Source organism: Plectropomus leopardus, chromosome 2, assembly GCF_026936395.1.
Source record: "Plectropomus leopardus strain MGB_pleo_1.0 chromosome 2, ASM2693639v1, whole genome shotgun sequence".
NCBI lineage: Eukaryota > Metazoa > Chordata > Actinopteri > Perciformes > Serranidae > Plectropomus > Plectropomus leopardus.
In genome coordinates this window covers 9909345-10197702 of record NC_142177.1, presented here as the reverse complement: position 1 = coordinate 10197702, position 288358 = coordinate 9909345, and the positions used below count along the sequence as shown (strand labels likewise).

The window sequence follows — 288358 nt, the reverse complement described above, 5'->3', positions numbered from 1 at the left end:
GACAGATCCGAGGATTTATTTGTCTGAGAATTCACATTTTGATGATTGTTTCAAGGACCTTTTTTTATTCTGATGAAATTGTAAACACTGGACTGACAGGAGGGGGGGGGGGTGCAAAAAGACAGATGGATATTTTTTTTCCTTCAGACTGTACTAGATTTTAGGTTTTAGACAAAGCCTATTTCTCCTCAACTTGACACAGAAGGTGGACAGAACAATTTGGATCAGTACAGTTGAGAGCCCAGTATGTTCGGTAATTTTGACATTAGAGGCAGTAGTACCACAAGAAAATGTTTTCTTTCTTATACGAAGTCCCTGGTATTTGTAGTAAATTATATTGATAATGGTATTAGATGAACAACAGCATAACAGTAGCTATCACAGATTAGTTGTTTTCTTTATTAGTCTTGCATGCAGAGTTATGGTCCTCAGTTAAGATAGGATCTTGATATTGATTATTTTGTGTAGGAAAATGAGTGCATAAGAATAACTTCCTAAAAAAATGTTACAATGATTATTGTAAAATGGGCTAACTAATATGTACCCTTGTGATCCAATTAGTTTCAACTATATGAAAATCAGAGGAGAGGCTTCTTACTATTATGCTGAAATAAAAGAATTTGTAAAGGACTTTTTTTACGCTCACTGGTGTTTTATGTTTTTAATTTCACGCAGTTACAAGAGTGAGACTGTACGATAAACATAATAAAACATGAGAGTTTCTGTTTTCGTTATTACAGCCATACCCAGGGTTGGGTCAAGGAAAACCTGGAGTCATGAAATTTCACAATCGTGGTTCCTGTGAATCCTTAAAAAATCTCAGAAAGCATTGAATTCATTCATCTTAAAATATTAACTTTAAAATGACAGTTTACAGAGTGCTTTGACTAACAAAGCAAAGCAGAGGCAGTAAACCCTACAGTTAATAAAACATGTGAAGTTAGTCAATAATGCTGAACAAAGGCCAGACAAGAGTTAAGGTAGAATAAAACAGAGGCGGAAATTAGAGGCGGAAACACAATAAAATAAAGTTCCCCCATAACTTGAATAATTAATATTGATAGTTTTTTTTTTCCTTTAACATTGATTACTGAAAAATTGGTCTTTCAGTTCAAGTGGCATTAAAATTGTCCTCTGATAAATAAAGTACAGTCCCTTAGTGAGTCCCTTTTCTTGGCTGTAATGACACCAAAGCTCCTGTAGAGGGCAGCAGCCGCTTTGACTGCGGTCACATAAACTCAAAGGAAGGCGCAGAGGAAGTAATCCCACTTTGTTTTTAATCACATCTACCCACCAAGCCTTCAGCGCAGTAAGTTACCGTAAATGTCTAAATCTTAGGGGAAGCTGTGGCGTAGCGTTATAGCTACGTTTTTATGTGACAAACCGGCGCCGGTTAAATACGTGTTAAAATGTTGGGTGACGGTTCATCAGCGAACAGCAGCGGAGAGCTCGCTGGTGGAGATGAGGAGAGGGAGCTGCCTTTGTCTGAAACACAGGAGCAGAGTTTGACACCGGCACCGGAGCTCAACTCGACCCCCTCCTCCAGGTTTCTGCAGGTTGAGCTGGAGCTGAATGTCCACCTCCGGCGGCTGTCCTTCAGTGAGCCGGTCCGGTACATCTACAACCCGCTGGAGTACGCCTGGGACACGCACCGCTGCTACGTGCAGAGGTACTGCCGGGGCGGACAGAGGGTCCTGTTTTTAGGGATGAATCCAGGACCTTTCGGCATGGCTCAGACTGGGGTGAGCACAGCATTTCTACATGTGTAATACAGGCATGCTGCACAGGAGCGTGGGTAGTTAAAGCACAGTGGTGTGAATGCGGAAGCTCACATCAGTCAGCCGTGTTTGCAGCCAGCGCAGCCCTGCTCCTCCTCAGCTGAACAGCCGCGCACTTCCTTTTGTTCTGTTTTTTTTTTATTGTAGCATGAAGACAAACAGTGACGAATGTGTTTTAGCATATGCATTTAAAAGCCCATTGAAACCTGAAATTGGCTCGATTTTTCTTCCCCAAAAGCGTGGAAAGTAGGCAATGAGCAGCTTAATAAAATGACCAAAAAAATAGCAAGAAATTAGTAAAAAAAAAAAAAAAAAGTTACAAGAAAATTACCCGAAATTAGCCAAACAATTCCTGAAAAGGTGCTTAAAATAAAATAAAGATAATAAACAAAAACAATCATTTCTGATATTATAATACTTATATACTTTTTACAATAATAAAAATAATCTAATCTAAAAATTTGTATAGAACTCTCATACAAGAAATGCAGCTCAACGTGCTTCAGCACAAAGAAATTACAAGTGCTTCACATCAAAAGACAAAGAAGACTAAAGAAGAAAACCCCGCGTAAAAATCAAATAAGATCAGAGCAGAATACATCGAATGCATCTTCACATGGATAAAACAAACTTGTTATTACTAGGAAAAGCAAGATAAAAAATAAGGATAAAAAGTAGAATACACAGAATGCATAACTAGATAATAGATAATTAATTAGATGGAAAATAAAACCCACTGAGATAACATTAAATAATAAAGCCTCTTGTCACCTTTTACAAATTTTATGCAACTGGCAAGACATTTCATGCTAAGTTGCTTATTACCTTTCTTCCCATGTTTTTGAAAGAAATCACACACATTTGTTCGATATCTCAAAGGTTTAAATGGCTGGGAAAGGCATAAGAAAACTGATGACAATCCAGGTTTTAAAGTGTGAAAATCAAGGATTGTAGTACCATTTAAGCAAAGTAGGTCTCTAATCATTGTGTGTCCGTTTGTTTATAATGTGATTCATTGCAATCCTGTATGGAAATATGCAGCATTAAATGAAATAAAGGGTTAAATGTCCAGTGTGTAGGATTTAGTACATATTGGCAGAAATGGAATATAATCTAATAAGTATGTTATCGTTTATGCATGATCACTGGAAAAAAAACAATAGCTGTGCTTTCATTACCTTAGAATGAGAATTATATCTACACAGGGAGCGGGTCCTCGTCAGTGGAGTCCGCCATGATGCTACAGTAGCCCAGAATGGACAAACCAAACGCTGACTCTAACATTAGATAGGGCCATTCACCCTATCTAACGTGGATAGATCGTGACGTATGTCGCAAATCATGTGAATGAGACTCATTTATACACTTTATTGGTGTCTGAGAGCTAACCGGCTGCTGTAGATCAGAGTAGATTGTGCTGCATATCCATGCAAAAATATGGATTTGTTTTGTTTATTTGTTTTCCTAGAATTACTCATCTATTTTTAATTCCTGTAATGTTTAATTATTATCCTTATTTTATCTAGTGATTTCTTATTTTAAGACATTTGATTTGATGACCAAAGGTGAAATTTTAACATGAAAAAAGTTCAATAAAATATTAATGGGACAAAGAAAAAAAAAGTTGGGCCACGTGCATTTTCCTGTCGGCCTGCCTAGTTATCAGCCCCTCTAGAGCGAGCTGCGTCACAAAATACTTTTGTAACAAAAAATTGCTTTGTTTAGTTTTTATTCTGGTTTAAATCACAGGGTTTTGTTTTGGAGAGGCTGCCAGTGAAAACCTCTTAAACTCATTGGATCTGAAATTAATAGAGAGGAAATATGAGCTTGCATTAGCATATACAGGGCTAGCAGCCTGTCTGTGAGGAGCCGAGCAGCGTTAGAAAAACACAGATTTGTAATGTGAAACTGCTCAGTTCAATGTCTTAATTGGTTTCAGTCACCTACGTTTGTTTTGGAAAGGAGATGAGAATAATTCGGCTCCCGGTAAAAACCTCCTGGACAATGTTAGCTGGGAGTTCAGGCATGGCACACGGGGAGTTGGTTGCAATTTGAAATCCTCACCAGTAGATGACAGTAATCCTCCACATTGCTCCTGTAGGGCAGGCAGATCCTGCATTATTATCTATAGGGTTCTGTGTTAAATATGTGCCATGTTCCTACACAACATGAATTTGCATACTATATCACTCATTGACCTAATCTTAGCTATACTTTCCCAGTTTTCCTCATGTTGGTGAGCTTGATACGTGTAATAGAAAATCCAGACTTGTTTAAATCGATGTCATTATTTGCGGTAACTGAATCTTTTGTCTGTGATGTGTTTACAGGTCCCCTTCGGTGAAATCAGGTCAGTCGTTGACTGGCTGAGGATCACAGGAGAGGTTGGTCACCCTGAGAACGAGCATCCAAAGCGGCGGATCACAGGACTCGCCTGCACTCAGAGCGAAGTGAGCGGCGCACGTTTTTGGGGCTTCTTCAAGAAGTTGTGTGGTGAACCGGAGCTGTTCTTCCAGCACTGCTTTGTGCACAATCTGTGCCCGCTCATTTTCATCGCTGCCAGTGGGAAGAATTTAACCCCTCCTGAGCTGCCGAAAGATGAACGGGAGGCCCTCCTGGCCCTGTGTGACATTGCGCTGTGCCAAGCGGTGGAGGCGCTGGGCATCTCCATGGTGATTGGGGTTGGGAAGGTGGCAGAGCAGCGGGCGCGGAAAGCTCTGTCTGCAGCGGGTGTCAACGTGAAAGTCGAGGGCATCATGCATCCGTCACCCAGGAACCCACTAGCCAATAAGGGCTGGGAGGAAGTAGCCGAAGCCAGACTGAAAGAACTTGGTGTGTTGTCACTGCTGAAAAACGCGTGAACTTTCCTGCTCCGAAACATGTTTTTCAACAGCAACACTGATCGATGGCTCAATGTGCTGCTGAAGCACAGGCTCACATTTCTCGTCCTGGCGCAGTGTGTGTTTGAGAGAGAGCTCGTCATACACTACTGCCTTATACATCTGCATCGCTCCAACTGTAAACACATCCAGAAACCGCTTTTCCTCCCCTGTAAAGATCTGTCTGTTCATGTCGAGATGCCTTTTCTTCACAGATCAGTGCATGCAGAGCACAGCACTCTGTGCACAATTCATTACATAACACTAATCACATGTGAGGTGCTCTGAATATATTTGAAGTTTCTATCCAAAGCGTATCTCAGTTTGTTCAGTTCCTTTCAGCTTATTGCATTCATTCAACCTATTAACACTATAATTTTAGCTAATGTGTTAGCTAATTATGATGTGTATTAGGACATACACTGACCACTAAACATGGCAATAAAAACGGAATCAAATGAATTCAATTATACAGATTAAATATTGATCACAATATCTTTTCTTCGTGGATTGTAGAAACAAGGTCTTAAAGCCATAAAGGTGCCATTCTTAAGGAGAAAAACAACAGCTGTCACAGTGTAGCCCTCTAATAATGACATTACAGATATCAGAAATATTCTGATAGGACAAAGCTATTTGTAAATACACAGTTGTAGGTATAGTTTATGCTGGACCGCTGTACAAGACTATTCTTTTGTATTATTGTTGAAAATGTCTTTTTTTAAATCATTTATTTTGATGCTTTTTACTTGTTTAAGCACTGATTTTATCTGGGATTTGACTAAGTCTGGGATCAGTACTCTCGCTGTTTTAATAAAATTTGAATAATTAAATATTAAATTTTTTTTTCCATCTGGTGCTCCAAAGAAAAAAAGGTAGAGTGATAGAGATTTCTTAGTTCTTTCAAAAATTCTTTGTGTTCTGTACAGCAATCCCTAGATAAATAAACAAACATCCATAATAACGCCAATGAAAACACCAAAAAACAAAACACAAAAAACAGGGCACCTGTTCCATATTATATAACTATTGACCACATATCATTAAAGTGCTCTATATTTTCACCACGTGAATCCCCCTAATGTCCCAAAATCACCACTCTCTTAGTGCTGAAACTTCACTGCCATCATGTGTTTGCAACTGGAGCCACATTTTTTTTAAAGTCACAGTTTAAGAGTAAGGGTCAAATTTACAGAATATTATATGTGTAATACAAATCACTAAAACATTGTAACTGCAGATGAGTTTAAAAATGATGAAAACACATGAAACTTAAATTTACTTCAGTATATCCAGACAGAGCAGTTTGCAGAAAGTGTCCACTTTATAAATAAAACACATTTTCAAGAGCTTGCATCCTATTGTGGATGTTTTTTTAGACAGTGCATTTTTTTATTTATGTCTCACTGATTCCAGGAAAATGGGTCAAGTGTTATTGAGAGAAACGCTTTGCCTTTAGCACAGTGCCCCCCTTTCCTCACCCTCCCCCCTTCGTCTGCCTCTACTGAGAATTGCAATGAGCAATAACCAGATCCTGTATCCTAAAACTACATCCTATAATGGGAGTTGAAGTCCAAAACACAGCTTTGCCTTGTGATGAGCTGTGCACTCGTGAACTGCAACTCCCATGAGTCTCCCAGCATCACTAATTTTACTTGGGGGGGGGGGGTCCACATGGTTGTGGAGATGTTGTGAAACCCTTGCACCTGACAGGATAGCTCATCACTATCTGCAGATTGATCCACAGCTTGAACCTTCATGAGGTAGCAGAAAAGACATCACAGTCATTTTCAGCAGGATAAGGTAAGAAAATATTAAAATATTAAGTGAATTCATTTTTAAACCCAAACATGCAAATGTCAGATGTTCTCAAAATTAGTAATAGGTAGAACTGTACTTTAAAAAGTCAAATAAAAGGCAAATGTTATTTGTTAACTTGTGAATAAGAACAAGAGAGGGAAGATGCGTGTTTTGTTTTTTAATTTATTTTTTAAATTAACACATTTAAGAGTACTTATTACTTGACTGACTAACTAAATGTAAAGAACTGTTTTTTATTAAAAATTAGTAACTCTAAAATTGTTTTAATAGAATTTCTGTATATTTTTTAAATGTGAGTTCATAGGTGAACATTTAAGGATGCATCCTTACACAAGAACTATAATCACTCCTCTCAATATCGCTCTCTTTTTTCTTTTTTCTTCTTTTTTACGCTTTACTTCTTCAAGCATATATGAGCTTGTTGTTTATAAACACATTGTAGGGCCATAGGCGGCCGGTGTTATGACCATGCTGCATTCCTCAACTGACTCTGCTATCCCGTTTCATCAGCTGTTCTCCTCCAGACTGAAACTGGAGCACATTTCACTGGATCCACGTATGTTTTCTTCCTAAACAGCACCGCGTCCTATTACCATGGATAAACAGTCCACGGTGGTGTTTCGAAACGTCGGGCAACTGTACTTCCCCCAAACCAGAGTGGAGTGCCACTACAGTCTGACCTCTGAGCATCAGTGGAGCAGCAATGACTGGATAGGAATTTTTCAGGTGGATTCACTCGTTTTAGCACCATCCTCTGCACTGAAACACAAAACATTTTAGCGAGATAAGTTCTGTATCATGGCATATTAATGGAGATGCACATTTGTATGTTTTGTGGTTTAAAGTGTGTTTATCATGTCACAGGTTGGCTTTACTTCGGTGAAACAGTATTACACATACACATGGGCTCTTGTTCCTGAAGGCTACACTGAGGGTACCGATGTCAATTACTGTGCACTTTTTCAGGGTAAGAATTCATCAAAACGTGAATAAATTTGGCACATTTGATAATTCATTAAATCTCGATGTTCTAACTTTAAAAACTAACTAAACACCAGGCTGAAATGCAGGTTTTTATTTAGTGGTGATCCCAACAGGGTCCGAGAAGGTTGTACTGACGGTTACACCATCATTTTATGTGCGACAGTTACATGTAGCTAGCTGACTGTCTTGACTAACGGTAACCAGATATCATGCAGTAGCTCAATGAGGCCCCACTTCAGTCCCTTTCCCACTAAAACATCTGGCTTTTTAATGTAATGGGAAAGGTTTCAATCGACATTCACTCCGGGGTCAAATGAGTCTACAGTCGTCTCGGGTATTTATCGGCTCTAGCTCCGATCGGCATTGATGGATGGATGTGCTAATTTTAGTGTTCTTGCCCGCATGATGCAATAATGACAGGACGCCACAAAATACTGGCCATCTCCATCCAAGCAGCACTCGACTATCATTCCAAAGTTAGTCAACACCAAGTTTGAAGGAGGAGATATTAAAAAAAAGTAACCACTGTAACATTTTCACTGGCCTCCATGCTGCTTTCTGCTGTTTACTAACCTGTTTTCTGGCCTGCCTGTGAGGTCACATCTGACAAACGAGTAAAAAAAAAACAACAGAAAGGCGTAGGCCTACCCTTCTCCTGCAAAGCTGCGTACACAGCTCTGGTCTACTGGCAATCGAAAAGAAGTCTGGGCTTTCCTGTGTTTAAAAACCTGTGTATACAGGGTAATTGTGGTGGGAAAAGGCTAGTGGGGGTTAAGGGGGCTAATGTTAGCCTGGTCTGCCTCTCCCAATGGTGCAGCCCTAGTTGGTTTGAAAGTCTGGTGCACCGCTGACTACACCCATTATCACAGATGGCAGGGTGAGTGCAGATGTGTTCTCTGTCGAATTGTAACCACATACAGTAGTGATGTCACAGTGAACTGACACATCCAGGAATGCACTGTCACAGCGCCCGACAGCCAGTTTAACCACTGGAGGTCAGACAAAAATAAGATTTTTGTCTGCAGTTAAAGGTATATCATGCAGAAGTCGGTTACTTTTTTGTAAACACACTTCTCATACAAAGTTAAAGAGAAAGCTAATCCCATTTTCACTCTCATTTCAACTCACTATGTTTGCACTTTTTCAGTGCTTTGTCCATGATTCTTGTAAAGTTGGGACTTCACCTGCAAGCTGTGCACAGGAATGTCCGAATATGGAAACATAAGAAAATACAGACAGGAGTCCATACATTGTTTTATTAAGGAAAAATCCTGCATGTTATACCTTTACGTTGCTGCTTTGCAGTTTCTTGGAACAAAAATACTTTTGTTGTTGTTTGTCTTGAAATACATCATAAGCACCACTGTCAGTGCTGAGTTTATCCGAGTGTGGCACCTGCGGTCAAATTTAAGCCAATTTTTGTGGATCATGAAAGGGTTATTAATTATTCACATTTTGATATCCTGTAATAATTTCAAATAACGAAATCATGTATAATAATAATAAAATGTGTCCATGTACATATGTCTACTTGATACAGCATGCTACCTGCCCCGTCCCAGTGCTGTGGAGTATCAGTTTGTATATGTGAATAAGATGGGAAGGGTGTGTGCCCATAGTCGCCCCTTCACTTTCTGTGCTCCCAAGCCGTTGGAGGAGCTGGAGACTCTAAAAGAGGAACAAGATGAGGAGGACGGAGAGGAGGAGCTGCTCCTCGTCATCCCCAAGGCTCAGCTGCTGCAGGTGGGAATGAAAATAAATTAAATACAACCAATATGGCAATTTATCCATTTCATTTCATTGAATTATTTGTATATTCCTGTCCTTTTTCCCTATGTTGTGAACAGAGTCAGCTGGAGGAATGCTTAAAGAAACAAGCGCAGATGCAGCAGGCTCTGGACGCGGCAAAAGAGGAGACAGAGAATGAGAAAGAGAACAGCAGAAAAGCAAGGGTGGAGTGGGAGCATGACCGAGAGACAATGAAGGAGGAGATCTCAGAGCTCAGGGACAACCTGAGAAACAGCTGTGAGATGCTGACGACGGTGGAGGGAAAACACAAGGTACAGACAGGTCATATTCTGGGGTAACAATCTCTTTATTACCCCCCAAAAGTTCTGAATTCCACTAATAACTAATGGCAGGTTTTTAATTTAAAAATACACCACATGGAAAAAATGTATAATCATGTTTTCTTTTTTTCCACAACACTGACAGAATGTGAAATATAGTCAGGAAAATCTGACGTCTGAACTGACTAAACTCCTGGCTGAAAAGGCTGAGAGTCAGCAGAGAATCAAAGAGCTGGAGGAGGACATCAAGGTCCTGAATGACATGGAGAGAGAGGAAAACGGGGACCTGGAGAGGCAAGTGTTTGGGATGTATGTCAGGTTTAACATTTGTTTAGCTTTATTTATTTCTGTGGGCCTAAAACTAACTTTTTGCCCCGCAGACTGAGGGACAGAATGAAGAAAATGTCTAATCAAATGAAACATGATGAAGAGAAGAGAAGGTGTCTGCAGGTAATCTTCATCCGATGTATAACACAGACAGTTGGGTCAGAGAGTGGGACAGAGGACAGTCAGCTCTGTAACACAAGAAAGCCTCTAAATCAACAATTTACTGAATGATTTTGTGTCATATTGTGTCTGTTTGAGGTCATTTTTATGTTCAATTGTAGTAGATTTTTTTGTCTCGTGGTGGTCTTTTTTTCTGTCTTTGTTGGTATCTTTGTGGTCCTTTTGTGTCTCTTTGCGGCTGTTTTATGTCTGTTTGTAGTTATTTGTATCTCGTAGTAGTCATTTTGTGTCTCTTTGTGGTCTTTTTTTGTCTCTTTGTTGTCATTTTGTCTGCAGTATTTTGCTGACTCTTTCTAGTCATTTCATGTCTCTTTGGTCTTTTTGTGTCTCTGTGGTCATTTTGTGTCTCTTTGCAGCCATTTTTGTCTCTCTGAGTAGTTTCTTTGTTTCTTTATGGTCTTTATGTGTAATTTGTAGTTATTTAAGTCTTAAGTCTTGCTGGTCTGAACGTGTTTATTTGAGTGACATTTTGCAGGTGAAGGCTAGTGGGGCCCCTGGGGCCCAAATTTGCTTTCGATTACCTTCTCATGTCTATGTCAGACCATATAATATATACTGTATATAACAGCAAAAACATTTATCTCCCTTACTTCAGTTATTTGCGTTTCTGTATATCTCATGTCTTTGCGCAGGCCGACAACGAGGCTGCTCTGGTGGAGGTACGAGGGCTGCAGGAGCGCCTGGAGGCCAGCGAGCATGTGGCTGAAGGCCTGCGGAGGGAGCTGAGAGAGCTGGGCACCCGTCAGGGCCAAACCAACACCGAGCTGAATCAAGCCCGGCTGCAAGTAGCCCAGCTCACCCTGCTCCTGTCTGAGGAGAACCTGGTCCTCAGGGAGGAGCGCGCCAACTGGGCTCTAGAAAGAGAGGCTTACAAACATGTAGCAGAGGTCAGGACACAGCACAACTCATACACACCGATATGTCAATATGACTTTGTTATTAAACTTGCTTTTTTTGTGCAGTCCGATCAAAAGAAATTGCAAGAACTGAACTGTGAGATGCAGAGGACGCAGGAGTGGCTCCAGGAGGAGAGGATGGAGAGGGAGAAACTGGAGGTAGAACTTGGACGAGAGAGAGATTGCAGTCGAGTAAGTAAATCAAAGTGCAACGCAGTCACTATTATTCACCACACAAACACATTCAGCTCTAAATATAACTGTTCATGTGCCACAAATCTGCATCATCAGTTGCTCAGATTACATTTTTGGAAACCGGAGAATGATGCCAGAGTTCGGCGCAGCTCTTACTCACATACAGGCACAAATAGAAGAGCTTCCATGAACAGCGAGTAAACATTTCTCCTCGCTGTCATGTGATTGACAACAGCAGGAAAGAGGACAAGCCAGGTCAGAGGTGTTGGAGTTCAGATGGTCTGAGTATCATACTGCTGCCCCCTGTAGGTGCTGCTGAGTGATACTAAGCGAGAGCTGCAGGAGCTGAGGGCCAGTGTGAGGAAAGCCCAGAAGGAGAGAGAGGAGCAGCAGGTGGAGAAACAGGCAAGGACTACACACCAGAACACAGTATATTTGAGTTTAAAGACATATCTTAATAAGATGGGTCTTTTAGTCAAGGGTACTAATTCCACCATTTTTTTTACAAGCCACTGTTTTTATTCATGCTATTTCTGAAGCTGTTATTACAGTATGGAACCAAAATGTGCTGACTCAGGGTGGCCGCGTCAACCAAATAAGATTTTTTTACAGTTTTTAGGCTCATACTAGTGATGAGAAAGTAACTGAGTACATTCACACATGTACTGTATTGAAGTACATTTGTTAGGTTGCTACTTTACACTATTACTCCAATACGTGTCAAAGGGAAATATTGTACTTTTTACTCTACTACATTTATTTGATGACCTAAGTCACCAGTTACGTTACAGATTAACAATAACAAATGAAATAACAAATAAATTATAATGTATTATTGTTATTATTGTTCAAGATGAGATTTTACAGGTCCAGTGTGTAGGATTTTGTGGCATCTAGTGGTGAGGTTACATCTCGCAACCAAATAAAATTAATCCCATGTGTCAAGCAAGTAGAACAGTGGCCGATGCAAAAGCTTGAAAACTCAAATGACCCTATCTAGAGCCTGGTTTTAGTTTGTCCATTCTGGGCTACTGTAGAAAAATCATGGCAGACTTGCGGGAGAAGACCCCCTGTACTGATCCTGGGTTTTGTCTCTTATCTTGAGGACTTTGTTTTACGGTTTTCTGTCATATTTTTCCTCGTTTCATATTTTTCATTAATGTCCTCTCAGTTTTTTGTTTTATTTTGTAGGATTACTCCTTGTGTGTCATGTCTTGTTTTACTTCCTGTCTTTGTGTGTTCTCCTACCTTAGTATTTTTCTGCCCTGCCCTGATTAGTTTCACCTGTCCCTCATTAGTCCTGCGGTCCACTCAGCTGTTCCCTCGTGGGTTCCCTATGTGATTCCTGCTTAGTGTTCCTGCCTGTTTTTCCTGCATACCTGTCCTGTGTCATTTGCATCACCCTTGTGTTACCTACCCCACCCTCTTTGTGTCTCTATTGTAGCCGATCCGTGTGTTTCCCTCCTTCTGCCAGTCCCCACCTACCCCAGCTGTGTCTCCTTCCTGTCATTAGGCCTCTGTGTATATAAACTTGCTCTGTTTCCTTTGTTTTTTTTGTCAGTTTGTTGCCAGTGTTGTCTGCTCTTGCAGTGTGATTTTTGCGCCTCGTGTTTAAGGCCAGTTCTATTTTGCATTCCTGTTAGCTGGTCATAAAATTATTACTCTTCTTCAGGTTTCTATTGCCATGCTGTTGCTTTTTGCATTTGGTTTCACCTGCTTGCCATATCCTCAACATCTGCTCTGTATGTAGTTATATTCAAAGGTAACGAAAACACAATTATTCTTACTTTCAGGTGAAATAAACTAATAAAAACATAATATTGTATTCCATTTCTGTCAATATATCCCCCTGAATCCTACACACTGGACCTTTAAAACTGTAATGTAAAGCGATGTACACATTAATGCGTCAATAGTTATAATCCAGTAATCTAATATACATTATTCTAAAAGGGGCGGTTCTGCATAATGAGTGCTTTTGCTACTTTAAGTATATTTTGATGCAAGTACTTTTACCTTTTACTTGTTATGGAGCATTTCTACAGTGTGGTTTTACTATTTTACTTTGCCCTAATTGTTTTATATATTTAACCCTGGATCTAAATATATAGGCTATGTCTATGTTTAAAAAAAAAAGAATCAGCCTAATATCCATCCATCCATCCATTTTCTTGTGCTTATCCGGGGTCGGGTCGCGGGGGCAGCCTAAGCAGGGAAACCCAGACTTCCCTCTCCCCGGCCACTTCGTCCAGCTCTTCCCGGGGGACCCCGAGGCGTTCCCAGGCCAGCTGTGAGACGTAGTCTCTCCAGCGTGTCCTGGGTCTTCCCCGGGGCCTCCTACCGGTGGGACGTGCCCTGAACACCTCACCAGGGAGGCGTCCTGGAGGCATCCTAATTAGATGCCCGAGCCACCTCATCTGGCTCTTCTCAATGCGGAGGAGCAGCGGCTCTACTCCGAGCTCCTCCCGGATGACCGAGCTTCTCACCCTATCTCTAAGGGAGAGCCCAGCCACCCTACGGAGGAAACTCATTTCGGCCGCTTGTACCCGCGATCTTGTTCTTTCGGTCACTACCCAAAGCTCATGACCATAGGTGAGGGTAGGAACGAAGATCGACTGGTAAATCGAGAGCTTTACCTTTCGGCTCAGCTCTCTCTTCATCAAGACAGACCGGTGCAGAGTCCGCATTACTGCAGACGCTGCACCGATCCGCCTGTCGATCTCCCGTTCCATCCTTCCCTCACTCGTGAACAAAACCCCAAGGCACTTAAACTCCTCCACTTGGGGCAGGACTTCATCCCTGATCCGGAGGGGGCACGCCACCCTTTTCCGGCTGAGAACCATGGTCTCGGATTTGGAGGTGCTGATTCTCATTCCAGCCGCTTCACACTCGAACCGATCCAGTGAGAGCTGAAGGTCGCGGCCCGATGAAGCCAACAGGACCACATCATCTGCAAAGAGCAGAGACCCAATCCTGAGGTCACCAAACCGGACCCCCTCAACACCCTGGCTGCGCCTAGAAATTCTGTCCATAAAAGTTATGAACAGAATCGGCGACAAAGGGCAGCCCTGGCCCCTCACCGGAAACGAGTTCGACTTACTGCTGGCAATGCGGACCAAGCTCCGGCACCGGTCATATAGGGAACGGACAGCCCGTATCAGGGAGTCCAAAACCCCATATTCCCGGAGAACCCCCCACAGGACTCCCCGAGGGACACGGTCGAATGCCTTCTCCAAGTCCACAAAGCACATGTGGACTGGTTGGGCAAACTCCCAAGCACCCTCAAGGATCCTGCCAAGGGTCCAGAGCTGGTCCACAGTTCCACGACCGGGGCGAAAACCGCATTGCTCCTCCTGAATCCGGGGTTTGACTATCCGGCAGACCCTCCTCTCTAGTACCCCCGCATAGACCTTACCAGGGAGGCTGAGGAGTGTGATCCCCCTGTAGTTGGAACACACCCTCCGGTCCCCCTTCTTGAAAAGAGGGACCACCACCCCAGTCTGCCAGTCCAAGGGCACTGCCCCCGATGTCCACGCAATGTTGCAGAGTCGTGTCAGCCACGACAGCCCCACAACATCCAGGGCCTTGAGGAACTCCGGGCGGACCTCGTCCACCCCCGGGGCCCTGCCAGCCTAATAATAATGATAAAAGGCCCAGATCAATAATCTATCATTCCATTCATACTTGCACTTGATGTACTTGGTTATTTCACCACTGTTATCATAAATACATATTTTTGCAACTCCAGTCTATAAATTTATAATGATAGCAAATGTTAAATATTTTTAACTCGCTACTAATTACTATCAACTACATATATTTTTGAACATAGTTATTTATCACAATTTATCACAATTCAGAATTAGTCTGGAAAGTTGGAAAAACTTTTTAAAGGGTAAATGTTCATGGAAAAGCATCACAATAGAGCTTGTTCCCAAACAAACACAAAAAAAAAAAAATCCTGGGGGATGATCCTCCCAGACCCCCTTACAGAGGTCCATGCTAAGCCCTCAATGTCCTCAAATTCTAATTACAAAATGTGACTATTTCATGAACTCGACAGAGGACAATAAATTTATGGCTGTTGAAAATCACTAAAATAATGACCTAATCAATTTAGTTCTTATTCCTCCTCTTCTTCCTCTTTTTCTTTTCCTCAAATCTGTGGGTTTGAAACTGGACACCCGTAGGACCTGCTGAACCAAATCCATCAGTTAGAGCAGAGGCTGGGGATTGTGCCAGAATCTAAATCAAATGGGGAAATTTCCACATGCATTTGTGAGTAATTAAGCCTCATTGTACACAGCACTGCTATTTCACCGCTCTGTAATAAATGCCAAAATGAAGACTCTTTTCTTATTCTAAACAGCTTCTGGCTCTTCCTCTGAGGATAACGAAGAGGCTTCCTCAACTTCCCACAGATCAGTCTGTTCACCTCTTTTCCTGTCCGCTCACCTGGAACAGCCCAACAGCGCTGAGACTGTTGCTGTTGAGACGCACGTCCAAAGCAGCGAAGACACACCAACATTGGACACACAGGTGTGCATCCTATAATTCACACAGAATGCAAACAAAGTTTAGCACCACCTGCATCGGAGCCAACAGACCTGAGCGGGTGAATATTCGACTAGTTTTTCCTCATCCTGCAACTTTTTGCTCCAGTTCAATTGCTGAACACCAAAGTTTAATGCTGACAGGGGAAAAAAAAGTCATGTATTTATTCTAACAGGGTCAGGTTTAAAAGAGGAAACATGGAACAAAGACTTGAAAACTACAGTAAGGTTGTAAACTCACAGAGAGACAGTTAAAGGGTGGTCAAACAAAATAACTGCTCAGCATACAAGTATCTTAAAGGAGTACATGATCCTTACTTATTTGTTGATCAATTACTCACCCAGTGTTTAAATTGTGAAGAAAACTTTAAGTTTTCTCATATCCCTGCTGCATGGGTGAAGAATCCAAAAATGTAGGATAATTTTTAATGAATTTTGTGAGAGTTTGTAAATAGGTGTCTTTTATAAAGTTTTGCTATTGTTAAACACACATATGACTTCAATTGATTACAGTTTTCTCCATTTTTGGATTGGGATTCCTTTGAATAAAGAACTTATGACAATTACATTTTTTTAACATCTGTGAATTCAAAAAACTATATGCTATTATCTTATATCTCAAGTAATCTATTGTTAACTAAATACTATAGAGCAGGGTTACAGACTACTTCATTTTGCTACCTTTTAACCAACAGTATTGTGACGAGATGAAAAAAAGTTTATATGTAAATGCTTTCACTCATATGAGATCAGCTATATTTAAATATACAGTTCTAAGAAATGTATGAATTTATGTAAATTTTATTAAAATTAAATAGATGTTAGATTAAAAAAAACACTTATCCATGTGACTGGTTCACACACATTTACTTTGGGTGTATATATTACAAAACAACAGATAATTCTGCCGATACATCCATCTGTGCTTCTGTGTGTTCACACAGGATGTGAGGAGGCAGCGAGCTGGTGAAGGGAAGCAACCCATCCTGCCAGAACTCGTCGACCCCATCCTGAGGTGACAATCCTGGCCTTCTACCAGCCACACAGTACACACCCAGTTTCCCTCCGCCTTGACCGGAATCACCTCTCCTAAAATATTACGTGATGACTATATTCGCACTCTCCTCTCTAGCAGACTGCTTTCTGTTTTTGAATAGCTGTCGTTCCACTTACCAAGCACTTTCTTTTCTCGTGGGACGAGTCACAGGGAGCACTGGAGAGTAAAAATAGGTGCTAAGTATATCTAAAAACAAAGTAATAAAAAAGATAGAAGCAAATATCAAGTAAGCACATGTTATTCAAGCAGTACATCAGCATGAGTGTAGATATTGGCTTTATTGAACTATTTAATTGTTTTGTCTTTTTATTTTTTAACCTCAGCACTTTCTATAAAACTGACAACCTTTTTCTCTCTGCAGAGACTCAGCCGACTCCCCCATGTGGTAACAAAAAGAAGGATGGCAAGTTGCTTGTTAACCACAATAGTGCAAGTTTGCGTGGGTCATAAGGAACCCTGTGGGATTATCCTGTTTTTGTTTTGTAGCAGTTCAGGTAGAAAATGGCCTTCACAGAAGTCACGTTTGTAATGCTGTGCGTTTACCTCGTAAGTGTCTATGTTTAAGGAAAACACTGCACAATTTGTGAGTCTTAAATATTAAGAATTTTGTTTATTAGCATAGCTTATGGACTTAACACTGTTTAAAGAGAAATAAAACTCTCCTTCAGACTTTTACATGCAGACATAAATTGTCTAAAACATTTCATTTTATCTTAGCTTCCATTTTTAGCAGTTAAAATGTGGATATGCTGTTTTGAGAAAAGTGTTGGTGTTACCATGATGAGCTTGAATTTAATGCATCTTTTTTCTGCAGAATATCGGCCCCTAACCTCTGCATGTGGGTGTGAATCCTGAAACGGTGTCAAAAGTGTGGGTGTGCGTGTTACAGACAAGTGTGAAATGTTCTGCTGCAGCTTGTTGAGCGCAGCGTTAATGTTAATTTATGACACTTTTTTGTTGATCTAAGCCTCTGTTGGAAAAATGTTCGCTCTTTAATAAACTATGATGAAAAATACATGTTGATTGATGTCTGCGTTTGTAAGTTTCCATAAAAGGTGTGTGAAGTTATGAGAAAGAAGACGACAGTTGGACGCTGGAAAGTCTGAGAACAAAAGCGCCTTTATCAAAATACAAGAAAGACAACAACAAATAACAAACAAAAAAAGCAAACAACATATTAAAAAATGAAAATGTAAAAACAAGAATCAGCCCAGTCTTTGTTTTTCTGTGTGTGTGTGTGTGTGTGTGTGTGTGTGTGTGTGTGTGTGTGTATGAGTGTCAGAGCTATTTTGTTAAAAGTCCAATTGAAAAAAAAAATCATGAGGCGTCTGAATCCCTGAACATGGAGACAAGTTATATAAAAATTGTGTTTATAAAAACAGACATTGGTTAATCAACAACAACAAGAACAAAATGTAACAGAGATAAGGAGGTTCCAGCTTCAAATGTCATTTGAGATCATGATATTTCCTCTTATCACATAATGCAAAGTGAATATATTTTACATCAATGATTTTAATAACAATTTATTCATGTAGCTTTTGTTTTTTCCTCCAAAATGTAATATCTTTGGTCTTTTTATTTCATTTTTCATACTAGCTGACATACAGAGCTGAGGCCTTTGTGACCTCTTCCATGGCTTGTTTATTGCACCAGCTCAAATTCAAGACAGAAACAATTGAACAGATAGATAATGAAGAAAAAACAAAAACATTTTGTTATAAAACATTGTGGTTATGTGATGCAGAAACATTTAAATACATATCAACATGGTATGTAGTTGGTTGATGGTGTGCAAAATATTGACTATGTATGTTGTGTGTGTCTGTGTGTGTGTGTGTGTGTGTGTGTGTGTGTTAAGAAGATAAACAAAGTGAGGATTAACACTGAAGATACTCAATTCATTGTGATGTTTCCATCCTATAGCTCAAATGATGTTAAAAAAATGTTCCAAAAAAAAAAAAACATTACCCATAAACATTATTATGGCATCTGTGTTGATTATTTAATATTAAAATCAACTTCTGTGTGCTTGATCACTTTACATTTAGTACTAAGGACCTTTTTAACTTATATATGTGGTCACTGCTTCAAAGTTGCTGGTGTGTAGTTGCCACTGTGGTCTTTTTTCTGCTTATATTTACGTCTCTTTACCTGCTTCAGTGTCTCCATATATTAATATCAGAAACATGCAGTCCTCTATTCCAGAAATCATACACTAGCTTCAACTTTTTATCCCTCGTATCAACAAACTACATTAAGAAATACATTGCAGGTGTACTGCAGTGTCTCATGTAGGACAACATGCTGATGGAGAAACTTTTCCCTTAAGGAGTTCACAAAGACTCGCATTGTCTCTTTAATTACAAAGATAATGACAAAAAATGAAAAACAAATTATAAGTATTTATTTTACAAAATCCATGTATTGCATCACTCATTAGATACAGCACACATGAACACACATCATTTGTATCGCCCTGCGCTTCAGCAGACCTGTCACCCTATGAAAAGCGTTCGTTTTAATTATGTTGGACGGCTGCAACACTCGGTTAATTGATCGTGTGATTCTTGGTCAGCTTGCATAAATGTCGTAATGTCCAACGGAGATCTTTGGGTGATTTGATTTTTAAAAAAAACAAAAACATTTCGTTTTTTGCCACAGCACCTTGGTTAGATATTAAAAGTTGGACTTCTGCATAAATGCTCACTTTGGATTATGATAGTAATGACAGAAACATCTCTACAACATCACTCTGTGTATTGATAAATGCTCTCAGTTACACACATGCACACACACATACACACCTGAGGTTTTCTGTAAAGTAAACTGCTTTTATGTAATTATGTCTGTTTGGATGATTCTTTGTTTAAAAAAAAAAGGAAAATATTATGGCTTATGTGTACCTGGCTGCTGCACTAAGAGGCTGTACAACATGGTCAAAAGCTTACATTTTTAATAATCCATACTGGTATGAGAAGATTATTTGTTGAAGATGGGGGCGTTATGTCGGAACATTCACACCAGCAGATATCTTAAAATACTGTATTGACAGGTGAGATGTGGCCCTGACAGAGTCAACCTGAGATTGCGTGATGACATTAAATCTACCCTGCAGATTTTTTAGTCTAAGTATTTTTTCAAAATGATTGTGAGTGTTTTTGTCCAGAGGTGGAGATATGCTGCTGCATTATTTGTTAGCGTCTTACAAGCACCAGACTTTTCAGAAATTTTAGTCTTCCTCTTATTCTCTTTGGGTAGAAATTTTTCATACCAGATGCTTGTCACACTGTGAGTTTGAGTCCTGCTCTCTCATTGCTATTGCATTTTCACTGTGCCCAATGAAGCAGAAATGTGTAAAATTGAAGACAAGCATTAAAAAAAAAAATCACACATGTCCAGTCAAATGTGAGCAGGACTGAGTGAAAAAATATACAAAAAGCAACACAGAGTCCCACAAACAGGCATAAAGACAGAACAGAAATGTGTACATGCTTAGAAAAACCATACAATAAAAAAATAAGTCGCATATCTCTGAATAGTAATAAAAAGAATTCTGAGAAGACATTTGCGGCAAACGGACGCCACATAGAGTTCTGTTGTTGCAATGTATTTTTTTTACCATCAATTTTATACAAAGCATAGCCCTTATAGATAGCGGAGGAGTGCATTTTCTTCTGTCCACCACCTCTTATCCCTCTTTGGGTGGACAGAACACTTTTGAAATATCTTTTAGACAGTCTCGTTTTGGCACAGTGATTTTTCATTTCGCTCTCCTCGACCTACTGACGTTTAGTGCTTTAGCTTCTCCCACTCATTGCTTCCTATGCTGAATTTAACACATTTTTCCTTTCAGTCAACATGCACAGTCTATGTGAATATGTGCTGTATGCAACACTGTTGTTGTGTAAGAGCCGAATAATGTGAGGTCTCTAGGAGGAGATGCTGCTGGGCGAGGGCTCAGTGATCTGAAAGTGGAAGCAGCAGCATCGTGTCTCTCTCACTGCGTTTTCCCAGGCACACCTTTCTTTTGCACGCCTGCTGCTGCCTCCCCCCATGGCTCCCCATCACTGTCAGCCCCTCGCTCTTTCTCCTCATCCCAGTAGTCGTCTTCTTCCTCCTCCTCTTCCTCCTCAACGGCTGACTCATCCGTCGCCTTCTCCTCTTGTTTGATGGCTTGAATTGCAGGGGGAGCAGCTGTGGCGCTGTCTACTGAGTCACTGCTGTCCTCGAAGGCCTCGGGGTTCTCCAGCATCTCCCTGATCAACGGAGGCATGGGGCCTGGGATCTCTGTCTTCAGTGTGATGGCTCTCTCTGCACCTACAGGCGCACAAACATACACACACATGCATAGTTATCGAACAGGTAGTGTATAAAATAAGTAAAAGCCTATCACACAATGTTTCACTTTTTTTAGAATCACTAACTGATTCATTTCTTCCCATTTGATGAAATCAAATGCCTCTTGGTGCTTTCATATGCAGATGATGGTATAATCTCTCTGAAAGAACATTTTTCATGCATGATTCTTAGGATTCAGTTACATAAATTGATATTTATTTCTCAACAATCAACTCAAATATTTCATGCTTAATTTTGGAATGAAACGCAGGCAGTGCAACTATGCCAAGGTCTGTGGCGCGAGTGAGCGAGAGTGAAACCCTAGCAAAAAGGCATTATTATTTTAACAAAAACATATAATTTATAAGAAAAACCCAATCCCTTAGTTTTTGACTTCCATTAAATATATAGACCCTCAAATATGCAAACCTATCTCTATTATGGTATGAAAAAACTACTAACCAACTTCAGCAAAGTTATATGCTTATTCTACATATACTAAAAAAAAAAAATCAACAAACTATTAAAAACCATTCAGTCAAATGATCATTTTCTTTATTTGATCACGTGACAAGTCGATGACACTTCCGGCTATGTAAAGCGCAAAATCTGTCAACAGCAGAGACAAGCTGCCCAGCAAGCACTCAGGCCATTCAAACACATAGCGGTTGCAAGAAAAGACTGGAAGAAGCGAAATTAACAGGAAGAGAAAGTTTTATCGCGCCCTAAATAAGATTCTTAAAAAAAAAGTCGCCAGCTCACGGACAAGCCCCCCTCGTCGCCGTGTGTGTCAACAAACATGTAGCAGGTAAGCTAACGTTAGCAGCAAGCTAGATAACAACGCTCTAAATAATTGTAACATTTGGCTTTTATATTAGATGTACATTTTAAGACAAGGCATACGTGTATTATGTGGGCTAAGTTTTAGGCTGCTAATAAATAAATGTCTCTGCCAGTGGATAGCCAGCTTATGATTTATTATGGAAAGCTAACTACTTGTAATAGCCTAGCAGATGCTAGCTGTTTCTAGCATTAGATAACCGTCATATTTAAATATTTTGCAGGTTGCAGGTCTAACCAGTCAGAGAAAACCACTCAAATAGGTGAGTACAAGTGCTTTTTTTAAGGGGATTTGGGGTATGTGTTGGGCCGCCGTGCCCCTGTTTCAAAGATTATTATTTTGGAGTCAGGTGGACCCGGAGCACCTGTGTCATTGTGTGTTTGTAGTTTTGTGGGTAAACTGTGTGTGTGCTGCTGTAGCTGGCCCTTTTTTGGGAAATGTTTGTTGATAATTATTGCAGCTCTCTTGTATCTTATTTACTAAAATTTCTTGACTTTTTGTGGAGGAGTGCTGTTGTTGATGGTTGATGTACTAAAAAGGCCCCAAAAAATCAGTGAAATGTTCAGCTGCTGTGCTCTCAGCTGCTTGTTGTGATGTTTGTGAACTTTGTCACTGAACTATCAATGCTTCTGATCACTTTCTCTTTGACCTCTGTGCTCTGCAAATACAGTAGCCGAGGTAACACATTCCCACTGTAAAATCCAACACATGGTTGGCACTGTACATATACGCCTAATTTTGTGTGTGTGTGTGTGTGTGTGTGTGTGTGTGTGTGAGAGAGAGAGAGAGAGAGAGAAAGTGTGTGCATATGTGTGTCTTCATGTTTATCTTTTTTAATCGTCAATTACTCATCTTCCATATAGGACTTCAACTTGTTTGAACTTTGACACTAGGACAAATATGATATTTTTTGGTTACGGTTGTTTTGGTACTGACCTTAAAACAATGTTAAATTGTTGTCTTGAGGCATTCCTTTGTCTATTTTTTTTTTTAATCCTATCTAAATCTGGCTGCATATTTGATGCAAACTTAAGTATTTTACCATTTTTGATCCTCAGTACTGTTGACACATTTTGGAAAAGTATTAGGGTTTGTCACCCAGACCTAATTCTAATCTGTGGAATAGTAAAACCTCAGCTGACCTTTGGTGCTGATTCCTCGGAGGTCTGTGACTTTCATCAGCATGCGGGGAAACATGTGAGGCTTGTTTGGGCGTCTGCGGCGGGTGTAGATCTTCAGAGCCTCTAGCAATGGCTCCTGCAGCTTGTCTACCTTTTGTGGCTCCTCCAGATCCATACGGTCTTAAACAATAAGAAAAAAAGAGTGGATAGGTAAAGAAATGGTAGAAGAGCTGGCAAAATGATAGGGAATTGCAAAACAACCATACCTCCGCAGATGAGGCAGATGGCACTGAGTAGACCCGTCTCAGTGTCGTCCATTTCCAAAGGCAGCAGCTGACCAGCAAAGGCAAACACCAGGTCTGTGAGCGGGCCAAAGCCAGCATTGTGCATCTGAGTCCTGTTTAATGTCAGGCCATCTGAGAAGGTCATTGTGTCCTGTTCTGGTGTGTAGCGAGTGCATATCCTCAGCATCTAAAAAGGAAAGAGTCACAAAATAAAACAGAAAAAGTGGGCAGTTAGTACAATGAGGATGAAATTAAATTAAAAAAAAAAAAAACGACTGGGAGCTGTGCTGAATCATTTGTCTTTTGTAGAGACAAGTTAAGCAGAAATGAGAAAGCGTTAGGAAGGTGGAGGGGGGCTGGTTAAAAAGGAGGGGTAATAGGAGCATGTGGTTGGTACCAGGATGTCGAGACATGCAGATTTGAGGAGGGTGATCTGGTCAGCGATGGTGAGCGTAGTGAAGCCTGGTAACCGCTTGGCAAACTCCACAATCTTTATAATGCACTTAGTGGACAGCTCACTGAACTTATCCCACAGGCCCAAGTCCAGCTGTACTCTGTGGTCAGCACTTGAATTCTGGGAGAGAGAAAGAGGGACACTTTTGTCTGTGTGGCTGTGCAGAGTCCATATAGTGTTTGTCCGCCTGGCAAAGCGGTGAGCTTGAGTGGAGTGTTTAGGGCTGGATTGTGCATTAAAAACAAACTCACTGTGGTGTATTTTCCTAGTTGGCACAGAGATGGAAAGGTCTCTTGGTGGGCTTTGCTGACTTTGTTAACCAGCTCCTCCAGTTCTCCACTCAGCTCATAGTTCTCTGGCAGCACCACCTCCTCCTTTACATCCTTCTTCTTTTTGTTCCTGTCATTACGCACCGCTACAGCCAAACACAGGCACATGGTTACAAACATAAAAAGCCTTTTCTCTCCATTAGCTTATAGCAAAATGACAGAAGGCCATATTTTCTTCTCACCTTCTTTGGACATGCCAACCTCAAAGCACTTCTGTAGCCGACAGTACTGGCAGCGGTTGCGGGTCACTTTGTTGATCTGACAGTTCTTGTCTCTGTGGCAGGTATACACCATGTTCTTTTGGATACTGCGCCGAAAGAAACCCTGTAATGAAAGAAAATCTCTTGTACACTGCTTCATGACAGGAAAAAAATGCTCTCGTTTAACCTCAGAGAATTGTTTTTGAGTGGCTTTAGGGACGCCAGTGTTAGGTGTTCGGTCTGTTGATCCATTGATCCAGAATAGAGGCACCATAGAGCTCATCAGCCTATTGGTGTGCATTATGTATAAATGTAGGTGTGGTTTCATCTTTTCAAACATTTAACCTGCCGAAGATCCAAGCGCGATTGAAACGTTGTCTGAAATAAGCTTGTGTGGCATGGATTAAGTGTGTGTGTTTGCTGTGATGATGTTGCAGGTCCATTCTGAATGGAAAACATGAAAACATGTCACGTTTATAAAAAAAAAAAAAACACTCATTATTTTGGATTTGAGGCACTGGGCTTTTATTTTGAAGTGCAGTTTCCTGCTGTTTAGCAACTATTTTATTGCCATGTGAGTATTAATAAGCCTATAAACACATTGTGCCTTTGCAGAATTTTTATGTCACTGATCTTGAAGCATTGACATGCAGTTTTTGGTTTCAGTTAAAACTGAATATGTGGTAATTTATCTTATGTGTGGACATGAAATCTAGACCCTGTGATTGGACCATTTGGGAACCAATGATATAATACAGCTTTCAACTTACATTGTCAGTGGAGCATCTCCAGACTAAACACTTGATAACATCATACTTCAGATTTAGCACTCTGGTTTTTGAAATTGGGATAGTTATTCTTGTTAACTAATGTTTTTTGGACCGTCTTAGAGCATGGGCATAACATGTATGTATTTTGAAAATGGGCGTAGTGCCCCGTTAACAACAGCTTTCTTCAATTTAAATGCAGTGATCATTTGCTTCTCGCTATCAGCATGATGTTCAGCTTAGCTACATTGATAATGTGCAGTATGAGTAAGGATACACTAGAGGGCAGCGTGACAAAAGCAAACATTACAGCGAAGCAGACATCTGTGAGGCTCCAGCTGAGCATCAGCTTCTCCCTGCGTCTTTTCTGTGTTCACTTCATGCATCTCCTGTAAACTCTTCAGGTGTCTCTGGCTTCATTTACCTTGCAGCCCTCACAGGAGCTCACTCCGTAGTGATAACCAGATGACTTGTCCTGGCACACAAAGCAAGGCTTGTAGACCCGAGGAGGAGGAGGAGGTGAAGGGGAGCTGGGCACCATCTCCTCCGAGCTGGTGCTCTGAGTCTCCACAGCTGCAGAAGGAAAGAAAAAAAAAAAGAAACTCTTATTATATCACAACATCTTGTTTACATAAGTCCTTAAAGTCTTTGAAACTATGATGAAAGCTAATAGGACTGATTAAGAGAGAGTGGTCAACAAACAACCCCCAACCCCATGCAGGCCACCCCTCGGAGCCAGAAGGCAAGCTCAAAGGCAGACATTTTTAAGAGAAAAGGGAGGGAGAGTGGGGGACACTGCTGATTGACAGGGACTTAAAAGAGACACAATTAGCTGATGGCCAGATGGCCCTGCTGATAAAATGCTGATTGGCAGCTGAGATTTGATTGGCTTCTCCATTTACTGGGTAGTGGGGGGAGCAGCATACCTCTGTTGACTTTTTGACTGACATTTGAGTTTTTGCATCTGTGTTTGTGTGCACGCGCAAGCGCACACATGCGGAAGCTTGCATTTTTATTTGAAAGGCTGTCCAACCAGACCTGCCGTTATACCTCCAGCCCCATGTGAACAAACAGAGGCGGGATGTTTATGAGACTCGGCTGTCTCCCCTCTGTTGTTTCTCGCTTAAGAAAATGGCACACTGTATAACACCATTTGTCGGCCACAGGCGCAAGTCGCTCAGCTGCCGCTAATGAAAACGTTTGACGCAAACAATGTAAAGCAGACGCAGAGACAAGAACGTCTAGCTGATGAAAACAGTGGTTCCCAATTGGTCCACCCATAGAGTCCACATTTCTCCTTTTCTTATCAGTTCAGGGTCCACAAATCCATAAAATACCACACACTCAATTTTATTTCACAAAATTTCAAACACCATGTTGGCTTAGAACACAAATAAATAAAACATATTGCGAGAATAAACAGAAATGGCACTTCAAAACAAAAGCTCTGTGCCAAAGATTCACTGCACTTCAACATAAAGTGTGTTTTTTTTATGAACTTGACACATTCATGAATCACTCGTGGTCCATGATACATTTCTGGACCACGACCCACCAGTTAGGAACCACCGGACTAAAACTTTTAATTCTTAAAGCATAAAAAGGGCAAAACCTGCCTGGTACACATTTGAAGGTGATGACTAAAGAACAACCAGATTCCTGCGAACATGCCTTTCAACTTTCACCTTCAGTCACCCCAACTTCACCTCCCTCTGCCCATTCCCACCCCCACTCCCTTGTTTCCTGGCCCTAAATTCCTCAGTGCAGGCTGGACGGGGTTTAATAGTTGCCCAGGCTCATAAGCGGCCCTATAAAGGTTGTGTCTGGGATGGGAAGGAGGCCCCCGGCCAGGCTGACGGCCTCTTTATTGGGATCCAGTCACCTTGGGCAGCTATTCACATCAACAGCTCCATCCTTGAATCCCTTCCTAGTAAAAATAAAGAATCTGGGGTCAAAAACCCCAAAGTCACAGCCCCTCCTGTCACCTTCAATGGATAGCACAGGACTGAACCAAATGTGGCCCCCACCCCACCGCAGCAACCCCAACCTGAACCCACAGCCTGTCATTAACAAGAGTGGTAAGGTTTCAAAAAACAGAGAGGCAAAGGCACAAAGGAATAATCTAATAAAAACACAGAGGGCAAAATGAAATGAGAAAGAAAGGGAAAGAAGGAGGTGAGTCCGAGGACAGAAACTTCCCAGTGGCCGAGAGGTTAAATAAAATCTTGACCATTTAACTTTGACCTTGACTGAAGAAGGCCATTACTAACTACATGACCAGCAGCTTGCTTTAAAGTTCAGAAATGCGTTGAAATATAACTGGAAATTCAATGAATCATTAGTGACTTCATCCCGTGTATCTGAGCAGCACTTCATCAAACAATAAATCACTATTATTCAATGTATACATATTAAAAGAAAGTCAAAATAAAACCTTGTTTCTCACTAAAAATGTAGATATATTTTAGATTGACCCTCACAGATGGACTTGTTTGACACATGGTATGTAGCCTAAATGTGCAAATCTATAATAGAAGAGTGCATATTTATCACTGAGACTGTTTCTAGTGACATAAATCTGAAATGGGAATACAAAACACACCACACCATTGGACGCTAACTTTGACATCACGTGTGAACGCATTTTTACATTTCAGTTGTTTTCAAGTCCCTAAGTGGGTCTAAGCAATATTACAATCATTTAAAATATTATCAACACTCTGTAATACAAAAACATTGACATGTTGTAGCAACATGACATTAAATAGTTCCCTCTATTTCCCACATTTAAATTATCGCAAACAACTGGCAGTCTGGCTGTGCAGCCTGTGTTCAGCTGTCTGTACTCGACGCTTATGTCTTACTTTTGCTTTATAATACATGTATTTTTCCCAGCTGGTGCGTTTCATAATAGTGTTATTAAATAATCAGAGATGGAGATGTGTGCACTGTGTGACGGAAAGAATTTAAATTTTGATATGAGGTAAAAATGGTTTGTAACATTGTGGTTGCAAACAAAAAAAAAAAAAAAAAAATCAGTTAGATCAACAAAGCTTCTTCTAGTGAATATGGCGAATGTTTCCTAGTTGCTAACTTTTTGTGACCAGTTATTTATCACAATTTCAGGATGTACAACCCAGAGGAAAGGAATATTAAAATAGGATCTCTTCTTAATAAAGCTTATTTCCCCTTGGCATAACTGGCTAAATATAACATCAATATGAGTTTTGACCATTTTTTCATATTTCTTAAATTTAGCTCCTAGTAAATAGCCTTCCTCTTCCTTCCTCTAGCCTTCGTCTCTGCTACATCAAGATCTTAAAATCAACTTTTTCCTCTCTCTTAATTCGTCTGAAATAATCCGCTCTTGAGATAACATTTAGATCCAAAAGAAAACTTAATAGCTTATAAATGATCCTGCACAATTCTAGAAATGTGTCGCAGTCATCAAATTCAAGTCTCAACTCTGTGTATTTTATTTGTTTTCAGACTTGTTGTTGCACAGTAAAAAGAACTGCTGGTGATTTATTTTTTGCCCCTAATTTCTCCTAATGAGGAGATTAGAAGAAACTGATAAGAACTGAGTCCAAATTAGAAGGTCATTTATATCTGATAAAATAAAGAAAAGACTGTTAGAGCAGCAACATTTTCCTCTGGGAGGAGACGTACACACAGACAGTTATTTTTCAACAGCAAAAAAAAAGGCCCAACAGCCCATACAATCAGTAGTGATGATAAAAAGACCATTGTGGATTTTTTCCTCGCTTTTCTTTTCCTTTTTTTCTGCTGTGTGATCCAAGGCTTCGAGAATGCACTGAGCCCCTGGCTTCCAGTTTCTTGCTTGTGAGGATTTCCTGCTTGTTGTTTTTTTCGTCTACTGTGATATTTCGGTTAATATGATTGAGTTTTTTACTAGGTCTATGTAAACAATTTGAAGGCTGCTTCTCCAGGAAAGTGTGACATTTCCGACATTTTAAAGAACCAAATCATGTTTGGATTAGGTCAGAAAGCAACTGGCAGTTAAATGAATTTAGAAAATAAATTTCAGCTGTAGCCCTGATGGTGTAATTAATGGTTTATTGAACTGAATATACTTTATTCTGAACATATAATACAATGTATTTGTAAAGAACAAACAAAAATACTAGTAAACATATATAACAGCATTATCTTGTCAAATAAAAAAACAGATTATCAGATTGCCATTTCTGCCTATTTCATACATTTTTCCTAAAAATGCTGTAAATAACAAGCACTGTTCTCCAACAATGCGAGCTGGAATTATTCAGCGTATCACGTTTCACACACGTTTATGAGTAAACAAAGAGCTGCTTGTTAGGCAGGAGGTAAATACTATTATGTATTCAGTTAGAGGAGCATTAGAGCCCAGGTGAGGGAGGTGGAGCTGAATGAGTGGCACTGTAACGCGATCACTGTTTTCTGTTTATATAGTAACACTGACAATGTAAAAGTGGCCCTGAGAGAACAAGTGGAAAAATAGCTCCCATTGAAACAGAGACGCTGCATCTGGCGCCAGGAGAGAGGTAGTGACTGACACCGTCTGAGGGTGGTGAGAGCGGGTGAGGAGGGACGTGACTCCCAGAAACATGACGGAGGGAGACAGGGTGAGAGACACTGGAGCTGAAGGCGGCGCGAGGGAGAGGGAGAGGGAGGGGGAGCTTTACCTGGCGTGGAGAAAGAAAGAGAGGAGCCAAAAACTGTCAAGCAGCTGTCATCACCCTGAACTGAGCTCAGCCTCAGAGTCTCGGCTTGAAAAAAATACCTCTCTCTTCTTAACCTACAACTCACCCCTTAGCGTGTCACAACATCAATCAGCACAGGGCTATTGGACGCAGAACAGACAAGGTGACTCGTGTGTGAATCAGCCTCATCAGCTAGCTGGATTAATCTTCTATGTAAAGCTTCACTTCCAACCAAAACTATTAATAAAACCTGTCACAGAACAAATAGATGGTGGAAAACTAGGGTGTTTTTCCACTGCACGATAGTGTTTCTTATCATCATTTTTGCTTGATCTACTCATTTTTCTGTGTCTCTCCCACCTCCCTCCTCTCCCGTTTACTCAGTGTTTGTTGTCAGATCAACACATCCCTGTTTAGACAACAGAAGCCCCCCTGAAAGCAGACACCTTCCTTATCAGCTCTGATGCCTGAGAGCCTTAAAGGGATAGTTCAGATTTTTGGAAGTGGGGTTGTATGGGATACTTTTGCATAGTAGGTGTATTGTATACAGTAGATTTCAGTCAGCACACCCCCAGTTTGGAGAGGCAGGCTGGAGTGGGAAATGGAGGCTAAGAAATGACCTGCTATGAATGGGGGCCAGCAGCAAAACTTATTTTAGCCTCCTAAAAAAGTCCCATCTTTAAAAAATGATATGTTGTGTGCTATATTGAGAGTATTGTCATTACTTTACATGTAAAAGCCTGTTGCTATTGAAAAGCCATTACCGGCTTCACTTCCCCCTCTATGTTCTCACCAAAGCCACCAGACTCTTTTTAGAAAAAGAGTCATTTTAGCTGACTTAGCAAATGAGCAGCTGGTCTACAGCTGCCTTAATCAGTTAGATAGTTTGTGTTATTGTGTGACTTTGGTGAATCTGAGCTAACCCTGTTAAACACCAAAGTTACAAAATAACACAAACAAAATAACTGATTAAAGCAGTGGTAGACCAGCATCCCCTGTGTTAAGTGGTGTTAAATCACTGTCTTTCTCTGTGGAGTCTGGCTTTGAAAAGGGCGATGAAAAAGCTTCATTTTTCAGTTAGAACCTTTATCTGAAATGAAGGTTAAGCAGGGAAAATACTCTCAATATAGCATACACTTAAACTGATATATATATTTTTTTTTAGATGGGACTTTTTGAGGGGATGAAAATACATTTTGTTACTGTCCCATCCACAGCAGTACATTGCTCAGCTTCCATGTCAGACTCCGGGCTGCTTCTCCAAACTGGGGGCATGCTGAGCAATGAGTACCCCATACAACCCCACTTAAAAAAAAATCAGTCCTTAGTAGTTTACTAACCCTGTATTACAAATATATAAGAATCTATTTAAAATTAGGTAACATGAACATGAACAGCTGAAGCTCTCAACACATGCTGTTTCCCAAATCCATTCTGTGTACTACTTCTATACAATGCATACTATTTTTTATATGATATTCTGTTTGTGCTGTTGCTATACAAGAAATGCACACAGTCAACCATTTCATACTAACAAGAAATGATATAATGTGCCAACAGACTTCAGTGAGACAGAGCTGATCTGTCATACTGCATTAACGAGTGCGTGTGAAGGAAAGCGCTGTGATTGACACTGCGTGTCATCGAGCAGCAGCTCTTTAAATCCTGCAGTACACTGAGCACACGCACAGAGTGAGCTGGTGGTTTGTTTTACACTGTTTTTCTTTTCATTCTTCTTAGAGTGGCTGTGTGGTCGACACAGTGTGACATATGGCCTGTACGGCCCGCAGCCTGGCTCAGCCTGCCAACATCGTACATCTCATTGAACTAGACTTTGGCCTGGGGGTCTCCAAAGAGGAGTGGAGGATAATGCCATAAGGACTGTGGCACTATTACAAAGCTATAAAGATTTTATTTGTACTTGTTTGATTTTTTGAGCCAAACCAGAAATATGAGAGATACTTTCTTGACTAAGATAACTGTAAAAACATGGTACAGACTCAGCAGAGGAACAGTTTTAACACATATTTTTTTCGCCCTGTGTCCTAAAGAGATTAATCTAGATGGCAAATTCAGTTTTTACATAACCTCTCCCCTCACAAAATGTTCAGCAGCATACTGTGGAATGTTCGTGCACATGTGAATTTGTGTGTGTGTGTGTGTGTGTGGTGGTGGTGGTGGTGGGGGGGCTGTTACATGGGGCCACAGGTCAGCTGGACTGTGTAAAGGGTTTTCAGTGTGACTTTGAGTGCGACAACACTCACAGAAACTGTGCACGGACAGAGGAGGAAAACAATCTAAGTGAATTTTTAAGGACAACATTAACTCTTTGAAACCTGAGCAAACTAGCTTGACTTAGATTAGCAAAGAAAGAAGACATGGCCCAAATAAATTAATAAAAAGTAAAGGAAAATTACCAAAAAAATTAGTACAAAAAAATCCCATCACACACACATAAAAGAAAGTAAAAAACGACAACAAAGAAATAACCTTTGAAAAAGCGCTTAAATATTCTAATATGTTAGATAATTTCAAATAATTAATTATGATAATTCAAAAAAAGTTTTATCCTAGTTTTTGTTTTTCTCCCTACTTTTTAAAAAAATAATTTCCTAAATCTGCAAATTTCTCACAATTTGCGGAACACTTCTTGTCTATTTGCTCATTGCCTTTTCTCCCATATTTTTTTTAAGAAATAAACCATTTTGCTCAGAATTCAAATGTTTAAATACTTGTAAAAGGCGTCTGAAAGCAGCATATGAAAAGTGATGTCGCTCCAGGTTTTAAAGGGTTAATGCAACCTATGCATTTAATTCTGATTACATGACGCCGTCTGTACTTTTCATTACAAAATGCATGTGTCATGCTTAGAATGACTGTACTCTGTTGTAATTCATGAGCAGATAAACAGGGGGGGGGGGGGCACAACCTCAAATATGCTGAGCGAGTAATTACCACGACAGCAGGGAGGAGATGGGGGAGATCTGAGTGACAATCCCTTTCATCAGCTGTTCTAAGTTCAATACCAGCGTCCCCTCCCGTCCCCTGCCCCCACCCCCCAGCTCAACCCTCACTAATAACCCTCTTCCCCTCTGTCCTCTCCTGCCTTCCTGCCCTGGCAGGAGGAGGAGTCCTTCCTGTCATTGGCAGCGCCTCTTAAAGAAAAGGCTGTGAAAACCAGGCTACTGTCCAGGAGATGGCTCCATAAAAAAACAGCAGCACCACACACGTAAAAAAAAAAAAAAAAAAAAATAGCAGGCACACACAGACAACGGCTGCACACACACACACACACACACACACACACACACACACACACACACATTCGCACAAGTTCACTCACAAAACCTGAAATCCTGGACATATCCTCAAATAGTTTCAGGTGCATTGGAGAAATTTGGGGCAAAAGAGTATAAAAGAAATCCTCAGGAAGTCACAGTTCACACACACTTGCGCTTGACAATGTGTAATTCAAGGCGAGGTTTAGGACAAAACCTGGAAAACAGCATTCATGCAATATTTTGTTGTTTTTTTCATGGTCACAGAGTTGGGCTTTGTCTACAGAGTGTGGGGTGAGGGGTGAGTTTACGGGACAGGTTGTTAAATCTGGGTTTGTCCCTCCCATTCATCATCATACATACAATAAAGCCTTTCTTTTTTACAACAGTCAATAAAACCAGCTCTCTATTTTTGCCCTTTTTTGATATTGCAGAGTCTCCCAACTCCATACTGGGGCGCTTGAATGCAACACTGGGAACCAATATGGCTTCTCAACCACATCTTATGCCGACAAATTTGTAGTAAATTAGTAAAAAGTACAAAAAAATGCCATAAAATTAGTTTATAAAAAAATGGAAAAAATTAAAATGAAACTAAAAAATGAGGAAATGACCTGGGAAAACTGCTTGAAACTTTATAATTGTAACATAATTTTAAATATATAATTATCCTGGTTTGAAATGGTTAACCCTGTACTTCAGTGTTTAGCCTAATAACGGTGCAGTTACCTGGTTTCAGTGTTGAAAGTCTTTTAAAATATGTCCGCTCAACCACATTTTTGCAGCTAGTGTAGACATTTAGCACACTGTAGGATATTTGACAAATAGTTTAGAACGCATATGAGATGTACTAATGATTCAGAGTCATCACTGGCCAAAATTAATGTAGTGTGGTGGAGACATGGCAGAAAGCTGTGACACCACAATCAGAGACGAGTTGGAGCATGACCCACTGAACCTCACAAGATGGTGAGTCCACCTATCAGCATCCCGGGATTGAATTTGCTCCTGTGGTTTTATACATATACTGTTATTGCGGAAATATGCTTTTGCTGAACATTGCTTTCACCAGGCATGAGTCCACATTAGAGCTACTGATACGCCTCGGTATTTGTGATGTGTGCATTCCCAAAAGATGAGTCTGTAGGCGGTCAGAGGCCTAGGTGAATGAGAAAGAATGGTGAGACTTTGTCCTTTTTTTGTGAATTTACAAAGCACACAAGTGCAAATTCTCTAACTTGCAGGGTTGGTTGTAACCTGAAACCTTCTTTCTTTCTGACCACCTCACCACTCCACTGTTTGTGTGTTAAAAATCTGCTTTGCTTTGGCCTTTGTTCATTTTGTCACTTCTCTGGCACACTCTGTGTCAAAACACCAAATTAGATCACACTAATGTGGAAACATACACAGTTGTGGTTTCAAATTTCCAATTTCCATATTTAAAAAAAACCCAAAAAATCTCAATCTGATTATCAAGTTATTTCAGGTAAATTCGTGGATAGCACTCTGATCAGGGTTGCTAAAACATTGTGGGTTTTTTTTTAAATTTACCACGATTGGCTTACAGTCTGTGTATAAGCAACATGCAAAATACTTTTTCAGTGACAACCTTTTCTTAATTTTTCTTCATTATTTTATGTGTCCTGTGTCATCTGTTCTTTTATATGTACTTTTATCGCTTTTTGTGTGTTATTTCTGTTGACATTTGCTAAGTGTGACTTTGTTTTTTATTATTTCCTGATTTTTTTATGCATCCTTGTGTCCTTTTGAAATAATTTCTCATTAGTAGTGCTTTATTATCATATTATTATTATTTAATATAAGTTATTTCTGTTGACATTTGCTAAGTGTGACTTTGTTTTTTATTATTTCCTGATTTTTTTTATGCATCCTTGTGTCCTTTTGAAATAATTTCTCATTAGTAGTACTTTATTTATTATCATATTATTATTATTTAATATAAGTTAAAGGTTTAAGATCCATTGTTATTGTCTTGTCTTACAGCTACAAGAACCTCTGCTTTTCCAAAAACATATTATACACTGACTGAACTTGACTTTTCAGGTTCACAGAGGTTGTTTAGGCTTCACAGTGTAATTTCTTTCTCACCAGCATTGAGAAAGTGACAGTGTTGAGGAAAGACAGCCCAGAGGCATTAAGAGTACAAGAGCACAGGCCAGTAATTCATGACCCAGTGACACAGATTAGCTCTTTTTATTAACGACTGTGTGCAGGTACAGCCAAAAATAATCATCCGAGTCCCTTACGGTCCAAGAAATACAACATGCAGACACCCACTAAAACTGCTACTAAGTCTTATCTCATAAATCCGGTGCATATCTTTGGCCTTCATGTGCTACTGGCAGTAACAGCGTCCTCATACTGTCATCATTTGCAGCTGCTGTCCAATGAGCTGATATGATGGTTGAGGAACATTGTTTAACTAGCTTTGAAGAACCCATTTATAGAGAAGAGGCTGCCACAGGAAAAAGGAGATTATCAGTAAATGAAGAGGAGAGCGTTTCCCCTCAAGGCCTGAAACACCAAGACACAAAGAGTTACGGGGGGGTAGTTTAATCCCAAATCCAACTTCATTCCTCCACTCTTCATTCAGCCCTCATCTCTTTGAGCTGCCCGTGCCTCTACACTCCGCCTAATCTCTTAATTGACCCTATTGTAATTGTAATTGAATCATTAAAAAGCTCTCGGTTGCACAACACAAGGCGTGTAAACTGAGCCAAGTGTGAGCAAAGAACACACACACACACACACACACACACACACACACACACACACACACACATATTAGTGCTTGGAGGAACACACACATGCTGATACACACTTAAGGGAAAGGAAGATCAAGTGTGTGGGGGGGGGGGTCTTCAAAAGAGGAAAAAAACAAATGTCAACAAGAGGAGAACACCCCTACACACACACACACACACACACACACACACACACACACACACACACACACACACTCCACACACTCCGCACAAGAGGCAGTGACAGAGAGAGGGGACAGACTTTGGCATGTCCCCGCTCCCTTTAATGTCTTCTGACGTTGAAACAAAGGAAGGCAGAGAGGTGCTGAACTGCTTCACATAAAAAAAATAAAAAACAGGAAAAGATGACCACCTCCAAACATGCGTACACACACACACACACACACACACACACACACACACACACACACACACACACACACACACATACGCATACACACACACAGGAGAGAAAGCTCATGTCAAAAAGACACAGAGGCCATGCTCTCAAGAATTTATATCTGCAGTGTCCAACAGCGTGTGATCACTGAGAGCAACACAGAGAAGGCAAACTTTTAGTAAATGTCCAACGAGGGCTTTTGACGTATAATGTGGACTTTCTTGTAATAATGAGAAAAGTCTATATGTTTAGATTTACTCTTCGAAAAAAGGTTTTAATGTCAAAGTGTCAGTGGGAACTGAAGAATGGTGGTGAAGTAGGTTTTATTGCTCAAGATTTTCATGATAATATTGTCTATTTTTTGAAATTATTTGTACAACCTCCATTAAAATTGGCTACCAGCAATTGTAAGTCAAAGTATGCCAGCAATGCCTACCGTTCAATCAGAAGAGAAAAATGAGGCAGCTGTGTCAAAGTTTTAAGTGGGGCAGATTGATTAAACTTACAATTATGTGATCGATTTATTCATCAATTGATGATTTGGTCTGTAAAATTTATAAAAAATTGCTCTAATTTAACTGTGATGTTTTCAGACATCTTTTGTTTCAACCCACAGTCCAAAACATGTTCATTTTCAGGGATTCATTGTCAGCGAGGTAAAACAGAGGAAAGGAGAGGAGAGTTTGAAAACAGCAGTTAGTCAGTCATAAAAAGTAGTTGCCACTTTTTGTCTGTTGACTGACTAAACAATTAATTTACTAATCCTTTCAGCTCTAGTCATAAGCAGTTCATTGGGATTTACAGTCCACCAACCCAGCCTCAGAGAGATTAGTTGAGTTCAAATCTATGCTGGCATGTTCAATAAAGAAATAAAGGGTCAGAGGTGAAACCTTTTTGTGTGTTATTTTCAATGAATTATCTCAGGTTACTCAATGGGGCTGAATCCCCCTTTAAACCCCTCTGTTCAGTCAGTGAACATTTTTTTAGTCAATGCAGAGACCTGAACCTCCAACCTTTTAGCTAAAAAGAAAAGAAACAAAACCAAATTTTATATAAAGAAACGCTGATTAATGAACATTTGTGGACGTTTGTCTGTCAGGCTGGCATCTGGCGAAGCTCCTTAGCGAGTTGAAACAGGCCCTGCTGTGGTGTTTGTCATCCCGACTGCTCATCCATCATCATTAGCAGGACGGAGGACCTGACAGTGCTCGATGCACTGGTATCTAAATAATTACTGAAGATAAATAGACTCAAGGTGCTCAGTGGGGACATCCCACAGCGGAGAAGATATTTCAGACAGAAATATTGTTTCGCACAGCTCGGTGACACATAAGAATAGACTTCAGCAAGTCTGTTTCTAGAGATAAACAGAGTCAATGTTTGATTTTCTGAAGCCACAAAGCTTAGTGAAATCAGTGAGTCTGAAAGTGGACTCCATGACGTTAACAAAAGGTTTGCTTATTATTTTGTCAGGTAGAGGGTTTTTTTTGCACAATTATCTTTGCAGGGTTTGTCTGTGTGACTGCTCCTGTGTAACACTGGATCTTAATCCTGCCTGATGCAATCTGTGCCTTGTCTACTCAGGTCTTTTGAAGGGGTTGTGTTGGGAAACAGCTTATATGTCAAGTGATTCATACTTTATCTTTTAACACTTGAAAACTTGAACAAACTGGCCTGGTCTCTTTCAAAAACATGGGAGGATGGCAAAGAGCAACAAAAGAAGAAATTACACAACAATTAGCAGGACATGACTAAAAAAGTACGAGAAAATTACCTTGTACTAGAATAAGAAAATAAAATGTTAAAAACAAAACAAAACAAAAAATGAACAAATTGTACCTGAGAAATATAATAATTCTAAATTAAATTATCTATAGAAATAGTTTCCCCCCTAGATTGGATCTTTGTCCCCTAGACATTTTTCTTTAGCTTTATACAAATAATTTACTAATTTTACTCCATTGTAAAACATTTTTTTTGCAAAGCTGTTCATTGTCTTTTTTGACAATGTTAGTGAAATAAATCACACCAATTTGATCAAAGTCTAAATGTTTAAATACTTGTGAAAGACATCTGAAAGCAGCACAAGGAAAGCAATGTTGCTCCAGGTTTCAAAGGGTTAACTGACATCTCATTCTATTCATCATCTTTTCCTCTGAGGAATATTGCCAAAATGAATTCTAGCTTTTATTAACTCCTTTTAATAGCACAAATGCCAACACAAATAAACACTAAAGTAAAAGATGGGAGAAGTTAATCGGTCCATTCATATCCGTCTTTATGCTTTGCAATCTGTTTCTCACTAGCTGTGGTTCTGTGTGTGCGAGGTTATTGGCCAAATCACAACCATGTGATTTCAAGGCCCATTTGCCTTCAATCTGTCAGTGCTGTTTCTGTTTGGACGTTGTTGTTTTCTGGACATGTCGCCGGGTCAGGTCCCCGAATTGTTTAAAAGAGCTGTCAATCATGTGAAGTCATTCATAAAGAAAACAAACACGATGATGTATAAATACGCACTCCCCAGCTCACTCACTCACTCTCACAAAGCACGCTGAGCGCATAAACAAACACAAAGCAGGGTGAGAATGGGTACATAGAATCGAAAGGAATCTGACTCTTCCTGTGGAGAGAGCTCTATGAAAACAAAACCAGGACTCTGATAAGCAGACACACACACACACACACACACACACACACACACACACACACACACACACACACACACACACACACACACACACACACACACACACACACACACACACACACACACGCAGTTGCTCTGTTCCAGTCTGATGGACAGGATGGAGTACTCACACTGAATGCTGCTGGTCCCGGCCCAGGCAAAAGGGTCCAGGCCGGAGAAGTAAGGGGTGGCCTTGCCGAGCATGCAGGAGCCCTGTCCGGACACATCAAACAGGGGCCGCGGGGCCAGCCCCAGAGCCTCCATGCAGTCAAACATGCCCCTCTCAAATCACCGCAACTTCAGCCTTTTGTTCTGCAGCCAAGCTGAGAGAAAGTGGCTGTAAAAACCGTAAAAGCTTCCTGTGCCTGAGAGTAACTCAATGCCCTGCTTGGTCCAGGTGTTCCCTGTCTCTCTGTGTCTCTTGTTGCCCCCCTGACTGTCTCTTCCAAACTAAGTCCTCTGTCTGGACAAAATCTCTTCTTGCTCACCCTATTTCTGCTCTACAACCTAAACTTCTCCGACAGATCACTTGCCTGTCTGCCTGTTTGACTGCTGTAACTTATCTGAGCTCCCCTCTTGCCGGCTCTCTGGGCCTCTCACACTCCACCACAGGCTCAGCCAAATATCTGCATGCTCTCTGAGCACAGAAGAAGGAGGTGGGGTCCAGGAAGAAGGAGAGGGAGGGACGCAGTGCCTGAGGGGGTGTGCACAAGCTTTCTGATTGGCCACGCACCAAAGTTTCTCTCCTTCCCCCTTTTCTCCTTCAAGTTTTCCAACTCGCCTCTTCATATTTCATATTCTGCAAATGAAAACAAACACTCCTCACCTCCAACTCCCTCCTCCCTTGACTCTTTCTTCTTTTTTTTTCTTTTTGTTTTGGCATTAATTCCCTTTTTGTTTCGCCACAGCAGGGAACACTGCCTCGCTTGCAAACAGCACAGCTCTGCCACCTTTAGCAAAATACTCAGTTTGGGGAAGAACTGAAGTTGCAGAGAGAGAAGCAATTTAGTGAGAGTGTCATTTGCTAAACTTCCAAACTTTAACTGTAAATGGATGTGGTTACAGTACAGTACAGTAGGACTAAAGTGTCTACAGGAACACACCTGCTCACACTCAGTCCCTGTAATTTCCCTTAAACTGATAGCCCATATATTGTGTTGCATTTATGATTTATATTTAGCCTATTATTATTTGCATAAACACGAGGAAATATAATGACAAAACTGAAAGTTGACAAAGAAACCTATCAAATCCAACAAGAAAGAGATGATAATGCTTTATTTTCAATTTTCATGATCCCTAATAATTTCTTGAAAGTTTTTCAGAAAAACAACATGTGATCATGTAATTGTACTTGTATAGAAAACAGGCAAAGTTCTGTGTCATTTCTTAGATGTCAGTTAATGGTTTTGAGCTAATAAGCGGCTGTTGACTAGGATGTTCTTTAAAACAACCTTACACTTTAAACCCAAATCAGTGTGAATCAATTACTCATTTATTATAGGAAAGTCCATGCTATATATATGTTGAATTGCATACATGTATGTGGGCACATTTCTGTAAATTTCTAATTCAAGATTCAGCCTGTCGGATTTAGGGGCAACTTAGACAAAAACTGTATAATATTCATAACAATGTTTTTATTAGTTTAAAACTACCTGAAGCTAAAAATCTTTGTGTTTTTTTTATGTATGCCATACTTGTATTTTACTTGAGTATTTCCATTTTATGCTAAATTATACTTATCTTCCACTACATTTTGGAGGCAAATGTTGAACTTTCTACTCCACTTAGTGTATTTTAGAAATTTAGTTATGTTGGCAATTTAGATTATTAATACAAAATATAAGTCAGTTGACATATAATGATATATTATTATGGATTAAATTACCTAGCAGTATATAAAGTAATTTAAATTAGCTCCCCTGTATTTCTTTAACGTGCTCGGCATACAAAAGAAGTTTGCTTTGGTTGCAGTGTTGTAACTTCATCTCTAGATGCCACACAGTCCGACACACTGGTGCCAGCTGAATACTGTCTGTATATCAGTGCCCAATGACATAGATATTTTCAGGAAGTTATAAGACATTAATATTACGGGTCTGCAATTTGGAAACTGCAGACCCGTATGATAAAGTGTTACAATGCTGAAAATGGATGAATTACAAGACAAGGACAAGTGTGCCTAAAGGTGGACTCCAAACTGACCCCTAATTGTACTCATTAATGACTATTTCATATTTGAGATCAAATGTATGACCTATTCCAGTAATATTTTACTTCTGATCTGTTTCCATCCACACACCATTCCTTCTTTTTCTTTCTCAATTGTCATCCATCTCAGTGTCTCTCTTATTTATCTCTCAAAGCTTCCCTTTCTTTCCATTCGGTCCTGGCGTGTGCGGATATCTAATTCAATTCCTTCAATTCAGCTAGAAAATGGATTCAGTTATCTTCCCTCCTGGAGCTTATTGGATAGTTCAGTCACATACTGAAGAGGGACTCTGCTGCAGGCGAACCACACTGGCCCTGAGTCTGGATAGTTTGTATACGAGACAGCCTCACCCTCCTCCCTCTCCTCCTCCCTTTCCTTCCCTCGTTCAAGAGGGATGAACTCTGGAAGAAACCCCCACTGGGGCTCTAACACCCCCCTTCACACATACGCACACACACACTGACTTCCCAAATTGTCCTGCCCGTGGCTCCGTACGCTTCATACTACCCTTGTGTGTTACAATTCTCTATTTTCTTTGTTTTTCTCCCATTGTTTGTTTGTTTGTGTATATTTCTCCCAACCCCCTGAATCCATTTCTTTATTTTTTTATTTATTGTTTGGAAGATAACAGCATGCAGCCTCTCTGCTGTTTTTCCCTTAACTTTTTTATTTATCTTAAAAGTACTTTTTTACTTATCCCCCACCCCAATTCTTGGTTTCAGTGAGGGGAGTTCTACCTGTCTTTCACCACCATGGCTGGGCGGCGCACACACACAAACACACACAAACACACACACACACACACACACACACACACACACACACACACACACACACACACACACACACACACACTCTACTATGACTCACTGCAGGGAGCAGAGCAGCACAGTATCAGCCTGCTGAGCTCTCTCCACACCTTGAGACAATTACCCTCCCTGCCTCACAGCACCCTGCCCCCTGTTGCTGCTTTGAGCAAAGAGACACACAAACACAGGCCGAATGTGAAGAAGAAAGAAAAAAGTTGTCTCACTTTCTTTCACTTTTAACCTGACATAAACTCCCGCTATTTCAGTTGCAGCTCTCCGAGTTTCTCACACACATACACGCAATTTGTAAGAGGAGCGAGTCATATTACAACTATTCAAAATCAAGTTCTCCGGCTATTCATCCTGTCGTCATGTCTGACACAAACACACACAGCCGAACAATGGCCTCTCTCTCTCTCTCTGTCTCTGTCTCTTTCCCCACCAGCAGCTCCTCCGCCTCGGCCGCAGATATTTGCTCAAAGTCTCACTGCGGTCATCAGCAAGCGCACAAATATAGTCACAAAGTTGAGGCAGGGATCGCGAGACTGCTGGTTTGTGATATTCATGGGTGTTGGAATGTGCAGCCTACAGAGTGGCAGTGGAAATGTGTGTGTGTGTGTGTGTGTGTGTGTGTGTGTGTGTGTGTGTGTGTGTGTGTGTGTGTGTGTGTGTGTGTGTGTGTTCAGACGCATGGACAATTATGTGTGTATGTGCTTAAACAGAGTGCCTGTGATGAAAGACACAAAGAAAAACACACAAGTCTTGCTCTGTGCCTTTAGGTTCAAGTTACTAATATCTCACACACACACACACACACACACACACACACACACACACACACACTCTCAAAACACAGCAAAGAACAAGATGTGACTAGTACAGAAATTACGAAAGGACATTGTGTTCATTGTGGAAAAATACACTTCTTTTCCTCGGGATCGCACTGAGATTTCTTTCTTTCAGTAATTAAACAAGGATTTTGATTTAGACAGATTTCTGATCCTGATGTGATGAAAAAAGACAAAAAATACACAGTTCCAAATATTTACTTGAAATCCAGAGATGGTATCACGTATTTACAACAGTTCCAGGAAGAACTGGGCAGAAGAGCTGAAACCAAAAAGAGTTTCTTGTGTGCTCCGATTCTTATTGCCAGTTCCCACTGCTCTTAAAGAGGAGAGAACTTAGTTTATGATTGAACACACAGCAGAGAGCTTTTGATGTGGATATCCGCTAATTTCAAGTCCAGGGATGTTTTGAGTTTCATCTCATTAAGGAGCAAAGTCCAGTCTTCCACTCACACTGATTAGGACCTGGTTTGAATTAATTGGCAAATCCCACTTAAGCTATTGTAATTTTGTGTAATTTTGTTCACTTTGCACTAATGAGAAATAAGTTATTCATTGTAGCATCACTTGATGATAAAGAATGGGCTCATTATTTGTAAGATTTGTCTTCCTCATTCGAAATAATCAGCACTGAAAACCCTCGCTGGCTAACCGCCACAGCAAACTATCAGTTTACACATCTGGATGTCTGCACAGTTAATAAAATCATTTCTTAAAATCTAGCTGATGGATAAATGTGTCAACTCCTTTCCCACATTATGATTAAGATTTAAGATTGCGAGCCATTCCCCACCAGCGGACGCAGTCCAGCTCCTGAATTTCAGGTTTGTCCTGCTGAGCTGTCCAGATGATCTCATCCAATATGGAAAGGTCTTTGGGAATTTCTCTTTTAGCAGGTTGGACTGATGCACAAGTGAGGAACTAATAGTTGTCAATGTCAGCAGGCACTCCAGACCGATCAACAAGGACTTTATTGTATGTGCCTTTTAGATACACCAGCATACGACTAGGACTTCCTGTAAGACGAGATCTTGTATCTCAATTGGACCTTCCTGGCTACATAAAGGATAAAAGAAAATGTGGCAGTGAAGGTGAACTCTTGCAGCCAGACTAAAGACAAATGATGTGTCACAACAAAGGAGGTCCTGCCCTCCAGGTAGTAATGCCGCGTTTCTAAACGGACTGCTCTCATGCACTGTTTGTACGTATACCAATGAAAAGTAGTGCACCAAAATTTGTATATATATATATGTATATTTGTATTCATTAGCTGCAATTACATGAGCAGTGAGCTGATGGAAGTAAAGAAGGAAGTAGCATGAAGAGCAAGAGTCCATGTAAGGGTGGTGGATGGGTCAAACAAACACAGGACTTTCCCCCGGGAGACCGTTGTTCAGGACTGTGTCAAACCAACTGTTATTGTTGGTTCGACACGTTAGTTATTGTACATCCCCACATTGTTTCAACTTAACATAACTTGACGTAAAGTATGTAACGTGAAAATGCCATTTGTGGGGCACTAATTGTTAGATGGCATAAGAGCTGTTGTAAGAGTTGTATTAGTAAATGTTGTTCTAAAGCCTACACCACTGCCAAGCATTCCTGTTTTGAGGTTGAATAACTCCTCATTGCTGGATTTAAGGTGACTAATGACCTGCTAGCATCTCAAAACAGCACATAACCCAATTTCATTAGGGAGGTGTCCATTAACCCTCAAATTGTGCAAAGTGAAACTGCAAATATAAAATGGCAACACGTCAGTTTAACAAAAACTCCCATGTATTGCAAAAACGTTTTTACACTCGCATGAGGTGGTATTTCGGGCAATATCAAAAAGCCACATTTTGTAAAGCTGCAACAAACATTTTTTACGCTGACTGACTGACTGGTGTTAAATTAATTGGTGTTGTTGCACAGGCTACAATATTAGAAATGTGCACTATGTGTTAATTAACTTGGTTTCAAAACTTTTTTACTGCGCCTTTGATCTGTTTTGACAATGATGAAATACCACTCTATTTATATTGGATTGGTTCATTTACATGTTTGTGTCACCCACATTTCCAGCTTTCCTTCTGTTTGTGAAGTATCACACACCAGTATAGCACACACACACACACACACACACACACACACACATACAAAGCTATGCTCAACATACAATTACCAAACCAATTTATACAAGGCAAAAAAAAAAAAGTGACACATCACAGAATTCAACTGTGGACTGAAGCTATGTGATCTAACTAATGTTTCTTTGTAATGTCATCTCTACAAGCAAAAGAAATCACGTGGTTTTATCACAATTCTTCCTTGTCGGCCTTCACTGTCAACTATCCAATATAGTTAAAATAGCATAGATAACTACGGTGAGATAATCTGTATGTACCTGACAGCTCTCTTTTTGTCACATGTGACCACCCATGTTGTCATCAATCCTGACTGACATAATGCGGTCTCTCATATCTCTCTCTCTCTGTGTATGTGTATTAATGTCCCAGAGGCAACATGTCAAAGATGTAATGACATTGTGAGAGCTGCAAGCCAGGCTATACAGCCTGAGTCTCCAGATAAACAGATATCAGCAGCTCACTGAGCACATCATCTACGTACGCACGATGAGGCACACAAACGCTGATTGACAGAAGAGTTCAGCAGGTATTTCTATAACAGATGTCAGTTTTACAGGATGAGAGATATACTGCGTTTAATATGGACACTGCACTAGTGTACTGATCATAGGGATTCATTTGGATACAAGCATTCCACTTGATTTGGCACAACTTTATCATACATACAGTGGTCAAATATAGTCAACAAAATGAACTGCAGGATGGAAGCATTCATATAAATAAGCAAATGATTTCAAGTTGCAGGTATTTGCATTTATATTTTCTGAAATTACAGGATTTTTTTTAAAAAAAGGAAATATAAAGCGCGCTAAAAGGAGGAATTGTTGACAAAAGCTTATTTTAAAAAGAAACATTTTTACGATTAAATGAGGAAATTTACACAGATCGATACTTGCTGATCCTCCCTCTCAGTATAGATGTTGAATGTTTCCAGTATTGTTTTTGAGAGAGGAGAGCAAACAAGCCAAATATTGTTATTTACATTTGCAAAAAATATTAATTATATATTGTATATGCTGCCTGCATGCCACTTTTGAAGCCTTTGGAGGGTTTTCAGCGATTCCCCTTCACAGCCCTTGCACATTATGTATTGCATCTTTTTTTAAATACATTTTTATATATGGAAAGAAAGAAAAAAAGAGAATTCATAGCAACCCTAACTGTACACAAGTTGAAGTTGCTACAACCATAGCATGACAGGGAACTAACAGTAATTATATGAATGCAGTTTCATGTTAAATAATGTTGTGATCCTGTAATATCAAGAAACAACACAAAGAGAAGAGAAAGAAAGGGAAGAACACAAAGACATAAGTTCAGACTTAATAAAGGAGAAAGTGCCCTTCACTCTTCAAATCAACTTTTTTGGTCCGTCTCTGTCACTGTGAAGTGCAACAGCACCCCCTGTGACCCAAAAGTATACCTGTACAAACACACTGCTGTTTTTGAAATGAGAAACTGTCATGTTTCTTTTATGCCATATTTCTGTCAAGCAATTGCATGTGTTTCTGTTCTAATAAGTGATTTGAAGGATTTAAATTCTATTCAAAGCAGAAACTACACCAGGAAGCATTTTATATTTGCTATTTTTTCCAGCCTTGCCCTCTCTGCCATCCGCCTGGTTTACCACATGGAAAAACTCTTCTGTTTTTCCTTCTCCTCTCCTCTCCTCTCCTCTCCTCTCCCTCCTCTCCTCTCCTCTTCAACTCGATCCGATCCGATCCGATCCGATCCGATGATTTTGAGCCTTATCCTAATCTAAATTTGCCCTGAAGACAAAAATTTTGAAGCCTTGCTGTGTTACGCAAAACAAGACTTGTCGGGACATGGGTATTAGGCACACTATCATCTCCCATGCGAGTACGTGGGATGAGGATTTCTTGATTGAACCTTGGCCCAGTTTGAACCCTCTTGATGATACTGCACATTTTAACACATTTTCTTCAGCAGTTTGAATGAAGATGAATGTGACACTGTGGCTTTGAGCTCTTGGTCTGAGTACGATGAGATTCTTTCAGTCGGGAGAATCTGTGCACGTTCTTGTGGGTTGATGTTAGTTCATGTAAGATAAGATGGTGACATTTGGTCACACAAGTCATTTGTAAACTATTCTTGAAATTTCTGTGTTTTTATGAAATGCACCCAATGGAAAGTCTTTCTTGAAACACATATCTTTCAGAGCAACACACTCTGTTGCAGGGATGTAACACAAATCTCCATAGCTGTTTGAGTAGGTTGTGTAAATGAATAATATATATTTTTGTATTACTCACATAATGCAGCCATCTCTTTGGGAAGGTCTGCCCCGAACCGGCCGAACAGGTGGCTACTGGCCAGCAGGTCGAAGGGGGAGTGGCTCCGCATGGAGTTAAAGGTGAACGGGTACATGGCACGAGGGAACCCGGTCATGTGACGCACTTGGTGCTCCCTGTTGGTTGCCATCATGAAAAGTGCTGCTGCTGTTTTGGGTGACTTTTCTCTGTTGTTTCCTCTTCCTGCGGCGTCTTCGTCAGGGGCCTGCGGTGAGTTTGAAGTGGGCTGCTGCCATCCAGCCCCTCTCAGGCGCTGGCTGCTCTGCCGTCAGGCCGAAGGGGGGTTGAGAGGGATGCTGTTGAGGGTGAAACAGAAACCTGTAGCCACTTGACCAAGACCTGACAAGATCCAGACTCTGTAGAAAAGAAGGATAGTTAAGGAGGGGCGGTTAGACACTGAGACTAAACTCTGACCTATAGAGCACAGTGGCTTAAAAACTCACCTAAAGTCAAATCAGTAACAATAAATCAAATAAAAATATCACTGAGACAATCGATACCTCAAAAGCAAACTCCAGACAAGGGACAAAAATGAAGACGAAGAGCAAAAACAGAGCGCTGAAGAAACAGCAACACTTCTCTCATGCTTTTTGTCTGTCTTCAAAGTAGTGCAATGATTTCAGGCAATGCCATATGATTTCAATCAGCAGCAGTGTATTATAAAGGGTCTCTCTGTTCCCTCTGCCAGCCTGACTGTAGCCAGCCTGCTCGAGAACAGCCAGCCACAACATGGGTACAATTAACCCTTTACAACAACACACACACATGACCTGCTCATTCTCACTGTACCCCACACCATATACCCTCTGTGCCCTCCGTACAAACCGCTGAGAGTTTGTGATGATCACGATGTCTCACTATTTTCTGTCCCTCAGGACTCTTGAAGTGTCTCTGTGACCCTGTCAATAAGTGAAATGAGGGCAGCCCTCTCCTCTTGTTTCTCTGTGACTCTCTCTCATCCCCTTTAGTGATTTCATGAGTGGGTGGAGCTTGACTCTCTGTGGTGGAGCTGTGGTAAATACAGCCCGGCCAAAGAATGTCTTGTTGTTTTGGGCCTGCTTCGGCATGGGAATCAAACACCCAGGGTGGGTGAGAGACACAGGGAGAGAATTATGGATTTACAAATGTCCCTCATCGCACTACTATGAAGAAACAACGATTCAGCAGAAATACAGGGTGAAAAAAAATGTTTTGAGAGGAACTGTCAGTCTTTTGAAATAGCATTTGTTGACAAATTCCTGCCCCTGTCTCTCATTTATGCTAATAGACTCAGGTGCACAAATACAGGGACAGTATACGTACAGTCAGTTACACAGAGACCTGTCAATTAAAGCGCTGCTGCAAAGCGGCGCTCTTTACCTGTGAAGTAAACTGCTCCACATGTGGAGGTAAAAAGACTGGCCAGAGCAGAGCTCCTTTACAGAGCAGACACATGCAAACATATACATGCAGACACACAACCAAAACAATACCTCTTTAATTTAACAGGTTCCACAGGTTCAGTCTTAAAGGGTCAGTTCACTCAAATGACCTCTTGTGTTCATGTGGTATCTAGCCATGCAGATTCTGGTTTTATTTGTTCATGCTTGGAGATATGTATTTCTCAAACTCCTGTGACCAACCCAACACAATGGAGATGAATAAAAGTTCAATTGTATTCACAGCATTTTTAAAAAATCAGACAGCAACATGAATTTCCAGGACCCGTATCCCAGTTACTCTAGGTCAGGGGTCGGCAACCTTTACTATCAAAAGAGCCATTTCTGGCCCAAAACAAAAAAAAAATCTGTCTGGAGCCGCAGGTAACACAACACATATAGTCAAACTAGCCTATTAATATTATTAATGGGTCTACATAAGCATTCATCAATATGTTTTACCACTATTTATTATTTTTTGTTACATTAACTTTGCAGTGTTGGTGGTAAAAATTAAAATATCTATCCATGCACTGTTATTATTATCTCTATGCACTAATAACTTCTCCACTTTCCTCTGAGACTTCTCCTATCTTGGATTTGGAATCTATAGCTAGTCAGACCTTTTTGATCCAGGACCGCCTACCATTTTTGAAATTTTGCAAAATTTAGCTGAAAAGGCACCAGGGCCACAGAAATATGATGCATATTTTAGTTAATGAAATACATTTTCATATTCTGTGTACAGGCTACATGTTTTTGCAATTGAAAAATTGATTGAAAACTTTAAAAAAAATAATTGCAATTCATTTCCATATAATTTTTAGTCAGAGACACAGGAGCCACTTGAGAGGGGCTAAAGAGCCGCATGTGGCTCTAGAGCCTCAGGTTGCCTACCCCTGCTCTAGGTAATCCACAGACCTCTCTGTCAGCAAACCTCTTCAGTAAAAAGTGGTGCTGTAGTACTGGAGGTTGGTCTTGGTCTCGAAACCACTCTCAAGACCTTTTTTTTTATTTATTTACTTACTTGGTTTCAATCTCAGACAAAAAAGTTTTTTATTTTATTTCAATATGAGTCAAGATCACAACTGTGGGAATATCTCTAAATTGCGTGCGCACAAAAGAAGTGTTGAATAAAGATGGTTACGATGATTTTAGCTCCTCTGTGTTTGTATTTGTTTAGTTATAGAAAACAAATTGCCTTAGGATTATTTTATCATGGTACACACACACATATATATACAGCATGGCAATAAAAGAAGAGAATTAAGACAAATCTTCAGTGGTTTTCTGTGGGTGTTTTTATGGGAAAGAAGATCTTTCAGATCAGTTTGAGTGCCTTTGGTTTGCAACATTTTCTCATAAGTGTGTAATGCAGTGTGGGATTCACACTGGTCTGATTGTGGTCTTGACTTGTTCGCAATCCCTCAAAGTCATGGTCTTGTCTCAGTTGTCAGTACGTTCTAGTCTTGTTTCTGACTTGGTCTCGGTTCAGGTGGTCTTTACTATAGGACTAGTAGAAAGTAGTTCAAGTGTTTACAACCATTTACCTCTATTGTATTAGGTATACATCTCAAAACCTGGACAAAAATATCCCAAACTGTTTTGAATGGCCCAATACCACTTGTGGTATGCTGTGATTGCTCTGATGAAAACAGGCTTTATTTTGAAATGTGGCTACACCTTATTAAAAAATTCTAATCATAACAGTGTGCTCCAGACTTTATCACTCTGCATCCAAAGACAATGTTTCTGGTTTATAACATTTGAGTGAACTAACCCTTTAAGTACTTGCCTCTTGCAGTCATAGACTGTATGTTGCACACCCTTCTCAATCTAGGATGACAAATCATTGCCGCTTGACGTGCAGTATCGATAGAAAAGAAATCCTTTAGCTTGTAAGTAAGTGTTGTTCTCAGGGAACATCACGCAGTTTTTGTATGTTCATCAAGCACTGATGTCACTCACATGACTTATTTATGTCACATTACGCAATATGACATACTTACTTCTACCCAAAACATGACCTTTCTAAACCTAACCACGTAGTTTTGTTGCTTAAACCTAACGGCAACTGTTTCACATACAATGTGTCTCAGCTGTGCGTCACATAGATATGCTAAAGGGTGCCCTCTGTGTTGCTATGAGACACCAATGAGCTTGATAAAGTGTCTGTATTTGACAGCGTGGGAATAAGGGCCCTTTGCCTGTTCATATGTTTCATGTCTATTGTAAGTGGCTCACTTTTTATGGTATTCTTACCCATGTGCAAATTAATTACGCACACATAAGGAGACAATTTTTCTTTTGATATCAGGATATTTTTGAGTATCAGCAAAATATATACACTCCAATAGCTGGTTTATTAGGTACCCCTATGCTAATGTTAATGCATCCTAATACAACAGCGATGCAATAAATCCTTCATGAAAATTCAGTTGTTCAGCTTTTTGAAACTGTTTTATAGAGGTTTTGATTCGACTCAGAGGCTGCAGTTTGTGGTGCAGTAGAGTTGTATTGCATCACCCTGAGGGGTGTTTCTAATATTTAGTCTACCCTCACTGATATAAATGGGTTGGATAAAACAATTAGACTTATAATCAGGCGTCTGTGCTACTTTTGTTGGTGTAAAGTTCTTCTGCCTTTTTTGTTATTATGGCAGCAATTTCTTCCCACATACACACATTACACATTCACACACACACACACAGCCCTGAAGTCAATGTAGTGAGTGTTGTTTTTAAAGTCATATTTCCCTTATTGACATATTTTCTGTAGCTGCTTGGCTCTGCTGCGGTTTTTCTTCACTGTGAGGGCCAGTCAGGGAGAGTCCCTGCAACTATTTTCACAAAGAACTTTTGTATTTGAGGATCCGAAAATGTCAAACACAGGTTGGACAAAGTGTGTGGTGATTAAAAAAACTGATTACATACATGGTGTGGAATGGTCACATTTTGCAAAACATATGCGTGCACATGCCTCTCTGAGAGCCGAACACAGAAACATACAAGCACGGACATGCAGGCTGCAGACGTGAACGTACACAGATGTTCTGTGACTTTAATCATGTTCATGGGCGAGTAATCAGTGGAAAACACACTGCGTTCACACATGCTGAAGCACCATTGAAAGCTGCAATTGACCTTGAAGAATGGAGGAGTAAATATAGGACGGAGGATCTCTCCCCACATGCAGGCTTCGGAGTCGTTCGACTTCACTCTTTAACCAATCAAAGACCAAAATCACCAGTATGAAAGCCAGATGTATAAAAGGATCGGGATGAAGAAAAAATAAAGTGTCGAAAGCTGAAAAAGGGGATGGAAAAAGATAGAGGGAAACAGAGGAAAAGAAAGGGAGGGGAAGAACATAGGAGGGAGTTTCAAGCATCTGGCAGGCCATGTGTAAGACATGAACAGTCCTATTAATTAGAGCCATACTGGAAACTGGATTAATAAGAGAAAGAGCAAACTGTGGTAAAGCAGCATGGGAGGAGAGAGGAAAAAAAAACAAAAATGGGCTGAGCAGTTGCAAAAAACATAAAAATAAAGCAACGCTTTTATTTCCACTAATAAACTATGAAATAATGTGCGCCTGAGCCAAGGAATGGTTTCTTTCTCTCTAATGAGTAACGCACCCCCGCCCCCTCGCGCTCCCTCCAGGGGGAATACACCTTGGGCAAGGCAACAAAAGCAGTGCTGTGTCTCCGGGCCTCCAGGCCTCAATGCTGCTTTTATGAGACCTGGCTGGGTCAGGTCAGACTGGGTCACCTGGTCCTGGTCCTGCTGACACACCAACACACACAACTGATGCTCCATTTTCCCAGACGATGGGGATTAAAAACAGCTTCAGTGTAAAAACGCTGGGGCTTTCCACCTCTCTGTCTTTTCCAACAAGCCACTGGATACCCTCAACATTGTTTGTTTCACACAACTTCCATCAAACTTTTAGGAGCGACCTCATTATGTTCAGCGCATTGATGCAACAGTTGTAAACATCTTTCAGCTGTAAATGGTTCAATTGAAAAAAGCATTTTTTAATAACATGTTTCAAGTGCTTATTAGGAGCATCATCTGGACCTAGTTACCCTGGGTGTATAGTGACTAAACTTTATGGTTTTTCCATGCCAAATCAGCTTGAGGTTATAGTTATGAAACTACACACACACTCACACACACACACACAGAAGGTCGTTACTAAGAGTCTGTCCACACTAAGTCATTTACATGTGAAAACGACCTGGGACCAGCATAAATTTGCAACATGCAAGTGGTGCAATATCAATTTTAACTTTGACAGCATCCAGTATACTTGCAACCCTCTGCATGCGACAGGCCTAAAAAGGCTCACAATTTGTGGGCAACAATCTTTTGTGAAAGGTGACACTGCTACTGTTGTAAGCAGCACTTGAAAGATTGCTATGGGCAGACAGCAAAACTCTCAGAGCCAACATCAGGCTGTACCGAAAAGTGCCGTTCATAATGTTAACGTTTAAATTATGAATAAGCATTTGAATGCTGTGTAGCTTTTGCATGTCTATTCAGGCTGTGTACTGTTCATGCATATCCTACAAAAAGTAATGCACCAAAATTGCCACATCTCTGAGGTATTTGGGAAGGCTGTGATCACGTGACCAATGCGCCGGATAGAGTAAATAAGAAAGCGGCCCCTAGCGGTCCAGTTCGGAGGCAGGTTGGGGCGGTGGATGTGTCGAAAAACAGAGGACTTTCCCCAGGAGACCGGTATTCAGAATCGTATGAACTTTAAATTATTTTAAGGTATGTCCTCACCACATTTCTTTTCCTAAATCAAAGTTCCTTTACATTAATTGCATAACTTAACGTTTAGGACGAAGTACAGCCAGTGGCAGACAGGGCAAGATTAAACAATTATTTATACATCAGGTAACAGTATCCAATTGAAAGAAATAATAGCTCCTAGTTTCCTGATCTGTTATGACTGTTTGCACAGTCTTCACAATAGCAGGAACAAAAACAGCTGTATTGCTTGGGTACTCTTGCAAGCTGTTCTCATGCACTGTTGGTATATATAGCTACGAAAAGTAATGCGCCAGAATTACTATATAACTAACGTAATCATGAGCCAGTAATTTATTTATAACCCATCTAATCGGGAAGGCTGCAATGATGTGACCAATGGGCCGACATGAGTAAAGAAGTAAGAAAAGAAAAAGTAGTGCATGTACAGAGGCAGGTTGGGGTGGTGGATGGGTTACAAAACACAGGACTTTTTCCAGGAGGCAGGTGTTTGTGTCCCATGTGAAACCGAGGGAACTTTAAGTCATTTTAAGGGAGGTTGTCACTGTGTTTCTTTTCCTTAACCTAACCAAAGTAACATGACTTGTCTAAACCTAACCCATATAGCTTTATGTTAAGTATGTAACTTTATGTTAGTACATGACGTCATTCATGGGGCAGTAATTACGTCACTGCAGCAAGGACATTGCCTTTGTACATGGGGCAGCTGCTCCACCAGGTGAGCCACTGGTCATCCTGGCCAGCGGTACTTCTACATGTCAGCATGCATCAACCCATTTTGTCCTTTCTTAACTCTTTAAATACTCTGAGAATCAAGTCTTTGCATGATTCAGTGTTTATCCCTCCTTATTTCTACTGGCATCACTTGTTTCTGTCTTACCCTGAACAGTCTCTTGGTCACCAGAACAAGTGTTGTTTAGATGTGGCGATTGGCTACCCATGTGGTTTAAGGCATCTTGTTTGTCTCTGCTAACAGCTGAATCTGAGAAGCAATTAACATTTGGGTGTATGGAAAGATTATCGATACGAACAGTTCTTGGTGGAAATGTCATCGTCTTGACTTGACAGTAAGCCATGTTTAGGGTTTTTAACTATGTTTTAAACTGATTCCATCTTCATTTTTGTGGTTCCGTTTTTCTGATTGGTTACCATCAGGGGACTTATGACAGCTCAACAGTATGCTATCAGTAACTGCAAAATGTAGAAAAAAAATCTCTTATTTATTTCTAATTCATCAGTTTAACCTCCACACTTGGTTAACATTGTGTGGCAAATCATCATTTACACAATAGGAAATTTCCAACTTGTCTCAGCAATAAAGGGGTACAAGCACATAGCCAGGTTTTAGGATTTGATTCAGAGGCTTTTAGGTACAGAGGAACACATGAAGAAGGTAAATATTTATGTGCTTATACTGTTAATGTTTCTATTAAACAGAAACAATGTCAGTTATACAACTCCAAACTAGTACCGGAGGATATAAACGCTCTGATCCACATCACATAATGATGTCCTTTATTTTCATGTTGATGATTAGTCCTCAGTGTTGGCATATCTGATTGATGATGTTTTTCTATCCTTAAAAGAGCGGTCACCCCATTGAGAGTGTGAACGCTGGAGACAAAATAGAAACTTTTTGTCTGAAAATAAACACAACTTTTGGATTGAGAAGGAACTAAAAAGTTGCCTGTCGGTAAATAGAGAGTAAAAAAAAAAAGTTGATTTTTTTCTATTTAGTCATCTTTCTGTTTTCAAACTTCCAGTGTGTGGGTTTAATCCAGAGCGATGTGAGTCAGCAGGAAAATAGGCGGGTATTCAATGCTAAAGTGCCACAGACTTTGTATTTTGTAGTTGCTCTTTTGTTTTGTTGGTTGTGTTATCTTATGCTGTTCTTTTGTGATTGTGAGCTTGGTTTAAACTGCTATTCTTGCTCTTTTATTCTGAAATCTATTGTTGAGCAAACAGTCAAACTTTGTTAGACACTTTGGACTTGCACAACAGAAAAAGTAGATGCGTTTGTCCAGTTTGTGGGTGTATCTATGGAGACATTAGAGCGGCATGGTAGGAAGGAAATCAAGAGGAAAAACTTAAATACAGTCCCTGCATTTAAAAACCACACAGTTTCAGTAGAGAGTGAAGAGTAAACTAAAAGGCTAAGAGTCTGAGTGGATGTAAAAACTCCCCCAAAACAGCCAAATGCAAGGAAAAACATGACTTCAGCAGGACAATTAGCTGTAAACCATAAAACCACAATAAAATCTGACTTATTCTGAGAGTATGCAGCCAGGGATGATCTGCGCTCAACGCACAGAGTAGAAAAAGCACATACTGACACACAGAAACCATTACAGAGGGGAAAAAACACAGGCACCATCACCCACAAACAACATAATGAGATTTTCCAACAAATGACCGTACTATATTTTATGTCAAACTGACATGTAAAAATGTCTTTTGAGGAACACAAATATTGCAGGGCCGTAAACCATTGGTGTCTGACAGCCATCTTAAACCCACAAAATGTTTCTGGCTGTGGCAAACACATATTTTCATTTTATGCAAGCCATTATGTTGTTAGCTTCGTCAAGAATGTACACACATATGTATATATTAGGCCTCAAAATAACATTTGATATCCGTCTTCCTACTATTATTACTCAGAGACATCTTTCAGAATGATAGCCAGACATTAATTTTATGAAAATGATTTCCAATAAACAGGATCTGTACTCCCTCGCCGGGTTTATAGAGGCTGTAAAAAACTACGTTTGATGTTTGAGGGTGACAAAGTTCATAATCTATTTGGTTCCTTTCCTCAAGGGCAATAGTTCCACATTTTTGGAAATATATTATTTTGCTTTCTTACTGAGAGTTAGAGGAGATTAATTCCTCTCTTCTATGTCTGAGCACAGTATTCTCATCTAACTTTTGTACTTCTTTCCCACCAAAATAAGCCGTTACAAGTATGCAATAGAGTGTCTTCTCATTGCCAGTAGACCAGATCTGTGTACACAACTCTGAAGTGGACCAGTATGCCTTTCTGTTTTTTGGTTTGTTTGATTTTTGGTTTGTCATGTTCAATGTCATGGACAGACCACAAAACAGGTTAGTAAACAGTAGAAAGCATCATGGAGAACAGTGAAAAAGTTACCTCTTTTTATACCTCTTAGTTTTCCAGACTCTTTTTAAAACTCTGCGTGGACTAAATTTTGAACAATGTTCCACCTGGGCGGAGATGGACAGTACTTTCTAAAAGCTCATCATTGCATCGTGCTGGCAAAATGGCCAAAATTAGTGCGTTGTATTTCCATCTCTGTTGATTGGAGCCAATCAGAGCTGTAACCTTTCCTATTAAATAGCATATTAAAGCCAGATGTAAGTGGCTGTTTGTGGGTTTTTTGTCCAGTGGGAAAGGGGTTTTCGTAAGACAACTGATAAACATGTTTCCAGAAAATCCTCCTTTAAATTCACTCCTGAACTTGGATCTACAAATGAGTCTTCAATCCACAGCACATGTAGTAAAACATATTTCTCTAAGTTACAGTGTTTGAGCCATTTCCTGCAACCCCTAAAAATTTCCATTTTTTTTTCAAGCACTTGAATGCATCACTAGAGCTGGCATCTCACAATCCTCTCATTAACGGCAGGTGTGCTGAATTAGGAGTGAAGTCGCCAAGAGGATACACTTTTCAACCACATTGTGTTTAGTTAGATCTCAGTTTTATTGTTTGATAAATTAATTTAATTGATTTAAACTTTGTTTTTTGTAAAGGCATGTTTATTTTTGATGAATGTTTGTTTGGGATTTTTTATTTCGTTTTGCTGCGACAATCAGGCCAATGAATTTCTCCTCATCCAGCAACTCTCCTTATATACTGCAAATCAACTGACACATAAAACATCCTGGATCATCAAACAAACAATGAGTACAAGCAAATACAGCCAGCTGTTCAAGTCTGTATGGTGTCTGTGCGCGGCTCTTTTTGAAGCTTATTAAGAAGTTGCAATAGACAGTATATCGACTAAAGTGATGTTTCCATCAAATGTTTATGGACACAGCCACCAATGAAGAGTTAAGTTATGCTGGATATGCTGGAAATCAGCACTGTCACCTCAACATTGCAGTTGAGGATATAGTGATTTATTAACAAAAAAACTTTTGAATGAGTGACTTTCAGAGAAGTAAAAGATTTTAGTAGATTTTAGTAGGCCTGTTATGAAACAACTTAAAAATTAAAAAGCAGAGGATGGAATAGCAAGGGTCATTTTCAGCTTTATAAATAAATCCAAGTTTCCGGTTAATTTTGTACAGTACATGCTTATTGTTTTCATGAGTTTTGTGTTTTCTATTTATGTGGTTTGTTATTAAAAGAGTCTGACATCTAGAATAGTGCTCTATAAGTAAAATGTATTTAAAGCTGAAACGATTAAAGACTAGCCATTGACAAAAGAATTAAAGGATAACAATTTTGATTAAGGATTTATCATTTACTGCATTTTTACTCAACCCTTTGAAACCTGGACAACGTCACTTTCCTTGTGCTGCTTACAGACAACTTTCACAAGTATTTAAACCTTTGAACCCTGAGCAAATTGGTGTGATTTCTTTCAGAAACATTAGAGAAAGGCAATCAGCAGCTTGGTTATAACTGTTTCACAAATTAGTAGATGCAGAAAAGCTATGGGAAAATGTCTGCATATGGAAAAAAAGAAAAAGTAAAAGAAAAACTATATACTATATACTTGTCATAGTTACATATTTTAAGTTATGTTACAAAATGTTAATATAGTTTATTTTATGTTTTTAATTTTAATTTTGAAAACACTTTTTCCACATCATTTCCATGTTTGCTTTTTTTAAACTTCATTTTACTTTGTTGTTTTGTTGTTGTTGTTTTAAACTTTTTTTCAGGTGATTTTCTTGCATTTTTTTCTAGTTTCTAGCAAATTTTTGGGTCATTTCTTGTTTCATTGCTCACTTGGTCCCATGTTTGAGAGAAATCAAGCCAATGTGCTCAGGTTTCAAAGGGTTAAAACTGCCGAACAGTCACTGGTTCTAAATTCTTAATGTGTAAAAGATACTCTTCAGTAATAGTTAACTGTTTTTTGGTTTTTGCTTGGACAAAACTGGCAATTTGACGAAGTCGGTTTGAGCTCTGTGAAATATATACCAAACAATGCTTCAATTAATGTAGAAATTAGAAATTATTCTGACTGTTAACCTGGATCAGTTGTAACCTTAACAACAACTTTGCTTCCTTGGGTTCCTTGGGATATTCACACCGTACTGAAGTACATGATCGAGCTCCAAAAATCATCCATGCATCTTCTCTCAGTAGAAAACGATCAGCGAGTCACCATGGGCGCTCTCCACCTCGTTCATTCTTTACTGTCACCTGACTCTCGACTAACTTCACTTTACTTTTGTAAGTTTGTTATTTAACTGTCCGACATACTTGGAATAACACAGTGTGAATTGGTGGTTACTGCTAATGGGGATGATTTTGATGATAGTAATGCTTCATAAAACACACAATGTTGTCATTATGTGGAGCCAACCCTGTGGGCTGCCGGGGGTCTCCAGGTCGGAGCCGGGGTCAGCCCCTGTCGCTCCAGGCTCAGCAGCGGGCCATGGGTCAGGCCTAATTGAAGCATTTGGTAGGCAGCTTTTCATTTAGTATTAAAGTAAAACTTGTTTCTAAAGACTGCTGAACCCCCCACCGCGTATGTCTCACAAACACTCCAAATCTGTGTATTGCTGTTGCTCCGCACAGAGGATTAGATGTGTGTTTAAAGGGACTTGTGGCCTGTGCTGAAGAGCAGCCCCGGGGCCTCGATTAAACACACTGAGAAGCTCTTTGAGACACATTCAGCCTCAGATTTTTGTGAAAAAGTGCAGCGAAAGCATTAATGAATGTTACAAGTGATTTCCAAATCTCTGAAGCCAATTGGGCACGTCAAGCCGAACCGCAGCCAGTGCATGGTTCTCAGAATAACTGTGCGGACGATATTCTGCAGAACAAGAAAACATTTGTGTCTTCTGCTCTCAAAAACAAGTAGCAAATGCTTGCTCCTTTGTCTTGGAAGCTCCAAGTTTCCATTTATGTTGAGCAGGCTGAGAACAACCCTGTACAAAATCAAACTCAGCTGACATGCACCAGCAAAGATGGATTTTAATATATATATATATATATATATATATATATATATATATATATATATATATATATGTATATATATATATATATATATATATATATATGGAATTAAGAAGAGAAGAAGTCAGTGAGACTGTGAGAAAGAAAGAGGGAGCGGAGCCAGGCAGCCTCCTCAGCCTGAGGGGCTGTCATTCTTGAAAAGTGTAGAGAACAAAGATGAGATTGCAATGCAGTTAAAGGAGTTATACCCAAACACACCCAAACCCATGCACACACACGTTTTCATCTCGAAGTTTCTTCTCCAGATGATGAAACTAAAAGAAAAAAACAAAACAAAACAAAACAAGAGCAGATGCATCCACCTTAAATGTTAGATCTTGAAAAAAGCTGAAAATAATCTGACCTGGAATCAGAGAGTTCACTCAGTCGCCGACACCGACAGAGAAAATGGCCAAGTGATGAAAAGCAGGGTAAAATCAAACCCATTCAATCAGAAGAGAAGACGACAAAGAGGAGTTATATTAAGCCAGTCTGTCACTGCTCTGCAGAATGTGATCTCTAATATTACTATGTTAGCGTTTCCACCCGGCTGTTTGTGCCCTGCTTATAGCCTTGTCCACCTATTCCTGTGGACGTGCTGATGAGCATTCCTGCGGACATTAAAGGAAAATTAATCTGGAATAGATTTGTCAAGAGTTTGCTACAGCGGCTCGCAACGGGGGCCTTGCATTGGAGTGCATAGGCGCAGAGTGGCATGCTCAGCAGTGTGGTGTTAGCGGACAGACGCGGAGCAGCTCGGATCAGCCGGGGGAAGAAGCACTTAGCAGATGAATAGCATCTTAATCACGACCATCAATCAAGCAATGCATGTGTATTTATACAGCACATGTCGCACAAAGGATGCTATTTGAAATGATTCACTGTATAAAAACGGGGTCAGCAAGTGCATGCTCAATGCAAAGCAGTGATCAGACATACTGCAGACTGTCTTGTGATATCCGGAATGGCCTATTTCACTGTTTCCATCGCGCTTATGTAATTGTGTGGATGGAAACCTGTTTACATAACCTTCAGGGGAGGGGGGGGGGTGACTGAGTGTGTTCATACACCAGGTAGAGCAGACCCACTCAGCCATTTGTGATGTTGATGGAGTGATCCATCAAGTCTGACAGCCAGTCTGTTGGCTGGGAGCCCGCAGGCTAACGCAGCCACTTTGTCTGCTGATAGAAAATAGCCTGAGATGGTTACCAAGCTCACCTGTAGCACTCCACCGACATGCAACACTACGTATTTATGTCCCTCTTTAAGGGAATTCTAGTGTCCATAACACTGTGACGAGGACCTTATAACCTTTCAGCAATAGTGAATCAGAGTTTATGACGTCCGGAATAAACACACAGATGTGCATCCATCACCGGGACAAAACAAATGACACACACACATCTTCACAAGCATTCATCTCCTCTCGTGGAGCGACCTCGGAGCACATGCAAGTGCTGATCAGCTTTCATTCCCCTCCTTAGCTGTTTCTGTTGTTCTTTCTCCCTTCGCTCGAAATCTCTGTTCTCAATTAAAGCTGTCCTCAGGAAACTCAATCTCTCCACTGTCCCAGAAACATACACACACAAAGAGAGAAAGAGAGAGGGGGAGAGAGACAAGAGAAACACACACACACATCTCACTCATGCTCTGACATGCCTGTTTTCTCACACACACACACACACTCACACAGCCAGCAGAAGTTATAAGGAAAAGAAGATCTTGAGAAAAAATGGGATTGAAAAGCCAAACTTACCAGATCACAGTGTTAGTGAGGGTGAGTCAGTGCAGAGCTGAGCGGGGAAGGAGCGTAGTAGTTGTGTTTGTCAGTCAGAAGTCCCTCTCACGGCGACGATAGAGCTCAGCCTGTTGCATTCCGCCTCCCTCTCCTTCTCCCGTCCCTCTCTCTCTCTCTAACACACACCCTCTCTCCCTCTCTCGCTCTCCTCCTGAAATCATTGTGTACTTTGATTCACAAACCCTGCCTTTGTCACGTGATCCAACACTTCAAATATACAGCACATTTTTTACCAGCCACAGAATGCCCGAAGGAAGAAAAAACAGGGTCCAGAAAGCTTAGGTTTCAACTTGCTGCCCACCCCCTTTCTTCCCCTCTCTCTCTCTCTCTCTTTCTTTGTCTCACAGTCTCTCTCTTTACCTCCGCTCCTTCTGCACTGTACTGTCAGTCAACGCTCTTTTGTTGGATTTTCTACTCCGCAAGTGTTTGTTTTATATTTCTAAATTTGTTCCTCCCATACTCACCATCCAAAGATAGGCCTACACACACACACACACACACACACACACACACACACACACACACACACACACACACACACACGCATGCACGCACACACACTGATGAAACAGTCATTAACTCACAGACATACACAAACACGCATGCTGCACAGGGCTGCACACCTTTGGGGATATCAGTATCAGCGCTTGGCTTTCGCTCCATGTTTACAATGCCTCGACTTTGGGATGGTGGCCAGCCAATGTGGGAGTCCAGGGGGGCCTGGGGCCAATCAAGGGCCACTCAGTGTTTTATTGTGACTACATATCCCTGATGGGAAAGGAATACTCTCAGCATCAGTGCCAGTATGACTCAGGGCGGAAACAATAACTTAAAAATTGGAAATGCGAGCATCAGAACGTTATAATGTCACAAAGTAAGTAATTCAAGAAGTAAGTCAGACTGATCACATGTTAACAGCTGTGCAAATGAAACTTGTTTACAGTGACTTCAATTGCAACTACTATTAATGAACCCGTTGCAACCTGGAGCAGCTTCACTTCTCTCGTGCAGCTTTCAGATGCCTATCACAAGTGTTCGAACATTTGAACCTTAAACAAATTAGTCTTTTTTTTTCATAATAAGGGGATAAGGCAACTTGGACAGAAATGTTCCACAAACTGCAAGAAAATAGTAGATTTAGAAAACTACTTAAAAAAGTTAGGAAAAAATGTCTTAACACTATATTTAAAAACTAAAATATAAAAACTATATGTTAGTTTAGTTTAGTTTAGTTTAGTTTAATTAGGTTGCATAGTTATCATTTTTTGCACACTTTCCCCCTTGTTTTGTTATTGTTGTTATTATTATTAAATTGTTATTCATTTATGTATTTTTAACCAGTTTTTGCATAATTTTCATATACTTTTAACAAATTTCTTGCTAATTTTTGGTTTACTTCTTTTAGTTGTTTGCTGCCCTTTTTCAATGTTTCTTTAAAAGAAATCAAGAAACTTTTCTCAGGTTTCACAGGGTTAAACACATTGAACACATTTTATTAAAGAAGAAAACTGTGCAAAATGATATGCACTAATCAAATCCACAGTATAGATATCTTCTCTAAAAATCACACAGAGCCTGGTATATATGTTAGATGACTTCATTAAATCCCCAAAATGCAAACTGCTGTGAGCTGTTTTCCATCTTTCCTATAGCCTTAGAAGTACAAAGGGCCATTCTCTCCATTTCCGCACCTTTAAATCAGTTCAAGTGGACTTTTTTCCTCCTACAGGATTTTCCTAAGCAAATCAACACAGCAGTTCTTTTTTCTGGTAAGGAAACATTTAATGGTGATACATTTGATCCGTGATGAGATCAAACCTGGCCAGTCGGCCCCCGAGGGGCAGAGCTACCTGCCTCTTCATGTCAGAGATAAAACTGTCTGCTACTGTCTGACTGACTGGCCTCAGCGGCGAGTCGGCTCGCTACAGTCAGTGCAGGTCACCTTCCAAAACAAAAGCTGTTTTGGATTCTAAGCTTGAATGGGTAATGCGGTTTGAAGACCTGAAATAATTGTTTTTGAGTCCTTAACATTAGTTTCATATCTATTTCGAAAAAAGGTTATTGCTTTGTTTTTATCAGCTGTCTCCCTGTAATGCCGTTTATGTACACTTAAAGGTCCAGTGTGTAGGATTAAGGAGGATATACTGGCAGATTTGAAATATAATATAAGTATGTTTTCTTTAGTTTAAATCACCTGAAAATAAGAATCATTGTGTTTTTGATTCCTGAGAATGAGCTGTTAATATCCTCATAGCGAGCGGGTCCTCGTCTACGGAGATGGCCATGTTGCATTGTCATGTTCCTACAGTAGCCCAAAACGGACAAACTGAACACTTGCTCTGGATAGGGTTATATGTGTTTCCTCGTAAGCCACCATAGTTAGTAGACCCTTTGTGATGAGAGCATCGGGGAAAAAAATTAAACATCTGCTTTATTCAGTGTTTTTATTGGTTTAAATCACCAGGTCCATCTGTCCTGGAGGAAGAGACTTCTGCGGATGCTTCGGCTACCTTTAAAAACCTCCTTAACGTCTGGATCCTCAGTTACTGGAGAAAAAAGGTGAGCACACTGCTCCTCCTAAATGATTCATACACTTTGCCCTAAAATTACCGAGAAAATCGCAATAAGATCGTCATTGTTGTTGAGTACGTCTGTTTCATACAAAAAAAGTAGCAAGACACGTTTTGATTTCCATATTAATCCATTTGATTTAAACCAAACCAGACAATACAGTGGTTACAATGGCCTTTTCTTTATCCGTATTATAAACCAAAAGAGTTTTCATGGTCAGTGTAACTACTCAAAAAACTTTAAATGTGCCCCAAACTGTTTAATCTCTCAGCTGCTGCTGCTACAATCAATTTCAAACACTGTCCTTCGTATACCATTACTTTCTAATGTAACAAGTTGAAACATCAAATGTAATATGAGTGTTATGTAGATTATATTTCTGTTGACTATTGGTCGTAAAAACAAAAGTCATAAAAAATTCAAAGAGGCCCTCAGTCATATGCTAGATACTTATATGACACCCAGTCACCAAAACTTGAAGAAGCCCTGATCTAAACATTTTTTTCCAAAATGATCTACAGTAACATTGTCAGTTTAACTGATTCTCTCAAGTCATCCTTTGGGGGGGTTGTAGGTAGAAAATGGCCTCGCCATGTTAAATAGGTGATTACACCCCTGTTACATACTGCAACAGAGGCAAGTCTGTTTGCTATAATATAGTGGGGATAAACAGAAAGAATGGAACATACCATCCAATGGTACAATATTGCCATAGTTAATCCCACTTGCTAAATTAGGTGTTAAACGCATATTCTTGCTGTTTTACGAAAAAAACATACAAAACATGTTGGCAATATACTTCAGTGAAATTGACCTTTTTCATGGGTTCCTGTCATACGTGACATGGAAACAACAGATCTAAGCCACATGGTGAGGGAGGAATGGATAAGTAAATAGCTCTCTGCAGCGATACAGTGTGTGTTTTCAATAGCAGAACAAAAGAAATATCTGGAATGGATTTTGTTAGTACGGGGCTCAGTGTAAAAATGTGAGAATCTTTTTTTCTCCCTATTGTTTTCAGCAACTTACCATAGTTTGTACACTACTGAATGGAAACTACAGAATTGTTCAATGTAAACATGAACTCAAATTGTCAAAATGCACATTTTTTACTGAGCTTTATGTCTTGGATCACATTTTTTGATCACTTCAGTCACAATTCAGTCAATCCAATCCCAGTTTTCTGCTTCAACCATCTGTGTTACTGCCACACTCCTCAGCAACAGTGTCAGCAAGGGAGGTGAAAGGTTAGTCCCGTTTGTGTTTCTGTGTCAGTGAAATGTGCAAAGAGGAGGGGAGGGCGTAACATCTGGCTGAGCGGTAAAGAAGCATTTGTATATTTCTGACTGTAAATCTACGGGGCAGTAATAAGCACAACATGTGGATGCATGTTGATGCATCACACAGATGTTTTCATTCTCTCCCACTTAAGTTCTTGTTTAGTGTCAATGAGTGTCAAAGCATGCTCGACTCAGAGAGGAGATTAGGAACATGAGAAGGGTTTTGATGAGGCCTGCAGGTAGGATAGCTGTGGCCTCTGATAACGACGGCCCTCAAGATGCACGGCAAAGGAAGAACAAAGAGACGAAAACTGAAGAGGAAAAAAGAGGGGAGCTTCAAACTTTCTGCAGAGCTCGAAATGGGGCCCTTTTTGGCAGCGAGGAGCGGAGAAACCGCAGAATGGTGCGATTCTGGAGTTGAGGGGTGGAGGAGGCAGGAGGAGGGGGCGAGCCGAGGGCGAGGAAGTAGAAGAGAGAGCGAAGAGGAGGGAGAAGAAAAGAGAGGGTGAAGGAGGAGGGTGCAGACGGCAGGTTTTAATCAGCAACAGGCTGTTGGTAATGAGATCACTATCCCACAGCTCTCAGATTGATGTCATGTGAAGCTCTGTGGTGCACGGAGAGGCATGCAGAGGATGACAGGCATGCATGACAAGCTCGCTTGGGCACACACAAACATACGAGCATACGTGCCCGAGTTACACTCATATTAAGGCAAATACCCACAAACCAAAAAAACACTGCCACCCCCCCACCAAAAAAAAAAAAAACACACACACACACAAGACACAAAGAACCTTTAATACACCACAACTCCCTGCTGTTAATTTTCTTCAAGCAAGAAAAAGAGCTGACACAAATATAATCACACCCACACATACACCATAAACACGTTTTGGGTCCCAGGGCTCCTTTATGTCTTTTCTGTCTCTCAAACAGCTAAACATGCGCACAAAGAACATACTGTACCAGTGCTGAGGGTTGGCTAGACTTGCAGGCAAAAAAAAAGTGGGAGCAACGGAGGAAAGAAAACGAGGACCGGGGGGAAGGAGGGGGAGAGAGGGGAAGGAGTGACACTTTGGGTAGTAGTTGTCAAGTTTGGGGTTAACACACGATCTGAGAAATGAGGGGGCTTTTTCATTCAGGCAAAATTTGGGTAAAGCACACGCGTAAACAACAAAAATACAGCGACTGTAAATTTGTTTGAATTTGCATTTTTGGTGTTGTTTGCATCGATTAGTCTTTGTAGCTAACTGGAGAAAGAAAGAAAAAGGAGGTTTGGGGGTGTACATGTGCATCCAATGAGCGGCGAATACTTTTTCCTATATAAATGTTCCCCAAAATTCAACCATGATGTCACCATGAACCTGTTGTGAACCCAACTCTGTCAACTACCATTACCGTCTCATTCTGCTCCCCTCCCTGCTCCACCGCGCCGCCTCTCCATCTCCTTCCACTCTGTCCCCCATCTTGTTCTTGGGCTTCCACTCTTTATCTTTCGCCATATAATGTTGTCTGGCTGCATTTTTCTTTTCAACACAAACTGCATGTGTGCCTGCCCCCCCCCCTTTCCCCGACTCTCCGAACCCAACCGCCCCTCCGCTACACACACACAAACTGCTCACAGCCATTTGGAAAGACTCTGGTATAACAAGGACAGTTTTAATCAGAACAAGCTGGCATATTTTGGCCAAGACCTGCACTTATGGTAATTCAATCAGAAAGAGAAGGGAAAGAGGGGGAGAGAAGAAGTGAAAAGGGGCACACGGAGGGTAGTGGAGTGTGAGACGGGGAAATAAGAAAAACAGAGGGAGGAAAAAGGAGACAGTGGGCGGATGGGAGGGTGAGGTAGGGGTTGAGTGGTTGAAGGAGTTTGATCCACATGTGGAAATGATTGTCTAATTACAGCAGATACGTATAAGTGTTACTGCCTGGAGGACAGATGGTGATTGGAGGGTGCAGCGCTGCAAAATAGAAAAGATTGAATGAAGGGGGGAGAAATCAAGACGGGTAATTGGAGGAGGAGGAGAAGATGGAGAGAAGTGTCATGGTGGCTCCCGCATCATCTCCGTCGCCTCACTCTTCAGACAAAAGGCCTCTCCAAAACTCAAGGGCGATTCAGCCGGCACCTCGTGCTCAAAATGAGACAGAAAATTTGTAGATTACCTGTCGACGTTGCCCTCAATTGCTGACTGAAAGGAAATAAGAATGGTTTAACCCCTGGAAACCTGGATTGATGTTGCTTTTCTTGTGCTGTGTTCAGTAAACATGGAGGGAAAAAAATGAATGAACTTGGCAAGAAATGTAGAATATCTATCTACCTATCTATCCATCCATCCACATATCTGTGTGTGTGTGTGTGTGTGTGTGTGTGTGTGTGTGTGTGTGTGTGTGTGTGTGTGTGTGTGTGTGTAGGTGAGGGAAAAATGTCTAGAAACTCACTTATTTCAGCTCATCTCCTTGTTTGTTTTTGACTTTCCTTTATTTATGTGCTATAATTTTCTTGCACTTCTTTGCTCATTTGCTTACTGCCCTTTTCCATTTTTTTTTTTAAATAAGTCAAGCCAATTTGCTCAAGTTTCAAAGGGTTATAATTTTTGGCAAATACGTTCATTGCCATTCTTGCCAAGACTTAGTTATGAAGATTGATACCCCTCTTGTCTGTACTTTAAATTTGAAGCTGCAGCCGGTTAGCTCAGAAAAGACTTCATCTGTACAAAAACGTATGTGTAAAAATGACAAATCCCCATTTTACAGGTTTAATGTACTGGACTGTTTCTTGGCCTCGACCAGTCACGTTATGGAGCTACATGGCAACTGGGTAAGTCAAGACCTTGAAAAAGTCTGGCACCTAACCTCCCATAAAACAGCAGCTTTTTTTTTACACTTTAAGCAAACTAAATATAACTTGTCAATTAGTGAGATTTAGAGGTGCTGGTAGGTGGATTTTGTTACGTTTGGACAGAGCCAGGGCTTGCGGTTTCCTCCTGTTTCCACTCTTATTGCTACGCTAAGCTAACTGGCTGCTGGCTCCAGCTACATATTAAATGTACAGGCACGAGAGTGGTGTAAATTTTATTAAACTCTTGTCAACTAGTTGCACTCTGTTTCCATCTTTAGTCTGACATTGCATCTGCGATTTCTTTGGGTGAGGCGGATTTGACTTTTCATGACCAGTCAGACAAACGTATCAGCTTGAATCTAATTTAATTTTAGGTTCACACTGATGCAAAGCCATGCCAACCTGCCTGTATTTTTAGGAGTTTTAAGAGTGGAGCAGAAGTAAAAAGAACCATGATGTCATGTGATATTGAGAAGACACGACATCTATGTATCGATTTAGAGCAGCCTTAATTGCAGCATCTATCTTGTCTGTGGCCAATGTTGTTATTACTCCTCATTTGTTCTGCCACACAAGGCTTGACAACAGCTTGACAATGGCATTAGTCCCACCCGTCACCCTTATTGGCTAATTGAATCCACCCACTGCTCTCATTGGTCTTTTTTTTTTATTTTTTATTTTTTATAAATTTTAACCGAGAAACCGCTGTTTCATGTCACGATGCCAGACCAGAATCTGTCAACTTGAACTCGGTGGAGTGGGTGGATTCAAAGGTGTGGCAACAAGTTACCAAAAGTGGCACAGACATTTCACTTCAAAACATGCCAAATAGTGAACCAGGTTGAAAGTAATGTATTGAATTTAATATTAATATTATTACATTTTAAGATTTACTCTTACTCCCTCTGCTGAACCACACATCCAGCCTGCCATTATATCTAAGGCAAAATGTGAGATTTATGTCCGATTTCCTTCATCTTTGCTTTCATTGATCATAACCATAAGGTTTACCAAACCAACATTAAACTTATCTTCCTAAACTTCTGTCAGCCACAGAGTTGATCTGATATGATATGAAAAAGTGGCACCTTCGAAAATAAAATGACCAGTGACTGCCACAAAGGTAAAAGTATCTTACCATCACCAATTTGGAGATGGATTTACTAAAAATGCACCAAATATAACATTAAGACAGAAGATTTCTTAATTTACCCAAAGGCCACAGAAGCCCTGTACGGTCTTGCATTCAAACATTTTAATTCCTTCATTTTCCTGTGATACATTAATTTCATACATTGTTTCCCTGATATAATAGGATAATTTTCTGGAGATCTTCTGGAACTTTGTTTTCCCAAGATATCCACATATAGTAGTCTGAGCTACAAGGCCTAAAGCATTACAGGAACCGTAACATTCTGCATACAAATGCCAGATTTTTTAAGAGCATATTGATCATCATATCACTTTTTTGTCCAACCAAGGCCTGACACAGCCTGAACTTGCTTTGTAACTTGCTGTTTTCAATAAAATACACATTGTGTGCGTCATATAGGGAGACATACAACAAGGCTTCAGCTTTATCAGCAGCAAAAATAAAGTATCATCATAGCGTGTCAAAGGTGGTGGGAATATCAAGAAACAATGCCTATTACAACACGTAGTCATCCCAAGTTGTCACATATTGCAGCTTTGCAGTGGACATCTGTGTCTAAATATATCACGTTTTAGGTATCCTTCTGCTTCTTCTCTGTATGAACAGTGTTGTCAACACATGCACATGGTGGGATTGCGCTGCACATGGTTGTGTTTAGGCAACAACAGCGCATGGCAACAAGCGTTGGGATGTTAACAAACACAAATGCTGGCCTGGATGGTTAGGATTAGGCGACAGAGCCACGGGGATCCTCCCCTCCCGCCCACGCTATAAGCATCCTCGTACTGCTTACAGTACGTCGTTACTGGCAGCATGTCAGTCGTGTTTCTGTGCAGCCGCATTCTCAAGTGACATGGCCCGTACATGTATTTGGCTGATGCAACAGGTGCCGTCTGACTGTCCACCTGCGTCTAATGACGCCAAGACCGGTTTTGCCCGGCAATGTCCTCAACTGACGCCATCCAAGCAACGTTACATGTGCACGTGAACGGTGCCTTATGCCACAAGCACTAACAAAGCGGTACTGTTTTCCAAGTTTGGAATGAGAATGGGCTGCCTATTATGTTTAATTTACCACACATTGGTTTAGTTTTTTCATTATCTCAAATTAATTCATTAAGTCATTATATCAGGAAAATAACATTTGCTATTTCAAGATAATGACATAAAACATTTGCAACATTGAGAAAAATAAAATTAACTTGTTTTCATGGAAAAACAACACTTTCCTCATTGTACTAAAACAAAAGTAAATACATTAAAGTGCCAGCTTACAGGAGGGATAGGATAGTTGTCCCCTTCAGGATAAACTGGCACCTCTTCACAAGAGGCCGCCTGTCAACAGATCTCAGCAGATCTTTGCTTCCTGCTGCGACGTCTGTCTGCCTGTCACAGATGTAAATGCCCTCTGGAGGGTAAATGTGAACAAGCATCAGACATAGGTTGTTACTACCATACGACTAGACTGGCACTATTTATGTTTACCAGAGACTAATATTGTTTGAATGTTCCTTAGTGGTTTTCTAATGACCCTGTAGTTCTTAATGCAGCCAGCAGTACAATATTTCATAGCTGGTTGTTGATGTTTTTGTTGTACTCATTTTATTGTGACCAGCTGTTTCTTATATTCCCACCAAACTTCCTCTCAGGCACCAGCAGAGCAAAATACTTTTGCGAACTTGAGCTATTTTCGGCACAAATCTCCAGTGTAGGGAAAGTAGGTTACTTACTGTAAGCATTGTATCAGTAAATTGATCAAAATGTAGCTCACTGCTAATCATGACCAACTATTGCCTGATTTGCAAGTGTCAGCACGTTGTTTGTGTAACGATACAAATCATTGTAGTAATTACTTTGATTGGGCACGTTGTGTTTATTGGCAACTACAAATTAATTAGATGAAGCCATTTTTAAATTTCTGCTCTGTTTCCTCCAAAATGTTTAGAACATTTTAACCCTCATTTTGCATTCAACAAATCTTGTATAATTATGGTGATTATGTTGCTAATATAAGCAGTCGAATGCATGCATGCAACTCCAGTGACCTCCATCTCCATTGAAAATGGAAGCCTCCCCTCCAAGGTGGACATGATTCAAAAATTTTTTTTCTTCATTTTCTGATAACAAGCTTTTTTTTCTCAAAAATCACAAGTTATGTATGTCATTATCCCGAAATAACAAATGTTTTTCAGAGATAACAAGATCATCTTCTCAAGATCAAATAACACGATGTTGTTTTCCAAAATAATGAGATACACTAGCCGAGGCTATGAGGCCTTTATCATTGAAGGAACCATTACATTCTGTGTAGCAATGTCAGAGGATCAAAAGTATATTGATCCGCTGACATCACATTTCTCTTCATTTAACGCCTGACACAGATTGAACTTGCTTTTATACCTTGCTCTTATGGATAATCCACATTTAGCAAGGCTTTCAGCTTCATGGGTGGCACAATCAAAGCATCAGCATGACATGCCAAACGTGGTGGAAATCTTGAGACACGATGGCGAAGTCTATAATGTTTAATTTCTAAAGTCATTTTCTCATTGTCTCGAGTTAATTACCTCATTATCTTGAGAAAACAAAGTTTCCTTGTCTCAAGATTTTGAGAAAACAGTCCTCTTATCTTGGAAATCAACATTTTTGATTTAGAGATAATGACAAATAACTTGTGATCTCAAGAAAACAAAATTATCTTGTCATCACGGGAGAACAGGTAAAATGTTATGTTAAAATCATGGCCATTTAGGTCTTTCATACCTGCTAACTGTAAAGCTCAAATGATGAATTTATATTTAGGAGGTAGAAGAAGGTAGAAGGCAGATTTATTAGTCATTTTTAAACACGAAACATGAAAATTTAATTTTTCCTCAATCCTGCTACATCTGTTGAGTTGAAGGATGATTGATTAAAATCAGCAGCTGCTGTGAAGTTTCCATCCGATTGCTTGCATGTTGCTGCTGATGGCATCATTCACCTCCTGCAGTGCATTTTTTGAATTTGCATCAGTCTTGTATCCTTATGGCTCCCAACCAGGTCAGCCCATCCAGCTCAACAGCCTGATCCAGGATATATTAGGGGTTTACCATGTCTCTGTGAAGATGTACACAGAGCAGTCTCTGATTTCCCGTTGCTGAATGTACCTCAATGGCATCTCATCCACTTTACTCTCTTGCGACCGGACATCAGCCAGAAGAAGGCTTGGTAGAGGAACAGCTCCCGGACCAAGTCGGGTCAGCCTCGCCCTGATGCCGGCTCTCCTCCCTCTCTTTGTCTATTTAGACCCAAAAACTTGCACAGTATGTCACAGGCAGACATCCTGTTTTGGCTTTGTGGTGATGGAGACCCATATGTGACCATTCCCACTTGTTTCTTAACATGATGGTTGCTGCTTAAAATCACTTGTGAGGGGAAAGAGAGACGCAAATAAGAGAAAGAATAAGAGAAAACACATGCAGCCACAAGGTCCTTCAGTACCAGAAACTATCCCCCTACCTGCACCCCTGAAACCAGTTCCACCTGGGTTAATACACTCAGCATCATAACTACAAGGGCAAGGCTCTGCTGCACAGCTTTATGCTCAAAAGCTGAGTTGAATTTAATGGCTAATTTGCCATTGCCAACCTCACCCATGGTGTCACTTTTTCCTACACTACACACCAAGTGTGCCGCCACTGGACTCACCAACTGTTTTGTTTTTAAATTGCTTCACTTTTTATATTACCCGCTGTGTGTCTGCCCAGAGGCTGATGTTGGCCCTTCAGACGGGGCAACGCCTGGTACTGAGAACACTGGAAGAGCAAATCTATTCAGTTATTATATCCTAATTCTTGTTCTCTTGTCTGTTTCTTTTTGACATGTCTTCATATTAACATTCCATCATATTTGCTTTTGCATTTTTTATTGTTTGACCCCTTGAAACTGAAGCAAATTGGCTTGATTAAAAAAAAATAGTGAGAAATTTGTAAAAAGTACAAGAACGTAACCTGACAATTTGTAAAGACAAACAAATTAACAAACAAAAAAATGAAAAACAAAGTAAAAAACAAACAAACAAGGCAAACAAGACTTCAAAAAGAAACATATATTACTTCTGTAACATAATTTTAAATATTTAATTCTGATAATTATAAATACCGTTTTTCCCTAGCTTTTTTCTTTTTCCCCCCTTAGACATTTTTCTCAAGCTTTTAAAAAAATAATTGTTTAAGTATTCTTATTTCCTGCAAATTGGGGAACATTTTGACATTTTTGAAAGATATCGCACCAATGTGCTCAGGATTCAAAGCACAAAAAAATGATGTCACTCCAGGTTTCAAAGGATTAAACTCAACTGTGTCATGTAGTGGCTCTGTTTTTCAAAGTAATGGAGGGCTAAATGTCAGTATTCAGAGTATATTCATTTATTATGTCGCTCTGTGTTTATTGTGCTGATATCCCATTTTAGTCTCGGGGCACTTAATAAACCTCGGCTGTATAGAATCCACACTCAGGCTTTGAATCTAAATCAGAGCTTTGCGTATTCTTGTGTATTGATTCCAGCTCACGTGAGAGGCCATCGATGCACTACAACACTGCAGCATTTCTACAGAGTCAAAACAACAAAGATATACTGCTTCTTTAAAACATTTTGGGTAAATAAAAGTGAAATGAGTGGAGGAAAAAGATTCCTGCAGACAGTCAATATGCTGTTCATGGAAGTGTCAATATTGAGTACGTCATGGAGGAGACGTAAGGTGATGGATAATAGCCTCTGGCCATTCTCCCAGGTGTCACTTGGAGCAGTAACAACACAGCAATAAGACTAAAAACATCTTGTAAATTCCTCTTGTAAATTCCACACGTCACAGTATGTTTTGACAACCCTCAAATACAGGGCCTCAGCACAGTGTATGGATACACTCCAAACAATGTTACTGCCATGGTCATATGTCCATGGCCTCAGAACTCTAATTAGAGCACTAGTGCTAATGTGTTTTATGTCTTATTTAGTCCTCCCTACATCTTTATTGATGTAAACACATGCGTCCTCACCTAGGCTGCAGTGCTGTGACAAGAGGTTTTAAAGCTTGCGTGCTGTACAATTTCAGCTTTGTGAAGACTTAACAAACTTAAACCAAAGCCCAATTCCTCACATACCTTTATCTAAACAAGCACTGCCACCTTGTGGAACGTGTGGAGTCCAGGAGCAAATGTATTTTTCCATGAATTATTGTGTCTTAAATATACAGACATATATACACCTATATATATATATATTTATATATATATATATATGCATATGCATCCAACATATGATCAGTGTAAAATGTAGGTTTAAGATTAAACTATCTAACAAAATATCAAGTAAGCTCCTCCATAACCAGCTACATCATAAGTAAATTAATAATAGTGATCCAATAATAATAGTTATAATAACTTCAGTGACACTAAATAATTATTACCTTATTTATTGCTTCTTGAAGTACATTATGTTGTGAATATACGTACTTACTTACCTACATTTTGGAATATAGAACATTTTCCTGTAATTGAGTATTTTTTATAGTGTGGCTATACTTGGGTGATTCTTCCATTGGAGGGCATACTTATGTGGCTTAAATCCATCCATGCATCCATCCATCCATACATGCATGCATCCATGCAGCCATCCATTTATGCATCCATCTGCATGGATGCATGGATGCATGGATGTACATACAGTGTGTCTGTTCTTGTTTTTCATGATCAAACAGCTTAATCTCCTCTGAAACATTGTCATGATATACTACAAATAATGCAACATTTGAAAAAGACAGCAGTATTGACAACATGTCCCAAATACATCTTCATGTCTAGAGGACCTGATTTTTTTGTTGTGCACTATATGACAACAAATAGTAACAGCTGTCAAGTTCAAGTGAAGCTGCACAGCTTCTTTAAACCACAGGGTGGCGCTGTTCACTCACTTATCTTATCTTCTGTGGGCGTCTGTTTGAGGTTCATCTAAGTCCATTTTGTGTTGAGGATCTCCTTACAGTGAGTCTCACAGTGGGGCACACAGTGCCCTGTATGCCTTCCAGGGGGGCTGCAGCAAAATCAGATGTATTTATTTATTGGGTGACTGGTGTAGCCATTTATTCATTCATTCATTCCACATCAAAAATGTGAATTGAGTACAGATATGGGACAGAATTTATTGTAGAATTTTTTAAAGAAAACTGCATTTGGTCCCTGACAAGATGAAGTATTTTCATTCAGTCTTTCAATACAAACTCTGATCAATATTTAGTTGTTTTGGTAATGTTATACTTAGCAGTAAATACAATTGTGCAGTTCTTACTTTATCAAAGAAAGTAAATAGCTTTTAGAACAAGCATTACTAATGAATCATAGCATTTTATTTAGTTAAAAAGGATTGATAGAATAAAGGAGTTTGCAGTGCTATGAACTGTTTCACGTGTCTCGTGCTGAAGTTAATAATTGACGCTGTATCCTTCAGCTACAAAGACGATCTTTCGAAGGGCAGGTGGATGAAAGCAAGTGCCTGAGTGTAGCTTTATTTTATTAAGCTATTTTTCAGAGGTTAAATATATATTTGCCGCACACACCAATTTGCAAGTTAATCGAAAACTGTTTGCAGCTGTTGCTTATATTAAAACATGTATGTTTTGTCAGGTAATTTTAATCTTAAACCTAAATACACTGATCATATGTTTTTTTTTATGTAAAATCTTATTAATCTTGGCTCTTTATTTGGGCTGTGAGTAAAAATGAGTTACTAATATGTAATATTAGTATATGTATGAATTGCAGTGAATTAAAAATATCAGGAAACATCAAATGGACAAACTCAAAAATAAGGGGGGGGGGGGGGCAAAAAGGGGGAGACACTTCAATTTTTTTCCCTGCTCTGGGGAGAGAGTTATGTTTATTATTTTGGGGGGTTTTTTTGGCTTAGAGTAGGGGCATCAAACTGTAAATGGTCGTGTTTTGTATTTATTTTAAATACCCTCAGAACCTTAAAATCCGCACGTGGGTTTAGAAGCATGTTCTGCATAAAAATCTCCTAAATCACACCATTTTTCATAGCCATAAACTAAGAATTATAGTAAATTCTGATGTAGGGAGGATGATGCATTTTCCCCAGTCACTCAAAGAGACTCAAGCAAAAAATGTTGTAGCTCTGGAAAGAGTCAAGATACAGTATATAATGAAAAAATAAAAAAACAAAAAAATAACTTAGTCATACCTCGGTCATTCCCCTATTCTGATAAATACAGTACAGTCCATAAAGTATTAATAGCAGCCTCAGAATTCCTAGTTAATAAGGTTACATATTAAACTTGAATTTGCTCATAGACTGTCATGTTTTTTTCTGCGCTGGTTGGGAAATAGGCTGTTTGGGGCAATAAAATAACCTGAAGCAGGCAGAATAAAGATCTGGTGGAATATTTAGATTAAAATGTAACGGAGGTTCATAAAGGGAAAATGTTCTATCATTAGACTAGATCCCGTCATTGAAAACGATAGCTGCTTGCAGATGATATTGAAACCCAGAGCAGGTGCTGAATTTGATATCAAACTCGTTGTGACCCCATAGCCTAATTCCCCACAAGTTGAAGGCTGCGGTGAAGAGTTTCTCATCCGGCTCACCTATCGAGAATAACAAGGAGGTTGGGAATAAAAAGCTGAGCGACGTGACCTAAATGTATTTGTTTTATGTGCCTGCCAGCAACAGGCGGTGTTTGGGGCGCTTTCTGTGAGGACAGCGCGGTTTTTGGACACATGTGAGCTATTTTACGATGCTAATGTTTGCCCAAGCAGCTTCTGACCTACATTCAGTCTATCCCAGCCAATCTCCGGCGATAGTTTGGCTTTTAGCAAACACAATCTGTGGCGAGAAAGGAAACGTGATGGAGAGGAGGAGGGGCGGAGGGAGTCACGGTGAGCACCGCCCTGCCCGCACGTGCCAGCTCGCTCAGGCAAAGATCGTCTATGTTTGGGAAGACGGTCACTCGGTAGACGGCAGCAGTTTCCGGGTTGGGAACGTGGGCGTTGGCCTATGCGCAGGCGCCCTGCTCGTGCAGTTTAGCCCTGGAGCATGGAGGCACGTGGACAGGCGCTGACACATTGACCTCACATTGCAGTTTTGTTTTCTTACTCTCTGGTAGTGTTTTGTTTGGAAGACTTTTTATTTGTTGCAACAGGCAGTTACTTCCAGCGCTGTGAAGTGTAGAGTGTGTTGCAGAAATGTTGATTCACTTTTGAGTGATTAATAAAATCAAATCAAATAACTATTATACACTAAATATCCAATACACATTTAGGCTGTTGAAGCAGTATAAGCATGATAATAGAGAATTCCCATATACTGTCCTTTACTTGCAATAAACTAAATTTTAGATAAACGCGTCGATATTTAGGAACAAGCAAAGAACATTTCAGACATATTTAGTCAGTATTTCCATGAGCTGTCAGTTCCACAGGTTGTGTGTATGTAACTTATTAAAGGCACCTTCCGTCAATCAAAAATGGACATTTTACAATCTATAATAAACAGAAAATACATGAATTTCTATACAAACATTGAATAATATAAACTGACAGTGATGACATAAGGCTAATGCTAAATCCCCAGATAACATTATCTTGATTTTATTGTTTAGGCTTCCCCAGACATATACCTCTTTAAAAACATAGAAGGTAGGCCTATACACAATATGGGGAAAATATGAATACAGAAAAATACATTAATTGTCATAGTAGAAATGTGATGAAGACAATGTGCAAACATCATTCAAAAGGGGCTTCAATACTTGAGGACAAGAGAGGTAAATTTCTCATTTATTTTCACTCTCTGTTATGATATGTTCATCTTTGGGATGTGCTTCTCATAGACTAAATGTACGTAGCCTGTGGGACTGACAGGCCTCACCTGAGGAGATGGTGACAACATCTGTGTGGAATGTTCTGTGTTCCTGCTTCAGGCTTCCCTATGAAGGTTTTATGAACAAAAATTTGTATTTCTAAAGAAGGCTGACAATTTGCAAGTCATGGACAGTGTGTGGGAATTCTCTCTTTTCTTGCCTCTGGACATTTTCTCCTTAACACCTGTCTTCAGAAAACTAAGGGTAGGCCTATAATACATGGGGCTTTACAGTGGAGATATGGCTATTAAAATGCTGAAATACTCAAAACAAAAATGATTTTAAAAATGTTACATTTGCCAGTCAGTAAGTGTTTTCCCCTATATGTCTAAACTTAAAATCACATTAGTTGTGTTGTATGATACACATTTGTTATTTGTTCCTACTTATAATATCCTCATGATATACCGGTAAGCCTACTGTACTCATTCATATTTACTATGCATACATTTGTAGCCTGTCTAAAAAAGTGTAGAGTATAAAGAAATACATTTTTAATCTGAAATATCAGGGAAAACGCTTTATGATTACAAACATAGTCTTCTGTATTTTATTACTACTATAAAACTTTCTTATATAGATTTATTTGTTATCTGTAAATATCAAAGTAGGAAATATAATATATATGGGGGGGCCAACCTGCCACCCCTGTATTCAAATATAATAAAAATACCCACCCACTCCCTCAATATATTGATTTATTAAATATTGCAAATAAAAATATTTTTGCTTATAGGCAACCACACTCCACTGTCCGAAATAATAGTTCTCAAATGTAATCATGATGACTATTACTAGTTTGGGTATTAAGGTGTATTGAAATTCTGCGTATGGTTTGTCCAAGTGGTGTTGCCATACCCCAGCAGAACAATGATCATGAGCATCATCAGCCAGTGTTAATGTCTGTATTATAAATATGATGTCAGTCATGTTGCACTGCATTATGTAGACAGTAGTAGCTTTCATTCAGTGCATATTTGCTGAATATAATGTGTAAGAGTATTTGTTTATGATAATGAAATATAGTCGGAAATTAGTTTTCAAATTTTCAATTTGAACCCCAGTTCCTCCACAATGTATCCCATGGCTACAGCTTCGGGATATATTATTTGTATATATTTTCTTACCAGTTGCCTCAAGATTCTTGAGCTGAAATGCTACATCTGTCTTTTCTTTTCTTTTCTTTTCTTTTCTTTTCTTTTCTTTTCTTTTCTAATCTTACTATAGTCCTGTTAAATTACCCTAGCTATCATTACCTATGACTTGTTTAAGTAGCTCAAAATAATCTACAATTTGAAGGGAGGCTATACTGTATCTTTCACTGGATATCTTGTAAAAGAATCAGAAATATCATTTTAACAGTGCTTGCAAAAAGAGCCTTCAACACAAAGGTAAATTATTGGTCTACAGCATTATTAAAAATGGTTTCTATCATGGCATTAAGCCTTTGAAACCTTTGTTTGCTTTCAAAAACATGGAAGAAGAAATTACCCAAAATTAGTAAGAAATTGTTAATAAGTAAAAATGAGTTACCTGAAATTTAGTTTTGAAAAAGGGTTTTATTTTTGTAACGAAAGAAACAAAAAAGAAATTAAAAAACAAACCCCAAGGCAAACAAAACATGGAAAAGGTGCTAAAAATAAATAATTCTGTAGCATGATTATAACAATGTAATTTTATCAATTAATTCAATGATTTAATTACATTTTTACAAGCAGTTAGCAGGACTGCTATTTTACATCTGTAGTCCCTTGGCAGGTAACAGACTGTGGAAATAAAGAAAGAATAAAAAAGGGAAAAATGAAAGAAAAAAATACAACAATTCATACAGAGGACAAAAGTGCAGTAACAGCAGCAATGTGAACTTTATGGCATAAAGTGCGTGGTGCGAAGTGCCTTACCTATGTGCTAAGTGCAAAATTCAACACATTATTATAAATACCGTTTTTCCCTTATTTTTTTCCCTTTTCCCCCAGACATTCTCCCCAGATGTTTTTCTAAATAATTTTCTAAACCTACCAATTTTTTGCAATTTGTGGAACATTTCTTACCTTAGTTACTTATTGCCTTTTCCTCCATGTTTCTGAAACAAATTGCACCAATTTGCTCAGGGTTCAAAGGTTTAAATACTTGTGAAAGGCGTCTGAAACAGCACAAAAAGGTGATGTAGTTGCAGATTTCAAAGGGTCATAAAACCAGGATCGACATTACTTTTTTTGTGGTGCATTCAGATGTTTTTCACAAGCATGTAAACCTAAGGAAATTGGTTTGGTGCCTTTCAAAAACATCAGGGTGAAAAAGCAATGAGCAAATTGGCAATAAAGTAGTAGATTAAGAAAATATATATATTTTTAAAAGCCAGGGAAACAGTTCCAAAGACCTATAGTTATAATTATTTAAATTATGTTTTTAATTATTTTTACAGAATTCTTTTAACTTTTACAGCCTCCCCAGGTCATTCCCTTTTGTTTTTCTTCTTTAGTTTCCTGTTTTTTGTTTATTTTATTACTATATTTTATTACTAATTTTAAGGCAATCTTCCTGTACTTTTTTTTTTTTTTTTTTTACTATTTTCTCACTAGTTTTTGGTTTATTTCTTCTTAAGTAGCTCATTATTGCCTTCCTGCCATGTTTTTGAAAGAATTGGAGGCATTTTTTCCAGATTTCAAATTGCTAAAGCCCATAATCGTCTATTCTAACCCAACAAAGCTGCGAGAGTAGTCTGGAAACGACACAGAGTGATACCTCTTCCCTCCTCTGCCTGTCTCTGCCTCGTTTCCTCGCCGTCTTATCGCCGAGCCCAGGCTGTCATTAGCATAAAATGTGTGTCAGTAGGGCAGCGTGAGCTCACATGCCATGCGCACATGCTGTCGAGCTTTAACCAGCATTCCAATGTCGAACGAGTCCAATGTGCCGTCTCCACGCGCGGCTCTCGGCCAATGAAAAAGTGAGAACGAGTAAAAAGAGTGGGGGCACGAGGACAGGGAGGGGAGGGGGTGAAATGTTTTCAGAGAGCGTGACAGGGAGGGAGAGAGAGAGAGAGAGATCCCTGATACTCATCGACAAACAAAAGAGGAGGAAAAAAAAAACCGGTCACATTTCTCAGGCACCTGAAAACGTGCTGGTTATTTTAAGACTCGTGTTGCTTATTGATGAGTGAGGAGTGTTTAAACTACTTCCACTCCGGTCATGTTTTGATAGTGACTGTACATGGCAAGCAGCTGAACGCGACGGGACCTCTGTAACATAGAGAAGCCCTTTTACAGTTGATATTTTACCACAGGCTGGCATCATAAGGTGTGCAGACGGAGAGCCGAGCAGCGCGTCTCGGAGATTATTTTGGATCAACTAGAGATAATATTCTCTTCATTTCCTTTTTTTAAAAAAGATAATATATATTCGACTTTTTCTTCGCTTCCCGGGTATTCTTAACACCCCAGATGCCCTGCGCACACCGCTGCTGCTCTAAGCTTTTGGATACTCTCTTAATGCCTTGGCGGTTCTTGACTATTTCACCTGTATCAACCAAACTCCTCGGTAGCAAGCAAAGGCAGTCAGACCAGAAGTAGACGCCCAGAATAAAACAGCGAAGGAACAAGCGAACAACATCGATCATCCAGGAAACATGGAAAACAGTCCCGGTGGTAAGTGAGCTTCAGGATGTAGTAATTTGTGTGTTTTTGCCTGAAACCACTGGAAACATTATTGCGCTGCCAACCTGCAGTCATTTAAAAGAAGCCGGCAGTGGTGCATGATGGGAGCATATTGTATTTCTCTACATCAAATAAACGTATTGGTTCATTCAAAGTACAAGTTTATCAGCAATATCTGTAATTTAGCAATATAATTTAGATTGCACGAGCCAATGTCTGCATAAAATTGCTAATTATAGTGCCGGCAGAGTGTAAAATGCAATGTCTTTTATTATAATTATTATTATTTTCTACTGCGTGTCACTTTAAAACGGTGTCTAATGCACTCAATAGTTTATTTCACCCTGAGGTGTACTTTGTTATTCATGCAGAGCTTACGCTGCCGTGTTTTAAAAATAATTGTGCTGCTTTTGGGAGACGTTTCAGTCACATGCTCGGGAATTACAGGCTCTACAGGATGAATATGCGGGCTTTAAACTGTAACTCAGATGTGTATCACAGGGCACGCTGCCAGGTGCTTGTGTGCTGCAGACTTGAGAGGGTTTTGAGTGAGTGAGCTGCGCACAGAGAGAGGGAAGTCCTTCCTCTCAATCTCTGCGGCGGACTTCCGATTCTCTGCATGTAAACAAACTCACGTGAAGTGCGACCCAGAACGCCCCCTGACCGAGCACGTTTTCTGCCCACGGCAGCATCATGTCACTCATCTAAACACTGCTGGCTTTAGTTCTGCTGTTATTGATGAATCACATATTGACTCTGCCTGCGCGTGGGTGTCAGTGTAGACTGAGTTTCCTAAGTTACGCATTGATGGGAAGTTGTAGGGAGCGAGCCGTTACTTCGTTGCAGTGTGTGATTCATTTAACTTGGCCGCTGGTCATGTCTTTGGCTGAAGCGCAATTTTTTTCATAACAAATGTGAGTGGACTATGTCAAAGAGCAGGCACGCCTATTGAGTCAAAACAAGTGAGCGGTGCCAAATGTTCCGATCATGTACTGGACGCTGGAAAAAAACAGCTCTCTGAGTGAACATCCAGTCCGGCCAGGACTTGAATCATGATCTAAATGCGGCGGTGACGAAAACAAGCGAAGCAGTTGATAAACAGTTTTAAACTATGCTATTTATTTTAATTATCTGGGTTTTTAACAGATAAAAAAAAAATATAATTGGCGTGACAGGCTGGGGAATATTTATGTTTTTATTAATTTGCTACAGCACTCAATACAGATACTGACTGAACATCAGTAAAATAATTACTTTTTTTAATGTCTATAGGTGGACACAGAGTTAAAATGGAAAGTGGCAGGATATCATTGAGCGCGAGATATATCATAAGGCACACTGACGTCATCACTTAAACCATCACATAATTCCCATTATCCTCCCATATCATATTAATGGTAACCAGACCATAGACTTAAACGTCCTTGAATAGCGGGTGACCATTATAACCGTCACATCTATTCATCCGTTCTTTGCCCCAGTGCACCCTGGGTAGGAACCAGTCGTGATAAAGCTGCGAATCATGCGCCTGATTTTTTTAATACGCAGCCACCCCGCCTCGAGCTGACAGCACGTGGATACAGCTTCAGAGTCCACGTGCAGCGCTTGATTCTCAAGCACCCCGCCCCTCGCGGTCGTTCCTCTCCACCGCGCGCGCTCTGCTCGCGCTCAGCCTGCACGGGGATTCCTCTGTTATTCGCTGAGAGCTTGGTCAGTGGGTCAGAGGGGTTTAGCAGCCTTTTCTCCCCTCCTGGTTACTGTAACTGGCTGCAAATGTTCATTAGTGATTATAATGGGCCATATTAAACGTGAAATTGCTGTTTTGGTGTCTGAAAGACACATTAACCTACATTTGGCTGCTCTCAAACTGAGGTTTTGGGTGACATGGCTAACTGGTTTGTGCCAGTTCCTGGGGTGGTATAATTGCAACACTGACAGTTGTAACTCTGGCATTAAGCAATTATGTTTTATTGCGCAATGATGTTTTAGTATAGTTGCAGGACTGACACATCCTCCTTAAAATTAAGAACCTTTGCATCTATCCCTTGGAAAGTAGCAGAGGACTGCTATTCTGTCAAAATTAAAGGAATTTAAATCATTTATTGAGCAGAAAAGCCACAAATTGGTGCGTGAACTCAAAAACTTGTGGTGGAGGACGCCCAACCCTTCCATTTTATGTGTGTCCCCCAATGTTTAAACCAAACCTACGCCCTTGCTTGTGGATTTAAAGATTTGTTTTGGAGACTGCTAGCAGTAACATAAGCAGTCAAGTGGATCATCAAAAAAAGCCTCAATCAATATGAACCCAGTTTTAGTGTATTGCACGACATTGGCAAAAGAAGTCAACCATAGTCTCTCTATTTGGCCTCACTGGTTGCAGTTTAAACTGTATAATTACTATGAAGAATGTGAGTGTATTAGTAGCTGAATAGTTCGAATGTAGTTTGTGTCCACAAACAGATGATGAGTGTTATGTCATGCTATGACCATCCCTGATGTAACCTTCAATTTTCAGAGAGCTGACCTCGGGTCCTAAAAGTATGACTGTGGCCTGATCATAATGGTCTTTAATGTTATCCCAAGAGTGTTTTTTTTTCTTCATTATGCCAGAAATTAAATGGCCAGTATCTTAAAAAAAGATTTCAACACGTGGAAAGAGATGAATGCGTCACAGGTGTCCTTCATGCTACTGGGAGCAATGGGCTTAAGGTTGAGCTCTGATGCAAGTCTCGTAACCAGATCCTTCTGGCTGACAGCTTGACAGCCGACCACACAATGAGCTGCTTCACAAACTTGATTCAGGTGTCATAGTACTTCTATCCGAGGGCTGAGTACAACCTGTGTCCTCAGGTTTTATTATATATGCAGTGGTGGAAGAAGTATTCAGATCTTTATTTAAGTAAAAGTAGTAATACTACCCTGTGAAAATACTGTTACAAGTATCAGTCGAAAATGGTACTTGAGTAAAAAGTATAATCAGGGAAATGTACTTAAAGTATGAAAAAGTAGAAGTATCCAATGCAGACAAATCTTAAAAAAAACAAAACAAAACAAATTATTTAAAAAAAAATAAATAAAAAAAAACTCCCCCCAAAAATCAAAATAAAAAAAAATTAAAAAAAATTAAAAATTCACAATAAAAAAACACCCAGAAATAACCTAAGATAAGAAGATGGCTAAACATATTTTTAAAAAAAAACCCATCAAAATAATAAAAACAACAAATTTTATAAACTCTTCTTGTATTTTTTAATGCAAAAATCATAATTTATAAAGTTACTAAAGCTGTCAGATAAATGTAGTGAAGTGTACCTTAAATCCATACTCAAGTAGAGTGCTTGAGTAAATGTACTTACTTTCCACATTTGTGTATATGCAGGCCATGGATGAACCCACAATGCTTACATATAAAACTCTTGACAGAAGTTCAGACTGGAACAACATACAATGGAGTCGTTTATGCGCGTCTGTATAGCGTTGGAGGATAATTGGAGGGTTGTGTGATATAAAGCTCTCTGTTGCCACCAGAGAAGCATCCTTCAGAAATAGACTCATGACATGAGGCCAGCTGTTTCACGTGGAGCGGGGCTTACTGCCCATGCACAGTTGCAAATGTTCACATGAAAGAGGGCAAGTTAGTCGGAAGCTAAGAGGGGGCGTCTCCCCTCCAGACATGATATGTGCACGCTGTGTATACAGTCAGCCCGCCATGCATGCATGCATGCATGCCCAGGAGGTGGGAATACACGAGAGTGGAAGTTCATTGAGGTAAAAAAAAGGGAGGGGACTGTTTGTTTATTCTGTACTTCTTATGGCTCCTTGTATCCACAGGTCACATGTTGTAACCTGTGCCTGAGTACAGCGGAGATGATATTCCCAGAGCTCACTCTGGCACCCAGTCAAACCAGATTCCAGGAAATAGTTACGAGGAGTGGAAATATGGAATGTTTTTTACGGCGGAGGGGCGGGGGCGGTTATTGTGAATGTAGACAGTGGGTGTGGAGCTCGTGTGACAGTGCAGTGTGACCCTGTCCTCTGGCAGGTGGTACACATGAGCTTTGTGGTTCCTCGCACACAGGAAACAGCACGCGCACATGTTACATCTGTGTGCGAGGTGAAGTCTGTCTGATATTGGAGCTGCCACCACCACACAAGGCCCAGAGTACCTTGCATTCAGCGTCGACACGTGTGAGCGACGGAATTAAGGAGGCACTTAGAGCCAAACAGAAATGCAGCACGTGTTTTCTCAAGGAGAGAAGGCACAAGAGATGAGGGAGGCTTTTTCTCCCATGATTCAGAGTCCTTGAGTGGAAATGTGCACAGAACGACAGTCAAACCACCAGCATCGAGATAACCCTGCCACTACAGTTAGTTTCAAAAACACATATCAGCTGACATCTCACAAAAGCTGCTTCAAAGCTGACGCTGAGTGAAGATGTCTGTCTGTCTGAAACCCATGACCATCATGATACGAATGGTTGTGGAGCGTGCCATTTTTATGCTAAGGTATTTAGACTCTTGACACAGTGATCTAATTGCAAATAAAAAGGAGGGCAAACTGAACTGAATCTGAAAACCACTAAGGGATTGCAGAAATATATAGATAACATGAAGTTTTGCAAATGTAGAGATCCCCACTATTTTTAGTGTTATCACCATTTTACTTGAAATTAAAATACTCAATAGCTGTTAAATGCTGGTGAAAAATAATGCACAGCAGCAATGTGAGCACTCCTGTGGAATGCAGTGACTTAAGGTGCCCGGCTTGCCTCCCTCTTCATCTCCAGTCACAGCATTAAAAGCCCTCTCTCTTCCAAACGTGATCTGCCCTAGCACTTGTTATTGTGCTGCTGCTGTTGTCTACACGGGACTGCGCAAAGAGCCTTGTGAGCCGGGCGGGAACTGTGTCAAGAGTCCATGTGAGCTCCCGGTCAGGTGGCTGGCGGATAGATGGGTCTGCATGCCCGCAGCCAGAGCGGGGAGGGAGGAGGAGGTGGAAGGGGAGGAGGAGAGAGGAGAAGGGAGGGGACGTGAGGAGGGAGAGACTCGCTGCTGAAAAGCAAGCAGGCAGGCGGGGAGGGAGCTGGCTGGCTCAGGCTGCACGTGAGGGGCAGGCTTTCATCTTGCAGGGAAGAACACTGTCTGCAAAACAAGGGGGGCGGATGGCTGTTGCGTTGAGGGGTAATAGGGCATTTCCGACCTGATGTGACAGACCTAGACAAAGGCCTGTCTGTGACGCTCATTGTGAACACGTTGTGTCTCACTGTCATGTTACGATGAGCATTTTATGGCATATTCAACATTGATTTTCTAATAGATTTTTGCTAGAATATGATACATTCTGAGCTATTGTGTCACAGAAATGTGTCAAAAACATATCCGAGCATAACATTTAGCCATAATACCACTGCAAAATAACCCGTGTGTGTCGCTTCAGCCCACAGACATGGTGTTTATCTTTCACCCGGTCATTGTGTGTTTAGCATTATTTATTCATGTAACACACCCCAATGAGCTTCCAAGATGCCAGAGTATCACTAATACATAAAAGCAACACCACCTCGGCTTCACGCAGCCTTTATTGTGTTTCATTATCTACTAGATTGGGATCCGAAAGACTCGACACAGATATCCAGGTCAGAGTTGTTGTTGCTCTCACTCTGGCTTTTTTTTTTCTTTTTTTCTAAATTATTCATCAGATCAAATTTCTGTTGTCCCAACATGATCAGGGTTTTGTGTTTGTGAGCGTCTGCCAAATAAGCTCTCTGGATCAAAGTAGAGCATTGCTCAACACACCCACTCACATTGTGCATGTGAACACGACCCAGATGAAGATCAGCGAACTGACTCTGTGGCTGTCTCTGTTCCTCCAGGTGGTGTTATCCTGTACGCCGGCTCGTCCGGCAGTGCCAGCCCGAGTCCTGGAAGCCCTTCAAGTGGATACCAGACCCAGTCGCCCTCCTCCCACTCGCAGCCCTCATCCCCAGAGGGTGTCTCCTTTCAGGAGATTGGGCCCCTGAAGCAGAGAGGGGAACGGAGGAGAAGGACTCCTTCCCCGAAATTGGTCTTCCAGTTTCCAGAAGTAAACAATGCTCCCGTCGCCCAGATAACCACGGTATCATCGGCGACCTACAGCCATCCCACTGTGGCCAAAAGACCTTGTGGTTTCACTGGCACGTTCACCAGTAAGTCCCCACACACGTCCTGTTGTCCTCAACCTGCCTGCACTTGATTATTGTCCTCCTGTCTCTGATAATGGATGTTTTTGTCTCTCACAGAGACTGGAGGTATGGTGCTTCTGTGTAAGGTGTGCGGAGACATTGCGTCCGGGTTCCATTATGGCGTGCACGCCTGCGAAGGCTGCAAGGTCAGTCCAAACAAAGACTGTTATGTCATATCTTTCTATTCCTGAGGTGTCACACACAGACATGTTGCCACAAAAAGACGCTCACTTAAAGCCTTTCTTCTTCTTCTTGTAACCTTCTCCAGGGTTTCTTCAGACGCAGCATTCAGCAGAACATCCACTACAAGATGTGTGTGAAGAATGAGAACTGTCTCATCATGCGCATGAACAGAAACCGGTGCCAGCACTGCCGCTTCAAGAAGTGTCTTTCCGTGGGCATGTCCAGAGATGGTGAGAGACAAGTGTTCTTAATGAAGATATACAGGCTTATGGCAACTAAAATCGTTTTTGTTTAGCTGTTGTAGAGGAGAGGTTTAATGTGCAGGGTCACACGGAGGATCAGGTGTTCTTATTGCTTTTGACAAAAAGATCATTCGCCAGGAGAACATCACAGAATTTCATTTTCCCTTCCTCTCGTTTCTCTCTCTATTCCCGTCCTTTTGTCTTACGCTCCCTCCAGTCATCCTCTCCTCTCGCCCTGCTGTCTGATTTATGGCGAGAGGAGCCGAGAGTCCCAGTAGTCATCAGTCATGGAGAAACTGTGACAAATGCGATTTATTTTAGGAAATTGGGGCACAAAGTTGTTGATTACCCTGCGAGTCCGTCCACCCAGATGTACACTCTCGCCTATTTCTGGTTGTCAGCACTGACATAAACAAACATGTCGTTTGAGACATTATGTTATTCTGTCTTGTTAATCATGAAAACGCACAGTGTTTGACTTGAAATTAGAATAATATCACTGGAGTTCATCCGCTCCACGGCATCATTTCACCGCAGGACTCCGGTCTCTCAGGATACGGCTAAACTAGGTGATAATAAATCACTTCTTTTTCTGGAGCAAACATTTTTAGCTGACCCAAAAAAGCCAAAATGCAGGAGTGAAAAATCACCTGCTTCTGATCACAACGGGGAGACTGCGTGATGAATAAAAGCATTTTACGTGTTTTCATTTTCTGAGCACGAACACAAATTAGATAAAAATCACATATTGTTGTTGATTTTAGTCCAGTGATAATGTCACACACCTTCTGAGTCTTTTTATATTCCACGTCTTTGACTCGACAACGTAACTGCTCACAAACAGTTTTTTTATAGTCCAATTTCAACCCTTTGTCTCGTCACCTCCTACCTGCCCAACTTGTCTTTTTGACCTTCCCACTTCTAACTCACTGTCATTTCACTAATGACATAGTGTTTAGTGCTGTTGACCCAGTGACCTACTTTCACAGAGAAGAGAGAGCGATTGCTCAACTGGAAGGCAGAGAGAGAGAGCGAGAGACTGAGGGTGGTGGTGTAGCATACAGCGTGCTATAAATAGGAACGTCAGTGGAGGTGCAGATTTGAAGAAGGGGGGAAGGGAGGATTGTAAAGGCTGAAGAGGAGGATGAGGGAGTCGGATGAGATGAAGGCTTAAGTGCGTATTGTGGTGAAACAGATGTGAGGGACGCAGAATAGCTGGAGACTGTAGAGAGGTTTTAGGATTAGTAATCCTCATAGAAATGACAGCTTGAGTGTCAAATGTAGAATGAAGTAAACAATGTTTTTTTTAATCTATCTATCTAGATATCTATAGAGACAATTATAGATATAGACATAGGGCATTTCTATAGATAAAGGCACATATATATATATACATATATATATATATATATATATATATATATATATATATATATATATATATATATATATATATATATATATATATATATATATATATATATATATATATATATATATATATATATATGAATTTGGACATCAGGATTAGGACGTGTATATATAGGTATAGATAAAGGTTGTATATAGAGATTGTGTTTCAGTTTAAGTGTTGCCAGTAAGGAGCTGGCAGTGATATCGGTGCTTGATGTCAGGACATGCTAACAGAGGACGCTTCTCTTCTGTTCTCCTCAGCTGTGCGTTTTGGGCGTATTCCCAAACGGGAGAAGCAGAGACTCTTGGACGAGATGCAGAGCTACATGAACAGTCTCAACGAATCAGCTTCCATGGAGATGGAGGTGTCGCCTCCTCCTGATGCCCCCTGCAGTCCGCAGAACCAGACGAGTGAAGGAGCGGGCTCCATATCACAGTGTTACCGCAGCAACGTAACAAACAGAGACGAGAAACCACTCAAGATGGCTGCCGGGAACAGCAACATCGGCACTTCTCCCTCCTTCCAGAACAACTCGGCGCAGGAACCTTCCCTGTCGCACTCAGCAACCCAGACTCACCACACGGCTAACGGGGAGCAGCCGAGCTACCACGACCCCTCAAACTGCCCCGTTTCCTCCACCAACAATGAAAACTCCACCATCACTGACAACGCTAAGTACACCTTCCCCTCCAATCAGAACCAGTGCCCCGTCACTGGCCGCCTCTCGTCACAGTCCTACCCAGCCAATCAGAACAGTTACCCAGCCGGTAATTCCCAGAACCAAGGTCCCTGCCCCTGGAAGCTAAACGGAGGAGCCAAAGTGCTGGTGAGCCTTTTTTTCTTTCCTCTTTATTGAGTATGTGAATATCTGTCATGTAACCACAATAAAATGTCCCTAACACGTCCTCTCCTGTCTCTCCTGCAGGCATGTCCACTCAATTCATGTCCCGTGGCTCCAGCCAGTCGCTCCAGTCAGGAGGTATGGGAGTCTTTCTCCCAGTGCTTCACCCCGGCCGTTAAAGAAGTAGTGGAGTTCGCAAAGAGCATCCCTGGCTTCCAGTCTCTCAGTCAGCACGATCAGGTCATGCTGCTCAAGTCCGGAACTTTCCAGGTACATCCGGCTCGGTGTTACCATGCAGGATTAGGGCCATGTCAGAGGAAAAGAAAAGTTAGATTTCAAGAATAAAGTCAGAATATTATGAGAAAACAGTCGTAATATAATCAGAACGAAGTTGAAATTTTATTCAAATAAACTCGTAATGTTATGAGAATAAAGATCTATTCTCAAAGTCTCAAAAAAAAAGAGCATTTTTTTTCCTCAGTGACGCCCTAAAACTTTGTCATAACTTTTGGGTGGGACTTTTTGCCTTTGGGGTCTTTTCTGATGCTGACGTCGTCTGTTTCTGTCCTCAGGTTCTGATGGTGAGATTCTGCTCGCTGTTTGACCCCAAGGAGAGGACGGTGACCTTTCTCAACGGGCAGACATACTCGCTGGCATCACTAAGGGCTCTTGGCATGGGCTCCTTACTGGACGCCATGTTTGAATTCAGCGAGAAGCTCGGATCTTTGGGTCTGGAGCCGGACGAGATGGCTCTCTTCATGGCTGTTGTGCTGGTTTCTGCTGGTAAATATGGGCATACAGGGTTAGGGGAACAAAGATTAACTCCTTATTTGGGGTGTTATCATCCGCTGGCACAACATTTCTCTTGGGTCTAACCTCGATTTCTCCTCCCTTTCTCCAGATCGCTCTGGTATAGTGGAGGTTGGAGCAGTGGAGCAACTGCAGGAGAACCTAATAAGAGCCCTGCGCTCCCTCATCACCAGTCGGCGTCCGGATGATAGCACCCTCTTCCCAAAGCTGCTGCTACGTCTGCCGGACCTGCGTACCCTGAACAACCACCACTCTGACAAGCTCTTAGCCTTCCGCATTGATCCTTGAGTTTGCAGAGCTCAAACTTCCTGAGGTGTCTGCTTTGGGGAGCCTCCCTGCTCCCCGTGCAAGCCTGGCTTGCTGCGTACAGTTCACCGGCCTCTGCGTGATGGACAGTTGTTGTGGGAGCTGTGCCAAGTCTGGTTCACGAGAGACCGAACTTTGGGGAAAAAAATATCAGTGAAGGATGTCGGCACAGCAGGAGGTGGAGGCTCCTGAACTCAAACTGATTCCTCCTCCAGCTCCAGGGTCGCTTCAAAAAAACATTAAAACATAGACCGTGTTCTTCCTCGCGTTCTTCGAGTCAACATCAAACCACCTAGTCATCACCCTCTCCCTCTGGGAGTTTGTGCTGGAGACCAAAAAGAAGAAAGGACCTGTTGTTCCTCACTAGACTTTGTCCTCCTGCCCCGGCCCGCAAAGCTAACTAGAGGGAAGCACATACAGTCGCCCAGAGGGAAAGGAACATGTACAAACATTCAGCAACCATGATTTCTTTACTGTACATTCATATGTAAAGGGCACCTTCCATACATTAAGAAAGACCTCTTAAATCAATATATAACATAGCAATAGAAATGTCTAATACACAGTTGGGAGGACGGTTTGCGTGTGCCGTTGATACTACATAAGCTATTTTCACAACATGTCACCATGTGGGAAATCTTTATAAAAATAATCACCCATTTGTGATTGAGAAATGTATAACATTTTTAAGAAATGAAAGTAAATTGCATTGTATTTGTATGCGGTAATCAGGGAGAAATTATTGGTCATTTTAGACCGCGTCTGATGGGATATATGTTACGGTGTATTTTCTGTACATTTTGTATATAACCTTTATTCTTGGTCCTCATTAGTTTGCAGATTCTTGGATATGTAAATGAAGTTAGTATTGAATTATTGTATGACATCACACATATAGATTGCTCTAAAGAGAAAGCAGCATTTGAACCTGAGTTTAAACTTTTTATTTGAAGATATATATATAATTGAAATAAATGTATTGTCGACTGACTGCATCACCTTGTGAATATTTTGTAAATGTTTTATGGTGACACCATAGAGAACCATTATTAAATAATGTTAAACAAAATATTTCCTTGTGCTCATCTTTTTTCACTTTCCTCCTTAATGTGATGCCACCGTCAGTATTATAGAGGCATACCAGGGAGTTGTAGCCTAGCAACAGAGGCAATCAGCCAATCATGCTCCAGGTCTGAGAGCCATTAGGGGCTTCATTACTAACAAGAAACACCACTTGACTTTGGAGTGTGTGTGTGTGATAGCAAGTAAATGTAATTTTATAAAGAGAGTTCAATGCATACAAGGCAATGCCACAAACATAAGGAGCAGAGATCGTGAGACAGAGACAGTCAACTCGATTCTGTTTGGTGATGAATGCAAATACGGCTCTCAAAAGACAATTTTACTGAGACACGTGAGTATGCAAATACTCATGGTGCCAGACAGCACAAGCAGAAGACGTCATCACTGCCATCACTAACAGTCTACTGGAAGGCCTGGGAAAAATTTATGAGTATAAATGTTTGGGAACACTTACTATAAACAGTAACTCTGGCCTCCAAAAGTCTCCATAATGTGCCTCGTTATCGTTTGTTTTCAGCTGGGCTGACATGGACAGATAGTGCCTGTACATGATTGTGATTTATACCTTAAAGGGATAGTTTAGGTTTTTTAGGGTGGGGTTGTATGAGGTACTTATCCATAGACAGTGTATTACATACAGTAGATGTCAGTCGGCACATCCCCAGTTTAGAGAAGCAGGCTGGAGTCCGACATGGAAGCTGAGCAATGTACTGCTGCGGATGGGGACAGCAGCAAAATATATTCTAGCCACCTAAAAAAGCCCCACCTGACAAAATCAATATCAGTTTAAGTGATTACTATATTAAGAGTATGTTCACTGCTTTACCTTTCTGTCAGACAGCCCATGCCTATAGAGAAGCCATTAACAGCTTCTGTTCTCCATCTATGCTCTCATAAAAACCCAGAAGACTCCACTGACAAAAACAGTAATTTTAGCTCGCTGAACACAGGAGCTGCTGGTCTACAGCTGCCTCCACTCAGTTAGTTTGTGTTATTGTGTGACTTGGACTTTTAGAGGCAGTGGTAAACCAACAGCTCCTGTGTTCAGCGAGCTAAAAAAATGTTTTTGTCAGTGGAGTCCGATATTGAAAAGAGTGACAAATGGCTTCATTTTCAGTTGTAAAACATAGGCTGACATTAAGGTAAAACAGTGAAAGTACTCAGTGTAGCAAATACTTAAACTGATATTGGTTGTTTTGGATGGGATTGTTTTTTTTTTTTTTTGGCCTTAGCCACCTAAAAAAACATTTAAATGAGAACAGCCCTACTAAAATGAAAAAGTCTTGCTTTCAGATAAAAAAAAAAATCTGCGTTCAAATAATAACATTGTGAGAATGATCCTTGTGTACAAGGATCCATAGAAACAACCCAAAAGTTGTAGTATGCATGCCAGGCCAGTAGTTGGCGGAGTAAGTTTGTAATGACACTCCATAGAAGAACACCACACAACTGCACATAAAGATGTATTTCTACAGCGCAGTGAGTATAAACTAACAAGAAGACAATGGGGAACGCATGAACCAGAACTGACAGCGTCAGTAGAGTCAGCATCACAAACACAGCTTGGCACTCCACCATTGTTTTTATTGTTGTCCTCCTACTTGTGCATGGCTGTTTCTCTGAAACATTATGTTCATCCATAAAGTGTGACCATGCACCATTTTCACAGGAACCATACTTTGCTAGTTTACATGTAGACAGAAGAAAATTAAGAAAATAAGTTTTTACACTCTTCAAAAGTTTGCACTTTCAGGCCCCCAAAATGCTGTTGTCATGTGAATGAAAGGCCAAACCGCAACAAAAATTTCCTGCAAAAACCGTTGCCCCTAGAGTATGTGTTGTTGCTGACTTCTTCACAGCAGTACATTACTTAGCTTCCATGTTGGACTCCAGTCTGCTTCTCCAAACTGGGGTCATGGTGACTTATGTCTACTGTATGTAATACAGTAACTATGGACAAGCACCTCATACAAACCCATTTAAAAAAAACCTGAACTGTCCCTTTAAATTACTGCTAAATATAGGCTATGGCCTTTCTGTACACAGCCAACAGTGATTCATTCTGAGATTAATATTCTCTCTGAGGTTATTTAATTAGAACATGTGACTCCTCACATGGATATCAGCAGACATATCTGCTAGTATATTCATTTTAATTCAGCAGCTGTATAAAAGGAATGAATCACCTCCACATCAGGTGATTCTCTGGCAGTAAAACTGTCTTGAAACAACAGCACATACAGTATCTCTAATTTGGTGCCAAGAGATGAAAAATGAGCATTGGCTAAAAGCTGCCCTTTGCCCTCCGTTTTTGTGAACACTGCCAAACCTTTATTCTCAAAGCTGCACCAGAAGAAGAAGAAAAAAAGTCTGTGCTGGCGTTGTGACACAACCCATGTTCCAGTCATTTCCATGGACCATGTTGAGGTCTTCACATGCCACCTGCTGGACAGACAGCTAACAGCAGGAGCACGTTTGGGTTGTGACATTAGTTTATGATTAGAGACAGCAGGGACCAGAGTTAGTCCTGAAAACAAATGTCCATTTTGTCAGAATCAACAACACCACCTATTTTCACAGCATCGACAAATGTCATGACATGTGTGTTTGTGTGTGTATCATGAAGCAACAAAGAGTCAGCATCTCCGAGGTGTATCAAAGTGCATCTCAAGGAACATAGACCAGAATCAGCATATCTAAGCTCCAAAGTTCATTGCAGAAAAAAATCTCACATGGTCTATTTAGTAGCTTATGTGGAGCTTTTGATCCTGTCAAATGATCTTCATCAGCAGATAGACTTTGTCCCTTAATTATGAAATTGTAGACCTTGTTCCACCACCAGAGGTAATGGAGAGACAACGCAGGCATTTACTACCTTCTACATGTCTGATACAGGTTCCTTCTTGCAGCAAACACCAACCAGTATATTTAAGTCTGCTGGTGCCATCTAGTGGCAAAAGAAAGACAGAGGCGTTTCATTTAACATGTTTTAACATTAAAGCCCTTTAGATTTCACCTTTAACACCTATCCAAGGCTTATCCAAAGTAAATTAACTGCAGCTCTTGTTTCACTTTTTAGTACATGTACATGTGTGGTCTTATTAAAAAGATAAATATCCAAAGGTTCTTTTCCCAAACATTTCACTGCAACAATTATTGTAAGTGCTTCTATCATTGATTTATATCAGCTTAAATACACTGAAACAAAATGTTTTTTCATGTTTGCCTAAATATTTTCTTTAAAAATTATACTGCCAAAGAGTAGAACTGGGAGGTATTATCTGGAAAAAATTACAAAACAACCCTAACCTGCGTGATTTCTAAGTTTTTTTCCTGGTGCTTTTCAAAAAAAAGAGAGTAAAACAATGTACTGAATGTGTGAATATGAGGGGAAAACTAATCAACAAAAACATAGATTTCTATTTAGGAGCATAATATCTATAAAATATAAAACCTCCGTTGATAAGAAAGACTACATTTTTCCCTTAAAACCACCTAGGACCTTTTTAAATAATTTTTGTACATGTATTACGGTCTGAGGTGCAAATAAAGGGTTAAGATCTGGGTGGCAATTTACTACAAGACCCATGAGCCTTAGCTGAAGTCAGCCAACTTCTGCTCTTCAGCTCAGGCCGTGACTGGCTATAGGTCACATGGTAACCTCATTTGAAGATGCTATTGGCTGAGTGAGTGATGCACTGACACGTCATGACCAGCTCTCCAACATGGCAGCAAGGTGTACAGTGTCCCAGGGATGATGCTTTTCTGTAGACCAACTTGGAAGCTAGTTGGTTCAATTGTCAAAAAGTCTAATGGGATTTTTCCTTTGGATTTTGGATCAGTACAGAAAATAAGCTCTGAGGTAAACAAACACTCATGATACTAAAACATTTTGTTCAGCAAGGTAATTTTTACAACACCACTTTCAGTTTTTTGAAGCTTAAAAAAGCAAACATTAAACTACAACAAACTACCCTATGGTAGCGCTGTCACTGCTACGAGGCTGTGAAGTCCTTTTGACACAGTTCAGCGTGATGACGCTCTGTAGTGTCATTTAGCCACTTGTTAGCAAATGCCTTTTTTAGGACATAAAAGCTTCAGAGTTGGCGAGTGGAGTATTTACTGAGGTATTTTATGTCAGAACAAAATGTGAAAGTCTCTTAAGCTGGTGTAAACCATCAACCATAGACTGCAGCCTATATAAAGATGGACAACATGGCAGCTCTCCCAAAGTGTAGCTTTCAGTCTGGATCGCCCCCTAGTGTCTGACTGCACTATGGGTCATAAAGCCCGCCCTTCCATGTTATTGAATAGGACATAGGTCAAACTAAAAACTCAAAGTATACGCCCAAATTTTTTTTTCTCAGAAGATGGTTTCTGACACTGAAGGAAATTCTCGTCACGTTGATGTTTGTTCAGGTGTTTGTTTATATGATAAGTTCGGTTTTAATGAGTTATTCAAGTCTACAAAAAGGTGATTTTAGTTAATAGTTACATAACTTCTAACATTTCTAACAGAGTAACTTGTTATCTGTAACCTATTACATTTCAAAAGTAACCTTCCCAACACTGGTAGGATAAAAATCCTATTTCCTGCTAAATATTAAAATATGTTAATATCAGAATCAGAATCAGAATCCGATTTTATTGCAAAGTACATTTACATATACAAGGAATTTGACTTAAAAAACTGGCAAAACAATCAACATAAAGGAAGAATAAAATGTTGAATTCCAATAGTGTAAGATATAAGATAAAGATATAGAAGCAATTTAAAAATATAAATGAAAGAATAGTATATAAAGAACACAAAATGCATGTACAAAAGGTGCAATGAAGGGATTGTGCAGTTCAGTTGTCAACTGTATGTGTGTGTGTGTGTGTGTGTGTGTGTGTGTGTGTGTGTGTTTGTATGTGTGTGTGTGTCTGTGTATGTTTATGTACATGTTTGTACATACATAACAGTCAGACAGTAGTGAAAATAGTGGGGAATACATATAAAATGATTAATGAGACAAGTTGCTTAATATACATGAGGTAGGTGGGTATGACTATATACTGCATATACAGTGTATACAGTGTGCTTGGGTTATGTTCAAATACTCACATGTTTATGGTGTGGATTTTAACCATTGAAATATTTAATTTACTTGTAAGGTGGGTGCTCTGTGTTCACTACGTCACCGCAGCAGACGTTTCATATTAATTTCCACTATGGTTTAGGGTTAGTTCTGGTTAAGAAGGCAGCACAATCCACATAACAGTTTTCACTCACTCGGTGAAAGAGGAAACTAGAAAATCTGATCTATTCTCTTATTGTGTCTTTACTATGATCTATACTGAGACAAAAGTTATTGTGAAATACAGTATCACATTTCTCCAGAGCATTAAAAAAATCAATTTCAGTAAATATAGGTCAGAGTTGACTGCCTGATGGTAAATCTCATTATTACTGTTTTTAAGTTATGCGTTTACTCTATAATGTTCTTAACTGCAATCTCATTAGTCTAATGTACCTGTTACAAAAGCTGTCTCTTACACAAAAACATGATGTCATGCAGTCTGCTCGCAAGATCACTGTTGTGTTGCTAAAAATAAAATAGAAAAACAAACAAAAAGTCATCTAATAAGTCATATATCAGAAGTTGATAATGATATATAACAGTGTTGTCGGTCAATATGCTGGTGTGTAAACAAATTAAGATGCGTTTTTATATTATACAATATGAATATGCAGATTAACATCCCTCCTATCTGTCTGTACGCAACATTTTACCCCCCAAAGTAGAGCAAAATAGTTACGTAATGCATCTGCCATTCAGATATGCAAGTCCTTTGAGTCTTTCTGGTGAGCACTCGGATGATTATCTGTCCTGGAACACTGTTGAGAAGGGCTGTGAGAGATATAAAACACACCCCTGTTTAGCAACAGCAGTGGTACTGTCTGGCTTCATCTCAGTGTTATGAGACTACCTGGACGTTTCTGGACTGACCTCATTATTCTGAGAATAGGGGTGGCGTGGGATCAGGGTTAGAGAGAGATTAACCACATGGAGGCATATAAAGCTTCAGTGTAATCCGCACGCTGGAGACAAATTCAGAGCAACAACTATTCTACGAACAACATTTTTTTGCTCGCAGTGTTTTGGACCATACAAATTCAGCAAAAGAAAAGGAGTTGAGTTTTGGGGATTTTTTTTTGGTTTTTTTAAATATATATTTTGGATTTAAAAGACAAGAAAATATTTTACCTGTGACTTTCGAATAGTTTCTTTCATCAGCGGCAACTCCAAGGTGCAAAAAAAGGAAAATCATGAAGAAAGGAAAGGTACTGTATGTTTTTAACTTTCCTGCCTCACAGTGACACTATACCTTTGTTATACACTGTCTAGGGAGATATAGATATTTATATTTATATTTTCACTTTTCAGTAATGAACCCATACAAGAGAAGTCATGGCTTTGAGTACAAATTGTAAGGATTCCTGTTTCTGATTATTTTAATGTCAACATCATAGCCAGGCTCAAAATCGGTAAAATAAAATAATTCATCAACCGAATGATGATATAATGTGTGAATCGCTGTACTTCAACTATCGTACGCTGCCTATGAAAAGATGGAGGCCCATCATCCTAATCCTTTGACCTAATCAAACATGGATGTTTTGTAGATTAATCTGTCATGGAAGATATTCTGCACGCAGCTTTAATAGTTAAACTCAGAATTATGAGCACAGTTAAACAACAGGTGAAAGCAAAAATAAGCATTGTGTTGTCTAAAGAGAGAATATAAGTGTGTAGAGGATGTAAAGAACCTTTTTTTGGGGTCCGATTCAAAATCATAAGAACCTACTAACTGTAATTCCAATCCAGCAGGTGAACGATGACAAGGAGCCCCCCACTTATCAGGAGGCGACTGCAGGTAAAACATATTCCATTAGTTATAAAGGACAGACACAAAGTATTATATCTACAAGTTACCTGGACAAACACTATGCGCTTGTTTGAGTCAAAGTATTTGAGTAAAAATAGGACTTACAACATATAGTGAGTAGATGATTAAAACATTTTTTCTTCTTTGGTTATGATTACATTATTGGTTTCATTGCAGTTATTAACATTATTGCTAATGTTTAAAAGTGGTGACTTGACATCCCATATGTGTTAAAACGACTTGTTAATAGAACCTGCCTCCTACATCGTGACATAATTTGTTTAAGTAATGCTGCAGTATCATTTTAAGACACCATGTGTGATTAATCCTTAAATTCCACAAGGATAACTCCGCATGTGTCTCCTCCCTGCCTCTTTCTCCAGGCTATGACGAGATGGAGGCCCAGTTCGCCTGGGACGACAAGACCATCAGGCGAACCTTTATCAGAAAGGTACAAATGCATCATATGAAATAAGGGCAGGGTGATATGAAAAAAAAAAACATCAAATACTTCAATATTGATATTGTACCAATATTGTAGGGTTGTCTCCTGCTGCTTTTACATATATACAATAATGAATGATCAGTAATTTGGATATAATGATAGTGGGTAAAGGCAAATACAGCCAGAGCCTGGGAAGTTCGGAAAATGACATTACTTTACTGTAAAACATTAAAACCAGGAAAAGATAACACTTATTATAACATAAGATAAGATAAGATAATCCTTTATTAGTCCCACAGTGGGGAAATTTGCAGTGTTACAGCAGCTATGAGTAAAGTAAAAAAAAAAAATTAAAAAAAATTACAAATATAAGAAAGATATTGAATAATAAAAAACAAGGTGCAAAATAGTAACATAAAGTTACAAGGTGCCAACAGCTCAAAAAACCCCCCAAAAAAAATAAATAAAATAATAATAAAATAATAAATATATATATATATTTATATATATATATATATATATTACAATATCCTAAATCTTAAGAGGATAAAGAGGATAAATGTAGTTTCATGTCACAATGTCAATATAATGTCGATATATTGCCCAGCCCTATTATGAAACAATACAAACAATATCATAGTGACTCCTCCATCACTCTGACGTTATGTTTGTCTTCCTGCAGGTCTACGCCATTCTCTTAGTTCAGCTGTTAGTGACAGTGGCTATTGTTGGCCTCTTCTCATTTTGGTAACTACTATTTTGGTAACTTTAATGTTTTTGTTTCTAACACTTTGATTAAAACGTGAATTGAAACCTTTAAATTTTCTCTCTACAGCGCACCTGTGAGGTATTTCATTCAGACTCATCCAGGCTTGTACATGGCATCTTAGTAAGTAAAAACACACCAAAACTAACAATAGTGTCACGCCCAATTGACATTATTTACTAAGTTTTGTGTCATTTTTTTACCTTTATTTTGACAGTCTCATGTTCTTTGCCACCTACATCGCGCTGTCCTGCTGTGGCGAGCTGAGGTAATTTTTCTTCACGATATAACTAACAACGCAAATGCTCATTAAAGTGAATGTAAAATACCGTATAAAGATACATTGTGAATTTAAGCTGACAAAGTGGACTTTCTTCTTCTTTTTTAAAAATCTAAACAGGAGGCAGTTTCCGTGGAATGTTATTTTGTTAGTTCTCTTTGTGAGTATTTTTCATTATGAAAACACAATACAATATGCCATTTACGCATACACTCATCATACAAACTAACTGTGGTAATATTTCTCGACTTTTCCCCCTCAGACATTGAGCATGGCTTTCATGATGGGATTTGTGTCAAGGTAAATACAATTTGAATACATATTGTGATGCTGGCGTATGTTTATGTGGGTGTTTTGATTTAAACTCATCCAGTTTTTCAGAGTAAAAGACTCCTTCTCTCCCTCCAGCTTTTACAACACGAAATCGGTGGTTTTGTGTCTGGGAATCACAGCTCTAGTGTGTCTCTCTGTCACCATCTTCAGCTTCCAGAGCAAGGTGAGAAGAAACTTACACCGTACTACAAACAGCTTTCAACCAACGAAATAACTGAAATAAATCCATCAACCATTTTTCTCTCTCTCATCTGTTGCAGGTTGATGTCACATCTTGTCAGGGTGTCCTGTTTTCTTTATGCATGGTCATGCTTCTCTGTGCCATCACCCTCTCCATTGTTGTCCCGTTTGGTTATGTAAGTCCATGTACACCTTTCTAGAAGAAGTCTCAAATAGCTGTAGTTGGTCGCAGGTGCTGCTGGCCGTATTTGGGTGTGCCTTAACAAGAAAGGATTATCACAGATAATCTTGCAAGGCACGGCGCTGTTTTTCTTAAATTAGCATTGCGCTGTCCTTCTTAACAGTGTTCTGTAATCTCACACCACAGGTTCCCTGGTTACACGCCCTTTATGCTGTGGGAGGAGCCATCCTCTTTACTCTGGTGAGAATCAAATCATGAAATTATGGAAGCCCATTTCTACTATCACCAGTGTGATGTAAAAATTTTTTTTAAAAATGAATCAATAATGAAAAAATAATAATCAATAATGAATAATAATAATAATGAAAGACTTTCTCAAAATAATGGAAACCATTCTGTAAATGAGTTAGTAGCTTAAAAAAGGAAGTTTGTATCTTATTTCTCAAAATAACAACTTTGAAAAAATGAGAAGATTCCTGAAAATATTAAGAAGCTTCCTGAAAATGAGTTAGTATCTAAAAGTAATGAGCTAGCATCGCATTTCACAAAATAATTACTCATCTATAACTCAAACAATAAGAAGATAACAAAAATAAAGAGAAGCCTTTTGAAAATAATGAAAATTTCTTTCTTTCTGAAAATTAGTTAGTATTTGAAAATTGGGAGAAAATCTCAAAATAATGAGTTAGTATCTTAAAATAATGATAAACTTTCTTAAAGTAATGACTTCATATCGTTTCTTATTACTTTCTTCATTATTTTGAGATACTAATTAATTTTCAGAAGGTTAGTCATCATTTTAAGATACCTGTTATTTCAAGAAAAGTTTTACATGTAATGAGTAGGATCTTATTTTTTTCATCACACTGGCAGAAATGGGCCTCCATATAAATATCTCAATATTGTCAAGCTGAAGTTAATTCGTTAGCTTTTAAACTCATTTATTCTCCTTGTTTCTTCTTGTCCTGTCTCTCTTTCTGCCGCAGTTCCTGGCGTTTGACACCCAAATGCTTTTAGGGAATAAGCGCTACACTATAAGTCCAGAGGAATATATTTTTGCCACCCTCAGCATCTACCTGGACATCATCTACCTGTTCAGCTTCCTGCTACAGATCATGGGAGGGGGCCGCGAGTAAAGTACTACTCCTCCATTTCTTCACCTACATACTTTAAAATCTCTGTCCTTAAATATTTGAACTTTTTATTAATTCAACAACCAAATTGGATGCATTACCCTCATGAACAAAATGGCATCAGGGGAGGGCCTATACAGTTTTTCATGAATCACTATTTTTTTCCTTTATGTAATCCTGTCCATACGATTCTGCTGCTGGTTTTGTCACCATGTGTCCTGAAACTAGACCTGCCTGATACTCACTGCAGGGGCAGAGCCCGGTATTGTAACCACTGGGCCTCAGCCCAAACCTTGAGGGATCCAGGGGGCATGCTCCACTGGGGAGATTTTTTTTTCCCACTTACGGCAGCTATATGCAGTATTTTTCAAGCCATTTGAGATAATAGCATGTCTAATGATCCGTATAAAATTTTGAAAAAAAACATGATTGTTGCAGAGGGAAAAAATGATCCTACATTGTATCTTGTATTTGATTGTTCCTCAACTGTATTCATCACTTTAAAATCATAACACAGTAAATATTAAGGCTGACTAATTTTCACCCTGCCACCTAAAAAGAGGCAAAAATTAGCTTTTGTTACTATTTTTAAGCTCCGTAACAGAGGTAGAAATTTAGCATAAACAACATTTCTAATGTTGAAACCTATTTTGGTTTTACACTGCTGGAAGAATGTTTATTAGACAAAGCTGTGCTGCTCTGATAGCTAATCAAGGATCCCTAACAATGGCAAGTTAAATGAGGTCTTTATAACTTTGAATTAAACATTATGACAACAGAAGAACATTTTCTCAGTTATATAAACTTTCTTTAGGAAATAAAATAGATTTAGAAAAATAAAAGATGGGCACAGATTATTATTTTATCATGTGATGGTTTTGAAGCATGTGTTTCAGCAATCATTTGAGGTCAACAAAACACACCAAAAACATAGTTGGTTACGAACCATTTGTATGTTTATCCAACCCTGAGCCAAAAAGAATGATTCCGAAAATCTGCACTTTTAGGTGATGTTTCCTTTAATAAGTGACTGTTTCGCAAGTTATGCACAGTAAATACAGTTTGTTTTATACCTGTTTTTAATGCACAGATGCAAGATAAATACAGTGTGTTTCTGTATGTCTGTAAGATATTTTCAGCTCAGTTAGAGCACGGATGTTTTTGAGGGACATACTGAACTGCCGAATATCAACTAACGTCCAGACTTTTGAAGTGAAGATACAACACTGACCACAAAGGGAAACTGTGTGTTTGTAGCATCATACATACTTTAAGAGCATACTTTAGATATTAGACATCAGTTGCAATTTCTATTGTAACTTTAATGTGGCCTTTGGGATGTGATAGAAAATAATTTCAGGTCAACAATCACAACATGAGCTTTAGAAATGTTCCAACTGTATAGTGAATATTAAACATGGTATGACATTTTGTTTTTTTGTAACAACCGTTTGTTTCTGTCAATAAAATAGAAGTGATTCATAAAAAGTATTGTATCTTGGATGATTCATGGTGATTAATCATTTCTTAACAGCTCTTTCATTCCAGATGCCCTTATTGAACATCTTTTAAACTTAATGCACAAGTAAGAAGCCAGAGACTCAGTTGTCACTCAGTCGATGACGCTCCCAGAAATTCTTTGTAGGAGTCGCTAGATGCGGTCACTGAAAATTGTGGGTAGAGTGTTTTCTTCAAATGTGCAAATTGCGGTAATATTGATGAAACAAATGATGAATGTTTCTTTACATTTGCTTTGTATTGATAAAGTCCTCATACACTTTCCTGATAAACAGTGAATTAATATATTTACTAAGCCCTGGCCTTTACTGAACTTTTGACTGTCTATTTATTTATTAAACCTGTAAATTGTGCAGGTTTGCAACAATTTTCAGTATTTAGAGAAGAAATTCTCTGGTGGAAATACACCTTTGGACTTCACTCCCCCACAACCCAAAACATAACAAGTGAACTGAAAAAAACAGATAGTCAGTTTGACCTATTGAGCTGTTGTGATGAAACATACCAGCATGGTAATTATCAATATAGCTTAAACAACAACAGCTATAGGTAATGACCCATCCACTGTCAATAATGCAGCAACTCCACTCAGTTATAGTAAGACAGATAATCAAAGACACGGCTCACCCGATCATTGAAACAAGGCTTTTATTAAAAAAAGAAAAACAACTGACATATTCAAATTCAAAGAGAAAACCAAGAAGAAGGAAAATCTTATCTCAATCAATAAAAAAAACACAAGTTACAGACAATTTAGCAACTCTGGCACAGGAAGACAAAAGTAGCCAAGTGGCTTTGCAAAATAACCAAATATCAAAACCTCTTTCCTCTTAACAAAACTGTACAAAATGAGTTCTTGTATAAATAAGAAAACTGTTCGCAAGCAGTAAGTGAAATGAGCCCACTGGATTTTAAAAATGCCTGGGATGCACAAAAACTTGGTTCATACAGTGTGGAGTTTTTATTATTTCATTTTTAAAAATGTCACCTTGAGACAACATTTCTAATAATATAAAATACATCTATTTAATCTGCCCTCAAGCCTAGTAAAACAATAGTAAACTAATTTCTGTACATGAGTATCAAGAAATAAATTCTGGAAAAAGAAGATGGATACTCTGTATTCACAAAATGAAAACAAAAGTGGACATTTTGAAAATCCAGTCTGGGCTGCATCTCACCACCTGTTTGGAAATCCTGTTTTAGCAGCAAAACATTTTGAAGCTATGAAATAAGTCATCAAATCTCCATTAGGGTGGACAAAAAGAGCATTTTCAAATTGGTGTGGACTAAAAAATGATAAGTGCAAGGAGATTTGTTTTCTTTAAATATTGTGTATAGAACACAGCTCATCTCACTATTCCTACAATTTTAATCTATCATTTTCATGATGCAAAGTTTGGAACATCATAACTTCCTGTACTATTACCTCTGCTGTCAAATTTATTTTAAAAAAATTAAAAGAAAAAAATAAATAAACACTGCATTGTAACAATCGGTCATTTCATAGTTTCAAAATCCTGTTTTTGTATTAAAAGTGATGGCTAATACATGGAATATCATTTCTCTGAACATATGAACAATATCCATGACATTTTCCTTCATGGTGCACTGAATCTGAAAAACTTGCTAGTCGCTGTGTTATCTGGACAGGTTATAAATCGTTTAAAAAAAACACACACACAAGAAGAAACAAACAAAATGGTGTACGACAGTAAGTGGAAGGGGAGAAAAAGACTATTTACAAAATTAGCTCTCGTGTCTGAAAACTCTCGCTATTGTAAAAGCTCTGGATTCCTCCTGGGTGTCTGCAGAGGCCAATAAAGTTCATAATGAGTCTAAATGCACACCAACACTCCACCACTGAGGGAAACCCAGCTTAATAACACATGTAAACAAAACCAGATCATTCACATGTATTTTTACTATATGACAGATGCAGTAGTGGCAAAAAAAGTTCTAATGAAACCTTTACCTGTGGTCATAATGTGGAATATTGTGTGCACGTCACCACCCTCATTGCAATCTTTCTCTTTCTGTGTTTATCTGAAGCAGAAAAAGTGCATTTGATCCAGCTACGCACGTACAGCACATGATCGTCTGCGTACGAGAGTAGTTTATCTGCGACAGAGAGCTAAATGATGGGGTGGCTACAACATCTTTGGTTGCGGAAATGAATGGAAACACACAGCAAAAAAGTTGACGTGTGAAAAAAATGTGGAGAGAAACAGAATCATCTAACTGCGAGCCTTGAGAAGGACATTTTCACACTGCGTTTATCTCAAAATGTGGATGGTTTAAGAGCGGGAAGAAAAGCTCCTCGTGACCCTACAGCTAAATCAACTAACTCGGTGGCATTCAAACAAGCCTGTTTCCATTTCTGTAGTATATACAACTTAGTGTCAACCCTATGAGAGATCAGGCAGTTCATCCAGAGAAAAACATTAAGGCTTAGCTAAAAATTGTTTTTGCAGAATTTTGGATCGCTCCTTAATTCATTCAGACTTGCTGTCTCACTAAAGGCTTCAAAAATCGTCTTTAATGGCACTTCCATGGTCTAGTGAGCACTCCTTTGTAAAACCATTTATTTCTATTATCTACATATCTACAGTAGTTGATGTCTGCATAAATTAAAGTTCAACATATTTGGATGTGGTGACACGAGCTCCACTCAAAAGACTGAAAAACACCCAGAGCTTACGGGCCATTTTTTTTGAGCCGCAACACTGATGCAGCGTCAGTGTAAATCTTTTAGATGAGCACCAGAGCCGGCCCTAGACTTTTGGGGGCCCTTAGCAGGATTTGGGTTGGGGGGGTTACACATGTTGCCACTTTAGTTTGCTGGCCATGGTTGGGCCCTAAGCAGCTGCTTAGTTTGCCTATGCAGTGGGCCGGCTCTGAACAGCACTAAATAAACTCAAAGTTTGGTTAAACTCTCCTCTCTGAAAGGCTTTCTCCAAACAGGCCCGACACAATATGAGAACAGATGACACAAGATTTGGAACGGAGATTTTGAAAAATCGAAAACTTGATGTGCACAAAAAAAACCCAAAGCAAAAAAAACAACAAAAACAGCATCAATCCCTATGCGGAGAGAAAAAAAAAAACTAACAACTACTCTTTGTAAAAAGCTAAAATCTACAGCTAAAATCTACTTCAAAGGTAAATTCATCAAAAAATAAGGCAGAGTAGCTCAAAAAGGTTTTCAAGTGACAGACAAAAAGAAAAACAGAAACTTTCTACAAACTAAAAATCACTGACAGAGAATCAAACTCAGATGACAACAGCAGCATTGAAAAAAAAGAAAGACTTACAGCTCCCTTTCCTTTCAAACTAATTATTCTCAGGGATCATGTTAGTCCTCTATTTGATTTCCCTCATCGCTTTTGCTAAACTATATCTTAATTTAGTAACTGCATTGTTCTTTGTACACATAATCTTTATAACTTTTCAGATCTAAAGCATGTTCACTTCATCCCTTCGACAGAGGATGAGTTTAATGTTACCTGAAGGTTTGCCAAAGCAAAACCGCTTAAAACCACTTCTCATGGACATGGATATAATGTGGAGTTACATTATAACAAAACAGGATGACTATTAGTATGTAACTAATGTCTTTTTTGATGGTGGACGCAGGACTCAAACTGCTTAAGAATTATTTTTATGAGCCAAATATTAGGGCTCATCATTAATGTGTGGGGTAAAGTCCATTTCATCCACAGTACTAAATAACTTATTTTCTATAAATGTATGTTTCAATGATCTAAAAACTCTAAAAAATAGAACTATAATTCAAATATAAATAGAAATAATTGATTGTCTTTTGTTCACTTATGGAAGAATGTTTAAAAAGAATTTAACCAAACTATAAACAGTCAATGTTATTATTATATAACATCTGTGCGTGAATAGAAATCTCTGCAGCAGTTACAGGAAGAAGTAGCTTTAAACGGTTTGCCTCCCCGCTGTTACAATGACCCGACACATCAGACCAGCAAAGTGTTTTGAAAGTTTTTTAAATCTGTACAAATTGTAGTCCCCCGCTGCTGCAAAATAGAACGTCAAACAACAGACATTAGGAAATAAAAATTAAAGTTTGCATATTTTACAAAAAAATAAAAGACACATTGTGTTTCAACTCTTCCTTGAATCACCCTGAAACGTCCAGAATGCTTTTTTTTTTTTTTTTTAAAAATAAGAATTTGTTATATTACGTGCACAAAAATAATGCTTTGTGTCTTTTCCTCCCCTCTTAAGTTCTTTTTTCTTAATTTTTTTTAAAACTTCGTGTTATTTTCCTTTTTTTTCAGTTATCAAAATAGATCAAAGCTTCTGCGAAGAAGATTCCCACCTTTGGTTGATCAACTCTTGAGGATGTGAGCAGGAAAGTCCAATGACGTAAGTGTTGTCCATTTTCTTAAAAAAAAAAAAAAAAAATACAGACATACACAGGCACACAAACAAACAAACAAACAAACAAACAAACACACACACACACACACACACACACACACACACACACACACACACACACACACAGACGCACGCACACACATGTTCCTTTTGTTATCCATGTTCAAGTCCGGGTGCTTGGTGATGTCATGGAGCACAGTTCTCTTCCAGCTGAATCCTGTTCGGTTGGATTCATCTCGTGCCCTCGGCCCCACCCTGCTGGAGCTGGAATACACGCACAGCTCAGTAACGATACACTCAACCTGCTTAACCATTGTTCAGGTGTATTTACAACACAGCTCTATGTTGTTTTCTATACAGACACACCAAGCATTTTGAAAAGGTTCAATCATAAAATGGCTAAATAGCATGTGTTTGGGGTCCGTGCAATAATACACATGAATTGCTTTGTCAATATAATGGACTGAGTAGTACTTGTGTGTGTTTTCACTCAATTTGCTATTGACTCTTTTACAATAAAGCAGACATTGCAGGCTTGATTCTTAAAGAAATATCTTCCATTTCTTGCTGAGAATATTATCAGAGGATCTTTATCACTCTCATTTATTCTTATTTATTCAATATGAAAATGGAGCTGGCAGTGAGTTAGCTTAGCTTAGCATACAGACGGGACAAAGGGATTAACAGCTAGTCTGGCTCTGACCAAAAGTAACAAGATCTCAGTAATGAAGTGAATATGCAGAACAGAAATGTATTCCTTTTACACTGAAAATATATCCTGTAGAAACTATTGAAAACTTTCATGTGCTTTTAGTACAAATCCATGCAAATAGATTCTGATGCAGCAGCAACCTAAGAGGAATGTTTCACCCACAAAATTACAATTTGTACATCCATTATTCACACTGTATTATGTTCAATTTATGAAGAACACTTTGACAACAGCAAAACTATATCAAAAAATCAGTTTACAAACTGTCTCACAACTTTGCAATATTAGATAGTTGAAAGCACTTCTCTATACGAGTGGCACACCTGGGCGAGCATGTGTGTTTGAGCTCTGCTTGTACATTCCATTAAGCAGAGTTCAAACTTGCCCAGGTGCGCTTCTCGTCCGTGAACACGTGTTGTAAATAGCAAAAAATTTGGGGAAGTGCTGACCATACAGCTGGATAAATGAGACTTGGATTTCACGAGATGGGTGTTTGTGAATGACGTTTTGAAATAGTTTTGCTGTTGTTAAACACGGACCCCTTTTACTCCAATTTATTGAGAATTTCCTCAGTTTTTGGATTCTTTTTTTCACTGTGGAGACATGCGAGAGACACAAAGTTTTCCTCACAAATTCAACATAACACAGGGTGAATAACCGATCTTCAACTGATCATTTCATGGGTGAAGTGTTCCTTTAATATGACTTTGCATATTGCTTAAAAAAATCAGCCTATGTTTGTGTAATTGACAGAGCAGAGCAGAGAAACTGTTACTGTCCTACCTTAGCTTTACTTGGTGTGTTGGTATGAGTAGTTTGTGTGTTCTGCGGGAGTCTCCATGGCAACCTGTTGCTGTTGACCACCATTTTCCTAAAAAAAAAAAACAACCCCAAAACAAACGAGGGGCAGGTTATTCAAAGAATAGTCTACTTGATTATTAATGATAATGTGTCAAACAGATTCTTATCAAAAACAGAAGCCTGTATTTTCCCCCTGCCCTCCCCACCAAATCTAGGACATTTCACGTCTTTGAGTAAAACAGTCAGATTTCTGTTTACTAGAAAGTGCGTACTGCGGGACGTATTTCCTAAAAATCATGCAAAACATATTACTTGCTGCTATAATTGAAGGAGTGGCTGAAATTAATCTACGAGACTAACCTGACTTTACCTTCACACTCGTCACTCTGCTCCACCCTCTCTTCTCATCCTCCATCCAATCCCAACCTGAGTTCCTGGCTTAGTGCTGTGCCTCTTCCCATTCATAAACATGCCCTTTTTTTTCATTCACTTCTCCCAACACTATAAATGAGCTCCACCTTCCAACAAATGACTCAAGACTCCCCGCAGGCTCAGCCGCCCTCCTGCAGAGTGCTCAGCCAGGAACCTGCTGCAGCACACAGACTGTGCAGTCTGAGCCAAATGTCTCCATAAAATCATTTTGACTCTAATTCATGAGTGGCAAAGGCCGTCCGAATTCAGTAATGGGGGAGTTAATACAGACGAATTGTTTGGACAGCACACTGGAGGAAATTAACATGAGGAAAATATACATAATATATATTAATACATGCATTAAATAATTAAGAGTTACCATTAATTATTGGTGAAAGACAAAGAGACATATTCTTTATGCACTTCAATTCTGCAAATCAGCAGGGGCTTAAATGCAATGTAAATGTATCTGCAATGGTAAACTTTCTATAATACAAATATTTGGAAGACAAAGTCAAACTCACATTCAGGCATCAGAAAATCATCATAAAAATCTATGATGTCTTTATTTTTTTATTTTTTAGAACATTACAGGAATCATTAAACCCACTATGTCATCTTCTACCTGTCATAAAATACCACACACACCTTCAGGGCATATGGACACTGTCCAGCTCAGTAAATCAGACAGTAGGGAGCATTAATAGCCACCTCCTCCTTCTTTTGTGTCTAAACTCTACCCCTCCTTAAAACGACAGGGCATGCTAAAAGCAGCAGCTTTTTTTAAGCACACAGATGTGTCAAGTTTTAGTGAATACGTCCCTGTAAGACTTTTAATTATTAGTCATCCCCTGTATGGAAATATCAAATATAAGCAGCTGAGGTTGAGACTAGCGTCATACCTCTACTGGGACACTGGAGGGAGGCACTGGGGTGTACTGGGGGATGTAGGTCCCCTGCATAGTTGTGTTGGCCGGAATATACTGTAGGGAAGGCAGAGAGGAAAACACAAGTTGTGTGTAGTATTTCACATGAAAAATTTATCTGGTGAATTTCAGGATAGTTAGAGCTACGGGGATAATTTTCTGCCTAGACCATCGTGTGTGTGTGTGTGTGTGTGTGTGTGTGTGTGTGTGTGTGTGTGTGTGTGTGTGTGTGTGTGTGTGTGTGTGTGTGTGTTATTGGTACTGACTGTGCCTGTGCTGCCCAAGGACAGGTGGCTTAGCTGCTGGGCAAGAGGTCCCATCATGGATGTGGGCTGGATGGACATGGCGTGATCCATTGTTGGGGTAAGAACTGTACCCTGTAGATGCACAGAGAAACACATAAATATTAATACAAATTCCAGAATCTGTATTACACGTTTAACCCTCTAACATCAGTTTTCTTGTGCTGAGTTCAAAAACCTTTCACAAGCATTTAAACCTCTGAAACCTGATTAAATGGGTTTGATTTTTTTTTTTTTTTAAAGATAATGAGCAACTTAGCAAGAAATGTCCTGCAAACTGCAAACCCCCCCCCCCAAAATAGTAGGTAAGGTAACATGGAAATTACCTGAAAATTGTCAAATGATCAAAAAAAATTGGGAAAATTGTCTAAACTGTTTAGAAATCTTTTAATTTTATATTTAAAATGATGTTAAATAAACAACATTTTAGTCTAAAGAGCTAAAGCGTGCGGGGGGATGGTAATGAAGGAGGGATACTCACAGCTGGCTGCATGAGGTATGACTGATGGTGCATCCAGGACGGGCTGTGTACCTAAAGATCAGGAAATATGTCATCAAACCCTTTCGTGATGAGTTGTTATTGCTTGCACAGTCCCCTCAGAGCCCTTAATATGGAAGTTTGAGAGGTCAAGATAACCTGAGGAAATACTATCAGTACTCTGGGCTGTGGTTCTCTTTGTGTGTAAAGGGAGAGTTCACTTCTAAATCAATATATATTTCCCTCCTACCTGCTGTGCTATTTATCAGTCTAGATTGTTTTGGTGTGAGTTGCACAGTGTTGGAGATATTGGCTGTAGAGATGTCTGCATTCTCTCCAGTGTAAAGGAACTAGATGGCATCCAGCTTGTGGTGTTTAAGCAGCAAAAAATACATTTGAAAAACTCAACAGCAACGTCTCTTTCCAGAAATCATGATCTTGTTACTCAAGAAAATCTGCAGAACTTGTTATGAACAACATGGACGCCGTGAATGTAAACATCAATGGCGTCCAGCCTCTCGTCCAAGAGTAGGTACACAGATTCTTCTGAGCAGTGATAGGGGTAGGGTACGGTTGATGTGTGTAGTTTGGTAGAAAGGAAATAGTTCCTACATGAACTGTGTACAACAGCAATGTAGTGACTGAGTCCTGGACTCGGACTGAAATCCGACTCAAGTCCCTGTTCTCTCAATGTGTGACTCGACTTGGACTTGTGCACTGATGACTCACACTTGGATTCAGACATTCATGAAGTCGGACTAGGAAGTTGGATGAAGACACAGACGACTTACATTTGTAACAGGTCATTAAATTTTGAGGTAACACTCTGACTTTTGTTAACTCTGTAACAGCAAGTTTCTTGCATTGTGTGTGTACCATAGACTGTATATAAAGATGGCCAAGGAGACCCCACCTGCCCCCCTATACTCAAGTGAAGCTAAAATACCCCACATCTGGCCACTACCGCCTTGCGCTGGTGACGTCACTCTGCGCCGGATTCTGCGCAATAGCGATATTCTGTGGACTATAGGGCGTACTCCTCCACCTGCGACGCGAGTTCACGTTGCGCGCGCCCTCGGCTACTTGTGTTCACAGTGGAGTGATATATACCCGGATCATGCAGTTCCTTTTTACGGATTTAATATCCAGTTCTGGAAAGCGCACCGCTAAATGTTCCTTTTGCAAACGGACAATTGAGGTGAAGACTGGGATGCCAAACTTCAACAGACACCTGTCACGGTTACACTCAGAAAAGTAAGTGAAACGCTTTCGTTAGCTAGTTAGCCAAAGCTAACGTTAGCCTCCGAAGTGACTCAGCCATGTTTACGAGGTTTAGCCCAAATAGCAAGAATGCATATAGCTACTTAATATGCAGAAAGGTGTTTTGTTGTTATCGGACTTTCTGAAGTGGACAATTTGAGGAAGCTGTCTGTGAGACCTGGCGTAGGATACTACTGTTATTTTGTGTGGTGTCACAAGTTAGTAAGTTGTGTGGGCTCATTATTATGATTTTAAATTTCTCAAATGTCGCATGGTGTTCACGGCGTTACTTAAAAACATTGTTTCTCAGCCGTGGAACTCAAACCATTGTCTCCAGGTCCAAAAATGTATTGAAACAATTAAATTAAAATCGTAAAACTACCACGATTAGTCAGCAGTGGTTTGAACAAAGGACAACTAATGGGGGCAGTTCTAGTTATATCCATACACAGTTCTAGCTTTAAGAACAATTGCTACAAACAAAAAAACACGTGAACAAATAATACCCTTCTTTGCCACAATGCGTTATCAAAGATAGACACAGGGATGCTCCTAAGTTTTCAATTATTTTACTGTTATGATGAGTATGTGATGTTAAGGTGGCATAAAGCACAAGAATGTAATTTTGATCAACCTCCCCAAATGGTGACAGCAGTGTCATTTTTGTTTAATGAATACCTGCCTTTGTTTCAGCTCTTTGAGGTTGCATTATGATGATTTGGACTCAGATAATGATGATTGGACATGGACTCTTCTTTTTTGTGACTCAAACTTGGACTCGGACTCAAACACTGGGGACTCGGGACTCGACTTGGACTCAAGAATCGGTAACTCCTTTACAACTCTGGCTCACAACAAGGTCTGTGGATTGTTTTAAATAATCTGGTCGTACATTTTGGAAAAAGACATTGTTGTTGAGTTTTTTTCAAATGTATTTTTGAGCACCACAAGCTAAGTGCTATCTAGTTCCATTATATTAGAGAAAAGGCCGACATCTCTACGTCTGATATCTCCAGCACAGGGTTCCAGTGGATCTTTAAAAAGTCTTTAAAGGCACTGAATCCATTAATCTAAAAATAAGGCCTTTATTGGTATTGGTATTATGTCTTCTTTGAAAGATCTTTATAAATGATAACACACAGGCAGTAAGATTTTTTCTTAATTGTTTTCTGATGTTTGCATTGAAAAATCTTAAATTAACTAAGAATGCCTCTTGCGTCACCAGAAAGTCATGTTTTACTTCCATAAATATTCGTGCTCCAGTCTCCAAGTAACCAAGTAACTGATATCAATTCATGTTTTTTTCCTTCAGTTTTGGCCACTGTAAAATTGGTCTTCAATTTAATTACTAGTGGCTTAAGAAAAGTCTTAAAAAGCCTTAAATCCCACTTTCTTTAAGCTGTAGGAAACCTTCAACACTCAGCAACTCACACTGAACAATCCAGACTAAAAAATAGCACTACTGGTAAAAGGAGAAATACATATTTTGATTTAGGGGTGAACTGTCCATGTAACTCACATAGTGCGGACATCATGAAGAGTTGGCAAAGGAAAGCAACAGAAAAATAAAGTCTTGGCATTAAGTCAGATCTCAAAATTCAGTATTTTAATTATAAACATATTTAAATGTCCCACCTGGTAGGATGAGACAGGAGAATGCATGTAAGGTGAGAGGGAAGTCTGGGCGATCATTCGGTTTGGAGCCAGACTGTAGGGTGAGGAGTAGAAGCTGCCAAACAAAAAACACAAAACATGAAGACAGTCACAACAATCTGCAGATATGCCATCGTCTAAATTACGCTTAGAAACCTTAATCGACATCACTTTTTTGTGCTGCGTTCAAATGCCTTTCACAGGTATTTAAACTTTGAAACCGTAAGCGAATTGGTTCGATTTCTTTCGAAAACATGGGGAAAAAAGACAATGAGCAACTTGGCAAGAAATGCTCTGCACATTGCAAGAAATTAGTACATTTATTTTTAAAGCAAGGGAAAAAATGCCCAGAAAACTATATTTACAATTATCATAATTCTATATTTAAAATCATTTTTCAGAGTATCTTTTTTATTTTTAGGCTTTTTCCCCAAGTAATTTCCTTGTTTGTTTTTGTATTTTACTTTTACCATTTTTGGGCTATTTCTCATGGAATTTTCTTCTAATTTTCCTTAGAAGTGTCTTGCTAATTTTGGGGTCATTTATTCTTCAGTTGCCCATTGCCTTTTTACCATGTTTTTGTAAAAAATAAAGCCAATTTGCCCAGGTTTCACAGGGTTAACAGCATTTCTGTGTTCACGCAATGCCCAGCAGAGGGCAGCACTTCACAACAGTTTGAGTTTGGCTCTTATTTTCCTGGAGGGTTGAGACTGTTTTCAGTCAGTCTGTGCATACCACTCACCCATTTTGTAAGGCTGTGGGGTCATACGCAAGCGTCATTCCTCCCTGGGAAAACAATACACAGGATTCAGAAACAGTGAGGTCATGCAAACACCAGTGCTGTCCGTGCTAAAACAGTGCTGCCAACACGGAGCGATAATGATGGTTTTGCTTTAGTTTGCTTTAGTTTCCAACAGGAAATGTAACATGTGAGAACAGGAAGTTTGCTTTAGGAATCGCAAGTTAAATGTGGCCAACTTACAGCATCTCCATCTCTAGCCCAGGGCCTTCCATTGTGGAGGTACTTCCCCTGGTTCTGCCTCTTCTTCTGGCCTCCGTCTGCAAACTTACATAATAAGGGCTCTGTGGGCACTGTGAGAGCAACAGATCAAACAAGAGAGTGGATTCAATGGTCACAGCGGGGAACAAAAACACTGAGCTCTGGCACCAACAACAACAATATCAGGTTCCCATTATACAAAACAAACATTCCACGCACCAGGCACTCCCGGTGGAGTCTTGATGAATTTGCCGTTGAAATGCTGTATTATGGCTTCGCACTTCTCCGTGGATTCCATTCTGAAATACAGTAAATCAGATTTAGTCTTGCTTGTGTAGTGCTGTTTACCCTAGGATCAAACTGTTTTTTATTTACTGCACAAACTGCACTCAAATCATCATACGCCACTATGGTGTTGTGTGTCCGACCTGGCAAATCCCACGCCGCGGCTGGTCCCGTTAGCATCTCGGAGGATGCGTGTGGAAATGACCTGGCCAAAGGACTTGAGCATGCTCTCCAGCTCCTGCTCATCCATAGACACTGGCAGGTTGGAGATGTAGAGGTTGGTGGGGTCCTGCTCTTGTTGCTGTACAGGAAGTGGACATAAAAATATAAGTTAACATAGTGATTTTTCCTTTTTTCCGACCTACAAATAGAGATAGAATTCTTTTTGTTTAACTGCAAAATCAACTGAGGTTTTACACAGTGATGGCCCTGCATGGCTGCCACTAAGTCAGTTCTTTATGCTGCTTTTGCATTTTTGCACAGAACCAAACAACAGTGGCATCTTGCCACTCCAGTTTGTGACTTTCGACAGCGTGCCGGCAACAGCGTCTGCTTCTGATGTCTTAACTTTTTTGAATGGCGACCAGATAAGATACTGTGAAAATACCTAGGGGCCAGCTGCTTCTCACATAATGTGGGTTATTTTATCTTTCAGAGAAAAAGAATTTGCTGTCAACCAGCTGTAGGGCACTGTATTGGCAAAAATCTGAAGATACTACACATACCTTGACATAGTCATTACATTAAGGCAGTAACTAACGATTATTTAGACCACCCCACCTTATGCATAAAATCTGAGGAGAGAAAATGTACTTTTTTATTGCAATTAGAATTGTAGCGTCTATATTCATCACAGCCCCCGCAACACACTAGAAATATGTTGTTAGGTTGGAATGGCAATCATATGACTAAAGACAGATTACAGCACTGGTAGCTAGAAGTCAGAGGTTGAAACACAACACATGTACACTTTTAATAAAAATCAACACTGTATTGATTCTCAAAAACACTGTATCACGAAATATAAAATCGCAATACTAAAGTTTATCAATATTTTCTTTGACCCCTACTGTGCTGTGGTCCTGTCTACTATCTCACAGGAACGGTCTGCTGTGAGGGCACTGTTCGTTTGCTTGTTTGTTGTCTGTTCATGAAAACACATTAGTTTCGCCTGCGTAGTTTCTACTTGGTACATGTCTACAAACTGTGTGATAGTCCTGCCATCATGAGGGGAACAGAAAAAAAATGCAAAATGGTCTGACTTTTTTAACCAATAACGTGTGGGGCCACACATAGTATATTTTGAACAACAAACTGCGGTCAGTTTAGAATCGGTCCGAGGGCCACAATAGGCCCCCTGGCTGGACTTTGGATGTGCCTGCGTTTGTGTCAGAAGTGCTTTTTAAACAATGAAAATGGCATAATATGGCGATAACTATCAGTTACCGTCCCTGTATGGCAGCAGGGTAAGGAGCTTTCAAATCTCACAATTTTCCCAATATGCGGCCATTTTCAGGCACTTCTTTGAGGTAGCCATTAACTGCTACTTGCTGCTCTTTTTTGTGGAGGTTGCAAGTCAGGGTTTTCCACAAATACATTTATTTGTTTGGGGCTACCACATTTAAAACATCTGCTGCTACAGTTTGCAGCAGTTAGCGCTGAAATATAAATACCATGCGTTTATTCATTGCACCACCATACTCATAGCAACGAGTGTACTTTAGTAACCAGCATGTCGTTTTCACAGCAGAACACCAAGTGCGGTGAATGTGCATTGTGCTGGGTCTAAAAGTTTGCATTCACACACTCTGCTCCTCCTCTCATCCATTGATCTGATCAGCTCTGACCAGATCAACTGATGAATTATCCACACCGTGACTCAAAGTGGTGTTAAGGGATATAAAACTCATGATGAATTCACCTGTGCTGCATTCATGGACCTGGAAAAATGTTTAACCTTACAGAGGCAGGATACAATGACAGAAAAGAAGGGAAATTTACTGACAAACCCTCCTGTTGTCAGTTACTGCCACACATAAATTCTGATTCTGTGGGAAACACTGCACATTTAACACGCTGTCAAAACGTCACACCCTTCCTGCCCATAATCCCATCCTGCCAGCTGTCACCTTTTACACAGACTCTGTTTTTGCTCTTAACCACCTCCCATGCTGGCTCAAAGGTACAACAACTCTGTGCCCTCAATTCTGTGATCGTACCTTTTATGCAAAATGGCGAGGCAGCGTAATGTTGCAATATTCCCGCCTTGAACAGGCAGTGTAAAAGGGGCTAATATTTGTTGGTACAAGTGCTGCAGGCACCTGAAAACACTAATGCGTTTGCATTTGCAAATGGAAAATTTCTTATCACTTTCAAAAATCTTTTTCACACTGCAGAAATTTCTGTGTAGGCAGCAGTGTGACCTGTCTTTTCTTCAACACCTGCCATTGCTCTTGGCACATTAATACTTCATCATATGCGCGCACCATGTTGAGCATCATTTTTTAATAGGACTCGATACGGATAAAATGTTTTTAAGCAATTTGTACCAAAAAACTGAAACCCTGAATAATTTGTCATCCGTGTGGTGCATGTGTCATTTGCTCAACTCAGGCTGTCTTGTTTTGAAAAATCCACACAGACATTAATATACTGACACATGCAAATATGAATTAGTCTGCAAAGATTAAGTCACATATTTAGGAGAAATGTTGTCTAATTAAGAGATGTGGAGAGCTGCAAGCAAAGGGATTATTCACACACTCATTTTGCAGCACTAGCTTGAGAGTGAAACCTTGTGTGACTGTGAAGAAGCAGACGGGAAGCCAGGCATGAAGTTAAGGAGTTCAGAGAGCAACAGGAGCCTGGCAACCGGGAGAAAAGAGGCTGGGCTAAAAAGAAGGGGAAGGGAAAACAGAAAGTGAAGGAAGAGGATAGAGTAGAGGGAGGGTGGTAGAAATGCAGAGCTTAAAAGCTGATATTTAGTACAGAAGGAGGGAACTGACACCATAGAAAATAGTGGGAGTCTTGAATAATTTGGGTAATGAAAGAGGAGCAGAGAAAAGCAAAAAGAAAAGAGGATAAATGAGTGCCTGCTGATTAACAGGCTTTTCTCTTCCATCAAAATATCTTTTATTGCTATCATTTTCCATTTGGTCCTCTCTTCCTAACACTCACTGCTATCCCAGAGCTCTGCAAAACAGTTTTTCACTTGTGCATGGCAGTCAAACAGCGACTGCAAATGAAGATTTACAGCCTATATGAGTGGCCTCTGTTCCCAGCCGTGAGCCACCTGGCCAGGAGATAACCTATTTTCTCTGATTGGCGTCATTTATGGGTGTGGCAGTACAACCACTATGTAACACAGTGGCACACTACAGGAGGTCAGGGGCCAGATGAGAGACTAATGGAGTTTAAACCTATATGACAAAAGAAAAGCCTTTTTATCCTTTTGTTTGCCTCAGCTAGTACACGATATCCCACTTTATATTCAAACAAATATTCATCTTGTTGTGGATATCAAAACACTGTCAGACCCAGCCCAGTCACATGTGAATGGGATTTGCCAATTGCATTTCTTTTTTTATTTTTTACGCCAGGCCTGAGGCAAGCCATGTCTGTTGAGGTGTGTCTCTGTGTATTTGCCTGCTGCGCGTGCGAGCTGACGTCTGAGTTTGAACAAGGGAGGTGCTGGGAAGTAAGAAGGGATCTATTTTTAACTCTGCCATGGTTCCCCTGCCCCTTATGCATGCTGCTCCTCTGGGCCCGCAGCCTGGGGGTTGTGGCAGCCTGCTCTGGGGACTGAGCAGCGTACTCTGGGGATGGCAAGTGCAAGGTGTGGCTCGCCGTGTTTTTGATCAACACTCTGTAGCAGCCATGGTGAAAGTGCAAACAGGTGAAGCTGCACTTGGGAGTTTGATATTAAACTGGTTTGAGACTGATGCTTGTTTTTGTCTGACCTGAGGTAACCCAGTGACTCTGAAGCAGCTGTGTATATTTAGGTTTTTATAGTGGTTATCAACACCTCTGACTGAGCACATGTTGTCTGGATGAGTCGAGTCTTGGTGTCTGGTTGCACGCGTCGGGTATTGAGATACACAGGATTGTGTGGCACTCTTGCAGAGGAGGTGCAGAGAACTTAGACTCCAGGGTTTAGTTGCACCGGACTGGTTCAGGTCAGCTGGCAGCGTGGATCTGTTACAGTTTCCGGGGCTGGGCCGAGGGAGACCCTGGTGTTACATTGCAGTGGGTCTGTTTGGGTGCAGGACAAGGGGAGGGGGGCGCAGGGACACTGGGGTGGAGTGTATTAAGTGCTGGTGTCAGCCCCAGGCCTGGGCCCAGACGATGGACAATGCCAGCCCATTGTGCCTGTCCCATTGACAGTGGGTGTAGTGGCACCCTCCCCTGGGTTCCCTCAATGGGGAGCCTGAGAGCCAGAGGGATCAGCTTAATGGGCCGACAAGAGTTGCTTTGACTGCAGACACTTGGACAAAGAGCTCAGAACAAGTGCTACAACAGGAGCAGGTTAGCAACATACACAAGCACAGAGACCAGGGCGTGAGGGGAGCAAGGTGGTAAGGAGGGCGATGAAGAGAGCGGGGACAAAATGTGGATGAAAGGGAGGGATTACCGAGCAAAAAGGATGATAAATTAACAAAATGGTTTAAAAAGGGAGTATAACATATCTTGTCTGCATCAAGCCAGACTTTATCCTTCCTACAACTGTTGATTCTTGGCATTCATTCAGCCAACTAAGGATAACGCAACACACGCCTCCCTATAAACCAGAGTTTATCTTGTACCCTTTCCAACAGGACACTCGCTGCTAATCAGGCCACTGCATGCTACCTTTTACATGATAGAGGGGGAGTGTGTGCTTGTGTAGAAAAGGGCTCGGTGGTCAAAGTTTCTCTTCAGAGATCAATACATTTTAGAGAAGGGCCAGGCAGTTCAACACAATGGTTACTGGTGATTTTGGGGGGTAACAGAAGTAGCTATATATTTGAGAGATGATGAAGAGTTGATTCTTACTTTGGCCATCTGAGCCTGGACCCCACTGGACTTCAGAGCTGTAACAGCTTTCTGTGCTGCTGCTGGACTATCAAAGTCCACAAAGCCATATCCTGCAAAATAAACAAACACATATTAAATTTGCTGTGATGTTATTTTGTGTTAGAGTTATGTGCTTTTTTTTGCTGAGCGTTAGATAAGAACATAAATACAAATCTCATATTTCTCTGTTTAAGATGAAGCTCATGGATATATTAAGAGACTTGGACGCAACATTCATTCCCCAGTCATTCCCGTGAAAGCTGCTCACTGGCACATGAAGCCAAAAAGGCTGCATTTCCTTGATATTAAATTATCCGGATGATCAACGCTGCTTCCATATCGTTGGGCCCATAGGGCAAGCGCACTAGAGACTTCCGCTGGCCGAGCTGGCTCCTCGCAGTTTTCTGCTAACTGAAATGGGGATAAAATTATTTATTCTTCTGGCCCTTCAGACAGTCCAGATCTTATCAGACTGAATGTATCAAATCCTGTTATGAAAAAAGAGTCATTTTGCAGAGGTTGGGGTGCCAAAAAAAAAAGTCACTGATTTTTTAGATGTCTCTTTCCCAGTGTTAGTCAATGGGAAAAAGTCTTTTGGACCAAACATCATTACATGTAGGGCTGTGGCGATGCATCGACGCAATTGTCGTAATCAACGTAATCGACTCTCATTGTTGACATGAATACATCGATCCATGTAACGTGCGTTGACACCTTGCTCTACATTCCTTTTACATGAATGGAACAAGCTCTTGCATTAATTTTATTTTGGACTTCATACCAGACTGTAAAACACAGATTACCAATTAAGACTGGGCTACTTTTTGTTGGGGAATAATGCCCTGCAGTGTATGACAAGTTTTAAAATGTTATTTTCGGTAAATTTGGTGTTTTGTTAATCGAGTAAAAAAAAAAGAAGTTAGATCAATAAAATAATTAATAGCTCAATAGAAAAAATTATTGATAGATTAATCGAAAAAATAATCGATAGATTAATCGCTAAAAAAATAATCATTAGGTGCAGCCCTAATTGACAGACATTACAGACCTGAGAATTGTAATTCCACGAAAATTGGCATCAATGCGAGGTGCACAATGGGGGTCTGATAAAGCTAAAGCCAGCCAGCAATTATCTTAGCAAGGGGAAACAGTTGGGCTGGGCAATATAGCCTAAAAATAAAATCTCCAATATTTCCACACCAGCCTCAATTTATTTATTTTTTAGCTAGCGGTTTCCCACTGTTTTTAGCCAGCTTTAGCTTCATTGTTTGTATGAGAAACAATGATCTTCTGATCTCACTCTCTGTAAGAAAGTGAATATGTTAAAAAACGTAGTTGAAGTATTAGCCAAAACAAGTGTGATAAGTAAAGTTAGAACTACAGTGTAACTCACCTTTACATTTGTTGGTTGTTTTGTCCAAGATGGCCTTGGTCGACACAATCTTGCCATACCTGCGGGGACAGACAGAAATACAAAAAACAGGGTCAATGACATACAAGGTGACTATAGGGCAACAAGAGGAATCTGGTCTTGCGTCTGCATACCAATCCTGCTATACTTCCTGAGGCTGTGTGACTGACTACAGGTGTAAACATGAACACGTACTCTCTCACGCAATCAATTGTGCCTTTTTATCATGATCGTAGGTGTCACAGAAAACTTTGTCCACCTTCACCTTTCTGACTTTGTTGGCTGTTGAAGGCAGTTGTACAGTAACTTTGCTCCCCTGGCGTTGTTTTCTACAGACAGGACAGGAGACAACACCCCAGGGCCAAAAACAATTTGTTCCAGGCCTGTCTTTACCACACACACATACACACAGACTAACAAACACACACCTCTACTAAATACAGCTCTGCTCTTGGGTATTTTTGGCTCAAACAAAGCTTTAAAGTGTTGACACTAGCGATGTCTAACTTGCAAATATTGACTTTCAGGGAAACTTACAGTGTGCGTGATCCATTTAATTGCACACAAAAGAAGTGAAATGGTGTGTGAAATATAAGCTCATGTTTCAACCTGTTATTTTAGTCCACCGTTGTCAATAGAAAAACTTGACAAAGGCAAATCAGTAAAAGAGGAGAATCAATTAATGCATTAATGCAGTATCATAAAATATTCATGTGATGAAAATCACCTTTAAAAGCAGTAAATGAGAAGTGTTATGTAAGATGTGGAGACTAATGGAATGCAGTGTTATAAGACGGTGCATCAGCACTACAGTATAATAGACCTGCCCTTGTCTGGTGAATTTAGCCAGTGAGTTCCTCTGTTTGGGCGACATGGCGTCTGGGCGGAATGTACACTGTAACCCGATGCTTCACCCCTCCGTTTTGCCTTCCTTCCCACCACATCCCTCTCCCTCACTCTGTTTTTCCACCCTCACATCGCAGCGCGCCGCTGGGTCCTACACTCCCGCCTCGTTTCAGTGGACATTTGCCCAGATGACTCAGATCTGGCTGGACGGTCACAGCAGAGACATGTGTCATGGCTAACACCGGAGTCTAAAGTATTTATTCCAAAATGTTGCGGCCTTTTCTCCTCCAAGGTAACAGATAAATATCTGCACAATATTGATATCAACTATCACAGTAGACCACAACTGAATGTGTGCATTCATCGTATTACCGTGAGGATAGATGCGTTATAAAGGACACCTCTTCACTGCACAAATTAATAATTCATCACCCACTGCCACATAGTCAGATGACCTTTGCATAGGCTTTGTTTATAGTTTGCCACTGCCGTCCAACAGCTGCAAAGTGGTCATTAGGCATGAATATATAGACAAGCACTTAATGTAATTTAACCCATTCATGTTCAACTGGAATTTGACATTTGTTTTGGTCATACCTCTGGACTTCTTAGCACAAACATTTAGATAAAATTCATCATTTCAAAAACTGCCGAAAATATCCAAAGGTTTGTAGTTTAAGTAAAGGAATTTAATTCACATGTGGGGCTTAAGTGGATGAACCATCTAAGAAGTTCCTCTCAACTAATATTAGGCATTAAACAATTAAAACTGACTTGCTCTGGTTTCATTTGCTAGCAGTGCTTGTCAGGAACAATCTCTTAAACTGGTATTAAGCCTAGGAACGCGCTTTTTGAAAGACTTTGAAAGTCTTTAAGATCATAACTAAATATACTATGATTAAAAAAAGGCTGAATATTAAAAAAATGCGCTATGAGTCCAAATTTGAATATTTTGTGTAATATACCACAGTATTTTTCTGTGTTTTTTAAAATTTCTTTTACAACCCAATAATGTAAATATAATATATAAATACAATCTTCAGCTTTGGTCTCCTCAGTGCACACACACCCATCAATGCCTCAGTATGCCGCACCTCGCCTCTTTCTTTTTATCTCTCTGTTCTATCAACGCCCTAAAAAATATTTGGCCAAGACAGCTTAAATACTGTCTTGTCTTCAAACAACTTGTATTATGCACAACTGTGTTTTTGCCTCTGCTGTTTAGACATGGAAAGTGTTTAATCATGTGCTGAATATTTTTTTCTCTCATGGTTAGAGCCCTTCATCTCAGCAATCCTCAGCGAGCTGTGAATGATCTCTGCCTGGAAAAAAATACATGCTAATATGAGACACTGTGCATCATGTTTTTCTAGCTGTTTTCTGTCTGGTACACACTTAAAAAATATTCTCAACTCGTTAGTGCCAGTTGCGACTTTGTCTCTGAAAGACCGCTTACTCTGACTGGGGAGCACAAAGCAGGTGTGTCACCACAACCCAGCGCTGCCAGATTTGTGCCCCTTGTACGTGAACACTTTTCCATTATTCTCATTAACTCCAGCTCCTTCTCCTCTTTGTCAACAACAATTTTGAAGTTATTCCATATGTCTGATTTTCCTTGTTTTCCTTTTGTTTCATAAGCTCCAGCTTTGATTTCCTTCTCAACCTCACTCGGAGTCACCCTTCTGCTGGTAACCCCGGGACCCGCTGTTTATTTTTTGACCGTCTGCCCCCACAGCAACTTAAACACCGCCCACTCCCGCAAGATTTGAGATGGGCCCTGCGGAACCTGTAGGATTTGCAATCCCAGTGCAGGGCTCTACTACACACCTGTAAAGTTTCATGACTGTGTCTTGTATGGCTGTGACACTATCATGTTGACAAAATCTGTCCACAGACAGACAGACCGATATAAACACCTGGCAAAATACTCAAAACAGTTTCTGTGTTAGTTCTCGCTACTATAGGGGTCTTCGGGACCACATTTTGCCACAATGACCCACACACAAGCCCTTTTTACACAGATATCCCACAAAGCTCTCTTTATGCCGTCTTTGCATTTTTACACAGAATCAAACCACGGCTGCATCATGCCGCGTGTAGTTTTGTTTTTAGTGTGTAATTTTAGAATGTATTCTGGCATCCCGCAAGCAAAAGGGGCGTGACATTGAAGACAACAGCATCAGCCTCTAGTGTTACATATAAAATATGTTGCAGGAGGGCTTTCTAAACAATAACAATGGCATAACATTACATGGCAGTTGATCTCGTCCTCTGCTTGGAGGGTAAGGAGCTCACGAATCTCAGTGTTTTCCCAAATTGTGGGCATTTATGGCTGATGTTCTATTTCTTTGAATAAACTGCTACTAGCTGCTTTTTAAAATTCCTGCAGTGAATCGCATGCACAACACGTCATCAAAACATCGCACCCGTACCGCCAAAGATCCCGTCCTGCTGGCTGTCTTGTTTATCCAGACACTTTGAGCACTGTTAATACCTCCTGTAGCGGATTACAGACAAGATAACTCATTCCACGATCGTACATTACTTACGGCACGGCGGCATAATGGTGTGATATTCCTGCCCTGTGCAGGCATTGTTAAGGGGGCTACAAAGTCAAAAGGTAAAAAACACCTGCTGTCACAACTTTCTTGATAAAAGGTTTGAAAGAAAATGTATTTACAAAACCAGTTAAAGTTAATGAATATTAAGCTAAAGTTTGATCCACAATCATACACAATGTCTCTGAGTTTCCTGACTACCATACCTTCACATTGAAAAATACTGAAGTCCTATTGATCACTTGGAGTTTACTTAGAAGCATGACAGAGAAAAACAAAAGCTGTATTTCATGTTTTCCCAACAGACACACTAGGAGAGTTCAAAGGTCTGAAGGTAGTGACTATGTGACCCTCCTACTTCAGCCTCTCTGCAGCAGAACAGCAGCCCACCACACTGTGGAGACCACAGGGACTTAAAAGACAGTTCTGACCCATATACGGCTGTCTGACATTCTTTCCCAGCAGGCCATGCTACTCTTTTCCCACTCATTTAAGTTTCCCCTTCAGAGGTAGACCTCCCACCCACCCCTAAAGCCTCAGTCCTCTCATCTTCTCCAACAACCCCACAATGACTTCTCTGTTAGTTCCTGCGTTTCACATACCAACTGCGGATTTCAGATTTTCTTTGATTGTTCCAGACATTGTGTGTGTACTCAATTATTAACATGATTATCAAATACGAGCCGTGTAAATTTGCACTGTTGATTTGAGGCTTCCTTATGTAGGGTCAGAGTGGTTTAACTGAAGATTGACATGCAAATATTACTGAGGGAGGGACTGCGGGGTGGGTATTATGACGTCAGGTTTTATTAACTAACGCCAGTGCTTGTTCACAGAGGTGTGTTGTTACTGTGAATGACCTGTGGAGATGACGAATGAACGGCTGAGGTTCACTCCTATGACATAGAGCACAGCCCTGACCTGCAGCAGCCAAAACCAGTTTGGCTGCTCTATTACTGGTTGGTGTGTATATATGTGTGTGTGTGTATGGGGCTGATATACTATAAAGGCTAGACTGTTTGCAGAGGGGTCTGCTATGGGGCTATTTCACCCTCACAAAAAGGGAAAGGTTAGATCAGGACATGAGGAGGCAACATGCTGAACCCTTTTTTGGCCCCCTCTCCCCTTCTTCACCTCCGTCGTGACTCCTTTTCCCGACTGCATTCGTTTCCCTTCAATGTTCTACCGTTTTGCTGACATTTTTTTGTGTTTTCCTGTGATTGTCAAGATTTAATCAAACTGACATCAGTTGTGGTAATTCAGCATCCTTATTCATGAAACCACTTTTCATTCTTCCTGTTTGAATAGCTCCTTTTCTGAACATAAAATTATGGCCTTAAACACTTTAATTTCATGTGTCCGACATGAAGAACATAGCTGCACATGGCACAGATGTTATCTGCTCTCGAGAGGTTAAGTTTCTACATGACTTTTTCTCCAAAGTAGCATCAGAGATAGCTATCAAAAGAAAACTTGTTCCAGTTGTGGTGGACTGGAATGTACTACCAGTTGCAGTCAGACTACAGTCTGATCTAAGGGATAATAACACACTGTGAGGCCAATACCTTCGTCTTTTTGATCCATTAATGCGAAACAACCAAACCGTGACAATACTGACATACAGTCAAGTATTAACAACTCCTAAACCTGATACTTTTTTTTTTTTTGGCTTTTGCCTTTATTCTGATAGGACAGGTTGCCTTTATTCTGATAGGACAGGTTGAGTGTGAAAGGGGGAGCGAGAGGGGATGACATGCAGCAAAGGGCCGAAGCCGGAATCAAACCCACGACTGCTGGGGCAAGGAACTGGCCTCTGTACATGGGGCACCAGCTCTACCAACTGAGCTACTGGGCGCCCGCTAAACCTGATACATTTTTACTAGAGTTTAAATGTATCTGAAGGCTCTAATGCAGACTATGGACATGTCTAATTCTTTTTTCCTTCCATGTCATATTTTACCATCAGCCTTCATACTTTCATACTTACTTATCATTACTTACATAACGCATTGTTAGGGTTTTGTTACATAATCATTTGGAGTTTGTAATCGATAAACAAACAGGCCTATCTTAATGAAATGTTATCATTAAAGGAACAGTTTGAAATTTGTGGTAATATTCTTTGCTACCACTCTTGTGGAGTTGGAACCAAGAGGTAATTGGCTTAGCAAAAAGACTAGAAGCAGGTGAAGTAGTTCACCTGGATCTCTTAGAAGTGCAAAAATCTGCCGCTACTGTCATTACTCAAAAGTTGTATTTGTACTCCTACAGTAGCAGAAAAATGGTTTGTTTTAGAATACATCACGTTGTGTGACGTCACATTTTTTTCATGACAAATAACAGCCTAAAAGAGTGACTTCCCAGAGTCTTGATGTCATCGCGAGGTTGTGTTTGTCAAGACATAATTACAGAATATACTGTATGTCCCGCAAAATCTTAAATCGACGATTATACATCTCTGTATGTAAATAGATAAAACAAACTTGTTAACTCTTGAGGAGATTTGCTGGCAAGAATATATTTTTAGACCTGTCTGGACCTGATATAAACATGCATCTTGAGTGATCTGACATCAAGTGGACAGCTCATAGTCTATACGGTCACACCTGATATTAGAATGCGTTTCCGTATGTGTCTTGACTGGCCGCTTCTTACTGGATCTCACTTCCTCGCTTTATATGCAAATAAACACGTAGTCTAAATAATTTTATCATTATTAAGAGACTACTGCTGCAGGAATGTGAGCTCTGTGCCGGGGACAGTTGGTTAGAGTCTGGCTGCAGACACATGGTGACAGGACTAACTGTAAGCCTCACACAGCTCATGTTACCTAACAATTTTTAACAGGTTCAGTGACAGTCAGGCTGTCTTAATGTTGGCGTGAGTTTTTTGGAACTATTGAGCAGCTGCTACTGTATTAGCTTGTGCTGACCTAGCAGACATTAAACTGACTGTTTGTCTATAGATGATCCTTAAGCACTGCATCTAACCTGTAACGGCAGTAAAAGAAAGTTTACTTATTTTTCAAAGAGTCAGATAAGGATGGATGTCCGCAATGTGGCCGTATGTGGCCCAGACCACCACCTTAAGTGGTTTGAAAGATCAGATCTCAAAATGTACAGAGGAACAATTTGGTGCATTCAAACCTGAACTTGTAGCAATTCACAAATCACTAAAGATGCATGTTTAATACCAGGCGTAAACAGGACCTTTGACCTTTGGGGGGAGTCAGGCTAGCTGTTTCCCTCTGGTTTCAGTCGTTACGATAACATAACTGTCTCCTGGCTCTAGCTTTAGCACAGATATGAGAGTGATACAGATCTTTTTATGCAGCCCCAGTGAGAAAGAGAATAATTGTGTTTCTCAAAATCTCACACTCTGTCTTTACAAATGAAGCTCATGATGTGGAATTTTGGAAGTTCAATCAGCACAGTGAAACATGTTGGTGTGACACTACAGTTTCATTATTGTCACACCATCACACAACAACAAAACAAAAGTTTGAAAATCACTCACGGTTGGCATAGCTTGACCAGGTCTTGGTCTGTGGTCCCTGGATGGAGGCCGCGGATGTAGAGATTAGTTTTACTCAGCTGTTCCCCTCCCCCACTGCTATTGCTGCTACTGTTGGTGTTGGGACTGGGGGGCGCCATCTGATGGCCGGAGGACACATAGGCCTGCTGTAATCAGAAAGAAACAGAATTAGTTGACTATGCATGAAAAGAAGTCATTGTGAAAACTTAATATTCTCAAACACCAGGAAACACTAGACAAACACAGCCATGTCAGTTATTATTCAAAGTGAATAAAAGTCAAAGGAGTGTTCAGAGATGTTGATAGATAGAAAGTAATCCTGCATGAGACAGATGATTTTGTGGGAGCTGCGAAAAGCGATATCATACAGCCCTCATGTCAACACTCACCAATACTGCTTTCTGAGGGGAATGTGGGGCCTCTTGGCTGCCTGTTCCATATAGGGAAAAAGGGCCTCTTATGCTTTCTCCATGTTGAGTAACTTCTTTTTCACTTTTGAAAGCACCAAAAAAATCTTGTGGTGCATATCAAAACCAAAGCTCCAAAGCTCTAAAACTAACATTTAGTCAGTCTGATGATGCAGAATGAAATAATACACTAGATATGAACCCCTGAAAATAGGTATTTCTGAATAAATCGCTGCCATGTGTTCAAAGTTGCATTTCAGTCACCCAAAACTTGCAGAAGCCTCAGGTTCAACACTGTCCTTCTGACATTTCTCCCACAAACTAATTATATTGATTAACAGTATCGGTTAACAGTTAAGATACATGTGGCAAAATACAAAAACTGGGTTCAGTTTGGTTCTCATATATTAAGTCCATTGATCAAAAAGAGCAGAAACAAGGAGAATTCAATGAAATAAGTGACATCAGCACACCAGAAGTTAGTCACTGCATGTCAGTAGTAACATGCTCATGTTGCAACCATCTGTCATGATCTGATATTTGCCTCAACCACTGCTGAGCCTCCTTCTCATTTCCTATGTCGGCTTGTTTTGTTTTATCATTCCTCGAGGACTAGGTGCCGGTGAATACTAGTCGTAAACTATGGCAGTCAACTGGTCGATGACTCACCACTAGGAACATGAAAGGCTCTTGCGCAACAACCACCTCTCACTATGGGATTGTGCTTCTCCTTGGAGAAATCAAACAAAAGATTGTGTAACCATACAGTGGAATATTTTTTTTATTGGGATAGATGTGGTTTCATTATCACTTTGGAAAAAAAAGACATGTCTTTCCAGGAATAGATCTATTGGCTGTTCTCCAAATAAGACTGAGGCAATAAATAGCAACACTTGAGTGCAGACCAGGCTCGCCAGAACTGGCAAATGTTGTGTCTGTCTGCTGTGAGAAAATGACTTTAATCACATTAAACTAACAGCCAAATGTTTTCATTCAGTGTTGTTCCAAAGGAATAAGAGCAAATATGTTTTCTGCTTGAGCCCAGCGCTGTGAGGGTGGAGCACCTCATTTGTGAGAGCGATTGGACTGAGGCGACAAGAGGACAATGGGTTAATTTCAAGAGAGCAGAGAGGGTCACTGATCAGACTGGTGGTGTTTAGGAAAAGCCCAGCAGGAAGTCACGGTCACACCAGGACCACCAGCAATGTCAACCAATCCCGCTAATTAGACGCCATCTATAAGGCATGGAGCCCCTCTCAGACGGCCCCTCTGACCCTTTGCCAGCAGCACAGCAGCGGCTTCAACAACAGGCTCGTTTTTCTGATGATAATCCTCTCTTCCTGTACTGCTGAAAAATCCTGAAAAGTTTGCATGTGTTTGCTCACGTTAGGTGAGATTGAGACACGACCTGCTCAGAGTAAAACAAAGAAGAGGTGTGTGCATTCTTTCCTTTCATCTCTTTCATTCCAGAGATATCTGCACGTCCCCTAGTGAAAAGGCACAGACAGAATGTTTTGTAATTGCATTTAAAATATTGCGCATATTGGTTTTTTTTAATGATTATGTATATGTAGATATTAGATTTGTTATTTTTGTCTTATGCATCTTATACTCCTTTTACACCAAAATTTGCATGTGTACACAGGTTTCTTAAACATGAGAAAATTCCCTAAAAATAGGTGATAGACTCCCTTCCCATTGCCAGTAGACCAGAGCTTTGTACACAGCTCTGTAGCAGACGCGTATGCCTTCCTTTGTGTGTGTGTGTGTGTTTTTTTGTGTTTTTTTTTTTACTGGTGTGTGACATTCAATGTCACGGACAGGCCGGACAACAAGTTAGTAAACGGTAGAAAGCAGCATGGAGGCCACTGAATATGTTACAGTGGTTATGTCTGTTTTATATCTCTTACTTGTTCCGTTTCTCTCTTAAACTTTTTTTCTGCTTACACTTTGAACAATGCATAAGCATCGCTTGAAAGCTGACGCACAGTATTTTGTGGCAGTCCTTCCTTGCATCTCACCAGAAATGGGGCTATTTGTCAAATATAAACCAAGATTTATTTTGTTACTGCGTTGCCAATTTCTAACCTAAAATGTTTTCAGAAACATATTTTAGCCTACTGTTAAACTGTAATCTGAGATTGTTTGTTAACAGCTGTCCACCATATTGTTTTCGGAAAAGCAACTCGCATTATGTCGACCGCCAGCAGGAGCATTTTTTATGCTTAGTTCAAATTGAACTTGTGAGCTTGTGTTGGGAAGTTGTGTGAAGAACTTTGTGTGCTGTCAGTGAATTTCCCCTTTGAGGGTTTGAATATCACAAAGGTGAGGGGCATATATATGGTTTCTTATTGTAAACATGGTAAACACATCCCCATTTGAGCATCATTGGACCGGTGAGGCACAATGTATTCTGGTAGTTGTAGGTTTTTTTGCATCCTTAACATAAGCAAATGCCACAGTCCTTTTCATCTGTTCTCTCTGGTCATGTAGCATAAGCCCAATTGAATAAAAACAATATTTCCAGCAGTTAAAATACCTCTAACCTTGGCTGCATGGACCACCCATGTTCTAAATTAAAACAAGAATGATCTAAAATATTTTGCACTTCATTCAGAGCAAGGACATAATAGCTATAGCATAAAAATGAACGTCCTTTTGAAAGCAAATTGAGCTGCATTATTTTTTTTTATTCTTTTTATTTTATTCTATCAATCGTCCAACACTGTAAATTAGAATAATAAATAAAGCACTTACTATTTATTTCCAAAAAGGGTTTGTACATTCCTGTCAGACAAGAACAATCTCAAGGCCAACGCAAAACATACAAACACAGCATGAGCCTGCCTGAAAGAGTTTATCTATCTTGTCACAGTGTAATTCACGATGAATACATTTTTGGAGGCAGCTAATTTGTGAATGAAAGAATGGGACAGCAGAGACCTGTAATCTCGTTCACACACTCTTTACCAGAGTGCCAAGTCCCAATCAAGCTCCAGACTGTACTGGGAACACAGCATTGCTACAAAACCACTGAAATTGCCAGTCTGCAACCACACAAATGCATTAATGCACATGCATGCACGCACACCGCACACACGCACACCACACACACACACACACACACACACACACACACACACACGTTGCACCTACTACTTGATTGCAATAACTCTTGTTGAGTCAAAAGTCAAAATATATTATTTACAACCTTTAAACTGCTAAAATGTAATGGAATAACATGATAAACATCCCAAACTGAACTAATCAATTCAGAAAAAGCTTGAAACAGTCTGCTGGTTGGTGATTACATTTCAGGCTTTTTCAGCATTCTTATGCATTTAATTTGCATGTGTTCTGTTAAAAACCCATGCTGAAACACCACTTTCTTGCATTGTTTTGGGATTAGTTGATCAGTAGTTGCTGAGAGAGCAACAAGGGCTTGGAAACAAATCATATCATGTATCTAATACAGGACTGCAATAAACCAAGATCCCACCTCTGGGAAATTGTGTGAAAAATTATGATGGGCCAAGGTAATGTCTTTAAATTGATTGTATTGACTGACCAACAGTCCAAAATCACCAGAGATATTCAGTTTGCAATAGGAGAAAACACAGAGCAGCAGAAAATAGAAACAGTGAAAGTTCCTATCTTTGGTTAATAAATGACTGACTGATTTATTAAACCACTAATCATTTAAGTAATTTCAAATCGTTAGCTCCTTTTAAACAACTAGCAAATCTTTAACCAAACATTCAGTTCCCTCAGTAATCAATTTTCTCCATTATACTGAAAGTAAGAAAATATGATTGGTTTCATTTCTTCTATATCTCAGTGGCAGTTCTTTGTAATCTGAAAGGATAGCTTGAGCATTACAGTCAGGTATTTCTTACCAGTGACGCAACCCTAAAAACCTTTGAAACCTGAACTTGCGCTGGCAACATATGGGTCTGGATGGGTTTGCATTTCACCTCCCCTGCTGAACAATTCCAAATTCATAACAAAAGGCTTAAAAAAATATCACTGGATATTTTTAGGACCAAACTTCAGATAGAAATCAAGAACACTGCTATAAATAAAACCATTTCCTCTACCTTGATGTAAACTCACGTCAATATTCTGAAGCCACCAGGAAGTTGTCTCTCTCAAATACTGAAAGCTGTGGGAGCTGACTGACTTTGATCTCTCAGTACATCAGTAAACTTACGCTTTCTTTTTATGTGTTGACTTCAAAATACGATACCAAGAGTTGATTGGTTTATATGGACACTTCTGCTATATCTTTTTTTTTTTAGATTTCCAACCCTGTTTTTAGTCTCACTCCACCTCTGTTTTTATATCCGTCTCCCCCTGTGGGGGCTTCTCCAGTTGACCCCAGTTTGACCCACAGAATTCCATGGATTTCCTGGCTGCTGGGGGGTCCGCCCGCCTTCCCATATCCTGGCTGCCTGTCTTCTCCTCAGGCAGGAAAGAGCCATGGCTGTCTGACCAGCTGACCGACTTACATGCTAATGCACAGATTTATAGCCTGGCTGAAAGAGCACGCAGCTTCCGGCTTGTATAGAGTTACTGTTCTGAGCTGCCGCTTTGCACCAGCTCCACTTTAGAGACCAGCAAGGAAAATGAGTCATGGGAAAATAATTAAATACTTAAAATCTTTGCTGCTGAAGCTTTGATTAACATTTTAAAAGAGCTATTTAAAACTAAAACCAAATCATTTTCTGTTTGCCATATTGATAAAAATGATAGTGGCAAGAATGTATTTAACTGCTTATTTTTCCATACTATTAGATTTCTATGGAAAAACATAAATTAGTCATTTTACGTTAGGGTTAGGTGAGAACTGTATGACTATAAAGCAGTAAACTGCAGTATGGCGCAGCCAGGAAATCCTACGTATCTGCTACTGATCTTATCACACAGCCATTTGAATGAGGAGCTCTGCATTCCAACCAGGTGACAGGGACACCAAACTCACGTCGAGACTCGTTCCTGAATCCTCCTTCCTTTCTGTCTCAAACCCTCCCCTTCCTTTTGTCTTTTTATAGGCACCTATTAATTTTCAGACAGTCTCTGTCTACTCTGTCTCTTAATGTTGCTAATCACACCTTGATGAGTACGCTCACTGCAAATGCACATACATGCACAGCTTCCAGGCCGGGTCAGGTGGCCAAAGCCGGAGAGCTTGGAAACGGATACCGACAAACACTGGCCGTCAGCTCAGCTAGAGATCTAACAAACTGTGAGGCACACCGAGTGTCTGGCATCACTGCAGTACTTGGCATCAGATTTCTGACAGCTGTGCTTTCTCCAAGGACTCTGCCTCCCTCTCTACCTGTTCACCTTGGCCGGTTCATGCGGCTGGCACTGAAGTCAGGGACCAATCCAAATCATCAGACACATTAAACAGAGAGATAGATAAACATATAACTGGCGATGGGCCAGAGGGACAAAGGCGACGGCACAGAAGAGTTCAGAGAGGATAGAGTCACTGCAGCGGAACAGCTGGTTTAATATACAAATGAAAAACGTAGCCCTGTGGACAGCAGTTATATGTATTTAACAAAATGTGAAGTTGTTACAAACATGCAGATGTGAGCATATCTGATATATGATCAGTGCCTTTTATTGACAGAAATTATCTTTGGCATGTAAAGAAAATTTAACGAAGGCAAGATTATTATGTAGTTAATTTATCCCGATTTCTGATAGAGTTCTGAGGAAGGTACTGGGATCAATATTTGGGAGTATAAAAATGTTTTGTTTATTTATTTTGTTATTTAAAATACATTTAAAATAAACTTATCAAGCAAATCTTTTAACCCGAAAGAAACTGTTTGGTCACTGCACAAGCAACATTGGATTTTCTTATCAATATACAGGAATTGCCTTCAATTCATAATGGGCTTTGAATTTGTTAAATTTCTGAATAAGATCTTAGTTGTAGGGTTACTGCCCAGCAGGCAAATTAGCTTTCGAGTCCAACACTGTTTTTTGTATCAGGCTGTAAACATGTTTATTTCTGCTGTTAAGTTGTGCGTTTTAACACTGAGGTCCTCAGATATTGACTCGCCTTTGGAGCCGGCCTCAAGTGGTCCTACGAGGAACTGCATTCTTTGGCACTTATTGCAAACTAAAACAAAAATGGAAAAAAAAACAAAACAAAACAAGCTCATTTGTCAGATACCTACACATCCAACAAAAACGGAAGAAGACATGTTTCTGGTAACTTGATGGATAAAAGATTCGTATTTAGGGGATGCGCTTATCAGATATGCTGCATTGGTTTGTCAGTGTAATTATTCTGTGTCAGAATTAGTTACTGTAATTCAGTAGCAATTGTCCTGCTTCACAATTTTAAGTGCCACAGCATTACTGTGTTACCTTATGTACATGTGGTTGCATTGATTTCTGTGCAGTTGCATCAGTAATTACCAATATTCACTTAAATCACTTAAGTCTTTTTCTTCAAGTGCCGTTTGGACCTGAAAAGGTCGAGTACAGTGGTTTTATCAGGGCTTGTTTGATGGAAACAGCTGCCTGCTGCTGCTACTGGAAACAGGATTGATGAGAGCTGTGAGTCTCAACCACGCTATAAATGTCTGGGCTGTAAAAACCGGCTAAAAGGCATTGTGGACCCTCCGTCACGTGAAAATTTCACCTGCGTACAGTCGCTTGATTCAAATAAATACTGTCTGATGAGGCTTATAAGAGTCAAGGTGAAACTTGTAACGGAGAGAATAACTGTCTTTCTAAAGGCAAGCTTTGAGTTTCAGAGCAGCATTAATCTACTAATGTGTTAACATGCACAAATCTTGTAGAAAATAAACTGCTTCTGTCTTTTCCTTTCATCATTAAATTTTGAGCCATACCTTTAAGAAGTCTGAAATTTTCCAGTTTAAGTCAGAACATTCAGAACATTACTATTGAGGTATCTATGGTTTAAGTAAAAATACTTTTTTGCGTCACACTCAGCAACGCTAAAGAACATTTTTAATCCTAAGTAAATGCATATTTTAGGTGTTAGTGTGTAGATGTTAATGAGGTGTGATGACTAAGTGAGGTCTAATTTTAAATGTTTTAAATGGATGCTTAGTTTTTTATTTCAGTGTAATGCTTTCAAATGTTGGCTTTCAATGTTTTGCCCATTTACTACAAACTATGTATGATTCATGATACTTTACAAAGTAAAACACATGCTTTCAGATTGATGTTCTACCTCCCAGACATCCTTTGGTTTCTGTTCAAGTCTGAAAATATACTTGCATGGACTTGAATTGTGTTTGACACACTGTGGATACAGTGATCAATCACTGAACTGAGCTGATTTCATCTGCTCGACTTTTTTGGTCAAAGTTACACTGTTGCTGCAGGGCAAAACAGATATACTGAGGAACTGTTTGGAAAAATACCCTTGTTAGTGCAATTCAAGAACACTTGATGCCTGACATTTGACACGACTGATGACTTTTGAGATTAGATAGTGGCTGAGAGGCACTACCCTGTAAGAGAACATCCACTTCAGAACTATAAGCACTCACGGTCATCATTAGAGTTTCATTCAATTGTCAAGGGAATTTCAAGCAAAATTTGCGATTGATGTGAAAAAGAAATCCAAATTAGACAGAATGGAGCGAATAAACTAGGCTCCTCAAAATTCATAAATTGGTGGTATAAGCTTTAGGCTGTGCTTTAAGCATAGCTTTGATCTGCCAGTAAACAGAGTAAAGGAAGTAGGTTTTGTGAGTGGGAAAAGAAACAAGTTGCCTTGGCCATCTTACCCGTCTATAAGAGAAAAAAGAAAAGACATCTTTAGGAATCTGTTTTAACACAGCATGTTTGAATTGTTCTTTCATGTCAGCTAGTACTGGCCATGTTTCCTTCTGTAGACAAGAGGACATTAAAGTTAAACATTCACTGGGTCTAAACTTTTTTGGCAAAGACATTTCCATATCCTATTTCGCATCAGCTCTTTTTCATCAAAGGTAAAACCATCTCATGCGGGCATGAAACCATTTTTCCAAGTTTTATCAAATTTTGCTGTTTCCTTACAATTTTTCTAATGCAGTACTTAGAAATGAGCATAAAATGAGCATAAAAATATGTTTATGGGATTACGGCTATTGAAAAGTTGTGAACTTGGTCAAATACTTCGCGAAAAAAAAAGTCTCAAGCTTCTGAACCCCAATAATATTGCTCTGCAACATTTTTACGATTGTTGTCCGCAATTAATCATATAGATAACTAGTGATTCAACTTTGGGAGCAAGACAGTGGTAATTAAAAACCATATAATGAACTGAAAATTCACTTCACAGCCACATTGCTGTAAATCACCAATAAAATCTGCTTCAGAAGTCTAAATTAATGCAATAAGATGTCTTGAAGCCAAAGTTATCCAAATGAAAATGATTCACTAATACCTGCAATTTCCTTGCAGGTTGCTGCTGCAGTGAGAATGCTCTCGGCTCCAGTGAGGAGAGCAGAGTGATTAATCACTGTCTGCTTAAAATAAACCCCCCTGATTGGACAGTTTACCTGTGAATAGCTGAAGGGCATGATTTCACCAAAGCAGGCAAGCTAAATACAAACTGTCAGGGTTGAACATGACCAAGTTTTAAACTATTTCCTGTCCAATATCTATTATTACATGCAACCATGATGTGGGCTCACCCTTACTGAGAGACCTATTCAGTTTTCAGGGACTTTTTCACTGCAACATGTATGACATCATATATGAATAATTCATAATATACAGTACATAACATGTCGTTATTGCAGCAATTTCTTTGTAAATTTATTCTGGATTTTTTTTTTGGCCAGCAAACAAACTATATTCTCTGCATGACTTACAAAAACAGACTCCATGTTAATAAACCATGAGCACAGGATCTGTGACATGACGGACCGACTTTACCAAAAAAGCTGTTTATTCTGATCAGGGTGTTAAATGTGAGGCATTTATGTTACAAGGTAAAAAATGAATCATATTTTATGTGCCTTAATGTCGATATGTGAGCTTTTTAACTAGGCTCTTTTGCTTAAAAGCATTGTTATAAATTCAGTAAATGCAACTGCTGCTACACACAGCAGTCAGACTCTGAGTGTGACTATGAGTAATGTCTAGCAAGAATTAGGAAACACTGGTGACGCCTGAACACTTGTGCACGTGAAAGTGAAAGGGTGAAAGAAGCACGGGAAACTTCACTTCTGCTATTCTGCCATGTCTGCGCGACTTTTTTAGTGAAACCCTTTACATCTGCGTGACCATTTAGCGCTCCAGTTCATGTGTTTCTGTCATCTCTTTCCAAGTTGTGTTTTGATCCAGTGGATTAAATGTTGAAGCATCGTGATCTTTAAATCACAGAGTGAAGTTGACATTGAAAAGGACTCCTGCCAACATGAGAACAAAAATCAGATTGATGATTACGAAAACAGGCCATTCGATGAGCCCCCGAGCGAGACGCGCAATGCCTTGAGAAGCGACAAGCCGCCTCCTGTTATTTTTCCATCCAGGAAGCTTTACGCGGAAACCGACCAAATTTGATTTGAGAACATTAATTCTATTTATTTGAGGGAGGAAATGAGGTGCTGAGTCAGGGGAGGAGCAGCTGGCTTAAAGCACAACAGAACCAAACGTCTCTCAGTCGTCAGGCTCGGTAATCATCTCACGCGCACAAAGAGCTCTTTTCTCATCTCTCGCCGTGTTTATTTTGTGATCAGGCTTTTATTTTGTTTACTCGTGCAACTCAGGTACGGCTGAATGTGAGCAGGAGATAAAGAGAGCGCGGAGGTGGATGTGGGAGGAGAAAACGTTAGGAATCACAACACAGGAACTTGACCTCTCTGTGAACTTTAGCTCCACGAAATAGAATGCTTGGGACCACTAAAGCAGCTGGAGGAGAAAACCTGACTTCCTTTTACAGTCTGTGTTTCAAGCCTTTTTTCAAGCTTCATTTGTGTCTCAACCCTTTTCATGTCGAAAAACCCTAAATTGATACACATTTGGTCACTGCCCCCATTCAATAAAATTTAACTTCAAGAACCTCCATCTGAAAAGATTTTGGTTTTTATTTGATAAAGATCAGAATTCTCGGAATCACAATAGTCACGTCTGACTCTTACTCACATTGGGCTCACCTCGATAGTGAATGGATTAAATAGTGAAACTGGAACTCCCTCAAACACCGCTAGTAGAGAACCACTGACATTCATGATGTTTTACTTTGTAATATTTTTTTATTTATGTAGCCAGTGTTTTACAGCACTCTACCACTCTATTTTTCTTTACACTAGTGTTGTCATGATACTTGAATTCGTAACTTCGATATTATACCTTGAAAAATGTCAATTTCAATTCCAGAGGGAAAAATTTACGTTGAGGCCATGCAATTTTAAGTTTACGTTAAAAGATAAATCAAAGAAGGCTTTAACGTGTTAACTGCAGAGAACAGCAGAATGACTGTATAAAACATAAAAAATAACAGAGAATAAACAGCTAGTACCACTGTATCGATATTGCTGAGAATCAGTTTGGAAACAGTTTCAAATATTTAGATTTGATATTTATCGGTTAATTGATATTTTTGACAACACTACCTTATACCATCTATCCATCTATCTATCTATCTATCTATCCATATTTATCTTTTTTCAGTTTTTCTTTTTTTAAATGTTACTTATGTCCGTGTCTTTTCTTGCATGACTGTACTGCTGCTGTGACATTTGACTTTCAATGCATGGGATCAAAAAAAGTTGATCTTAATTCATTATATATTTCAGTTAATCATTCATATTTTTATTTTATTTTATTTTATTTTATTTATTATTATCACGGGTTCCTGGAAAACTCAGTGTGGGTTGTATTTTTGTCAGTTTGATCTTACAAAGACGTGCGTGGAGAGTTTTTCAAAACAGACAGTAAAACTGGCAGAAAAGACAGAAACTAAAATGTACACATACATACTATACTCATATCAATATAATACACTTCACTCAACTAACTGCACTGGCGCTGTATCAGTTTCTGCTTACAGAAAAAGTTGAACATGTTGGGGGCAACACTGTTGGATTTTTTTTTAACCTTTGGGCAGAGCCTGGCTTATATTTTTGTGCTATAGTAAGTTAGCCAGCTGTTGTGCTGCTGTGTTCATATTGCTTATCTGACTATCATTTCAAAACACAGACATAAATACTACAAAAATAAAATGCTAATGTTTGGCATTTTTGCTATACTTATAAATATAAATATAAATACTTAAACAATAAATCAGCTATTTTTTTTAAGCTTATAGAAGTCGGCTGATATTGGCCATTTTATTTATACCATATAACACATTTATTATGTATTTTGTCAGAAAAAACAGGCCGAATAGAAAAGAATGAAAGCGAACATGCTGACTCTCACAAGACATTCCTGATTGCTCATACAATGTACTTCCTTTTTGAAAGGGACATTTGACATTTTTTTGGACCCTGGTAGCTAAAAATGATTTGCTCTAATAGTTTAGGGAAGGAATAGTTTTTTCAAATTGTCTCCTCACAGCAATGAAATGAGGTCCATCCTAGTAGCAGCTCGAGTAAAAAAAAAACTGCATATAAATATCTATTCAGTAAAAATGCAAGTTGAGTTCATTAAAATAAACTGCAAATTGTGTGTGTGTGTGCGTGTGTGTGTGCATAGAACACACAATTCAAACTCAATGCTGTTTGCCTCAGATAGGCACTAGTGTTGACATCAGATCTAGGAGGGATGAGCAGCCAGGCGGTGCCCAAGATCACAGAAAGACAATATGTCAATATGCATTTTCCAAATGCCATTTAGAGATCAGGAGCACACGAAAGCAGCAAAAGAGCAGAAGGACACGAGGAGCTACTGAATCCAGCAGATGTGAAATCACAACATAATGTAGCCATGTGTAATAAAAGAGCTTTAACCATCATTTCTAAGCCACCATAGAGAGAAGGCAGATAATATGTCGAAACCAACCTATACACTGCTCAGAAAAAAAAAGTTGTATTTAATTCTAAAATATCACTTTATCCACCAGTAACCACAATCATTTTAAAAACATTTTCAATGTTTTCCTAATTTTGCAAAATCATACCTTATTTAAGAGTAGGCTATCCCTCTCTCACATATGGTTTACAAAAGTGTCAACATTGAATGTAACCACGAGAGCGCGATTCATAATTCTGGGAATGTAGTCATCATGGTCTGGTGGGGTTTTTCAAGGGGTGGGGCATATTCCGCTTTCAGATGGGAAACGAGGAAAAAAAAAAACTTTGCAAACTTACGCGGCAGCGGAGACAATGAAGACCTGATTTACACTAGATATGGAAGTCCGGAGCTCTCGGGCGAAGAAGCAGAATTCATTTTGTAACATGTTCCCCTCTCAGCCCGCCTCTCTCACCCTACCCCCACTTCCACAAACACATCCAGCACAGACGCGCTATCCCAACACGGTACAGTTACCCAGAAAAGTTGCTCCCCACCATTGACTTTTTTTCAAATGAGTGAGCAGAGCCGTATCGACATCCTCTACTGTACTACACACGCACGAATACTACGAAATAAAACACCAGGCGTCCAACATGACAGGACCGAGCGGAGGCTAATTCTCCCACCTCCACAGCCCGCGGAGCTCGGCTGCTCTGGACGCTGTATTTTCACTCCGCGAAGTCTGAAGTTAAATTCAGTACGTTTCGCTTTTTCAAGGACACTGCAGCTCACTGTCACAAGCCTTTTTCTGTCGCGACAGACACGGGCGTGTTGCCCTGCAGGGCGAACAAACCGAAAATAAGGGAAAATCCCGAAAGCGTTTACCTTTTTGCTGTTTCTGCTGTTATAGCCGTTGTATGGGTTGATTCCTGCCCTTGGCGGTACGGAGAGCAGCATTTTTCTCGGCGCTATGTCCGGAGCGGCGAGCACAGCCCAGGCTGCCAGCTGACGTCAGCAGCTGGGGAAGTGAGTGCCTGGAGTCCCGCTGCTTGACTGCAAGTGGTGCTGCTGCTGCAGCAGGACAGGGGCCCCCGCCGCTGGCCCCTGGGCTACTTGGGGGTCCTTCACAGGGCTGCAGGGGGTCCACAGAGCCGAGGGGATTAGCTCGACTCGACTTCATTCACCGCCCACTGTTATTTCTCTCACTGAGTGTGGAAGAAGCTTCTTAGAGCTGTGACTTTTAAAAACAAAACGCTTGTTGAACTAGGTTGGGGTGTTTCTGTTTGGGGGGGGGGTCCTTCATTTTCTCCTTGACATCAGTTCAGTCCATTGGAGATATTAATTTATTCCTGTAACAACAATCAGATCCCAGTCAGTTTTATTTGAATAAGTAAAAGCTTAAAATACACTGTACATAATTTATCAGTGGTTCCCAACCGGTGGGTCACGGTACAAAAGTGTGTCACAGGTGCATTCTGAAAGGACCACAAGTGAGTTGTGACCATGTCAATTTTGTAAAAAAACACGCTTTATTTTGAGGTAAAGTGAATTTTCGGCACAGAGCATTGATTTTTATGTCATTTCCTGCTGTAGAGTGAGTTTTTCTTTTTTTTTAGCACAGCAACCATTTTATTGCTCTGTCATTAGTATTATTTATTATTATTATTTTTTATTAAGTCTCAGTGTTTCTTCATAAATGATTAATATTGCAAATACAAATTAAAGTCAAATTAATTTAGTCATCCTGAAAATGGTAATTCTACGTGCTAAATCGTGGGCAACGGCTCAAGTTTCTAGAAGACCTTTTTACCTCTCATCCAACGTCTTCAAGAAACCCAAGCCAAGTCCAGTTGCCTATAAATTAGGTCCTGTAATTTTGGTAGCCCAATAGAATAATGTAATAATCATATAAATACATTTTGCTACAATAAAATGATTGAAGTGGTATGAAAAGACTGAAAACATCACCTTATTAAATAAAAACAGAAGTTAACAAAACCTGACATAATTTGCAGTTAAAAAAAAAAAAGATAAGTCGTAGTATAAGTGTCCAGGTGCCCTGGTCTTCAAACCCCAAATTGTCAGTCAGATTAACATGTGCTGACCACAAAGAGACTCAAACCATAAAGACCATGAAGAGATAACCACAAAATTATGGCAAAGGATTACCACAAAGAGACATGAAACCAAACAAAGATGCTTAACGACTACAAGGAATTGTAAAACAACAATGAGGCTAATTTTCTATAAAGCCTGTGTGTCTTGCTCCAGTGTAGGAGAGGTGGTAGTGCTGTTTACATATTTGTGCCCAGGGAAAAATTAAAGTTGTATGAAAACACACTTTTATATAAACACAGGAGTAAGCGGACATGGTTTTATATATCAAAAACAGTTGAGCTAGAGGAGGATCTTGTAATAAGACATTTACAGCCAAATTGTAAAAATTGTTTTGGAGATACAAGTCAACATATAAAAGTACAAACTTCCAAGAGGGTGTAATGCCATTAATGAAGGATCATGCCAGACAATTTCAGCTTGTCATGTCATATTTTTATGCCTTCTCTGCAATAATGTTGAATCAGTGCACATCTGTCACGCTCAAAATGCTTATGATAGCATTTAGACTCATTATCTGTGATAAGCTCATACTATAAGCAACTCCACCACCTTTTAACCCAACCAGAGAGTGTGTGTACCCTCTTTGGTTTTGCCGCTGTCCTCTTCTTTGCTTGCTTAACCTTTCTCTTGTTTGTTTCTAGTGATTGCCATGCACTCTTTAAACTTTGTTGTAGAAATTCATTACACAAACAAAATAATCCATATATTGTTATAACAAGTAAATTCTGTAGGATTTAAATTCCCTTGAAACACAGATTGAATGTTAAGTTCAGCAGTTTATAAAAGCAAAGCCAGTCTTTGTATGAAGCCATTCAAACACAAAGATGACATCATACATTACAGAAACAATTCTCCGCTTTTGATTTCGACACATTCATGTCATGGTCTGTTTTATCTATGCCATAAAATACGATTTATGAACATTACCCGACCTACTCAACCTTTAAAATGTGTTCACACGGGCCAGTAAAAGGAACGCAATAGAAATAATGTCATTATGAAGGTTTTCCTTTGCTATGGCCACTTCTGTTTCAGGCATCACCTCATCAGTGTAAAATGAAACTAAAGCAAGAAGTGAAAAAACTCATCTGACACATCAAGATGTAAACCTATTGCGAAATTTTGGTTGTGTGGAGAAAACATGTGTGGAGACATTATACCACTTCTCAGTTGTGTTGTGAACCTCCTTGCCATGGCCAACCTGCCTGCAATTGATGATACAGCTGGTTAACATTTGTAATAACCTAAACTTAACAGCATATTTTCATTTGATCTATTGAAAGGATTAAAAAGAGTATTCTATATCCAAAACACAACATATAGTATTTACAGGTAAGTAAATACACTTAAAAAAATATATGAATTTGGGCTTTAAAAGAGCAGTATGCAACATTCAGAGCATGTCTACGTGTGTCAGAGTCTGTATTTGGACTGTATACATGCAGCTATCAACATAGAGGTTGCTGAGCCAGCAGCTAACGGTGCTAACTCCATAAAGAGAGCTAACAAAGGCAACAGTGCTAATGCAGCTAATAGTAGTGGTGGTGGTGGTGTGGGGGGGTCACTTTCTCACATAAAGTTACATTGTGAACGAAAAGTCTGTAAATCAGTGGAAACAGTTTTTTGAGCGACACAACTACTGCAAAATGACAGCAGACTATCAGTCCGATGATATTACGAAAGATGATAAATTCATCTTCATAATTTATTATTTAGATTCAAGTTAGTGCAAGGCTAAAATAGAATTTAGCTATTCGGCTGGTGGAAATCTCCGGTGCACTTGCTTTATTGGCCCAACGATGCGGAAGATTTGGGTTATTTTACACCCACAAAGTTGTATTGAGTTGACTTTAAAACACCCACTTATGTTAGGGCACTGATGCTTTTATCAGCAGTAACCACCATATGAGCGCAGCACAGAGCGGTGGCCAGTGGGATACACACAGCGACAAAGCACGCCCGGGCCAGACTGTCTACAACAACAAAAAGCAGATAAACTCAGATACTCAGATACACATTTATTCTTGACTTAGTATACCATTACTTCACCATAACTTTACACAGCAAACAGCTGTTTGCTGCTATATTAATATTCTGAATTGCCATTTACAGCCTCTTTAAGTAGACTAATACTGTAGCAGCAAATGATCAACAGTCCATCATTCCGCTTGTGCTGCCCTATCTGACTTAAACTGCTGGCGATCCTGCTGCCTTCCTCCCATGCAACCCATTATTCTTGCCATTGACATGATGTAATTAATTATGCAGCACCACACTGATGCAAAGAGGCTTCACACATGACATACTGAATCCGACCAAGTGCAAACTCTTAAGGGTGTAGTTAGAGGCAACCACCAGCTAAGCACATGCAGTCCATTACTAAGATAATTTCTTGTAAATGGCCTAAAATAGAAACATCTGCAGTGATCCAGTGATGTGGACGGGTCATGGTGTAATGCAGTTGGTCCGGTGCATCTGGTGCCCATGCTGACAGTATCCTGCAGCTTTCTCTGAAGGTCACAGACGAAGGTTGTAAAACAGCAGACACACACACACACACACACACACACACACACACACACACACACACACACACACACACACACACACACAGACACACAGACAGGGTACTAAACCTAAACATTTGCCATGGGAGTGTGAATGAGCAGTGTCCTGGAGTTACCTTTCACATCTTATCCATGGCTGCCTCGTCAGTGACTCTCTGGCTTCTTATCTACTTCTGCTATATTTAAATGCCTTTTCACTTTCTCCTGTTGCCAGCGATTGGCAGGGGAGATGCTTCCCAACACAGATGGCAGCTGAAACCTGATGCCTGAAATGCAGAGGTATTCAAAATAATCAGTACTGGTTACACTACAAAGCATTACTGCTACTTTTAATATCCCAGGGTAGCCTGAATTATGCAACTTAGAAGTCATATGCTCCATTAGTTATGCGCCATGGACTGCTCACTATGATTAGCATAAAATGTCATTTCATGATGTATGCAAAAAAAAAAAAAAAAAGTGCAAGAAAAAGCGTGAATCATATTTTTTTCGGTGGGCGGTCTTGACTTCCCCTCAGAATCTACAGTATGTGCCTGTTATTCAAATGAGGGAGCTGAGCTGGACGACCTTGCCAAGCCTCAAAAGTAAAGTTTGCCTGTGCAGTTTTGCCTGCTGCTCAAAACAGATGCAGACAAGCAGCTTATAATGTAGAACCAGGGTCTTCAACAGGGGGTGCGGGACCCCTAGGGGGGTCCTTACAGTTACTGCAGAGGGGCTGAAAATTAGAAAATTAAAATATGTCTGAAAAAACAAATGAACATGAATCCAACAGTATTTAAGATAAGTCAGCTTATTCTGAAAAAAATCATTAAATCAACATTACGTAACATTAATGATAGGCCAACTGTGACCCATAAATCCTTGTGCAATCACATGAGCTAACTGATGCTAAATCACTGAAAGGCACCTATCCAATGAGGTGAGCTAGTTAGCTAACAGTTACATACTTTTAAAACAAATTAGTCAATTACATGTATTATTACGCCAAGCATATGGACATTCTTGTGAGCAAAAAGGGATCGTTTTGTAAATTTTGGAGCAAGAGTCTCTGATACACCGTCAGACTCAAAGTACAGAGGGGGAGGCTAATGCAACTAGCAAAACTACCACTGCTGCTAACTTAGCAGCTACAGGCAAGTGCAAATGAGAGAAGACCCAAAAATATGCAGAGAATTATCTCAGGTGCAGCTCAATTTTATTTATCTCTCTTTAAGCTAAGGGGTCCTTTGCCTAAAAAACATTATGTAGAAGGTTAATTCATTATGAAACCAAACATCATATGTCCACATTTTGTAATAAATAGATGGAAACTATAATTAAGGTTAAAAGGAAGTCACATTTCTTAGCTTTTATTAAAAAAGAAGCCCAAACCAGTTAAATACACTATATTTCCATGTCCCAGCCCAGTCTAAGCTCATATTTCTCCTTTCTCCACAGACTGCTCACTCCTCTAGCTGTGAGCACTGCATGCCCTCTTCATGGACCGTAAAATGACAAATACAGCGGTGTGAACAGCATTTCTATGAATTAGCGCCGTAAGCACTTTGCGTTGGTCTCTGTGTCATTCAGTCCGGCAGCCTGTCTGCGGGCTGTTCCTCCGTCTGCATTTAGGAACACACCAGTGACATTGTTGCGCTCAGCAGAACCTTAGTCTGGCACAACCAGCCACTTTGACGACACGAACATTGTTTGGACGTCAACAGGCTCGTTGCTAAGTAACCCAGCCCCCTCCATCCCAAGTGTTCTGGCCTGTGAATCCATACTTATTACCTCTAGGGCAGCTAAGCAGTGTGTGTGTGTGTGCTCGTGAGTGTGTGTGTTGCTGAATGAAATTACCTAATGATCTGTAGAGTTGGTGCATTGCCTAATTTTTTATACTTTAATTTATTACAACCTCAATGTGGGAGTGAAGCTGCACGTTCAAGAACTTTGGCTTCCTCCGGTCCAGTTTTGTGTTAAACGCCCTTTTTGTTGTTATCTAAAATAATGAAAAAAAATTAATCTTAGCTGTTATTTAAGTAATTAAGGATGAATCAGGGCTACTTCAGGATGAAACACAACATAACAGCTACAACGGAGACCTGTATACAACCTATTTAAGGACAATCAGCACATGTTGAGGAAATACCACCCTTCCACCCCTTCACACCCACACACACACACACCCACACACACAAAACAGTCTCAATACCGTGGGGGTGAACCTCTGTCATCAAAGTGGGCTGTTGTTTAGGAGGAAGGGGATCCTGTGTGTGTGTGTGTGTGTGTGTGTGTGTGTGTGTGTGTGTGTGTGTGTGTGTGTGTGTGTGAGAGAATGGCGTGGAAGGGTTCAGGGAGTTCATGTGTGAGTGAGGGCCTCAGTCATTGATACCGTCACTGTGGGGTTCAAGGTCAGAATGGCTAAGAGAGGGGGAAGGATGGCAAGCAGTGACTGGACATAAGAGCGGGAAAAAAGAGGAGAAAAAAAGAAAATATTCTGTTTCAAAAGTTAATATTTGAGAGTTGTATGGGAAGGAAAGTGCACACAAGTTAAGGGTGAAAGTTAAAAAAAACACTTAGAAAGTGGAGCTTGGCTCTGAAACTGATCAGAAACTGGTCAGCTGTGTCTAGAAGGAATCTCTGCACACAAATGTAGTCAAACAAACTGTAAAATTTTTATTTATGTTTATCCATGATAGTTATAATAAGACATAAACAGTCTATAATTCTCATATAATTCATCCAGCAAGAGCAGTTTAGGTTTGCTCGACTGGTTAGCATCAGAAATAATGACGTGACTTTCAAAATAAACTTTCTTCCACGGTGCAATAAACAACTCCACAATTTGAACTCACAAAAAGTAGCTGAAGATTTACTCCAGTTGCAGCTTTAATGAGATACTTTTTTAATTTAATGACCTACATATATACATGTGTAATTCGCTTCTGCTCAACAGCAAAGTCAGCAGGATATTTACATCCCTGCTGCTGTAAATAAGTAACAGTAAAATGACGTGTGTTCGACAGCAGACAAACAGACGGATGTATGTGCTTGCCTCACGTGTGAGGAGTTACTTTACACGTCTGCCGAACAGACCACACACACTCACACCCTCACACACTCAGACAATCAGTCAAGCATTCCCTGTGGTTGGAATGTGTTTTTGAGGGAGAGTGTGAAAGGGGAAGTTTGGGTGAGGAAGGCTTCAGGCGAACAAAAAACAAATAAATGTCAGTGGCTTGTGTGCACATAGAGGAATCCCTTTTGTTTTTTTTTTCAATGGCTGAATGTAAATATATGTTTATGTGCAGCAAGGCTGATGTGCATCCCATTTTTTCCAACTTCTTTGTATTAGAGCTCCACTGCAAACTGAACAAAAGAAGTTTCTTTGAGGTTTAGGGGCCCTTGGCAAAGCCAGGCGTCCGACCGCTGACTGCCAAAAGCCTCGTTTTTTTCTACCTTCTAATTAGGATTGGACCTAAAGAGCCTATACCATTACAAAGTTTTTATATTCAGTTTATTGTTTAACGTCAACAACAAGCATCATGAGCAGATTTTATGTGACAGAAGTTGCCAAAAAGTTGTTCTACTCAAGAATATATGCCCAAATGCTTTTTTTTTGCGTGAAAAGCATAAAGACCATTGTAATTATTTCTCTCATTTTCCAAGATACTTTAGGTTCAGGCTAAATTAGAGTTTTTAGCGTATTTCTAAGACCAAATCTGATCATTTGAAATTGTTCATGCAAAAATGATGAGTGGCCATAGCAAATACAGTTTACAAAGTATGATAAAGTGAACTGAATTTTCGTTACATTTGCTTTTTCTTTTTTAATGTTGAAATAGTTACAGCTTAGATGATAATATATATAAAATGTTCCAGGTAGATCCATGAAACCAAGACTTTTGTTTATGAGATTTATATGTATTCATTCTATGAGGGTACTCCCTCAAAACAAATGGTTTTGTACTGTCAGTCAAGTCCGTCAACCTAACCATACCAGTGATAAACAGGTTGTAAGAGTTAAACTGTGTAGCCTATTTTTGAGATAAAAAGCATATAAATTGTGGGCCTTTCAATTCTTTATTCAACTGTTTTCATCAAGCACTGCAGAACCTGCAGTTAAAAAAAGGCAGAGAGAGATTCTTCAAAATGTAATGCTAGTCTTTTTTGTTTTCATTTTTCTCAATTAGTTTTAAAGGATCTCTTGAGTCGGTTATTTATTCTATGTTCCAGCTGGAAGTAATCTGAGCAACAGATTTGAGTGTAAAGAGGCAGAGAACGAGCACGATGATGGAGTGGGAGGGAAGGGAAGAAGGGGACGAGTGCAGGGGGAAGGGGAGAGAGCGAAGCGGATGGGGGAAGGGCTGTTTGTGCATGCCTCAAATTCCTTAGGTGTTATCAGCATTGCCCCTTCCATAATTGTTCCTTTCGAGGAAGAAAAAAAATCTAGAGAGACTGTACAACATTGTAAAGCTTCCTTTCTGTTAGAAAACCAAAAGCAAGGGGATCAAGATCTCCTGCCATTTTTGACTTTGCTTTTCTTGCCTCATTAAAGATTTAATTCAAAGAAAATATCCAATCTAGTTTTTTTAAATTACTTAGAATAAATAATGCATTTAAAATATTTTAATCATCATAATCAGCTATAGTTGTTCTAAGTCTCAAACAAAACAAAAACTATTTTCACTTTTTATGGCTGGATATAAACTTGCAACAACTTATTTAAATCCTTGTTGGAAACTTACTTGTCAAATTATAAAGCCCTTAAAAGCCCTCTTCCTTCACTGTTTAAGATTATCTCTCATATTTGAAACTAGTTTGTCCTTTTCAGCGATGATCACCAGCCTGAGGTACAGGCTTCTTTTTGTAAATGATAAAGCAGCTGCCGGGGTGCGGGACTTCACTAAAGTTATGAGGAAAACCAAAAATGTGTTGCACTATTTTATTCCTTCTCACACTCCCACACGAGCCTTCACGGAAAGATTGTAGAGTTAACTAGCTAATTTGAAAAGATCGAAATTTCAGCTGTAATACCCCCTGAACACTATATCTTACAGTTATGTAGCCCAAGTACATGGAAACTAGCCCACTTGGCAAGCAAACAGAAGTTTCCCTAATTAATGAGAAATAAACTAAACAGTTCAAACGATCTGCTATAGCCTACATAATTTCAAATAGTAAAAAGTAATAGAAAATGCTTAAAATAGTTTTAAAAAATTCTGTCTGAACAGTTCAAATAGCCTGATTAGCTAATGGATAAATAGTTGAAATAGTAAAAATGCTGCATTAACAGTTTGAATACTTTGCATAAAGTAATATTTAAACAATGGAAACATTCAGATTAAGTCCAAGAAGTAGAAGGCCTAGTGATAGTATCAAACCAACCTAAATACTGGTAGCTCAATTGTATGAAAAAATTGACAATATCCACTTTTATGTAATGAATAGTGTTAAACATTAGGAACACTGGGAATCGATGAAGGGGTGAGTTCACCTAACAGGGCTGTGGGGTTTCCTCAGAGATTGGGAACCACTGCAGTTCAAAGCAACTATCAAGGGTTACTGACATCCGTAATGTGTCAAGGCCACCCAAGACCCCCCCAGACATTTTGATAATGCAATTTTCTCAAACAGCATTAAAGAGGCTTTCGTGCATGGGCGAGATTAGCCGCTTCCTGTGTGACTCCCTCAGAATAAGCAGATGAATAGAGAGGAATGATAAAGTAATTACATGAAATATCTCCTTTTTTTTTGTCGTTACAAAATGGCTGCAGTGAATATTACTACTACTGAACAGACACACACACACACACACACACACACAGGACGTGATTCTGGGAACTTTGATTGATGAGGTAATCCATCTGGCTTTGAAGCAAGGGAGGGGAGGACGAGAGCACCGGAGAAGGGAGGGAAAAAGGGAGTGTAGAAGATGAGTGATGATGTAGGTCCAAATCATGATGCAGTTTAGAGATTTATGGATGTGTGTAGGCAGATATGTGTGTTTATGAGGGTGCGTTTTATCTGAAAATATCCGAAGTTGATAGATATTCTTTAAACTGTCCATGCTCCGATTATTATAGAAATGTTATGTATGTTAACGGTATCGCAGTGTGAGAACGAGCACAGACCTGTTTCTCCTCTCTGGGCTTTAACCTGGCTTCCATCACAGCTGCAGTGAACTGGGTGGAGGTGCATCATGGGCCTTAGCTGTGGATGAAAGAATGACGCATGAAATACTTGCTCCAGTCATGACACAAACCAGATGAATGGTGTTTTCACTTACTCCGACAATAAAATTGCCCTGGAAAGAAACTCACCAGCAGCTCAGGAGTGGTCTTTTTTAGCCGGGGAGACTAATAACCCGCAGCTCTCTGATATTTAAGAATCCAGTGACGTGAAAATCACTCTCACAAGAAGAGGAATAACTCAAGTCAGTGTCAGTCTTTTGGGATTGATTTTGTAAAGAGGAAGTGAGAGATGCTTTGCTGCCACATAATGTTGGCACTTGCTCACTGACACTTTATTTTAAAGGAACAGTCCTTCCCCAAATCAAAAGCGCCTGCTTGTCCTCTTACCTGCAGTGCTTTTTATCAAGCTAGATTGTTTTGGAGTGAGTTGCCAAGTGTTGGAGATATCGGCTTTAGAGATGTCTGCCTTCTCTCAAATGTAATGGAACTAAACGGCACTCAGCTTGTGGTGCTCAAAGTGTCAAAAAAGTACATTTGAAAAACTCAACAATAATGTCTCTTGCCAGAGATCATGACCCAGTTACTCGTGATAATCCACAGATCTTGTTGTGAGCAGTTGACTAGCAGGAGCTATTTTCTTTTTACTGACCTACACCTGCCAATCGTATTACTGCACAGAAGCAAGTGTGCATCTCTTGCTGGCTGACCTAGCATCACTGAGCTAGCTAACGTTACAGCCCAAGAGGATGACATTGATGTTTACATCTTACACATTCACACAATCCTCTCGTTCATAGGTAGATTCATACCTCCTTCTGCCCACTGATACGGTTGGCAGGTGTAGTTTACTATAAAGAAAATAGTTCCCACAAGAATGTGATCACTACAAGGTCTGTGGATTTTCTTGAGTTATTGGGTCATGATTTCTGGAAGGACACATTGCTATTGAGTTTTTCAAACACAGACTTTTGGTGCTTTTAGAACCACATGTGGAGTGCCATCTAGATACATTATATTCAAAAGAAGGCAGACATGTCCAAAGCCGGTATCTCAACACTCTGCAACTCGCACCAAAAAAAATCTAGATTGATAAATAGTACAACAGGTGAGCGGAGAAGTATGTATTTTTGAATTTGGGATTAACTGTCCCTTTAAGAAATTACGTCTTGCAAGATACTGGGAACTACCAACACCTTATAACAGATATCAAGGTTTATTTTTAATAGACGTGTTCTCTGTGCTATTTACTATCACAATATAATTTGAAGGTTCTCAAATGTCAAACACGGTGAGGTAATCAGGGTTTAATGACTTGACTGGCAATCGAGACGGTAATCCTGATGAAGAGAATTAATTTTGTCCAAAGAAGCATTTCTAGATCCTTCATAACTACTGCGTAACACATGAGTCATTCAACAGTATAATGTTACAACATGATGCTGCAGAGGCACAGATCAATACTCCAGAGCTACAGATGGAAGAGAAAATTGCTCAGAGATGGATGAGGGGAGGCATTAATGCTGCGGAAAATGTCAGAATAATGAAAGATGTGTATATACAGTATCACTGAGTCACTCTTTAATGACTGCAGGGTCAAATATCAGCGTAAGCCATTAGAGCCGATCTCTGTGCCTCTCTTTCACACATGATACATACACACACGCACGTATGCACAAACACACAGACCTGGCTTGTTCGTAAAACATGGAGAGAGAAGATGACTTAAAAAGAGTCATCGTGATTCTAGGAGGTGGATCCAAGTCTGACAGATAGCCAAAAAATAATAATAGGATGCCAACAATCCTCAGCTTTTGTTGTGAAGAGGCTTCAGGAATATAATGAGAAATCAATGGATATATTGTCAGCAATATAAGATATTGCATAAAATGGGCACCACTGCTGTTTCATTGCTGTACATTTTCTCTTTTGTTGCTTTACACATTTTATGAGGCAAAGAGATTCTGTGTTAGAAAATATGTAAAACAGACACGCTAATTATGTTCACATAGTATTCTGAATATGCACAAGACTGAGGTCTGACCTTTGAAATGAGATTAAAATGTAAGTGGTGTAGGGGTTCTGGATGGCGCTCCATCAGGATCTGTGTTATGCTTCCATCTGCTGGTAGATTGCGTTAAACACGACTACATGCCTGACTGACACTGATCGACATTCCCAGATTAGCCGAAAAAATGTTAGGTGAACAGCAGTTTTGCTGAGTAGTCCTGTGCTCAGCATGTTGCAGACTCTTTTTGCCTCTGACCCCTTGTTATAAAGTCAATTCTCCTTATGACTTCTTGACACAGGATACATGTCCTCGTGTCTTTGTCTCTTCAATCAAAGAGTGCTTCACCCATCTCAGATTTGTTTTATTTGAATATGCTTTTGGACAAAAGGTAAAAGATGTGCTGTATTTTACAAGAAAAAGCACAGATTAGAGAAAAGTTAAAAAAAAAAAAAAAAAAGAGCGTATTAGTCGTTATTTGTAATTGGTATTAAGTACAGATACAGAATACTTTACAAATGCTTTAATTAAAAATATATTGACTAGAGCTTGAAAAAAATGTTTAATGTATGTATTTATTCAATCTGATAAAGGGTTTATTGCAAGGGTAAAGTAGATTCTCAATCAAAAAAATACAAGAAGTATCAAATGCAAATCTCCTTCAAAAACTATCCAAGGCACAGTGTAGGATATGTGCAAATATTAAAATGCTTTTTTTTTTTAACATGGCAACATACTGTAGATTAAAAAGGCCAACATGTTGCGCTTTCCACTTCATCAGGGTCAATGTCAAAGACCCAGCAGTGCTTCTGCTCCTTGCCCTTTAATGTATGTATTTTTGTTAATGGTGGTTGATTTGACCAAGTACATTCATTAAAGTACAAGTATGAATGGAATGACACTTTAGCAGATCGGGGCTAGTTGTTGATTTTGGGCTATTTATAAAATTTTCAGAGCTGAAGCCTCAGACGCCTAGGTCTAACAATGGTACTGAGTCAGTGCTCTGTCTTGACTTGGGACTTGAGTCGGGGCTTGAGTGCTAAGACTTGAGACTTACTTGTGATTTGCAAAACAATGACTCGGTCTCACATCTGCCTGACAGTCATCATGTGACCCTCTTAGATTTATCTGGCAACCCCTGGTGGAGGTTTCTAACTCTCATGTTAGGAACCACTGCTTTAAGTAAAGGACAAACATACAGCACACACATCAGCATTGGAGTTTTGGACCTTTATTGAGACAAATGACTGCAAACAATGACATTGATAATGGGTTAAGCGAAAGATAATTATATGGCGCAAACAAATAAAAAAAAATTTGCATGCAATTTGATTCACTCAGACGCATTTTATTTTATATTTATTGCACATCATTTCTGTCTGTCACTGTGTGTGACATCTCAAAAAAAAAAAAAGGGGGAAACTGGGAAACAGCGCCACCCTACAGCAAACTGATCGCAGAAAATGTAATATGCCTCTGTGAAAATGTGCATGCATCACACATGTGCATGTTTGTGGTTTGGGTGTGTGTGTTGTGATGTGTGTGGGAGTGCGTGTTTATTGATGTCTACAGAGTTGAAGATGACCACTATGTTTCCTTTGTGCATTTATTTTGAAAGTCTTTGTTGGCGTGTCTTTTCCTTTTCTTCCACTGAACGTCTGGTTTTAGTTAGGTCAGGATTGCGTAAAAGCATTTGCTATGAGGACATTTTTGGATTGGAACTTAACATTTGATAGGTTAAGGATCAGTGTTGTGGGACTGTTGCTATGTAAGCCATGATAAAAGCATTAAATTAAGCACGTCAATGTTTGTCAGTCACCTCAGTGCAAATAAAATCATGAGGATGGATGAAGAGCAACTGAGGAAATAATTTAGAATCCAGATTGAATCAACACAAAACAAAGCTTGCTTAAACTGGCATCCTGTCAGCCTCTTTTCAGAATATAAAAGGCAGTTTCTGTTCATTCTGCCTGTGAAATGATAAAGATATAATGGTGGTGAGGCCCTTTAGTCAAGAGGAGATTGCTGAGATTATTCTGACAAGAGGCAGTAAAACTCTTTCTCAAAACAGCTCAGTAAAGTGTTATGCTGGATAATGTCTGTGATCACGATTCAGTTGTCTCCACTGTACTCTGTCACTCTAAACACAGTCTCTGAAAGAGGCACTCTTTGGCTTCTGAAATAGAAAACATTACTCAAGACCAAAAGTCACTCTGGTGCTATGTGAAATAAAGGCTTTTTTGACACAAAGAACCTATTGTTCTTTGAAATACTGGCAGTGTAGACCCACTAGGTGTCAGTGTTGTGCAGCATTTCTCAGACAGGTCTGGGTGGCTGTGGGGGTCCCTCCTAGAGTACACCATTTGGTACAATCCCTCTAGTCTGATGTGTAAATAAAGGAAGTGTATAAATGATAAAATTGCTTATCAAATCTACATGAGTAGGATGATTCAGTGTGTATACATGTTCCTGTTTGTGCAGGATTACCTGACATAGAATTCCGTTTAAAAAAAGGATGTTAAAGATGTACTATTATTTTGACTGATGTCCTTGTTCATTAGCACTTACTCATAAGACTCCAGATCTGCCACTGTATACCCTCCAGTTCTGATTGGTTGTGCCAGATGTTTCCTGAATGTATTTTATATCGAAACGGCAAGAGTGAAATTACAAATGCATGTGAAAATTATCCAGGAAAATGAAATGTGAAAATTCAAAGATAATTATCACATATCAAAGCTGTGGACTCTCATGCTTAGCTATATGATATGGAATGGAGTCAAACTTGAGTCCTACATAGTATTTTTTTTCAGGATCTGAAAAAACTGCGTGAGTAACTAAATCCCCCATTTTTGGCTTGGGTGCTACCTTCCTGGAATGTGAAAAAAGTCTCAGAAATGGGCAGGGCTTGGAGGGGGGCTAGGACACACCTAGTCACCCGTTTGTACCATCTCTCAATCCACAGAACCTCCCTGCCCCTTTACCAGCATCAGCCAATAACATAATTCTATTGCAATAACCAGGTTTCAACCTTTAGAGGGCAGTCACCATGCATATATGTAGAATTTTAATACTTTGCACTCAAATATCAAGACTTGGACCTGAATAAATCAACAAATTTTGCTTTTCAATTGAAAAAAAAAAGTAGTTTGGGGGTTTAGTCATTCCTTAAAAGTCTTCCAACTAGAGTCTGACACCATTAACCTTGTGAATTGAGTCTTGAATGACTTGTTACCCTCCCAAAGATCAGAGTAGAATAGTATCGGCTGGACCAACAAAATACTTAGAGTTTAAAGTAAACTTCTATTACTTTGTGAAAAGAAAGGACATTTTATGAGGTGAAACTACATCATGACATCTTAAAGACACAAAGCTATGAACTGTGACTTGAGACTTGGGTGTCAAGACTTATACATAAGACATGATAAAAAACATTACAATACAATGGGATTATTAGTAATGCACTTCCACCAAAAGGCTTGACTTTGATCATGGCAGTCTTGCCAAATGTCAAAAAAGCATAACATACGGATAAGTGCCTGCTGATTGTGATAAGTACTCTAAAAAACTGTAAGATTACTGTAGGATTCATGGTTTGGCTATAAGTCACATTCCCACTTATAATCAAAGCAGTTAGATTAATCAAAGCATTCTGAGATTTTGCTATTTTTCTATAACTTCATGTGCCCTACTGCACTTAATATCAGGTCTTTCAAAACCATCATTTTTTGTCAGACATCCGAATGTATGTTCAAAGATCTTGGACTATTTCTAGCATAAGAGGAGACATTTTTAGGTGGAATAGGTTCTGCTCCCTAGGGAGGTCTTTAATGAATAGAAATGCAGAGTTTTTGCAAATGTATGTCCGTTAGATCATCCAAGAATTGCTTTAATTAAACCTGTTACCTACCATGTTCCTCTCTGTGCACACCAGTGAATACAGCCATCACTTACTGGACTGCACTGTCTTCCTTATCTGTACCCTACAGCAACAAAAAGTTTGTAATGGATAAATATGAAGTGATGGTAAATCTAAAATGATACCATTAGTACCCTGAGGTGTTTGCAGACTCCTGCCAGGAGTCTTAACAGTGAGTTGCAGCAGTGCTAGTAATAGCCTTGAGAAAATAGAGTGGAGGAACTTCTCTCATCATACAAGCGTTAAAGCATTGGCAATATCTCATGAAGATTATTCAATATGGTTCTTACAGGCTAGTTAAGAGCCAAACCTTTTGCCAGGATCTGTGACGGATGTGGTGAGCTGTTGGGGGACACAACGCTGGACCTACAATGTCTTACAGAATAGAGAGCTTCAGCTATTACCATGTTGGGAGTATCTGCGCCTCCTTGTGGTTTATATGTACAATAGAGTGTCATCAGCATAGCACTAGAGAGATAATCAATGAACAAAAGTAAGACATTTCTGACTGATAGGAAGCAAATTTTGTGTGCTACAAACTGTCAGACTTTTCATGGCACTTGCACAGATGAGAATGAGATCTAGGCAGACTGTTGCCATGCATTGTTCATATGTATACTTCTACATCTATAAGTTGTATAAAGACTAAAATTCTGTGTAAGAAGGCAGGTTGGTGTTGTGGATGGGTCAAACAAACACAGGACTTTCCCCCTGGAGACTGGTGTTCTTGTTCTGTGTGAAATTAAGTGAATCATATAAGTGACTTATTTTACTACCCACATAACTTTTAAGTTTGGGATGTAACTTAATGTTAAGTACGGATGCCCAAATGTGTTTCTTTTCCTAAACCTAACCTACGAAATCTTATGTTAAGTACCTAACTTTATGTTACATACATAACGTGACGACACAATTCATGGGGCACTAATTGGTTAGATATCATACGAACCATTGTATGAGGATATGTTAATCTGGTAAGGATCAACCTCTTACTTACATCTTCCATGAAGCTCTGGCAGGGGAAAAAAAGTTGGTGACACAATATGTTATGTTATAGTGATGGCATAGGTCTATTGACTCCGTCATTTCTATTTTGTCTTGAACTTTTATGTCTTCAGTAAAGCACTTTTGATTGACTTAATTTTGAAAGGTGCTATACAGATAAACTTGCCTTGCCTTGTTTAATTTCTTCTCTATATAATAATTTGATTTTGGAACATTTTGACAGTGGTAGTTTAGAACATTGTGATTAAATGTACAAGTAGATGTGGTTGATATGGACAAAATCAGGACGGAATCCTCTTTTCAAAATCTTTAACATTGGACTGGGTTAACAAAGCTGTTCCTCCAAATGTTACTAAATGTAGCCTTCTTTTGACAAAATTTGAAGGACATTACTAGTTGTGTTCATCAATATCCCTGAACTAATTTACATGCTGGTCACTAGACTTGGTCTTCTTGACACTGAGGGTAGGTTTTGGTGATAATGCAATTTTGAATCCTCTTTGGAGGCATACATTCAAACAGAATGCTGTCCTCTGAAGCCCACATGAAGGCTGCATCCTTGGAAAGAGAGCGTCCCTGAAATGGGAGCTTAATAAATCCAGATTGCTGCTTCACATGATAGTGTGCTATCAAGAATTCATAAGTCATTTAACTTTAATGGATCCACCACTACCTACAATATTACTGCCAAATGGAAACCTAAATGGGAATCCAGGTGGTAAATGCATATTGCATTAAGCATGTGCCTTTCATTTTTCATTTCAAAATGGTGTTGTTAAATTACTTTGGAAAACAGGAAATGATTTCCCTACTTTTAAGATGTGTGCTCAAACTGATTTTGTGAATTTCACCCTTGCAGAGCAATAGCGTCTTCTTGAATGAATTATTTCACTGTATCATTAATATACATTTCATTTTCTTCATGTTGGTTTTGATTTATTTTGGTTTTCGCAGTCTACATGAATTGTTAAATTATGGATGGATTACTGAATGGATGGACGTAGTGGGCACAGGCCAAGCGGCCCGGCGTTCATCTGCAAAATGTCCCTCATAATACCAACCGGAAAAAGTCTTAACATTACTTCAGAAAAGACCAGAAAGAAATGCAATGTCACTGCAAAGAGACACAGTAATTAATTACAAAAACAGGCAAAATAACCACAAAGGCACACAAAGCAACCAAAAAACCCAAACAAAAAAACAACGAAATCTATAAAAAACAAAGAGAAACAAAATGCATATTGGCTACAACAAGACACAAAACAACAAAAAAGAAGTAAAACCACCAGGAGAGTCTCCTGTGTGTTCTGCTCCTATGTTGTAGAGGCAGCGGGGCCTTTAGCTCATCTAAGCCCAGGGGCCCATTTTCTCAGTCTGTCCCATGTTTTAAATGTACATATGTTTAGAGACATCAAACCTTCTATCATTTGACCAATCTGATAAATACCTTTATAATTTGATTACTTTGTTTTTTTTTTAAGTTTGTTTATTTTTACAAGTTTAATTTTATTCCCCAATTTCCAGTGTCTAAGCACTGATTGAAATTACTTAGCTGCCTTATAGCAAAGCTCCGGAGGGAGATTATTATTATTATATTTTTTAAAAATTATTACTTAGTCTTTTTTTCAGTAATGATAATATTCATCATCAACATTATCACAGCAAAGTTCTTGAAGTTAAAGAAGAGACACTGGGTAAGAAAAAAATAAGCACATAAAGAATCATGGCATTCGCACTTTATAAATAAACCTGGGCCTGAGACAGTGTTGCAGTAAGTTTTCAGCAGAGTGTGTGATCTGATGGAGGTGGATGGTGGGGTGTCGGGTTCTGGAGAGAAAGACAGAGAGAGAGGGAGAGAGAGGGGAGGGCCAGCAGAGCCGCTGCTGCTGCGACGTCACTCAGCCCGCTGACTGACTGAGCTCCAGGCTTCAGGCTCAATCTGCGGCCAGCAGCAGCAGAGGTGGTGGGGAGGAGAGCAACATTTGATCCACTACTTTATTTCCTCCTGCGGCTTCTCTCACTGGGGCAGGGAGAACAAAAGACGGACAACTGCATGATTACAGGCGCCAGCTCTCTCTGTCTTCATCTCGACTGTCTGCAAGCCAGGCTAGCTTGATGCTCACTTCAGCCTGCTAGCCTTTGTGGCAGGGCTGCCCATGCATCCAAGGAGCCCCTAAGAAACCCCGGGCTGAGAGAAGCCTCGGCTCTTTTTTTCTAGTCTTGTCCGTGTACAAAAAACAAAAAATTACTCTCCGAGTGGGCAGCATCTTCTGTCATTGCGCACTCAGAAAGCGGATTTCCACTGAGGAGCATCACCGCCTGGGCACGGTTTCCACGTCGTCGCCTGTCTGCAACCTCCAGCTTTTGACAGGACCAAGGGGCGATTGATGACTAATATTCTTTTAAGATAGGCTACAATGTTGCGCACCGTGGCCAACATGTTGGCAACAGGATTGCTTTTCTTGGGATTGTTGCACAGTTTGGAAGTATTCGCTCCGGCACGGGCTATTGATGGTAAGCAGAGCTGATTTTAAGGAGTATAAAATGTAACTATATGAGTGTGTGCATGTTGATTATTATGACAGGACAGGATTAGTAGTGTCTTTTTTTTTTGTGTCTGCATGAGAGGAGAGTAGACTGTGCCCTGAAGGAATGACTGCTCGGCTGAGTGGAGCAACGTGGAGGGGATGAAACCGATGCGAGACAATTAAAGCGGTCTTTTGTTTCTGTCTCCCAGTGCCACATGTGAATATTGCAATGTCACAGCAGCGATCGCACATTTCCTCCTGCCCTCCGCTGGATACAGGCGCTCTCACACATTTACACTGACATTCACTGATGAAAAATCGCAGCACAGGCCCTAACTACCTGAAAGCACTTGTTTACAGATCGATGCATTCCTTTCTTCCTCCTTATTTCTTCTTAAGCAATCAGATCCAAATCCAGGCTCATGGTGTCATGACTTTAAAGATGTGAGCTTTTGGAGCCTTCTGCAGAGAGCTGGAGTGAATCTAATGTGTCTGAGCTTTAGTCAGTTCACGTTCAACAGATCTAACTGAGTAGTGTGCTGATGTGATGACAGCAGTTGTGCTTTTCCTCAATAAATCAACTGTAATATTTCCATACACAGGTGAAGATTATAGGGGAAGACATAGGGGACAATTCCCCCTCAATATAAAGAACATTTGCATTCCCAATGACAAACTCAAGACATTTACACTATAAATTGATGCAAAAAAGACATGCATAAAAAATTGGTGCAAAATTCACCAGAATTTCAGATATTTACTGTTTGATGCTCAAAATCCCCGAACTCCCAGTTTTAAGTGCATCTCATTCCCCAGTCTTCTTTCTATTACTCTGAATTGAATTAAATATACTTTATTTCGAACGCTATTTAAAGAATTCTATGTACATAAAAAAAAAACACAAGCAAAAATAATACGGAACATACATAACAGATTTTCAATAACCATCATAAATTTGACATTTCATGTCCGAAAAAGAGTAGGGAGAAGCAAATGCTGGTCTAGTCCTACACTTGTTCTGTTCTCACCTATTAATCCACAATCATATGATGGGAAATTAAAGTGTGTTTGTGGTTTTGATCTCTTATTGGAAAGTGCATGAGGCTGATGCTGTGGATTACATGCAGTCATCTCAGTCAGTTTTTCCTCTCTAAGCTCAGATGTTTCGTGGTGCTTTTGACAAGCATGTGTAGCACTGCGTCACTATTCATTCTGTTTGTTCGGCTTATCACCTGGGCTGCACAGTGCTGGGAGTCCCTGAATACCGACAGTCATATTGTGATCTGCAGGGCAAGATAGAGTCAAAACAGCTCCCCCCTACGACCCTGCAAACACACACCTTCGCAGGCTGGAACAACTTCTGGAAACTATTAAGCCTCACAGTCCCACTCACGCGCTCCTCTGTTTGGTAAGAAAGGAAAAGGGCGTCATCAAAGGGGAGTTGGTGCAGATGGATTTCTTAAATTTTTTGCAGGTGAAACGGGAATGTGAGTTTATTTTTTGTTCAAATGCTTCTCATTCATCTTGGGAACGCCTGACCTGTGAATAGAAGATGGCTTTTAGTGCAAGAAAATGTCTCCAATACAGACCACCAATCGCTGTAAAGATAATCAGGGTTCTAAATTTAATATTTCATTAAATCCAGTTGGACTTTAACATGCATGACTGACTCAAACCACAGGCTGCATCTTGTGAGATTCATCGTTGAGCCATAAAGGCTTCCCTCAGCCTTTGAAGTCATCTCATTGCACTTGGCAATCTGGTGCTGTGAGGTTCTTAGGGAGCAAAATCCACATAAATTACCACCTTGAAGACAGACTTGGATAGCCTGCAATCACCTGCAGTTTTCTCCCTCCTCCTCCTCCTCCTCCTCTTCAGCCTGACAGCAACAGCTGAGAAACGCTGCCTTTAAAACAAACCGTTTCTGCCTCGGCGCACTGTTATTGTTTCAGTGAAATTTTCCTCCCTCTCAGTCCTAATGCCTTGATTTGATGAGTCAGCCTTGTGCAATACACCAGAGGAGATCGCCAAACCTTAGCTTTACTTGAAAACCCAGTGGGATGCAGAGGCCGCTGTGCTCGACAGAGCCTCTCAAGGAAACATACTGAAATGTGTATTAATCCGTCAGACTGAATGTGAGATTTCCCCAATTACTTTGATTTCTCCTGCCTGTGTTCGCGACGCCCCAAATTTGAAGCAATCCTCACCAGACCTTAGCCGACAAATCAACATAGGAAGCTAGACTCGCTTTCAAGCAAAGTTAAATTGCTTTTTTGACCTCTTTGATTGCCTCTTTAATTTTTAAGCCCCTTTGAACCACATATGTTACTTGTAAAGTTTTTTTTTTTCCAGACTTGCCTGGAACCCGTCTTTTTCCATTTTCTAGACCAGCAAAGATTTACTCTCACTGTCTGTGTACTGTAGCCAGAGCAAAGACCCAGGGCCACCAACAAACCCTGGCTTTAATTGGGTCTAAACTGCTCTTTGTCTCCCAGTGGAGACCTCCACGAACAGCCTCAAATTGTTCAGAAGGCGCTGCTAATTGGGGGCCCGCTGGAAAAGGCCCTAATGAAAGAATTCGCATGGTTTCACTTCATGAAAGCACTGTAACGCCACCTCAAAGAGGGATCACAGGTCCTCAGAAATGGACAGTGCTGTCCCCTCAGGCTTTAAGTGGTGTTTCCTGTGATAATAAAAATGGAGAAATGTATTTGACATCTTGTCACTGAGGACAGGTGTTTTTTTTTTCTCACTTTCATTTAAATGCTTTTGAAGTGAGCCATCTCTATCTGAAGTGCGTCATTCCTCATTTCACGTTTCCTTATTTTTCCTCCCTTAGATGTTAATTCATTTAGTAGCACTGGCTGCTTCTTAATTAACTCACCATCCAGTGCTTCTCCTGGCACTTTCCCCCTGTGGGCTTTCTCTGCTCTAACATTTGGTGGAGGCCTCAGAACTGGCCCAGCATTTGGTTGTTATTGGGGTGGTACTGTCACTACAATGACATCCACATGGCCAAAAGGTTACCACTTTATTGTTTACTGACAACTGAGGGCAATATGGAAAAACAGAGTACATTTGTTAGGTCCTCGTCACTATTTGTCTTATGTCACACAGGCAACATCCAAAAGTGCATGTAGAAAAGCAGCTAATGCAAATAACAGAAGAAGAGTATATTTAACACTGCTATAAATACGTGGTTTGAATGAATGCATAACTAAAAGTTGGTGTTGGTTACTGCCTAAATGCGTTATATGACACAGTGAAAAGCAGCCACGGCTGCATAACTGAGCAGATATAAAATCCAGTACTTTGGTCAGCAGCTTTTCCCGGAGAAAAACAACTCCGAGGCTAAGTAAAGTTCACTCACATTATTACACCCATGGTTTATGTGGCTGAACAGTAATAATGAAACTCTGTGCTGCTGCATAGCCGTAGATTTCCAACTGGCACACAATTGACAATACAGCTGCGTCACACCTGATTTGAAATTTTAGTGCCCTGGAGGTATTCATTGGTAATGGTCACAGTAAGTTTATCCATTTATGAAAATACACCCAGCACTGTTACCTGCTCCTCGTTTGTCTTTTTTATTGAGTGAAATACAATACTACATTTTGAGCCATGAAGAGATAATTTTGGAAAATCTGTTTTTTTTTTTTTTTGTTTTTTTTTTACTGTCTTACACAGAGACAAAAGAGAGGCTAGATACCGCTCTCATATCTGTTCAATGTGTGGCCTGCCAGCAGCCAGTTAGCTTATCTTAGCATTAAGACTAGAAATGGGTTCCTTTTAGGTATTAAAATCACTCTACCAGCACTTCTAAGGTAACCAGAGGACAAGTATGTAGCCCTTTTTCATACACATGTGCCGACATGGCTTGGATTGGCTTGACTCAGTTTGACTCTGCATGGCAGGGATTTTATTCTTCTTACCACAGGGCTATTTCCTTGAAGGTGCTTTCAGCTGAGAATGTGCTTGTCTCCAGTTGATTATGTTTAAAGGCATTGAGACGCCAAGTCAACATTAAAAAAACTAGCGGAGACAAAGCACATTGTTGCATGGCCTCATGTCATCTTTGTCTGAGCCAAAACGTTGCACTTCGCCTACAACCAACAGTTAACCAGTGCATACGTTGTGCACCGGCATGCAAGGAAATAACTCTCTGTGACTGTAGATGCCGCTGGTCTGTATTCCCCATTCAAAAATGGAAACCAGAAAACTGTCTCGATGCTAATTATCCAGTTAACACATTAAAAACACAATCCAACGTTGAAAGAACAAAGCGTCTTTACTGAGCACCAGTGAACAAAAACACAAATCATCAGGAAACTTTTCTGCTCAAGAGTTCAATGGCTTAAGAAAAACATTCTTACCTTATATAACAAATTTGTTAGCCCCACACGTAACCCCTTGTAAAGTGACAACAGCAACCTACTTGGAGAAGGTTGGGCGCGCTTTGACCCTGACCCTGGAGATGGTCTATTTTGGGTGCAACTCGTCACATCTCAGCACATTTACACTGGTAATGGAAATGCAAATGAACTCTGCTTGGTTTGACTTGGTGCAGCCAAAAGTTCCAATGGCAAACCTCTAGAGGAAGTCACTGCTCCCGGCCAAGAAGTAGTCCCACACACAACCCCTTGTGAAACCATAAATATTTGTTTTTACACTTTTTTTACACGCTTTTGTGCAGATTAAACAAAAAGGCTCAGTGAGCCTAAGAGATGTAGGCAGATGGAGCAAAGGTAGCTGTTCCCCTGTTTCCAGTCTCTATGCTAAGCTAACTGTCTCCTGGCTCCAGCTTCACACTCAGTGGACGGATATGTGGAGTGGTATCAATCTTTTCTTCTGAACTTAAGTAAGAAACTAAATGAGCGTATTTCGAAAACTGTTGGACTATTTTTTTATTTGGCAGTGGTAAAATGCTCCCAGCCAGGTTTGCAAATTAGCACCAGTCATGTAAAAGTGGCTGCCAGATTTCAGGCTCAAAATAGAGATTTGCTATTGAGTATCTGTTGAATTTGAACATTTATCTCTTGGTGGCTGGTAGATGTTCACATTTTAAAGAGATAATTTCCCACTCAGCTCCCTACTCATTCTGTTCATCTCATATAAGAAATGGAAAAGGATCATACAAAAGAGACTTCTTTATAATGCCCTGAAAATACTACTGGAGGCTTTCAAAAGCAGACATCTATTATCACCAAAGTGGTCTGGGTACATGCGGCCAGGCTTGTCAGAACCGCCCCATGACCCACTTTAGAGTTATGACCCACTGATTGAGAAACACTATCTAGATGGAGCTATTTAAGGAGAGGAGATAGAATCCGGTCTCAGGAGGCCCTCTGTAAGAATATGAGCACAAACTTGCTGGAGGACATCATGAACATGTACATATACTGTGGATTCACAATAAATTAGGCAGCAACTTTTGACACCACAAATATCAATACATGAAGGTAAGGATAAGGGGAAAAAATCACTGGCAATCGCAGACTTAGGAAAATGCTAAGCCCTACCTGCCCGAAGTCTTTGATTTGTAGTTAAGACCAAATGCTTAGGTGGAGGCTGTATTGGCTGGAAAACCTGTCTGACTCAGTGGTTACTATCTCTTTGGACCAAAATGACAGAAATCCCTCCTGGGTGATGACCAAAGGTTTAATATTACTCATTTATCACGGAGGGAGAGATGCCTTTTTGCCTAATTTTTCTTTCTGCATTGTGGAGGATAGAAACAAGTACAATAAAAATTGAGTAACACAATGTGCTTGTAATTAGAGAGAGTAGACAACTCAGAATTTAATTCACAGTTATCATTATATCTATCTTGGTGGTAGCTCTCTGTATTCAGCTGTTCATAAATGTTGATCAAATGTGTTGGGTTTAGTTGACAGTGCAAATGTTGTCTAAAATTATTCATAAGTAAGTAAATATATTTACATTATTTAGGTTAATGGTATCCAGTAAGCTTATGACATTGTCATTGTGTACCACAACAACCAGTTGACAAACACACACCAAAAAAACTAAGCTAACATAGAGAAATTTATACATTTCAGCTTTTAACGTGAAAATGTTTTTTTTTGGCCACTTGGGGGCAGCAGAAACCAATTGCAAATATATTACACTAACATATTATTATCTTCTAAGTTTACATGGCAAGTTAGTCACAGTTGCCTATTTACACATCCAGCAGATATGGGGTAGCATTAGTGTTCGTTTGGAGTCGTGTTAACAATACAGTATCAATATAAAATTTGATTATTAATCCAATCTCTGCAAGGCTTCAAATGCATAGTTTTGGGGTAAAAACAGATGTTTTGTTCGATAGCTGCTTTGGTTAAACTTCTTGTAAATCCAAGTGCGAAGAAAGCCATTGTTTTGATTTATAACCAAAGCTCACTTTAGTTTTATGTCAAAAGCACTTTAATATGAAATTTACACAATTTTCTTGATATATCACCCACAGAGGAAGCAACAGATATTTCACTGTGTGGTTTTACATCAGCAGCTACTATTATCAGTCTGGGAATGATCTATTTAAGAGATCATGCTCCCTTTATAATTCAGCAGATACATTTGTATCTGCATGAGTAAGACTGTGTGTAAATGAGAGAAAGTTGCATGTGTTATCGGAAACTTTATTAGTGATGAAGGTGTTATGATGAGCAACAGTCCTTCGCATGGCTGTTTTTCAGTGTGAATGTTATCATGGGCGGATTATGAAACGGTGGGCCCAAAGAAACAGATATGCAAAAGGCCGCACCACCTCTTTTACACAGGAGCAAATCACGCAGACTTTATGCTGGATTTGAATGTCATAATTAATCTTTTTGTGGTTTTGTTTTTCATTATGGTCGTTTTGTTTCTCTTTGTGAATGTTTTTTGTCTCGTTGAAGTTGTTTTGTGCCTCTCTGTGGTTTTTGTTTGGTTTGTGGCTCTTTATAGCTACTTTATGTCACCTTGTGGTTGTGTTGTGTCTCTTTGTTGTCGTTTTGTATCACTTTGTTGTCGTTTTGCGTGTGTCCATAATGTTTTGTCTTTTTGCAGTTCCTTTTGATCTCTATATGGTGTGTTTAGTTAATGTGAGTGGCAGTATGCAGGTGAAGGACGGGGGGGCAGTACCACCTTATTCACACAAGGCTCAAGTTAGCAACCGCAGTTCTGCACATGTACACCTAACTGCTAACGTTTTGACATTGTGTAATTCTCTCAGCTTGAAGGGTTTTATCACACGTGCAGTATTGTTTGTATACATCAACAATTGTGCAACCTTATCGTATTTCTACTTTTCCTTTCCCCATTCTGTATTTATGTAACAGGAACCCATGTTCAACCTTTAGCACCGAGGCTAGGCGGTATCAGGGTCAGGTTGGATGACTTGCACTGATCCGTTCACACCAACAGCATACATGGGTTTAACTTGCTCTTCTGTGTCAGTGTGAAAGGACTGTTTGTGTTGTTCAATGCACAATGGAGGCTATATTGCCCGTTGTCGCTGCCTAAGATTGAGCCTATCTGTTTAAATCATTTATACACAAGATAAATCCCAAGTGTCATTTTACTTTGCTTGTTGCAAACATCATTGAATTTCAGTCCCAGCCCCAGATAGAAATTGTATTTTTTTTAAAGATAAAATGTTACCAATCTAGGCAGGAAAAAAATGCAGTCTATTTTCAGCATCAGCCCACACAACAAATATGGTTATTCACATCCATTTAAGCCTCTGCTACAGTTTTTCTCGACTGACATCCATTTTTGTCCTGGACAAAAGTGTGACAGAGCAGACTCACACCTATTGTAGATTACTTGTGAATCCATTTGCCTGTAGATAGAAAATTGAACCAAACAGACCGTATTCTTCTCTACAGTACATCGATAACAGGATTCCCCACAACTGATATTTTTTAGAAGCGTTACACATGCAAACATTACATCTTCAAAGATGCATATGGATCAGCATCAAGGTCCTTATTCATGCAAACGTGATTTAGATTTGTCCCCAAACTTCTAATCCTAAACACAAAGTACCCAACCATAACCTTAACATAAGCCTAATTGTAACACTAATCCCTCAAGCAGGCGTTCACCCTTCACTTAGTGGCAGAAATCTCCTCACATGGACCCACAATCATTATTTCTGCTTTCCGCCTGAAAACATAACGTGGTTGAGAGATGTTTGTGGTCAATACCTAAAAAAACATTAAGGTGATACTGCATCCAATGAATCTCTATGAATGTAATTCTGAATATTGTGGTGATCTTCACATTTACTGTGGAGGATTTCCCACACTCAACTGCATGTGTGTAGGCAGCGTGGCCTCTCTGATTGTGTGCATTGTGTGCTTCTGGGAAGAGAATGAGCAACTGTTTGCTCTACTGTTATTAGCCTACACACACCATTACTACATTGAATATATTTGAGAAATGTCCCTCAACATCACATTTGTCTTTATAGTTTGGAGATGATGAGGTACTCTGAACACCTTGTGTGTTTGCATGCTGAATTGACTGAACTGGTTATCAAGATTGCTGAAATATAAAGAAGGAATAGTTTGACATTTTGGGGAATACAATTATTGACTTCCTGGAAGAATGTTAGATAAGAAGATCAATACCACGCTTATATCTGTCTGTTAAATGTTAGTCTACTGTCAGCTGCTGGTTATCTTAGCGTAGCACATCCATTGGAAACAGGGAACCAGTTGGCAAATTTGCAAAGCCTAGGATTGGGAAGGAATAACCCACCCATCCCTGCCTTTAGTTTACTGGTACTAGTTGCCTCTGTTGGTGAGATTGGCTAGGTTCAGTAAAAATCAAACACAACCCACTCACTCAGAATATAACTTGTTAAAACTGGGTGCTGAAAAACTCAAAATAGATATCAAAGCAGTCAAAATAGGACAGCACTCAGATACCGTGTTTTTTTGTGTGGCAGTAATAGAAAATGCTGTGTTGGAGTACTGTACTATTCTGACTGCACTGGTTAGGTTTTGGCTAAAGGAGTGGGATTGGGTAGGGTCAGATTGGGTAAGAATGACAGGGTGGGCCAATCGGAGGCAGGCTAAGGCAAAGCAAGGTTGGCCATCCCTTTGCTATCCTAAAGACCGTAACCCTGGCTCTGTCAGTGTTAATATATTTTGGCTACCAACTTCTTTAAAACCAATCTCAGAACCCATCGGCTTCTGAAAATGTTTTAGCCTCTGGGGGCAAAAAACAGTATTTTGATGGTTCCATTGTAGCCAACAGATGTCGGGGTAAAAGATATTTTGACAATGACTTCTACACGGTGGTTGTTGTTTACAGTCCAATTAGCAACTTGAGACACACGTAAGGAGTTGGTGCAGGTCCAGATGAAATTCCAGCTAATCTCTTTTAACAGATATCGCCATATGAATGCAGATGAATTAGACAGAAAAGACAATATAAATTGCTGTCAGATATTAGCCATTTGTTTCAAGAACTCAATTCACCCAACACATTCCAGATCTTTGCCTCCCAATGCGCACTGTTTGCTGAAAGTGATTGGTCAATACTACTTGGACCAAAAACAGACAACATTGGGAAACCAGAACGCCTCCGATACCAAAGTCTCGTACTGTTTTCTACAGATTCTGCATTTATTTGCAGATATCTGTTTGTAGAGATTACTCTTGAGCTCACTTATTGTGTAGTATCTTGTTTAATTGGGGGTTTTGGGTTTTGATTCGGGTAAGGGGTTAGAGTACAAGAAAAAAAGGTGTGAAGAAATGGGCCTGACTTTTTCTTGGCTAGAAGAAATAACTTCCTAAGAAAATATAAACCATCAGTTGTAGTTTTTACAGTCCAGTTTCTGTATAAATCAAATAAACAATGTGAAACATATTTATTCGTGAGCGTTGGAGGTGTATGTCAGCAGAACATGTTACCTTTGGCCAGAAACAGGCTCTCTTTTCCCCGTTTCCAGTCTTCATGCTAAGCTAAGCTAGACTGACAGAAGTTGTAAAATTCTTCTCATCACATTTTGCCAAGTAGCAAAAGATTTCCCAAATTTCAAACTCTTTTAAAGTGCCTCTGACTGTCATGTTAGCTGATTTCAAATGTAGTGCTCCAAAATTCTGTAATGGCAGCAAATGTCAGGCTCAAATGTAAATCTATATAATATTGCTAAGAAGCTCAGTGATGAGAAATTGACTGTGTTACTTATCAAATGGCTTGTTCAAGGTTTAATGATCACAGCATAGGCTGTCATTATCATTGCTCAGCTTTTTTATCACATGGATAGTGAATGTGAGAGAACCTTCTAGAGAATCTTGTCTCGTTTCATGGAGCTCATGCACACTGAGGCTTGAAACTTGTACTGGTCTTATGAAAAGGCACTAAAGAATTTCATATAATCTTCTTTAATATGCTTCCCTCGGCAGCATACTAAGTAGGCTTAATTGTCATTTTTCTCCCCGTGCAGCTTCGTGCAGCATGTGCTCTGGCGGTGGTGTGGCAAAGGGATTTGTCTAAACTGACTAGCTTGATAATGGCGGATCACACCTTGTGCTTTTCTGCTTCGTCCCCAACTCCGCTCTTAATTTCGATTTAATCCTTATGTGGAAGTGAGGGAGGTCGTAGGTCTCCTCCCTCTGAGCTCCGACGCTGCCTCTAGTACAAACAGCAGTCGTGGTTGATTACCACTCAGGGGTTGAGACATGGTAAAATCTCAGCCAGACATCCAAATAGCTTTTAATTAAGTTCACATTTGATTACTCTGCTTGGCTCGATAGGCTCTGCCTCGCACTACCAGAGAGAGTCCTGTTAGATTGACTTTGCTTGTGCTCAGATCTGACCTGTAAAATAAAAAAAAAGAAAAATGAAAAAACTCTTGCAGGCAGGGCCGTGTTGTCCTGCATGACGGAGCCCCATTTTACTTGGCAGCTATCACCAGACATGAGCACATTCCTGATGTTAATTCTCCGCAGCTCTAAGTGCATGCATAACACACACTTACACACAGATGGTTCCAGAAACGCAGAAAACATCTCTTAAAAACACGATTAAATGAAACAATCATTAATCATCCAGACAATGACGGAAGCATCCCCGGACTTTTACTCTGGTTGCTTTTTTTCAAAATACTGATATAATAATAGTGACTGCTATGTTTACATGAATCATTTCGTTGTCCATTTTCTTGTCTAAATTCGGACTTTTGCTCAGTTTGTTCGCTTACTGACTAGATTTCCAGCTCCAGCAAACTCTGCCGGAAAGGTTTATTTAAGAGGCACAGCTGGGGCCTCTTTTCCTCTGTTTTGTAACATGACAAATTGGAAAACTTTTTTTCCCCTCCCTCTTCCTTCTTCTCACTCTCTTCCATTACAAACTCCTGAGGCGTTCGTGCCTGGGCTGTGGAGGAGGATGAGTAGGTGGCAGGCCGCAGCTAAACAAGCCGAGATAGACTCTCACCTCGTTCTTTGGTCCTTAGCAGAACCCTCTCAGGTCAGCCTGAAGGTCAGCAAACGAGACCCCTGCCCCACTCTCTTTCTTCTCTATGTCAGTCTAACATTTTGGATTTGTTGTTGCTGTTTGCTGTCTCATTATTGGCCAAACTTGGTCTTACATCATCTAAATCCAAAAACAAACCCCACAGGCTGAAGACAAAATATTAAAAAACATTTCTCACTTGATATTTTGTAGACTTTTCAGAGTTGTTTATCATTAATATCCCGCAGCATTTCTGATGTTTCATTCCGTCGCATTTATTTAGCTATGAGTCAGTGTTAATCTGGTCACGCTGCAGTGTTATTTCAGCCTGTGGCCCTCTCTTAAAAGATAAAGTGCGTCTAAAGATTTGGTCAATGGGCGTCAATGTCGAGATTGATTACACACAATTCAGGTTGTTTATCTTGTCCTCATATAAACCTCCCCTTCCTAAATATTTGAAAAGATAATGAAGCTTTATCATGTCTAACGGTGAAGAGTATTTGGGATAGTAGGGCCGTCTTCTCCCCTTGAGAAATATGTTTTATTAGTGCAAGTACACGCTATCTTCCGTAGACTAAACTGCATGTTTCTTTTCCCAGCAGGCACTTCAACAGTCTCTGAAAAACTTTGCCATGCTCTTACTTCAGCCCCCACCTGGTGCTTTTGCGTGGCCTGCCAGCTTTATTACCCTCAGTATTTTTTTATGAATCAGTAGAATCACCTCCTCAGATCTGAGCGGATTTATCCTGAGGAAGTTTATTGTTTGTGTGTGGTAAAGGAAAGCGGCTGCTGACATGCAAAAGCTTTAACTTTGTGCATGCGCAAATACATGTCCATGCTGAAGTTGAATTTCTACACCTCTGTCCTTCTCAGTCTCTAACAGTAAGTGCAGGGGAAACCCAAATCTGTTATCTTGAAGTCAGGTAGATTCCAGGGTTATGAAATGAGAATCGTTCGACAGATCTACACTGAAGATAATCCTCCACAGAAAAGGGGGAATCAATGAGCTTTTTTTGCCACGCTAGCAGCATGGCTCTCTTGATGGAAATGTCTGTCCCTCAGTCCAACACTTTTTGTCCAGCCTGAAATATCTAAACAACTATTGGATGAGTTCCAATAAAATCCTGTACATACGTTCATGGTCCCCAGAGGATGAAACCCACTGATTTTTGGTGATCCTCTGACTTTTCATCTAATCTCATGAGGAGGTTGTCATGTTCAGAGTCCAGTACAATATTTTAGCAGCTACTGGGTGGTTTGCAATGAACTTTTGGATTTTAGAGATATCCACCTTACCCTTAGGATGAATCCTTTTGACTGGTGCTCTCCTGTCTCTTCCTCTATGACACCAATAGGTCATAGCTCTCACATATCTGGGACAGACAATCATGGTATCCAGTAGATGAATCCCAATATTTTAAAAACATTTTTTTTTTGTCATGAGTTTGACATTAATGGCTTTGAGCGAAAATGTTTCAACAATTAGGCTATTGAATGGATTGCCACGACAGTACAGGCATTAGTGTCCTTCTTGGGATGGATTGTAATAACTTTGGCCATCCTCTAACTCTTTACCTTGTACCTTCATCGTTTACAAATTTTAGGTTGTCTGATTATTTGGTTTTATGACCAAATATCTGCAGAACTAATGACACCAGCTTGAGCTGTTCTTTGTGTTTAGTGCTAATGCTGCTTTTCATTTAGCTACCTCAGAATTTGGTGCTTGGAATGACATCACACCTGAGTTGACAGTGTTTCAGTACAAGTCAGAAGACCAAAATGTTGCGAGCAATACCTGTTAGCAATAGCCTACCAGTTAATAACAATGCATTGTGCCGTGCATTGCACATACAAACAACGTGCAATTTGTTAATAGATAGGAGTTGGACATTGTTGTGTGTAAAGTTGTCTTAATTAGACAAAAAAAAAGACAGAAGTGTTAATAAACAGTATATTACCACAGGTTGTATTCTTGAATTGATGTGTGCAGCAGCCATCTTTGATTTTGAGGTCAGGGTTGGTGAGGTTTCTCTAGTTTTCTGAGTCAATTATCAGACTTCAGGGGGCATTTCAGTTGAGTTATCTGCAAGTTTGCAGATAGTAAACTGATTTCTGAAATTCAGATTTGTAAGCGTGTCTTCCTCTACTGTCAGAGCACTGGAAAAGTTACAGAACAGCAGCCCAGGCGCTCCTGCAGATGTACATGTCAAGGTCACTCGAATTGTGGCTTTCCGGTTGAAGGTAGGATATCTCAGGCGGCTGGCTTTGAAGACTGGATACCATAATGCTCAAGCTTCCTTTCAGCACCACTGTTGACAGCACTTAAAGTTTGCCTGGAGTGGTGCGTGATGAGGCCATAGTCTCTGTGTCTGTTGGAGCTTTGTAGTGCCCTGGTTGATCTCAGAGGGCAGGCCTCCAACTTATTTATAGCTCTGCTGTGGGTGTCAGAGGAAATGGGGCTGTGGCTGGGGGCGAGGCTTATGTTTGCCCTAGGAGAGGACTCTTCCTCCCAACCACACTGAGCTCATCTTGGAGGACCATCAGACAGCGGTGGAGGCAGAGGGCAGTGGATTTGTAATCCGGCCCAAATGGCGATGACCCAAAGCATTTTCGCTCAGCCACCGCTTTGGTAAACACACAGGCAGCTCATTGATAGCATGTGTGACATTCCTCCATCCCATCTCAGTATCCCGGCCCAGCTCAGTCTGTTCTCAGATCTTCAGGCCTGCCTCCAGCTGTGAGAGCCCTGCCCCCTTTGACTTGTAGTTGACTCCCCGCCTCCCCATTTGCTCTCTGGCTGCAGTTCATCCAGCGTATTCTCTTACGTCATCCTGTCTCATATCTATCTGTTTACCATCTTCTTATTCTTGGCTTCATCCTCTTCCTTCTTGCATCATTTCCTATTCAAACAAAAGACAAACCTGTTGAGACCTGTTGTATTGCGAACCAGTTCACAAAACTATGAGACAACTAAAACCTAAAATGTGTTTGGCTGGACCACTTTTATCACTGATTTGCTTTACTTTGATATTTTTAAACAGATAATTGTTGATTGTGTTAAGCAGAGATTAAAGTTAAAATAAAATAGGTGAAAAAATGTGTCAACATTTTTTCTTGAAAGATCTTTCAAGTTTGTCCAATTAAATCTTTATTCTACTTATACAATACTTACATACCAGCACCCCAAAGCAAGGTTATCTTGAGGAAAAATGAGCCAAAAAGCGACACTTTTCAGATATACTGTCAGTGTGCATTTCAATACATCTGTATTCAATACTCCCAGTTTTATGTTTCATTTATTTCTGAGTCACTGTCTAGTTAAAATTTTTGGATCCGTGTTAACTGTAGGTCTGATTAACAAAGAAAGGAACCATAAAAAACTTCATCAAACATCTATTTTAATGATCTGCCATTTTCCCATTTTTACAGTGGCATACCAGGGCCATTATAGATTAAAAAAAGAAAAAGAAGAAGCAAAATACAAAAAACAGAATAGAGTGAAGGGGACTAATATTCCATTTCCAAGATTACAGCGGTACATTTATGATTTAAAAAACCCTCAGATTATAATTAAATTATTAATTGACTATTAAAACTTGGAGATTACAAAGTCATTAATTTGCACGATTAATTCTCAGAGATAAACTGACAGAAAGTCTGATAATGCAGTACAAAGAGTAACAAAGACTATGTAGGGAGGACGTTGTGATGAAAGAATTGATAAAGCACAGGACTTTTATACAGCAGACTGAGGTTTGTGTCCTGTGTGAGTCGGTGTTGGCTTATTACTCTTATTACTTTTTTTTAGAATTAGCTGACTTGTTGTTATCAGTTTTTAACATGTATGAAGGGGCTGAATGCACACTGTTTACATAAGCTTTAGCAGAATAGCTGAACAAGCCTGTTTGTTTTAATGTCTTGTTTTGACGTTGCTAGAACACCTAGGGAGGACTTCTAAATATACAACTTCAATCTCAGAGAATAATTTCCTTTTTTCCTTAAATTTGTAATTTTATGCTTGTTAATATACCACTTTATTCTCAGAGAATTTCAGTTTTTTTTCTCATAAATTCACAATTTTAATCTTTGTTTTTTTTCTCAGAATATTACCACCCTCTGATATGTGCTTTTTTTTTTAAAAAAAAAAAATTTTTTTACAAATTTTACCTACAATGGCCCTAAAATACCGTTAAACCTTTAACCTGTATTAAAGATAATATTAAAGACAAGGAGGGCAGGAGAGTCTTGTTATCTATTAATAAATACATTTGAACAATCAATCGATGTTATCTCCATTGAATCACATCATAATCATGTACATCATAAAGAGTATTAATAAATAATGTAACAGAATATCAGTAAGTACAGATGCAAAAAAATGAATATATATTGGAACATAAATAGCAATGCATTCAGTGTCTGAGCAGTAAAGGCCACTTATTAAATGCTGTTGTGCTGATATGCACAGTGTAAATGCAGAATAGGCTACAGTTTCATAATGCAAGTGTGGATGTTTACCAAACTATTTTTTAAATACCAACCGTGCTGGCAGTAGTAATGCGGTGAAGAATTGTGGATGCAGTTAAGGAGATATGATGCACCCGTTGCCTGAACTTGCCACCCTGACCACAGGTGTGATTTATGCTGCTTTGCATCTCAGCATTTTAGATTATTCATTCGTGCAAGTGAAAATAAGACAAAGGATTAAAAAAATAGCAATGAAAAATAGAATGCAGGGAAAGGAAAAAAACAAATCAAAAAGAGATTTTTCACTACCTACACCTAAACAATTTAAAATAATCTGCACAATATTCAACATAGAGTTATGAGCAGAATGGATGACCAGAGACTGACTGTCAGGGCGGCTCTTTGTCTACAATCCTTTTGCTTCTTTCTAACCATCACAGCTGAGCAGTTGGTACAGTAACCCTTATCCTTCACCCTCAGCTAGCTAACCTCCTGACCTACTTCCTCTGGTCCCCAATACATTTCTGTCAGCAGCATCTTGTGGTTGAGGCTGAGGTGGGCGTGCACTCATCCCACGGCCATTATTGGAAGCAAAGTTAACAGTACGTCGAGTCAAGGCATGTCTAAATAAACAATGCACTGACGTATTGCAACTAGCTACCCGTGATGGCTGGTCTCGACACCTCTAAACAAACAAACAAACCAATAAACATGCATGAAAGCAGAGGGATGAGGAGCAAAGAGGAAACACGTTAACACAAGCTTGGTTGCATTTCATGAATAATTCAAGTCCTTGTGACTTCTGAGAGAGAGAAAGATGCCCTACACACACACACACACACACACACACGCACTGACACACCGATCACAGCGGTACACAGAGGAGGATAAGTGGGGAGTGTGTGAATGTGTGCTGCAGTATGACAGGTTGAATTCATGGTATTTAGGTTGAGCTCCATTTCAAGATTTCCCTTCACCGCTGGAGTCGGAGGCTAGCATTAAATGTAAATACAGTCATCCTGTTTATCCGCCTTCATCCCATCATGCACCCCTGGTCTATCCCATACTTCCCCCCTCTGTCCTATTCATCATACTATATGCCTAAATAATCAAGGAGTTACAATAACATTAGAGTATTCTCTGACTTACAACCTAAAAAGAATCTATTGGCAGTAATGGACATGTTGACACTTGTCCAGACACTGAATTTGATATTCACCGTGTTGACAGAAAGAAATTAAAGTATAAAAAAAACCCTCTCCAGATGTATAGAGTCATGAGCTCCGATGATACAGAAACTCAATTCAGTCAGTTCAATCACAGCCTGGTGATAAATATTCAAACAATGAACTATCCATGAGTGTTTTCCAATTACAGTTCGAAGTTGCCTGTTGCTCTCTTTTAAATGTCAACTGGTAAAATAGTTGTTTTTTTTAAACAGATAAATAGTTTTGGAAGAAATGTTTTATGAAAGCAGCCCTTGAGGACAAATACTTAAGGTTATACTTAAATTATACTTAAATACTAAGATTTGTTTATTATGCAGCTGATGCTTTAGTCCTTCAGTGTCTTCATGCCGCCTGTTGCTGTAAACCCACAGTATGACAAGGTCCGCTATGGCCTCATGAATGATAATGATAAAAAGTGTAGTGCAATTTTTTAATAGATATCTCAACATTACCATGACATGTGCTTAATATCCTATTATAAGGTAGCTGTTCTGTTTTACCCCCTTTTTTAATTTTTTAAATTTTTTAAAACTTTTTTTCTAACCTGCATTTATAATAGCCACTGTTACCTCAACATTTAGGGGTGTTGACTCGCTTGCTGTTGTACCTGAGGTTAGATCAAGGGTTGGTACCAGTTTTGTCGGTGTGTTAAGGACTGACCGATCTTGGACGTGTTAGCTTGGCGCAGGGCCTGGAAGAGTGAAGAGACAGCCAGCCTCAACCAAGAGAGAACTGTTGCTTCTTGTGATTCCAAAGTTGTCTCGATAAATGTTATGTCCTTGTTTTGATGGGAATTTATTAGATTTTATTGATAGCAATGCAGTTGTCAATTCTTAATTATTTCTGAATCTGAACACTGAAAAGGCAGTGAGATGCAGCAGAGTGCTAACATTATTATGACATAGGATATTTATCCTTGATGAGCGACATACTGCCCGCTTAGGAAGCAGTTCCACTTGTGCGTTGAGTGTCAAATACATGGCATTCCTGGGATGACACAACAGAAAGAAACAGGTTTTCCCGTGCCGAAAAAGCTGGCCTACGTGCGCAAATTTTGATGGACAAAGGGTATTAGTCACACCAAATGAATAGCCTAAATTAACCACAATTGTTATTTTACATATTTGTAGCAGTTTGTTAGCAAGTGAAACCAAAAGCAGTGTATTGCTTTTTTAAACCAGCTGAATTGATTGTACTAGTGTAAGTATTGGATTTTATCTATTTTCGTTAACAAATAGCTATTTATTACTTTTAACTCACAAGGAACCCGCCCAGTTCTGCTGAGAATTAAACACATCTGTTTGATGAAAAACGCATTATTAAGGGAAGATTTTAGAAAATGACTTTAACATGTTTAGTGCAAGATAACATGAAGGGCATGAAAATAAAAGGCTTGTTTATGAAACCAGAAAAATATGAAAAGTGCAATACAAGTGGCCTAAGACTATTAGGTGGCCTCGGTCAGCTCTTACATTTTCTAATTGAGTTTGTTTCTTCCCACTGAGAGCACAATATATTGTCCTTGTATGCATCTTGCGTCTTTGTCTTGCCTTTTTTAAAATGAGTACACCTTTCCCCTATGCATTTTCCACTTAGCAGTTAGTTTTCATATCAAACTCCACTCAGAGCGCCCCCTGAATGCCTGCGGGTGACTCAGCTTTGTTGCTTGTGTGTGTATGTATGTTGACAAAGTGTTTATGTGCTGTTCTGAGAGGTCTGTGGGTTTGAATACACTCCCCCATTTGGCTTTGGCCAGGGTGGGCAGTTTTCCCCCCCCCTCTCTCTAGCAGGTTGGGTTGAGGGGGACATGGATGATAGGGAGGCAATTCACAGAACAAGATGTTCTTTGATATCCTCCAGACAGGTTGCATCACTGCTACTGGCCCGGGAACGCTGACCTGGATATTTAGGTGCAGCAACTTTACGGAAAGCCTGCATGAGTGTGTGTGTGTTTGGGTTTTCTATTCTCTAATCTATTCTCTAACCCCTCCATCAAGTAGCAACTTTCCAGGACCTAATTAGGGCCAGTGAGGGCCACTATTGACTCTGAACACAACAGTCTCTGCTTGCTAATGAGACCCCAGAAATAAAGATTGCTGACACAAAAGGAGCTGTTTTTTTTCAGAAATCCTTTAATTAATTCACTTTTTCCTTTGTCTCTTTTCAGCTCCAAAGACCTGCAGCTCGAAGCAGTTTGTGTGTAAAGACGGGGTGACGTGCATCTCTAAGGGCTGGCGCTGCGATCGGGAGAAGGACTGCCCAGACGGCTCCGACGAGGAGCCTGATGTTTGTAAGTCTTCAAAAAATGTTAGATATTGTGTCGAAAAAGTCCACTCTATTGAATCCAAACACTGTGGGCAACCCAAATTGTTATGATCTTGCTGAATCTCACAGCGGCGTGAACTTTGGCTGACATTTAAACCATTCAGGGAAGATAATTGCAGTGGGACGGAAATGCTTTCAGCTTATGCAGATCTCTATATATGCATTATATAATTTAAAGCACCACTGGTATTGGACATTTCTTTTTCACATTATGTTTTATTATGTTATTATTACGTTTATAAATTGTGTGGAACTATGTGGATTACACACCTTATTTAACAAATATCAGGAGGTACTTTAATGAATTATCTAGGTATTTCTTGCATCTGTGTGCATTATTGAATCAATATCGAAGCAATTGGATCAATATTGAATCGTGACCGTAAGAATCGAAATTGAATTTAATTGTGAGGTTCTTGACAATACCCAGCCCTATGGAATAATCTTATCTTCTATGATATGAATAAGGGGACATTACAGAGTGGTGGAAAAAGTACTTATATTTTGTCAAATAAAAAGTAACAATATTTTGGTGTAAAAATACTCTGTTACAGTAAAAGTAAGCCTTTAAAACCGAGCACACGTAGAGATTTCATTTTATCTTGTATGTATCCCTTTTTTTTATTATTCTGTGAACAGCTTATTCTAAGGTAGCAAAAACTCTATTCCATATCTGCCAATATATACCCCTAAATCCCACAACACTTGACCTTTAAAGTACCCCAAAAAGTACTCCTCAACAGGTGCAGTCTTAAAGTGCAAAACGTGCTGTGCTGGCTTTAAAGACAGCTTGTAATAGCAAAGGTATGCTAATATGTCATTGTAGAGTATGATCCCTTCAAACACATTAGAAAAGCAGTCGCAGGCTAACAGACTAATGTTGTTGGCCCATTAGATGTATTTGGCTAATGGCAGCCGGGCTGGAGAAAACAATGGGATGTTTTATCAGCGAGCGAGAGAGGTCGTTCTGCCTTATAATAGTCTTGTCATGCCCAATTAGGAGATTTACAAAGTTTGTCTTTTTAAGATGGATGTGATTTCCTTTTGCATTCAGCGCCACAGAGGATGCAGTCATGAGACGAACCGAAAGTCGTACTAAAAAAAGACAGCCGTCGTTTTCAAAGTCTTCATTAGAGTGGAGATGCTTTGAGGCCGAATCCCTGGGGAGGGGATGAAAGCAGCAGTGTCTTTTCGGTCAGCCTCTCAGACTGAAACGCCTGTAGTTTTCTAAGAGGACAGAGGGCTGTGGGTGGTGGTGGGGGCACAGTGTTTAGAATCGAGGGGGGGTTGGCCTGGCAGAGAGTGAGTGAGGCCGGGGTAAAGTGCCGTAGCTGCAGTCTAGACGCAGAGACTGCATGAGAGTCGGTCTGGAAGTCATTAGAGACTCGCCCAGAGCAATGGAGAAACCTGCTGTTTTTCACAACCTGCTCTTCTCCCCCCGTCTCATCTGCGGGCCAGCCTCCTTCCGTGTCTCTATCTGGGACAGAAACAACAGTGACTCCATCCCCTGTCTCCTGCTACTCCCTTTAGCTTATGCCAAACTCTCTCAAAAACAACAGTTATAGGAGCTGAGCTGTGGAGGGACCTGCCTCCTCTCAGTGTCAGGGTGGAAAATCCAAAGAAGTGAGTCAGAGAGAAAAAAATAAACACCAATCCTTATCTTCGCTTGCTTAGGATGTAGGTGTTTTGTTGAAGGTATGACAATGGTTGCTACTTTGAGTGCAGAATTCAGTACAGAAGGTTAAGTAGTCTGTCAGGGTGCTTTCACTTGAAATCTTTTACTTTCAGTAAAAGAATTGATTAGTCTTGTGATATTATTTTGTTTTCTTAAACCTCCTAAAAGAGCAAAATCATCTAAATGATCTAAAAAGTATTGCTTGAGTTACTAAAGCCTTATATAATTTATTCCTCTACACACCACCCTGCTGTAAACGGTTGCTAGTGCAGCAAATGTGCAGTTGAAAGAATCCCCCAACGAATGCACTATTTTCTTTATCAACACATTTACTCTATTAACACTTTTTAAAGATTTAAAGTTTATATCTTTATGGTTCATTTTTAAAGATTTACCTCTTCTGTGTAACCACATCTTTCGTTTTATTCAGACATTTTGTCACATAGCTTTCCTCTCTCTGCCCGTGTTTCCTGAGGCTCTCTACTGTCAAATATTCGTAAAACAAAACAAAATGCTATTTGGAAAACAAAGCTCAAGACCGTGTTGATGCAGAGCAGATGTTGGGAGTCAAAGCTGTGGAGCACTGAATGAATATCAACCTTGTTAAATGTTGTTTATTAGCTATGGCAGAGTGTTAGGGCCAGGCAAAAAGGAAAAAATTACAGGATTAAGTTGGGTTTTTTGCATTTTGAATATAATGTCAAAATGTTGAGTTGATATTTCAAGATTAAAGTCAAATAATTTGGGAAAAAACCAAACTATTTTAGTGCATATGGCTGCCTCAACGAAAAATCCCTTGTGTAGATATTCGGTGAGTGAACTTCAGAATTGGTTTTAGTAAAAGAAAATTATTTCTATTTCAGAGCATAAGTGCGGTAATAAGTATTTGGACTTTAAAGAAAGAGTGCCAAAAAAAACCCCACTTGAATGAATTTTTTTCTTATGCCCAGCTCTTACGCAGATAGTTTGACTTCATTCTCGATTTCAATTCCATTCTCGAGATTTCAACTTTTTTCTCGACATTTTGACTTTATTCACATCATTTTGGCTTTATTCTCAAAATGAAAAAAAAAATCCTCCTCCTTCGATATATTTTTTTCTTATGCCTGGCACTTAGACCAAAAGTATAACTTTATTTTCAACATTTCGACCATATTATGGACTATTCAACTTTATTCTTGCCATTTTGACTTTGTTCTTGACGTTTTTGACTTACATTATGACATGAAAAAAAAACAATGTTTCTCTAATACTTTTCTGTTAATTGCAGATAGATACAGTATGCAAGGGGAGAAAAATGATAATCCAATTTTTTTTGAGCTGGAGAAGTTCCAAGCATTGGAAATGAAAATTGAATGAAATGTCATGTTATCATATGCTTTACGAGTTTGATGTATCCCAAACTGTATGTACACCACCCGTGCACTGAGTGGCATTTGTAGTTTTATTGTTGTGATAAATGTGCCCTTTGTGAAGGTGCTTTTGCAGATGCTTCTGGTTGAAAAGATGCATGAGAGAGGTTTATTTATTCACTCATGTGGATGGGGCTTCACAGTGGCCTTTGTTAGTGTGTTGGCTATTGCCAGTGAAGTCAGCCACTGTCCAGTGCAGCTGCTTTGCCCCGCTGTGTAACCCCCACAATGCTGTTCTTTGTACCCCGGGGTGCTGGGTCAGACTGGTATAGAGGGATACTGAAAGAGTAAAACAAAAACAAAATGGTCGTCTGGACATATGACCTTTTATACAGAGCTTTGATCTGCATTCCTAATCAATGGACAACTGAAAGCCATGCAATGAAGATAAATGTGAAGATTATTTGTCTGGGTAGCCATCAGGTAGGGTGGAGGCTCTGTAGAGCTGTCGTCTCCTCAGGGTGTAGACTTTATTGGGGTCCTGGAATATTCCCACGTGCAGTGAGTGTGCCCTGGAAACGCAGGAAGTGTGTAACGCTGAAATGACGTCCCCTGCCTCTGGCCTGTAATAAGGGCAGTTTAACAGACAGTTCCCACCTAGGCTGCAATTATCTCTTTAAGAGATGAAGCACTTTTGTAACAGCCACTTTCAGAGTGGAAAACATAATCTTTCATGATGTAATGTGCATCTCACTGACTCCTATCAAAAGAAATAAAATACCACCTTAAAACGGATTAAATCTTTTATCTTTGATGTACTTGCTCAGAAGTTGGACCCACAGCAGTTTTAATAAGATGTAAGGAGGGCTCATTTATTTGTTTGGTGTGTATTTGATCAGTGGTGTCTTTGGCCAGACGGTTGACCCAAAGCCAGTAGTTATACTGTTCCGATATGGAAGAGGAAGTGATCTGTCTGATCCTGCCACTGTCTCCTAAAAGCAGCCACCACCCAGTGCAGATAGCCATCAACATGTTGAGGAAAACAGCCTTTTCCCAACATGAAAGAGTCTGTTGCCTTGCAGCGCCTTGTCCCGACAAGAGCCTGCTGCAGGTGTGAGAGCATGTGCACACAATGTGCCTCTCATACACAGACTTTATTTCTCTTACACAGGCAAACATTTTACCTTTCTAAAAAAGTTAAAAGATGCTGCACACTTTGTTCTTCAAACAAGGTTCCCCAATAGTCATTACCAGCACACACACAGTACACACAATATTCCGCAAGCATTACATCACACACCAGCAAAGGAGGTTTGTCACCATGTGTGTGCGCAACTCTTAAATCAGCTCATGCTTCATGACATAATGTGCCTGTAGTAACATCGAAATGCCATATATTAAGGCACAGAATTTTTTTTGCACTAAATATGATACTGTCACTGTAAGTTATGTGTTACATTTTACTTTTATTGAATCAGAGAGAGCAGAAACAACTTCCCCAATACCCGATGTTCTAGACTTGACATAGTTATACTACAGCACATTACTGCAACTTGAGCAATGATGTGCTGCAGAATAATTAATATTTAATGTACTGAAACAAGAAAACTAAGCTGGAGTACCTGCATTAACTGATTTTTTTTTTTTTTACACTTGGGGGCAGCACACAAGCTGTAAACTCGACAATGATGTATTACCGCCTTATAAAGTTGGTACGGCTAGCTTGCTACCAAACAGTTGTTATTTACACGACAACATTACACATTACATTTACACAGCAACATTAACATCAATTTAGTGTCATGTTTATGACTCCAAACTCGACAAATACTGACGCTTGGTCAGTGGCCCATGGCGTCAGATAACGACTCAAGCATCTGTATGAGACAGACAGACCGGTGCCAATTTATATGCATGGCTTCTTTTTGAAATAAACTTCAGTTTTTATAGGAAATGCAGTTTCTGCTTGTTAAATGCATAGTCTCATTAAAAACAAAAAAAAGTTAGAATGTAGGTAAAAAGGTTAATTTTTAGGTTTACATCCTTAGGTTTAGGCATCAACATCCACAGTTAGATTCAGAAAAACAACAAACAGCATGGTTTGGCTTAAAATAAGTTTGTTTGTTGCTAACATAATGTAATGTCAGGTGACATACATTACTAATGTACAATGCTACACATACAAGCACACTACGTTGTAATTAAAACAACTCCACTGACTTTTGGTTTCATACAGCAAACAGCGGTCTCCCTGATGAAGATGTGTTTGTCACATCCATCTTCCCTCTCTCAGGAGGGAAAGTCCATATAGGTTAGCTATGCTGACTTTCTTGCTTTTTATACTACATCAGTTGCTTTGAGCATCAAAAAATGCTGCCGCCCATTGCTTCTCATTCAGCCATTACAGGGTTCGTCAGAATCTGACGCCGAGGGCCACTTACTAAGCGTTGGTAATTGACCAGTTGGGAATGGGACCGGGTTGTTGGCCACTTTCACACTGATATTCACTGTATTTTGCTCTCTTTAGTTGTGTTCAGTTGGGTTGTCTGTCTGCTGAAGCTGGAAACAATCCTAATGGCTGCTAAGGCTGAAACAAAAGGTTACAGTTGTAAAGCAGAAGTCCAAAACAATGACCTGAAAGATGCTAAAATGCGCTGTAGAATTGAGGGGAACTGCAGAGGGTACACATACACATACATATTGTTTAGTGAGTGATATGGACAATTTGTGTACGCATGTGTTTTTTTTTTGTTTTTTTTTTACCAATTTCAAATTGCATTCTAAAATACATATTTCTTGTCATTTATGACAACAACTGCCAAGTTTTAAATTAAGTTTTGAGTGACTGAAAATGACTTCAGATTTTTGTAATAGTCAGGGTCATCCCGAACAGGACTGTATAGACAGCAAACTTCTAAAGGAAAGGATTATGAAGGTTTAAACATAAACAACTTTTTATGTGTTAAAATGTTGTTTAAGGGGACTTCCCCTTTAATTTTCTAAAAACAAAACAAAAAACTGCACAGTAGCCTAGAGAAAAATAACCTAAAACTTTACATGGTCATAGTTAAGGTTCATCCGGAATAGGATTACACTGATTATTTCTGCAAGCCTCAGAAGAAAAACATGTATTCATTTTATTAATGAGAATTTAAAAATTAGATCGTTTTCAGTGTGTTACAATATCATTAGAGCTGACTTTTCCCGTCCTCTTTTCGTGCCACGATTTTATCAGTTAGGCCTATGATTTTTTTTTATTGCATGAGATATGAGCATGAGCGCGTGTGAAAAGTGTCAATTGCCTGAAAGTTGGCAGCCCTCCTTATGACTCCATCTGACAAGGAAAGGAGTAAATTCAAAGTGTATTTAAGCACATATTTTCAGCAGCACCAAACTCATGCATGCCAACGATTCATAAGGGTCCCAAAATGAGTTATTACAGGCAGCAGTAACAGTAAAGACGTATAGAGAAACTGCATGCAGAAATAATATACATGTTCTATATAAGGGTGTGGTGAGCCGGATGTGATCCGCAGGCCACCAGTTGGCCATTTTTAGACGAGGACTTGAGGCCGGGGCAGTAGAGAGGGCAAAGCTGGCCCCCTTGAAGCAGGACAAGAGAGCCCAGCCTGTGTTCAGCCAAGAAAAGCGTGTCAGGGGTTTAAATTTTAAAAAGACCATTATGTAATCTCAGCAGGGCTCTCTGCAGAAGGGGGCGGGACAGGACAGAGGCACCCTTCGGGGGGAGGAGGGTAGACTCGGAGCAAGCCTGGGACAAGAGGAGAGATAGAGCGGGGGTTTATGATGCAGGCGAATAATATTAAAATGAAAGCCCCCCCCCCACCCTGCTTCATGAAGGTGTAGACACAGATGCTGCACACCTGGCGATGCCTTGTGGCTTTCACTCAGTACTGCAAACTACTTTGTGTCTGATCAGCAGCTGTAACAAATGACTACATCCTGTATACGAGATTGCATTATTGAACAAACACCTTGCCTTCTGCAGTGGTTGTTTAACGTGGGTCTCCTCTGGTTTCTTGGCTCGTACAGTGGCGATTACTCTCATCCTTCCTCTCCGAGCCCCCTTGGGCCTTTCCTGTCATTTGCATAGCTGTTTTTCTGTGCAATAATTAGTCGTATGTCCTTTGAATTAGTTTTCTAATTCTCTGAGCAACAAATGAAAATGACTGTCTGGAGAGGGGCTTGGCGCTTAATTTGCGATGATTAAAGTTAGTCTCTTGCTTTCTGGGTAAGAACTCCTAAGCCAAAACAGACTAAATGCCTTTCAGATATTAAGTCATTCTAAGGGTGGCAGTATGGCCCCCACTCTGCTCTTTACAAGAAAAACTTGCACAATGCTAATAGTTTTAAGTTAATCCTTGACCCACTGTGAGGAAACAGGAGGACAATGAATCAAATAATGAGTCTTTTCAATCTGAAAAATAGAGTTAGGAACCTTCTGTAGTGGGAAATAGATATTTTTTTCTTCTCTTGTGTGTGTATTTTTGAGAGAAAATAGAAAGAGAGATAAAAAGAGTGTGTCTGTGTGTAAACTTTTATGATGTGCTTTTTATGAATATGCTTAAAGAGATAGGTCAATTTTTTTAGATGGGGTTGAATAGGCTACTTATCCACAGACAGTATATTACAAACATTAGATGTCAGTTGGCACGCCCCCAGTTTGGAGAAGCAGGCTGGAGTCAGACATGGAAGCCAAGCAATCTACTGCCGTGGAGGGGTCAGTAACAAAATGTATTTTAGCCAACTAAAAAAAGGAGGGGTTGATTATTTGATAAATAGAGGGAAAATGTCCATAAAATTATATTTAGAATTTCCTTAATTGTATATTAAAAATCATGTTACAGAAAAAAAGTCAACAACACTTAATTTTTTAGCACTTTTCTTTTTTCAGCTTATTTCCATTTAAATGTCCTTGTAACACTAACTAACTTTTACTAATTTCATTTTATTTTTTGGGCTGTTTGTAGTCAAGTCGCTTGTCTCTCTCTTCCCATGTTTTTGAAAGAAATCAAGCCAATTTGCTCATCTATCAAAGGCTTAAAAAGGTTAGTTCACATTCACCAAAATCATGCAGTAGCACTAACTAACTGATCGAGACAGCAGTAGACCAGCAGCTCTCATGTTCAGCCAGCTAAAATGACTTGTTACTAATAATTAAGAAGACTGGTGGCTCTGATGAGAGCATAGGTGTAGTACTGAAGTCGTTTATAGCGTATACTTAAACTATATTGAATTAATTAAGTGGGACTTTTTTTAAAGTGGTTAAAATATGTTTTGTTGCTGACCCCAATCCACAGAGGTATGTTACTTATTTTCCATGTCAGATTCCTGTCTGCTTCTCCAAATTCGGGGTGTGCCGACCAACATCTAATGTGTGTAATACACGGACTATGGATAAGTACCCCTTATAACCCCACTTCAAAAAAATCCGAACTATCCCTCTAATGAAACAGGTTAATGATATAACCCTATGGCAATTCCACCAATGATTTCTTTTATGTGTATTTCCTTGCTTTTCTTCTTTCATAAATAATGCTGATACGGGCCCAAGCTATTTGTTTGGTTGGAGTATCTAGTGTTGTTGTCCTGTATAAAATTTTTGCAATTTACTCTGCTGATAGAACTGTTTGCTTAGTGGTTTCTGTGCCCTGAGGAGCAGCGGTGCCGCCGTGTTTGGAGAAGGCTCAGCTTGTTGTGCTTTCGAGAGCTGGATTTAGCCTTCCTGCTTTGCTTGTTGCACTGCCAGCCACCCCAGAAGCCCCCCCAGGAAGGAAAGAAAATGTGGTGTTGATATCTTGGAAGGAAAAGGGGTCAAGCAGAGAGAGCAAAGATCCAACCAAGCAAGTGCAGAGAGGGTACAGCCAGAGATGTTTGCAGTAAACTGCATTTATGCTGACAAACACATTTTGTCTAAAAACATTGTTAAACTGAGATGTGATCTCCTGGTCAAAGGGAGCTGAAACTAAAAACTCTGGTATTAGTGTGGCACCCACAGGTGTGATTGGAGTGGCAGGTTAATGTGTTGTTTTCCACCTGCAGAGTGAAGTGTTTATAGGATAGCTGTCAGAAATAAACAGTGGTATTGTTGCCCTCAGAGCTCTGCGACTAGCTGTTGCTGCTCTTTTTCTGCCCGTGATCTTTTTGACAAGACTGTGTTGAGTAGCAACATCAGAATAACACACTCCCATGGTGTCCTCTCTTAGCCTAAAAGAAGCTCTGGTGTGTCGTCGTGTCTTGTTTACGGTGCCGTGTCCTAGTTGTTTGGAGTTCTGCTTTTTTGGCAGGACAGATGGAGTTTGGAGGTCAAGGGGCGCCTCGGGGCTGCTTGGTCAAGATTTCGGCGACTCTGTCCAAGAATGTGTCAAGTGGGCCAAGAGCATCGCAGGGAGGGCCAGCCGGTTTGTGAGGACATGGTCATCAGTGGTCAGAGAAACCCAGTATTAGCGTGTCATTAAGAGCTGCTGGCGGTGAAGTGGTGCGAACACTATTTATTCATGAGGTATATTTATGGATCAACATGTTAAATTATTCAGCTCTGCTGGATGGTTGATGTCTGTGAGAAGTCGCAGGATTATTTTTAATTAATCTTGCTTGTTAGTGGGATGTGTATCTCTGCCATTGTCTCATATGCTGAAGAGTCTGTAGTGTTTAAAAGAAACTCGAGGCGGTGGTTTCATCGTTGCTCTCCCCGGTTGGCCCCATTCTGGCCCACATAAAGTCCCTTTTATGTTTTAGCACTGGCAGCGACTTGTTAGTTGTTTGTGTGTTTGTTATTGGGTGAACAAGCATTGTGTTGACTAGCATATGGAGGGGCAGCATGAACTAGTGAATGGAAAATCCCCACAGCCTAACAAGCTTTGAGCTCTGGAACTGCCTGATCCGGACCCAGATCCTGACTCCTTCTCTGTCAGCTGGTCCTCTTTGGTATCACATGAGAGCAAACACAGATCAAGATAAATAATTCTGTGAAAACTTGACTTGTGAAGGAGAAAAACTCAAACAAACAGTCCTAGCAAGGAAAATATATTTTAAAATATTAATCCCAAAATTGTGCATAATTAGAAAGCTCCCCTGTCAGCACTGTGTCCCCATGGCCCTTGCTGTTGCCCCAGCTTTCTCTCCAGGTGGCCGTGCCACAGTTCAGATCAGGCTTCGCACGTGACGCTGCTTACAACACCGCGGCTCAGCCTTCTTTGTAGGGAGCCACAGCCGATTTGTGTGATCCAAACAATGGCCTTGGTTCTCTTGTCTCCCCCTCCCTCTTTCACCACCTCCTCTGCCCTCACCCCCTCACACTGGAAAAGTGCATGTGATCTACCTCTATGTGTAGCGGCTTAAAGACTCCACTCGTGCAAGGTGTCTGAAATCCAGTGAGCCGCAATCTTGTTTTGATAGATGCTTAGAGAAGAAAGACTTTGTTTGGCTGTAGGACTGACATGCATGAAAGTGTCTGTCAGGTGTCAACGGGCAACTTCAGTATTTTTTAACCTGAACCCTCTTTTCCCACATTTTTATGTCCAAAGCCCCTTTCCCACTGCACAAAAAACCAATTGACACCTGCTAATGTCTGGCTTTATAATGTAATAGGGAAGAGTAACAATTGACATTCACACCTGCTTCAAATAACTCTGCAGTAGTCACAGCATTGATGAAACACAACACCTGAGTGAATGCACTGATTTTAGCTCCTTAACCTTGCTACCACTGTTTGGACAGAGACCCACTGTCTCTGTCCAAGCAGCACTCAATCGATCCTAATTATTCCACACTGAATTTTTGAAAGTGACTGATTAAGTATGAGATATGGAAAAAGCAGTAGCGTAAAGTTTTCACTGGCCTCCATGCTGCTTTATACTCTTTACTGTTACTAACCTGTTCCTAGGCCTGTCTATGACGCCAACATGACACACCAGGAAAAAACAACAACACACATTCAGAAATTCATACTCTGACAGGCTCAGAATGTTATTAGAAGTTTCTGAGAGCATTAAGAAAAGGATCCCTACAGAGAAATAAAAAAAAAAAAAAATTGTCTTTACCTTTCACTGATATGGTCTGTTTGTTAGTTTGTGTAACCAAGTCTCGCTTAAGGAGAAGTTTTGTTTTGAAATGTCTTAGACTTTTCCACATTGTTGAAATCAGCTATATGTTCAGCCATAGTAGCATGTCCTTATTGTTTTTCTGCAACAAGTCTCTTTTGAGATTTTAGGATGACACTTCTCCTCGAGCAAGACTTGATCACAATATCAAAAAGTCCAGCGAAAGTTAAGGAAAAACATCTGATTTTTCTGTAGGGTTCTTTCCATAATGTTGTCAGACACTTAAAATAACAATCTGAGCCTGTCAGTGGCAAAAACAAATGATTTTGTCATGGAAATACATTAAGGGTGCACAATGGCCCAGAGCGGTTACATTGCAGCCTTTTTTGCTGATGTGGTTGCAGTGTTCTTTCTCAATACTTGACCAATTTCAAACATTGTTTTCTCCATTAGTCTCTTAGAGACAAAAACATGGGAAAATTGGGACCAGATTGAAAAGTACAGATGTTTCCCTTTAATATCACTTCTAAATAGGCATTGCATTTCAATTTTGGAGAATGACTGAAGCAGTTTGCATCTGTTGTTACATCCTCAGACAAATTTGTTGCATCAGACACACCTATGGAAGAAGTGAAGTGTGTCCTGGTATCTGCTTACGTCTCTGTGACGTCTGTAATTGAAGCTTTGGAACGATCTGTAGTGCTCCATAGGAAAAGACAAGTCAAATCTCCAGCCTCGGTTTTCACCCACTGGCTCTGTCACAAGGATAGACTGTATGGGTCGATGATGGGAACACCAGGATGATTTTCCTTTTCCTTGGGTGTCCTAATTGAGCTACAGAGCAGAATAGTTGAAGCCGTACCAGCCGGGCTGTGTAGATCTTTCACTCAACCATTCAACGCGCTGTGTAGAGAAACAGAGCAAATAGAAACTTCTCAAAGAAAAAAAAAAGATTTGGGCCTGCTTAACCTGGCTGGCTCACAGTAGAGGAATGTTGAATAAAAGACCCTGTTTAATTCAAATTAGCAATGCCTTTTCCACCACGGCCCCACCGACCGCTGCCAGCTCGCTCAAGAATGAAGCCTTGTGGGGCTCTGTCCACTTCCTGTGGATGAGGTGTTCCACTCTGTGTCTACTCCCCCACTTTCTCTTTCTTTCTCTTTGTTTCTCAACTGTTTGTTTTCCGCGAACTGCCCTCCCTCTTATACACTTACTGTAAATGGGTCAACAGATGTTGGAGGAAAAATGATGGGAGGAGATAAAGAAGGAGAGAGTGTACAAGAGGAGGGACAGTTTGACTTTCCACATGTGCTGAGAAAGATGAGCCCTGTAGTGGAGTGATCGGTTTCAAATAAACCTGATGCATGAAAAAAAAAACAAGGAAGAGAGTCATGCATCTTTCTTGCCTTTGGATCTACTTTTCAGTGCTGACAGTTAAAGGAAAAAACCAACACTACTCATTTCTATTCATTAAATATGAAACTACAGCTAGGTGATTATTATTTTAGCTTAGCAGCATGAAGAGTGGAAGCAGGGGAAGGGCTACACTGGCTACCTCCAAAGCTCTACTAACACCTCTAAAACTCTCTAATTAACATGTTGTTGTTTTTTGTAGTACTCTGCAAGCTTCTATTGTAGGAACGTTGCTTTTGTTATAATGGAAAAGCTGATACTGTAACAAGCTAATTGCCGGCACCTACCTGTCCAATGGAACTCTGCATCACTATTCATACCCGTCCTCTCCTTCAGTGCTTGCCAGTGAAAGTGAAAGAAAAAGAAAACCCCAGACTGACTTGCATTTTGGAATTAGCTTTGTCCATTTGCTTTTTTGCCTTGCTGTATTTGTATTTATTGCAGCACCGTGTCTGCAGTTTTTGTAACTTCCGCTTAGATGCTTGCTGCTTACTGTCTGTAAGTGTCTGGTTTCTATAAAGTCCCAACGTCACTTGAGTGCAGGGACTATATGCTCAGAAATGTCCTTACCACAGCAAAATAAGAGGAAAACAAGAAAGTCCTGGCAGGGGACAGGGTCTTGTATCCAAATTCACACGGTCCTGAATACTGGTCTCCTGGGGTAAAGTCCTGTGATTGTTTGACCCGTCCACCACCCCAATCTGACTCGTTACGCAGACTTACTCTTGATATCATGTCCTTCTTAGCTCTGTCAGCGCATTGGTAATGTGATTGCAGCCTTCCCGACTGGGTGGGTTATGTATGAAACGTGCATTACTTTTTCTAGGTACATGAGAACAGCCTGCTTTTAGTGGGTCATAAGTGTTAATTTAGGTTATCCCTTTTGTATAAGTGTATATATTGTTTTTAGGGAAAATTCTGCATGCTATACTTTTAATCCACTGGCCATGTGAACCATCAGCCAAGTGCAAGGACTTCCTCGAATCTTGCTGTCAGTGCTAGGTTGCCAAGCAGCTGGTTGCCAAGAAACAGAGCAAGTAATGTTGCATGAAAACAGAAATTGTAGTTCACACATTTTGGTTTGTATGTGAAATAAATGCACAAGATATGTGTTAATTAGTGAGCTTTAGGAGCACTGATGAGCAGTTTATTAAACCAGGGTAGCCGCATGCTTTTGTTGTTATAATTGATGAGTATATAGTTCGTCAGTCATCTCACAGCCCACAGACTTGGACAGTGGTGACAGCAGTTTGGACATTGGTGGAGTTGTTGGCAACTCATGGACTAGTTGGATTTAGGGACAGAAGTTGTGCTGAGTCATTTGTCTTTTTGTGGATGCAAGACTTGTCAGAGTCACAAGGCAGGGAACCTCATCCTCATCCAAAAGAGTTCAGTAATAAGACCATTAAGTGGAAGGGCGCTTGCTGATTGCCCAGTGATTTTAGCAGTAAATTCACTGTTATATCGAGTCAAAGCTGCATACATTTAGTGTCTCAGTGGGAGCAGTTTTGGACTAAATCACCTTCACTTAAGATGAATATGTTTTCTTTCCCAGGGATCCCAAAGTTTTCTCATAACATACTACTATACTAGGCCTGCATGCTGCTACACTGGCGTGCTGATTGTTGGTGTTTTGCGTCTAGGTTGGATGTGTGTACGCTGTAGATGTAGTGAAGGTAGTCATTTGGGCAGTTCTAACCAAGATAATAGTGTGTTTTTAGTTCCTGCTAGTTTTCGCTAGTGGCCATCTTTTGCTGCCACAATGGTTCTTTGAATGTCTGCCTTGTGGTTCTGTCTGCTAAGTTGGCAAGAGGAAAAGATGAATGTAAATCCATGATGGATGAGATGGAGAAGGCTGAAGTATTGGGGAACAGGGTAAAGGAACAAAACAGCTAATGTTAGGAAACAATGAAAACAGATGAAAACAAACTTTTCTGCTTTCTTGAACAAATCATCTCTGTCTGGTATATGGAAATAAAGTTGCCTTTGTGATGTTCTTGCAGAAACAGTTTATAAAAGCATAGTTCCAAGCTTACACAATGTATATGGTTTCTCAACATGTAAAAATAAACAAAATCTTCAGTTTTTCTCAACATTACATTACAAAGTGCTAGTTCAGCATGATAGATCAATGACTTTTCTGAGTCACACAGATCTTGACGCATATTGTCTCGTTGTCTCAGTTACTAAGCGAAGGTTTAAACAGTTCACTCATTTAGTATGTGGCTTTGCACTGCATCTGCTGATCAGGCATGGCTTTAAAGGAATACTTCAAACCTAATGATCAATTGTATATTTATTATTCAAGAATAAAAAATCTGAGGAAATTCTTGATGAATTGAATTAAAAGGGGTCTGGTTTTAACAACAATAAATCTATAGCAAAACATCATTTTTACACATTATCACCTAACACCTGCAGTATAATCCAATTCTCATTTATCCAGTCGTATGCTCAGTACTTTCCAAACATGGTACTTAACTGAAAGTAAAACTTATCGATGCTCTTTTCAAAACCAGACTCCATTGGAAAAAAAACCCAATAATTTTACATTGCTGATTTTTAGCACTGGAGCTACTGGTCTACCGCTACCTTGTGCAGTTTCTTTATGTTATGGTGACTTTTTGTGTTTTGAAGGGTAAATTTTGATGCAACAAAGTGACACAGTAGCACGAAAAAAAAACCTCATGGTAAGTCGAGGCAGCATTAGAACAGCAGCTCCCGTATTCACCAACAGAAAATAATGTTATTGTCAGTTGAGTCCTGGTGAACGGATGTTTTGATATAATTTTGCTGGTGTTAAACGTGGAGCCGTATGGTTTCAGTTCATGAGTAATTTTCTTATGTATGTAACACAAGGTGAGTAATGAGGTACAGACGATACTCTGAGAGAGTGAAGTATTCCTTTAAGACATGGAGCATCCTCGGATGCCACATGGAGTAGTGTCTCCTGTTGCAGTCCCATTATTGTCAGATTGTATTTGAGTTTTTTTTTCCAGCCTATATGCCAGGACTAAGATGTCCCATTGATTTCCAATAAGGCTGAGCATGAAGGATATTTGGAAGATCTGTTTTTAATGTATTCGTGGCTAGATTGTTTGCTGCACACCCACTGCGGGTTTCTTCTGTCTTGTATCTGGGCGTGTAATAGATTTCGATGAGACCCACCACAGACATGCTATCCACAAATATGAAGGAGCAGATAGCTTTATGTGCACTCACTTGGGAACACGGTAGAGAAACATTCTTGGTGTTGCTCCATTCTGACAAATTCGTTATGGTGCACACATAGTTCCCACTATATGTCAGAAAGTTTGTCATCCACTGGCAGGATGAAAGGGCATTGTTTTATAAAGATTGATTTTAAAGCATTTCTGCTTTACGGAACAGTTCATATTCGAGACAAAATGGATGAAAGAGACAAAGGAAGAGGGCATGTGACAAATATCCCTGGGTGCGATTAATCTTAGGAAACACATTGTGCTGTGTTGTATGTGCCGTAATGGCTCCAAACTAACCGGTTTGTAATGTTGTGTATGTGAAGTGGCACAGCTGGAGTGGTTTTCACAGAAAAGGCGCAACAGTGCAATTTTGTTTTTTTTGTTTTTTTGGTGTGAAATACACTTGTGTTTCTGCCTGCTGAGAATGGTCTTTCAAGCAGAAAGAACATTTTTAAAGGTATGCTATGCATGAACTGTTGGTCAATGTTTGTAAACACAACATTTAACTTGGCCCCTCCTTGCTACACTGCAAGCTACTGTGCCCCGAGCTACATTAAAAAAAGGTACAGTTGGGTACTGGTAAAAAAAGATTTGGGGTGCTGGCACAGGTATTGGTTCAAATGTGAATGTCACCCAACCCTAATAAACTTTTGATGACTGAAGCTGAAAAAAGTGCACTGACTTCTCCAAAGACAAACCAAAGTATGCTGAGTTTTGCATCTTTTACTTTGACACACTTTAACAACTTTAATCTAGTGCACTGCACATTCAATATACATCAAATAACAGTTCAATAATGCAACTGAGAAAGACTCTACTTGGGTTAGATAAATTATTTGATTTGGACCATGATGCCTAGATCTGGACTGAGAAGTTTTTAGTTTGCAGTTAAGTTTGCTGTTTTGTGTTCTTACACTCATATATCACTTTTTGTTAGTGTTGATAATGTGTTTGTTTAAACCATGGTGGTTTATGCTAGTTAATGTCATATTTGTGTTTGTTTATGGTTTACATCATTAATGAGTTTGCTGATACTTTTTGTTTGGTCAGCTGTATTTGCTGTACGATAGTGCTAGTCATCAATATGGTGAAATTAATATATATTGATGCTGCAGCCCCTGCCTGAATTGGTATGATAATAATACGACTTCTTTAAGAGTGGTGATTCAAAAATGGTGGTGTTATCCTCTGAGTGATTAGGAAGGTGTGCTGTCATGCAGATTTGAGCAAAACAGACATTTAATAATTGTTGTGTGTCTCCTTCAGGTCCCCACAGTACCATATCACGCTGCCCTCCCAATGAGTACCAGTGTGGAGGGACGGAGCTCTGCATCCACATGAGCAAACTGTGCAACGGGGCTTCAGACTGTACTGACGGCTGGGATGAGGGACCACATTGCAGAGGTATCACTGTCACACACACACACGTTTTGGGGATATGCATTATGAATATGGAAAGAGTGCACCGGTTAATAATGCACTATTGTTCTCTTCCATCCCGTCTTTGTGAAAGAAATGAAAGTAGGGAGTGTATAGCCTGAAATGTTCACACTGAACTCACAGTAACAGATTGATTTATCACATCAATGTGGAAATACTGTGCTTTGTTTTTTTGTTTCTGCAATTCTGAATGCTCTATGGAGACACAGCCAGCTGTATATTTGACATCATGTATCCTGGTATACAGGATGTGGTGCCGATCATTACTTGTTTTTTTAAACACATTCAATTAGGGAAGTTGGCATTTTTAGGCCCGTAACTAGGAAGCAACTTTATGATGAGTCTAAGGAATGTAATGACTTTTAAAAGAATTTGCTGATCCCAGACGACGACACCAAGAGAAAATGGAACTTGATTGTGCAAAAGACCTTAATGTCTTCACTGGAAAGTACGATTATTACAGGAAATGTTGAAGGTCTAAAGGGAACTGAGGACTTCCTCTGTTTGGGAGTCATGTCTGTCAAGAGGTTAGCAGAGGAACACGCCTGACGATGCACAGCCAAATACTGTTCATCACATTATTTTGTATCTAAGTCCTGACTAAGGTCATATAAATGTGAAAATAGCCAGCAGGCATATTTACTTCTGCAACACTAATACACTGAACAAAAATTTAAACTTAACACTTCTGTTATTGCTCCTATTTTCTCAGGTTTAATGCAAAGAAGTAAGCTTAATAGGTCAGGTCGTAAACTTAATAAGCCATCTCTAGTGATGTGTGTGTGAATTTGGCAGTACATCCAACCATCCTCACAACTGCAGGCCATGTTTAACTGGCGAGGCCAGGACTTCCACATCCAGTGTCTCCACCTGCTAGATTGTCTTAGACCAACCACTAAGATGAGCGTCCCTGAGATGGTTTCTAACAGTTAATGCAGAAATTCTTTGGTAGTGCAAATTAGTTATTACATGATCAGCTGTCCGGGTTGCTGGTTTCAGATGATAAAGATGCAGATGAAGAAGCCAGATGTGGAGACTTAACTTTTCCTGTCTTTTCCATGATCATGAAATATTTAATATAGAAACACAGAGAGAGACTGCTGGTTGAACTTTAAGGTGAAAGTGGACATCTGTATATGTGTTTGCTTTATACTGATCAAAAATCTGAACGCAACACTTCCTTTTTTTCTCCCGTTTTTCAAAGGTTTAAGTTAAAGATCTAAGACTTTTTGAATGTACTCAGTAGATATGTATCTCTTAAACTGTAGTTGCAATTTGTTAAAATCCACCCAGCACTTCTCCTTAATATTGTATAATAATAAAGACAGTTTTGATAATTCCCCTTTAATTATCTATGTACTGTATTCATCTATAGCTCATTTCTTGGGTTTGACGTCTCTTCATTAATGATTTACTTGTTGGCTTTTGAACTTCTGGCTTTGTCAGGTGACACATCACTTGCAGAAGTCGCAGTGCTTTGCAGTGCACTTAATGTAAGACGTGTATAATCTGTCCTCTGCTCCGGGGGGACGGTACTGCCCTCCCCAATATAATGGCAGGGAAAACACTGCCATAGATGTTTCAAGATTTGGGGGAGTGTGCCATTGGCAAGCTGACTGCAAAAAATGTCAACCAGAGCTGTTGCCTTTCAATTGAATGTTCATTTCACTGCCATAGCTGTCTCCAATGTTGTTTTCAAGAATTTGGTACTACATCCAACCATCATTACAGCTGCAGAACATGTGTATCTGGCCAGACCAGCATCTCCAAGTCCAGTGTCTTCACCTGCAAGACTGTTCAAGACCAGCCACTGAGATGAGCATCCTCGTGATGGTCCTGACAGTTTGCGCAGACATTTTTTTTGTGGGCAAACCAGTTGTCATCAGCTGTCCGGGTGGCTGGTCTTATTTAGCATGTGGTGAAGCTAGATGTGGAGACTTAAGTTTTCCTGTCTTTTTTATGTCTTTTTTTTCCATCTCCCCAGACACCTTCAGTTAGAAAATGAAACAGGTGAATATGCGTGTTTTCTATCACCACAAATATCTGTCCGCATGTGGGGGTGCACCAGCTCTCTGGGGACAAACATGGGGTCCATGATTGTTTGTTTTTGGATTTAAATTTTGTTTAAGGGTTGAGGCTAGAATTAGGTTAAACCGTTTGGGGTTTTTGTGTGTATTTGTGTCTGTAACATAAATATCTCTTTTGTTTCCTACAGCGTTGTGTATTTCAGTCAGGGGTCATCAGATTGATATGAGTGGTTTGCATACTGAACCAAAACACAGCAATTTTCCGAGCTTTATTTGCTCAAAATAAATATTTTGTGGTGTATGTCATGGTCGGTTGTTTACATTGTTGCCCATGTCGGTTTTCTAAACACATCTCTGTCGTTCGGTGCTCAGACTTGTTTTGGAAAATTCCGGGCATGTCTGTAATTGGAACTGTGGTTGTCCCAGCAAGCCTCTGCAGTGCAGCAGGAGGACTTGTACATTGTATGAGGACTGGCATCAGGGCATAGTGATGTGGAGTAACTCATGTGGTGTTTATCCTCATACAGCATATGACAGCAGTCGGGGATAATAGCAGAAATGTGACGTGAAACCAGCTCATATGTGTTGTTTAGCTTTTTCTTGCTCAGCAGTTATAGCTGTTTAGAGCTATTCTTTATTATTGATTTAGGAAGTCCATTTAGTGCAAAAATACAATATTCACAGCAGTACAATATTGCACCAAAACTGTTGGCTCTTGTTTCTTTAATCTTGAAAGTGCTGTGAGATTCTTGATCCCTCTTCTCGCTCCCCGGAGGTGTTGTGTTTGTGTGAATTGTCTGCCAGTGTTTTCTGGGCAAAGTGAATCACTGGTGACTGATAGATCTCAGCCTGGTTTGACATGACTGTGTCTGTTTGACTATGACTCACTGTGTCTTGATTTATATCTCACAGGATGTGCAGTGCGCGGCTGAAAACTCTGCTGAGATTCCATTATGCATCGGTCAGCTGACTGGAAGGTGTGACTGCAGCGTGTTGTGTTTGTGCGCTTCTATATTTGATGTGTGTGTAGCCTTGGAGATGGTCGGGGTTAGCAGGGAGGTATTGATTGTGAGTGCAGGGCCGAAGCATTTGTTGATTTTTATCTTGTGTCTCTGGCCTTTCACTTAACAGGCTTTGTATCTGATATTTGTTTCACTCAAGGATACATTCCACCTTAACTTCACACAAAACATCATATGTTTATGATTTAAAACATAAATGAGGAAGACACACTAACCCAGAATCAAAGAATTAAAAGTATTTCCCTCTAGATTCATATTTTCAACGTGCTGACATTCATCATTTATAAATATAAAACTTGATCATGAAAATAGCAGTTAGTAAGATTGGTATAGCAATAGGCAGTAATTACAATGAGGCATATTGCTATTGTATTACATTTGAGATGAGCTGACGACATCCAGAAGCTCTCAATTATGAACTACATGAGGGTAACCTGAATTCTTTTTTTCCCAGAGACAATGAAAAAACAAAAACTGTTATATCAATGAGCATTAAGTCTTATGGACATCTTAATCCACATAGGAATTTAAGTATGATTGTTTTTTTAGATAAAGCTGTAAATGTATTCCTTTGAATTTGTTATAATTATAAAGGTAATTTCATTTAAATAGCACCTTTAAAAAGCAAATTTAGTACTTTATCGTAAAGACAAATAATACAAGTGAATAAAATCCAAAACACAAAATATAAAACAATAATATAATACATAATTTAAGAATTACAATGAATGAATTGAAGTTTTTGAAAAAAGTAAAATAAATGTGATTTTTAAGAAGAAGTTTAAAAGAGGATACTGAGTTTGCCTGAGGATATCACATAGGGAGCACCACATGCTGAGGGGCCCAGATAGCAAAGGCCCAGTCACCTTTCATGTTAACTTCATGTATTATTCAAAAATAATTTCAAAGCTCCAGGCTTGCACCTCTTTGTCTGCTGAACTTGTCATTTCTAGTATTTTTAGTTTACACAGATATTGTAGTAGTATGATATGTGTAGATTAGCAGTGCTATTTTCTGCAAAAAAAGCTTTGCTATTGTTATTTCTGCCAGACATAAGCCAGGGGATCATGTGTTTGGTCTGTGAGTGCATGCATGTGTGCACATGCATGTGCATGTGCGTGCGTGCGTGTGTGCGTGCGTGCATGCATGTGTGTGTTTGTGTGCATGCATGTGTAAATTGGCAGGTCTGTAGCAAATCATGTGTATTACTGGACCTATAAACTTAGTAGTTTTTGTACAGTTATGACTGTGTGCTCAAGGCTCATAGTTATTGACTGCTGACTTTTCACTCCTCACTCTTAACTGGCCAGCAAGGGCTCTAAGTCATCAACAAAATCACCAAGCAAAAAGCAATTCCACCAGTAGCTATGCTAAAAGCAAGCCTTATCCTACCTGTTACAGGAAACATTTAGGCCTTCATTGTGGGTTCAGAAACTGACATCAATAGAAAGATTTGGTCTCATTTTGAACCACAACATCTTCAGAATAATTCCATACCGGATTTGTTAAGATCAAGATCAAGAGTAAGATAACTGGGCACAAAACAAGATGAGCAAATCCCTGTTTTTGTTATCTTTGCTGCCATCTTGACTGAGCTGGGAAGGAAAATTGAGTCAGATTCAGCTCGTCTTTGTTTGGAAGAGAAGAGGGAGGTAGAGAGGGGTTTTATTGGATATAGTGTCCAAGATTTGTCTCCATATAGCCTGTCCACTCTGGCTACACCTTGATAATGTAAACTCCATATTTTCTGAAGCTGTAATTGTTCACTTCTGTTTTTATAATTCTGTATCTCTTGCTTTTGTGCTGAGCTGTTTTTCATATTTGATCCAACTGTTGCCTTGAATGAATTTTCCAATTCTGAACTCGTTTTGGGATGTTCATGGGAGCATCATCTTGTGTGCAGACTCTGTTTTTGTATCTACTTTTGTTTTGTCCAGCACTTAGTTTTTAACTGCTTTTGGATGTGATGACTTTTTCCTACCAATTCTGAACTCACCACTCTCATCAGTGGTCATCGTCACATTCTGGTTCAGGAGATGTTTTTTTTTTGTTATTTTTGATCGCATGGAAATAGCTCAGTCTGTGTCTGAAAGTCACACTACATCCAATCAAACTTACTGTCGATCTTGTTGATGGGTTACTGAGCTGACATGATGTTCTGCACTCATAATTTATATGCGCCTCACTGTCAGGAGGAGGCCACAGAGAGCATAGTTCAACTATTTAGCTAGACACACAGAAAGTATTTATGCACTTCGGCATCCTGCTAAGCAGTAGATATTCTCCAGGAAGTGTACAATGGCAGCTTCAGCAGCACCTGCTCCTGTCAGGCATGCCTGTCTCTGTGTCTCCTGCTAGATAGTACCCAGCAGGATGAATGAAATGAGTGATCACAGTATAATCTGTGGGTTTAAAATGGTATGTTGAGAGGATTATTGAAGAATTATGCACAAATCCGCCTCCTATTGGAATCACTGATGCAGTGTTTTCAGCCACATAACAATGTCTGTAACAAGAAAGAAACATGAATAAACACCTTATGTCTTAAGTCACTCTTTTATACAATGTCAGTCATCTTCCCACACACATTACTCCAAAAAAATCACTCATGTCTTCTGTCCCTCTTCCCTCCTTTGTCTCCCTGCAGAGTTTATGTCCAACTGCTCGCTCATGGGTTGTCAGGAAAACTGTGCGGTGACTCCAGCAGGGCCAGCTTGCTACTGTAAGAGTGGTTATGAGATCAGCGCAGATGGAAAGACATGCAAAGGTGAGTTTCTCATAGCAGTGGCCACCCTCAGAATGTGCCGCAAGTATTTAATCAATAAGTCAGAGAGAATTGTTGATCTTTGTATTTCATTCCTGTATGAAGTGTCAAACAGCTGGCAGTGAGAGGTTGAGAATGTTACATCAACAGCAAACATAAGCTTATGTGCTAGCGTGTCCAGTTGTCCGACATAGCTTGAATTATCGCCACACTGGGTTCAGACAGTAAGGTGTGAGGAAAAAAAAACACTCTGGGTTGTTTGTATAAGGAATGCAGCAACTGTGCTTCTGCAAAAAAGTGTATTAGGAGAGAACTTGTTTTGGTCGAACATTAGCAAAAGAAAAAAAACATGAAACATTTAAAGAAGTTTTAAGTTGCTAGCTCGGAGGTTGTTTTAGGCACAATGCTTAAAGTAAGTGTGAAGACAGATCTAGTTAAAGCCACGTTTGAAATACAGACTGAATAAGTATGATGTAAAAAAGAGGTAACCATCATAACATTTTCACTGGCCTCCATGATGCTTTCTACTGTTTACTAACCTGTTTTCTTGCCTGTCCATGATGTCGAACTTGACACACCAGTAAAAAAAACAAACAAAAAAAACAACAACCACAAAACAAACACACACAGAGAAAGCCGTTTACACAGCTCTGGTCAACTGGCCATGGGAAAGGTGTCTTTCACCTATTTTTAGTGGGCTTCCTTGTGTTTAAAAAAACTGTGTACATGTGTTAATCTGGGTGGAAAATGGGTTATATGTGTGACTCATTACAGCAACATTGATATTGGAAACAATAGCATGCAGAGAGCAGAAGGGGAAGAGAATTCCTTCTGAATGGCACGGCCAATGGCAGGCTTATCGAACAGTCTACATCTTCTGAGTCAGGCCTCTTGTCCTCTAACTCCACATCAGTGCAGGATTACAGAGCTGCACCAGTGTTTACTCAGGTTTTGACAAAGCTGAATCAAGTGCAGAGCACACAGTGGGTAGTTTAGGGGCCCTGGGAGTGTGAAGCATTTCCCACAAAAGCCTCTTTAAAAACATTCATATCTTTGCAGGCACTGATATTATAGAGGAGTCACAGGCATTGATGAGCAACACTTGTAAGCCTCACTGATGTCATGGTTATTTTGTGAAACACGTCACCTTTAATGAATCACTTACTAAGTCAAGCAAAACTAAACTGAGCAGGAGACACTGAATTGTTAGTTTTAAAGTTAAATCAGCATTTGTTTTTCCTTTTTGCAGATAGGTTTTAATTTCTTAACTAAAATTTCTTATTTGCTATAATAAGACGATCTGTTGTTTCTGTGGTTCAGATTTTGACGAGTGCAGTTTGTACGGGACCTGCAGTCAGTCCTGTACCAACACTGAAGGCTCCTACACCTGCTCCTGTGTGGAGGGCTACTTGCCCCAGCCAGACAACCGCTCGTGCAAAGCCAAGAATGGTAAGCACCAGCAGACAGCAGGAGGACTGAATGTTGTCCAGTTTTGACTGTGTGGATGTTTTGTTCATCTTCCTCCTGTTCACCTCACGTTCCAGTGCCAGTAGACCGCCTGCCTGTCCTGCTGATTGCTAACTCCCAGAACATCCAGGCCACCTCCCTGAGTGGCACCACAGTCCACAGCCTGCTGTCCACCAGTACCAAACAAACAACAGCCATGGACTTCCTCTACGCCCAGGAGACTGTGTGCTGGATCCACGTAGGAGACGCCCCCTCATCCACACACCTCAAATGTGCCAAGATCCCCAATCTGAAGAGCTTCACAGATGAGAGAGTCATCAACATCTCCCTCAGCCTGCACCGTGAGTACACCACAGCAGCATATAACTTCACCCCAGTACATTTATAAAGCACAGTGTGATCTGCACAGGCCCAAGAACATTCAGTTCAGTTCTGCACACATTATACATAATACAACAGCAGAAAAAGTTGCCTCACACTGCAACAGGGCAAACTATGCATATCTGTGTGTGTGTGTGTGTTCTTGTACTTGCTACATAGTGAGGACTAGAGCAAGTTTTTAACCGACAGAGTGAACAGTTTTGGAAAGTGAGAAAATTTTGGCTGGTCCCCACTTCTTAAAGGCCTAATTGAGGGTTAAGACTTGATTTTAAGGGTCAGGTTAGAATTATGTTAAGGTCAGGGTAAGGGTAATGTATAAAGGTGCGATTGTTAACACTGGGACATGGAGCTAGGGTCATCACAAAGATAGAAGTACAAGAGTGTGTGGGTGTTTGTTTTTGTGTGTTTGTTGTAAATTTTCAGAACATTTTTTTTACCTGGAGGCCACGTAAGGTGAATTATCCCTGCAGATTTCATTAACTCGTGTGGCAAGGCTGGAAGAAAACACTGTACACCACCTGTGGCTACACAGCAACCTGTCAAACATCTCATGATTTTTTCAAGCAGAATTTTCTATGTTTGGTTGTGGTGTTTGCTGTTGGGGGAACTGCACGCAGCGAAAAACACAGATCTGTTCCACTCTCCAAAAAATGCATTTTGAAAATAAACATCACATGCAATGTGTTGTCTTTTTTTCTAAAGTGACGTATGTATATTTTCCTGATTAGATCCTTAGTGATAATCAGTGCCACTTTTTTTTTGTGCTCGTTTAAACTGTATGTAGCATTTCAGCCAGAGAAGTCTATTCCATGCTTCCATTATTAATGCAGGTCTGGCTAAAATGATGCACAGACTTGATAGCACAGTAGATGGGTAAAGATAAAAAAAAAGCAGCACAGCAGACATCCTTTTCGCCCACAGCTCCTTCAGCAGGTGGACCTTGAAACTATTAAATAAGCTGGCTAGAAGTTTCTTTTGACACACACAATTCAGAGAACATGTCCAAACCGTGTTCAATAGAAACTGGCCTGGTATATACAGTAAAAACACATTGAAGCAGATGTTTTCAGGTCTGTTTTCAGACCTAGAAATTAATGCAATTGGAATCAGATGTCTGCCTGTGTGACATCCATCTAACAAATCAATTTTTCAAGTCTTTTTCACCTTTGGCATTTTAAGGCACTTCCCCACCTATCAGTAGCAAGCCCAGGTTTTAGCTATAGGCCTAAGCTCATCCTTACCTCAACTTGATATTTTTGTCTGGTTCGCATCCTTTACAGATGGCAATTTGGCCGGGCTTGTTGGTCTGAGTGAGCTCAAATGTGTTTCACTTTTAAAGTAAAATGTAAACAGGTGGAGAAAAAATGTCCAGAAATGTAGCCAAAACCGATTCGAGCATCAATCCCTATGTATGCGCTCGTGCACAGCCTGTGAGTCAGAGCCATGGTGGCAGCACATTAAAAGCAGCTGTGTTTTTTTCCATGGCTTAATTTTCAGAAAGAGTCCTTTCTCCTGTTGAAATGACACTAAAAGACAGACCTTGGAGATCCAAATAGTGCGATTCAGGGCAGACGTGTGTACGTGCATGCTCCCGAGTGTCGACAACATGCAGGTCAAGCCTCCACACCCACACTCGCTTCCCCTCCCATCCGTTTATCACTTCTTTGCTTTAATTCCTAGCTGTGTTGCGGTCTGGCTTTCTTGTCTTCACTGTGAATCAGAGAGAAAGCTGCCACAGAAACAATACATTTATCCTCACAAAGCCAGTAGGAATGCATCACTGTATTATCTTAAGGGAGATGGTTGACAGATGGTTCATAACTATCTGCATTGTCTGACTTACCCGCAAAAATTTAAGGACTTAAATTAAAACAGGATTTTCACTCACTTAGTCATTATGTTCATATTCTGCGCCACGTCTTTCCTGGATTTCCACATTCTCTTAATCCCACTTCTGTACACAACATCAGGGTATAATGCAGACATACTATAAGCGTGTATATATATATATGTATATAGCTCAGCTTTTCTCCTATTTCTTTCTCTGTTTTGTACTTGCATACAGGGACACCATAGTCATGGATGTATAAAGAGACATGGATACAGCATTTGCAGCGGGGCCCCACTCATTCCTATAAAACTTACTCAGCGGTGCATGAAGTCAAAAGAGCTCTTATTTCTGCGATATGATATGTGCTGCTTCTGCATAATTGGGCCCATAGAGCAGACACACTTAAAACTTCTGCTGGCTGAACAGTATAACTGGTTTTAGCGCTCCGCTAACCTGAATAGGGATAAAGTGGTGTAAGCTTGCAGCACTTTTAGACATTTCAAATTATGTTGGACCAAATGGATCAAATCTTGATAGGGAAACGAGTCATTTCGCAGGGGTGGTAATGCTCAAAAAAATGTATCCACTAATTCACAGATGTCTCTCTCTTAATGTAAGTCTAGGGGGAAAAAACATTTTTTGGCCCAACAGCATAGCATGATGGACCTGAAGTTGTAATTCCACTGCTTTCAACTACTGAAAATGGCTCGGCACTCTTACTGGGGGCCCGGTCGCAATGGCGGAAAACGTAGGATTGAGTAACCAGGGCCCTAATAGGAGTGGATTCTTCAAAAAACCTGGAATGAAATGTTTGGTTTTATTTGCATTATTTTTGTCTTAGTAATTAGCGCCATAACTACATTAAAATTGACTGAATACATTGGTTAAAAGTTCCCTGAGGCCTCTCTCTCCCCTTAAATTCACAAAATGCTTTCGGCCACCCCTGCACTAAATGCAGCTATAACTGAGAAAGTGACTGCTTATGCTGCTGGAGAACCAACATACACTTGTCTTTCCCCAAGAAAAAAAATCATGAAGTTCCAAAACAGAAAAGGGGGCAGGCAACAGAGGCTGCTTTTGCATCGAACCCATTTGGTGCTACGCCCCTGCTTGCATCCAAGTACTGTGGCCGATCCCATCTGCTCATCATGCAGTGGCTCATCTCTGTTCACTTCCCTTTTCCATGTGACTAAAGAAGGAATCAGCATGACAGAAATGACTTTCCCAGCGCAGACCATCAGAGAAGATGAAAAGGCTGAATGATGACAGTCCGGCAGATCTGTCTTCCACATGTTCACACAGTGTGGTGTAACTGTCATTTGGAAATGTGTTCATTTCAAAGCAGGTGATATCAGACTATCTCCGAACGACGAAAATTATGCATGAGGCATTTTGGTGTCTCTCAAAGTAATAAGTGAAAGATGGAGCCTGATGCACCTCTCCATCTGTTTCGAGCCACATCTCTTATTTCCAAATTATTCACTGCATTCCTTAATCAATCAGGCTCATGCAAAAAAGACATCATAACACCCTTCTCAAAATAAAAAAAAAACGGCCACACTAATACGGAAATTTCCTGCTTGGAAAAACATACATTTGTCCAGCCAACAAATAATAATAACGATCATTTGGTTCCTGGTTAAAACCACCTGAATGTCTGGATCTTAAGTAATCAGAGAGAAAATATTATCCTGCATTAGCAGTTGTTAGGCCTACTGCAACATACCAAACAGCGTAGAAGAAAAACTGATTTGTAATGTGTTTTACTGGTTTTAATCACCTGAGGCGGTAATCACATAGCTTACCAGGACAAAGAGTTGCTCCTAGTTACAAAATTTCTCCTGAAAGGTAAGACCAGATCCTGGCAGATTGAAGATATTCACAAGGCATCTTTGATCTTAAGAGACCTCCTAAGGTGAAAAACTGTAGGGTTGTGATGACTTTTTCAGGGCTTAAATGTTTTCTTACCCTCAAGGAGAAAATGGTGGAAAGACAAAGAAGTCGGAGAAACATTCTCCAAATGCTGGATGACAATGAGTAAATAGTTCAGGGATAATTTTTGTGATCATTCTCATTAGAGATGCGCTCACATCTTCCACCCAATGCAATAACGCTATAATGTCAAAAATAAAGTGAGCACAACACTAAAATATTTGCAACTAAAAAAATGCAAAGGTGCAGCAGTGTGATCACACTGAAAATACCTTAACAATCTCATCTTGTGATGCAATTCATTTCATTCCCATTGGGTGTCCACACTTTGCAGGCTCACAAAGGGCATGTCTGTGACAACCAATCACATATGTTAAAAGAAAGCATCATTCCTGGTATTGGGGTCAACCACACCTCCTCACTAAGATAAAAGTTTCTGTCCCTTCTTTGCTCAGAGTTATTCTGAGGATTTTCCTAAACCACTACTAAGCTAGGACTCCTTGCTGGAAGTTTTTAGGCTAAGTTTGGATCTCACTGAGAGTATTATCACATCTTTTGTGATTACGGCCCCAGGTCTGTTTGTATTGGAAAGGAGGACACCTCTGACGATAATTTGGCTCCTGGTAAAAATTTCCTGAATGACAAACTCTGAAGGAATTTTAATCAAGAGAAGGTTTAAGCTAGTTGAAGTCTGCAGTCCTCACTGCCACTAAATATCCCTAAATCTCACGCATTGCGCCTTTAACCACAACCTCGTTTCACTCGTGCTCGACAATTTAAGCACCAGAAGAATTTGCAGGAAATTCCAGCAGCTTCAGCTGGGTTCTCCACGGCTGTCCCCCCCCACACACATACACACCCACACACACTGCGGCGCTCGTGTGCACACACATCCTGATAAACACACACATACGGACAAAATGGAGAACTGGCTGCATTAAGGAGCACGGACAGGATGTGCATGACAGATGAAGGATTAGTGCTGTATTGCTGAAATAAGGAAGCAATTGAAAGGCACCGCACTTCCTGTATCTGAATGACATTATTACTATTTTCATATCAGTATGTGCGTGAGTTATATGAGAAAAACAGAGATGGCATTTGAAGGCATTTTAATGGTTAATGAGACAAACTGACAGATAAATAAAGTGCTGGTTGTTTCCTAGCATGACTGTCTTGCAGCGTAAACCATATCTTAGGCATGGACAGGTTCTGGAAATGACATAAAACATGGACAAAAAAGTATAAACCTTTATGTTTATGATGACTTCGGCAAATAATGTCAGGAATATCTAAATCTGCATCCTTCGACCACCCAGAGGACCCTGAACTCTTAGCGTCAGCGCAAAAAATATAGAATACAAAAGGGCACATTTTTCTCATCTGTTCTAGCCCATAATCTGGAGAGACTGCCCAGACAGCAGAGTTGGTCTTTTGGACAGGCTGCTGGCGTGTGAGTGTGACAGAATAGGAGGAGCAGGTTTATGCTTACAGTCAACATGGCAGGAGCCAGCAGCAGCAACCAATGGCAGGGGTGAACATACAGGAAATGATGCGCGTGTGGTTGGAGTGACTCATGACCTCAGTATGCCACAGACTAGTTGTCCAGATGTGCCTCCACTCCCCACCCCCCCCAAACACACACACACACACACACACACACACACACACACACACACACACACACACACACACACACACACACACATATAAACTGTCTCTCACTCACTTTCATTACATTCGCTTTGACTGTTTGTTTTTTTCTTAGTCCCACTTTCCTCTTCCAAATGTCAGGAAACATACACTTACCCTCATTCTATATTTGACGCTGTCTGTTTCTTGCCATTGCTAATTATACCAGTCGCTCACAATCAGTCAGACAAACGAAAGTGGTGATGTAAGCCCCATGTGACTATGAAAAATGTAACTATTTTTTCAAATACTTTTAGCTTTCATTAAAAAAATGTGTGTAACTCAATAGTATATAAAGATCATTTCTCAGCTTTTATTTAGGCACAGCAGTGCTCTGCGCTAAATACTAATGTTAGCATGTTAACATGCTCACAATGACAATTTCATTGCATTCTTTATTTGTCAAACCACACAACTTTCACACATGCAATTAAGGGGGTAATGCGGGGTCAGCCATAGTACGGTGGCCCCTTGGAGCACTCATATTGTTTGGTGCCTTGCTCAAGTGCGCCTCGGAAGTGCCTGTGCTAGTTCACACTCCATACTTGGTCCAAACGCGGGACATGAACCGGCAACCCTCCAGTTCTCAAGCCGAGTCTGTGCAGACCGAGCTTCTACCGCCCAGACAAAACTAACATACTCATGTTTAGCAAGTATAATGTTTACCATAAACCATCTTGTTTTAGTGTGTTAGCATGCTAGCATTTGCTGATAAGCAGAGGTGGGGGAGTCGAGTCACATGACTTGACTCGAGTCAGAGTTAAACCATAGATTTAAAGACGTGAGACTTGCTTGTTTAACATTTATATAAAAGACTTGACTTGGTATTCAAAACTTGAGACTTGAGACAGATAACTTGAAAAGACTTTTGTTTTTTTTTCAGTTAAATATTTACATTTTTCTAGATATAGAGAAGTTTTGTTTATGAAACATCAATGAATAATTTTTTAATTTATTTTTTTAAATTAGCAGCCAGAGTATTTACAAAAAACAAAACAAAAACAAAACTGTTACAAGTAGGCTACTTAACTTGATGCCTGTTTTCGCGATGATATAACGCAAAAAATGAAGTGCTTGAAGGAAATAAATAAATAAATAAACAATAAATAAATGGCTAAACTAAAATTTTGATCTGATGATGGCATGTCACGAAAAGATAAGGGATGACCAAAGTGATTATTATTCATCTTGAGGGGAACATAAACATTACTAAAACAAACTAAAATTTGTGGCAATCCATTTAATAGTTTTTGAGAAATTTCACTAAAAAAGCAAAAACTTCAGCCCCATAGAGTTGCTAGAAAGGTCAGCGGATCACTAAAGTTAGAGGGATTTATCTCCTGACAACCATAAGTGACTTTACAAATTTCATGGCAGTCCGTCTAGTTGTTTCAGTCCTTACCAAAGTGGTGGACCGACAGACAAACGGGCAGAACTTGGATAATTATCCAGATAAAAATACAATTTGCAGTGCAAACACAATGCATTTCAAACATTTGTTGTTGTTTCAAACGACTTTGAGGAACTCTGGCACACGAACTACATCCAATTTGCATTTTTACACAATTTTGCCTCATCATTTTCCATTACACAAACCATAGTCTGAACAAGCTGTGCTTGTCAGACATCATTTATTGTGAACTGTGTTGACGATATTGCAGCAGGAAACAAACTTTGAATACATATAGTACATGAAAATCAGCTGAATCAGTTTTTTCTAACATACGCTGAAAGTACCTCCGATGGGAAACCTAGAAGTGAAGCTTAACATTCAGAAGTCCTGTAGATGCTGATGCTCCACACTATGCACACGAGGGCTGATCCCAGAGCTGTCACTAAGCTCTCCCTTCCCCGCTTGTACTGTAAGAGCTCCAGTACCTGCTCCCCCGTGCACAGCGAGCTACAGTGTGCTGCTTAGCACAGACACTGGCCTGAAATCTCCTTAAGAGGTCATGTGCTGTTAAAAGGCGAACCGGTCAGCACATTTTCAAATCTTTTCTGCATTCAACACTTTGTCCAGCTTTAAACCTCTCTCTCTCTCTCTCTCTCTCTTTCTCTCTCTCTCTTTCTCTCTCTCTCTCTCTCTCCTTTTACACGTTACATTCAAACCATGAAATACATGTTGTTCTACACTTAAGTCCCTCTAATTATCCTCCTCCTTTCCCCTCTTGCTTCTTGCTTTCTTTGCGTCTGACTCTTGACAGAACCCCCCCTTTTTTTTCTTTACCATTCTCCCCCTGCCTGTGTGTTTCTGGTGTGACGCCTTTACCAGATGCTTGAGGGAGTGTTTTGGAGTTTTAGAGTTTGGCGAGGGGAAGTGGGGGTTGGGGTGTATGAGCAGTCGGTGTTAAAGCTTTAATCACAGTTTAAAAGTGACAATTCTGAGGTATCAAAGCCAAATCCACCCCTTTAAAAGTTATGTCTGTGATGTTACTACACTATTCAGCGCCATAGTACGAGCAGCTGGTGCCTGTGAGGATGCATGCCCCTCGCTTTTACTCCTACATACAGTTATTGGAGTAATACTCCTGCTTGGCATCGCCCCATTTAGCAATACACTTTAATTACATTATCTAGACATCAACTCGGCTGTTGCTTTCTTAGACCCAACAGGGAGCGGAGAGATGAACGAGGAAATGCATAGAAAACAAGTTGGTTAGAGAGAGAAAGGGGGGGGTGAAGAAGGCGGCAAGTTCTGTTTTTTCAATTATTCTGTGTTGTTTTTTATAGCATAGTTTGAGACAGACAGAGCTGCAGTTAATGAATCTAGACTGTTTTCCCACCTCTGGGGAGCAGACAAAGGGGAGGGATAGGGGGATGATGCATGGAGGAGAAGGAGGAGAGAGAGAATGGGAGGAGATTGAGAAGACTTTGCTGGAGCCATTTCTGTTTAGCAGAGGTGGAGGGAAAATGGAGAGCAAGGGGGGTGTCGGAGAGTAGGGGACAGATTTTTTTTCATGTCTTTTGGTAAATTTTTGGAATATTGCACAATTGCCTTTTTCCCCCCCTCCTTTGTTTATCCCTTGCTTAATCAGTGAATCAGTGTGTTGTGAGGCAGCTGGAAGCGCTTAAACAGAGAACTCTGTGTTAAAAATTAAGAGCACCTTTGGGAATATGGCCCCTGATTCCCATAAACCTCAGAAATGCTGCTGCACAATGGCCAAGTTTCCCTAGTGGAAATCAGATCTCTCTCTCTCTTTCTTCTCCTCTCTATCGTCTTTCTTTTCTTCTCACTTTTTCTTCCTTTCCTCTCCGTCCATCTGCATTTTTTCTTTTATCCGTTTTCCACTTTTACTCGAACCCAAAATATTTGAAAGTGTTCCACTTCCCTCCCTCCTCTAGCCAGGCTCTTCAGAAAAATGTGTCAGTTTTTCTAAACACAGAGGGCTCCTCTGGAATTACAGTCAGATTTATTGGTCCAGGGCTGGTAAGCTTTCACTCTGCGCACTTTTATTGCACTGTTATGGCGAGGAATCTGCTTTGTCATTTCCCCTCAACCCAAGCTTTTCTCCTGGTTGAAGAAATCGATCCTCTGGTCTGCCCTAAATCATCACAGTGACCTGCTCACCCTGGTAAACATACCACCATATTAGACCTCCACCCTGAGCACCGAGCACTGCGTGACCCTGCAGGCCTCCTGCAGCACCACTGTAGCCCTGTATCGGAGGTGTTTGTGTACGTGCGTAAGTCGGCGTGTGTGGAGAGCAGAGCTTGGGGCAGCTGTGAAAATACAAGTCTTGTGGTTTTTGAAGCCCTCCTCCCCACTTTTTCTCTCACTCACTTTCCCTTCTTACTTTCTAGTCATGCGGACTTATAGTTGCATTCCCTGTGTTAATATATAGAGGGGATTTGACAATCACCAGGGGTTATTGTTTTTTTTTATTTGGTTATTAATTTTTTTTGTTCCTAGTTTATCTTCCTCTTTTTTCTGTAAATAATTATGAAAAATTAATTTAATAAATTAATTAGAGTTTAGGTTTGAATTAATAAAGAAGCTGACTGATTAAAATTCAATGACTTATGGAGAAGGGGTGGGATTTCATAAGTTTGTACTTCTCACTCCTTTTCAAATATGTAAACCAAGTCATTATGTGTTTGACCATTTCTTTTGCTCTGTGTTTTTCATTGTCTGTAAATATCGGCTTTTTTGTCTGTCTGCTTTTGTATAATAATTTCCCTATTTCCTTCTTTTATGTATTTGAAATAAATCAAATCAAAAGTCAGAATCAAATATTTATAGGTACCATAGTCAGTGCTGGAAAAATTCCTTGTTAATGTAAAAGTAGCAAAACCACAAATAGGTCTATTCAGTTACAAGTAAAAAACTAAAATAAATATTTTATATTAAAATGGGATCACATGATAAGGCTAGTGTTTAAAAGGTGCTACTTGTAGTGACTTACCAACAAATAGCCTAATTATCATAGACTTTAGCAAGCGCTTTAGCATCTTACAGATTATTGTTTTGGTTTTCTGGCTGTAACTTTACTGTTTAATTTAACTACACTATTTGGTTCAAATAATATCTATCTATCTATCTATCTATCTCTATATATATATATATATATATATATATATGTGTGTGTGTGTGTGTGTGTATATATATATATATATATATATATATATATATATATATAATTTATCATCTTTTTTTAAAGATTATTTTTTGTTGTTTGCTGGGTAGTGGAGAGGTTTAGAGATGAAGCTCTAAAACCCCTCTGTACACTAACTGCGCAGCACAGAAAAGCAGACAGACAAAGTTAGCGACTAGCTAGCAAATAAACATAGTTTCAAATTTTAGCTGAATCTGAATATTTGTCTCAGGAGTTTGTCGAAAGTAAAACAGAGTTGAAATGAGATATTAGACTTACAATTATCAGGACGGACTGAAACAAAACATGAAATGAAAGCTAATGCTAATTTCCATCTGCTGGATGTGTAAACTGAGAGCAATTGTTTACTGACATCTTATCAACTTAAAACGTGATAATGTGTCACTGTTATGTTTACTGCTTGTTTCTGCTGCCACCAAGTGAAAAAAATGCAATATGTGCCGGTTCAATGCAATATAATTCAAATAACTAACTGTGTAGGCAGAATTACCCCTGTCATCATGTTATAAGATATTACTGGATAATTATTATTGATGCATTGTTTTATTGTTTTAATAATTTAGCTGATAGGTATAGAAAGAGCAAATATTTAACTATTTTAAATAGCCTGCTGTTGGGTAGTTTAATATTTTGTATAACATTGCACTTACATTTTATATGCTCATATTATATTATTAAAAACTCAGCTTTTAAAATAATATTGTGGTGTTAAATGTAGCCTAGAATTCAACATTTTCTTGTGAAATGTAGTGGTGTATAAGTAAAAAGTAGCTTAAAATGGAGAAACTGACAAAAAACATATGCAAAGCACAAGTATGTCCAAAGTATACCTAAGTATAGTACTTGAGTAAATATAATAAGCTATTATCCAGCACTTACTACAGTAAATTAATCATTCTAGACCTTTATTATCCATACATCTCCTTTCCTTCAGCTTTAACAATAGCTTTCTTTCTCTAATCCTTGGCTCAGTCTCAGCGTGGCTGAGCTGCTGTTTGAGGAGAGGAAGGAAGAGGAAGGAATGAGGGAACCAGGGAGAGGGGTGTATTAGTGTCTCATGTTATTCTCTTTCACTATTTTTCTGCTCTCTCAGACCCTCCCTATGTGGTCCTGCACCACATTCAGGACAGTTTGGATAAAGCAGGGGTATTCCAGTTTTTTTTTTGCCCTGTCTATGTTCCATAAAGTCTGTGTGTGTGGTGCCATGTGCGCACACCTAGGTTTTTCATTTTCATCATCGGGTGGGGCCCTGGTCTTCCTTGGAAGCCGAGTCCCAGGAAAATAAACGCAGCAGCAACCGCCTGCCTGCCGTCTCTTAGCTACAGCTACGGCAACATCACACACCTCGAAGCAACAAACAGCCCGTCTCATATTCTGTCTGTCAGAGTGACTTTGAATGACAGACGCATTACCTAGACACTTGCTAATTGGAGCTGGCTGTCGTTTCGTTTGTCAGTCAGTACCCCAAGTCCAAACCTGAGAGTCTGGACTGTGTGTGAGTGTGTTAGTGTTGCGGAGGGAGCTGTTCAAGTAGCTGCCGCACAGTATTGCTGACTAATTTACTTTCATCACATGACCATGAGTCAAGCTTCTTACCCATCTGCTAAAAGTATGTCCAAAAACACCACACGCTCAAGCTCTAAACCAGCCAAAATCCATCAAATCAAGTACCAAAAACACTGTTTCTGCTTCTTGTATCCCATCTTCCCCCTCTCCTCACCCCCCCACTCTTTCTCTGTCCAGATGTGGAGCAGATGGCCATCGACTGGCTTACCGGAAACTTCTACTTTGTGGATGACGTGGACGACAGGATCTTTGTGTGTGACAAGGATGGGCAGACATGTGTCACGCTCCTGGACCAGGAGCTGTATAACCCTAAAGGCATCGCCCTGGACCCGACCATGGGGTCAGTTTGATCTCTTACTTTCTGTCTTTTGCGTAGACACACTCCATGCAAACTAAAATCCCCTCAGAACAACTGGAGTCAGACTTCTGTCATGTGTTGTTGTTACCCAACCTTTAAAACAATGAGTTGAAATGGGGGGAAAAGGCTAAATGGGAGTTTGGATGTTGGAGTAATTGAGCGCAGATGTTCCGTTTGCGCTGTGGTATGCTGACTGTATAGGTTTGGAGTGTAAAAGCATGTTTTTGTTACAGCTCTTTTGTTTATGACCAGACTTTCCATCAGAATTCCTGAAAGTGTGTGTGTCTGTGGTGTGTGCTTGTGTGAGTGTCTGAGAGCTTGGTTGAAATTAACAGCACCAATGTGAGAATGTGGGTGTATGTGCCTGTAGCTACGTGCGTCGTTTTTATCCCACGCAATTTCCTCGGCTGTAATTGGTTCCTCCAGTAACAAGGTCAGGTAGATTCACTGTTAAATGTTTTTTTTTTTTTTTGCTCTTTTGTTGCGGTCCACAGTGATTAGAGGGGGAGAAACACAACACAAACAACAATGACAGCAAAAATCATCCTTTGTTGTGATGTTAAATTAGTGACCACAAATCTTTCCAGAACTCCCACACTGACTTTTTACTGTATTCACTGGCAAAAAAAAAGAAAAATTGACAAAAACCAACATCATTAGATTTCCTTTATCTTCTGGTTACTGGCTGTTGTTCTCCACTATGACGGGATTTTTCGAGGTTTCATCTCGGCAGGGCATCTCAAGGAAATTGTGTGAAATGTGTTATCCAGCTTGTTTGCCATATATTTTTTCAAAAAAAGATGTTACTTTGCTAACACATTAAAGGGAATGTAAGCATAATTTGTTATTTGACACTTAAGTGGCAGCAGTGCAAAACCCAAATAATGATTATGCTCTGACACAGTTTTTGTGTTTATACCAGGTGTTGAGTGGAAATTTGTTTGTTCAGAATAATGCAAGTCTATTAATATACAAATACTCAGATTCATTTCAGATTTATTAACTCTGACACATTACTTGAAAAACACTTAGTTTACATATTGTCCTTGGTTTTATCTGTCTGCAATAGTAATATGATTTAATGCATGAATGGAAGGTTTGAAGAGTATTTTTCAAGCACTTATGACCAACTTTCAACACTATTTGGGTTTTTTACATTAAAAGAAAATGTGATTTTTATCCCCCTGGCGGTCGGCATTACATCAATAACAAAACCTTTTATTCCTTTCCAAACCTTTTCAAACCTTTTCATGTGTGTTATTTTAGGAATTCCACTATAAAAAAACAAAGATTGAAATAGCTTTGGTATTCCAAGTATTTTCACAAAATAGATAGTTCTTTAAGTCTGTTTTAAATTCCCAATAGAAGTCACATGATAGCATCATGCCACTTTTAGGAAAGTCCTCTCTTTAGGTCTTGAAAATATTATAGTTGAGTTGCTTAATTTAAGTTGAGGACATCTTTTTTTGTCCAAACAATAGTACAAGACCCAAAGATAATGAGCAAACATTCAACATTATTCCTTAAAAAATATTACTTAACGGAATACTTCACCCACAAAATGGTCAATTGTGTATCAGTTACTCACCCCGTGTTACACTGAAGTCTTGACAAAAGTGTTTTTCTTGCATGTCTTCACAGTGAACGTAGTATCCAAAAAACAGAAAATTCTTAATGAACTGAAATAAAAGGGGTTCGTGTGTAACAACAACAAAATTATATCAAAACATTTCTCTGCAGATTCTCACACGTCATACAGTATAATCCAAGTCTCATTTATCTAGTCGTATGCTCGATGTTTCCCAGACACATGCATTATTGTTAAACATTACTATTTAAACCACTTTGATCTCTCCTCGTGCATTTCACTGAGCAGAGATCAAATGGCACGCTACTCTTCCGTGCAGCTATTTATGCGGAAGTGTTTAAAATAGAAACAGTTTAGCGTAAATGCATGTTTTGGGAGCTACTGAGCATGACTGTAAAAATCAGACTTGTATTATACTGCATGAGCTGTGTGAAGGTTTGTAAATAGATGATATATATATTGATATAGTTTCGCTGTTATTAAATGTGGCTCCCTTTCACTCCAATTCATCACTTTTCTCAATTTTGAAGTCTTATGGCAGGAGGCATGTGAGAAAAGGTTCTTTCCCTGTTTTCAACATAACATGGAGTGACGAATTAATAAACAAATGATCATTTTGTGGGTGAAGTATTCCTTTAAACAATGCATCTTTCTCTTCGTCTGCTGCTGAAGCATGATAATTATGGTCTCCCTGCGAGGAAAATAAGGCCGATGAATCAATTCTAACAAAGCCAGATGGGCTGAAAATGAAACTATTTTCCGAATCACTTGATCTATTCATCCATCTGTTTTAACCAGCGCTGATCCTTTGTTTCCACAGAAAAGTATTCTTCACAGACTACGGTCAGATCCCCAAGGTGGAGCGCTGTGACATGGATGGCCAGAACCGCACCAAGCTCGTGGACAGTAAGATAGTATTCCCCCACGGCATCACGCTGGATCTCGTCAGCAGGCTGGTGTACTGGGCCGATGCCTACTTAGACTACATTGAGGTGGTGGACTATGAAGGCAAGAACCGACACACCATCATCCAAGGCCTGCTGGTGAGAACAACTGCTCTGAACTCTTATTAACATCAATTAGCAGGGAGATAATCTCTCTTAAATTAGCTGTCCTTGTGTACGCTATTCTTAATGCTCTAAACATTGAGTGTTAGAGTTCCCTATATATCTATAACGCACCTTATGCTTCTCCTGTGAACTCCTGTAATGGGTTCTTGCTCAGTGAGTTATGAGCTGAGAGAAGACGGGGGACATTTGCCTTTTCATTAAAGCAGCTGATTAATAGTTTTTAATGCTGAGGCTGTTGATGTTGCAGCACTGATGAAACACAGTAACCTGTTACCATGGCTTTTACTGTGATCTGCAGAGAAGTAATAGCTTTCATTTACTCACTGAACCTAAGGGCACACACACAAACCACCATTTCTTACTTTGTGTGTGCGCGCACCTGTAATAGGGCATTCGAGTGTGCACATCCTTCAGGTAAAGGTTAAAAGGAATTGTGTTATTAATGGGGCCTTGTTGGGCTTTTTTTTTATCAAGAGTGTGTGTGTGTTTATTAAGGCCTGACATGCTCTCTTAAAGCTGCATAGGAAACTTTTTGTGTAAAACTGTAGTTTTTGAAGTTCAGATCAAGATGCATGCTTGATTGGACAAAAATGATCTAATGCCTGCTTATTGAGCGCCTCCTTAATTGATTATATTTGGACAAATTCAGTTCTGATGTTGGCTGCAGATTGTTTCAGCCACTTCAAACTTGAAGGTGTGAAATCAAGTAGCAAGATATAAATATTCCTATCATGCCCTTGAAGGTTGCTACATCTGTGAGGAAAGGCCTTAACACTCCGGGTGGCAACTTCTTTTGTGCAATTAAGTCACATAACTTATTTATTTATTTATTTATGTATTTAACGGTTGTTTTTGCCATGAGTACTTTCAAACAGAGTTTGAATATTAAGCAGCTAAAAAAAGCGACTTTTTTTCAGATTGAGGGGGATTTTTTGTAGCTTTTGCACTGCATATGAAGACATCAACCAATCACATTGCACATCTCATTATGAGGGAATATAAAACACCATGGCGGCTCCGAAGTCCAACCCATAGACTGGATAACATAATGGATGTAACTACTGTGACATCACCCATTGGTTTGTAGGCTCCTGTTTTGAAGCCATGAGTTTGGCATTTCAGCCATCTTGTTATTGTTCTTGTTGAAAGTGACCAAATTTGGACGAAAGGTCGGAGCTGCCCTTAAATCTGTGTAAATTTAAGCCTTGATAACATGTAAATGGTGGAGTTATATAAAAACTCACCAGTACAGTTGTTTTGTTCCAGGTCTGAACCTGGTACATAGACTCCCATGGGTGTTGATGAGAATTGACTCACTTTTGACACCTGCCTCAAGTGGCCATTCAAGAAACTGCAGTCTTTGGTAGTTTAGGCTATACAACAACTTACCTGCCAGATTGTTGCTGGTATGATTAGTATTAATTTTACGAGTATTCCGCATTTTCGTGTCGTTTAATTGTCAGGCCCCCAGTGTGTAAAAGTAACAGAGTGCACAGTCATGTTTCCTAAATGTCTGATGCTAACAGTTTTCCATTCTCTGTATCATCTCAGCACAGCATCACACTTCAGCTTATGATAATAACCCTTTTTCTCCTCTGGACTCTCTGTGTCTCTCTATGGCCCAGCCTTAGATAGACCACAATGCCATTTCAGGTTTTATGCTGCTGCTGACACGGGCTCTTGGGACACTGAGTCACTGGCCTATGTTTGTCCAGATCTAAAAGATGTGTTTGCTTTTTCCTCCTGATTTTGTGAGATAAAAGCTACAATTTGTCCATGAGTTCTGCCTATCGGGAGCAATCCTGGTTTCCTTAGTCACTGCGGCTTAACACTTTTTCATTTTATAACACTTTTTGATACCACATCCACAGAAAAAAAGTAGTTTGTGAACCAAAGGAAGGTGACAGTAAACAATTTAACCACTGCTCTACATCAGAGCAAATGATTTATTGAACTAAAAGTTACCATGGAAACAACCACTCTGCTTCATGCTACATTATCAGTTATCAGTACATTATCAGTTAACTGACTCACTGATGCCACTTCACATAGAAATGTGGCCCATTAATTTCACATATTAGACCACATTATTGTGTATTACTGCTTGCATAAAGACAAGATGCGATATGAAGGTTAGTGAGCATCGCTTAATTTTCCTTAAGTTTTCCTTCATCAGAACATATTAAACTCTTTACAAGCTCAGGAAATATGGCACTGGTACAGTACATATTTCATTTCTGTAGAAGCACTTATCTGCTTTATGGTCATGAAGGGCAACGAGTAACACCAATGACTGCGTTACTGTCAGTAAGAGTTAATTTATGTAAAACTGGAGTTCTTTGCCAGCCTACATGTAGCTAATAAGAAAGTTGAGTAAAGCACTGATAAAAAGTGACTCTGATTTTTAGAGATTTGATACAATTTCCCTCTCTTTTTCTCCTTTCTATCATCTCCCCACTTTCCATGTTCTCTCTTCAAGATCGAGCACCTTTACGGGCTGACTGTGTTTGAAAACTACCTGTATGCCACCAACTCAGACAATGCCAACATGCAGCCTAAAACCAGTGTGATCAGGGTCAACCGCTTCAACAGCACAGACTACCAAGTAGTGACCAGGGTGGATAAGGGAGGAGCCCTGCACGTCTACCACCAGAGACGCCAGCCGCCAGGTAGACTTTACACACACACACACACACACACACACACAGACACACACACGCACACACGTAAACATACTTTCATGTCTCATGCACATCTGAACACTGAATTAATGCTTCTGGTTTTATGACTTCATCTCCAACTTTCCTTGTGTTCAGTACGCAGTCATGCATGTGAGGTGGACCAGTTTGGGAAGGCGGGAGGCTGTTCGGATATCTGTCTGCTGGGGAACGGCCACAAGACTCGAACCTGCCGCTGTCGCTCTGGATTCAGCCTGGGCAGCGATGGCAAGTCCTGCAAAAGTAAGTAAGACTTTCAGTGTAATGACACAATGATAAAGTTTCAGTGGCTGCAAATCTGCAAATGCCCTCTAATAAATGTATGTCAAATAAACTCCTGTCAGCACAGACAGATCGCTGTCAAAATACTATTCCAAACATCCACTGTAACGTTAGCAGTGATTCTGAACAGGTCGGTTAACCCAAGGGGGTTGTTACCTGTTGCCGGAGGATACAAGGAAAGATTGTGGTGTAGTGTTCACTAGCTCAAATACTCTTTGGGGAGAAAAGTGCTATTTTATCAAAAATAAATACATAAATAATACAAAAGTACATTTTTAGTAGGCTGCAACCAGTTAACAATTTTATATTTTGAAAACAGTCATGAACTAGCAAGCAAGCAAGCAGACAGGTCAAAACAGGTAACGTAATCTTAGCTAAGTTAGCTAAAAATACTCAAAATAAGAGGTTGAAATTGAAAGTAAACTATGAATAATTAAATATAGTTGAAAGAGTTAGCAAAATGTAAACTGTGGAAATAGTTAGCAAAATGTAAATCGAAATTCGCTCAAAGTAAAGTTAGCCTAATGGTTAAATTGTTAAAATAGATAATCTAGCTAAAAGTCTTGATGAGATGGTTGAAATAATTTGTCCAATAGATATATTGTTAAATGATTAGCTAAAAGTGATGAAAAAAAGTTGATGGATTAACAAATAAAAAACATTATAGCTTTTGCCACTACAAGCAGTGGTAACGTTAGTAGAAATTTAAACTTGGCTGAACTGACATTAAAATCGACAGTATAGTTGTACAAAAACAATATTGTAACATCTTGTGTAATTTTATACATCAAATAACGTCCAGTTTAAAATCAGTGACATGTTTGGTTGTGTCAGTGAGGGTATGTGATATGATATATGGCTATGGAGGTACGTCTGACGAAAAAGGTTGGGAAACAATTCACTGTAGCATACTTCAGATTCAGCACAACTGATGTGAGCATGCTCCCAGCGCAACAGTAAGTATACACTCGGGAGCCACAGTGATTCAGCTCTGTAGACCTAAAGCCAAGGGCAGCCAAGGTTGAATCCGGGATGCGGTTCTCCCCTGGGCTGTAGACTGGGAAAGAGCTATGAACAAAGTAGCTGAGCAATACATAACTTAGTCTGAGTCTCTAGCTCATCACTGACCTCTCCATAAAGCTGCCGGCCTGATTCAGCTTGTTCTGAGAAGTGTTTTAATATTCAATCAACCAATAATAGCATTATATTGATCTGCCTCCTGAGAATAGAGTGTCCTTGAAAATGACACGATTAATTTAAGTAAAGGCAACCCCCTCCCCCCACCACCTCGTCTCTCTGCCTCTCAATTCAAAATCACTTAATTTTCATTCAGGGCTTTTGCTGATCTTGCTTGTTATTTACTTGTTTAATCAATAAACATTATTTAAAAAAAAAAACAGTCATGAGTCAGCATCTCATTTTTTGATTCTTTGTCACCAGAGATCATAAAAGAGCAGAATATTGGTGAGAGGATGAAAGAAGATTAGTGTTAACAGCCTCCGTTGTGTTGTGTACACATGAATTCATGTCCCAGCTACACTCTTGCTTTTTTTCCCTGTTTTGCTGCAGAACCAGAGCACGAGCTCTTCCTCGTCTATGGTAAAGGTCGCCCAGGGGTCATCAGAGGCATGGATATGAATGCCAAGGTGCCAGATGAGTACATGATCCCCATAGAGAATCTGATGAACCCCAGAGCTCTGGACTTTCACTCAGAGAGCGAATTCATTTACTTTGCTGATGCCACCAGCTACATCATCGGGCGACAGAAGATTGATGGAACAGAGAGGGATACCATCGTTAAGGAAGGTAGGGTAATGACGGCTGATGAGAGACAAAAAGGATGCTACAGTATGTAGATGAATTACATGATTGATTTTCAGAGTGATCAGAAATAGATTTATAGTCTGTGTAAAAAAATGTTGTAAAAGTTTCTTTCTTTCTTTTCTTTTCTTTTCTTTCCTTTCTCTTTATAGGGACAGTGCACATTAATAAACATTGTTGTAAATATGCCAGTGTCACTCGAAGGCTAATTTTCAAGAGTTGTCCCAGGTCCAGGTGTTAAGATAGCCACTTAAACAGAAGGCAAGGAACAGTTTAAACTGAGTAAATTAAATTTCTTTCCTAGGTGATACTAAAGTTTTACACGCACTCACATTCCAGTTATAGGTATGGACTTTAGTCCAGCTTTTGGCCGTAAAAAGCGGGAACAAAATTTGCACTTGGAACATAAATGCATGTGTGAAACGCAAACATCTTTATTTGTTAAAACCTTTATTTTTCCAGGTCATCCTATTGAAAACAAGTGGACTGCTATCCACAAATTGAACATAGAATACATTAAAAATTCTACATGGTAAAATACATCTGTTTTTATGACTATCTCTAAACACGATAGTGCGTGTCTGCTTACATCTAAGTATGCAAACTCCTACAATAGTGCGTACATAAATACATTTAGGTATGTGAAATAATTTTGAAACTCTGTGCAACAGAGCAGTGTGAACTCATCCCAGCACCTCACAGACTTATATGCAATAATACCAGCACTCCAGCACTTTTTCCCAAGCACTTTAGCACCCGTCACTTTAACATTTGGCCCCTAAAGCACTTTAAACTTTGGGTCTCCCCAATTCCTGGGTTTGTCTTACCACATCGCACTTTTTGTCTTATCATTTTGCTATGTAATACAGTGTGTGCTGCAAATTCTTACTGTAACTTGGGACAACAGATAGCCTTTGGTTACAATCTGGCATATTTACATGCAAATGTTCATCAGTGTGCACTGTCCCTTTTCTTAAATAAATAATAAAAATACTTAGTGAATCAAGTGCATCAAAAGGCAATAATCGGGGTTTAACTCTAAAAAAGTATAAAACATTTAAATCTAGATTTAACACTCTTGAAAAGACTGTAGTCAGTGGTGTATCTGTTTGCTGTAGCAATAGGCTCCTCACCAACAGTATGTGTTTGTCTCAGGAATACACACAGTGGAGGGAATAGCTGTGGACTGGATGGCTGACAACTTGTACTGGACAGACGACGGGCCTAAGAAAACCATCAGTGTGGCTCGGCTAGAAAAGGCTTCGCAGACACGCAAAACTCTCATTGAGGGAAAAATGACTCATCCTCGTGCCATTGTAGTGGATCCTCTGCATGGGTAAGGGAGACAAAGAAGTGGAGGGAGGTTTTTATTTTCTTCCAGAGAAAAGGGATTTTGGAACAAGGTAAAGAGTTGCACAGATGTTGCACCGGCAGCACAGTAGACGTTATGGCAGCAGTTAAAATTACGCCGACTTGGAGGTGGCTGTTTAATGAAGTATGATGCAACATATGGTGAAAATTGATGATGGGTGGTCATTTCTTTTGGTCAGCTGTCTGATGAGTCAAGTGAAATAAGTGCAGCTGCTCCTTCACTCACCTCTCATCCTTTTTTCTGTCCACTCTCTTTCTGTCTCAGTTTCACTCATCTCTCGTTTATAAGCCGTTTATTGTTTTTTATTGTTTACCACTTGCAACATTTTTTTTCCCGCTGTCTCATCTGCATCCCTCCACAATTTCCAGCAAAGAACCTTTTATCAATTTCATCACATCTGTGTTGTCGACCACCCTGAAATGTAACGTCCCCTCTGATTACACCTATCGCACGCTATTTATTAAAACAGATGGGGCGTTTTTGCACATGACGTGCCAGATTTCCTCCTTCAGCTTATTAATATCTCTCTCGCACTCTTTCAAATAGCTCTTAATCTTGCTGTGTGCGCATGGGTCTTATTGATATGACCTCCTGCGCTCTCTCCTGAGAAGAATACGCTCATAAACACACACACACGTTTTGGATTGCTTGCGACAGGGTGATGTGTGTCCACACACTTCCCAGGGGAAAGGCACTCGCCTCCACTAATGCCTGTAATCAATCAGGCTCAGAGAGAAGAGCGAGGAGGAGGAGGAATTTGCAGAAAGGAAAGGAAGAGAGGGAGACAGATGGAGAAGGAAATATGAAATGTTAATGCTAATGTCAGTCATATTCCAGTAAAGGGGGGGTTGTGTCTAGTTTTGTGCGATCTTGTAGACAGCCAGTGCTAAAAGGCTGAGCTTACAGCATGAAGGAAATTGACAGGTGCTAAAGTACATGGTGACAAACTTTTGTTTGCCTGTGGGCAGATCCTCTGAGAAACACTGTGGAGCTGCCTTCCTGGATGCTCTGATGAGCTCTGATGTGTTGCGCGCTTTGGGGCAGAGGGATAAAATGTCATTGGCTCAGTTAATGCCTAAAGATTCGTCAAGATGCCCCAACAAATCTTTTTTTTCTGTCTTGGCATCACATTTTATCAATACTTATGTACCCATGGGTGGATTATAAGACAGCGGGCCCCTGGGTACAGACATGCAAAAGGCCCCCAGAACCAAATTGTTGGCATTTTTCTCTCTTAGTGGTATTTTTTGTGTCCTTATGGTTTTTTTGTGTCTCTTTAAGATTATTTTTTTTTTAATCTCTTAGGGGTGTATTTGTCTTTTGGGGCATTTTGTTTCTCCTAATAGTTGTTTTGTGTCTCTTTCTAGTCTTTTTATGTCTTTTTAGGTATATTTGTGTGTGTGTGTGGGGGGGGGGGGTGTTTGGTGGTTTTGTGTCTTTCTGGTAGTACCTTTGCATCATTTTGTTGTCATTTTATGTCTGTATGTTATGTCAGTTTTTGTGTCTATATATTAGTGTCTTTCTTGGTTGTTTTTTGTCTCATTGTGTATTTCTTTGTAGTTCTTTTTGGATGTCTTTGTGGGGTCATTTTTTGTCTCTTTTTAGTTGCTTTGCATGTGTTTGTGATCTTTTTAAGTCTCTTACAGATTATAATATGTTAAATTGAGGGGGCCCCTGACACTGTGGACCCCTGGTTCTGTGCCTGCTAGGCCTGTTCAGTAGTCCATCAATGCTTGTACTCATTACAGTTCCCTTGTTGCTTCCTCAGGTGGATGTACTGGACAGACTGGGAGGAGGACCCCAAGGAGAGCAAGCGGGGCAAAATTGAGCGCGCCTGGATGGATGGCTCCAACAGAGAAGTGTTCCTGACCAGCAAAACGGTGCTGTGGCCCAACGGCCTCAGTCTGGACATCCCACAGGGCATCCTCTACTGGGTGGACGCCTACTATGACCGCATTGAGATGGTCTACCTTAACAGCACCTTGCGCAAGGTCAGTACTTGCTTGGCGTCAGGATTACTTTTCTGCGGTCTAGAGGCAGGCAGGGGATTATTCTGACAGGGTTCGACGAGCTGTGAGCGAGCTAATAAGGAAAGCGCTTTATAGCAATGGAAGACTGGGTGGTCCGTCACAATGCAGACCATAGTCTGTGGGCTTGAGCTCTTAGAATACTGGTCACCTCTAGTGGCTAAATTGATGGTATTTTGTTTTCTCTGGCCTGTATGTTGGATATATTTTGGTTTAGTGGTGTTTTTTTAGCTTTTAAAATTTATAATGTTATAGTTGACATAAAATGAATGGAATTTAAATATTGACTCACATACTCTGCATACTACTGAAAGGGATATTTTAGGGCCACATAGATTTATGATCTGCTTTTTTTGGTACCGCTACTGCTTTGACACACATTATTTTTAGATTTGTAGCATAATTAACGCAAACATTAACGAAAGCAAAGAAGACTCATTACATTACTTTTTATTGCCACCATGAACTAATACAAACATGAGCCATAATTCTGAACACAGAATGCTGTACTCTGTTTGTTTTACCATCTTGTTGCTTTTCTCACATCACCAGACGGTGTATGAAGGTCAAGAACTGAACCACGCCTTTGGTCTGTGCCACTATAAACACTTTTTGTTCTGGAATGAGTATCGTAGTGGCAGCATTTACAAGTTGGACACCACCACTGGCACTGCCACTCTGCTGCGCAATGAGAGACCGCCCATCTTTGAAATCCGCATGTACGACGCTCAGCAGCAGCAAGGTACTCTGAAACACATCACATATACATTATTCCTCTATCCATCCATATCAGTACAGTTATTATGATTGTCCAAAGACTGTACATGAGGCATAAAATGTGCACAGTCATGTTTCATGTTTGTTAACCCACAGGCTCGAATGCATGTCGTGTCAACAATGGTGGCTGCAGCAGTCTGTGTCTGGCTACACCCGAAGGCAGGCAGTGTGCCTGTGCAGAGGACCAAATACTAGACCCAGCTGACAACACCAGCTGCAAAGGTGAGTCCAAATGTGAATGCTTTGCACTTTAGACTGAAGGGTATTTCTCATGGCACTACATTTTGCTCCATTACAAACACAAGTTTTATTTCTGGCATGTCGGGCAAGATGAGTCAAGCTGTGTGACTGTGGCTGTGTTTTGTTGGAACAGCTTGTAACGTGGGTGGCCACAATAACAGAAGCACTTGCATAATGTAATGCATAGGGTTGCAACTGATTATCACTTTCATTATCGATTGATCTGCCCATTATTTTCTTGATTAATTGGTGGGGTGTTTTGTTCTTTAAATGTTAGAAAATAGTGAAACGTGCTCTGTGTAACTTCTCAAATTCTCACATGAAAAGAGCATAAAAAGGAAATGTTCAGCATCTTTCCTATAAAAAATAGCTGGCAATTTATTTTCTTTCGATTGAAAGAATAAAACACAAAAACAATACAACTCAATGTAAAATCACTACAAAATCAACAGCTCGGACATAGTCTCAATGAAAATCAAAGATTAGCAGAGACCATCTTATGGTGGGATCACTCCAGCTGCAAATACGGCAATCCACGATTTTAAGTGAATGTTTGACAGGTCGGTAAAGATGCCAGTGGCTCCCTCCCTACTTCCAGCGCACATGTTTGGACCACACCCATCTTTGAACTCTGCCGTCATTGTGATGTCAACTGCACCTGTAAAGTTTTGTGAGCCAGGGGCGGAAACTGTGTGTGTGTGTGTGTGTGTGTGTGTGTGTGTGTGTGTGTGTGTGTGTGTGTGTGTGTGTGTGTGTGTGTGTGTGTGTGTGTGTGTGTGTGTGTGTGTGTGTGTGTGTGTGTGTGTGTGGTGGGGTTCTTTTTCTCTACTCTGTGTTGCACAGTTGTGATGTTATCACATTGACAAAATCTGTCCACAAATTTAAGAAATTAAAGAATTAAAAATGGCTGTGGTAGTTCCTGTTAGGATAAGAGTGCCCAGGAACACATTTCACTATGATGACTAACACACACACACACACACACACACACACACACACACACACACACACACTCGCGAGGTGAAAACCAGTCATCGTGACATTGTGGTGGCTGGTAAAAAGGTTGAAAACGTATTTATTGCAGCACTTTTTATTGTAAAACTGTTACTATTATTTTGTCCACCCCTTGTACTGTGTCTTGATTTTTATGCAATTACCAGTCAGGTCAGCACCAGTCTACTATGGGTGAGGTGGATTTTGACTGATGGATTCCTGCTTTTCTTTGCCCTTTTTTCGACAAATCCCCTCCATTTTTGGTCATTCAAAACTGTATATACCTTTTCATGTCTTTGATGACCCCGTTTTTCACATTCCTTTAATTCCTCCTCTCCTTCTCCTTCCACAGCCAACCCATCTTACGTACCCCCTCCTCAGTGCCAGCCTGGAGAGTTTGCTTGTAAGAACAACCGCTGCATCCAGGAGCGCTGGAAGTGTGATGGAGACAATGACTGTTTGGACAACAGCGACGAGGCCCCAGAGCTGTGCCGTGAGTTACTGCGCACACACACACACGCGCACACACACACATAACCTCATCTAACATGGTTTTGAAACAGCCTCTTGCAGTCTGAATTTGACAGTGTGATGATGCCAGAATGAAATGAGAAAGCAGACTTTGAGTCTAGTGAGTTTATCTAGTGTGTTTATACATGCAAATTTTGTGTATATATGAGTACACAATCATAATATGTGTGTGTGTGTGTGTTTGTGTTTGTGCAAGGAGGAATGTAGCAATGTCTGTGGATCTGGTAAAGCTCTCTGTCTGCTTGTCCGTCCGTCTGTCTGTCTGTGGTTGGGGTGCAGACATATTCCCATCCCAGACAAAACAAAAGCCCGTCCAAAGCAGCTTGAATATTTGCCGTTGCTCATTTGCGCCTCCCATCTCTCCACTTTTTCACGTTTCCATTCCCCGTGCACCTCTCCCTACATGGCTTCTCGTTTTTCCCTGTTTCCTTTTTGCCCTTCAATGTATCCTTTCTGCTCTCCAGACCAGCACACCTGCCCCACAGACAGATTTAAGTGCAAGAACAACCGTTGCATCCCTCTGCGCTGGCTGTGTGATGGGGATAATGACTGCGGGAACGATGAGGACGAATCAAACACCACTTGCTCAGGTCTGCAATAAAACATAACCACTGTACCATAATACGATTGGGTTTTTTTTTTTTTGTCATTTACATGTGACATGAGCTCCACTGTGTTGTCTTTTAGCTCGCACCTGCCCGCCCAATCAGTACTCATGTGCCAGTGGGCGCTGTATCCCTATTTCCTGGACCTGCGACCTGGATGATGACTGTGGTGATCGCTCGGATGAGCCTGCTTCCTGTGGTTGGTCAACTTTGGTGGTTTGGTCTAAAGCTGTAGGCTGGTTTCTAGCTGCTTGAAGGTTGTTTTAATGAATGACTTCACCACCCTCCAAATGACCATTTGTATATCAGTTACTCCCCAAGCGTTACAATTAATTTGTGAGGAAAACTTTGTTTTTCTTGCATGCCATGGTGAACCAAGAATCCGAAAGGGTCCATGTTTAAAAACAGCTAAACTATATCAAAAAAACAACTGCAGTATAATCCAAGTATTAATTATCCAGTTGTATGCTCAGTACTTCTTAAACAATTGCATTTTTGCCAAAACCTTATCATTTACAACTGAACAGAAAGTGAAACTTACCATTGCTTTCTTTGAAGCCAGACTCCATTGCAGTGGTTGATAGATTATTTGCCTGGCTGATTATGGGGACTGTTATTTGGCATTTTACGGATTAACTGTGTCGGTATTTCATTTTAATGAGCGCCAATAAAATTAATTAACTAAAAAGTTCAAAGAAAGTATCAGCATGCAAGAAACCTTTACTTTATAAAGCCCAGGGAGCTATTTTATTTATTCATTTTTTGTTTCAGTTTTCATTTGACTTGATATTAAAAGAAATTGCTGGGAACTTGCTGTATATAATGTTGAACATTTAAGTTTTGATTAAACATTTGTCATAGGCATTTTAATAAAGTTTTGTGTTGGAGTTGGTTATATTTCAAATAGTAAATACTGACAGAAAGATTTCATTTTCATAGTAAATGCATATCGCTTCCAAATATCCGTTATCGGTCTACTGACTACTAAAAACTAATATTGGCTGACCCCTACAATTTAAGTTATTTTACCTTGCTGAACATGGGAGTTGTATGTTTACCACTGCCTCAGTTTTTTTGTGACAAATTCAGTGTAATATGGGGTGAGTAACTGATATACAAACAGTCAATATGGGTGTTTTCCTTTAACATTAAGTGTCTAAACTCTAGTTTTGTCCACAGCCTACCCCACATGTTTCCCCCTCACCCAGTTTACCTGCAACAATGGACGCTGCATCAACATAAACTGGCGATGTGATAATGGTTAGTGTCCATTCCTTCCTCCTCTTCTCTTCTGTGCCCATTTACATCGGCAACCCCTTGCTCTCCTTTGTCACAAGTTTGCCGTGCATGTTTTGCCACCACCCTTATATTGGCACACACTCTTCTTTTTGTCACTTTGTACGTTTGTGTGTTGTTGCCTTCCTCTCCTGTCTTTTGTTGTTCTGTGTTGGTTTTGTTGTTTCCATGTTGTGCCGTTCGCCCACTGTGCTGTCTTCCATTGGTTCTGTCTTTCAGAAAAGGATTGTGGGGACGGCTCTGATGAGTTGAATTGTCCAAACCTGACCGGTTAGTGCATAGATCAACATGCACCACTAAAGCCATGATGCCAGCTTTGTTTTATGAGTAACCAAACTGGCTAAGAAACAGTTAGGGCTGCTTTTCTGCTAATTGAACATGGCCACAAGCCGAGGCCAATACTGCTGCCTTTCAGTTACTGTAGTTGTCTGCACACAGGTTTGACGCTAGATTAGATTTGATGTATTGTAATGCATTATTTAGTCAACCAAATACAGGGGAAGCTCAAAGTGTAGTTGTTGTGTTAGCAGTCAGATTAATGAAACCAATTCAATTTGGTACAGACTTAATAGAATGTCAGTTCAAATGATAAAAAGTAGTTAAATCACAGAATAGATTCTGGTTTCTTGATTACCATGAAATTAATGGCTATAAAAAGCACTAAAAGTTATACATTAGGTCACCCTTTTACGTCTGTATGGGTATAAAAGTGCTTATGACGCTCTGCTGCCAAGCTCAATGTATCAGTGCACGGTACATTTCCTCATGGTGCATGGTCTGATCTATGCAGTTTCTGTCATTATTTACTCTCCATGTGTCATATTCTGTTTCATTTGTATTTAATTGTTTTCACTGTCACTGTGTTAATTGAAGAAAAAAGCAATAGCGCTCTACATATTTACATTTATATGTTTTTCCCTTTGAGGCAGTGGGCTCCTCCTAATGTGAGAGAGTGGGTGTTGTTTGACTGTGTTTGTTTTTCAGATAACGACTGCGGGGACAACAGTGACGAGGCAGGCTGCAGTCACTCCTGCTCCAGTGCTCAGTTTAAGTGTAACAGCGGCCGCTGCATCCCAGATTACTGGACATGTGACGGAGATAATGACTGCGGGGACTACAGCGATGAAACGCACGCAAACTGCACCAATCAGGGTCAGTGTCTTAACCTGGCCTTCAGGTTGTACAGCGAGGAATGACGTTAGTGCAGCAGATTGTTTTATGAAAGAAAATGGAAATTAGGATTTATGAGAATACTTTCAAAAATGGCAAGCAGCTTCATACCAAAACTACAGTGGGCATTTCTGGTAATTTTTTTCATCTTTTCTTATATCAAGAGGTGTTTTCGGACCAAACTGTTCTGGGGAGCTCCCCTGAGAACTACACACCCTCAAGAATTTTTTTCTGTTTCCATGTCCAGTGCCAATAGAAACCCTTGAATGATTTAAGCCGACTGACAAACAATTCGTGCTCAGTAAAGCCTGGACTTCACTGCTAGTATATTTATGATTTCTTAGATTTGTTGTCATTGTATGCACTTTTTTTGTGTTGTTTGGAAACTGTTAAGAGCTAACAGGTTTTTAAAAATGGCTTTTGTTAGTGCTGCATTGGCTCATGTGTTCATACAATCACTGTAAACTTACACTCAAGGTTCCTCTTGTGCTGGGAGAGTACCTACTCTAAAAAAAAACGGTCTAAAAAAATCTCTCAAAACAGAGTTTTTAGAACTTTGATCATTCCTAGTTCTTGTGGTGCAGATATAAAGGGGAAAAAGGGGAACTATGAAAAGGTTCTTCCAGTCAAAAAACACCTTTAATGTCAGAAGACATCTTATGTACAAAACCATTTACTAACTGCCCTAACTGGTACTAACTGGTTTATGGACTCCCATTTTGAAGCCTCAAGTTTGGACTTTTGGCCATGGATGAAAGGACGGAGCTGTGCAGGAGCGAGGGGTGGATCTGACTCGTAGAATGTAGCGACAACATCACACCCTTAATCATGCGTAGCTGAAAATCAGTTTGAGGAAATCAGTTTTTGTGCCAGGCTGTAAACATGCTTATTTCTGCTGTGAAGTGTCTGTGGGGATTGACGAGCTTTTGGAGTCAGCCTCAAGTGGCCATTAGAGGAACTACAGTTTTTGGCACTTTCATGTTGGCTTCATTTTTCAGTCTTGAGGTTGCCGCTTGGTATGGATAGTAATATGTCTGTCTGCAGTCGGTTCTCAGCCCACACCTGCTCTCAAAAAGTACAATTTTTTGCATTGGTGTTCTTGTTGATTGGTGTTCTTGTTGATTGGTGTTCTTGTTGATTGGTGTTCTTGTTGACCCTGCAGTAGGATGATTATACCCTGTAATCATAACACCTGAAATAACATAAATGTGCATGAAACACACTGTTATGTTTTAATGCTGCGTCAAACCAATATTAGTTGCATTTATTTGTGGAAAGATTCCACAGTCATAAATATGAGCTGCTGCAGCTGATGGGACTGAATGCAGTTGATACCAGCTTCTAACACTAAAAATGTATGATAATGGATTTCTCCTGATTCCAGCCTGTGTGTCCAGGTGCACATTGGGCTTACTGTGCACATCTGGACATGAAAATGCCTGAACAACCTGCATCTGATGTAAAGAGTAATCTGCATCTTGATTCAAGAAAACATAGCCCCAAATCAACAAGAAGAACTTTACATAATTAGTCCATATAAAAAGCCAAAGCTGATGTTATTAAAGCCACTATTCACAAAAAGTTCTTTTAAACAGTATTTATGGAAGACAGCTGTGACTGGTGGTTGTCATTATCATGGGTGGACAGCTACATCTCTGTCATTTATCCCTGAAGTGCACTAGGCACTAAAAGCATAGCTAGTATTTACATTTTAGTCAGTAGATGTAATAGGTCCCTGGTCCCTATTAGTCACACTGGGAACCAGTCCAGTGTATACCACCTAATAATTCTCACTAGTCATTTAGCAAGTGATATAATAACTGTTAAGATATGCCGACTCATAATCATCTATTTGTTATTATGCTCGTGCTGTTCAGAGCAACATCGAAACAATAGCTGGTGTTCATGACTCAAACAATGACCCTCCGTCTGAATGCATACTTTATTCTGTTCCGTCTCTCCCCTGTTGCTAAGACTTGTTGCCATCCAGATTCCTAACAGACAGCTCATTAATTTTTATCCTCACAGTCTTCTGATGCTGCACATTGTCTCTGCTCGAGGCCGTGTGTCCTGATTTGATTAATGCACGCAGGGATCGAAGACGATGTCATTTTAGAGTCTTCTGACATCTTTCTCTCTGCAGCCACTCGTCCCCCTGGAGGCTGTCACACAGATGAGTTTCAGTGTCGTATGGATGGCCTGTGCATCCCCCTGCGCTGGCGCTGCGACGGAGACACTGACTGCATGGACCTGAGCGACGAGAAGAACTGCGAAGGTGTCACACACATGTGTGACCCGGCTGTCAAGTTTGGCTGCAGAGACTCTGGTGAGGAGAGCATACTTAAAATTAATGTGAAGTCAGTTTAGATAATTATTTTATGCCTTCACACCAGCAGTGGCCGAGATGAGAGGCATTATGTTTTCAGGTTGTCCGTCCTTCCATCTGTACGTACGGACGTCCTACTGCCACATTCTTGTGAACGCATTATCTCAAGAATGCTTTGAGGAAAATTTCTTCAAATCTGACACAAATATCCACTTTGACTCAGTGATGAAATGATTAGATTTCGGTGGGTATAGGTCAAAAGATCAAGGTCACTTTGACCTTATCCGGCCCATTCTTGTGACCATGATATCTCAATAACACCTTTTGTGAATTCCTTAAAGTTTGGCACAAATATTTAAGTGGAACTGATAAGAACTGAATTAGATTTGGTGATGGTCAAAGATCAAGGTTATGCTGACCTTGCATTTGTCTCATTCTTGTAAAAATAAAAAAAAGATCTTAAGAACACCTTGAAGGATTTTTTTCAAATTTGACACAAACATGCACTTGGACACCACGATGAGCTCATGATAAATTGTGGTCAAAGGACACTGTTACCTTGTGTCCATCTCATTTTGGTGATCTCAAGATGGCTTTGAGGGAATTTCCTCAAATTTGGCCCAAACATCCACTTTGATTCGAGAATGAACTGATAAGAATCTGATGGTCAAAGTGCAAGGTCACAGTGACCTCATAAAACACATTTTGGGCCATAACTCAAGAACCTTGGGTTCCCACCTTGAAATTGTGATGATATAAATCTGTGCTGCCGTGCGGAAAATGTGTATGACGCATCCATCTCTTCATAGACATGGATGTGAACTGTAAGTGCAACAGGGCGTGGTGGTATATCTACTTTTAAAGTAACCCTGTCTTCTGTCTGCAGCACGCTGTATCAGCAAAGCCTGGGTGTGCGACGGTGACAGCGACTGTGAGGACAACTCCGATGAGGACAACTGCGAGGCGCTGGTGTGTAAGCTGTCTCACCATGTGTGTGCCAACGACTCCACCATCTGCCTGCCTGCAGAGAAACTTTGTGATGGCACTGATGACTGCCCAGATGGCTCTGATGAGAAACTCTGCGGTAAGAGACAACAGAGCCCGGGCTGTGTTTCAGTACAGGGAACGCCGTAACAGCGAGTAAAACTCCGCATCATAAATCATGTCATCAGAGGTTTAATAACAGCTCTGTGAAGCTATCCATTGTGTCAGTGCTTATCTGACTTTCTCTTTTTCTCTAGATCTGTGTTCACTGGACAATGGCGACTGCAGCCATAACTGCACAGTGGCCCCTGGTGAGGGGGTCATCTGTTCCTGCCCACTGGGCATGGAGTTGGGGCTCGACAACAAGACCTGTCAAATCCAGAGCTTCTGTGCCAAACACCTTAAGTGCAGTCAGCGCTGCGAGCAGGACAAGTTCAGTGTGAAGTGTTCCTGTTACGAGGGCTGGGAGCTGGAGCCTGACATGGAGAACTGCAAGAGCATGGGTAAGGGACCGAGGAGGCAGTGCAAGAGGGGGAGACGGTGTGGGTGGAGCATCAGGCGAAGGCAGGAGACATCAGTGAGGAATTTCAATGTTTGATTTATGGTAGCTGTACAGTAAGGGAGGGAGGCTGAGAAGTGGCTGGGCTCTGGGCTTTGTCGGGGTTCAAGACTGCAGGATCAGGAAGTGTGGTGTGGGTTTGGGATCAAGCAGAGGAGAGGCCGCCCAAGCAGGAAACTGTGTGGTTGGAGAAGACACACTATGCCAAAATGTAATTCTCCTTTGGACAATAGACAGAGCAGTGGAGACAGAGAAAAGGAAGCGTTTAACCCTTTGAAACCACAGGAAATTAGCTTGGTTTATTTTTTTTCTTTCTAAATCTCGGTAAGAAGGCAAGAGGCAACTTAAGAGGAAATGACTCAAAAATTTTCAAGAAATTAGTAAAAAAAAAGTCAAAGAAAATGACCTGAAATTAGAAAAAAAACCAAACAAAATCAAAAAAAATAAATAAAATAAACACAAAAAAGGAAGAAAAAAAACATTGACATTTCATATCAAGTTGCTCATTGCCTTTTTTCCATATTTTTTAAGAAACCAAACCAAATTGCTCAGGTTTCAAAGGCTTACATACTGTACTTGTGAAAGGCATCTGAATGCAACACAAGAAAACTAATTGGTTTCGAAGGGTTAAATGCTGTTCACACAAGTATGTGAAGAAATAATAAAAAGACAAGAGTACTGGTTTGCTGCTGTCATTATTATTTTATGAAAAGAAAGAATCTGAAATATTAAAAGATGAAGTGGAGAGCAGATATGCTTTTTGTTCAAATCAGAGCGAGGGCAAGACCTGAAGAAAAAAAACGGAACGGCTCAGTCACAGTAAATCAGCTTTGAATTTTATTATCCACATAAAAAATATAGTTCTCCCCTTGCAGCAACTAGCTGATGAGGAAACATGAATTTATGATTGTGCTCTTCACTGCCAGGCCTGAGAGACTAGCCCCCAGCACCCTGTCATTCATCTGCCTGCCTGTTAGGTACAGATAACTCCTGTCTTATTTACACTGCGTTTTAATTACCCAGGATTAGAGCCACTTTCAACACGGCCCCTCTGTCATTGGCCAAGTGGCACACCGCAGTGGAACAGGGCTGTGATGTTTTCCACGCTGTGGAGTAAAGCTGCTTTGCAGTATTTTGAATAACAGTCAGACAGTGACCAAGCAATGCGTTTCTTAACCCTTTACCATCTGTTCGGTATTTCTTTAAAAAATGGCCTCTGATCTTCTCATTTCATCTCCACAGATCCTTTCAAACCCTTTATCATTTTCTCAAACCGCCACGAGATCCGCCGCATCGATCTGAATAAAGGGGAGTTCAGCGTGTTGGTGCCCGGCCTGAGGAACACCATCGCTCTGGACTTCCATCTCAGCCAGAGCGCCCTCTATTGGACAGATGTGGTGGAGGACAAAATCTATCGTGGGAAGCTTTCTGAGAATGGAGGTGAGCGTTTTTGACACAGTGAGTATGCTTACAAGACTTCTCAGGATTAAATCATATATATCATATTTGTACAGATGAATGATGCATCTCTACTTCCTCCCACCATACAAAAATAAAGCCAAAGCATCCAAATCTTGCAGTGGTGATGTAATTGACATAAACACTCGCCCAACCTAATCGAGGGTCAGATTACCATTGGCAAATATTTGGCTCTGGTTCACTTCTATTTACTGCAAGGAAAGGGCAAATAAAACATTTGCTTCTGGTGGCAAAACATTACAATGCAACTTTGGTAAACTTGCACCCTCAACCAATAGCAATAGCAATAACACGTGTGTGTGGTTGACCCTGTGTGGTGCCATACCTAACCAGCCAATACTGTATGACGTATTTGAATCGATGATGTAGAATTTTCATCACATTTGATTAAACAAGCACCATTGGATAAAGTTAAGATAGACGTTAGGACTATTGAATATTTTCAGCTGTGTCAAGAACAAGGTACTGTATTGAGATTTACTGTGTTCAAGAGACTTTTATAAGTCATAGCATTTTAATCCCTAAATATGGTATTGCACACTGGGGAAATATGTTGCAGTACTGTTGAGGTTAACCATTTGTACTTATTGACGTTTCAGTGATATCTAAGATGTGACTAATATGCTTGTTACACTGCTTAGCAGGCAACAATATCCAGTAAAAACCTGTAAGATTTCAGCATGCAAAGCTGCACTGCTGGCTGCTGTTACTGTGGCTTCTTGTGAGCAGAAAATCCAATGTGATTTCATAAAGGCAAGACCAGTCATCCATGACCAGTGTGCGTGGCAAACAATGGCCTATCATCACTGCAGCAGTAATAATGAGAAAATCATGTGTACAAATTCACAAGTCTTGCCTCATTTCTGTTTTTGTCTGTGCATGTGGTTGTTGTGTGCCACGTTTACTCAGCCAACAGGCTACATACAGTGAGTGTGTGTGTTTTCATTGCTCCAGACAGGATAATGACTCGTCTCCAATAATTAGACATGTCCCTCTGATTAGGGACCCAGTGGAAAATGAAAGGGAAAGAAAGAGGCCGGAAAATGTATCTCTTCAGCCCTGCAAGACACCACATATTTAGCTTTTTTCTTTAAGGCCAACTCTATAATTGTACTATCACACCCCCAGCTGCTGAGCCACCACTGTATTTACTTATGTTTTCTATTCATCATACTGGCGTGTTTTCTCCCGAACATAGCATCTAACATTTTTGATTAAAGGAATTATAGTTTGTGATGCAATGTTGGCGCTGAATCCAAATAGCTTGATTACATTTACATAATTTGTAAATACTGAAGCGAAGCGGATCAGTGCTTCGGGTTACAGTGCAATCTGAAATGTTGCCATCAGCAAATCCCAGCGTTCAAAGCATTTATCCGTATATTGAAATACTGTGTGAGTTCATTAAGAAACTTAAGCGCCCCGGAGGAATGTTTATTTTATTGAGTGGTAAGATGGAATATGATTAGATGAAATTTCGGCAGCAGTTTTAAACAAAGACTGGTGATACAACAACATCCTGCTCATACCTCCTCTTCCATTGTGTTTGAAAGTTAGATAGATAGAACAAAGGTCATGACATTTGTTGAAATTGAAGTTTAAATTTGCATTATAGTCCACATTAGAGAGAGAAATTGTGTGATGACATATTATCTATAAGTCAGGTGATATGTTTTAACAGACATACTGTGCAAGATTTTGACCATTTTATCCTGTCCTTTTTCTTTGTCCTTTGTAGCTTTAACAAGCTTCGATGTGGTAATCCAGTATGGGCTGGCAACCCCTGAGGGTTTGGCAGTGGACTGGATCGCAGGAAACATTTACTGGGTGGAAAGCAATCTGGATCAGATAGAGGTGGCCAAGTTGGACGGCACCATGAGGACGACACTGCTGGCTGGGGAGGTGGAGCACCCTCGAGCTATCGCCCTGGATCCCCGGGATGGGTATGCTTACCGTACCTCCCGCTGACATCAAACAAAGCACATTTACAACTAAGTGTAAATGTTTTAGTAGTTGGTAAATGAACCAGTTGTACCTAATGTTTTAATAACTGCATGTCCACTTTGTGGCATGACCTCGCAGGATCCTCTTCTGGACAGACTGGGATGCCAGCTTGCCCAGGATTGAGGCAGCATCCATGAGTGGAGAAGGCAGGAAAACCATCCATAAGGAAACTGGCAATGGCGGCTGGCCAAATGGACTCACAGTTGATTATCTGGAGCGCCGCATTCTCTGGATTGATGCCAGGTCAGAGAAGAAAGGGCACAGACATGAACACAGTCACACAAACACCTTTATTTGACACACAAAGAGGATCCTTCAGTCATATCCAGAAATTAATTTTAAAAAATTGTGCTTTTGTATGTGCAGGTCGGATGCTATTTATTCAGCCAAGTATGATGGTTCTGGGCTGATCGAGGTTCTGAGGGGACACGAGTATCTGTCACATCCCTTCGCCGTCACTATGTACGGTGGAGAGGTTTACTGGACGGACTGGAGGACCAACACGCTGGCTAAGGCAAACAAGTGGACAGGAAGCAACGTCACTGTGGTCCAGAGAACCAACACGCAACCTTTTGACCTTCAGGTCTACCATCCATCCAGACAGCCGCAAGGTGTGACACACACACACATGAACATTCACACATACCATCGAAGTGTGATACTTCACTCCCAAATGATCATATGTATATCCATTACTCATCTTGTGGTACGCTGAATTTGTAAAAGAAAACAAAAACCTTTATTCTCACATGCCTCCATGGTAAATGAAGAATCCAAAACTGTATAAAATGATGAATATGGAGCCACATTTTAAACAGCAAAACTTTATCAACACCTCCATTTACAAACTCAAATTACCTTGCGTATTATAATCCAAGACTTTACTGACTGATAAACAGTCAGACACACAAACGAGTAGCATGCTATGCTGTTTAGGCAGAAGTATTTTGATTTAACAATAAGGTTTAAGAAAAAATGCATGTTTAGGAAGTGCTGAGCGTACGACCTCATAAATTAGACATGTGCGAGTTGTTTGAGAGTTTGTGAACAGATGCATTGCCGTTTTGATATGCAGTAGTTTTGCTGTTGTTAAACGCAGACCCCTTCAACTTCAGAACATTAGGAATTTTCTCCATTTTTGGATTCTTTGTTCACCATGGAAGCATGCGAGAATAATATATTGATAATATAATATATTAATATAATATTGATTAAAAATTCAAGGTAACTTGGGGTGAGTGTGAGAATACACAAATTATCATTTTGGGTGTAAATTATTCCCTTAAGGCTCAGCAAACCTTTTCAATAGCAGCTAGTTTGTTCCTTTACAATTAGTAATATTCATTACGTAAAGTGGCAGCTCAATAATGTGCATTCTGATTCATGAGATTTTTCAGTATACATTCTGAATACCTTTTCAATGCTCACTTCTTCTCTAGCTCCAAACCCATGTGCGGCTAAAGATGGCAAGGAGCCCTGCTCCCATCTTTGTCTCATCAACTACAATCAGACGTTCTCGTGTGCCTGCCCTCACCTCATGAAGCTGGGCGCCGACAAGCGCACTTGCTACGGTAAGCATGAACACTACACGCACATAAATGCTTTTACTGTAGAAAACAGTAAGTCTTTGATTCCCCTTTCAGCAAGCAGACAATTTTCCCATCTGCTTGTCTTGGCAAAATTGTTGTTGAATGCCACAGTGTAATCCCTGTCCTTGCAAAATTTTTATTTTTCGTGTGTGTGTGTGTGTGTGTGTGTGTGTGTGTGTGTGTGTGTGTGTGAGAGTGAGAGAGAGAGAGAGAGAGAGAGAGAGAGAGAGAGAGAGGATTAAATAATCTAGACTTTTTCCACTTTGAGTTGCTATTGCTGTGACAGCTTTGGAGCGCACTGGAGTGTCTGCCCATGAAAAGTGAGAGCGGGCCTGTTTATTCACTGTGTGAGTTTAGTATTCAGGGCAGCACTTTCTATTATCTTCAGGGGTAATGGGATGGAGAGCCCTATTCTGTCTGATGCAGGCATCAGCCACAACCCTCCTCATCCACCACCTAGTCTGGCCTGGCCGATACAACCTGACACCGTCATTACTCTCCCCTCTCTCTTTCCGTCTCCTCCTGTCTATCATTGAAGCTTCTCACAGTTAAATGATGATAGGACTGTTGAGACCAATGCAATTGTAACGTCTCGACACTGATTGAATTCACTCTCCCTGTCATGGCTGTGCTATTGAGTTAGCCTGCCAGACACAATCATTTGAGTCAAAGATGCAATTGGATTAACTGTTTGTTCAAGTGGCAGGAATAATGCGCAGATGCACCCATCCTGCAAATACTTATTCTCTACAGCTCTAGCATTAGCGTTCACTCATGCATTTGACTTTTAACTTGAAGCTGCATTTAACTCCTGATTACACCCATTGAATGCTGAAGGTTTGGGTTATTACTAAAGGTTGCGTGTCAACATGTGTCCCCACCCTGCAGAGTCTCGTCAGTTCCTGCTGTATGCTCGCCAGATTGAGATCAGGGGAGTGGATATAGACAACCCCTACTACAACTACATCATCTCCTTCACTGTGCCTGACATCGACAACGTGACTGTGGTGGACTATGATGCTCTGGAGCACCGTATCTACTGGTCAGACGTCCGAACCCAGACCATCAAGAGAGCTTTCATCAATGGCACTGGAGTTGAGACTGTGGTCTCTGCTGGTACGGAGGAGTCAACACAATAGAATACACACCAGACTCGAGGCTTTTTTTGATTTGTTTTGTTTTTATAGATTTTTTTTAAAGAGGCAGATTGGTTTACATGTCTTTCACTTGAATATTATCTACATATGCTTTTGAAGATTGGATTTCTTGCTCCAGGTAAACAAATCATTGCAGTTTGCAATAACCAATCTCCTCTTGTTTTGAGGTGACTACAGAATATGAATCCGATAAAAGAAAGTGAGAGGAAAAAAACAATAATAATAGAATAAAAGCAACTTAAAACAATGCAGGGCCATTTAAAATAAAAACTTGTTTTTTTTCCAAAAGAAGCCCTGATGAATTTAGACTTTTTAATTTTCATCAAACTGAATGGATTAAATTTTGATAGTGAAATGAATCATTTCCCTATGCAGTAGTGATGTACAGGTCTGTTTTTTTTAAAACCCAACCCAACCAGACCTGCTATGAGAGCCAACCTGTATACATGTGCATCAATCAATGACCCAAACCTTAGCCAAAAGATCCTGGTAATAACCTGCTTGGTGTTTGCTATATTTTCTGTCATTTCCAGTAAATATCACAGTTCAAAACATGTGTTTTCTGTTTTAAACAGTAAAAAATGAAAAAAAGACAGCAAGCACTCACTTATATTTTAAGTGGTTACATCTTAAGCCTGTGATCTGGAGCGCACAGCTGATAACCTTTGTGGTTTGTTTACATGAGTGCACAGCTGATCAGTACAGTAGTTTGTTTAAATGGGTACATTGGCCTATTTAACAGAGTCAGTGTGGACAGAGAGACCATTGCTTGCTGCAAGGACATGGTGTTAGGCCTACATAGTTGCAGAGGGAAATACTTTTACCGGGCATTATGACAATGGAGATATAAATATATCAGCCCTTAACAGATTTTCCTTATCAAAAGCCAAATCAGAAAACCAGAGCGCAGCAGCTGATGAGAGAGTTGCTTGTGGTGTGAGGAAGAGAGACAGGAGATGCAAAAAGGAGGTGTAAACTGGATTATTGCATAATGTTGCTGTAAATGATAACAACTAACTCAGAATGTTGCTTTGTCATTTTATGACCTGCCCCACCCGAAAGCAGATATTCCCTTACAAGCTCACCTGAACCTGTGGGTCAACCCGCACATCACTTCTACCCAATTATAGAAAGGCGTGTGCTAATGCTGAGAAAACATGGACTTAAGGGAAAAAAAATCATGGAGCTGAGGGAACATAGGGCTCACCTTCAGTAATCAATTCAGTTGACAAAATGAAGCTGTAGGTTAGAGGGGAGAAGTCTGCTGTGTCTGAGAAGTTTAATTAATGGCTGACTAATGGCTCTGCGCGCATGTTGTTTGTTTTTCTACAGATCTGCCCAACGCTCACGGCCTGGCAGTGGACTGGGTGTCCAGGAACCTGTTCTGGACCAGTTATGATGCCAATAAGAAACAGATCAATGTTGCCAGACTGGACGGCTCCTTCAAAAATGCTGTCATCCAGGGCCTGGACAAACCACACTGTCTAGTGCTACATCCAATACTGGGGTTGGTCATCTACACACACACACACACACACACACACACACACACACACACACACACACACACACACACACACACACACACACACACCCACACTAAAGCTATGAAAATAATGCTTTCAGAATTTGTTCTCAGACACCCTCCTGATTGCACCTTTAACCTACAACACATACACACAAAAGAGCACACACACCATCATAAACACTCATTGTCTGGCTGTCAGGCTCCCCTCTGTTTGCAGTCGGCGATGACAGGCGGAGTAGTTGGTGGCTGACCTCTGACTGTTTCTTCGCTCAGGAAGTGGTTCCAATTTTTCTTCCCTCGTGTCATCTTTCTCCTCCGTCGCTCTCTTTCTCCATCGTGCTCCACTTCTATTTTTGAAAGATAGCTTCTCTGTGCTCAGATAGACTATCTATGAATTATTTACCGCCAGTGTCTCTGTCGCTTTCTGTCGCCTATTTCTGCTCTAGTGTTTATGTTACATCCTGTCCCTTCCTGCCTTGTTTAGTAAAAGTCCATTTTTCCCTCCCGTCTTACCCCTTGAAACTTCATCCCCCCCTCAGCTCCCCAAAGAGAACCTGGCCTCAACCCCTTTCTCCTTCCAGAGCAGAGACAGACCATCTGTATTTATATACTCAGTTGTGTCCTGCAGGAATATGTGTGCTTTTAAGTATTTGAGGTGGATGAAGAGAGGATATTTTCTTAAGAAATGTCTCTGCCTCCTTGTATTTTTTTGTGTGTACTCCTTCCCCTCTTTCAAAGACTCAGCCTACTTAAGTGGAGGAATGTTTCCGATCTGAGCATTGTTGGCATGGGGGGGAAATGAGAAGCAGATGCTGGATCCATATGCTGGGGCTGTCTCCTCTTCCTGGCACACAAACACACTGCCCAGAATTCGTCCAGGAGTGGGTGGGGGCAAAAGGATTCAGGGAGGGACAATCTCACATGTGTGTACAAAAACATGACATTGGGGGCGTTTAAATGCTGCAGAAACTTCATTTAAAGTTAACAAACAAATGAAGGGTGCGGTGGATGTGGTGGGATTTCACAGGAAGTGGGTGATGGGGGCAGAGAATAGATACCCTTTAAACATAGATTACACACAGTGTAAACACAGGGACACACAGTCAGAGTGTGTGTGGGCGTTCTATGAGGATTCTGATCAGTTTGAGGAGCAAGGAGGTGAAGGGATGAGGACAGCTTAAATTTAAATCCATATATTGCATTAAAAAAAACAAAAAAACCCCAAAACAAAACAACAAATAAGCATAATAAAATAACATGCCAAGAAAGGTTATTTATTTATTTATTTTTTTTTTACATTTTAAGCAGATCATCTAGCCTTTTTACTGGAGCCAAAAAAATCCTGTTTTGTGTTACAATAAACATTTGAGCAAAATTGTTCCTGGTACAAAATCATTTATGTAGGTAAACCTTTTTTTGTGCTAAAATCAGTCATAAATTTCATTTCAAGGGGCATTCACTCAGTCTTAAACAGTCTTAAATATCACTTGCGTTAAGTTGTAGGAACCTTGAAGCAAATCTAAAGGCAGCTACCCAACAATCAATCAACAAAAACTAATCAGAAAAAACTATTAGAAGAGTCTTAACAAACATCACATGAAAAAGCTTTAAAATCTTCAAGTGAAAGATTGTAGCAGGAGAGTTGTTTGCAGTTCAGTTTCAATCGAATCCAGTCCTGCCAAGATCAGTGTGCACCTATGGGATATCTAAGGTTATGAAATCATCGGAATGTGTGCTGGAGTGACTATGAGAGAAGACATGTGAGGTGAACTGGCTTCAGTGTGACAGGAAGTTCAGGACGTCAGATTGATTCCTTCAAATCATTCATTGAACCTTTTTGTCAATGAGGAAGCTGATGTGATATTGCAGCACACTGAGCGGTGAGGTTTGCACTGCGAGGCTTGTGAGTGTTATTGGGCCTGTTGGCTAAGTTTAGTCAAGATGAATGATGTGGTGAAAATAAATCGCAGCTCTCTCCCTGCCTGCCTCTCTCAGGAAACTCTACTGGACAGATGGGGACAACATCAGTATCGCCAACACAGACGGCAGCAACCGCAGTGTCCTCTTCACCGGCCAGAAGGGCCCTGTTGGTGAGTGACCGCATGAATGACGGCGCACCCTAGTGACAGGGCATGTCGTTACACATCAGCGCTCTCTTTTGTTTTCCAGGTCTGTCCATTGACTTTGACACTGAGCAGCTGTACTGGATCAGCTCAGGAAACAGCACCATAAGCCGCTGTAAACTGGACGGCTCTGGACTGGAGGTGCTCGAGGGGGTGAAGGGCAAGCTGACCAAGGCTACTGCTCTGGCCATCATGGGTAAGTTTCCAGAAAGTGTTAATTTTAGCCACATTAATTTTCTGTTAATTATTTTCTCAATTAAGTTTTATCTATACATTGTCAGAAAAGGGTGAAAAATGTTGATCAGTGTTTCAAAAAGCCCACAATGACTTCCCCAAATGTCTTTGTTTGTCCACAGCCCAAACATATTCATTTAGCTTTCATAGAGGAGTCAAGAAACCAGAAAATATTCACATTTAAGAAGCTGGAATCAGAAAATTTTGACTTTTTTCCCCCCAAAATGACTCAAATTGACTAACTGAATATGAGTATGTGAGTATGCAAGTGAATATGTGTCTGAGTACCCAGGTTAAAGTAGTATGGCCTTTAAATTTTACTTGCAGTCTAATTTGCACGGCATTTTATAAAGCCAACGTCCTATTTTATATTTAATGATTTTACTGTGTTGTTTATATTGTTTCCATTTAATGATTTGTTCTGTAATGTCTAGTTTGATGCAACAATTCCCCCTATGATAATTACTTGGGGATTAATTCGACAGTTAATTGATCAATCATTGCAGCTCCCCCTGCAATGTATGCAGTGTGAACTCAGCCGTGACATATGATAACTTGACCAAATTGCTTTGGGTTTCCAGTATTTGGTCTGAGAGTGCTGAGCATCCTGTTGTCTTGTATCCTGTAGGAGACAAGTTGTGGTGGGCTGACCAAGGAACTGACCAGATAGGAACCTGTGACAAGAAGGACGGCGGCAACTGGAAAGTCCTGAGGAACAGCACGTCCCCCATGATGCACATGAAAATCTACAATGAAACTGTGCAGAAAGGTGCAGGGCTAGCAGCCACATGGCAACTTTTTCTGTACCTGTGCAACATTTCTTTGGTTAAATTAGTTAGCAAAAAATAAAAATTAAAATTAAAGGAAGTCAAGTCTGTCCTTGTCCCATTGAAGGCCTGTTTTGCTTCCTGCATGTAGCCTGTTTATCTATGCCAAAGCACATCTGTTTATGCCTCTGTAACCCCTCTTTGATTTGTTTTGTGTATTTGTTCTCGTGACTTTGCGTTCCCAGGCACCAATCTCTGCAGTAATAACAACGGTGACTGTTCCCAGCTGTGTCTCCCCACCTCCCCTACCACCAGGGCCTGCATGTGCACTGCAGGATACAGCCTGCGCACAGGGCAACAGTCTTGTGAGGGTACGACACATTCATACACATAACTTTTTCTTGACTTAGCCATATTTGAATTCAAGAATTGATGTAATGTTTGATGCAACTCACAAGATGCCATTGTGCTCGTTTGCTTTAGGTGTCGGCTCTTTCCTGCTGTACTCTGTGCATGAAGGTATACGCGGTATTCCTTTGGACCCATCAGATAAATCTGATGCCCTGGTACCGGTGTCAGGCACATCCCTGGCTGTGGGCATAGATTTCCATGCTGGTAGGACTTTTTTTTATGATATGTTTTTTTCTTTCTCCTCAAATGCTGGATAGGGAAGAATTACCGCAGCATGAATGATTTTTTTGTCTTTTAGCTGAAATAACAGCTTATTTCACCACTACAGTTAGTATTTGTTACTGTATAAGGGTAAATGAAAGTTCCAACTCTAACATGTTTTATTTGTTTTCGCAGACAATGACACTATCTACTGGGTGGACATGGGCCTGAGCACCATCAGCAGGGCCAAGAGAGACCAGACGTGGAGAGAGGATGTGGTCACTAATGGCATCGGCAGGGTGGAGGGCATCGCTGTGGACTGGATAGCAGGTAACTTTGTCTTTTGCTGTCAACGTCTTCATCATCCTCGCTGGTCTGTTTTCATGTAGTAGTGCCATGATGTTATGTTTTGTGATACTGTATCGATTCTCAGACACACCATAGACTTTTAGTTATTTGCAGCTTTCTGTTTTCTTTATTTGTTCACTTAACCCTTTGAAGAGAGAGACAAAGATTTTCTTATGTGTTCAGATACCTTTCCCATTTAAACATTTTAACCCAAGGCAAATTGGTTTGATTTATTCTTTGACAACATGGGGAAAAAAGACAATGAACAACTTGGCAAAATATGTCCTGCAAATTGCATAATTTAGTAGATTTAGAAAATTATTTTATAAAAGCTAGGGACAAATGTCAAGAAAACTATATTTACTTTTAAAATAAATACATATTAAAATTATGTGACAGAATTGTAATTCATTTTAAGCATTTTTTTAAGGTAATTTCCTTTTTTTTTTTTTTTTTACTTTTCTTTCTTTTTACATTCTTTTTTGACTTTTTAATAATTTCTTCTTGCTTAGCCCTCTTCCAATGTTTTTGAAAGAAATGAAGCTCAGTTTTCAAAGGATTCATGAATTATACAAGCACTTTAATTTTTATTTTTTCGACAGATATAGGCAAATATTAATTCTGTTGCTCAGATCTCACAAAAAGTAGTGTTGTGGTGTTGAATGTTACAGGGGACTGTTACACTCATGCAGACCCATGACATGTTTTTTATGCATCTGGGGCTGTTTTCTTTATATGCTGACAGTTTTCCTAAAATCAGATTTTTAAAAAAATCTGCAATACATTGAATAGTAACCTCTGTATATGTCAGATTCTTGCCAGTACCCAGCCCTACCATGTAGTCGAAAGGGAGATGAATTTGAAGCAATGAGTTGAAACTGTTGTACTAACTGAGAAAACAAGAAAGAGATACACTAAAGACAGACACAGGGGAGAAAAAACAAAGAGGCATGAAGTGTGAAAAAAAAATATTTCTTAGGTCAATGAAGCATTTTTAAAGTGTCAGAAAAGACACCAGATTTGTCCAGGGATCATTGTTTTTCCTCCATCCTCTACAGGAAACATCTATTGGACGGACCAAGGCTTTGATGTGATCGAGGTGGCCAGACTGAACGGCTCTTTCCGCTACGTAGTGATCTCCCAGGGCCTGGATAAGCCCCGCGCCATCACTGTCCACCCTGAGAAAGGGTAAGAGGAAACAACACTCCAGTTATTACTGTAGCTGGCTTCAGCTTCTGCTTCTGTAATCTCTCTCATTATTGATTAGTGAGGAAGTTATCTCTGTGTTTCACTGTGTTTGTGTGTGTGTTTGTGTGTGTATGTGTGTAGGTATCTGTTCTGGACAGAGTGGGGCCAGTACCCCCGTATTGAGCGATCTCGTCTGGATGGCTCTCAGAGGGCTGTCCTGGTCAATGCCAGTATCAGCTGGCCCAACGGTATCTCCATTGATTACGAGGTGCAGTATAGCGAACCATTTTTACATTTCACTATGTTGCAATGCAGACTGCGATCTCTGCATTATAAAAACGAAACCATTCCTGTCTGCATGCGTGTAGGAGAATCTGCTGTACTGGTGCGATGCCAGGACAGACAAAATTGAGCGCATCAATCTGGAAACTGGAGAGAACAGGGAAGTGGTGCTGGCCAACAACAACATGGACATGTTCTCTGTGTCTGTGTTTGAGAGCTACATCTACTGGAGTGACAGGTCAGAATTATACATATATCCTCCTCGTTTCTCACTTATTTATGCATGATATTCAGTCTTAATATTTGACTCATCTGCAAGCTTAATTTTTGTTTAATTTCTGTTTAATTTCTGAACCAGAACACATGCTAATGGTTCCATAAAGAGAGGCAGCAAGGACAATGCCACAGACTCTGTGTCTCTGAGGACTGGTATTGGGGTACAGCTCAAAGACATCAAGGTTTTTAACAGGGCCAGGCAGCAAGGTAAGCATACTGTTACATACATTTCATACTGTGAAATGTGTGTTTAACATACAAAAGATGAGGAATATTCAGATAATTTGTATTGTTATGGAATTAATTGTTTATTACGTACTGTTCATGTTAGACCCTTTGAAACCTGGATTGACGCCATTTTTTTTGTGTTTCTTTCATATGCTTTTCACAAGTGTTTAAACATATATAAGCTCTGATCAAATTGAAATCGAAAACACGGTGGAAAAGGCAGTGAGCACCATAGCAAGAAATGTCTCACAAATTGATAGAAATTGATAGATTATTTTTTACAAATGCTAGGGAAAACTGTCTTTTGCAGTATATATTTAGATTTATCATACTAGATTTAAAAGTATTTTGCAGGATTGTTATAGATTTTTAATTTTTACTTTCCTGTTTTTGTTGTTGGGGTTTTTGCTATTTTTTGGGGTAATTTTCTCATAGCTTTTCTTATTTATTTATTTTACTAATTTCTTGCTAATATTGGGGTAAGTTCTTTTTAAGTTGTTTATTGCTATCTTCTCATGTTTTTGAAAGAAATCAAGCCAATTTGCTCAGGTTCAAAGGGTTAAAAAAAATGTAGATAATGTTTGTTGATGGATTTTATGTCTATGTACAGGAACAAACGTGTGCAAAGACAAAAATGGGGGGTGCCAGCAGCTTTGTCTTTTCCGTGGCAACGGACAGCGGACATGTGCTTGTGCCCATGGCATGCTGGCTGAAGATGGTTGCAGCTGCCGCGACTACGATGGCTACCTGCTCTACTCGGAGCGCACCATACTAAAGAGCGTCCACCTGTCCGATGAAAACAACCTAAATGCACCCATCAAACCCTTTGAGGACCCTGAACACATGAAAAACGTTATCGCGCTTACTTTCGATTACAGAGGAGGTGGAGGAAAGGGAGCTAACCGTATCTTCTTCAGTGATATCCACTTTGGCAACATCCAGCAGATCAGTGATGATGGATCTGACCGCAAGACTGTGGTAGAGAGTGAGTATTCCCACTTATAAATAAGGACCTGTTATGGTCATTTTCAGGCTCATATTTGAGTTATTGTCTCTGCTAGACCATGTTTACATGCTTTAATATTTTAAAAAGAAACACTTTATTTTCCTTATTATTGTCTATGCTGGAACACCTGTATTTACCCTCTGTCTGAAACACTTAATTGTAGTGCCTGTCTCTTTAAGCCCCTGTCCCAAAAAAGCCCAGTCTGCTCTGATTGGTCAGCACTTCTGGGTCTCCTGTATCTTGGCATCTCTGCAATGTCACAGCAGTTGTGGCAATGACTGTAACTGAATATAGCAGCATTTTCTTTTGTGAAAAATCACCAAAATCTTCACAACCAGACATGTAGCATTGGTAATATGACTCAAAATGAGGAGGAAATTAATAACATTGGCAGCCACAATTACATGTTTCCGTCCCCTTAGCATGTAGCCACGTGAGGTAGCATACTTGCAGCTGGATAGTGACTGTGTAAAATGGCACTTTTTACCATTAAAAGTGCCAGTAAAAGCCCCTGCCCATCTTATTTCCCAGTATATTTTTACAGTGTATTTCCCCTCTCAAAACTGATATTAGGCTTGTCACTTTTCCAGAGTAATCTCTAATTACTCCAGTTTTTTGGCGAATAACAAAGAACTTAAATAATTAACATCAGACCCCCCCAAGTGAGAAATCAAGTGAGAAAAGAGCTGGAGTTACCTAAAACAGATCTAAACACAACCAGGAAAACCATCTTATTCTGAAGTTGTAGCCAAACTAGAAACAAAAGGAAATACTTTTTTTTAATGTTTGCTTTGAGAAAAGAGTGTATACCAACATAAGCACGTCTACAGGAAGACTCTTATTCTCCTTATCTCAGCACAACACACACAGGTGCACAGTTAATGTTTTACCAAAGTGCCTCTGCTTTCAACTGTTTTACAAGGAATGCATGATTTAGGATTGTTTGTCCCACTATCTCTGTGGAGCGGCACCTCCCAGGGCTACCAGTGTGATCTTCTTGAACAATATCCAGACTACTGGTAAATGTTGTAAAGAGGCAAAGACTGTTGCCTACTGTTGTGACTGCTGTTGTTTTGTCTTGTTAAGTAGATTTTCCCCATGAGAGTAATGATTGTGTCCATTTTTTCAGTCTTTCAGCAAAGCAACTAAGCTTGTAATTGTTTTACTGGCATTCCCAGTAGTCAGGATTGCTCAGTGTTTGTGTGTCAGGTGTTTAGTTATATCAAACTAGTTGCTGATATTAACGCTGTCAGGCAGCAGCCATAGCAACAGCAACTGTAGCTCTTTGTCCTCCCTTCTTGAACAGCCTCAGTAGGTCTTGTCTGAACTTTTGGGACATCAGTACATAGAGGATGGGGTTCATAATTGTAGAGGAAGTCGCCATGAGGCGTGCAAACACGCTGAAGGCGCCATAACGTGGTGAGGCGCCAGTGGCTCCTGATATGTTATCCGCCAATAAGGCCAGCGTCAGGCCATAGGATGGCAACCAGCACAGGGTGAACGCTAGCACCAGCATGGCCGACGTCTGCGTCACTCTGCTCTGGTAGCGCTCTACTTGGGGGACCCTGCTGGCGTGCTGCCTCCCCCACAGGAACATGTAGATGCTGCTGTATGCCACTGCAATGGTAACCAATGGAAGCAAGAAGGCAATAAGGAAGTGAAGCAATCCATAGATGAGCTGGTCGCGGTGGGACAGGAAAGCAAAGCAAGACAGGCCATCAGTGGCTTGGCGCGGGGTTCCCACAAAACGAAAAACAAGCTGTGGAGCAGCCAGGCAGCAGGCTGGGACCCAGATGAGTGAAACAGCTATACACACCCGGCGAGGAGAGAGAAGGCCGAACGCTCTTGTAGGCTTCACCACAGTCAGATACCGAGACACAGCCAGCATGGCCAGCGTGAAGGGGCTGGCTGAGGCACAAGCTGATCCCAAAAAGCCAACCAGGCGACACATGAAGTCCCCAAACGGCCAGTGCTGCATGGCTATGGCGACAGTGTGGAAGGGAATCATGGCAAGCAAAAGCAGGTCTGCGGTGCTCAGAGCCAGCAGGAGGACGTCAGTTCCTGTGCCTGTCACGGAGCTTTGAAGTGATTGTCCAACACGTCCTGCCCCACCTCTCCGCCTCCCACACAGGATCACCATCACCATGATTTGCCCTCCGACCCCCAGAACCAGAATCAGTATGTCTAATATCGGAACCAGGACCTGCTCCACATTGCGGACACCAGTGTCACCAGTGCTGTTCCCCAGCAGATCCTCTGAACCTGTCGAGTTCCTCACCAGCATCCTGTCTTCAGTTATGGACGTTTCTTCTAGTCATACTGCCACTGTTGGCTTTTGGTCGGGTCAAAAAGCTCAAGCCGGTCGTAAAACTACTGATAATACATGCAGGAATAATTACTCATGAGTCAGTAGAGGATTACTTATAAATAGCAGCATACTGATTTCCAATAACTTCCTTAAAGGCTGACGGTAAAACTGAACATGAAACAGCACATACACACATACATTGAAGTGCCTGCTATCACTGTGAAACTTAAAACTTAAAAAGCACAAAGTGTGAATCAAGCCACTCCAGTCCTCGCAATCAGCTCCACTTCTGATTGGCTGGGGCCAGTAAAGTGAGTGAATAAAATCAGACCCTCCACTGAAGTCAAGAAAGTCCTGATTTCTCAGCTGCTGAGGTTTTCATCCTTCCGCCTGGACTCTTATGCAGCGCGTCCAACTGTTGAGAGCTGAACACTGTAGATTGTGTGGTTTCCTGTCACCTCCGAGCCGGCGGCAACTCCACATGACATCTCAATCAGGCCTGTGCTCAGCAATCCACAATCAGCTTCACTCCTGCCCCCATGGAACAGATCTCCTGAGAAACACGCGACGTAACGAGAGGCGAATAGCTCGACAGTGGGAGAGGATGAAGCAGACTAAACTGCAGGTGAACTCTGGACTGATTATCATAGAGCAGGCGAGAGATGGGCCGGCCTGCTCTCTGTGGGAGGGCCTAATGGGACCAAATACAGTTTTTTTCCCAGGGTCCATTGTCTCTGTTCATTTTCTGAAAGGTTCTGTACATTTTCTAGCAGTATTGTCCCTGCGCACGCATGTTCAGAGCACACACAGATATGGTTCATACACAGACAGAGACGGAGTGAAATGGTGTTTGCCTTCAGAAATCAGGGTAATTATTGACTGCCGGCCTGATAGTAAACGCTGAACTGCTATCACACCTTACGCAGATAACTGCAGTAAAGCACTATCAGTGTCAGTATAACCAGCTGAGCTCAAGAGCTTTAAATTCGACTCATCTGTATCATTGTAAACAGCAAGTGCAAATGTACAGGAACCCAGATAGGCTTAGGTCAACAGTGTGAAGATAAACAGAGCTGAAAAGCTAGAATCTGAAGAGAGCAGGCGAGATTTACAATTCATTAACAGCACTGAAGAAAGAGGAAATTGGGGCAAATGGATTCCGTGTTGTTGCTCCTCATCGATTTTTTAGGTCATTGATTTATGAGAAGCAGAGGGGAGTTGTTTTTGCATTGCATGCCTTCGCTCGGCCCGCCAGTTGCTCTGCTTCATTCACAGTCTCCGAGCATTCAGCCAGACAAATGTTGATCCATGTCTGCCGCCGCGTTGCACCGGAGATCTTGAGGTAGAGTGTTAAGTGTCCCACCTGGTGGTGAACCTCACTGATCCTCCGGCCTTAGCTGATGGAGTGAGATCATCCCCACTCCTGGAAAAGGCCGCTGTGATCATTAGACCCTCACTGTTCCATTGCAGAAACAAGAAGGCGACTATTACCAATTGTTTGGCAATAGAGTGATCTGATGTGTGTTTTCAAATTCACTCCTCCACATGTGTACAGCAGAGCGGAGCAGCTGTTCTCTATCTGCCGCTACGGAACTTTGTGTTCCTCCATCTTGGCTGACTCCTGCCTGTCCTCTGGCCTCTGTGCAGGCGAGGAGCTCATAACCTCTTACTCATTTCAAGTCTTTGGAGCAGAAAAATTGGCTTTTTATTTTTTTACTTCTCAACTGTTGATGAGGTAGTGCAATGGAAAGTAATACGCTAGGCAGCAACTGTTATTGTGACCTTTTTAGTGAGCTATTTGCTGGATAAAAGCCTCGAATCACACTGTGTTCTTGGTCATTAATACCAAGCTGTCATGTCCACAGCCCTGACTCTGTGCTGCCCCACAGCAGTCTGCCAACACTGAGCTGCTGCCAGACTCTCCACATTTGGCCTTTTAACATAGCCCTGGGATTGACGTGCTTCTTTTTCTTACCTTCTTTTCTCTTCTGCCCTCTCTCTCTTTGTGGTTCATTTTTTCTTCTCTAAAAGAGCCTACAAAAATTATGTAGATGGCACGCAAATACACATTTCACTAGGCGATTATGGACCTGCAAAACGTCTATGTCACTGTATTGAGCAAATCAGTGATTGGATGCATCAAACTTTTCTCCAACTGAACACAGATAAGGCTGACGTCATTGTCTTTGGGCCACAGAATGAAAGACAGAATGTCAGCTCTCACGCTGAATCCCTCTATCTCATAACTCTTATTGTACTTATTCTAATCTGGACTCAGATTTGAATTTTCACAGCAAATCAAACAAAAATCAGTAACTTCATCCTTACTACCATTTTAAAAACATTGCTGGAGTCAGAGGAATAATGTCAAATAAGACCTTGAAAGGCTCACCCACGCCTTTATTTCCAGTAAATTAGATCATTGTAACAGGATGTTCGTAAGGCTTTCAAAACAAGCTGTTCAACAACTTCCTGGTCCTGACAAAAACAAGGAAACATGACCACATTACTCCGGTTCTATAATCCTTACACTATCCATCTCAGAGAATTCATTGTAAAATATCCTTTAGAACATCCAGGGCTGGCCTACTGACCGTCCCGAGAGGTAGAACAAAACACAGTGAAGCAGCGTTTTGTTGTCATGCAGCACAAACCTGGAGTAACCTGGAGTAACCTCCAAGATTACCCAACCTCGGAGTCCGACCACTTTTAAGTCAAAGCCAAAAACATTCCTCCTTTATGCTGACTTCTCCACACAGTAATGACCGCAAACTTATTCTTAAACTTGATTTTAAATCATTTTAAATAATCATTTATGTGTACATGTATGTGCACATGTTGTCTCCACTTTTTCTATTTGGTGATTTTTATTTAAAAAAATGTAAATCATTTAGTAATTAATTTTTCCTTTTATATCTTTGCACTTTACTTTTAAATTGTAAATCTGTATCATTTACTGTGTCTTACTGATATTAATTATGTTAATATTTTATTGCTCTGTAAAGCACTTTGAATTGCCCTGTTGTATGATATGTGCTATATGTGCTACACAAAACTGTCTTGCCTTTTTCCTTTTCACCTGTTTTTTGTATTCATCTCACCTCGCTCTCTTTATTCCTTTATTCTTTCTCAGATGTCGGCTCAGTGGAGGGCTTGGCGTACCACAGGGGCTGGGATATGCTGTACTGGACCAGCTACACTACCTCAACAATCACCCGCCATACTGTGGATCAGAGCCGCTGGGGGGCCGTCGACAGGCACACTGTGGTCTCCATGTCGGGAGATGACCACCCCAGAGCCTTTGTCCTTGACGAGTGTCAGAGGTTAGAACAAATAAATCCATTTGTACACCCACCCAGTATTCCTAAATTAGGTCAAAGAATTTACATGCACATTACTGATTTTTATTCTCTCCTGCAGCCTTATGTTTTGGACCAACTGGAACGAGCAGTCTCCCAGTATCATGCGTGCCACACTGTCTGGCTCCAACGTCCTTGTGATCATTGGCAATGACATCCGAACCCCTAACGGCCTGGCCATAGACCACCGTGCTGAAAAGCTTTATTTCTCTGACGCCACGCTAGACAAGATAGAGCGCTGCGAGTACGACGGCACTCGGCGCCACGTAAGTGGCACACACACACACACTTGAATGCAGACACACTGATTGTCTTATGGGGTTGTGTAATAAAAGCTCAGTTTGTTTATTCTTTCAAGTTTGTTGCAAGGCTGGAATTTCCTGAATGTGTGAGGCCATGACTGTGGCTGTGCTTCCCCCTGCAGGTGGTGTTGAAGAATGAGCCGGTCCACCCATTCGGCCTGGCCGTGTACGGTGACTACATCTTCTGGACTGACTGGGTGAGGAGGGCCGTGCTCCGGGCTGACAAGTACACAGGAGGAGACATGAAGGTGCTGCGTGCCGACATACCTCAGCAGCCAATGGGTATCATCGCTGTGGCCAACGACACCAACAGCTGTGAGTTTTTACACACAGTTAGAGATCCGGCTGTTTGTGTGTGTATGTCATTACTGTTCTGAATAGTATAATGACACTGCACTGAAACTAACTGCCTTGATAAAGTAAAGTAATTATAACTATAAATCTTAATTTATGTGAACTTCATGTCTAATTGTAAAGTTTACTCAAAACTTAGCTGTAATTACTTATTTTTGTGAAGTTGTTGCAACTTTAAAATAACAAGTGTAATTACCTTGTTCATTTTAAGTGTTAGCAACTTTAGTAAACCAGGTCAGCCTGATTTAGAACATAATACAGTACACTGGGTGATATGTAAAAATATTCTTTGGAAATTGTTGGAATTCTTTATAAAGAACACCCCTAAAGATGTATCATTTCATTTATAAGGGGTCCTCAATGAAAATTATACTATATAAGCATAATTAGACAAAGCATTTAACAATAAACAAATTACAATAACATTAATAAGCAATACCAATTATGACATAAGATCAAAAAAACAAAAATATTATTAATATAAAATAAGACATACAAAGTCAGGAGATCATATTCCAAACAGAGCATGAAGTGGATCATTCAACAATGTCACAGATAGAATTAATTAACAAAGTTATAAACATAATTAAACCTAATTATAGTTACTTTGTATGGATTTATATTATGATTTTGTAAAATTAGATGGAAAAAATCAATTGAGAAATTAGTAAATACAGAATACAATGCAGAGACAATCCAGTAAATGATATGCCTGCCAACTTTCTTTATCAGAGTTCTGCAAATATAAAAATCCATCATAACAATGTTTACCAAGTAAAAGGTTATTTGAAATGCATATTGCATGCATATAGGCATAAATCATTGATGTCCTCTCATATTACACTAATATGCACCTAAACCAACTAAATGTTTGACAGTTATGATTTATGATGAGCGACCAGTTTCTAGGTAGAACTTGAGATAACATCTTAAATTTCATTACAGCACAGATTATAGTTCTTTGGTGATGATAACACCAGGATGGTAAGGCCAATACAAATCAAGCTAATTAAAGGGGATGTATTATGCTCATCGTTAGATTCAAACTCGAAATTTGGGTATCTACTAGAACATGTTTACATGCTTCAGTGTTGAAAAAACACATCATTTTCTGTATTTCCTGTGCTTCTAAACACAATCAGACATGTTCCAGCAGGAATACGATCCAAAATTAGGCGGAAATTAACAACATCAGCAATCAACATTATATGTTTCTCTGACTTAAGCATGTAGTTTCATGTAGCAGTGTAAGCTACATAATACTTGCAGTAGCCTGCATGGACCAGATGACCATATAAAGAAATCTGTCTCAGTCTTAAATCAGCTTGTAGATAAGGTAGAAAAAAACAAACAAACAGGAAAGAAAGTATTCTAAACGCTATTAAGCACAAGGATTACGTTTACATATGTCTACCTCATTATTTAATGGAATGTTTTACATTAACATCAGATGTTATAACATTACACATATGACAGAAAATAAAGAAATGTATAAAAGGTCCCCTTTAACTGAAAAGTTTTAATAGGTTTTTTTTTTTTTGTTTTTCAGGAAGTGTTGTACTGAATCAAACACATGCACTAAGATGCTTTTCTGCCTCAACAGAGCATTTAATTAGGTGATAGAAGTAATCTAGGTGTGACAATGGAGCAGATGAGTTACAGACATTTTTGGAATGTGCCCACCTGACATTCACAACCCCATCACCAGCTCTGTATCACCACAGATGCGAACACACACAAGCGCCTGCCGAATTGCTGTCCTTTGTTTAATGCAAACTTCTCCACCTCCTTCTCCAATTCATCGTGTTTTTCATCGCCGATTGTCTGTGTGCGTCTAAATCAGTGCAACCCCGTGTTTTTGTACTGCAGCGTATCGTCAGCCATCTTCTCTCTCAAGTTGCCTAATTCAGTAAACCTTCTCGCGCTCCAATACCCACCACGACCATATAAGCCGAGTGCCTGTGGTAATAGCTGCAAATCCCATTTAGATTGAGTCACATTGAATTATGCATTCAGCGGAGGCAGAGCCATTGCCACATTCATGCAGGCGTATCTGTTTACTGATGTGGAGGCACATGTGGGGTGGGGGGATGTTTGAGTGTCAGGGGGGTGGATGTTGAAATTTAGTGTGTGTGTGTTAATATATGCAGATTTGTGGCTAACTTTCCTCTTCTCTGCAGGTGAGTTCTCTATGTGCCGTGTTAACAATGGAGGATGTCAGGACCTGTGTCTGCTGACCTCTGAGGGAAGAGTCAACTGCAGTTGCCGTGGTGACAGGAAGCTTTTGGAAGACAATACTTGCATAGGTAATACAATACCCCTTTTCTACCAAAATTAGCACACACACAAGATGCTTTTTTTCCCACTGTATTATGCTGGAAAAAGGGCAGAAATTTGCCAGTCCACCTGGGTGGTGAATTTGTGACTGAATCCAAACACCCTGACTTCACCAAATCTCAGACTTTACGAGCATGTTCACAGGAAGTTTGCAAGTGCTGATGGCTGACCAAACCCACAATTAATCCAGGTTTAGTTACCCACAAGTTACTGCTACAACTTATAACTTTCAATATATAATAGAAGAAAAGTAAAAGAAAAGTTTGGTTTTAGATGCCAGACAGGTGATACCATACAAAGAAGAGAAGAGATAAAAAAAGAGATGTGATGAGCACTGACGTTTTTTCATGTTGAATGCCTTGGGGGATGGCAACTCTTCCTAAGTGCATTTTTCTGTCTTTGTCTCCCAGCCCTCAACACTACATGTAACAACATTGATGAGTTTGAGTGTGGAAATGGAGACTGTGTTAACTACACACTGACTTGTGATGGCATGGCCCACTGCAAGGACAAGTCTGATGAGAAGCAGTCCTACTGTGGTGAGTGGAACCTTTCTCCCTTTCTCCCAGTCAAAAAAAAAAAGTTCCTGTCGTTGACATTTGTAATTTGAGTCTGTATGGCTTCCTGTCTGGTTCTCAGCCAACCGTGTGTGCAAGAAGGGATACAGGCGGTGCGTGAACGGACGCTGTGTGGGGCATAGCTCCTGGTGCAACGGGCAGGATGACTGCGGAGACAATTCTGATGAAGTCTTCTGTAACGGTGAGTCAAGTCTTCTGATTAAAACAAGTTCTTTGCACCTGCAGACACATGACACTTTCAAATGATATTCTACCTAAACGCTGTGTCTTGTTTTGTCAGCCACACTGTGCACAGCCGATCAGTTCCAGTGCAGAGATGGGGGCTGCATCTCCAACTCCAGCAAGTGTAACCAGAAAGTGGACTGCGAGGATGCCAGCGATGAGATGAACTGCAGTAAGTATAGTCGCTTTTCACAAGTATTTAACCTTTGAAACTTTAGCAAAAATAGGAAAAAAGGCAAGGAGCAAATGGTTAGAAATGTTTCACAAATTGCAAGAAATGAGTTGATTTAGAACTACTTTAGAACTTTAGAACTTCATAATTTTTTTTAAAAAAATTTTTATGCTTTTTTTGTGGCTCATTGCCTTCTCCCTGTGTTTAGCCAATTTGGTCAGGTAAGGGTTAACTGATCTGATTCACAACAACTAAATGTTATGGAAAAAACTTTCTTCTAAGCTATGGTATAAAGTAGGGTTTCTCTTTTCTTTTTTTTTTTAAGCTGCCACGGACTGTTCCAGTTATTTCCATCTGGGAGTGAAAGGAGTGACGTTTCAGAAGTGCGAGTTCACCACACTCTGCTTTGCCCCTTCATGGCAGTGTGATGGAGCTAATGACTGTGGAGACTTCTCAGACGAAAGAAATTGCCCAGGTGTTTTATACATATATTTTCTCACATCTAAAAGTACATGCAGCATTTATTCATATTTTCTATTTCTTTCATCATGGTGGCTTAACTTCTTAATGTTTTCTTTTTCTCTGACTTCTCCGTCACTCTGCTAGGGAGTGGGAAAACAACGTGTCCAACACCCTTCTTTGCCTGTCCTAGTGGACGCTGTGTCCCTATGAGCTGGACTTGTGATAAGGAGAATGACTGTGAGAATGGCGCAGACGAGGCTCACTGTGGTAAGTTTAGATACTAGATCCCAAACACGCCGAATTGCAAGCGACTGTCACTTTGTTTTGATGCTTGTATTTTGCACCTCATACATTCTTTCTGGACTTCTAGATAAATTCTGCTCAGCCTCTCAGTTTGAGTGTGGGAACCACCGCTGCATTCCTAATCGCTGGGTGTGTGACGGAGCCGATGACTGCGGTGACAGCAGTGATGAGGACAGCAAGTGCAGTGAGTGTTGGGAGCCAACTTTAAGAGAAATACAAGAACCATGAGAGTGACCACACCTAGCATCAAAGATATTATGACAGCAGTAGATTCATTAATATGCATTACATTCTCGAATTTGGAGCAATCCTCTCATTTGTTCATATTGTGATACTCTTTGAAATAGATCTTTAATTCAGCTGGTGACTGGTAGACAATACTTAGGTGCACTATCGACTAAAACATTGTCATGAATCCAAAAGAATTTCTTTCTACAGTAATTGTTCTGTAAATTCAACAAAGAAACTTTTTTTCCTTCTTTTATTTGGAAACTACTGCATCAACTGAGACAAAATGAGTCAAAAACAAAAGACTTAAAAATTCTTTCAAATTTGAAGTTTTAAGGTTCCTAAGGACAACAGTTTCAGTTGTTACAGGTTTCTGTATTCACAGCTTTACTCTCCTCCTTGTCTGCCCAAATTATGCTTGCAAGGCAGCTGGATCACTAGAATCACAAAATCACACATGAATCAAGCCCTGATTTGCTACATGAAAGTAGCAGACAACCTTTGTTTTGACAAAATTCAAGTCATGTCCTTCATAGATTGATGCAGAAAGGGAACAAATTTGTGGAGAAAAAAATGTACCAGAAGGCAACAGTGTTGAAACAAAGCCTATGCTTTTGGTGCATACCATCATATAGCCAAACCCTACTCTGAAATAAAAAAAATATTATTATCTGATTGTTTTCAGAGTTTGTGTATATTCATAAACTCTCAGAGCAAAGAAAGGCATCTACAATCATCTTCAATAACGTCTTTCTATCACAGAGACCAAAACCTGCAGTCCCGAGGCGTTCCAGTGTCCTGGATCACATATGTGTATCCCTCAGCGTTGGAAATGTGACGGCGACAAAGACTGTCCTGACGGGGCTGACGAGAGCGTCAAAGCTGGCTGTGGTGAGCATAAGCTAGGGTTGGATTTTGTCAAAATAATATATCCTGCAGGGGTATATTTACTTTAAAAACTCACTACATTTTTCTATATCTAAGTGTTCAACAACACATGCCGCAGCAACGAGTTCATGTGCCAGAACCGACAGTGCATCCCCAAGCACTTTGTGTGTGACCATGACAACGACTGCAGCGACGGCTCAGATGAGTCCCTGGAGTGTGGTGAGTGGAGCCATGACCTCTTATTCCCAAAGGGGCAATTTTAAAAAGCTCCCTCTTTCCTCTCACTCATAACGATGAGTCCAGCTCTCCTTCACCCTTGTGTCGTAATTCGCTGCAGAGTATCCAACATGTGGAGCTAACGAGTTCCGCTGTGCCAACGGACGCTGCCTCATCCAGAGTTCATGGGAGTGTGATGGAGACTTTGACTGTCACGACCACTCAGATGAAGCCCCAAAGAACCCACGCTGCAATGGACCAGGTAAGATCCAGGGGGCAACTGCACTTATTATTTTTCACTTTCATTAAACTTATATATGCAATATACGGCTCTCACCTCAGAGACAAACATGATGATGCCTGAGCCAAAATGGCAGCAGCTAGGAGTGCAGTGCTAACTAAAGCAACAGAATTGATAGGAGTAACAGGGTTAATGGGGGTTATCTTAATAGGGGGGCCTGGGGGGACCTGGGGGGTCCACAATGACATCCCTCCACTTTGGGTCAGCAGTAACAGCCAGAGAAGCACTACTGGCATTTGGCCTTAGTAGAGGTCTGCATTCTCCAAGTCCGCTTTTTTTTTTTAAATCTCATTGAAAAAGTATTAATTGACACCAGTGTGATGAAAATGTGGAAAAACATGATCAAGCAGCAAGCACATCAACAGAACAGAAAGCAAACATGGAGAAAGCACATCCATATTTAAAACAAATGTTAACAACCATAAAAGTGAATGTCAACAACACTTGTTGTTGTCTTTTTGGCGACTGGAAAGTGGTCTCAACGACTGTGACTGAAAGGAATTCCTGGGACTTTTAAATATCAGCCGCACTGTTTGACATTTTCTCTTTTGTTTCTCATTTTTCTTTATACAGAGAAAAAATGCAACGACACCGCGTACGCCTGCAATAATGGAAACTGTGTCAATGAGACATTGCTCTGTGACCACAAGGATGACTGCGGCGACGGCTCCGATGAGCTCAACTGTTTTATCAACGAATGCCTGAACAGCAAACTGAGTGGCTGCTCCCAGCTCTGTGAAGACCTCAAAATAGGCTTCAAGGTAAGCGAACGCTGTGACATTCCGACTCGAGCTCTGCAGCAATAGCACACGCTGTTGCTTTACCTGCTCTGTGCTTTGCCCCTCACAGTGCAGATGCCACCCTGGCTTCCGTCTGAAAGATGACGCAAAGACGTGTGTCGACATAGACGAGTGCACAACCACCTATCCCTGCACGCAGCGTTGCATCAACACACATGGCAGCTTCCACTGCCTGTGTGTGGAGGGTTTCCAGCTTAGCCCTGAAAACCCCACCATATGCAAATCCACCTCTGGTAAGAAACATGATGAGATTAATAACATTCAGGAAGCGTTTATGATAAACCAGCTCACATATAATGTCTCCCTCCCTGCAGATGAAGAGCCCTTCCTGATCTTTGCCAACCGCTACTATCTGAGGAAGCTCAATTTAGACGGCTCCAACTACACACTGCTCAAACAGGTGAGCTTTGCAGATGCAGTATGTCCCTTTTGAAGTGCTTAGAGATGCTGGCGTTTATCGCTGGCCCAGACTGATGCAGCTCCTGTGCTTTGACAGGGCTTGAACAATGCCGTGGCTCTGGACTTCGACTATCGCCAGCAGATGATTTATTGGACAGATGTGACCACCCAGGGCAGCATGATCCGACGCATGCACATCAATGGCAGCGATGTTCAGGTCAGTGAAGTGTGCTGATAATACCCCCGTGGTCTGAACATAAAACCTGCATTTGAAATGATTAAATAATCGTCATTTGCATGCATGTGCAGTGAAAACCCAGGAAATAGAATTAAAGTCCTTATTGTGAGGCTCACATCCAGAAAGTTAATGCTGCCTGCTCATTTGTTAGGTCCTTCATCGCACATCACTCAGCAACCCAGACGGTCTGGCAGTAGACTGGGTGGGAGGAAACCTGTACTGGTGCGATAAGGGAAGGGACACTATCGAGGTGTCAAAGCTGAACGGAGCGTACCGAACAGTTCTGGTCAATAGCGGCCTGAGGGAGCCACGTGCTGTGGCTGTGGATGTGCGCTATGGGTAAGAATGATGCTACACAACTTTGAGAATCTGGGCGAAAAAGTAGAAGAAAACTAAGAGTTTTGTGAAATGAAAAAGTTTGTTTTCAGTCTGGTTAGATGCCAGATGAGTGCATTTCACCATCAATTCATGTGCAGCTGAGGTAACCAGCTAAACCTACTATTAGTTGTGAGATATATGCAGTAAATCAGGGTGTCCGCAGGTCCTTAAAAAAGTCTTAAAATGTCTTGAATGTAATTATATAAATATTGGGCTTTAGAGGTCATTAAAGGGTATTACATTTGAATTTGAGAGATCTTAATTGTCACAAACATTTTATCTAATTTAATTAATTAATCTTTTAATATGCTTTTGTAAAAATGAGTCACGGTCTTCTATGTCCACATTGCTCATGTTATAAATCTTTAAACCTTCCCCCGAGTTTGAAAGAGACTGAATAAGTAAGAGATATCTAAAAATAAGTAACTGCGATAAAGTTCACTGGCTTCCGTGCTGCTTTCTACTGTTTACCTGTTTGCAAGGCCAGTTGCTGACGTTAAATGTGACACCAAAAGAGAAGAAAAAAACAAACAGAAAGGCATACTCATCTGCTGCAGAATTGTGTGCATAGCTCTGCAACTGGCAATGGGAAAGCAGTTGATATACCATTTTTAGTCGGTTTTCTAGTTTTAAAGAAGCTTACATGCACAAGCTTATTTTTGTGGAAAAGTGTTATAAAAGTTTTGATAGCAAACGTGATAGGGAATGCAGTTTTTAAACAGAAACCTTGAGTTTCCTTCCACTATCTACATATTATTGTATCTTTGAAAAACACAAACACTGTATTAGTCATTATCAGTTTATCTTACAAGCCAACAAGCTAACAAACAATATCAATAAAAGGTGCTAATAACACTTACCATTATGATACATCTGCTAGTCACCAATTTTGATGCACAACTGACTCTTCCTCTGAGTCTGTGTCTGACTGATGCTCAAACCTATATGGCATCTCCTCTAAATGCTAACGCTAATCATCTTGTGGCGCACTGCTTTTTCAAAACGCAAGCAGCAGTGGTGTGTGGGACGGTGGTGAGATCTAGAGTTTCTCAATAAGAGAGTAGGAGAAGAGCTGCTTCCAGCCCCTTTTCACAGTCCTGAGTTTTAGGTTTTTTTTTTTTAACTATTATGTGGAGAAAAAAAGCATTTAAAACAATAGTATTAGTATGAGTATTTTACTTTAATGTCTGTCTGGAGGGGACTTGAACAAACAGGAGACATCATGAACCTAGAGGGTGTTAAAATCTGATTTGTCTTCCTTTCCTTTGTTTTGTATATCTTTCTAGTTTTCCCTTTTTAAAATAATTATTTTCAAATGCACAAATCGAAATCTGATGTATTTTTGGAACTGTAATTGCATTATAATTTGAGTATCTTTCAATAAAAACAAATCAATGCAAAAAAACCCAAAATCTGACAAAAACTAATACAGCACATCTCTGCACAGGTACTTATACTGGTCAGACTGGGGTGACACTCCCCACATAGGAAGGATTGGGATGGATGGCTCCAACAGGAGTGCCATTGTGGAGGATAAGATCACTTGGCCCAATGGCCTCACGCTGGACTTTGTCAATGACCGCATCTACTGGGCCGATGCTCGAGAGGACTATATCGCATTTGCCAGCCTGGATGGAACCAACAGACACACAGGTAACAGACACATTAACTCATTTGGAGTGTCGAGCACTTTTTCCAGTTGACGTTACTAACTTCGCTGTCTCCATAGTTCTTGTTCAGGATATCCCCCACATCTTTGCTATGACTCTGTTTGAGGAGTATATCTACTGGACCGACTGGGAGACAAAGTCCATTAACAGGGCCCATAAAACACTGGGAATCAACAAGACAGTGCTGATCAGCACCTTACACAGACCGATGGACATCCACATTTACCACCCGTATCGCCAGCCTGAAGGTAAAACAGAGTCATTTGCAACCATGTATAAATCTTTATCTATGTCCTGGTCCTTGTCTGATAATTCTGCATTTCATTGTTTTCTAGTGGCCGGCCACCCATGCCAAATCAACAATGGAGGCTGCAGTAACCTCTGTCTGCTCTCACCTGGAGGGGGCTACAAGTGCGCCTGTCCCACTAACTTTTACCTAGCAGCTGATGGCAGACAGTGCTTATCCAACTGCACTGCAAGTCAGGTAAACTAGTTTGAGGCTGTTATTTTAGCCTGTATTAACAAATTATTGATCCACATAAATTAATACTTTTCTCTTCTGTTCTCTCAGTTTGTTTGCAAAAATGACAAGTGCATTCCATTTTGGTGGAAGTGTGACACTGAGGATGACTGTGGCGACCGCTCAGATGAGCCTGCAGACTGCCGTGAGTGATGACTGTACAATAATCATACTAATATCTCATTGTTGCAGTGTGATTTTTCTTTTGTTCTGGATAATAATGTGCTGTGTTTGTCACTGTAGCTGAGTTTAAGTGCAGACCGGGCCAGTTCCAGTGTGGTACAGGAATCTGCACCAACCCAGCCTACATCTGTGACGGCGACAATGACTGCCAAGATAACTCCGATGAGGCCAATTGCGGTACACGCACTGACACAAACTTAAAGAATTTAAGGTTTTTTCATTAAAGAGCCCATAATTACCTATGTTCTATCTTTGTTGTTTTTCTGTTTCCAGACATCCATGTGTGCCTGCCAAGTCAGTTTAAATGTACCCATCCCAGTCGCTGCATCCCTGGCATCTTCCGTTGCAATGGACAGGACAACTGTGGAGAGGGAGAGGATGAGAAAGACTGTCGTGAGTCTCAATTCCTTGCCGGTCCCCTTAGGCTCTTTGCTATTTTTCAGCTGCCAGTGTCAGTGCCTTAGGATGGTCACCTTTGTATCGGATGTCTGTATGCTCATTTATGTGAAAAAAAAACATTGTGGTCCAGTGCAAAGCAACTCTACAACTTGAAGCATGACCACATTTTGCTCCCACCGGTTGAACCCTACTATAGTGACCCCTTTGACTGTACACATGTCACCTCTATATGCCACAATTTACACTTCTTTACACTGTATCTCAAAATCCAATGAGCTGAAAGGAAATTGATGAACGCTATGTTACCCCCCCCCAGAGGATCTCTGTCCATCCATTGTGACCTTTCCCTTAGCAATTCCCTTAGGCCAAATGATGCTGAATAATGCAAGTGCCATGACATTTGCTGAGCACATTCATCGTCCACAGAGGGAGATCACATGAACTGTTGTGTCATGCCATCCTGAGGTCAAAATTTACATTTTAGCACCTTTAAATGAAAGGCTGTAGGAAGAATAGAAAAACCACCATGTTATTATGTAACGAACACTGCAGTCTGTAGGGGCCAGCATCCAGCAGGACTGTCGGCATTTAAATGAGTGAAATGTGTGATTAAGTAGGATTTCTTCTGTATTTAGTTGAGTATGTGTTTGTTCCTTGTGCAGCGGAAGTGACATGTGCCCCCAACCAGTTCCAGTGTGCCATCACCAAGCGCTGTATCCCACGGGTGTGGGTGTGTGACAGGGACAATGACTGTGTGGATGGATCTGATGAACCTGCCAACTGCAGTAAGACACAGCTCATTATTACTGTACCAAACAACACCTCTGCTGAGGAAATAAGTCTCCTTCACAATGTGAACATGGTTTTCTGTAAGGACCTGAATGACTGTATGGAAGGAGGCTCTGGATGTCAGATACAAAGAAATTTAAAGAGAAAACTTAAGCTGGAAACTTAAAATTGTACAACAGAACTGACAATAGTGGAGGGTTGATTTTCACACAAGGGATTGTTTGGAGCTTGTGAAGTGGGGTTGTATGAGGTACTTCAGGCAATTCAGTATATTAGTAGATGGTGGTTGGAATGGCCTGAGTTTTGAGAAGCAGACAAGAGTTCAAACCCTCAATGGAGTCTGGCTTTGAAGACAGCAATTTAATGGCTTCAGTTCCCTGGTAAAAATCACTGTCTGACGGTTAAGTGGTAGGTAAAGTGGTGAAAATATTCTAAATATACATACACTTAAACTGATATTGTTTTTTAGGTGGCTATAATAAGTGCATTTCTGTTGCGGTTATCTTGTCTGCTTACTAGGGACGTGCTGAATTACATCTACACTAGAAAATTCAAGATGTAAGATTCAGTTTATTTGTCATTTTTCTTGTGTATCTGCATATATAAAAAGGGTACAATTCTGTTATCCCAGCCCACAGCAGTGTCACAGAAAAGAACAAAAATATATTTATCTAAAAACTTAATGTTAAAAACACTACTGAAACTAGATGTAAAAACTTAAGAACAATAAATAAAAGTACAAACGCGACCTACATGTTGAACAGACCTTGAAGTATCTTATTTGAAGGTGCAACACATTTAAAGTGCTCAGTGCAACGCAGATCCATTAGATGCGATGTGTCATTTACATGGCAGGGGGCAACATTTATTTCTAACCCTGGCTGCCTGTGGGAAGAAGCTGTTCAGCATTCTGCTGGATTTGGCAGGGATGCTCCGGTACCTCCTCTCAGATGGCAAGAGGAAAAACAGTTTGTGGGATGGATGGTGGGGGTCTCAGAAGTGAACCAGGAAGTGAGGCTGTAGGTCAGAATACTCTCTATGGTGCCCCTGTAGAAGGTGGTGAGGGCTGGAATGGGTAGACTTGCCCTCTTTAGTTCTCTGGAGGGGATGGAGCCACTGCTGAGCCTTTTTTTAAGAGGGCCGAGGTGTTGATGGTAGAGGTCAGGTCGTCTGCAAAGTGCAAACCCAGGAACTCGCTGCTACTGACCCTCTCTGCAGCTGCTCAATCAATGATCAGGGCCAGATGATTGTGCCTGCCAGACCTCCTGAAGTCAATCACCATCTCTTTTTGTTTTGACTTTGGTAATATAGATAAATACATCATACAATCCCACTTCAAGGATCCAAACTATCCCTTTAATGCCTCATTATTCAGTCCTTCATTGTTCAGTTATCGAAGCTTAATAATAACACTGTTTTCTATTTGTTATCTGTTAATTCTGTTACAGAGTGAATAAGCCTTCATTCCCAAGTCTGGTGTCAATGCGTCTAATCCATTAAATCCTCTCTATTGCAGCTCAGATGACATGTGGTGTGGATGAGTTCCGCTGCAAGGACTCGGGGCGCTGCATCCCGGCACGCTGGAAGTGTGACGGAGAGGATGACTGCGGAGATGCTTCGGATGAACCCAAGGAAGAGTGCGGTAAGGAGAGAGTGGTGGATGGAGAAAGAAAGGAAAGGAGGTTGTCACCAGGCCCCACTTGTACTTATCTTGTATGTTTCGTGCTCAGATGAGCGGACATGTGAGCCATACCAGTTCCGCTGCAAGAACAACCGCTGCGTGCCTGGACGTTGGCAGTGCGACTACGACAACGACTGCGGGGACAACTCTGATGAAGACAAGTGTGGTAGGTTCCTCTGTGTTTTTCTTACTTTGCTCGCACAGCCACATCACATTATATGTATGATAGCTATGATTTGTAAAATGTTATCAGCTAGCAGACTGTTCAGATGCAGTGGGTTATAGTGGTAAGCACTGATCACCTTTCACTGTGTGTTTGTCCGTTATAATTGCTCAACGTCACGCCTGGTTGAGACTTTGATTTCTTTTTTTGCGTTAATTAGTTCTGTGGCCATTCGCACATCTCACATCATCTCATGTCTATTTTGCATTTCACACTGGCCTGTTGATGTGAGCCAGAGGTAGGTGTTTTCACAGTTTCAGCTCAACCATCCACAACCTCAGCTCCCCAGTCCTTCATGTCCCCCATCCCTGCTTCTCTTTTCTTCCGTGATCCTTTTCCTTCCTTTTTCAATCCCACTAGCTCCTCTGCTACATACAAAACAGAATGTTGCACCATCCCCACCTTTGTGCCCCATGAGTCAATCCTGTAATGTAAATTCTCTGCCTTTTTTTATTCATGTGCGTCTGGCTCTCAGCAGAGCACCCTGCTCTCTATTTTGCAGTCTTCTCTCTACCCACCCTTTCTTCTCTTTTTCCCTTTACCTTGCTCCTCACCTCTACTCTCTGTTCCTGTTGGATTCTTCTGTCACCTCTCTAAGCTGTCTCCTCTCTGTCCTCAGTGCCTCGTCAGTGTTCGGAGAGCGAGTTTTCCTGCACAAATGGCCGCTGCATTGCTGGACGCTGGAAGTGCGATGGGGATCACGACTGTGCCGATGGTTCAGATGAGGTATCAACCACTTTTTCTTCCTGATTCACATTCAGCTTTGATATTTGACACACTAAAATAATTGTTTTCATTGTTCCAGAATGGCTGTGATGTGAAGTGTGACAGTGATCAGTTCCAGTGCAAAAATGGCCATTGCATCGCTATCCGCTGGCGCTGCGATGCTGATGTTGACTGTTTGGATGGTAGTGATGAGGAGAAATGTGACAGCGGTGGTAAGAAACACACTCACATTTTCTGCTCATGTATCAGTAGCAAATGTAATGCATCACTCATTCCTCTCATCTTATCGCCGTGTTTCAGTGGGTAGACACTGCCCCCTGGACGAGTTCCAGTGCAATAACACTCTCTGTAAACCTCTGGGCTGGAAGTGTGACGGTGAGGATGACTGTGGAGACAACTCAGATGAGAATCCAGAAGAGTGTGGTGAGAATCCCAGCATTTCGATAGTCAACAGTATTCTCGAAGATGACTTGAAACCTTGCTTGGATGCAGTCTTCTCTTTTTCTTGATGTGTTGTTTTTTTCTGTCCTTAAGTTAAATTCCAGTGTCCACCCATGAGGCAGTTCCGCTGTCATAATGACCGCGTGTGTCTGCCTTTATCAAAACGCTGTGATGGTGTCAACAACTGTGGGGACAACAGCGATGAAGTCAACTGCCGTGAGTTTGTTTGCACGCTTTTTTTTAGTGTGTTTTTAATAATTTCAAAGGGAGACACACCGGCTCACTGTTAAATCACATCAACAGTTCAAGAAAGTATTTAAATTCAAATTCAAATAGCTTTATTAGCATGAACAAAAATATGTTATTGCCAAAGCGGTTCACAGAATAAAACAAACAAAAAATAATAATTTTACAAATATTACATGCATTTATTCATTACATATTTTAAATTTACTGGTGCTCTATCTATCTATCTATCTATCTATCTATCTATCTATGTATCTATCTATCTATCAACAAAGAAACAGTTACAGTAAATTTTTAATTCAAAATCAGTAATAAAGTAAAGTGAGAGTAAGAGTAGTAAAAGAAAAGGCAGTGTGAGCCGTGACGAGGTGAACTCTGGACTTCTGTGTTGTTTTGTCGGTTGTAGATGTTGCATTTTTTAAATTTTTGTAAAGAACTGTGCTCCAATGTCTTTGCACATAGTAGCAGGAAATAGTGCTCTGTCTCCACCTCTGTTGACAGAGCAGACACAGTCTGTCTTCACGAGGCATTTAATTTAGGCATGAATTGGCATTTATTAAACTTGTAATAGGATAGGATTCCAGGAATCCAGAAATCATGGAATGTAAAGACAAATCAACATAATAATTAGGGTAATGACCTCTCTGTGACCCCTTTACTCCTCCAGCATCACTCCCTCCCACACCAGTATGTCAAAAAGATGAGTTCAGGTGCTCTAACGGGCGTTGCATCAGCTCTGTCCTGCGCTGCAACTACTTCAATGACTGCGAGGATTACGGTTCTGACGAAATCGACTGCAATAAGAAAGGTGTGTTGAGTCACAGTATGGACGGTGTACATTCTGCGTGGTTGTCAGTGTGAATGTATGTGACCTGTGTCTGTGCTTGCAGAGACAGTGCTAAATGACTGCCGCAGTAACAGGACGGTGTGCGGAGACGGAGACGAAGCCCACTGTGTGGTGAATGGCACCGACTCCTTCTGCTCCTGCAAACCCGGCTTCCAATCCAACGGACGTAACAGATGTGAAGGTACAGTTTTCTCTGCCCTCGCTCTGTTTTGCAAATCTAATTTTGTGCTCATCTGCTCAACACTAGGACGTTCACAGAGTTGTTTTTATCCCTAATCTCAATTAGGTCAGTTTCATTTTGAATAATAAGTAAGACTTGGAAAAAATAACTTTTTAAAATTCAGTAAATAAACTTCATACATTTATTAATTTCACAGTTGTGCTTTATTCAGTTGCAGAAAGAAGAAATCAAATGCATTTTTAATCCATTAATAAACTATACAATCATTTAAAATGTAACATAAGCCTCAAATTAAATCAAGAACATAATAATGGAACACTTCAGTGACAAAATTACCATTTTTAAATTGATAAGTCATGCCATGTTACCTTTAATCCGGGAAGAAAACTTTTTTCACATACGCTTCCATGGAAAACGCCTGATTTATTAATTGATTGGGGACTGCATTTTATTATCAGCAAAATATATTAAAATATTCACATACAAACTCTCAGACAACTGGTGCAGTTTAATCTAAGACTCATTTATTCTATGCTCAGTACTTCTAAAAAACATGACTTTTTATCTGGTGTCCCCTGGCGTTTTTATTAGTACATTTTTAGCAAAAATGCATGTGTTTGTGAAGTACTTAGCATAAGGTTGGATAAGTAAGACTTGGATAAAACTGCACAAGTTGTGTGAGAGTTTGTAAATGGATGTTTTGACATAGTTTTGCTGTTGTTAAACGTGGTCCCCAATAAATCGCTATATCAATATGTTTGTTGTTTTCTGTGAAGACATGCAAGAGCACAGTTTTCTTCACAAATTCATGTTAACAGAGCATAACAAACTGATTTCAAAGCTGTCATATTGTGAATGAGGTATTCATTTGAAATAATTTCATTGATGTAGAAGAAGAACATGTAGGGGTTTTAATTTACAAAAAAATGACATGTTTTTGAAAACACGAGGGGGGTCAAAATGACCCTTTGGCAGTGCTAGTGTGTATTTAATGTGCATTATGTTGTTTCACAGATAAGAATGAGTGTCAGCAGTTCGGAGTGTGTTCCCACATTTGCAACAACACAAAGGGTTCCCACAAGTGCAGCTGCCACAAATACTTCACTAGAATCAATGACACCTGCAAGGCTGACTGTGAGTACTTCCATTATAACTGATGCTTTCCAGGCTAATGTGTGTGCACTGCTTACCTGCCTTCATTTTCTTGTGTCTCTGCTGGACTGAAGTGATTTGTTTGTCCTTTTTCTGTCCTGACATAACTCTCTGTGCATCCCCAGCTCCGAGACAAGTGCTCTACATCGCTGACGACAGTGAGATCCGCAGCCTGGACCCATCCATGCCAAACTGGCGCTATGAGCAGACCTTCCAGGGCGATGCAAACGTGCGCATCGATGCCATGGATCTGCATGTCAAGGCTAACCGCATTTACTGGACAAACTGGCACACGGGGCGGATTTCTTCCTATGATTTGCCTTCTTCCTCCTCCTCCCCCAACAGCAACCGCAACCGACGCCAAATCGAATCAAGGGTCACAAACGTGGAGGTGAGTGCGCATATTTGTGCTTGTGTTTTGGCATGCATGTGATGGAAACACAAAAAAAGAAAGATGTGTGTCCATTTTTGGAGGGTCTTAGTGCTGTTTGTCTGTCTCTGTGTTTAGATCCCTGATTTGAAGATGCCCCGTGGCATAGCTGTGGACTGGGTGGCAGGGAACTTGTACTGGACCGACTCTGGTCGAGACGTCATCGAGGTGGCCCAGCTTAGTGGAGGACGCCACCGCAAAACCCTTATCTCCGGCATGATCGATGAGCCTTATGCCATTGTAGTTGACCCCCAAAGAGGGTGAGCGGGCCATTGGGAAACTGGGAGGCGTGATGATACAGGGAAACAATTGTAGAAAGAATTGTAGAAAATTACAAAATTACAAACTGAGTTTTCATTGTGATAACAGTGCTGATAAATAGAGCTTTAATGTTTTCATTATTAGGAAAATGTACTGGGCAGACTGGGGCAACCATCCCAAGATTGAAACAGCTGCAATGGATGGAACCATGAGAGAGACTCTGGTGGAGGAGAACATCCAGTGGCCAACTGGTAAAACATGCACACACATACAGTACATAAATACAGGAATACTTCACCCCCCCCAAATAATCATTTGTATATCAATCACTCACCCAGTGTTACCTTGAACTTTTGAAGGAAACTTGTTTTTTTCTGGCATAAGTCCATGTTGAATGGAGCATCCAAAAACTGAGAAAATTCTTGAGGGATTAGAGTTAAGGAGTGCATGTTTAACAACAGCAGAACTATACCAAAGCATCTGTTTACAAAGTCTCACCATCATTAAAGCCTCATTAATCCAGTCATATGCTCAGCACTTCCTAGACAGACAGCCCTCTCCAACAGGGAACTGAACTAAAAGTGACATTTATCTGTGCTCTCTTCAAAGCCAGACTTCATTCACACAAACAGTAACTTTACATCTCTGAACATGCAAGCTGCTGGTCCACCACTGCCTTGAACAATGAGTCTGTTTGTGTTATTGTGTGACTTTGGTGTTGTAAAGGGTTAGTTCAGATTCCTCTAAGTCACAAAAGATCACAAACTGATCGAGGCAGTGATAAACCAGCAGCTTGTGCCTTCAGAGATGTAAAATTACAGTTTTTGTCAATGGAGTTTGAACTTCAAGAGAACATAAACAAGTTTCATTTTGAGTTTCGTTCCTCGTCTAAAAGCGCTGTCTGTTTGAGAAGTACTGAGCATATGAGTAGATGAATGAGGCGCTGGACTAATGGCTACAAGCAGCAGTGCTACTGTTGTACTCATCGACAGTATAATGTGATTCTTTGTTTTATTGTGGACGTGTTGTGAATTATGTGTTGTTGTGCATTGTTGTTTGTAGTTATTTTACTGCTGGCTGTGCAAAGAATTATCCCTCGGATAGTAAAGTTGACCTTGAGACTTGGATTATACTGCATGAGTTGTGCGAGAGCTTGAAAATAAATGTTTTGTTGTTGTTAAATATGGTCCTCCTTTAATCCATCAAGAATTATCTGTTTTGTTTGAAGTTTTTGTATTCTTCGTTCATTGAAGGCGTATAAAAAAAAGTTTTCTCCATGAAGTCAACGTAATATGGGGTCAGTAACTGATATACAAAAAGTCATTTGGGGAGACGGAGTATTCCTTTAATCATCTGTCCTGGACTAAAAGCACGTCTGCCTTTTCTAATGCTGCTCTCTCTCTGTCTGTATAGGTCTAGCAGTGGACTACTTCAATGAGCGTCTGTTCTGGGCCGATGCTAAACTCTCCTTGATCTGCAGCGTGAGGTTGAATGGCAGTGATGTGGTTGTGGCTGTAAACGGCATTAAGAACAGTTAAGTGGCGCATACTGAGGAGGGGTCGACAGATTATTGGCTGGGCTGATTATCAGGGCCAAAATTTGGCATTTTGCAGATTATCTGAAAAATGGGATGAACTTTTATTTTGTGAAACCTAAGGGAGCTTTTTTTAATCTATTTATTTTTTATTTAAATTTTCACTTCACTTTTCACTTTTTTTATTTCACTTATAAATAAAGTTACAGGGAACTTGCTGTATTTATGTTGAAAGTCTGAGTTTTGATTCAACATTGCCAAAGGCATTTAAACAAAGTTTTGTTTTGGAGTTTATTATATTCCAAATTCTAAATATTGACAGAAAGATTTTAATTTTTATTGTAAACTACTACTACTGTAAACTTTAACTACTAATCGGTATCGCTATCTGCCCTGAAAAAACAACATTGGTCGACCCCTAATACTGAGACCCATACATGTAATCAGTACCAGAGATCAGTCTTTATTAGTCAGGAATCATTTGTAAGAGTGTATATTTCAGCATGAATACTGTGTGTAAAGCTTCCTCAACATGTCTCTTCTGTTTTCTACTCAGAGCTCCATCAGCCTTTCAGCATTGATATCTTTGAGGACTACATCTATGGTGTCACCTACATCAACAACTACGTCTTCCGAGTGAATAAATTTGGCAGGGGCCCCATCGAGAACCTGACGACTGGATTGAACCACGCCACAGATATAGCTTTGTACCACCGCTACAAGCAACCTGAGAGTGAGTAGAAAACACACAGAAGTTCACTGAACAATCACAGCAAAGAGGAGATGACTAAAGCATGTTTTATATTTTTCTCTTTATTAATTTTGGTTCTGTCTCTGTCTTTCTTAGTGACTAATCCCTGCGACAGGAAGAAATGTGAATGGCTGTGTCTGCTGAGCCCCAGTGGACCAGTCTGCATCTGTCCCAATGGGCGCACGCTGGACAACGGCACATGTGTGGAGCTGCCCACTCCCACACTGTCTCCTATCTGTGAGTAAATCCACTCTCCAACATAGAGCACACAAACATACCAGCACCTAAATTTTTCTGACTGAAAATGATTATTATCTGCAGCTCCTCCGAGCGGCACGTGCTTGGTCCAATGTATGAACGGTGGCAGCTGTTTCCTGAATGCCTACAAACAGCCAAAGTGTCGCTGCCAGCCTAATTATGGAGGAGATCGATGTGAGATTGACCAGTGCAGGGACTACTGCAAGAATGGAGGCACATGCACACCTTCCCCTACAGGTAAGATTTGAACAATGCAAGCTGGTTTGGGCTTTTCTATTAAAATATGACTTTGCAGGCCTCATTTATGTTTTTTGTTGGCGTATTAACATGACTCATCCTGTCTCTCCTGACATCCCTTTTTAGCCTTCTATGAATTTATTCTTTCATATGTCTTTCCTTGCAAAGGTTCTCCTACCTGTCGATGCCTGACGGGCTTCACAGGACCAAACTGTAACCTGCGCACCTGTAAGGATTACTGCAAAAATGGAGGCAACTGTTCAGTCAGCACTGGAAACCAGCCAACCTGCAGCTGCCCCTCTGACTTCCTGGGCGACCAGTGCCAGTACAGTGAGTGCTCGCACTATCTGTCACACATGCATGTTTAAAAATGTTCAAACTGCAATACTGTAGATGATGATGTGGTTAATAAGCAGTGCCCTCACATGTTTGTGTGTTTGTGTGTGTGTGTGTGTGTGTGTGTGTGTGTGTGTGTGTGTGTGTGTGTGTGTGTGTGTGTGTGTGTGTGTGTGAGAGCAGGAAGCTGTGAAGGCCACTGCCTGAACAAAGGCACATGTCTACAGAGTGAAAACGGCTCCAAACTGTGCCGCTGTCCGACTCAGTACACCGGCAGCACATGTGAGATTGACAAGTGTCACTATTGTCGAGATGGCGAGTGTATCCCCAGCAGCAGTTTCACATCTACAGGGGACTTCACCTGCCGGTAACACTCATCATTTACTCAACACAAACAAACTTACACAGGCTAAAATATGAGTGTACTGACATTTTTTTGTCTGTGACAGCTGCACAAACGGAAGAGTCCAGCCCAGCTGTTACACATGTGATACCAATGAGTACTGTGCAAACGGCCAGTGCTCCATAAACCCCATCACAAGGCTTCCAGAGTGCAGGTGAGGAGCTGTGTCTTCAGTCATAATACGGCTTCAAGCCTAAAGAGCTCATGCAATATTTTTCTGCTCGTTATTTTATTTTATTTTTTCAAAAATGATTTTGCGAATTCCTGTGAGATGGTGCATTGCAAACACTGTATATTTTCACCAAGGATAGGAGGTTGTTACCAAATTCTGCTTAACAAATGTGACTTCAATCAGCTCCAAAACTTCTGTGTTGTAAGTCGGATTTACACAAAACTTGGTACATTCCATTCATACTCACTCTATATATTTGTTTCAAGAACCACAAAAGTCCGCATGATTTTCAACAATTTTTATTTTTTTTAAAAACACATTTTTCTGTGGGTGACCTCTAGCTCTAGCCCACGGGCACACAACTAAAAAGAGTCTGTGTGCTTCAGTGTATGGGGCGTGTGGAATGGGTTGAAACAAAGCACAAATATAAATCAATTTAAAAAACTATGAATGAAAACATATATTTGGCAGGTATATGGATGAGAAAAGGTTGTGTTAAGGGTCTTTCTGTTTATTTTGTAACACTAGGGGATATTTGGATTGTAAACAAACCTGGGGTATTCATTTATTTATTTAATTGGGTGGTGAGTAAACTGGGGATGGTTGTGTGTACACAAGTACAAATCAATCTGGGAATTTGCTGAAATAATATATGAGTTAAAAGACAAGTGAGAAAGTGGTAGGGATATATAAGTTTTACTTCTACCTGCTCTGTACTCTTATTTAGTTTGTTTGTTTATGATATGTTTTAATTTGGTTGGGAATGAAGATCATTGATTCTTTCTGCAGTGGTCTGGGTGTGAGTCTGGCCTGTGGCCCTTTGCTGTGTGTCATTCGCCTTCTCTCTACCACCTTTTCTGTCTTACGCTGTCCTATCAATAAAGGGGAAAATGCCCCAAAAAACAAAATCTTAAAAAACAGAATTTAAAAAATACTATTTTGAAAAAGCTCAATAGTAGACACACCAGCAGCTGCAAATGTGCATCTGCTTTGTGCAAGATTCTGGCCATGAATAAAGGTCAGTTTGTCCAAAAATGACCACATTAGGAGGATATTTTTAATCAAGCATTTTGGGCATTTCCACAAAATGCTTTTGAAACGACCAACAGCTGGTGACTGCGTTTCCAAAGGCACAGATCTGGTCATAAGTGAATGTCTGTGTGACCGTCATGAAACCTGTTACATGCTTTTTACTTCCAGCAGCCTGCGTTGGCTTGAACTAACAAAAGCCACTTACAGCTATATCTGTTATCATTTGAGTCAAAATATCTCCAATGCATGACTGTATACATGCATATCTCTATTTCTTATCTTTTTGTGTGTGTGTAGATGTTCACCTGGCTGGGCGGGGCATCGCTGTGAGTTTGTAGCTAACCCTGACGGTACCTCGGGTTCAAGCGGACGTAAGTCTACAACCATGACATCAATAATAGTGGATTGGGATAAAACTCTCCGGGCACCATTTCTATGTTTGTGTGTGTTTGTGTACACAGGCACAGCCTCCATAGTGATCCCTGTGCTGCTGCTGTTGCTGCTGGTTCTGCCGGCTGCAGGAGCGTTATTCTGGTACAGACGGAGAATGAGAGGGTGAGTGACATATTTAGAACATAAGACATTAAAGCCTCGTTTTACCTTTGTTTTCCCCCTTTTTCTTCCGTTTTCTCTTCTTTCTTTCCTTTCTTCCGTCTGCACTTTTCTCTCCTCTCTGTAATGGCATGTCTTCTGCTCCTCAGGTCTAGCCGGCCCGGCAAAACCGGCTCCAGACGCTTGCGGTAACGGTTGCCAGGGTTACATTTTCCTTCCATACCCTCATTCAGTTCTGCATCCTGATGCTCTCTCTTTCTCTGTCTCCTCCTTGCTCATAAGTCTTGGTTTGCTGTGCGGTGTTTGGTCCTGTGGTGAATGTTGCGCCATTCTCTCAGATGCTCCTGCAGTATCTCTCCTGTGTAATCGCCCTCCTCAGAGCGGCTCCAGGGCAGATCTATTGAAAAGACGCATTGAATAGATCTGTCTATGCACTCTAGTGCTGTAGATAAATCATAATGTTGTCCATCATATTGTGCCATATATTGTACTTACCGTACTGTGCTGTGGTTTGTATTGTGCTAGTGTCTCTCACAGTGAGAGATGGACAGTGTGACAGCATTCTTCCAAGCTCAGATTGGAAAATGCAACGTGAAAAATCCAGCATTTACACAGAGGTAGAAACCAAAGATGATGCAGACATTTGTAGCATATTTTGGGGGATCTACTGGTGGATTTGTCTGTACATTAACAGTCCCGCATCCAGGTCCTCTGTGTCTGGATCTGTGGTGGGCTACATGAATGCTGGGTTTGTGTTGGTGCCTGTGCTGTGGCTTAGTTCCCTCAGCCTGGATGGTGGTGAGAGTCATATGATGCCTCTTCCCTCCCTTCATAATGTGGCTGTGTCCCCGCTTGCTCTGTTTAGGCTCCTGTAACCTTGAGTAAGACATGAAGGTATGACTGTGCCCTTCATATTCTGTATAGGGCCAAGGGCTTCCAGCACCAAAGGATGACCAACGGGGCCATGAATGTTGAGATTGGAAACCCCGCTTACAAGATCTACGAGGGCGAGCCAGATGACGACGCCGGGGAGCTGCTAGACGCAGACTTCACGCTGGACCCAGACAAGGTAGAGAAAAATACCTGGCACACAGACCGAATCACGATGACGTCGTGCTAACAACAACACACTGGCGAAATCAGCAAGCTTGTTTATTTCTGTTGTCATGGAGAGTTGCAGGAATGAGTCCTAAAACACAGACGAGATTTAGCATTTTAGCACCTCTCTCATCTGGAATTCATCTTGTTTTTCAAATGGGTTTGTGGTTAGATGTCTGAAATAGTGTTTGTAGTTAAGTCACGTCACATTTATTCACAGAGCACATTTAAAAACAACAAACACTGACCAAAGTGCCTTACAAGGAGATAAAATAGAACAGAGGCATGATAAAAAAAACAGCCGTAAATCGGAGCAACTAAGGCCCTGTCCAAATATCCGCTCTTGAGCCCTTGTGTGTGCTCTCGCTAAGGGATGCAAGACCGTTGGGTTTCCCAATTATTTAGTTTTGTTCTCCATCAGTGATCATAACTGCCCTTCTGCTCCCTTAATGCACTCCTTCTGCAAGTAAGCATCATACCACATCCCTGTCACATTGGAACATTTCAAACAAATTGGGAAACAAAACGGTTGTTTCTGGCAGACAAGACAAGGAAGCAAACAAATCTGAGAAAAGTAACGTCTGACAGCGGCGTGATGAAGAGGGAATTGCGTTTTAAGTGTAAGTTACATTATACTGTTCTCATTATACAGTTTATTTACCTGTTTGTTGGGCATCATCGTCAGTGTTCGGATGCGGTTTAGAAGCTTTCCTCATCTGCGGTTCCTAATTCTCCAGATAATCAGCTGGCAGTGATTTCTCATCAGTTTTAGCAGCAGTACTGTGAACAGCGAGGCTACGGCCAACACCATGTTTTGTCTCTTAGGTAATCGGAACAAAAGTGACGTAGGTAAGTGACGTGTACGTACCTGTCCCAGTGCTGATCTCACACAGCTTCCTTGTGCGCTTACACCTCTAAATGCACATTTCCTCAACATCACACGAGTGTGCACCTCATGGAAGACCTAAGGGCGTAATGCGGATATTGGGACAGGGCCTAAGAGCTCTTAGAGCCAATAAGAGCGTACGATATCGTGACAAAAATCACAACAAAAAAATATGAACAGAGGCCAGTACGGGGGAGATACGGTCTCTCTAACTGGTACCAATGAGTAGTCCTGCTGTGTTTTGAACAAGCTGCAGGTGAGATAGGACTGACTGACTGATTCCTACATAGGTGGAATTAAGGTAACTGAGGCGACATCTTGGTCTAAAATCTCCAATTATTCAACAGACAGGAATGTTTTTAATTTTGCAAGTGATCTGAGGTGATAGAAGCTAACAAGTGGCTAAAAGAGTCTACAGAGCGCCATCACGCCAAAACAAAAGCCTCATTATGATGCCTTGCCACTGCAGTGTAGTTGCTTGACAGCCTAACATTAGCTTTTTACTTCTGGCAATGGCATTTAGGCTACAAATATAATGAAACTGGTGTTTATTTATGAAGATTATCTTGCTGGACAAGTATAAACATTTTTCTGCCACAGAGCTTGTTTTCTGCAATGTTCTAAAATCCAAAAGGTAATGTATCTGAGCCACCAAAAAATCTTAATCAGTTTAAGAGTGTGCTATATTTGGAATATTTTACCTCGCATGTTAACTAGTTGAGGATAGATAGATATACGTAACGGCCTTTTGATAACGAGGTATGGCGGTGAAAATATTCTAAATATACCACACACTTAGACTGATATTAATTTTAGGAAATTCTAGTTGGGCCTTTATCTTGGTGGCTTTACATTTGAGTCAGTCTGTCTATACTCGCTACAGCACAGTATATATCTGATGGATGACTTTTGGCTCTTTCTAGCCCACCAACTTTACAAACCCAGTATATGCCACTCTGTACATGGGAGCACACAACAGCCGCAACTCTCTGGCCAGCACAGATGAGAAGAAGGAGCTGCTATCACGTGGAGACGAGGAGCCCCTCGTGGACCCCCTGGCATAGACTGTCCATTGGCCCTACGCTATTCCAAACCCACCCCTCTTCTTGCCTTTTGAAAAAAAAAGAAACAAAAACAAAAAAATCTATAAAAAAGAGTGAGAAAATTGATAAAAAGTGTGAACACTGTATAAAATGTACAAAAATGAAGGACTACTTTTGTATGTGATTGCAGTATTATATTTTGTTCTTTTGAGATTCCTCTGGTCAAAAATGAATAACATTTTCTATGAGAGATTTTTAATTTACACTTTGTCCCTTACCCTTTACCTAAATAGCCACTACCTCTGTGCAAAATGAAATGGAAACAAGAAAATCAGAAGAAAAGATGCTATCATTGGAGCAATTTTAATTTTTTATTTTTGTATGAATTGTATAGAAGAGAAAAAAAGACATTGTTCCATTTCACCAGTGCCAACTGTTTGTTGTTTGTGTTGACTTTGAGCGGGAAAGGCAAAACTCAAAGTTTTCTAAATCGGTACATATGTTGTCTTGCTGGAGTTTTTCGGCAGGATTGTGTGAGACAGATTCGTGATAGCACCGTTTGTGTATAGCACATGTACAATGTCAATACCAGATGGCAACTACAGTATTTCCACGTAATTTCTTCTCAGAGAACAAATGTTCATAAAATGATTGTGTTGTCTTCCTTGCACAGAATTCATATTTTACGGTATAGTGTGTACTGTAGGCTTTATACCGTAGGATGTAAAACAGGTATGTTTGTTTTTATCACATTGTATGACAGTTGGAGCTCGAAATTAGAGGAGGAGAAGCGTTTTTAGTGTGTGATTATGGAGTTGGAGAATGAGGAAGTTGGTTCATGGGTTAAACATTCCAGGCAGACTGATGGGTGGAGATTACGGACGTTAAGAGTTAAATGCCTTCGTGGGTGGGCGGTTGGCTGTGTGTATATGCCCAGATCACAGCTGGCTAATAACAGGAGGGTCAAAGCAGATAGTGCTGATGGGTAGTGCCGTGTATGCACTGTTCAGTTGTCTGTTACAAGGGTCTTCCTTCAGATGGAAAGTGAGGCTGTGATTATGGAAAAATAGAAGGAAAGAAAATTATCGGGATTTGTTTGTCTTTTATTTCTCCAGTCAATTTTATTTGTAAAAACCAGAGACCTTCTGGCTTTGTGAGTAGATTTATCTTTCTACCTTTAGAAGATCAAAGTCTGTACGTTCACAGTTTTGTAGTGACTCAGTCTTAAGTGCATTATGTTCATTTGGTCTTTAGCATTTCTCCGCTCGTCCTGAGCTCTTTCTAATCTCTCACTCTCCTCTGTGCCCTGCTGCTGCTAATGCTACCATTCCGGTCGCTCTGACACGTCCTTACGCTCAGCCTCTGTCCCAAAATGCTGCTTTCTGTCAGAAAAATGTGTCAGCCATATCTTAATGCATGTGGAAAGTAACACCAATCTTTGATGTAACTACAATAACAAGTTTTTATTTTGCTTACCTGTCAGCGAGTGTTATTTTATGCTGTTGTATATGTCTTGTCTTTAATTGAGAGAAGTACAATCATTTTACCTAAAGAACATTTTTTGCAAAAATCATACATGCATTTTCAGAATTTCTTTGATTAGTCAATTTTTTTTAAATGAAAAATGACACATAGCTTTTATAGTACACGATGCATGGAGGCTCAGACTTTCTTCTGGAAAGAGAATAATGTTTAATTTTTGCTGGAATACTTTACAAACTAAATAACAGATATTGTTATAAATAAAATTTTAAAAATTGTACAGAAAACAAGCCACTGTGTTTTGTTTCTGTTGTTCACATGCTGATATAGTCAAGAATACTGTAATGAGTCAGTGTTGGTTTAATCATTTATTAAGCAAACAGTAAAGTGCCTATAAAATGTAGACATAACCTTCATTGTATGTATGCAGCTTTCAGTCTTATACTGTTTTCAATTGAAACATTTTTTCAACAGCAAAAATAAAGGACATGCTTATTTTCAGGAAAGTTACAC

General features: G+C 40.3%; 9 protein-coding genes and 1 long non-coding RNA gene across 48 annotated transcripts in view; 7 read left to right on the top strand and 3 right to left on the bottom strand.

Annotated features, from left to right (window-relative positions):
• The window catches only part of znf740a (zinc finger protein 740a), a 24843-nt gene extending 24213 nt beyond the window's left edge, over positions 1–630 (top strand). For all 31 annotated transcript variants that reach the window (XM_088084404.1, XM_042500183.2, XM_042500139.2 and 28 more), the window contains one exon: positions 1–630. This exon is cut by the window's left edge and continues 2782 nt beyond it. The gene's annotated coding sequence lies outside the window, so the exon portion shown is untranslated.
• Positions 631–779: 149 nt separating this feature from the next.
• LOC121951002 (single-strand selective monofunctional uracil DNA glycosylase) lies at positions 780–6004 on the top strand. Its single transcript, XM_042497166.2, has 2 exons — positions 780–1742; positions 4109–6004. Exons 1-2 carry the CDS (start codon positions 1410–1412, stop codon positions 4637–4639), a joined length of 864 nt encoding a protein of 287 aa, XP_042353100.2. The 5' UTR covers positions 780–1409; the 3' UTR covers positions 4640–6004.
• Positions 6005–6345: 341 nt separating this feature from the next.
• LOC121953094 (calcium-binding and coiled-coil domain-containing protein 1-like) lies at positions 6346–17754 on the top strand. Of its 2 annotated transcripts, XM_042500040.2 has the most exons (14): positions 6346–6460; positions 7056–7204; positions 7343–7445; positions 9003–9205; positions 9310–9522; positions 9677–9825; positions 9912–9981; positions 10671–10925; positions 11001–11126; positions 11439–11534; positions 15320–15407; positions 15499–15668; positions 16627–16697; positions 17101–17754. In XM_042500040.2, the coding sequence occupies exons 2-14, from the start codon at positions 7073–7075 to the stop codon at positions 17126–17128; spliced, it is 1704 nt and encodes a 567-aa protein (XP_042355974.2). In that variant the 5' UTR covers positions 6346–6460; positions 7056–7072; the 3' UTR covers positions 17129–17754. The 2 variants fall into 2 exon arrangements, with proteins under 2 accessions (XP_042355974.2, XP_087940575.1); XM_088084449.1 differs by lacking the exons at positions 6346–6460; positions 11439–11534.
• Positions 17755–17840: 86 nt separating this feature from the next.
• rargb (retinoic acid receptor, gamma b) lies at positions 17841–61570 on the bottom strand. Of its 2 annotated transcripts, XM_042500055.2 has the most exons (9): positions 61371–61570; positions 47186–47580; positions 25501–25649; positions 24292–24433; positions 24032–24195; positions 23724–23900; positions 23309–23513; positions 23064–23222; positions 17841–21059 (listed from the first exon to the last, which is right to left on the bottom strand). In XM_042500055.2, the coding sequence occupies exons 2-9, from the start codon at positions 47355–47357 to the stop codon at positions 20740–20742; spliced, it is 1488 nt and encodes a 495-aa protein (XP_042355989.1). In that variant the 5' UTR covers positions 47358–47580; positions 61371–61570; the 3' UTR covers positions 17841–20739. The 2 variants fall into 2 exon arrangements, with proteins under 2 accessions (XP_042355989.1, XP_042355992.1); XM_042500058.2 differs by lacking the exons at positions 47186–47580; positions 61371–61570 and adding an exon at positions 39040–42489.
• Positions 21080–73432, top strand: LOC148190149 (uncharacterized). Of its 2 annotated transcripts, none has more exons than XR_015777946.1 (5): positions 21080–21888; positions 22152–22183; positions 63877–63971; positions 68018–68081; positions 72295–73432. It is a non-coding gene; the product is annotated as an uncharacterized LOC148190149 (long non-coding RNA). The 2 variants fall into 2 exon arrangements; XR_015777945.1 differs by having other exon boundaries at positions 22145–22183.
• Positions 73433–81180: 7748 nt separating this feature from the next.
• Positions 81181–92900, top strand: LOC121953082 (nuclear receptor subfamily 1 group D member 1-like). The gene is made up of 8 exons (XM_042500029.2): positions 81181–81811; positions 87694–88005; positions 88099–88187; positions 88310–88454; positions 90141–90706; positions 90806–90991; positions 91294–91504; positions 91623–92900. The coding sequence occupies exons 1-8, from the start codon at positions 81793–81795 to the stop codon at positions 91817–91819; spliced, it is 1725 nt and encodes a 574-aa protein (XP_042355963.1). The 5' UTR covers positions 81181–81792; the 3' UTR covers positions 91820–92900.
• A 6108-nt stretch (positions 92901–99008) lies between these two features.
• Positions 99009–104659, top strand: faim2b (Fas apoptotic inhibitory molecule 2b). Of its 2 annotated transcripts, none has more exons than XM_088084332.1 (12): positions 99009–99248; positions 99796–99841; positions 100237–100304; positions 100981–101045; positions 101134–101187; positions 101282–101332; positions 101465–101504; positions 101607–101644; positions 101753–101840; positions 101938–102033; positions 102225–102278; positions 103025–104659. In XM_088084332.1, exons 1-12 carry the CDS (start codon positions 99234–99236, stop codon positions 103172–103174), a joined length of 765 nt encoding a protein of 254 aa, XP_087940458.1. In that variant the 5' UTR covers positions 99009–99233; the 3' UTR covers positions 103175–104659. The 2 variants fall into 2 exon arrangements, with proteins under 2 accessions (XP_087940458.1, XP_042367413.1); XM_042511479.2 differs by having other exon boundaries at positions 99793–99841.
• Positions 104660–105320: 661 nt separating this feature from the next.
• Positions 105321–143725, bottom strand: LOC121953068 (RNA-binding motif, single-stranded-interacting protein 2-like). Of its 3 annotated transcripts, none has more exons than XM_042500009.2 (14): positions 143570–143725; positions 130317–130480; positions 123379–123437; positions 121965–122056; positions 117077–117234; positions 116868–116947; positions 116631–116740; positions 116391–116434; positions 115631–115724; positions 112739–112789; positions 112222–112332; positions 111932–112012; positions 110598–110685; positions 105321–109366 (listed from the first exon to the last, which is right to left on the bottom strand). In XM_042500009.2, exons 1-13 carry the CDS (start codon positions 143639–143641, stop codon positions 110605–110607), a joined length of 1197 nt encoding a protein of 398 aa, XP_042355943.1. In that variant the 5' UTR covers positions 143642–143725; the 3' UTR covers positions 105321–109366; positions 110598–110604. The 3 variants fall into 3 exon arrangements, with proteins under 3 accessions (XP_042355943.1, XP_087940439.1, XP_042355952.1); XM_088084313.1 differs by having other exon boundaries at positions 130317–130477; positions 143570–143719; XM_042500018.2 differs by lacking the exon at positions 111932–112012.
• Positions 143726–162382: 18657 nt separating this feature from the next.
• lrp1aa (low density lipoprotein receptor-related protein 1Aa) lies at positions 162383–288135 on the top strand. Of its 2 annotated transcripts, XM_088084293.1 has the most exons (90): positions 162383–162985; positions 182317–182439; positions 199462–199599; positions 205332–205451; positions 206769–206897; positions 206993–207256; positions 219108–219270; positions 221697–221919; positions 224426–224615; positions 224763–224906; positions 226515–226751; positions 227922–228102; positions 229907–230129; positions 230718–230907; positions 231039–231164; positions 232528–232668; positions 233171–233296; positions 233394–233510; positions 234491–234571; positions 235592–235759; positions 237921–238103; positions 238990–239187; positions 239345–239590; positions 240889–241086; positions 242864–243068; positions 243208–243372; positions 243496–243740; positions 244569–244700; positions 245607–245834; positions 247208–247382; positions 249399–249493; positions 249573–249722; positions 250389–250529; positions 250773–250898; positions 251011–251142; positions 251335–251469; positions 252546–252675; positions 252817–252943; positions 253044–253195; positions 253316–253440; positions 254072–254446; positions 259909–260098; positions 260196–260400; positions 260559–260751; positions 262971–263096; positions 263538–263666; positions 263767–263886; positions 263986–264099; positions 264425–264574; positions 264706–264828; positions 264932–265048; positions 265855–265983; positions 266077–266199; positions 266318–266458; positions 267071–267258; positions 267347–267530; positions 267612–267697; positions 267794–267913; positions 268086–268273; positions 269760–269965; positions 270042–270230; positions 270318–270466; positions 270554–270647; positions 270746–270862; positions 270959–271078; positions 271747–271869; positions 273390–273515; positions 273604–273720; positions 274397–274503; positions 274583–274715; positions 274804–274926; positions 275038–275160; positions 275858–275998; positions 276081–276218; positions 277233–277352; positions 277496–277761; positions 277879–278060; positions 278206–278312; positions 279475–279594; positions 280152–280328; positions 280443–280583; positions 280668–280841; positions 281010–281171; positions 281361–281544; positions 281627–281734; positions 283082–283155; positions 283246–283339; positions 283486–283524; positions 284261–284405; positions 286244–288135. In XM_088084293.1, the coding sequence occupies exons 1-90, from the start codon at positions 162889–162891 to the stop codon at positions 286382–286384; spliced, it is 13710 nt and encodes a 4569-aa protein (XP_087940419.1). In that variant the 5' UTR covers positions 162383–162888; the 3' UTR covers positions 286385–288135. The 2 variants fall into 2 exon arrangements, with proteins under 2 accessions (XP_087940419.1, XP_042355918.2); XM_042499984.2 differs by lacking the exon at positions 283486–283524.
• LOC121953062 (mu-type opioid receptor-like) lies at positions 252036–257407 on the bottom strand. Of its 2 annotated transcripts, XM_088084303.1 has the most exons (2): positions 256284–257407; positions 252036–252665 (listed from the first exon to the last, which is right to left on the bottom strand). In XM_088084303.1, exons 1-2 carry the CDS (start codon positions 256749–256751, stop codon positions 252654–252656), a joined length of 480 nt encoding a protein of 159 aa, XP_087940429.1. In that variant the 5' UTR covers positions 256752–257407; the 3' UTR covers positions 252036–252653. The 2 variants fall into 2 exon arrangements, with proteins under 2 accessions (XP_087940429.1, XP_042355930.2); XM_042499996.2 differs by lacking the exon at positions 252036–252665 and having other exon boundaries at positions 255224–257399.
• Positions 288136–288358: the final 223 nt, after the last annotated feature.

Coding starts and splice junctions, on each gene's coding strand:
- lrp1aa (XM_088084293.1), top strand. CDS start 162,889: ATGTTGCGCACCGTGGCCAACATGTTGGCAACAGGATTGCTTTTCTTG. Junction 249,494..249,572: donor CGGCCAGAAGGGCCCTGTTG/GTGAGTGACCGC, acceptor TTTGTTTTCCAG/GTCTGTCCATTGACTTTGAC. Junction 254,447..259,908: donor CCGCAAGACTGTGGTAGAGA/GTGAGTATTCCC, acceptor ATTCTTTCTCAG/ATGTCGGCTCAGTGGAGGGC.
- LOC121953094 (XM_042500040.2), top strand. CDS start 7,073: ATGGATAAACAGTCCACGGTGGTGTTTCGAAACGTCGGGCAACTGTAC. Junction 9,523..9,676: donor CGGTGGAGGGAAAACACAAG/GTACAGACAGGT, acceptor CAACACTGACAG/AATGTGAAATATAGTCAGGA. Junction 16,698..17,100: donor CTCGTCGACCCCATCCTGAG/GTGACAATCCTG, acceptor TTCTCTCTGCAG/AGACTCAGCCGACTCCCCCA.
- LOC121953068 (XM_042500009.2), bottom strand. CDS start 143,641: ATGCTGCTCTCCGTACCGCCAAGGGCAGGAATCAACCCATACAACGGC. Junction 115,725..116,390: donor CCCACAGCCTTACAAAATGG/GTGAGTGGTATG, acceptor TTTGTTTGGCAG/CTTCTACTCCTCACCCTACA. Junction 112,790..115,630: donor CTCCTGTCTCATCCTACCAG/GTGGGACATTTA, acceptor CCTGATCTTTAG/GTACACAGCCCGTCCTGGAT.
- LOC121951002 (XM_042497166.2), top strand. CDS start 1,410: ATGTTGGGTGACGGTTCATCAGCGAACAGCAGCGGAGAGCTCGCTGGT. Junction 1,743..4,108: donor TCGGCATGGCTCAGACTGGG/GTGAGCACAGCA, acceptor ATGTGTTTACAG/GTCCCCTTCGGTGAAATCAG.
- rargb (XM_042500055.2), bottom strand. CDS start 47,357: ATGATGGCAACCAACAGGGAGCACCAAGTGCGTCACATGACCGGGTTC. Junction 24,434..25,500: donor GCTCCTGTGAGGGCTGCAAG/GTAAATGAAGCC, acceptor CTTTCATTACAG/GGTTTCTTTCGGCGCAGTAT. Junction 24,196..24,291: donor GGTTGGCATGTCCAAAGAAG/GTGAGAAGAAAA, acceptor GTTTGGCTGTAG/CGGTGCGTAATGACAGGAAC.
- LOC121953082 (XM_042500029.2), top strand. Junction 88,188..88,309: donor ACGCCTGCGAAGGCTGCAAG/GTCAGTCCAAAC, acceptor AACCTTCTCCAG/GGTTTCTTCAGACGCAGCAT. Junction 91,505..91,622: donor TGTTGTGCTGGTTTCTGCTG/GTAAATATGGGC, acceptor CCCTTTCTCCAG/ATCGCTCTGGTATAGTGGAG.
- LOC121953062 (XM_042499996.2), bottom strand. CDS start 256,751: ATGCTGGTGAGGAACTCGACAGGTTCAGAGGATCTGCTGGGGAACAGC.
- faim2b (XM_042511479.2), top strand. Junction 101,046..101,133: donor GTTGGCCTCTTCTCATTTTG/GTAACTACTATT, acceptor TTCTCTCTACAG/CGCACCTGTGAGGTATTTCA. Junction 101,333..101,464: donor TCCTGCTGTGGCGAGCTGAG/GTAATTTTTCTT, acceptor AAATCTAAACAG/GAGGCAGTTTCCGTGGAATG.